At 43.4% G+C, this 287490-nt stretch overlaps 9 protein-coding genes, 1 long non-coding RNA gene and 3 pseudogenes across 16 annotated transcripts; 6 read left to right on the forward strand and 7 right to left on the reverse strand.

The window, feature by feature from the left end:
* Positions 1 to 26531: 26531 nt before the first annotated feature.
* Mif (macrophage migration inhibitory factor) lies at positions 26532 to 27482 on the reverse strand. The gene is made up of 3 exons (XM_026381252.2): positions 27231 to 27482; positions 26901 to 27073; positions 26532 to 26728 (listed from the first exon to the last, which is right to left on the reverse strand). The coding sequence occupies exons 1-3, from the start codon at positions 27336 to 27338 to the stop codon at positions 26662 to 26664; spliced, it is 348 nt and encodes a 115-aa protein (XP_026237037.1). The 5' UTR covers positions 27339 to 27482; the 3' UTR covers positions 26532 to 26661.
* LOC113176720 (cysteine and histidine-rich domain-containing protein 1 pseudogene) lies at positions 27340 to 45462 on the forward strand (annotated as a pseudogene).
* A 2627-nt stretch (positions 45463 to 48089) lies between these two features.
* Positions 48090 to 71432, reverse strand: Slc2a11 (solute carrier family 2 member 11). The gene is made up of 13 exons (XM_026381254.2): positions 70987 to 71432; positions 70625 to 70725; positions 68315 to 68407; positions 62841 to 63001; positions 60047 to 60171; positions 57245 to 57374; positions 56534 to 56682; positions 50243 to 50430; positions 50002 to 50112; positions 49548 to 49649; positions 49390 to 49465; positions 49027 to 49154; positions 48090 to 48811 (listed from the first exon to the last, which is right to left on the reverse strand). Exons 2-13 carry the CDS (start codon positions 70664 to 70666, stop codon positions 48611 to 48613), a joined length of 1506 nt encoding a protein of 501 aa, XP_026237039.1. The 5' UTR covers positions 70667 to 70725; positions 70987 to 71432; the 3' UTR covers positions 48090 to 48610.
* A 21224-nt stretch (positions 71433 to 92656) lies between these two features.
* On the forward strand, positions 92657 to 95690 carry Derl3 (derlin 3). Of its 2 annotated transcripts, none has more exons than XM_026381250.2 (7): positions 92657 to 92792; positions 92918 to 92983; positions 93072 to 93145; positions 93256 to 93349; positions 93724 to 93919; positions 94323 to 94413; positions 94533 to 95690. In XM_026381250.2, exons 1-7 carry the CDS (start codon positions 92700 to 92702, stop codon positions 94624 to 94626), a joined length of 708 nt encoding a protein of 235 aa, XP_026237035.1. In that variant the 5' UTR covers positions 92657 to 92699; the 3' UTR covers positions 94627 to 95690. The 2 variants fall into 2 exon arrangements, with proteins under 2 accessions (XP_026237035.1, XP_026237036.1); XM_026381251.2 differs by having other exon boundaries at positions 92921 to 92983.
* Positions 95691 to 96224: 534 nt separating this feature from the next.
* On the reverse strand, positions 96225 to 128546 carry Smarcb1 (SWI/SNF related BAF chromatin remodeling complex subunit B1). 2 transcript variants are annotated; one of them, XM_026381244.2, is made up of 9 exons: positions 128280 to 128546; positions 125036 to 125147; positions 123191 to 123320; positions 119945 to 120082; positions 117449 to 117576; positions 109923 to 110089; positions 104521 to 104711; positions 97482 to 97613; positions 96225 to 97163 (listed from the first exon to the last, which is right to left on the reverse strand). In XM_026381244.2, the coding sequence occupies exons 1-9, from the start codon at positions 128370 to 128372 to the stop codon at positions 97124 to 97126; spliced, it is 1131 nt and encodes a 376-aa protein (XP_026237029.1). In that variant the 5' UTR covers positions 128373 to 128546; the 3' UTR covers positions 96225 to 97123. The 2 variants fall into 2 exon arrangements, with proteins under 2 accessions (XP_026237029.1, XP_026237028.1); XM_026381243.2 differs by having other exon boundaries at positions 96226 to 97163; positions 125009 to 125147.
* Positions 128547 to 129800: 1254 nt separating this feature from the next.
* Positions 129801 to 139686, reverse strand: Mmp11 (matrix metallopeptidase 11). Of its 2 annotated transcripts, XM_026381246.2 has the most exons (8): positions 139556 to 139686; positions 134605 to 134846; positions 133589 to 133732; positions 133376 to 133509; positions 132991 to 133232; positions 132679 to 132895; positions 131595 to 131852; positions 129801 to 130601 (listed from the first exon to the last, which is right to left on the reverse strand). In XM_026381246.2, the coding sequence occupies exons 1-8, from the start codon at positions 139664 to 139666 to the stop codon at positions 130468 to 130470; spliced, it is 1482 nt and encodes a 493-aa protein (XP_026237031.1). In that variant the 5' UTR covers positions 139667 to 139686; the 3' UTR covers positions 129801 to 130467. The 2 variants fall into 2 exon arrangements, with proteins under 2 accessions (XP_026237031.1, XP_026237030.1); XM_026381245.2 differs by lacking the exon at positions 139556 to 139686 and having other exon boundaries at positions 133589 to 134691.
* A 3521-nt stretch (positions 139687 to 143207) lies between these two features.
* Positions 143208 to 145119, forward strand: Chchd10 (coiled-coil-helix-coiled-coil-helix domain containing 10). The gene is made up of 4 exons (XM_026381248.2): positions 143208 to 143351; positions 143612 to 143843; positions 144664 to 144805; positions 144906 to 145119. Exons 1-4 carry the CDS (start codon positions 143311 to 143313, stop codon positions 144923 to 144925), a joined length of 435 nt encoding a protein of 144 aa, XP_026237033.1. The 5' UTR covers positions 143208 to 143310; the 3' UTR covers positions 144926 to 145119.
* A 908-nt stretch (positions 145120 to 146027) lies between these two features.
* On the reverse strand, positions 146028 to 149350 carry C3H22orf15 (chromosome 3 C22orf15 homolog). The gene is made up of 5 exons (XM_026381247.2): positions 147592 to 149350; positions 146792 to 146878; positions 146563 to 146700; positions 146248 to 146322; positions 146028 to 146167 (listed from the first exon to the last, which is right to left on the reverse strand). Exons 1-5 carry the CDS (start codon positions 147614 to 147616, stop codon positions 146028 to 146030), a joined length of 465 nt encoding a protein of 154 aa, XP_026237032.1. The 5' UTR covers positions 147617 to 149350.
* A 2928-nt stretch (positions 149351 to 152278) lies between these two features.
* On the forward strand, positions 152279 to 153450 carry Vpreb3 (V-set pre-B cell surrogate light chain 3). Of its 2 annotated transcripts, none has more exons than XM_026381241.1 (2): positions 152279 to 152330; positions 153128 to 153450. In XM_026381241.1, the coding sequence occupies exons 1-2, from the start codon at positions 152279 to 152281 to the stop codon at positions 153448 to 153450; spliced, it is 375 nt and encodes a 124-aa protein (XP_026237026.1). The 2 variants fall into 2 exon arrangements, with proteins under 2 accessions (XP_026237026.1, XP_026237027.1); XM_026381242.1 differs by having other exon boundaries at positions 153155 to 153450.
* A 1715-nt stretch (positions 153451 to 155165) lies between these two features.
* LOC113176717 (uncharacterized) lies at positions 155166 to 234950 on the forward strand. Of its 3 annotated transcripts, XR_003300086.2 has the most exons (9): positions 155166 to 155293; positions 203121 to 203295; positions 227301 to 227325; positions 227413 to 227513; positions 229214 to 229284; positions 229706 to 229857; positions 232227 to 232370; positions 233104 to 233156; positions 234741 to 234950. It is a non-coding gene; the product is annotated as an uncharacterized LOC113176717 (long non-coding RNA). The 3 variants fall into 3 exon arrangements; XR_013343354.1 differs by having other exon boundaries at positions 227301 to 227513; positions 229706 to 229865; XR_003300085.2 differs by having other exon boundaries at positions 227301 to 227513.
* Znf70 (zinc finger protein 70) lies at positions 155244 to 159998 on the forward strand. The gene is made up of 2 exons (XM_026381253.2): positions 155244 to 155264; positions 158561 to 159998. The coding sequence occupies exon 2, from the start codon at positions 158640 to 158642 to the stop codon at positions 159969 to 159971; it is 1332 nt and encodes a 443-aa protein (XP_026237038.1). The 5' UTR covers positions 155244 to 155264; positions 158561 to 158639; the 3' UTR covers positions 159972 to 159998.
* On the reverse strand, positions 187070 to 189714 carry LOC144253602 (membrane-bound glycerophospholipid O-acyltransferase 1-like; annotated as a pseudogene).
* Positions 223312 to 224191, reverse strand: LOC113176716 (KATNB1-like protein 1 pseudogene; annotated as a pseudogene).
* Positions 234951 to 287490: the final 52540 nt, after the last annotated feature.

Genomic DNA, 287490 nt, shown 5'->3' on the forward strand with positions numbered 1-287490 from the left:
CAGAAGCTGGCATAAATCCTTTTTAGAGGGACTCCCACACCCCACCCCTTAACCAGGCCTCAATACCTATAAGCTCCAGATGCTTGCTTAAACCTTTCAACCAAGTCACAAACTACAGGCCAATATGACTGAGAATTAAGGATAAGACAAAAGGCAGAAACAGAACGCCCAAAGTGTCAGGTATTAAAATGATAAAATATGAAACATATAATAAATATGCTGAAGTGTTTAAAGAAATAAGAGTCAAAAACATGAGTTAGGAACAAGAGACTATTAAAAAGACAGGGAAGCTGGGTGTGCTGGCACATGCCTACATCCCAGTGGCTCAGAATCCACCTTTTGCAAGTCATTTAAGTTACTCCTGAGCATTTTATCTTTCCATAAATTGTTGAAGAATGGTGGCTTGTTGTAGGGGTTCTGTGTTTGGGATTTGGGTCCCTGATGACTTCATGGCTGTGGCATGCTTGGTGCCTGGGAAAGTTTCTGTGCAAAGGTATAGGATGCCGGGTTGCTATGGTAATGCCCTCCTTGCTAGACTCTTTTTTTTACTTTTTTTCTTTTTTTTTTTTTGAGAGAGAGAGAGAGAATATTTTAATATTTAGTTTTTAGTTTTTGGTGGACACAACATCTTTATTTTTATTTGTATGTAATGCTAAGGATCGAACCCAGCGCCCTGCACACGCCAGGCGAGCCCGCTACCGCTTGAGCCACATCCCCAGCCCCTTTGCTAGAGTCTTATCAGCTTCTATCTTAATCTTAGGCACATAACTCCTGGGAATATTATTTGCTTAATAACTACAATGTTTCACCAAGATCAGGTGCTCCTGGAGCTGCCTGCCTAATAGTAACTTCAGACAATGGACCTTCTTGAGAACTGCACAAAACTCCTAACATTGCATATTGCTAACTATGAAATGTAACTGCAGAATAAGCAACCTTACTGATACTCTAAACAATAATGTGGTTTATGGTACTAATGACCTAATGTAACCTATTGGTATTAAAAAAACGTGGCCGCTTGGACAAAGAGCCGCTCTGTCACTTTCCCTGCCTCTGCACCTTGTCTCTGTCTCCTCTTTATTATTATTCCTTACTGTTTGTTTCATGTCTTTTGTATTTGAATCTAATGCATGTTTTAACACAATTGATGCAGTGCATTGTTAGCTACAGTTTTCTAGATAAACAGAACTTTTAGCACTTGTTTTTCAGATCTTCAAAATTTTTTAATTTAAATTTTATAAGAAAGAAGAAAGAAAAGGAAGAGAGGGAGGAAGGGAATTAGATTTTTAGGATTGTTGTAACAATGTTCTACAAACTGGTGGCTTAATAGAAATCTATTCTCTTAAAGTTCTGGAACCTAGAAGTTCTAAATCAAAGCATCAATAGGTCCATTCCCCCCTCCCCCCTCTCTCTCTCTCTCCTCTAGAGAAGCCTCCATTCCATTCCTTTCTCCTAGTTTCTGGTGTTGCTGGAAATCTGGCATTCCTTGGCTAGTACCTGTTTTTAAATGTACCTAGGGTTTGGGTTTCATTCAGATATGGTAAGACCAACAGATCAGAGGTGATGTCATTGGAAAGATAGTTTGTTACTCATAGTTCCCAAAAGGAGAGCTGGGTACATTATATTATGCAGGGCCACATTGGGAAGTACCAGAGCCAACTAGGAGGCAGAGGAGTGAGAGAAAACATAGGCAAAGGCTTTATGTATATTTTGAAGGAAGGCAGGGCAAAGCAGGTAAACATTTAGGATTGGTTGGTTTGAATAATTTTTGTGGGCTCTGAACTATATGGATGATCCTACTTACTGGTACCTGGTCCATGGTGATTTAGGGTAAAGAGATGATGTGCCAGATGGCAGGAGCCTGATAAAAAGGTGATAATTTGGGGTGTATGAATTGATAGGTTTGCATGTCAAAAGCACATTCACAAGTAAACCAGTTATTATAGTTGCGATGGTTTGGGTAAGTATTCTCCAAAGGCCCATATGTTAATGGCTTGATCCTCAGCTGTAGGTACTATAGGGAGGTGGTAGAACCTTTGAGAGATGGGACCTAGTGGAAGGTCCTTAGGTCATTGGGGTGTTCCCCCCGAAAGAGGACTCTGGTCTGTCTCTCCTTTTCTCCCCCTCCTCCTTCCCTGCTAATGATGAGAACAGTGTACTTCAGCACATACTCCACCTCATTGCCATCCAGCATCCTCACCAGAGGACCATAGCATTGGGGCTGCCCAATCTTGGATTAGAACTTGAAGAATCATGAGCTAAATAACCCTTTCCTCTTTATAATTGTCTGAGGCATATCATTTTAGTAACATGAAGCTAATACAGGGACCTTCATAAGAAAATGAAGAACAGAAGAAGTAACCGAGCAGAAAGGTTTTATACTTTTTAGATAAAGAAATAATATATTTTTGAAGAAATTACAAGACAAAAGGGTTGGGGCTCTGGGCAGTAAATTGTGGGGAAGTGACTAGGGGACACATAGGGTGGGAACTAAAATTAATGGAAGATAATGGTTATTTTAGTAAGTTTGTTTGTACTGATCCATTTTGGCATCGATTCCCATTCTCTGGTGACAAAGATGTTATTCTCTTCTTGGTAGAGACAGGACACCTTTGTTATGAGATGTTTTATGGACTGTTATTTTTTTAAAAATAATTATTTTTTAGTTGTACTTGGACACAATACCTTTATTTATTTATAATTTTTTATGTGGTGCTGAGGATCAAACCCTGAGTGCTGGGCACTCAACCACTGAGCCACAACCCCAGCCCTGGACTGTTATTTTGTAGAAAAAGATAGGACAGAGAGCTTTTCCTGTCTGTTGTTCCTCATATGCCCTCAGGTCAAAATAATCAATATGCCAAAGCAGCATTTTGGGGGGTAGTATATCCTTGACTCCTTTATTATTCCTTCTGGAGGCTTCCCTAGAAGTTTCCATATTAAAAACTGAGCTGGTTGCTATGGAGAGAAAAATCGGGTTGGCAAAGGATCTGCAGAGGGAGAGAAGAACATAAATTAGAATGAACAATAATAATGAATAAACAGAAAAGAATAGAGCACATTTCCCCATATTCTATTAAGCTGTACTCCCAACCCTGAGACTAGGTCAGTCTAATAGAAGAGTTAAGATTCATTTGTCTGATGGAGGGTGCTCTGGTTTTTATACAGTTTGAGCGTTTTCCCTCAGGGTTCATGTGTTGGGAAGTTGGTTCCTAGTGTAATGATGTTAAGAGATGATGGGACCTTTAAGCTATGTGGCCTGGTGAAGGGTTTAGGTCATGTGGAAGTATAGTGGCACCTCCTTCTCCACAGAAAATCTCAATTAAACTCCAGAGACCATCACCATAATTGTTTTTAGATTTTCAGCAAAATTTCTGCAAAAGAATTTTCAGGCAAAAAAAAAAAAAATATATATATATATATATATTTGCCTGCAGAAGCAAAGTGTAATAAGAAAGACTAACTTAAGGCCTTCACAGAGGCATTTTGCATTTCAGGGCTGCCCATAGCCAGCTGGTGGAAGAAGGGGAAATAACTCTCCCTTTCCCAGGCACTGATTTTCAGAGTGTCCTTGGCCTGATTGGTTGCCCAGAACAACAGGAAAAAAAAAACAAACAAACAAACAAAAACTACTGTTCTGTGAACTTCTACAGATTGTAAACCTCTGAGTCCTCTCCCCTGCACACTTGCTATAAGTTCCAAAACTTCCTGAACTCAGAATTCAGGGGGATTGATTGATTACAGTGAAAGTTTTTCCCTCTGAACCTGGCTGCAGCCAATAAATAAATCTGCTTCCAGCTAATTTCCTGGTGTCTGGCCTTGTATATCCCACAACAGAGGAAGAAATTAAGGTAGTTCTCATGGGACTCTGAGTTAGTTCTAGAAAGAGAGTTGTTATAAAAAGAGAGAGATTGGAGCCAGGTGTGGTGGTGCATGCTGTAATCCCAGCAATTTGAGAGGCAAAGGCAGGAGGATGGAGAGTTCAAACCCAGCCTCAGCAACTTAGCAAGGCCCTAAGCAACTCAGAGACCCTGTCTCTAGAGACTGGACCCTCTCTTCTGAAGACATGGGTTCCTGTCTTGCCATGTGATATCCGCTCTTGCACATGTCCCCACCACTGTGACGCCATCCATCATGAGGCATACATACATACACATGACACATTAGTCAAGAGGGATTTACATGGAAGTAGCATTATTCACCAATGATTTTGTAAATTCCTCCTTACTGGGCTATCAAGAACATGGAGATTATGAAGTACAACAGAGACTAAACTATTAACTTGGGTTTGAAGTTAATAGTTCAACTTCTACAATATTTGCAGAGTAATATCAAAATTCTGTTCTATAACTAGGGGAAAATTTAGAACTGCATTTCTATCTTATAAGTTCCAAACTCTGGGAAAAAGGATCACAATACTGAAAATAACTTAGAAATGTGATATACAGTAGATTCTCTAAAATGTCTTGTCTCATATGTTTATGTAGTACTACTTTTTAAACAAATGAGTCCAAGTTTGTAATATGTCTGGCGTTAAATGTGAAATACCTGATGGAGAAAGTTGTCAGGAAATGCATTTGTATCAATCTGACTATATGTCTATGTTATGAAAAAAAATCAGCAGAAAACACAATATTAAACTCGGACAGGGCTGAGTTCTTAATCAAAACACATAATGCCCAAATCATAAAGAAAAAAATGAAAATTGCCTATGTAACAATTTAAAATCTATGCTTCAAGGATACTCTAGAAATTGAGGATATAGTGCAAAGCAAGCTACGGTCTGGAAGAAAATATTTGCAAGTAATGTGCTGAACTGGTTATATATATATATATATATATATATATATATATATATCCATAAATATTTGATATGGAAAATTAAAAAACCCAAATATGAAGCCTGGGAAAAGGGAATGAAAAAGATACATTGATAGCTTTCATCTCTTTCAAGTTAAATCCTTTTTAGATGCTGGCCCCCGGTTGGGAGAAAATGTTTCATCAAACCTAGAACAACAGTCTCTGGAAAACACTAACCTTTTCCAAGATAAATCCTCTCTAGGTGCTGACCACAGACCACCAACCCAAATTCCTGAGTGTCCAAATGGACACACTCACTAAATCACCCACAACCTATATAAGTCCAGTTCCCTCCTTTGTTCAGTGGCTCATTTTCCATCAGGAGAGTGGGTCCATCAGAACCATGACTCCATCCCTGAATAAAGGCTTTTGGTTAATTTGTGAATTTTGCATCCGACCCGGTCTCTTTGTGCTAACAATAAAATTATAAAAATTGCCAATTGAAAAAAAAAAACACAATGCAGTTTTATTTTTAAATGGGCAAAAGATATAAACAGGCAATTCACAAAATACTGGTTGATTAAACAACCAATAATTACATAAAAGCAGCTCAAAGTCCAGGCTGATGATGGAGCTCATGATAATGGAGCTTGATAAAATGTTTACCAAGCATGCACAAGGCCCTGGATTCTATCCCCAGAATGGGGTTGGGAGGGTGGGGATGGACACTCAAACTCATTTAAAATAGAGAAATGAAGCCAGGCATGGTGGGGCACACCTGTAATCCCAGCTACTCTGGAGGCTGAGGCAGGAAGATCAAAAGTTTGAGGCCAAACTGGGCAATTTAGGGAGGCCCTGTTTCAAAATAAAAAATAAAATAGGCTGGAGATGTGACTCGGTGGTAGAGCACTTGCCTAATATTCTTCAGACGGTGGGTTCAATCCCCAGTACTGCAAAACAATACAACAACAAAAAGGAAATAAAAATTAAAATGCCAATAATCAGTATATTCCACACTTATGAGTTTGAAGACACTGTAAACACCTACTGCAAGAGAATGGAACCCCAGAGCAGAGTAAAAATAAGTGAATTAAGTCCATATATCTGCATGGAAGCACTCAGGGAATGCTAAAAGGTTAAAAAAAAAAAAAAGAAAAAAAACCCATAAAGCCAGTTACAAAGATCATAAATACACACACACAACTCTAAACACCAGATTCCTAAATGTCAAGTTGGAGGATACACGAGTATTTGTATATTTTTCTTTGTAACTCCACACTGAGATCTCCATGCTAACAAAAAAAAATCATTGCAAAAATTAAACAGATATCCCTTCTCTGAGATGGTCTCTTGGCATAGCACTTTATCAGCCCTCACTTTACCCACCAGACCCGGGCGGCCAGGAGACCAGCGGGCCGGCTTCCGGGTTGGCTCCGCTTCCCGGCCTTGCCCTCTCCCGCCCCCTGGCTCTCCCACAGCCATCCTGGCCCCGCCCCATTCCTCAGAGCACCGCCCCCTGCGCGGAGCAAGGTGAGGAGCTCCAGATTTCCCGCCCTCGCCTCCTCCCTTGGAGTCCTGCCCCCAGCGCGGAGCATGCTGGGGAAAGGGGGTAGTGAGCGGTTGCCTTGGCAACGGGCTGTGCTGGTGACCGGCGCGAGCTGGTCGGTTGGGAGGTCACTGTGCCCAGGGCCTCCAAGGGCGCCGGGTGCCTCGTTGTTGCCTGGGTTCCTCGTTGTTGCCTGGCTGCCTCTGGGGCAGGAGTGACTGGGTGGGAAAACTACCTGGGTCTGGGGGAAGTAGGGCTGGAAGGGAAGGGGCTGGATGCCGCAGGTTGTTTGGCTCTAAGGCGGAAGGCTACGCCTCTAGGGCTTTAGCCAGGAGTCTGTAGAGTCTCAGTCAGTTGGAAGGAATTGTGCAGGGTCCCAGAGAGGGATGGACTCAAGGAAATAGCAAAGCTGTCTATGGCCTCGTTCACCAGCCTTTTTCAACCATAATAAACCCCTGCTGGTTTTTGGATATATATATTTTTTATATATATGTACAAGATGGAGTGGAGAAAATAAGGGCAGGAAAGGGGAGGGGGGCAGAGAGTAGGAAAAGAAACAAAAGCTCTTTTGACCTGGTTTTAAGAGTCCAGCTCTGAAGCAGGAAAGGACCGAAGGAGATTGCTTTCTCACAGTCTGACCACAGATCTTTTTCAACCCCGCTGAAAGTTACCTTTATCTTTGGGAGAGATTTACCTTCGGGTTATTGAGTAGGGGAAAGAGGGATAAATGCTAGTGGGAGGTGAGAGGATTCCCTGAGGGCCCAGCCTACAACTAGACAGTAGTTTTAAGAGAGGATTCTGTCTTTAGCTATATCAGGAGCACCCCAACCCCATTTCAGGGTTTCTGGGTATGGTCGACCAGGTGCAAGACTAGGGGGCCTGAGGAGGAGCCCACCCTTAGTAATCTTTGCCAGTGGGAGATTTCACATGGGACCTGCTTCTTGGATTTGACACTCCCCTTCTTCCAGCTTGATGTTCATCTGTTACCAGGGCACTTGGGGGTCTAAGCCCACATCCTTCAAAGAATACCTTAGTTTTCTTCTCCCTACAAAACCTGCCGTGACATTAGGTAAATGGCTCTCATTCCCAATGGGAAAGTCACTAAGTTCCTAAAGTGTCTGAGGCTGCTTTCTTATCTAAAATAATCTTTGCTCTGGTGCTTCCTGGAGTTAACAGAGACCAGTGAGATACTGAAAGTGTTTTGGTTTCCAAAAGCAAGGAAATGTTACCAAAAGTTCAGTCCATGTGGCTTTGGGAGCCATTGGGGAGCAAAGGGGCTGGAGAAAAATCTGCTCCACATTCAGCTGCCACATTCTCTTTGGTACCATATCTGCCAGAAGCACTGCATTGGCTTGGTTGGCTGCTAGTCTGCTTGCCCTTTTTCTGCCTGGCTCTGCCCTAAATCAAGAGACATGGACTTGAAACCTGGGTCTGTCACTTACTAGCTGAGTGATCTTGGGCAAGTCATTTCAGTTCTTTCCTGCTTAAGTAGAGCTATGAGGACCTGGGAATAAAACCATTTAAACCAAGGCTTGCTTGCCCCAGAAGGAAATAGCTGAAGTTGGGGAGGAACAACAGTTATCTTGTCACCAATTAGAATGGTCTTGAGTCATATTATATCAGCCACCTCTTGTGTCATATTGTGTCACCTTCAATACTGTCACCTCCTTCAGCCTAACATTGGCCTTGGTCTCAGTTTCCTCATGTGTGACTTGAGGATGATGATTCCCATAAGAATCAATAAGCTCAGGGAAAATAAAGCTAATATTAGGTCATGTTAGGGTTTAAATGAATTAAGTGGGATGTTCAGTTCTAGAAAGCAGCAGATGGCATGGTGTGAGAACAAAGCCATGAAGAGGTTGGAGAGCCCACTAATAGCTAATAAGTGGCTGACCAATAAGCCCTTGAGGGGAACTGAGTCTTGAGTGAAGAATTGGTTGGAAAACGAGGCTGCATAGCTAACCAGAGCATTGTCAACATTGATAAGCAATCCTTTTCTTTTTAAAATAAAGTGATTATACTTAGAAATTAAATCACAATTTAAAAAACTAACACTACAAACTCCTAAAAAAGTCTTGACATTTATGTTAACTTTCAGACACAACTTCACCTTTAAAATACTCCATATTTTTTGGGTATAGACTCTTTGACCACTGTTTTTTGTGTTCATCATTTCATAATAATTACCTGCAGAGAGAATAGATGATTCTGTCTTTTCTTTGGCAGTAAGTATGTCCCTAAAACCACTTATGTACCAAGATAGCTATAGTAATTTAATTAGACACAGAAGTGACTTCAAGACACATCAATGTCCCACTAAACCCACACAAAATCATCCCCCAATTTTACCTTCCCCCTTAGCTGCATCGAAAACACACACAAGCCGTCCAACGAGACAGGAGATGAGTGACACAGGGAATTCACAATGGAGACAGTGGGCCTCAATCAACTTGTATTTTACTTTTGCAAATTTTCCAAAAACACATGGCAAAAGCATTGTTAGGACCCCTCCTAAGGCAGAGAGGGGCCTTGAAGCTTCAGGGGCCATTTGCCTTCATTATAAATTCACCTCTGCTGTGGATAATTGCAGCTTTGCAGGGCTCAGGAATAGCCACTACAGAGTTCAAGGGAAGATAAGGGATTGGCTAACTCTTAATTTTGCCAATCTACTGGCAACACACAAATTCCTTCTTCTCCTGCCCCACCCCATCTTAACCTTACCACACATAGGGTGGGAAGATTCCAAAGATTTGTGCCCACCTCCCCACCCTCCCCCCCAAAAAAAAATTAAAAAAACAAAAACAAAAAAGCCCTCTGCCAGACAGGACAGCATGCCTCCCTACAAGCCTACCCTGCCCCCACCCCCAATACTTGCAGAACTAGTCAAACTGAATTTGGAACCACAGATGTAATGTTTGGAAGGGTGAGGGATGGGAGACAGAAAATCCAATTTGGATCCTAGACCTGCATTTGGAAACCCCTTGTAAACTCTTGGGGCCCATGTCTGTTACCCTTAGGCTGTCTGCCCTATAGGAATTGTTTCAAGGAACTGCTGAAAGTTCATGCATAAGCATAAGACAGGAAAAGGGAAATGGGAGAGAAAAGATGTAGAAGAAGAAGAAGAATTGGAAGAAAAGAAAAATGTGAGGAAGATGCTCAACTTGGTCCATCCTTGTCCTCTGCCAGCTACTGCACTGAAGGCTGGCCCTGACCTTCGTTTGCTTTTGCTATGTGACTTTGGGAGAGGTCTCCTACTTTACCTCTCTGGGCCTCAGTTTCCCCTTTAAAGCAGGACTGCTAATTCCTACCTCACAGGGTTGTTGTGAGGATAACACAAGGTAATGTCTGGGGATATTGCTTGGGAAATTGGGAAAGGCCCCTCAGGCAGAAATCCCTCATAACTCTTTTTGGCCAAAGTGCATCCAGGATGTACCCTTTGAGAAAGTGCTTCTAGGCTTGGGTTTTGCCTGTTTGGGAAAATGGCCCTGACCTTTACTCAATGCTGACCCTGCCTTAGGCAGAGGATCTCTCCTCATGATGGCCTCCAGTGTCATCAGAGAACATTTGGCTCTGAGCTCAATTGCTGGGCACCCAGGGCCTGAGCCTCAACTGCCCAGGCCCATTGGAGAAGCATAGAAAACTGAGGATTTGTTTTTCTTCCCCAGCCTTCCCTTTCTCGAGGGCCACAGGGTAGAGGATGAGTAGCAGCAGGGACCAGAAGTGTTCCTTGAGGGAAGACAGTCAGCAGAGGTAATGACAGGGTGGCCCTGGGGACCAGGTAGGGATGATGAGCAAGAGTTCTGACTCAGCAGAGGACTGCAAAGCCGAAGGTTCACTTTAGTCTCTATGCCCACCAACCAAGGAGGACCTCCCTCCTGAGACTGTGACTGCAGGGGCTACAGGCTCACAGACAGAAGGGAGCTCCATGGTTAGGCTGGTAATGCTTGGTGCTAGCTCTTCTCACCCCCCTACTGCTCTCCATTGCTTCTACTATCAGAACATATTCTGCCTCTTCCAGTTTGGACAGAGTGGGCCCTTTAAAATGGTTTCTTGATGGTAGTTTAGGGTTCATTTCCAGAAGAGAAAATGGGTGTCAGGGATTCCAGGGACAGGCCTGCCGCAGTCAAGGGAGTAAAGCCCCAGCTAACTGCAGCACTGAGGATGACAAGAAAGATGGGGACACATGAGGCAGCACTGTCCCAAATGGGGGCTGGGCAAGTGACCTCAGCAGCAACCTTGTAGAATTCACTAGGGGCCTGGGGCAGTGAAAAGAGAACTTCACAAGCTGGGCCCCTTGTTCTGCTTCACCGTGCATTGGAGAGAGGGCAACGCGAGGTAGCCATGGAGTCAGCCGAGATCTTGGATCCCCAAACAGGTCCCAAAGGAGCCAAGCGGAACCTTCTCACTTTCTTCTCCCAAACTCAGGGGTCAGACATATTGGTGTTACTTGCTGAACATAATTGGGGGTCACTGGAGGGAAACAGGAGTGAAAAGGTCCCCAGGGCAGCCTCACCAGTTCTCCGGGGCTTTTGCAGAGGAGGCTTCCCCCAAATCATTCTTTCCCCTTTTGAGGGCCCAGGGGCAGTCTAGATCCTCCCCCACACATCTAGGCCTTGGACTAGATCAGAATCCCACGTTATTTATGGGGATATGGCACATTTAACCCCAAACTAATAATTCTCTTCTTACTCAGTTTTCCGTCCTAAATCAAATTCAGTCTCAAAATCCAAATTTGTATCAGAGATTTTTGCCAAAACATAAAATGAGGAGATACCCCAATGAAAGAAAAGTCAACATAGAATGCCCACTCTCATTATTAATTTCTTAGGATGAAATTCAATTAAAGAATAACCATTCCATTGCCCTTTTAAGTTAAAATCCAAAGAAATGAGAGCTGAAAGTTTTAAGGGTAAATACTTAAATCCCAAAGCTTTCAAAAAGAGCCCAGAGGTCTGTTAAAGGCCAGGGAGGTTACCTTCCTTTCTAAGGCTTTGTGCTTACCCGCCAGGTGAGTATGGGGAAGACTGGAGGCCTGGGTTGCCCTTGGAATGTGGTGTCCTTCTCTCCACATTTCAGCATTTTAATGAGTCTGTCATGTGTTCCACTTTTAAAATACCTAGAATTACTAGGACAAACCAAATGCTGACAGCCTCAGCAAACCTCTCCCCTCAACTGCCACAGGGGAATCCCTCAAACAGCCCACAGGCTGCTGGATGTCCCCAGGATCCAGTTCTCAGCCCAGTGTAGACCCCTTTCCTGCTTCCTCAAGACCTCAGTAGGAATATTCTGGCAGCTCCTAGACCCTACCACACCATAGCTGGTCTAATAAAATGTTGGCATTACCCCCTTTGATTTGGGTGAGGTGGGAAGAAACTTCTGCTGTATTCCTTGTCCTCTAGAACGTTTCTATACCACTCCTCCCCTCTCACAAAAGGCCATATTCTGCCCTAGGGATAGCCAGGAATTTCTGACTTATTTATGAAAACTTCTCTCTAATATATTTAGAATCTCACGCTTTCCATCTCCTTCTGCACGCCAGTGCACTGAGTGTCTTCAGTCCTGAGAAATTCTCCTCCAGCCCATGAGGTTCATTGCCTTCTGGAGTCCCAGTCCAGCAGTTTCCTGAGGGCCCAGGGAGAAGTAGTAGTGATTCTCAGGACCCTGGCTTTCCCTGACTTGGGATGTTCCCAAACTCAAGACTCAAGTAGCAGTTTCTGCATCGTCATTCTCAGTAGTTGAGGAAATGTCTCTACCTTTGTGCTTCCTTACACTGCTATTGACTCCAACTGTCTTCAGGATGGCTCAGCTGACCCCTAGTGGTTGTGCTAGTTCCTGACATGGTCTGGTTTCTTTTCACACAGAGGACTAGCCATTTTTATTGATCCCAGTGTTCTCCCTCTTTTCACTTTCTCCTTGCTTGCTGGCCCAAACATTGGCATTTTCTGACAAATTACCTAGATTTTGTCTCTTGTGGTCTACTATGGTGACAGAAAGCAAAACCAGTCAATTACGGTTGGTCACAAGCCTTCCCTGTTGGGCTCACCCCAAAAGGGATGGCTGCCATTGGCCACTCCTGCTACTAGCTCCTCTCTCCTGATTGACTCTGCTGTCCTCAAGGAGGGTTTCATTGAGCCTTCCTTGATGTCCAATCCACACACATTTTTTTAAATGTGTTCATAGGACCTAAGCAATCCCAGATTCCTGATCACAATAATTGTGTTGTCCCAAAAGACATCCCAAGTCTTCCCAGTGTTTGATGCTGTTTTTCCATTCTTGGGTTTGCCCAAATTCTCCACAGCCTCAAGACCCACCCAAATCATGGAATGGCTTCTGGTTCTCATTGAGTCCCTGTCTGCAGCATTGAATGGCCTTCAACTCAGAGTGTTCTAGGTCACCTGGCTCACTGAGGGGTGGCCTTACCTCTTCCCAAGCTTCTGCCTCCCCTAATCTCAGGAAGCTTTATGGTCTGGCCTGGTCCATTCCAGTGTCCCATTAACTCCTTCATCTCAGCCCCTTCTGCTTCCTGACACCTTATCTTTTCTTAAGGACATTCCTCTTCACAGCTGGTCTCTTTTTCTCATTTCCCACCTCTCGCAAGAGTAAGGCTGGCATGTTTTTTCAAACCATTCCAGTTCTTTCTGGATCTTTAGAGCAAACTGATTCCCTGGACCAGACAGCTGCTGACACAAGCTATTTATATGGCCTCTACTAGTTTTGGAGTGTGCGTTGACTTCATTGGGTTGTTTATCTCAACCCAAGAAAATAGCATATTCTCTGAAGGGCCCCGATTCCTTTTAATGCCATTGTTCATTAACAAACTATTGCTCTTCTGAGGGCAAAGCCACAGCTTTATCTGTCTTCCAATTCAGGGTCAGAATTTATGAAAAAAAAATCTACAGCACAGCTGTGTCACACACAGGGTACCAAATCTGAAAGCCTGGGGATGTGCTTTGTGGGTTCAGGAGGGATTCCCTCCATAGCCCCTGTTCTAGCAGGAGGCAACTGCTCATTCTTCACTACCTCCCTATGGGTGACATAAAATTCAGACCCCAGTGTGCTCCAGTTTCTTGCTGCCTTTGCCATTGAAAGTACTGACATTAGACTTGACTGATAACACAGGAAAGGCATCAGGTTTTCTCAATTTTCCGGGCCTTCTATAGTCTCTGCTACCTGTTTGGGTCAAGGGGCACCCAGGGGCTCACACAGATCACCAGACCTCAGCATATGGGCTGAATTTCCAAAGTCACACTCCCACGTGGACCCTGCTTATACTAGCAGGGTGGAACCTCCTTCCAGGGTCATTAGTTAAAAGCCAGCCACATGGCATCAAAGCACTGTAGGGAATCAAGGTCAGAAGCCAGTATGGTCCCCATGAAGGCCCTGTGCATATGCATACAGGGGGCAATCCCCAAAGCTTCAGACTTGTGTGGACTCAAAGCTCAAAGCCAGTGTTCAAGATATTGAGTTTGAAGAGACTTAAATAAAAATACTCCTTTCTTCCCATTTCAACTCTCACAAGAGTGCAGAAGTGGGGAGTAGGTTTTTCCAGGGATGGAAGCACTTCATGGGAAAAAGGAGGAGATGAGAAAGAAAAAAAAAATTCCCCCCAAATCCAGCAGGAACACTACGATGGGAAACTCAAGGAGGCTGGGGGTAGGTGGGGGAGAAGGTAGGGAAGAGAGGACAGCCTTCTACATGGGCCAGAGTTGGGCAGGGTCCTAGAGGGATGGGGTGGTGGGTAGTACCTTGTGTGGGGGATGGTACTCAAAGGACAGCCTGTGATGTTTTTCCCTTGGCTTTGTTGATTTATGTCTTTCATATCATGAAGTATAACATACACACAGGAAAATACATAACAGTTTAACAAATACAAAACAGACATTTGTAAGAACAGCAAACCCCACCACCTAAACTTCCATGTGACAACCTTCATCACAGCCAGGGGTACTGTCCTGTCCAGACTGTGAGGGGAAATTGTTTCCTGACTTTGGACAGCTTTTGCTACCTCTAAACAATGTAGTTTGGGGTTCTCTGTTTTCAAACGTGAAATAAATGGGATCATATAATCTGTATCTTGTGGCTTTTGCTTTATATTATGTCTGTGAGAGTCAACCACCCTGTAGCTTGTTACTTTGACTGATATATAGTACCCATGAATGCCAGGATTTATTTATCCATCCCATTCTTGAATATCTGGGTTGTTTCTGGAAATAAGTTTCTCTAGAATTTATATACCTATAAGTGGAATTGTGGGCATTAATCACAGCCAACATGATAGGTGGTTGTGGTATTTTGTAGTGGGTTTCCATTGCATGTCCCTGATCTCTACTGAAGTTGAAAACATTTCCATTTGGATATTCTGTTGTGTGAAGTGCCTTCTAAAGTCCTTTGCTCATTTTTTATGGAGTTGCTATGTTGATAAGCTTCCAGTCTCTGTGAAAAGATACCTGAGATAATCAATTTATAAGGAGGAAAGATTTATTTTGGTTCATGGTTTCAGAGGTTTCAGTCCATGATCCATTGGCCCTATTGCTTTGGACCTGTGGCAAGGCATACTATTATGGCAGGGAGTGTGTAGTAGAATGAAGCTGCTCATCTCATGGTGGCCAGGAAGCAGAAAAAAAAAACCAACAACATAAGAATGGGTGGGGGTCCCAATATTCTTTTCAAGGGCATGATCTCCAGTGACCTTCCTCTAGGTCCCACCTCCTAAATGTTCTATCACCTCCCAAAAATGCAATAGGCTGGTGACCAAGTCTTCAACACATGATCTTTGAGGAACATTTAAGATCCAAACCATAACATTCTGCCCCTGGCTCCCAAAGGCTCATGTCTATCACATAATGCAAAATGTATTTAGGACATCTCCAAGAGTCTCCAACGTGTCAATTCCAGCATTGCTTATAAGCCCTAGCTTACTCTGAGATTCAAGAAAAACTCAGCTGTGAGTCCATGTAAAAAAAATAAGTACTATAGGGGCTGGGGCTATAGCTTAGTGGCAGAGCCCTGCCTCGCATGTGTGAGGCACTGGGTTCAATCCTTAGCACCACATAAAATAAAACAAAATAGAGGCTGAGGTTGTGACTCAGTGGTAGAGCACTTGCCTGGCATGTGTAAGGCACTGGGTTCAACCCTCAGCACTGCATATAAATATATAAATAAATATCCATCAACAACTAATAAAATATTCTTAAAAAATAAATAAAATAAGGTATTCTGTTCATCTACAACTACAATTTTTTTAAAAAATACTGTAAGCACATGGTGCACAAATGACAGATGTGGGAGATGGGAAGCAAACCTCAGATCAGCAAGCTTTCCTTTATTCCTCAGCCAAGTCAATTAGGTACTGGATGGCTCATAGAAGGTATGGAAATGGCCCCTGGTTTACAGAAGGAGTCTGAGTTTTTTAGTTTACAATGAGGGTGAATTTATCAGACTGTGGGCATGCTATTTAGACACCCAGGTTCCTTAATTGCAGGTTAAAATTTTAACTCAGGAAGGAAGTTGTAAAAAGTTTGAAACTCATTGTCACTGGAAAAAGCCCACATCTCGGTGTTCACTGCTTATCCTCCTTCTTCTGGAACCCATTGTTACATAGAGATTTATGATTTGTTCTTTTCCTTCCAGGACTCATCTGCAATGGGACGGGGTAAAAGTCCAGGGCCCAGCCTTTCAGTACCTGCCTCCTCCCTTCAGGACCCATCATGGTTGGGAAGGGGTGACTGTTTTCTTTTGGTGGAGATGCTGGGGATGAAGCTGGGAAGGGATGAAAGTTTGCTTTTTCCCTTGGGTCCCATTGTTATTGGGAAAGGATATACTGGGAGAGGTTTAATGTTTGGCTAATTTCCCTCACTCCTGCCAAGCCACAGAGTCCCTCCATTTTTCCTGGGGTCTGTCTTGTAGGAATGTTGTTTTCCATAACCCTTCAAATCTTCCACGTACAGTGTTCCCATTCCAAAGGGGAGTAATGGAGGCATAGAAAGGGAGGGTGAGATAAAAGCAAGACCAAAATTCAGCAAGGGTTAACAATAAATCCTTTAGCTCTGTGTCTAGCATATAGGGCACATCGTGTCGGGATGTGGGCTTCCAATGACTTGGGCAACAGTGTCTTTATGACCTTCCAGGCTGGAGCCCAAATGGCCTCTTTTTGGGGGCTGGCTCTGCTTGCTACCTGTGGCTTTTCTTGGCAGATATTCCATGTTCCTGACATCTCTAACTTCCTGGAGTCTCCAATGCAGATTTGTATCACTCAGGGCCTGCTTGCAGGAACTCTGAACCCGTCATACACTGCCTGGCCTCTCAGGTTTTCCTGTGAAGTCTTGGTGGAAGCTTCTATGCCTCAACTCTTGCATTCTGTGTGCCTGCAAAGCCAGTATCATGTGGATGACACCAAGACCTGCTTACTGTGAGCAGTAGTCAGGCCCACTTGGATCATGGCTACAACAGTTTCTGAGTATCTGAATGGGTAAACATAGGGAAATGAATCTCTCTGGAAATAATTCCATTTGTCCTGTGTACAGGGAAGGCATCTGTGGCTCTCAAACAAAATTCTGTAAGCCTGGCCAAACTGCAAGTTTTCAAACCTTTCTGTTCTGTTTTTTGCTTCTGATTCTCACTGTAAATCTAGTTAAAAGCAGCCAGCAATATCCATGCCACTTTCTGAATGCTGTGCCACCTTGAAATTTCCTCTACTAGATAATGTCGTCCATTGCCTTTAAATTAAACTTCACACAAAGTCTCAGAAGTGCACAAAATGTAAACAAGTTCTTTCCCAGAAGGTAAAACGAATGACCTTTAGTACAACTTTCAGTGGAGCTGCATTTCCACACACACACACAAAACACACACACACACACACACACACACACATATACACACGCACGCACACGTGTGCAAAACAAAACAAAACATCAGCAGAGACTTCACTGTCTATATTCCTATCAGCATTCTCATTTTTTGAAATCCCACCAGAATTGGCCATTAAACTGTGCTTGTAGGTAGCATGTTAGGTCTTTTTCCAGCCTACTTCTGTAAAGTTTTTCAAATTCTTTCCACAAACCAACTCCAGTGACTTCTGAATCACATTATCAGGTTTAGTTATAGCAACAGCCCCACTCCTGGTACCAATTTTCTGTGTTATTTAGCTTTCCGTCCTTGTGACAAAATACCTGAGATAATTACTATTAACTCATAAGGAGGAAATATTTGTTTTGGCTTATAGTTTCAGAGGTTTCAATCCATGATCAATTGGCTCCATTGTTTCAGGTCTATGGCAAGGCCTGGACATCATGGTGCGGAGTGCTAGGTGAAGCAAGACTGCTCACCTCATGGCAGCCAAGAAGCAGAAGAGAGGAAGGAGCAGAGATCCTAATATCCCTTTGAAGTGCACATCTCCAATGACCTTCCTCTGTGCTCTACCACCTAAATGTTCTGCCACCCCCCAGTAACATCACAGGCTGGTGACCAAACCCTAAACATATGGTCTTTGAGGGACATTTAAGATCCAAACCATAAAAGTTGTCTAGTAACAGCTCATTGGAGTTTTTATGTTTTTTAGGAGTTTTTGGTCAGTAATATGAGTTGCAAAAACTGTAGCTCATTTTTTTCATTCTTATATAAGGCCAAACATGTTCTTCTTTTTCTTAATAATATGTGCTAATTATATCTTATCTAAGAAATCATTAAGCTGATATTTTCTTGTTTTATCTTTTAAGATTTTTATGGTCTTTTCTTTATGGCTTTAATCCACATAAAACTAATTTTTGTGTAGGGGGAAACAGGAATCCAGTTTGATCTCTTTCCTTTTAGCCAGCTGCCTTGTCCTACAGTTGAATAATGCTTCCTTCCATATGGATTTTAATGTCACTCCAAACATTTATTATGTCCATATGTGTGAGGGTAGTTATATATCTGGAATGTTCTTTCCATTGGTCTATTTTCCACCTATGTGCCAATTCCACTTTGTCTCAATTCTGTAGTTTATAAATATATCTTGACAATGAGAAAGCAAGTCCTCACACCTTGTCTTCCTTAAGAAAATGTTTTGGGGAGCTGGGGTTGTGGCTCAGTGGCAGAGTACTTGTCTAGCACATGTGAGGCCCTGGGTTTGATCCTTAGCACTGCATACTAAAAATAAGCAAATAAAGGCATGTTATCCATCTATAACTACAAAAAAAATTTAAAGTAAATTTTTGGTTCTTCCTCATATAAATGTTAGAATTGAGTTGTCAAATTCCACCAAAAATCTTTTGGAATTTCTATTAGGACAGTGTTGAATCTTAAATGAGAGTGAAGAGAGTTGTCACAATTGCAATATTGCCTCTAATCCACTGGCTTGTGATTGGTCTCTTATTTAGTTCTTTAGTCACCTTCAGGATGTCAGTTTTTTCTGCAGTTTTGTACATCTTAGATATATTCCTACAGCCTATTTTCTATTGTTTTGTTTTTTATTACTTGTTTTCCTTTTCCTTCCTTCCTCATATTTTCTCTTCTTTGTATTAATGAAGTGATATTCTTTAATGGTATCTGTAAAGTCATGTTTTATTCTGAGAAATGTTTGTTTCTGAATCAACACTCAATGCATATGTATTTTAAATATACTTTGTCTTTCTTGTCTGGTATACAGGTTATTGTAGTTCTTCTACATACACATAAAATGCTAAATTTATGTAAGTTCCACACCCTTCATGTCCTCTAGCTTTTTTTTTAATTTTCCCATGATCACCAGCACCTTAATGTCAACACAGAGAGATAGTCCTTCTTAATACTTTGATATGACAATAGAAGGATTCTAAAGGTAGCATTTTCATCTCTCCTCCTTGGCTATTTTTGTTTGTTTTGTATTGACAGGCAGCAATTCACCCCATCAGATCATGAGGGATCCGTTCTTGGAAATAGCTTCTGTCCCAACCCTTTCTTAGCACACAGTTCTCATTCATACTTTACAGTTAGAAAAGAAGTTCTGTGGATGGATGGTGGTCAAAGGCTGAGTCACTCACCTCTTTTTATATGGTATTAGTACCTTGTTGGTTTCTTCTTATGAAAACAAATCCTGGAGGGCCAGGGTTGTTACAGTCTGCATGAAGAGGGTAGAAGGAAAACTTCTACTCCTGTCTCCTCTTGCTTTTCCTCTTTGGTTCAGCTTCCACAGCCAGACACACAAAAGCAACAACACCTGGATACTATCAGTCCCATCCTGTGGGCTGGCAGATTTATTCCTATTCTCCAAAACTGTGTGCCCATTGGAAGGGGTCTGCTTTTGTCACTGGAATTAATGGGTCCACCTTTTGGTGGAAATCAGAACAGAACACAAATAAGGAGACCATGGAGAATCATTTCCAAAGCCGGTCTCCCTGAACTAGGACAAGCTGCAGATTATTGGGGCAGGAAATGCATTTTCAAGAGAGGAAAATCATCACACACATAGGCAGTGATGATCCTACACAGGCAACATGCTCCTTCTTACTTTTCATGTTATCAACCCTTCTGTAGGTGGAGATTTTGATATTATAATGAAATAAAGTTTGCCTCTCAGTCACTGGCACATGCTCCTTAGGGTAGCTTGTGGAATATTATTCGAAAAAACAACTTCTAGATTTGTTAGAAAAACAATTTTATTTTGAGACTCTGGGTACTAAATGGGACAGTCTACCTCCTGCTTTCTCTGGCTGCTCCTCCCCTTCCTGCCCTTTTCCCTCCAGATCCAACTTTAGAGTTCATCTGCATTTCCACCCGCATTGGAAGAATAGTCAAAAGGAAGGAAATTTCAAGTCTCTTTTCACTTCTCTCTGAACAACAAGGTAATGTACTGAATGTATAATCAAGCATGTTACCCTCTAAGCTATAGTGGGATGGGGAGGCAGGGGTATGGAGAGGAGCCTCACTACCTTCAGAGAGAAAGATTCTCCTAGAGAAATACTGTGAGACTCTGACAGAATTCAACCTGAGTTTCTTCTGGATGGAAGTCCTGATTTCAATTTACTCTTTTGGCTTGCCAGAAGGTTCAAGACACCTTAAACCAGCTTTGAGGATGGTGAGAGAACAGACTCTTCCTCATAGAGTAGGTCTCCATTCACAAGCCAAGCAGAAAACTTAGGAATGTGTCAATTACTTTTATGTTGCTGATGGCCGTAGTGTGTTAAGGAACTGCTTCATCTTCACCATACAAGAGACATCTTGAGGCCCCCATGCCCTTGTGGGCTGACTGGCCAACACAGTTGGCAAAGTCCCTTTAGGAGAACAGGTTCAGAACAAAGCAGGTGGGGAGGCAGCCAGTGGGAGGTACTAAGGGTATTAGGGGGCAGTAAAAGGAGAGGGCTCTGCATGAAATCAGAATGAGCCCTAGGAAGATGTCCAGGGTGGCATCAAGGGACTGGGGCATCCTGCAAGCAAGCTCCACCTGTTACTAATGACACAAGGATGGTCTAATCAGGGAAGCAGAACGTAGAGCTCAGAAGTAGGCCCAGATATGAAAGGAGATTTAATTTGGGATAAAATTAGGTTTTATCTCTGGGGTAAAATGACTGATTTAGCAGATGACAATGGTGGATGTGTAGCACCTACAATAAGCGTTGGAACTGTATCTCATACCTGACACAAGGGGTGGGTGTGTAGGGGGGTCATTTCCAACAGAATAAAAATCACATTAGGTCCTAGAAGAAACAATGGAAAAGAGTTTGCTCATCAGAGTAGGAAAAGACTAATGGTGACACCAATCCTGAAGAATAGTTTAAGTATTGTGTTCAGAGCCCAACCAAAGTTCAAAGACAGATGAAAAACTGAGGAAAACATGTAAATTCAGAGCCAAGGGCCAATTCAATATGTAAAGAGCTTAGAACCAAAAAAACAAAAACAAAAAAAAAAACAATCCAATGGTAACACAGGCTTGAGGATTTATTTGAGAAGTCAAAGGGAATGATAATGGGTCACCATATGAAAAGGTATTCTACCACATAAGAGAATGGCAACTTAAAGCCTTTTGGCTTGAGAGAAAAGCATGTCCCCATCAGACAGTCAAATGACAAACTTGGACTCCCATGCCTCTCTAAATCTAAACCTACCTCTAAGAGGAAAGTCTATCTCTATTAAAACAGAAGCACCTTTGAGCAAGCAATGTACCTCTAGGAATTTACCCTACCTGAAATTCAATATGGCAGAACAAAGAGCAGAAGGCTGAAAACTGGCTTAATGTGCATGAGCAGGGGTTGGTTAAATAAAATCATAACCCATCCTTCATGGAAATATTGGAAAGTCTTCAGGTATTGAGGTAGATCCTTAAGTAAATAAAGAGTAAGGTACAGAACACGTATAGAATATGCTACCATTGAGAAAAGCTGGGACTGGGGATGATGTTATACATATATGCTTGTATGTACATAAAATATCTCTGGAAGAATTTGAAGGCAGATCACCCCATGGATAAAGGTGGGAGGACAGAACCTTCTCTCTGGAGCATGTTTTGAATTTGTGTTATATGAATATGTTACCTATTAACATGAGAAGAGAAGATAATGACGGATAAAAGAACCAAGTTAACAGGGGACAGGGAGGAATGAGACCTCATTGGCAGCTTTTTGATTTTGAGCCCTATCTGGCTGTTTTGGGGGTGAGACTATGAGTCCCAGACTCCATGGTCACCAGATAAGGGCAGAGGCTCCCAGGACTGAAGGGACAAAGCCAATTTCTATTTCTTTTACACAGAATTAAACGCAGAGATAAAGTAGACCCTCCCTCACTCACCAGGAGGAGAAATCTAAGCAACTGATGGGTGGGTTTGCGTGTGTCCCGACCCTGGTCCCAGAATTCACACAGGGAAATTTGGAGGGTTGGGACCTGACTTTGCCACTGTTTCCTGGGGAATGGGACTGGATGGCAAGAGAGGGCTTTACTGAAACAGTCTTGTGGGGCCTATGCTTAGCTTCCCGGTAGGGTAAGGATAAGGAAACTATCAGGACCCTAGAAACTCTGAAAAAATTCCTAAGCTCCTGGGATCAACAGACCTTTCCCAGACAACTGAAATTGCTTTGATCTAAAGGGTCAGCTCTATTTTTACCTACTGTTTAGAGGCGATGGAGTAGCCCCAACCACCAGATCTGCCCTCCAGTTCCTGAGAGTGGTGAATCCTCCAGTGTGGGGCTGGTAGGGGTGAGGATCTGCAGTGAACACATTCTCACAGAGGCCCTTATGCCCCTCTGGGCCTCCACCCTGCCCTGCACTAGCCTCCTTGAATTTTCCTGCTCCATAAGGAGTCAAAAATACCTATCACATCCCTCACTGTCTGTTCCCACCTGCCTGCTCACTGCTATCAAGGGTGGCACATCAGGAAAAAATAGGGCCTTCAGAGGAAAGGGTGAATGAGGGATTTCAAAATTTATCAAGACCTGAGTACAGGCCCATACCACCTAATTTCTCCTCTTCTCCCATGTTCCCAGATTAGTGATGTTTCTGGGGTGTGAGATGTCCCTGTCACGCCTTCATGGTTGAATGAAATGTAGAAAGGACATCTGGTGAATCCCTTCATTTCACAGATGGGGGAAACTGAGGCCCGGAGAGGGAACAGAGCAGAAACTTGATCCTGACCTCACAGAGATCAGACTCCTAGAGGGAGTTGGCTGGGGATGGATGGAAATGGGGTGGTGGCAGGGCCTGAAAAAGGGGGTCTGGGAGAGGGGTGGTGAGTTTTCTGCAATGAAGGCCTACCTGGTGGAGGTATGCAGGATGGGATGCCTAAGGGAGAGTCTACATTGTTGGGTTCTCCATAATGGACAAGCCCCAAAGTCCCCTGGGGTAGGCAGCCCTGAAGCAAAAACCCCTCTGGAAGTTCACGGGTTGCTGGAGATAGAGAGAAACTTCAGCTAACAGGGCCTAGGCTGAAGCAAAGGAATTTGTGAGTGTTCTCCAAAACCAGAAAGACATGCATGGGGTGGGCCTGGGTAACTTCAGGAGCTCACACAGGCAGATGGGTAACAGGCATTCCATGCAGAATGAACAGCACCCACAAAACCAGACTTTAGGCTTGCCAGAGTGGGCCACTGGTAGCAAATAATAGCCATGAGGATAGTCTGGGGTCATACTGTAGGTAAGGGGTCTTCATCAGATGACATGGCAGCACTGGAGAAACGATGGGGGAAAAGATGGCCCCACCCACATGTATGCAAACTCAAGGTTTGAAGTGTCATTGGAAATCAATGTTTTTTAAGACTGACTCACAGGCCTTGGGCAGTTATTGGGGTTTGAGGAAGGGATCCAGTCATCTAGTGGGCTGTGGAGTTCATGCTTTGGAGAAAGTGTGGCTGGCAGGGGGTGGGGAACTCAGGGGAGGCCTAAGTATGGCTTGAGGGTGGGATATAGTAGCTGCCTTCCCCAGCACACAGGACCAGTTATTAGTAAGAGAAATTAGGAATATGGTGGGTAGGAATGAAAATGCAGGTCCCTGGCCCCTTTTCCTTGCAGTCCAAGGAACTACCACCTTGTGTATCCCCCAGCCAGCTTTAGAACCTCAAAATTCACCCATTTATGGAGTGAAAAGAGCCCTAGCCCTACCACTCCCACTTAGTAGGTAAGTGTCCAGCTGGCCCTGCCTGCCTCCTGTACCCTCAGAGACTTCCAACTTTAACTGAGGAAACCCACCCCTACCCTTAATTCACGTGAGGCCCTGAAGCAAAAAGAGGCAGCTAGCCTAGCAGCAGCACATGCAGGGGACCCGGGGTCAGTGTCCTCATCTGTGAAATGAGGGAGTTGGACTAGAGCTAGTGGAGTACTGAGTCCCTGCTCTCTGTGGTGTAGGCTCTGAGTACCAAAGGGCAGGAAGGGGAGCCAGTGCAGACCATGTGGGACAGGGCCTGAAGCAGAGAAAAAAGGTTGAGTTGGGAACTAAGGGGCTTGAGCAAAGCTCCCAGGCTTGAAAGGCTGAGCTGAGCTGTGAAGAAGGCCAAGGAGAGAAGGAAGCCTGCTACACAGCAGGTGCTCAGATCCAAGAAGGAGGCCCCAGCCTGCCTGCTGAGTGGGACTTTAGGCTATAGCAGGAGTCATGCCAACTCTCCACCTACCCCAGTATGGAGGCAGAAATGGGCTTCACGTCCCTTTCACTGAGGACAGAATGAGACTGAGGGGTGCTGGAGCAAGGCCCTCACAGTTAGGGGTGCCATAGGCGGGGGAGCTTCCTTCCTGCTTTGGGAACCTTTATGGAAGAGGAATCTCTCCCCAAAAGTAGTAGTAGCTTCACCCCAAGATGGATCACACACACTTCGAGATTCCCCTGAGCTTTGATTCTCCTTCCTGTTCCTAAACATCACCCTTCTCAACCCACTGCTCTTCCAGTCCAGGACTTGGTGGGTGTTGAGATTTCTGGGGACTGGGAGTGCATGCCCCAGGGTCAAGACTCATGAGACTAAGAGAAACACAGCAGGTTAGTCAACTGGCAAGGGCAGAAGGCACAGGCAGGCTCTGCCAAGAAGGCTGTGATGGAAGAGGAGGAGGGAGAAAAGTGTGTGCATCCATAGGAAAAGTACCCACAGACTGGGATGCCTCTGGGGTTGGGGTGGTTCTTAAGTTGCCCATGACTTGTTCTCTGCTTCAAGCCTGGGTTGAAGCTTCCTGCCCCACCTATTAGTGGGTGTCCACTAATGATACACAGGTCACTGCAAGGACAGTGGGCACAGCATGGGTTGGGCCCCTGGCAACTATGCCCAGGAAAGAAGGAGCCTGTGTCCACCCAAGACCCCAGGCCTCTTGTACAGCCTCTCTGTACACGCACAGGGCAGTCCCTGTTTGTTCAAAGGCAGGCTTGCTCCTCACTCCCACAGTCAGAACTAAAGTAAGGGGCTCCAGGGCCAAGGCAGCACCCCTTCTCAATAGAGCCCCTCAGTTTTCAAAAGCAAATTCATTTAGATTTTGTAAAGTTCTAAAAAAATCACATTTCATCTAGAATGTCCTTGTTTTGATAGAAGCTAAGGAGGTCTCAACAACCTAAGGCCAGCAGGATTCACACTTAAGCCAACACAATTTTTTCTGAGCGAGCCCCCAAAGAATGGGGTTTGTGAGCTCTTCTGTGTAAGTTGCTGTCATAGACTTGACTTCTCCCAAAGGGCAGATAGTGCAGGTAAAGTGGACAGCCCTTCTCTTTAAGGAAGACATAAGCCTGGCCTTAACTAACCAGCTCCAGCTCAAGCCATGTGATGAATTCCCAGTGTTAATGGCTGGACCTATCTGGCTTGCAGAAGAGAAATTTCTACCCCAAGACAACCAGCTAGGGAGCAGCAGCAGGACAGTCCAGCCACCTTGGAAGGGCACTCACACTGCCTGCAGTCCTACCACCACCCCCTCCCCAGAGGATTCCTCCAGGGCTAGGAGCCCCTAGTCATACTGGACCTTGACAGTGCTTTTGTTCTTAACCATGCCCTGCTGTCCTAGCAGGGTGAACAGACCACTTGAAGGCTTTCCAGAGCCATCACAACCATAAAACATGAATGGTACCAATGGGCTTCCCATGCCTAGTGTTTACTCTGGGAACTGGTATGTGTGTGTGTGTGTGTTGAGGGGGTGGGTGGGATGTGCTTAGGCATCTGAGGGGGACAGGCAGAGTTGGGCATGGCCAGGGTAATATAATTAGAATTCTGCATTCTATGCACCCCCCCCCCACCAATACAAGTGAACCACTGTCTCAAAGTTCCAGAATAAGCAATTTTCCAGAAACTGGATTACAGGCCAGGCAGCAAATTACTCTAGGTAGGGGAAACTTTCTCTCAGCAAGTTATTGTATATCTATAAGGTAGAGGAAGACGGGGCTAAGGAAGTCCCAGGCCCCACTGACCTCCCAGGCAATCAGATTTTTATCCCAACCTTTCTCCTTCCTCATCTAGGTCAACCCCAACTCACAGAACCTCATAGGGTCACTCTTGGAGAAGTTTTCTGTTGTGAACCAAAAGAGTGAACCTGCTCCAGGGAGGGTAAAGCTGAAAACTGATTAGTGTTTGATTTCTAGTCTGTGGCCCCAGGCAGAATGCCAACCCCTCCCCATTCCAACACTCCAAAAAGAACTGAAAAGGGACGAAGAATTTGGAGGGAAAGGCTGGACAAAGGGATATCCGAATAGCATGACTGCCATCCCACCCCACCCATCCTGGCCTCAGCTCCCTTTCAATGCCTGCACGTCCTTCGCAAGTCAGGGAAGCCGAGTCAGCTCTGTGTTCTCCAAACCATTTATTTCTCCCGGTGGTGGAGCTGGCAGGGGGAGAACAGGCACAGAACACAGCGGGAGTAGGGCCCAGAACACGGGGAGGGTCGCTGCAAGGGAATCCAGGACACCGCCACCCTCAGGCGAACGTGGAGCCGTTCCAGCCCACGTTGGCGGCATTCATATCGTAGTAGTTGATGTAGATCCTGCAGGGAGTGGGAATCAGGCTCAGCGCGTTGCAACACCTCCAAGAGCGGGTGGGGGTGGGGGTGGGGGTGGGGGCGGGGGCAGATGGGGGTTGGGGGGCAGATGGGGGGGTGGGGGGCCCGGAGGGACAACCCGCGCCGCGCACCCTTCCCCCTCCGCGCCCCCACGCACCTGTCCGGGCTGATGCGCAGACGCTCGGCCAGCAGGCCGCACAGCAACTTGCTGTAGGAGCGGTTCTGCGCGCCACCAATCTTGCCTATGCTGTGCAGGCTGCAGAGCGCGCAGGGTTCGCTGGAGCCGGCAAAGGCCATGAGCTGGTCCGGAACCACGTGCACTGCGATGTACTGAGGGAGGAAGGGCGCGGTCAGTCCGCCAAAACGATCACGCCGGACCCCAGGTGTCCACTTCGGACTCCAGACCATCATTCTCCCCGACCCGCTCCCCATCCCTGGTCCACTCAGTCTAGCGAGTACACCCTTATCTTGTCCCCTCCCGGCAAACCTGAGCCGGCTTGCCGGTGGCCTGCGCCAGCTGCTGAGTGAGCTCTGAGAGGAGCCCGTCGGGCACGGAGGCACGGGGCACGTTGGTGTTCACGACGAACATCGGCATGATGGCGGAGAGACGGTGAGACTGGAGCAGAAGCACAGGACCACACGCGCTACGGCCAAAGCCCAGGGACCTGAGCTACGTGACTGCCTCAGCTCCACCCCTGGTGCGACCGAGGCTCCGCCTCTCGTGACGCCACCACCGACTGCAGGCTCCACCCTCGCGAGGCTGAGGCTCCGTCTTTCCGGGCTACGTCACCGACGGTTGAGGCTCCGCCCCGTCGCGGGGGCAGCCGAGGCGGGTCAAACCGCTTCTCCAGCAATCAATCGCGCTCCTCCAGCAGCTGCGCTCCTTTGCGGTGACTACAGATCCCCTGCCCACCCGCTCTCTGCAGTTCTTCATGTGGCGCCAGAAATCTGCTTGTTCCTTCCTCGCCTCGTTTCTTAGTCCTTTCACTTAGTCACTTAAAATTTACTCAAAGGCACTGTGCCAGGAGTGGGTACGCGGCGGTTGACGGGACAAATGGTCCCTTGCCTTCCAGGGGCTCGGCCAAATAGATGAAGCCTAGCTTATTCCTCCCACCCCCACTGAGCTCTTGTGTGTCCTGAGTCTCCTGGACCACTGTCCCCAAAGGGTGCAGTCCCGCACGGTTTTTGTGTGAGGTGGGGAGGGAGCACACACCATTGCTGTGTGTGGGAGGGGGTTGCCACCTCCAAATCACCATCCAGGTATCTTCCCTGCACCCCTGGTCTTCAAGGTGGGTGAGGATGCTGGGAGGCGGCCAGGTGAAAGAAAAGGAGCAGAAAGTGAAATCCACACGAGCTCTATAAGTCAAAGATGCTCAGCTCCAGGCCTCAGGGTGCACCCCTAAACTGGGCAAACCCCAAATCCCAGGGCTCCCAGGCAACTTCACCTCCTCAGAGAAGCCCCACCCTAGTCAGATTCCGGCTGGGATACCCTGTCAGAGAGCCCTTGGTGGGTTTTGTATAACTCTTCCACTAGTGGTAAGCTCAAAAGAACACCTGACAGGTGCCTAGCCTACAGGAGACCTTGACTAAGTGCGGTTGAATGAATGGATGGGTTTATAGCTATGACACTGCAGAAAGAGTACAGAATGGCAACTGCATTAGGGCCCTGGCTATAGCAACTGAAGGTAGAATGAACCTGCAGACCTTGCTATCATTGAGCAGAAGAGTCCATTTCTAAGTGACTACTCCTACTACCACACCTAGGAGGCCTCCCAGTTAGGGTTCCATGTTCCATGACTGACCTCTCTCAGGCCCTTGATAGGGTGCTGTGCACTTCTAAGGACTTAGCTATCTTCCATCTCTTTAACAGGCACAATCCGGTTATGATGGCACTAGCACACACCAGCCTTGGTGATGGCCTTGTTTTACATCAAGGACACAGTGACTGTGAGACCTACTTGCCACCAGCCAGCCTCCAGTTAAGAAGCCCCATGACCCATTTGTGCAAATAGCCCATAAGTTTGATTCCTCCAGCTGGGCCCCAGGCCCTTCCCTTCTGGCTGTCACATCTCCAGTCTAACCTGAGCCCATGGCTCCATGATTACTGATGCATTGATGATGCTCCATGACATGTTTCCAAATGGGTATGTTCATCTAGCCCCAGCAGCTGAAAGCCACCAAGGCGGCATCTCCTGCTGCCTATGTCCAAACCTAAGTGCGTGACTTTTCCTTCCACACCTGATTCCCTGAAAGTGAAATGTACTTTCTCCACTGTCTTCTTGTCCTCCCTTCTGCCCACCTCCACTGCCACCTAGTGTATGCTACCTGGCATTGCCACTCTCCTGCACTGCCATGATACCTCTGAGGTAAACTTTTTCTCCTGGAGGGAGGAGTGTCTCCCAGTCCCCAGACAGAAGATTTAGCCTCTTGATTTGCTTTGCCGTGTGAAATGTGAGCAGTGACCTGAGTGACTCCAAGCAGAAGATTGGAGAGCCAGCATCTGGTTGACCTATTCTCTGTGATAGTGGATGTGAATGACAAGCTAGAGCCTCACCAGCAAGCACTGAGCTGCCCCTGTAGGTGAGCCACTGTGCGTTTCAGGTTTTTAACATAGCATAGGGGTTTATTTCCCGACCAGGACAGCCTCTGAGCCATTTGTCATCTATTTTACCCTCCCCAGCTGTTCCTAGAAGGGCATCTGAGCAGGTGCTGCAGTTCCCAGATCGACCTCTTACTAGCTTGGACACTTGGCTAACCTCTCTGAGCCTGTTTCCCCCACCTATAATTTAGGGATGACAATAGTGTCCATCTAGTGTTCTGAGGATCAAGTGATTTAAATAGTATCCTTGGATACTAGAGATAGTACTGTCACTGCCCTGTGTGACTTAGTTCCTGCCAGCCTCCCCTGACCTTCCCTCATGGCACACTGTTCTTTCAAGGCATACTTCTGGCTCAAGCCTTGGTCCTGAGGTGAAATTTGACCACCCTTCCCCTCATTGGACTTTGGCTTATCCTGCAGACCTTGATGTGGCCTTAGTGCCTTTCGAAAGCCCCCAGAGCCCCTGGTTCAGTCAGAGAACAGCACCTGTCCTATCCCCTGAGACTGACTCTATAGTTCTATTTGAGTTAATGCTTCATGTTTAGGCAGCAAATTCCTTGAAGGTGGGGAACAGTCTCTTTTTGATCATTGCTATATGCCTACTTCCTGATCAATTTCCTTGACAATAGGCAAATGACCCACAAAGATGCCCAGGTCCTCATCCTGGAACCTGTGAATATGTTACGTTACATGGCAAAAGGCACCTCACAGATGTATTCAGGGTTATGGACCTTTAAAAAGGAAGATTTTCATGGAGTATTTAGGTGAGCCCACTCATCACATGAGCCCTTAAAAGCAGAGAATTTTCTCTAGCTAGAGTCAGAGAGATGTGGTGGTAGGAGAAGTCCGAGAGATTTAAAATAGGAGAACTGCATGTGCTGTTAATGGCTTTGAAGATGAAGGGAGCCAGAGACCCCAGTCGTACAACTGTGAGGAACTAACATCTGCCGACAACTGAATGAACTTGGAAGTGAATTCTTTTTCTAGCTGACCTTCAGACACCTTGACTTCACCCATGCAAGGCCTTAAAGAGAAGGCCCATCCATGTCACACTGGACTCCTGACCCACAGAAACTGTTAGATAATAAATGTGTGTTGTTTTAAGCTGCCAAATCTGTGGTCATTTGTTATAAGAGCAATAGAAAAGTAATATTCATGGCACCTTCAGAGCTCAATAATTTTCTGCTGACAGTGTACCAGGGGTTATTGACAGACATGGCTGCTGATTCTCCCTTCCTACTCACTGAAAGCATCATCCCAGTTCTATTTCATTAGAACATTTATCACCCCAGAGCGCCAGATAGATGTGGCCACACAGCATGGCTGTGACCCATGCAGTATCTTCTGGAGGTGCCATCCTGTCCTTCTGCCTGCCTGGAACTTGGACATGACACCTTAAAGTGCAGCAAATGTCAGACAGCCATGAGCCCGAAAGCAGTGGAGATAACTAAAGCACAGGTCAAGGAGTGGGGAGTAGAAACTCAAGGACCATAGGGGTTGGCTCAGTCCCTTTAGCTGCCTTTGGCAACACAAGAAAAACAAGCCCCTCTCTGCTTAAGTCACTGTTCATCAGGGTTTCTGTCCTGTACAAAGCCAGTGGATCTCCTGGCTGGCACAGAAGACTTCTTGGGAGCCACAGCTCATGCATGCAAAGGGCTTCTGACAAGAGAAGGGGTGAAAAGAAATTATCAGTTGGATAAAGAGGAAGATAGTTCACATGAATGCCTGGGAGATCCTGTGGATGGGCAGCCAGCCTTCCAGTGGACCACCTTTGTGGATAGGAGAGACCACCATCATGGAAGGTTGGAAAAGAATGAGGGATACCTGTTTTTTCCCTCACTGCCTCTCTCTGACACAAGCTCCTAAGGCTTGGCTGGCTGCTCTCGGGCTTTTCACCCTTCCACTGGCACACACCTGCCCCTTCACCAGGCATTCCACAGCAAGAACTAGCTGGCCTGGAGCCCCAACTATCTGGACTCACTAGTTCCTATGCCCATATTCAGGGCACGGAATGTTAGGAAAGTTGCAGCAAAGACAGCCCCATTTCCCTGCACTTTTTTATGGTGAAAAAAGACCAGGGTGGGTGTGCTCATCATCTCTGCCGGTGACTACCCAGCTCAGCCCTACCTGAAGGCACAGGACTGCAAAGAGGGGAGTCTGCCAAGAGACTTACCACAGAATACCTTCTCCCAGCAGTCACCCTAGGCTGGGTGAGGATTGCTATAGTTTGGATAAATGTTCCCCAAAGGCTCATGTGTTAAAATTATGGTCACCAGACAGTGGGTAAGGGAAAATGGTGGAATCTTGGAGTAGAATCTAGTGGAGGGAAGTTAGGCTATTGAGGCTGTAACCTTGAAGGGATATTGGGATTCTGACCCCCTCATCTTCCCTCTCTCTGCTTCTTGGTTGCCATGGACAGTTTACACTCCCATCATCTTGCTATAGGCCCAAAAGCAGTGGAGTTAACTAACTCTGGGCTGAAACTGCCACAGTCTGGCTGGGCACAATTCAGGAGCCACTTGTCAAAAGAAACTAACTTTATTTTTAGAACCACACATGCCAAACAAAACAGCTCCTCAGGAATAACCCTCAGAGCCCAACTGCCACCACCGGCTTCCCACAAGCCTCTCACACCAAAAAACAAGCCTCTCCCATTCCCACAATCCTCCTGCTCTTGAGGCCGATTGGCTGGGTCGTGTGGGCGGAGCCAAAGAATTCCCCCAATGAGCAGCTCCGTGGTCTGAAAGGGCAGGGAAACAGCCCAATGAGCATCACTGCAGAGGAGCCAATCAGATGTTGCTGGGGCCGCTGTGAGCCAATCATCAGCTGGCAGTCTGGAAGGGCGGGGAAACAGCTCAATGAGCATCTCCAATGAGCATCACCACAGAGGAGCCAATCAGCTAGATGTTGCTGGGGCCGCTGTGAGCCAATCATCAGCCGGCAGCTGGAAGTTTGCTGGCAGCTGGAAGTTTGCTGGGGCCCCTTCGGCTGTGGCTTTCAACAGAAACCTCTGAAACTATAAGCCAAAATAAATCTTCTTTCCCTATAAATTGTTTACCTCAGGTATTTTATCACAATGGTGGAGCTGACTAACATAGGGGACCAGCATTCAACACTATCCCCACAGGAAACTGGGACACCAGTAAAAGGAGGCTGTTCTGGGCTGAGCTGCTTAAGCTCTCAGAGCCTCAGTTTATTCATCTCAAAAAGGAGTGGTGAGTCTTTTCCCATAGATGTGTGTGACGATTAAGTGAGAAGACAGCAAGTACCAATGTCCTGGCATATAGTAAATGCTCAGTAAATGCTCCCTGATTACAGTACTGGTAACCAAACATCCTGGAATTGGAAATGAATTTACAGGATGGAGACCCTAATGGGCACTGGAGCAGAATGAGAGACATTTTCCTTCCCTGTCCCCACCCACTTTTACCAGATCCTAGCAAATCTAATACCAGCTACTTGGGAGCCCCAGAGCACAGGAAGCAACAGGCCACACATCACTAATGAGGGCCATAAGAAACAGTGACCTGTCCAAAGGTGGTGTGTCCTGGGCTACTTCTCAGAAATCCTTACCTCCTGGAATGTGGAGAGGTGTTGGCATAAACTTTGGGGTCAAGGAGAGCCCCTCGGAGTTGGGACAGTGGTCATTGGACTGGTGTGGAAGAGATGGGTGGAGGTTTGGCTCCCCATCCTTACAGAATAAATTCTTCAACCTGGCCTTCAGGCTTCTACTGAAATGCTCCTACCCACCACATCTCCTGCCCCAGTTCCTCTGTGGAGGCCAATGAGTTATGGGCTTCCTTCCAGCACCTTCCCTCTGTGTACACAAGGCCTTTCCATCTCTACTCAACAGCACTTGTGATATTCATGAGGCCTCCCCAGTACCTCCAACTGGAGACAACCACCATCTCTCAGCTTCCTCACACCCAGGCCTCTCAAGAGGCCATTTTCATGGTCTCCTCCAAAGACAGCCTGTGTGTCTGTGAGTGTGCATATGAGACTATGATGCTGAGTAGGTGAGAAGTTGACATCTGTCCCTGCAATGTGACCCCCTGCTGAGGCCACCAGGATGGGCACTTGGGCTTCCCCCTCAGCATCCTTGTTTCTGGTGTCTGGTTATCTCTTACCTTTAATAATTCTGTGCTGCCTATAGAACAAAGCCCAAGAGTGGAGAAAGCATCATCCTTAGGGCTTGACAACTGCTTTCTGGCATTTGGTCTCCATGTCCTTCAGCTTGTGTGGAAACCTACGACCCTAGCCCACCCTGGTCCAACCTTGGAAAGTACTGGCACATACCCCCCAGCTCCACCATTAATCCAAAGTGTTGCCTTGGACTCCTTTGGTGGCTTCTGGGCCTCCCAAAATGAAATGGGGACCAAACAGACTGCAGGCTACAATGCCTGTCAGTACTCTGAATCTCAGAACCATTTTGATGTTGAATTCAGGCATCTGCCTGTCCCTGGAGGCAGTGTGCAGGGTGATCAACATTCAATGGACAAGGTCAAGCTTGTCCAAGGTCACCTAGGTTTAATCCTGGCCCTCCTACTTAGCTGCATGATTTTGGATAAGCCACTGGCCTTTACTAGCTTAGTCTCTTGTTTGTACAACAGAAATGGTAAAAGTACTAATTTCATAGATTCCCTGTTAAAGAAGCCAACATGTGTAAAGTACTCAGCACAGCCCTGATACATTGAAAATCATAGATATTCACTCTAAACATTTTGTTGTGAGACTATTGGACTTTTTTTAAGGTGTAGGTCACCACTGCTCTCAAAATCCTGGGGACCTTCTTTCTGAGGGTAGGGACTGGGGAGGCCTCAGGATTCCAACAGTTTGAGAGGGGAGAGAATGAGAACAAATGTATACCATTTGGAAACTATACAACCCTAGAACCTCATGTGTACCACCCAGAACCTGGCAGCCAGATGACCACAGAACCCTGCTCCCTTGTAGGGGAGAGACTGGGCCCCTGGCCCTGGGCTCACGTCCTGGGAAACTGAGACTCCCAAGCAGGGAAGGACAAGCAAGCAGGGGAAGGAACGATTTGGGTCAGGAGTGGGGCTGACCAAGTGCCCTGAGAGGTGGGGAGAGGCCACTCTAGATCTGGAATCTGGGCAGGTAGACTGAAGCTGGGAGCATGGCCACTCTCTTGGGAGTGCTTTGGAGGCACCTTCCAGATACAAGGACTAGATGTTCCTGCTCATAGCTGGAAACACAGGCACAGCAGAGACAGGTCGGCTGCCAGGCCAGACCCCCCTTTCTTTTCCCCTACTATGTCTAACCAGCTTCTTTTCCTCCTCTTAGCACTGCCCCTCCTATCTGCAGGGTCCTGTCCTGAATCCCTGTGTCCTCTCCCCGACTGAGAGTTTCTCCAGGAAATAAGGACTTGGAATGCCCAAGAGAGAAGCCAGTACCAATTCTGGCTGGGTAGATGGTGAGCATGACATGCTCAGAGGTCTGGGTCTAGGCTTGGGATCAGGACACCAAAGTATGACCAACGTGGGCCTAGTCCTGGGTGCCACTCATCATCTGCTATGCTCACTGCCTGTGCCCCGTGGGATTTTAGGGGGTGCTTGTCAACAGATTCTTTCTCATGAATCCTCACTGGAGGCCTGAGTCACAGCAGCCAGGGCAGCCTTTTTGATGCCTGAGGCTAAGCTGGGGAGGTAAGTCAGCAGGGGCAGAAATAGGCAGACCAAGAGAGAGAAGCAGGGTGACCACACAGGAGCTCCTGGGAAGATTGTCACCTTTCAGAAGACTTCACAGTGACCAGACACATGGGATCTCTATTTCCATCCTTTATCACAGCTGCCTCTAAATGGCTGTAGCCTTAAAACAGCCCCTTGCTGAACCTGTGAGTTGGCAGCCAGCTCAGGCTCACCTTCTGGAAATTGCTTCTAACTCCCCTTGATCCCAAGATGTCTCTTTCCCCCACAAAACCCACAGACCTATCAATTCTGCTTAAAGGCCACTGTTTCCTGCCAATGCCAATAAAATTCCTCACTATGTAACAGCAGCCAGATGATTTTTTAACTTAGGTACCAAAGTAATTCAATGGAGCACAGATGATCTTTTTCAACAAGCAGTGCTGATACTACTGGTGATTCATTTAAAAAGAACTTCAACACTTACCTTACACCACACACCAAAATTAACTTGAAATTGATCATCAATAAATGTAAAATTTAAGCCTAGCAGACATTTAAAAGGAAGTTTTTGCAATATTGGGATAGGCAAAGATGTCTTTGGACTCAAAAAGCATGAATGGTAAAAAAATAAAATTGATACACTGAAGAAATCAAAATAAAAACTTCTGCTTTGAGATACTATTAAGAAAATTACCAGGCAAACAATGACTACAAAAAATATTTGCAACACATATATCTGACAAAGCACTGGCAGCCAAAATGTATAAGAGCATGCCTGCAGTTTGGGTCAGGAGTTACAGGATGATCAAACTTGGTCTAGGTATTGATGAGGATGGTCCCACTGCCGATGACACCAGGCTGCTGTAACCGAAGAGATGCCACCCCTGGAAGGAGATGACAACACATCACACATGGAAGAAGTAGACTAAGCTTCTGAAGAACCACTCATACGTGTGTCCCCCACTTTACCTTCATTCCTGATATGTTTTCAAAGTTTTTTTTTTGTTCTTTGTTTTTGTTAACATTTATTAAAATCTGTATGGCATGATGATATCTACTTAAAGGGGAGATAAGATTTCTCTGAACTTTTAAGTGATACTGTGATACTTTAGGCACTATAGCAGAGCTAGTGATGTTTTTTCTAGTTTCACATTGGTTTATTTTAACAGGTTGAGATGTTTGTTCTAAGACATGTAACCTATCGTTAACTCTGAGGTCTAAAGTGTTTGCCAAGCCAGACCGGAGGAGGAAGTCCGGCCCGGCCCCGAGTGCTAGCCCGGAGGAAGCCCATCAACCCTTAAAACCCATCAAAAGGGGTGTGGCTACCAGCACGGTTCTGTGGCTGATCCAGGTACCTGGTTTCCAACTCCCCCACCATTAGCTGCGATAACTCAAAATATTTCCCACAAGCTTTTGGGGGTTGTAGCTATGAACGCAAAACAACAACTGTACAGGCACCTGGTTTCTACCTCAGAGACTACAACAGGGAAGATACAGGTGGAAGTTCATTTCCTTTCACACTGGCTATACCCACCACCCTGAATACAGAGGCTCAAGCTAGGAATAGACAACGCCACCTACTGGAAGCAAGGAAAACAGTGTTCTGAGAGACTTTTTTTTTTCTCTTTCTTTCTCTCTTTTCTTCTCTCTCTTCCACAACTTCAGCATATGTGAAACCAAGAACTTTGCATGAACAACCGAATTACCAAAGTAATATAATATAGAGGAATTGCATATACCCCCACCTTCCCCCCATTTTTTTTCCTTTATTTCTATCTTACTTTCCTTTTCCTTCTCTTATTTCTCTTTTCTTCCTTGTTATTTTTTTCTTTTTTTTTATTCGTATTCTCTCTATCCCACTTTCAATCTCCTAACCTTTGCTATCTATACATAGGGTAACTATCTAAATTCAGATAGGAGGTTGAGTCTATATATTCTTCCATAAATTACCAGTCTATTGGTTAGAGTTCTCCAAAGGTGCTAAGTTAGTTTAACCTCATACCCTCACTCCTTTCCCTCTAAGTATAACATCCTTCGTCTGAAATTAAGTTTTCTATATGCTACCAGATATGGTACGCCTTTTATGAAACTAATGAATATATTCTTAAGTAATAATTAAAACCAATATCTATAGTCTTAGAATCTAACTATAAATGTATTAATAATGAAAACTTGTGCTTAGATAATGTACTGTTGATATTGGAAACTGTTAACATTGTCTTTCTCCACAAAAGAGGGATTTTGGAGCTATACAAGAACAATACAAATATATAAGGGGAAAAACATTAGCACAACAGTTTCACAAAGCTAGAAAGAATCATGAGCAGTATGAAAAGACAAGGAAAGAAAGAACCACAAACAACACAGGTCAATTCAACATTAGATGAGGTAATATCTGCAGCTGATGGAATGTCAGACAAAGAGTTCGGGATATACATGCTTCAGATGATCTGGAGTCTCAAGGAAAACATTATACAGCAAATTCAGACAATGAAAAATCACTTTGACAATGAATTACATAAACAAATCCAAGAAGCAAAAGATCAACTCTATAGGGAGATAGAGGATATAAAAAACAAACAGAAATCCTGGGGGCTGGGGATGTGGCTCAAGCGGTAGCGCGCTCGCCTGGCATGCGTGAGGCCCGGGTTCGATCCTCAGCACCACATACAAAGATGTTGTGTCTGCCAAAAAATAAAAATATAAAAAAAAACAGAAATCCTGGAAATGCAGGAAACAATAAACCAAATTAAAAACTCAAATGAGAGTATTACGAGCAGAATAGAACACTTAGAAGATAGAACTTCAGACAACGAAGACAAAGTTTTTCAACTTGAAAAGAACATAGACAGCTCAGCGAGAATGTTAAGAAATCATGAGCAGAACATCCAAGAATTATGGGATAACATCAAGAAACCAAAACTAAGAGTTATTGGGATACAAGAGGGTATAGAGGTCCAAACCAAGGGAATGAGCAATCTATTTAATGAAATAATACTAGAAAACTTCCCAGACTTAAAGAATGAAAAAGAAATCCAAATACTAGAAGCCTACAGGACACCGAATGTACAAAATCATAAGAGATCCACACCAAGACACATAATAATGAAGATGCCCAACATACAGAATAAGGAGAGAATCTTAAAAGCCACAAGAGAGAGGAAGCAGATTACATTTAGGGATAAACCAATCAGGATAACTGCTGATCTTTCAACACAGACTCTGAAAGCTAGAAGATCCTGGAACATATTTCAAATGCTGAAAGAAAAAGGGTTCCAACCAAGAATCATGTATCCAGCGAAATTAAGCTTCAGGATTGAAGATGAAATAAAAATCTTCCACGACAAACAAAGTTAAAAGAATTTGCAGCTAGAAAACCAGCTCTTCAAAACATCCTTGGCAAAACATTACAGGAAGAGGAAATGAAAAATAACAATGAAAACCAACAGCAGGAGGTAGTACAGTAAAGGAAAAACTAAGCATAGAGGAAAAACAAATCATGTTAAGTAACAAACATAACCAAATATGGCTGGAAATACTAACCATATCTCAATAGTCACCCTAAATGTTAATGGCTTAAATGCACCAATCAAAAGACATAGGCTAGTAGAATGGATTAAAAAAAAGATCCAACAATATGCTGCCTACAGGAGACTCATCTGATAGGAAAAGGCATACACAGACTGAAGGTGAAAGGTTGGGAAAAACCATATCACTCATACAGACCCCGGAAGCAAGCAGGGGTGTCCATACTTGTATCAAATAAAATAGACTTCAAGCCAAAGTTAATCAAAAGGGATAAACAAGGACATTATATACTGCTCAAGGGAACCATACACCAACAAGACTTGACGATCATTAATATATATGCCCCAAACAATGGTGCAGCTACGTTCATCAAACAAACTCTTCTCAAGTTCAAGAGTCAAATAGACCACAACACAATAATCATGGGAGATTTTAACACACCTCTCTCACCACTGGACAGATCTTCCAAACAAAAGTTGAATAAAGAAACCATAGAGCTCAACAATACAATTAATAATTTAGACTTAATTGATATATACAGAGTATACCACCCAACATCAAGCAGATACACTTTCTTCTCAGCAGCACATGGATCCTTCTCAAAAATAGACCATATATTATGTCACAGGGCAAATCTTAGCAATTACAAAGGAGTTGAGATACTACCATGCATTTTATCTGATCATAATGGAATGAAATTGGAAATCAATAATAAAATGAGAAAGGAAAAATCCTACATCACATGGAGATTAAACAATATGCTACTGAATGAACAAAGGGTTACAGAAGACATCAAAGAGGAAATTAAGAAATTCTTAGAGGTAAACGAAAACTCAGACACAACATATTGAAATCTCTGGGACACTATGAAAGCAGTACTAAGAGGAAAATTCATTTCATGGAGTTCGTTCCTTAAAAGAAGGAAAAGCCAACAAATAAATGACCTCACACTACACCTCGAAGCCTTAGAAAAAGAAGAACAAATCAGCAGCAAATACAGTAGAAGGCAAGAAATAATTAAAATTAGAGCTGAAACCAATGAAATCGAAACAAAAGAAACAATCAAAAAAATTGACAAAACTAAAAGTTGGTTCTTTGAAAAAAATAAATAAGACTGATAGACCACTAGCCACGCTAACAAAGAGAAGAAGAGAGAGAACTCAAATTACTAGCTTACGGGATGAAAAAGGCAACATCACAACAGACAATTCGGAAATACAGAAGATAATTAGAAATTATTTTGAAACCCTATACTCTAATAAAATAGAAGATAGTGAAGGCATCGATAAATTCCTTAAGACATATGAACTACCCATATTGAGTCAGGAGGATATAGACAACCTAAACAGACCAATATCAAGTGAGGAAATAGAAGAAGCCATCAAAAGACTACCAACCAAGAAAAGCCCAGGACCGGATGGATATACAGCAGAGTTTTACAAGAACTTTAAAGAAGAACTAATACCAATACTCCACAATCTATTTCAGGAGATAGAAAAAGAGGGAGGACTTCCAAATTCATTCTATGAGGCCAATATCACCCTGATCCCCAAACCAGACAAAGACACCTCAAAGAAAGAAAAATACAGACCAATATCCCTAATGAATTTAGATGCAAAAATCCTCAATAAAATTCTGGCAAATCGTATACAAAAACATATCAAAAAGATCGTGCATCATGATCAAGTAGGATTCATCCCTGGGATGCAAGGCTGGTTCAATATATGGAAATCAATAAACGTTATTCACCACATCAATAGACTTAAAGATAAGAACCATATGATCATCTCGATAGACGCAGAAAAAGCATTTGACAAAGTACAACATCCCTTTATGATCAAAACACTAGAAAAACTAGGGATAACAGGAACATACCTCAACATTGTAAAAGCTATCTATGCTAAGCCTCAGGCTAGCATCATTCTAAATGGAGAAAAACTGAAGGCATTCCCTCTAAAATCTGGAACAAGACAGGGATGCCCTCTCTCACCACTTCTATTCAACATAGTTCTCGAAACACTGGCCAGAGCAATTAGACAGACAAAAGAAATTAAAGGCATTAAGATAGGAAAAGAAGAACTTTATTTATCACTATTTGCGGATGATATGATCCTATACCTAGAAGACACAAAAGGGTCTACAAAGAAACTACTAGAGCTAATAAATGAATTCAGCAAAGTGGCAGGATATAAAATCAACACGCATAAATCAAAGGCATTCCTGTATATCAGCGACAAATCTTCTGAACTGGAAATGAGGAAAACCACCCCATTCACAATATCCTCAAAAAAAATAAAATACTTGGGAATCAACCTAACAAAAGAGGTGAAAGATTTATACAATGAAAACTACAGAACCCTAAAGAGAGAAATAGAAGAAGATCTTAGAAGATGGAAAAATATACCCTGTTCATGGATAGGCAGAACTAACATCACCAAAATGTCGATATTACCAAAAGTTCTCTATAGGTTTAATGCAATGCCAATCAAAATCCCAACGGCATTTCTTATAGAAATAGATAAAATAATCATGAAATTCATATGGAAAAATAAAAGACCCAGAATAGCAAAAGCAATTCTAAGCAGGAAGTGTGAATCAGGAGGTGTAGCGATACCAGATTTCAAATTATATTACAGAGCAATAGTAACAAAAACAGCATGGTACTGGTACCAAAACAGGTGGGTGGACCAATGGTATAGAATATAGGACACAGAAACCAATCCACAAAGTTACAACTATCTTATATTTGATAAAGGAGCTAAAAGCATGCAATGGAGGAAGGATAGCATCTTCAACAAATGGTGCTGGGAGAACTGGAAATCCATATGCAACAAAATGAAACTGAATCCCCTTCTCTCGCCATGCACAAAAGTTAACTCAAAATGGATCAAGGAGCTTGATATCAAATCAGAGACTCTGTGTCTGATAGAAGAAAAGGTTGGCTCCAATCTACATATTGTGGGGTCGGGCTCCAAATTCCCTAATAGGACACCCATAGCACAAGAGTTAATAACAAGAATCAACAAATGGGACTTACTTAAACTAAAAAGTTTTTTTCTCAGCAAGAGAAACAATAAGAGAGGTAAACAGGGAGCCTACATCATGGGAACAAATTTTTACTCCTCACACTTCAGATAGAGCCCTAATATCCAGAGTATACAAAGAACTCAAAAAATTAAACAATAAGAAAACAAATAACCCAATCAACAAATGGGCCAAAGACCTGAACAGACACTTCTCAGAGGAGGACATACAATCAATCAACAAGTACATGAAAAAATGCTCACCATCTCTAGCAGTCAGAGAAATGCAAATCAAAACCACCCTAAGATACCATCTCACTCCAGTAAGATTGGCAGCCATTATGAAGTCAAACAACAACAAGTGCTGGCAAGGATGTGGGGAAAAGGGTACACTTGTACATTGCTGGTGGGACTGCAAATTGGTTTGGCCAATTTGGAAAGCAGTATGGAGATTCCTGGGAAAGCTGGGAATGGAACCACCATTTGACCCAGCTATTGCCCTTCTCGGACTATTCCCTGAAGACCTTAAAAGAGCGTACTACAGGGATACTGCCACATCGATGTTCATAACAGCACAATTCACAATAGCTAGACTGTGGAACCAACCCAGATGCCCTTCAATAGATGAATGGATAAAAAAAAAAAATGTGGCATTTATACACAATGGAGTACTATGCAGCAATAAAAAATGACAAAATCATGGAATTTGCAGGGAAATGGATGGCACTAGAGCAGATTATGCTAAGTGAAGCTAGCCAATCCCTAAAAAACAAATGCCAAATGTCTTCTTTGATATAATGAGAGCAACTAAGAACAGAGTAAGGAGGAAGAGCAGGAGGAAAAGATTAAACAGAGACATGAGGTGGGAGGGAAAGGGAGAGAAAAGGGAAATTGCATGGAAATGGAAGGAGACCCTCAATGTTATATAAAATTACATATAACAGGTTGTGAGGGGAATGGGGAAAAAAACAAGGAGAGAAATGATCATAAGGAGAGTTTTTATTAAGGAGAGGGAAACAATGGGGGAAAAATGGTCCTTTGTATGTTGAATTAAATAGTCTTAAAGCTTCTCTACCTCAGGGTTTCTGGTCAGGTGAAATCATAAATATCCTATTACTTAACTCTATCTAAATTGAGGGTATCTTTTTTTGCAGTCCAAAGCATTCTCATGGATCTATCTGTCTCACCCTTTGAGTGCTGTTTTAACCTGATTAATTTTTTCAATATAAAATTCCCTAGAGGCAGCTCATTGAAGCTGAAGCCTGGACACTAACTTGGATGCTGGATTCAAGTGTAATTTTTTAGAGCATGAATGCATTTATTCAGTTATACCGCAAGAATAGTAATTCGGACTCTAGTTTTTTAGTATCTGTTATAGGTTCAGTTGTATCCTTTCTTGTCAACAAAATTCATATGGTGATATCCTAAAATCCCAGTATCTCAGAATGTGGCCTTATTTGGTTATAAGGTCTTTCATTTCTTTGTTTGTTTTACAGTATTTGTTAATTGCTTATTTACCAAGAAAAACTATTCCTTAGCTCATATATTCATGTTTTATAGTTCAGGAGTGCAAGTCAGTACAAACTTCTAAGGACCTCAATCTAAAGAAATTTTTTATATTCTAAAATCACTTTGCACTCTGAAAGATTCCACCCCTCCTCATCTCCTCAAAAATCTTTTCATGGGGGCTGGGGTCGTGGCTCTGTGGTAGAGCACTCGCCTAGCATGCACGAGGCACTGGGTTTGATCCTCAGCACCACATAAAAGTAAAATAAAGATATTGTGTCCACCTAAAACTAAAAAATAAACATTAAAAAAATCTTTCATGGAAAAAAAAAGAAAATTTATTTCACTTGTCCCTCTACATTTATATATGTTAGAATTTTCTAAAACACAAAAGTTAAAATAAAGATATGACTTTTAAAAAATTAAAAAAATAGTTTGCTACCAAGTTGTATCCCTTAGCAGACCAGACCCAATCTTTTTTCCCTGAAGTGTTCCAAGATAGACCTTGATGTTTAAAAGAAAAATATTTGATAAAATGGCTTGAGTATTTAGAGAAACAGAGCTTAATCCTCCCTTAGGTGTTGATGAACCCAGCCTAATTCTATTTTAAAATTGGGTGCCATCTCGTCACAAAGTCATGAAAAGTTCATTTCTGTTTTACTATAAATTACTGAGATTTCTAAACTTGTTTGGAATTCCTCCCTATGCTCTGAACTCACCCATGCCTGGGTCTACTTGACCAGATAACAATCCTCGCTGAAACCTCAGCAGCACCTCATAAATTCTGATGTTGGGATCTGAATTTACTCCCTACCTTGAAATATCATGGCATGAGGATCATTAATCTGCTCTCTGCCCTTGTGTTATGATTGCCAAAACCCTGTTAGCTGTAAGTTCCCAAGACACCCCCCTTTGTAATTTTTTGTGCTATATAAACCTTCTCTGAGAGCTGGGCTGATCTCTAGCCCGGTTTTGGGAGAGACCATCGCTGGTGGCCAGCTTTCCTTGTGTTCACAATACAAGCTTGCTTTCATTGATTTAAAAGACCAGTGGTCTTTTCTTTGCATCGTGGTTCAACAGGTGTGTTACAAAGCTATTCAAAAAGTAACTCAATAAGGCTTGAATGGAAATATTAGTATCCAAGTCAACATTCTGCTTTAAAGAGTAATAAATGCAGACGAGTTAAAAAACCAAATAATAATAATAATAATTAAATACATAAAACAACAACAACAACAAAAAAGACAACCTGGGAACCGGTGGTTTCAGGAAGCCTGCAGCCACCCTAAGCATCAGGTCAGTGCTTGCTACAGCAGAGTTAGTCGCACTGTCTGGCGGTTCCTAGTGTTTGGTCCTTGCCTGAAATGGTGGGAGGAGAAGAGGGCCGTGCTGTGTTACAATAGGGGCTGTGGCCAGCACTTTGACCCTGAAAACAATTCGGGCGATGCTTGCACATATCACCCAGGTGTTCCAGTCTTTAATGATGCATTAAAGGGTTGGACTTGCTGTAAAAGAACAACTGATTTTTCTGATTTCTTAAGCATCATGGGCTGTACAAAAGGTAGACATAATAGCGAGAAGCCACCTGAGCCAGTCAAGCCTGAAGTCAAGACTACTGAAAAGAAAGAACTATCTGAATTGAAACTCAAATTTCAGGAGCCCATAATTCAAGCCCCTAAACCAATAGAAGTGATAAAAAGGCCAAGCTCAGTGAACCAATGACATATTTGGTTTAAAATATGTCATTTAAAAAATCTGCAAAACAAGCACTTGATAAACTTAAAAAATCCCTAAAACAAGCACTTGATAAATTATGGTCTGGGAATGAAAGAAGATAAGAAAGAAGATGACAGTGATGAAATTAAGATTGGGACCTCATGTAAAAATGGAGGGTGTCCAAAGATATATCAGGTCTACGGAGTCTAGAAGAAGTCTGTGTAGATCATTCTGGAGGAATGATATTTTCCATGAGGGGATGAAATATTGGAGCAGTTGTAGAAGGAACACCTCTGATTTTAAAGCAGTCTTAGCCTAAGAAGGCTATATGTAAAACAGGGAAACACAGGTGGACTAGGGTGTTGGGAAAACAGTTGTTCCATGTAGACACCATGCATCAGACTGGGGGTGAAGTCACCACTGCAGTATATGCTAAAAATTCACTTCCAGAACTTAGTGGAGTAGAAGCTCATAGTACATCGTTAAATGTACACATTGTATTTGAAGGAGAGAAGGAATTTCATCAAAATTTCAAAGTATAGGGTGTGACTGATGTAAAACAGAGCTATGCAACTATGACTGCAACGAAGATTGAAATCAGAAAAGCTTGAGATTGAGACTGAGATGAGAAAAGCTGAACCTAAGCAGCTGGCAAGCCTTGAACTGTCTACAACCAAAAAGCAGGAAAAAAAACAGTAAAAAGAAGATATCACGATTGAGTTTGAGGGAGGGCTGTTGCCTCTTTCAGAATTCTGTGTAGTGAAGTGGTGGCTTGCAGCTGTAACTTTTTGTTGCTGAATCAGGCATTTCAGGGTCACATTAGGTTTCTGTTTTTAAAAGCCAAAGTCAGTTTATCTTTTTGTGTTCCATAAGACTGATTATTCCTATCTCCTCATTGGTAGAACCATAGTTGTGTCCCTTACTTGAAGAAGCCAGAAAATAGCTCCAGTGTAATTACTGTATTTCTTAGTGTATTATTATTATAATAAGGGACATTTTTTTATATTTCTGTTATCCAATAATTAGTAAAGCAAGATGAAAATGTCAAATTTTTAACCAGTTTTTTTTAATGGACTTTTTTGTTCCTATAATACCTGAAAATCTTCAAGGAAGAAATAAAGCTCTTCGTTTTTTGTTTTTTTTTTTTTTTTTTTTTTTGTGTGTGTGTGTGTGTGTGTTGTTGTTGTTGTTGTTGTTTTGTTTTGTTTTCATGTGGGACAGTCACTTTTTCCAGGAGGAATATACTAGGTAAAGTGGGGGCAAAATATATGCACTGACCAACAAATTAGAATTTATTCACAGTTAATTTAATTTTAAAATTACATCATTACCTATATATTTGCCAAAAAATATGACTTAATAGTAAAGGAAACAAGACTGGAGAGGTATCAATTTGGTTAAAATTCAACATGTTTATAAGACTTAAGCAATAATGTTAAAAATATTTTTCCTGATTAAAGGTCTTTATATCATGTTATGACTAAATGGTACCTGATTTTCAGTCTAAACCCTCTTAAAACCTTCAGTTACCTATAAAAAGAAATCATCTATATCTGGCCTTACTGATGGAAAAATACCTAAAGTTATATCTTAATGGTTTATGGAAATACAATAGAATATGAGAAAACTAAATACATAAACTTTGCTTTATGCCAACTATCTATTACATGTTAAATAAAATAGCTTAATTCTTCCAGAGTCATTTTTTAAGGCTTTCAAGTAGAGCTTGACAGTTTTAATTATACAATGTTGATTATATTTTATTGGTATTAAATATACAGAGTACATGATTTGATTATTTATGTCTAACAGACCATTAGTGAATAGATTGCTTTTTGAGGTTTCACAGAGCTCAAGAAGGAAATTTTAAGAAATGTTATGCAGTTCTGTCATAACTTAATAAATTTGGTTATTATAGGCCTATATAGATTAGAAATGAAAGTCAAAAGGTTTTCCTTGAGTGTATTCTGGGTTAATAAAACTCTTGCACAGAAAAGTGTGCAGAAGTACTATTTTAGTTTATAAGGGGTATATGTATATCATTCTATTACTCTTAGCAAATAACTATTAGATATATTAGTTATAATAATTACTTAAAGGTATAGCTGTGTCATAGTTCACAAAGTCCGGCACCTAGGCTTTGTTGACAATAAAAAAATGGCAAGAAATGTTGGGCAGTAAAAGTTTGATCCAGATAGAGAATGTAATTGTTAGAGAAGTATTTAAAGTTTTGACAACTATCTTTCTGGAATTAGAAACCTGTGTTCTTTAGAGACATGGAATCTTGTTTGGAGAAAGAAGTTGGTTCATAAATTTGATTCAAAGTAATTATTATTATATCTTTTGTAATGTTTCCTTCTTGAGGCTGTTTTCTCCTGCAAAATGTCTTTCATCTTTTAGGATTTAAATATTATTTAAAGCAGGTGATATATTCTAAACTCAGACTTAGTTACAAAACACTGATTTTTTTCTCTTTTTTGATACAACTATGTAGTCTAGTTACATTAATGACTATTTTATTTTGATTCTTATTCCTAAGAACCTATAAATGTGTTGCCCAGGTAAAAATATAATATTAAAAATATAATATTAAACTCATAATCAATTTTTCAAAAAAGTTAATAAAAATGCTTGTTAATTAAAAAAATAAGGTAACTCAATAAAAATAGTAGACAAAAGATATGAAAGGATTCTTCACAAAAGCAGATAAATGGTCATACTAAACACATGAAAAGGTGGTCAACATTATTAGTCATCAAGAAAATACCATAATTAAAGCACAAAGAGACACTACTTTCTACACACTCACTAGAATGGTCAAATTGAAAATACTGACAATACCAACCAAATTTTGATGATTTGGAGTATGCAGAACTCTCAAATCACTGCTAGTGAAAGTATAAAACACTACTATAATCACCTTGCAAAACAGACCAATGAATACTTTTAATCCACGCAGCTCACCAAAAAATTTCCCTTTTTTCCCTATAAAAACTACTTGTCTGACCTTCTTGAATGCACCCATAGATTAGTATTGGTCCACATATTCCCATTGCAATGCTCTGTCATTCCCAAATAAATATTACTCTCCAGAGATTTCTTACTACCTAATATGATGGTATTCGGAAGTTGTGCCTTTAAGACGTGATTAGGTCATGAGGGTAGAGCTTTCATGAATGGGATCCACTAATGCCTTATAAAAGAGATGAAGTTCTTCACTTCTGCCATGGGAGGTTACAGCGAGAAAACAAATGTTTATAAACCGGGAAGTGGGCCCTTGACCCTGGACTTTCCAGCCTCCAGAATTATGAGGAGTATATTTCTATTGTTTATAAGCCACCCAGTCTATGATACTGTGTTATAGCAGCCCAAACAGATGCACAAAAAATGAAAATACACATCTATACAACAATTTGCATAGGAATACTCACCAGCAGCTTTATTCATGATGGCCAAGAATTAGAAGTAATCCAAATGTCTACCAAAGACTTTTTTTTTTTTTTTTTTGGCAGTGCTGGGGATTGAACCCAGGGCCTTATGCATGCAAGGAAAGCACTGTACCAACTGAGCTGTATCCCCAGCCCCCAATAGGCAAAGGGATAAACAAATCATGGTATATCCATACAGGGGATAACTACTCAGCAACACAAAGGAATGTATACTAACACACGCAACTAAACTTTTCCAAAGAAAGCCGGACACAAATGTGTACAAATAATATAGAATTATATCAAAGTATAAAAAGGGCAAATGTAGGTGCTGAATAAACACTTGTTAAAATGCAAGTCATTCTGAAAAGCAAAGGACAGGGCAGCAGCCACCTTTAGCCCCTGCCACAACTGTGCAGCTATAGCTCTGTGGACTGGATGACCTCCCTGCTGCTCCTTGTGGGGCCCTGGGCCTGCGCGGGCAAGCTGAGTCTGTGTAAATCCTCAGAGATCTCCAGGAATGTCTTGCCTTTGGTCTCAGGGAGGAACAATCCAGCGTAGATGGCTCCACAGACGCAGACACCGAGGAAGGGAACAAAGAGGAAGTGGGACAGGCTCTCCTGTGGGTTAAAGAGACCCCGAGACCTGTTGGGCCCCTTCTCAATGGAAGGCCCATGACAAGTTATGAGAAAAGACTTGCTCCCTTGGTTCACATAAGGTCCCTCCCGCTTGGCCTCAGTTCTCATGTACAGAGGCACCACTCCCTGGGGTGCTCCAGTGACAGGGACAAAACCTGAAGCAGGGCCTCCCACCCCGGGGGGAAGGGCAGGCCTACCATGACAAAGGGGAACCCAATTCCAACCAGGAAGAGCATGATCCACATCAGGGCTCCACAGACCATGTAAGCAGCAGGTCGGGCTGTCTGGTCAAACAGCTCTGTGGCCAGGATTCCCGTCACTCCAGCTAGAAGAAGAGGTCAGAGGGCTATCATCCAGGGCTCTTTGCCCTGCCTCTCTGTCATCTTAGTCCCATCTGCATGGGGGCCCCTGGATGTCCTCCTCTAGTCCTCCCAGAAGCCTCAGCACAAGTGGGTCTGGGATTTGAAAATGACATTACAGTCACATCCACCATCATTCACTCAGTCACCCACTGTTCCTTCAGCAAGGCCCAAAGACCAGAGGCCCTCAGGCCCACTCACCAGGGCCGATACCAAAGCTGAGGATGAAAGCAAAGACGCAGGACATGGCCAGATAGGGCATCCAGGGGAAGGAGCTCTGCAGCAGATAAGGTGGAGTGAGGTGGAAAACAGACCTGGCCCAGCTACCACCCCTCACCCCGCCCCCTCCCCCCAGCTACCTTCAGACACAGCGCAGCTGTGAAGATGCTGGCCCAGCAGGTCATCAGAGAGTATCCCCCTACCAGCAGCACCTTCCGACCCACCCTCTCAATCACCACGCACTGCAAAGGAAAGGAGCCACTCAGGAAGGTACCACACACTGGGCAATACAGAGGGGTCTCATGGGAAAGCTGGTGTGTGTTAAGAGGGAGGTGCAGTTTATTGCTTCAGAAGGTCACAACTTTATTAATGTCCCAGAGGACCTTGGTTAATTACTCAACTTCATTTAGGGTTCTCATCTCAAAGCAATGGTGTGAATGCCCAGCCAACAGTAGGAATGCTTGCCAACTTGCTGTACTTTACCACCATGAACAGGAGTGGAAAATAGCTTAATGCAAAGTCCTAAGAGCATCAGTATCCCAAGCGTCCCTCTGGCAGGACTGGGGATAGGGATGGGCCCGAATCTAGACTCACGCTAACAAAAGTTGCAAACAGCTCACAGCTCCCAGTTCCAATGATGGCATACTGGATCTTCTCTTCAGGCACTCCTGCCTCCCGGAACACTGAGGAGGCATAGGCATACACCTAGGATTGGGCCAGCAGGAGGGGCAGCTCTGAAGCATTGGTTCCCCTCAACCTTCCATGGCTCCCACCTGCCTACAGCACAAACCCTCAGCAGACCTAGGGTGCGGGACAGGACAGGGCAGAGCCTCACCGAGTCATTCCCACAGAGCTCCATGGCACTGCCCAGCACCACAAGGCTTGTCACTTGCTTTCTCAGGCCCCGGTCCTGGAACAACTCCCATGGGCGCCGTGCCTGGCGGCCCTGGCAGGCAGCACGCTCCTCCTCCATCTCTTCAAACTCCTCTGCCACATCCTGGGTGCCCCGCAGCAGCTGCAGAGCTGAGACAGAGAAGGGTGCTACACTTCCTCTCCCTCAGGCCTTCTTTGATACTACCCAGCAGTAAACCCTTCACCCCACCCCAAAATATCTCCACACACATCTCTCTCTCTCTCTCTCTCTCTCTCTCTCTGCATGTAAATCAAATACATAGAAAATTCACATCATTTTTGAGAAGACTGTATTTTTGAGAAGACTGTATTAGCAAAAGCTCTGCCAGTTAGACAAAAAAAAAAGACTGCAACAGCTTGAAATATAAAGACCTCAATGCCTTAACTTCCTACAGGCAGCAGCTGAGAAATTTACTCAACCACTAAAAGCAGCACACTTCCCAATACTCTCCAGAAAGTATAAAGGAAGGTGACAGAAAAGGAGGACTATCTCAGAGGGCAGAAGCAAAAACCATGGAGAACCCTTCCCAGGGGGCAGATCAAGCCCCACCTCTAAGCCAGGGAAACCTGGCAAGTGTTCCCAGGGGCATTTCAGAATTGTTATGGATCAATGACTGCTTTGTGCCTTTTGGCCACCTGGTGTTTGAAATTAAACTCTTAAATTCTGGTTACCTTGTCTCACTTTGACCATTATACAACTCCCATGGGAGTTGAGTGTGGGATGGGAAGAAGACCTGTTTTTGTTTTTTTTTTCTCCTGGATGAATTTATTATACACACTCTGATTTTAGCCTAGAAAGTAGAAGTGAAACAGAAACTACTTCCCTTCCAAGTTTTTACTTTTTCTGCTGGTGAACAAGATCTTGGACCATTCCCAAAATCTTGAGGTTTCTCTGAATTGGTCTAGTATCCAGTCACTGGCTTTATGGGTGTTGAGAAGCAGTTGTGGTGTGACAGTGGTAGTTTCCTGGTCCTGACTTTCTGATTCCAGGATCACAGCTATGCTTGCAGATTCATAACCTCAGCAGTTCCAGTGTTAGTTGACTGATTGGTCATCATCCTGTACACTGCAGAGCCAGTAGCTTGCCTGGATGTTCAGTTCTGTGTTTCTCTGGGAATGTTCCTGTAGCCACTACCTAGAGCCTAGTCCTCCAATCATTCTAGTTAATTTGTAAACACCCATCCAATTCTCCTTATTACTCAGTGCTGAATGCAATGGATTCTATATCCTTCCTTGGACTCTTAGTGTGTCTTAGTGGAGGAGACTGATTTGGGAACAATGAAATTGGGGAAATTATACTCCAAACTATATTTGGAGACCGGGAGTGTAGGGACCCCACAGGTGAGAGCAAATGATGGCTTCTAAGAAAAGATCAGCTGGGACATGAGAAAATCCTCTGGGTTGGGTTGATGAAGGGAAAAAGCCTATGGGGTTCCCAGAAACCCTCCCTCAGACTCTGCTAATCTTGGAACTGCAAAGGAAGATGGTCTTAGGTGAATCTTTGGAATCAGTTGACAAAGGTGCTCAGTATTTTATTTATGGTCTTGTATATTCATTGTTTTGCTTCTAAATTTCTGGAAGCTTATTCTCCTAAAGTTTCTTTTATGTATATTCTTAGTGTAATTATAGAGTATTGAAAAAAAATCTCCTTTTCTTTTTTCTTCCACACATGAGAAGTAACTTGAGTGTGCTCTCCTTTCAAATTCATACACCTAACCCTGAATTCAGTAGAATAAAAATAAAATTTGCCTAGGGAAAATATGGTAATTTTTAAGACTTTAAAAGTTACATTGATGCTTTAATACTGCCTGACACAGGGCGAGTTAGGGAAGTAATTCCTTGATTCAATTTAGCAAATACTTCTGGTTGCATTAAGCTCCCTGACTTCCCTGGTCTCTGGCGACTCCTCCTCCACTCCACCTTAGCCACCCACAAACGCTCTGGACACACCTTGGAGCTTGTCATTACCTGGAACTGTGCTACCTCTGCATTATTTGTATCTGACACATCATTTTCGAATTACAAACTCTTACTAGCATATGGTTATGCTAGGAAGTCTATCTCAGTGAGAACATAGACATTTTCAGGTGGAAATTCCGTCAACTGTTTTAATTCAACAAGTGAACTTGTTTTAACTTACAACCTCTTCCACTTCTTTTACTCAGTTTTAGAAGTTCATCATTTAAAAAAAAAAACACATCTATTTTGGGATATAATTTACATACCACACAATTCACCCTTTTAGGTCCTTTTTTTCTGAGAACATGACTCAGTGGTTTTTAATGAGTTCAGAGTTGTGCAACCATCACCACAATGAATTTTAGAACCATGAAGAGAAATCCCTTAGCCGTCACACTCCAGTCAGCCCTTCATGCCCCCAGCCCCAGGAAACACAAATCTCTCTCTCTCTACAAACTTGCCTGTTCGGGACATTTCATGTAATGGAATCATTCATGTGGCTTTTTGTGACTGGCTTCTCTTACATAGCATAAGTTTTTTATTGGCGCAGACAGAATAGTGAATTTCATTGTGGCATATTTATACACGCACATGACAAACTTGCTTAGTTTCCTTCCTCAGCCCCTAACCTGCCCTTTCCTCATCCTTCCCCCATCCCCTGTCCCTACTCTATGGGTCTTCCTGCCATTTTCATGAGATTCCTTTTTTCCTTCCCTTTCTCCTCTCTCACTTCCACATATCAGAGAAAACATATAGCCCTTTACTTTCTTTGTCTGGTTTACTTCACTTAAGATGATATAATTTGATTCTTCTTTATGACTGAATGAAACTCCATTGTGTATCTCTCCCACATTTTCTTTGTCCATCATCTGTTGATGAACATCTAGGCTGTTTCCATAACTTGGATATTGTGAATTGTAGCATGTTTTTAAGGTTCATACACATTGCAACATGTATCAATTACTCAATCCTTTTTATGGTTAAATAATATTCCAATGTATGAATATGCACATTTTATTGATCTATTCATTAGTTGATGGATGCTTTATTTGCATCTACCTTTTGGCTATTATGAATAATGCTACTACAAATATTCACATACAAAGTTTTTTTGGGGGGGCGGGGGGCATAGGTTTCATTTCCCTTGGGTTGTATGGCTGAGTTATGTGGTAACTCTCTATTTAAATCATTTGAGGAACTCCCAGATTGTTTTCCTAAATTATCACACCATTTTACATTAAGGGTTCCAATTTCTTTATGTTCTTGCCAACACTGGTTTCTATGTGACTTTCTAAATTATTGCCATCATAATGGATGTGAAATTGCATCTCATTATGATTTTGATTTGCTTTTCTCTGGTGAATAATGATGTTGAGCTTTTGGTGCTGGGGATTGAACCCAGGGCTTTGTGTATGCAAGGTAAGCACTCTACCAACTGTGCTAACTCCCCAGCCCCAATGTTGAGCATTTTTTCATGCCCGTATCAGCCACTTGTATATCTTCTAAGTAAAAATGTCTTTTCAGATCCTTTGCCATTTGAAAATTGGTTATCTTTTTGTTGCTGAGCTATGAGTTCTTTACATATTCTAGATACAACTCATTTTCCAGTTAAATGATTTGAAAAATTTTTCTCCCATTCCACAAGTTGCCTTTTACTTTCTTTTTCTTTTGGGAGGGATACCAGGGATTGAACTCAGGGACACTCAACCACTGAGCCACATCCCCAGCTCTATTTTGTATTTTATTTAGAGACAGGGTCTCACTGAGTTGCTTAGAGCCTCACTGTTGCTGAGGCTGACTTTGAACTCACGATCCTCCTGTCTCAGCCTCCCTAGCCCCTGAGATTACAAGTGTGTGCCACCGCACCCAACGCCTTTTTATTTTCTTATCTTCTTGAAGCATGACAGCTTTTTTTTTAGTTCTTGATATCTACTTATCTATATTTTTAATTGTCGATCATACTTTCGTTGTCATATTGAAAAAACGATTGCTGAATCCAAAGCCCATACATTTATATCTGTTTCTTCTAAGAAGTTTATAGTCTTAAATTTAGAAGACCTGTTTTTTATGTTTTTTTTTAAGAGAGAGTGAGAGAGGAGAGAGGAAAAAGAGAGAGAGAGAGAGAATTTTTAATATTTATTTTTTAGTTCTCGGTGGACACAACATCTCTGTTGGTATGTGGTGCTGAGGATCGAACCCGGGCCGCACTCATGCCAGGCGAGCGCGGTGCCGCTTGAGCCACTTCCCCAACCCCAAGACCTGTTTTTTAAAAACCATGGTATCTAGATGGAAAAAAGGCACATAGCCAGAAGCAGTGATCACACCTGTAACTCCAGCTACAGGGAAGCTCAGGCAGGAGGACTGAAAGTTTGAGGCCCACCTAGGCAACTTAGGATGAACCGATCTCAAAAAAATAATAAAAGCTGAGCATGGTAGAAACCTCTAATTACAAGGACTCAGGAGACTGAAGCAGGAGGATTGCCAGTTTGAGGTCGGCCTGGGCAATTTAACCAGGTTCTGTTTCAAAATAAATAAAATGGTTTAGAATGTAGCTTTCAAGGCTGAGAGTGCTTGTCCAGCAAGTGCAAGGCCCTCGATTCAATACCCAGTACTAAGGAAAAAAAAAAGGTACAAATAATTCAATGTGATCCTAAGATCTGGTACTTCTCTGGGCTCAGTGGCGCAAGTCTGTAATTCCAGTGGCTCAGGAGGCTAAGATAGGAGGATCACAAGTTCAAAGCCAGACTCAACAACTTAGTGAGGCTCTAAGCAACTTAGCAGGACCCTGTCTCAAAAAAGTAAAATAAAAAAGAGCTGGAAGGCTGGGATTGTAGCTCAGTGGTAGAGCACTTGCCTCACACGTGTGAGGCACTGGGTTCAATCCTCAGTGCCACATATAAATAAATAAACACATAAATAAAGATATTGGGTCCATCTACCTAAAAAAAATTATATTAAAAACGGTGGCGGGGCCTGGGGATGTGGCTTAAGCGGTAGCGCGCTCGCCTGGCATGCGTGCGACCCGGGTTCGATCCTCAGCACCACATACAAACAAAGATGTTGTGTCCGCCGAGAACTAAAAAATAAATATTAAAACTCTCTCTCTCTCTCTCTCTCTCTCTCTCTCTCTCTCTCTCCCCTCTCTCACTCTCTCTTTAAAAAAAAAAAAAAAAAACGGTGGCGGGGGGGGGGCGGGGGGGGCTGGGAATGTTACTTATTTGTCACACATCTCTGGGTTCAATCCATGGTCAAAAAAAAAAAAAGGATCTGGGACTTCAAAACTGATGTCATGACTGAGACTTTGGGGGATCCTGAGATGGGTCTGAACATATTTTGCAGAGAGGAGGGATATACATAATAATTGTGACCATGACAGGCATGGCACTTTGCCTATTACTTGAGGAGTTCAGGAGTTTGAGACGAGCTTTAGAACATACAGAGACCCCCATCTCAAAATAAAAAAGAAAAATGTGGTCATGATGGCCAATCAATAAGAATACATTCCTGGGCCCTGGTCTTCATCCCTCCTTAAACCCCACTCTTTGCCATGGGAGAGCACGTCATTGATTTTCCCATTCTGAGGCTCTGGATTCACCAGCATGTGAATGGGACATTAATGGGTATGGGGTTGAGGGATGAAGGTTTTGAAAGTACTTGTGCAACTGTTTTGCTTTCTTGTGCCTCTGCCACCACCACACTAAGAACATCCCTGAGTTCATTAGTACCAAGAGTTTTAGAAGAAGGACAAATATACAGAACTGAAGCAGCCCAGCTCAGACCAGACTTGACCAATTCCTGGCCCAGCTGAGATCAGCAGAGTTGTGCTGCCAAAGGAATAAATGAGTAAAAGATGTGGTAAATGATTGTTGTTTTAAGCCAGAGATTTTGCAATTGTTCCTTGACCATATTTATTATAGTTAACTGATACAACAATCATCACCCAGTTGGCATTGGGCAGGTGAGGTCTTACATAAGTGTCTCTCTCGTGTGTGTGTGTGTGTGTGTGTGTGTGTGTGTGTTTATGTACACCTGGATTTCCTGGATGACAAAGGTGGTCTGACCCATCCTATTACCCTATAATTTAGGATATCCCTTTGACAAAGAATTTTGAAGGCATATGTGAATAGATCATGAAGTTGAGACACAAAGAAAAGAGCTTTTCCCTACTAAATAAAACCCAAAAGATGAGGACCTGTACTGGTGAGATGCATCCTTGGAACAAGTAGAGTCCAGAGGCCCAAGGGCAGGGACTCACCGGCTAGGCAGGCCTCTGTGTCTCCACAGTCAATGAGGAGGTAGCGTGGGCTCTCAGGAAGCAGGGGCAATGAGACGAGCTGCAGTACCCCAGGCACCAGGCAACTGGCCAGCAGAAGGGGCCATACCTGTGGGCCACCCATCAGCTCCCTGGGAAGGCAGAGGACAGGACAGAACAGTTGTCTCCTCCCCTTCCCCCTTGACCCCTGCCTGCCTTACTAACCTGCTTGCAGAGGGTCATGTTGGCCTGTGACTCTTTCCATCTAGCTTTGAGTTTGGACATCAAGATCCTTCCAAACCAGGTAGGAACTGAGAGAGGGAAGGGCCCCTGCCCCACCTTATCCCTAGCAATTTTTCTCCCTGGGGATCCAAGCTCTGCACTTTCCTTTTTTTTTTTTTTTTTCTATGATGGCCAGAACAAGTTCCTCTTCAAAAGCCCAAATCTTCACCCTCCCTGCTGTCAAGAACTGTTCTTTGCTCCCTACCCTGGAGAAGATGGGAAAAGGTGATTCATACCAAAGTTTGGCTGATTGAAAAGCTCTTTTTTTTTATATTAGACACGTGGCTGTGAACAGGGTTTTGATGCCCTCATGCATAGAAGCAATGCCTTAATCAAATGGTGGGGAGGGGAGAAATCTGAGTGAAGACAGATTTTTACTGGCGTCCCTGAAAGCAAAGGGGGCCATAATTGCATAGGGGGAGGGGTACTCACCTCAATCCGACCACCTGTCCCATCACGATCCCCAGGGCTGTGAAGATGGCTGAGGTCATGGCCACTGCTCCTCGGAGTTCACTGGGAGCACTCTCCCCCAGGTACATAGGCTGAACGTTCATGCTCACGCCTGGACATGCGCACAGCAAGGGTGCTCAGCCACAAAGAGGGTCCTTGTGAGGCCTGCATGTCTTTCTTGCCTCTTGTCTGCTGGGCTGTGACTCAGTGGGCCATTCCCTCACCCCCCACACTCTGAGAGGTTCCACCTCGCCTTCTATAGGGATGATAGGTCCCAGCTCAATGCCTCAGGATTCCTGGGAGAGAAGTCATCTTTCCCAGATAGGCTCTCCCCATCCCTTGGTTCCTCATCACAATCCCACATATTCATGGGATCTTTCTAGGTATTAAAGTCTCTGCAACAGTTTGAACGTTGAATGTCCCCCAAAGGCCCATGTGTTAAAGGTTTGGTCTCCAGGTGCTTGCTCTTGGGAGATACTGTGGACCTTTATGAGGTGGGGCCTTATGAGAGGTCCTTAGGTCATTGGGGGCTTGATCTTTTTCTTTCTTTCTTTTTTTTTTTTTTTTGTACTAGGGATTGAACTCAGAGACACTCGACCACTGAGACACATCCGCAGCCCTATTTTGTATTTTATTTAGAGACAGGGTCTCCCTGAGTTGCTTAGCTCCTCCCCACTGCTGAGGCTGGCTTTGAACTTGTGATCCTCCTGCCTCAGCCTCCCTAGCAGCTAGGATTACAGGCATGCACCACCACACCTGGCTTGGAGGCAAGATCTTAAAGGAGATTGTGGGACCTCAGTCTCCTACTCTTCTTCTTTGCTTCCTGGCTCATGAGATGAATGACTTATTCCTACACATACTCCCACCATAATATGTTGTCATCACCAGAGGACTAAAACAAAAGTGCCACTCCAATGTTGGCCTGGAGCCGGGGTTGGTGGTGCACCTCTATAATCCAAAGCAACTGAGAAGGCTGAGACAGGAGGACTGCAAGGTCAAGGCCAGCCTCAGCAACTTAGTGAGGCTCTCAACTTAGTGAAACCCTGCCTCAAAATAAAACATTAAAAAGGCTGAGGATGTAGTTCACTGGTGAAGCACTTCTGGGTTCAATCCCCAGTACCAAAACAAAACAAAACAAACAATGTTAGACTGGAACCTCCAGAACCAGAGCCAAAAATAAATCTTTTCTCTTCATAAGTTAATAGCCTCAGGTATTTCATTATAGTGATGGAAAGTTGGTATACAGTCTCTCAAGTGCTGGGGGTGGAAGGAAAAGGGAAGGACCATGTTCTGGATGCCTTCCAGCTTTCCAGGTTCTCATTTCAATGCTTTACATTGACCACTACAGATGTAGGTCCTCACCTCATTCCAGTTCCCCCATGGACACATCTGGCACCTATACAGCCAATGGGAAAACAAAACTGGACAGTGCCCTTGCTGCCCACCCCACTATTCATTCATTACAAATGCCAAAAGCTAGGAGGCCATATTAGGATATCATATACCTGGGAAACCTCCACCCCACTCTCTGACCTGGGGTCAGGAAACATCTCCCATCAGTGTCAGCCCCTTTCTCATGGGTGATGAGAATTCAGAGGAAGGCAACTGCTCTGATGGTCAAGGAGTCTCAGGGCTACCTCTGCTCTTCCTTCCAACATTTGAGGAGGGATTCCTTCTTTTTTGGATATATTCAGGGAAAAATGACAAAGTCTGACCTAGTTCCTTTCCCCTGGAGTGTGGGTTGTTCTTGGAGATTCACTTTCAATGAATAGAATGTGGGAAAACTGGGGGTGCCTGACTTCTGAAAGGGGGACACAAAGAGCACTCAAAATTCCTCGTCATCCACCCCCAGCCCCGCCTCTCTCTCCACTCACTCTGGAGAATACCAGCTGCCATGTTTCATGAGGATATTCAAAGAACACTACAGAGAGACCCACAGGGTGAGGAGCTGGAGCCTCCTGCCAGTGGCCTATGAGGGAACCATCTCGGAAAAGATCATCCAGCCCCTTCAGGTGGTAGCAGTTGTAACTGACAGCTGAGCATGACCTAACGAGAGACCCCAAGCTGGAGCTACCCTGCTAAGGCATTTCCAGGCTCTTGACCCACAGAAACTGGTATTATAAAAGTGGTTACGGGCTGAGGCTGCAGTTCAGTGGTAGAAAACTTACTTAGCATGCTCAAGGCCCTGAGTTGCATCCCCAGCAGTGCACGCACACACATAAACCATGTTGGTTGTTTTAAGCCACTAAGTTTGGGGGTAATTTGTTTCACAGGTATGGGTAACTAATAAGGACATCAATATCTGGCTGTATAAAAGTAGAGAATCAAGTTGTAACTTAATTGTAATCCCTAAAAGCTTATGTATATGTACTAAAACTTCTTCTCCCTCACATATCAAGCCTCAGAAACTCAGGAGTTCCTAAGATGCTATCCTTTCCCCACAGAAAAGGGGATATATAACATATCTGCCCCAGATAAGGGGAAGAGAATGTTAGAGAAGTAATCCTATGTCCCTTTATGCCTTGGCTGCCAGGAAACTCAGGTTTGGAGTGTTGGTAGTGCAAGTTTAAGGATGTTTTCCCCATTCCTGCAACTTCTTCATTTTTATACATCTACTGTAAATATCTAGTTATTCGAGTCTTTTAAGATAAACCATATTTAATTATTTTGCAAAACAGGTAGGCGTGAATGAAAGTATGTCAGTGAATAAAAGGAACAAAAGAAGGAAATAAAGGAACTAATGAATGAATAGGAATAGACAGGCAGGATGAGATGCCCCCATACCTGCACTGACTCCTATGAGCAGTCTTCCCAGCATGATCATCTCAAAGGAGCCTGCTTTGTGGCTGAAGCCAAATAGTAACGCTGCAGCCACCACAAAGATGTTATTCACCAGGAGCGACTTCTTCCTTGGGGAAAGTGGGACACAGGAAAAAGACACTTTGGTTTGGTTCAGAGGGACCCTTCTTTTCCTTTCTGTATCACCCCTAGTCCTGATCAGTCACAGACCTGTGTGTGTGTGTGCGTGTGAGTATGCATGTGTGAGTGCTGTCAATGAGAATAAATTATATAAATTGAAATAAGCAGTAGCCATTGCGTCTTGGCTCACTTGTGGAATGCCTTGAAATGCTCACTCTCACACTCCTCCCCCAACACCCCCCCAAATTACTCTCCTTTCTGCTTGCACAGCAGCATGAAATGACAGAGGTTATATTTTATGGCTTTTGCTTTTTAGAATGAGCACTGCTTTCCCCAAACTCCTTTGTAAAATGAAGGAACTCATATATCATTTCTTAGGCTTAATGAAAACCCTAGAAGAAACCAGGCATGAGGGCTCATGTCTATAAAGCCAGCAACTTGGTAGGCTGAGGCAAGAGGATAGCAAATTTGAGGTCAGCCTCAGCAACTTTATCCTCTTTTAAAAATATACAAAGGGCCAGGAATTTCAGCAGCTCTGGAGGCTGAGGCAGGAGGATTGTGAGTTCAAAGCCAGCCTCAGCAATTTAGTGAGGCCCTAAGCAAGTCAGTGAGACCCTGGCTCAAAATAAAATTTTAAAAAGGGCTGGGTGTGTAGCTCAGTGGTTAAGCACTCCTAGGTTCAATCCCTGGTACCAAAAGTGTGGGGGGGGGGGAGCAGGGATGCAGCTTAATGGTAAAGCATCCCTGGGTTTAATCTCCAGTACCAAAACAAAAAACAGACTTTGCCCTGTGAATGCATTTTTTTTCCATTTCAATACACAGATAATGCCAGAAACACTTTGCTTTCACCTGGCGTGGACAGCAATACACCTCAACCAAACTGCCTTAATGATACAACAGTTCTATGCTGTGAACCACAATTATTCCATGGAGCATCCTGCTGGCCCACTACTTTGATGAGTTCATACTGAAAGGACCTGGAGAAGAGGAAGCAGCAAGTAGCCTATATGTCTTGGTAAGTAAGGTATGACATAGAGTGAAAGAGTACAAATAAGGGTCAAGTAAGTAATTCATGTTTTAAAGAACTCTTATTACAATATATTATTTTAAGGGGCTGGGGATGTGGCTCAAGCGGTAGCGGGCTCGCCTGGCATGCGTGCGGCCCAGGTTCGATCCTCAGCACCACATACAAACAAAGATGTTGTGACCGCTGAAAACTAAAAAAAAGAAATATTAAAAACTCTCTCTCTCTCTCTCTTAAAAAAATATTATTTTAATTTATTATTCTAATTGTTCAATGTTTTATTAGTTTTTATTGTTAATCTCTTATTATGCCTAACTTGTAAGTTAAAATTTATCATGGGTATGTGTATACAGGAAAAAATATAGTAAGTATAAGGTTTGGCACTCTTGGTGGTTTCAGGCATCCACTGGGTCTTAGAACATATCCCCCACAGATAAGGGGAAAATATTGTCCTTAAATTTACCATAAAGTACAGAATATCAAAAGGGCCTAACTAACTGCAGGGCTGGTAGAAGAATGGAGATTCCATAAAACTCCCACACTCAGGAAGAATACCTTTATTACATTGCTCCTGGTGGCTGTGAAAAAACAACGCTTCTAATGTTCAAAACAATGCATCTGTAATCACACAAGGAAGAGTGAATACAGGTGCTGGCGTATACGGCATGTTAGGTGGGGTCACTTTTAGACTACCTGTATGGGAGAAAGGGTCCGTATAGTCTGGTAGCTAGCAAAGGGGTGAACTGTGGTAGCCACTTGTGTTCTGTCTGGATTTGCCTCTTTCCCACTCCTTCATAAATGTAGTCATGTCACCCAAGAACAACTTGTCTTCCCAGATTCTGGATCTTGAATGAAGATACTGTAGATAGAATGATAGAGCTGAGCGTGCTGAAGGCATCCTCCCTAAAGGAAATTCCAAAGCTTTGGCTGCTGAGACCCTTGGCACCACCTGGACTTATGCCCTTCTTGAGGCCTGGCTTTTTCTTTTCTCTTTTCTTTTTCATTTTTTTTTTTTTTTTTTTTTTGTACCAGGAATTGAATGCGGGGCCTTAACCACTGAGCCACATCCTCAGCCCTTTTAAAAATCCTTTATTTAGAGACAGGGCCTCATTGAGTTGCTGAGGCTGGCTTTGAACTCACAAAACCCCTTCCTCAGCCTCCCAAGCCTCTGGGATGAGAGGCATGTGCCACCACCTGTGGCTAAGGCCTGGCTTTTAAACACTTCTTTTCCTCCTTGTGAGCTGCCTCAATATCCATCCAGTTCTTACAATTTTTGATCATGTGAGCTAGAGTCAGTTTTTGTTGTTTGCAACCCAGGAACTGCATCAGATACATAGGGGGGAAAGCAAAGCCTGGAAAATACTTGCTTAAGATCAAATTGCACATATTGGCAGACATGGAACTAGAAACCAGGAATCTTCCCTCCACCACTGCACAGAACTCCTTTCTCTACCAAATTTCCTTGAAAATGTGACTCTCAATGTAAAAACACAGCTGGAATGAGAGACTAGGTGAGGAGCTGATCTGGGCCTGGAGGGTGCTGGGCATTGTCCTTTCACATTCCTCAACCTACAGATTGGGATGCCCCTCATTAAAGGATACTGGGTGAGGGGGTGCTACACAGAAATCACTTACCTTCCCAGCTTAATGGCCATGGGTCCTGCAAGCAGGGCTCCAAAAAGTCCCCCCATGGGGAAAAGAGACACAATGAGGGACCATACAAGCAGAACCACATGGTCAGGCAGTGGTTTTCCAGTGCGTGCTTGCCATGTTTCATTGGTGAATTTCTGAATATGCTGTGAAAAGAGATGGCAGTCAGCCTCCTGGGGATGACAGGGATGCTGGTACTGGACAGGATAGGCCTTCTCCTCCACAAGGCTCTGTGATTCTGTAATTCAGTCATCAAGTCTCTTGAGCTCTCCATGGTGTAGGAAAAAAAAAAAAAAGAAAGAAAACTCCTAGCACTGGATAGTCTCTATCTGCCCCTTTATGAAATCACACTATTTTTCTATACTCACACAATACTTCTGATAGCAAATGTGTGGAACTTGTCTACAGTAAGCAATTCTCCAACTCTCTGGACACCAGCTAGATGTACTGTAATGTAGTCCAAAACTGAAACTTTATACCTGAAATTTAGCATCAAATTCTATAAGTCAAAGGGATCAGTCCCACAAGACTGTCTCCATTTCAAATGAAAATTTTAAGTCCAATTACAATTGTATCCTGACTGACCACCTACAAATTGGGCGTTCTTATGACCTTGTCCTTGGGTTTAATAATTTGCTATAATAGCTCAAAAAGCTCAGAAAGTCACTTCCTTAATAAGAGAATAACTCAGGAACACCCAGATGGAAGAGAAACAGAGGACAAGGTCCTAGAGGTGGTGGTGTTCAGATCTTTCATGCCCTCTCTGGGCACACTACCTTCCCAACATCTCAGTATATTCATAAACCTATATGAACATCAAATCTCATTGTTCAACAGTTTTTATAAGAGCTTAGTCTGAGGCCCTTCTCTCCTTCCCAGAGGTCAGCAGGTGGGTCTAGAAGCTGACTCTAATCACTTGGCCTTTCTGATGATCAGCTCTATTCTGAGGCCATCTAGGGCCTAGTCCTAAATCACCTCATTACTATAAACTTATGTTGGGGGCTCATTCCAAATAATAAAAGATACTCCTATCATTCAGAAAAATTCCAAGGGTTATAGGAGCTCTGAGCCAGGAACCAGAGTCAAAGACCAAATATGGTTCTAATTAAACTATATCCTTCAAGCCCGCTATGCCCTACTTCTACCCTGATTTTGCCCCAGGAAGCCACCTGTACAGCCCACATCACTCGGCTGCCTCCCTGACTGGCTTTCTGTTGGACTTGGCCAATGATGAGCACCAGCAGAACCTTAGAAGTGGCCGGAGAGGGATGCAGGAGTTCCCTCTGTTCTATCCTTGTGAGGTCACTGCAGATTGGCTGCAACCCTATGAAGACTGAGGGATGACTGTACACTATTAATTACACGTTACTTTGCTCATTAAGTCTTGGAATTGGGCCCAGAGAGGTGAAACATTTTGCCCATGTCCTCAGCCACAGGTCAAGATTACACCCAGGATGTTCAGACTCCACTAAGCCCCGCCCTCCAAAGCTGCCACTTCAGGTGAGTGAATGGAAGCCCCAAGGTTAGGAAAGCCTGTGTATGGGGAAAACCTGGACACCCTTCGGTTGGCTAGGGATGAAATATTAGTCTTAATCATCTCCTCCTCCATCATCAGGACATGAAGGAGAACAGTGGGTTCAGTTATTGAGCCAGCTCTTTCCCCTACCCTGGCCAGCTAAGGTAACCACTGACAGCCTGGACTTGCCACATTCACCTGCTATCCAGGGGAGCCGGAACCAGAGCCAGTCTCCCCAGCCTTGGCTCTAACCTTTCAAGAGTGGCCACTGACAAAGATTGGACTTCTGTGTTCATTGCTGCATTATCCAATACTAGCAAGAATCTTGTGTCAAAGGACAAACTGCAACAATTTAGTTGATCTAACTGGTCTTATTTTCTACCTTAGAATCAGGCAACACTTCATTCCATAAAATAGAATAAGTGTTTTCATGGTCCAAGCCAAGAAGGCTGGTTTTACAAAGTGCTTGAAGAAAGCAAAAACAAAAACAAAAAGCAAATCAGTCATTTCAAAGTTATTTTTCTTGTAAGGTGGAGACTGGAAGACAGAACAATAGGAAACTGATTATTTAGCTTCATTTTTTTTTTCAGATTACTTCTTTGTAAGGATAAAAGCAGTGAAATCTTCATTATCATGTGTATTAAAACTGACCTGTTTGGGAAATTTGACTGTTTTCTCTCTAATTCTCATCTCATAAGGTCAAATAAGCAGCTGTTATGGTATTGATTTAAAAATGTCCCCCAAGCTGAGCATGGTGGCACGTGCCTCTAATCCTAGCGGCTTGGGAGGTTGAGGTAGGACGAATGCAAGTTCAAAGCCAGCCTCAGAAATTTAGTGAGACCCAAAGCAACTTAGTGAGACCCTGTCTCAAAGAATAAAAAGAGATGGGGTTGTGGCTCAGTGGTTAAGTGCCTCTGGGTTCAATCCCTGGTATCAAAAAAATAAAGTCCCCCAAGGAGTTCGGTGTTAGGTAATATAGCAATGTCAGAAGTGAAAAGATTGGATTATGAAAGTTATAACCTTCATCAGTGGGTGAATGCATTTGATGAATTAATAATTTGGGTTTTTTTATGGATTAGTAATTTGAAAGGACTACTATAGGGTAACTATAGGGGTAAATAGCTGAAAGAAGTAGGTTACCGGGAGTGTGCACTTGGGATTATATCTTATCCCTGGCTCCTCTTTCTCTCTGCTTTCCAACTGCCATGAGTCAGCTGGGCGTGGTGGAGAAGTGGCTTGGGAGGCTAAGGCAGGAGGATTGCAGGCCCCACTTCCATGAGCTGAGCAGCTTTTCTCCACCACACCCTTCTGCCATAATGTTCTGCCTTGCTTCAGGCCCAGGGCAATGGAATCCACTGACCATAAACTGCACCTCTGAAACTGTGAACCCAAAATAAACTTTTCCTTTTTGTCACAGTGACAAAAAGCTGACTAACAACAGTTTAGTTCATTGTGATGATATGGAACTTTTAGTGACTCCATTTTGATTTTTAGCTTAGTCTGTTGAAGCCCAACCCAAAACAAAACATAATCCAAAACAAAGTCCTTCTGTACTTTTTATTTAACATCTTATAAGTTGGTTTAGGTAGAATCTCCTGTAGTCCATAGTGGATCACCCTTGATGATTGATGAGGTACACATCCTCTAACACACCCCACCTGCCTTCCACAAGAATCCAGTTAGATTGGTTTAGCCAGAATTGGCCCTTATCCCTGATGTTTCCTCTAGTCATTTGTCATCCACTGACTCCAACCCTACTCCTTGGCTATAAATTCCCACTTGCCTTTGCTGTATTCAGAATTGAACCCAATCTCTCTCCTCCACTGCAGGACCCCATGAGTGGTCCCTATACTTATTGCCATGGCTTCCCATCAATAAATTCTTTCTTACTGTGGTTTAACAAGTGTCATTGATTCTTTTTTTTCTTTAACAAAATAGTATATTTTCTTTAACATCATTCAGCAGATTAAGAGGAGCCTCCAAGCCCAAGAAAGTCTCAGTTTTGAGGGATGGTGCTGTCCCACAGGAGAAAAGATCTGATCCTGTCCTGCCATGAAGAGATTGCTCCCCAATATGTGAATCTGCACTTAAGTGGGCACTAAAATGCTTGTTGAATGAAATTTATAAACCAATGTAGCCAGTTCAGACCTCTTGAAACCTTTAATTTTATCCTTTCTTTAAGGGGCTGGGCTGTTATCATTGTGTCTGCCCAGAATACTCACGTTTTCTGCTAATAAATTGTCCTTCAGAGGAAGTTTTCTTCACTGATCAATTATAGCTCCTTCTGCCTCCATAAACAGGATCACCTGCTGGGCATGGTGGCATAAGCCTGTAATCCCAGTAACTCAGGAGGCTGAGAGGCAGAAGGATCACTAGTTCAATGCCAGCCTCAGCAAAATTGAGGTGCCAAGCAACTCAGTGAGACCCTATCTCTAATTAAAATATAAAATAGGGTTGGGGAAGTGGCTCAGTGATCAAGTGCCCCTAAGTTTAATCCCTGGTACTCCCCCCCCCAAAAAAAAAATGTTCAAATGATTACCAGACTCAGACCTAGGCAATTTGAAAATGCCACCCTCCTGACCACATGATTAGTCTAGGGGGTAAGCATGTGACCAAAATGATTCAACTGGACTCTTCCCAGACCTTTCAACTGCTGGGGAGGGGGAATAGTTCTCAGCTGGTAGGAAGTGAATCTGGTGATGGTTGCATTCTTGCCCACTGGGAAGAGAACAAGGCCAGGCAGGAGCAACAGAATCACAGTTTTGTCTTAGGTTCTGGTCCCTGTAGCTTTTCCCTCCTATCTGGGTGAAGCCCCACATGGTTCCCATCTCTGTGACCAGACACTTGTCCTTCACACTCAAGCAATTTAGAGGTGAACTTCTTTTACCGGGACTGCAAAATTCATCTTTTCTCATAGGAACTAACTGAACATTAAAATGGGCCCAGATAGTGTAAAATGCTGGGACTCAAACATGGAGCAAGAGAGAAGAGAGTGCTTCCCAGTGGAAGGAAGCTTATAGAAGGGTCTGTGTCATGGACATTTGGGAAACTACATTTAACATGCTTTGTTATCAAGGTTGAAAGTGGATGACAGAGGGAGAGGTTTTGATCCCATGAGGCCTTGAACTTCAGGTGGATTAATCTGTCCTGTCCTATGAACACTGGGGAGAATCACTGAATGTTTCTGGTCAGGGGAATGAGTTGAAAAACTTAGGGGAGCTCAAAAAAGGAAAAAGCTGAGTGGGTAGAGTAGCACATGCCTGTATTTCTAGCTACCCAGGAAGCTGAGGCAGGAGGAGAATACAGAATGGAGTCAAGCCTTGGCAATAAAGCCAGATCCCAGAGAAAAGGAAGGAAGGAAGGAAGGAAAGAAGAAGGGGAGGGAGGGAGGGAAAGAAAGAACAGGAAAGGGGAGGAGAAGGAAGAAGAATGAGCAAAAGAATGAGAAAGGTGAGGAGGGAAGGAAAGAAGGGGAGGAGAAGAAAGAGGAATAGAAGGAGGAGGAGGAAAATGAGGAAGAGAAAGAAGGCAGAGGGGTGGAAGGAGGGAGAGGGGGACAGGAAGGCTGCGGAATGCAGGGAGGCCAATGAGGAGGCTGCACTAGAATTGGGGTTGTGGCAGAATCATGGAAAGAAATATCTGGATTCTAGAGGTAGTTAGGATGGGCTTGGTGTCCAAGAGTGGAAGGGAAGTGTCAAGGATAATCCCCATATCAATAGGTATTAGGTGATTCAGATCAGAGACTCAGGAGGACATTAGTTTTGGGGAGGATGCAAAGAGCTCTGTGTAAAGCTGCAGAAATCTGTGGGACATCCCAGTGGAAAAGAAGAGATGGGAAGAGGCACTACTAAGTGAGTGCTGAGCTAAAGTCCCATAGTGGACAGCTCTCCGCCCTGACCCAGTACCCACTCAGACCTTAACAATGGGCACAGAAGGTACCTACCAAGGTTGGAGCATTGATAATGGAAAGGTTGTAGCCAAACTGAAAAGTTCCACCAATGCCAGCTGCACAGATGACCAGGAACAGGACCCTACCCTGAATCAGAGGAGATAAGGGAAGACACAAAATGACCAAAGATGACCTCATCCTCCCTCCCTGGGCCAGACCTACCAATCACAGCTTGGCCATTGATTTGAGCCAGGCAAATGAGAAACCTGAGAGAGGAGTTCCCTAGGTCACATGGCGAGCAGGTAGCAGGGGAAATCAAGCTTTTTGCTCGGAGTCCCGGAGGTAACTCCACCTCACCCCTCCTTCCCTCAGCCAGCATTTTCTTGAGATGGAAAGCAGTTCGCAGCCTCTTTGTTGGACTTCCCCTAGGCATGTCTGCTGTGGTTATGAGGACAATCCCCTGAGCTGGGGACCCAGTGGAGTGAAGCTCTGTCTCTAACTGGACAGCAGCCCCTGAGTCCCAATGATTTCCCCCCCCCCAAACATTCTCCAATAGAGTGACTGGGCCCCAGGAATGTGAGCTAAGCTTCCTCTTATCATTCACCAGCCTGTTTTGCAATGAAGCTAAAAGAAAGTGGCCATGTAGTCCTACATGTGAGGGAATTTGCAGGGTAAATGAAGCAATAGACAAATAGCCATATATGGTAGAGGCATCTAGGTTCCAGAGCCAGCTCTTCCCTGACTCCCTTGTACTCTTGGAGTCACTTCCTTGCCTGTACCTAAAGATAATACCTAACTCCAGGCTGGATGCATGTGTGCCAGGACAGAAAGGACAGCTTTTCATATTAGCACAACTCCCTTAGAGAAGGTGGGAGGATTTCCCAAGACACCCAGTGAAGAGGACTCGGGACTTTGATGTTCCATTCCATGTCACTGGTATTTTTTTAGAAATTCACAATATCATTTCCATTTTTCCTTTTATGATTTCCTAATTACCAAATGACATGATCAGGGTTGGGGGTATAGTTCAGTGGTAGAGAGCTTGCCTAGCATGCAGAAGACCTTGAGTTCTACTCTCACTACTGCAAAAGAGAAAAACAAAAAAGACATGCTCATTAAGATTTTTGAAAATGTAGTTATACCAAAGTTCTTCACTCCCCTAAAAGCACACGATGAACTGCTTCCCTCAGATATTTTCCTAGACATTCACAAAGTAGTTGATCTTATAAAAATAAAATTATTAACCTTTTCCCCCCAGATATCACACTGCTTTTCTTGTTCTGGCAAATTGTCCTACAGATTTACAGTAATACAAGTCAAATTCATTAAGTCATGCTTTTTGTTGCTTTTGAATACTTAAATACAAATTTTATGTCAGAAGAATATATGGCTAAAGGTTTTGTGTAGAATTTCCAGAATCTACAATCTATTTTTTATTATCAAGTGCTTGCTCCAATGAGGAAGGATACTGGGGGACAGATAGAATCAGAGAAAAGACAGAAGTACATTCACCATTCTTTGACATACTGTGCTAAGGGATGGAGAAGTACTAGAAGAGGCTTTGGAGGACAGGATTCTGCAAAAGACCTTGCCACAGTTTGGAAGACAGGTCAATGAAGAGAGACAGTGACGCGGGAAACAGTCACAGGAGTGAGTTGCCAGGGCTGCCTTCTTTAGAAGGCTACTGCCTCTTGGGGTCTGTCTGGCCCACACAAGGAGCAAGGACCCTGGGAGCAATACAATCATGAAAGGGTTGCTAGACTGGGATGTCCCACAGGCCATCCCTGGGCATGAATACCTGCTTATGCTCCTTTGACCTAGCACCTAACTACACTGTACATACATCCACAAAAGTTTTGTACAAATGAACACTTTCGTTAAGCCTTCAAGGAGGACTGCTCCTGTATAGTTCCTTGCAGGTCCCTAGTCCCTCATCAGAAACGACTGGGCCGGGCAAGTTTTGGAATTCGGAGCTTTCCAAATAGCTGGAGGGCACGAAACTCAGCGAAATGCAGAACCTGCGAGTTGCTCGGTGCCAGGGAAACTTCAGCCGCCAGCCGCAGACAGCAGGTAAACCTGCGAGCCGAGAGAGGGCGGCCCAGCAGTTCCAAACAGAGAGTGAAGTGACAGCGCACGCGCAATTGGCTTCTGAGCCCGGCAAAGTAATAAAAGCAGAAGCGGACGCGCAAGCGCAGTGGGTGTCAAGGGGGTTCCCTGGAATAAAGGTCTCGCGCAAGGCAAGCTAGGGTATGCCCCGGAGACTCAGGTGCAGGCCCACGGGGCGCAGAGACGCTGAGGTGGCGGCAAGGGATTCTGGAGTCCCGGATGTTAAGGGATATTGGGGCGTCTGGAAGAGTGGCCCACCTGAGTTCGAGGCCGTACGGGCCGCTCTGGTTCTTGCGTCATCGCTGCACTTCCGCACCGCTGAGGCTGGAAAGCCACTCAGCTCACTCCAGAGGACGTCTCTGTAGACCACAAGGGAACTCTGGGCTAGGGTCGTCCCAGCCAGCCCCTTACATCCTACCCCTCACCGGTCCCAACAGCGCTCCTGAGTTCTCCGAGTCTCGGCGGCTTCCTCACTCGCCTTCTGATCCCCCGCTGCCGCCCTTGGTATCTCTCTCCGCCAGGCCTCCGGACCCCCAAGCCTGGCGACCCTGCTGGCCACCAACACCTAGGAGGCTTCTGCTGCTTAGCGCTCTCAGACAGCCGGACCCTTGATTCTGCACCTTAGATCGGTTGCCCGCATCCTTTCTCCGGAGGAGGGACAGATCCACCAGTCTCGGGAGCGTTCTCATTTCTGGGTCCTAGACAGAGCCAGTGACTTGGCAGATCGCGCAGACCGGTCTCGGGTTGCTCCTAGGGCATCTGTCCCCTCCTTCCCCCCACCCCCGTTTGGGGCACTTTTATAAGTACGGAATCACGGAGTCCATTGGGCAGGCTTAAATCTTTTATTCCTCAAGGGTTTTTAAGACCCTGCGTGGAATTCGGGAGGTGAGCAAAGGCCCAACTGAAACCAGATTTGCCAAAGATGCTATTTGTGGTCACAGAAGCGAAGGGCTGAAAGTGACCTTATGAAGCCATCTTGAGCAAAGACTGCTATAGGGCAGACACCATAATAAGGCACTGCAATCTCCCTAGTGTTCATGCTTTGTTTCTAGTTTGATTTTTTTTTCTGCTCTGAATTTTTTAATAATTTCTAGAAAGAGAGTGTATTCTAAGGAAAAATAAAATATTAGCAGTTATATTTTATTACATTCTTTTTCTGCAGTTATTGAGATGATGATATGAATATTTTCCTTTAACCTGTTTATGAGATCAATCACATTATTAGACTTTCCAATGATGAACCATTCTTGATTCCCAGGTAAACAACTTGTTCATAATATTGTTATCATTTCCAAAAACACCTTGTTGGGTAGGACACAGTGGGGCAAGCCTGTAATCCTAGCACCTTGGGAGGCTGAGGCAGGAGGTTTGCCAGTTCAAAGCCAGCCTCAGAAATTTAGCAAGGCCCTAAGCAACTCAGCAAGACCCTGTCTCTAAATAAAATATTTAAAAAGTTTGGGGAGGGCTGGGGCTATGGCTCTGTTGGAGAGCACTTGCCTAGCACTGGGTGAGGCACTGGGTTTGATTCTCAGCACCACACAAATAAATAAAGGTGCCATATACAACTAAAAATATTTTTTAAAAGAGGGGGGGCAGTTGGGCTCAGTGGCTAAGTGGCACTGGGTTCAATTCCCGTATGCCCCTCCCCAAAATTTAAAACCTCATTGGTTTCAACTGCTTATATTTTGTTTAGATAGTTATTATTCTCAAGACAACAATTGCTTCCCCCCACCATAAAAATGAATGAGAAAAGATGGACTAATAAACTGTATTATGACAATTGATTATATGGAGGGGAAATTAAATTGGATCTTGTTGGGGTATACCCAGTCAGTACCTAGGAAATCTTGTTCTAGGTGGTGAGGTAAGGACTCTAAACAATAAAGAAGGAAATGGAGAGGGGAAACTGGCCACTTCCTTGTCACCAGTCTTTAGGTGAGGATCAAAGCAGAGTGACCTTGGTTGTAAGGTAAAAGAATACACTCATAAAACATCTCAAGAAATCCATCTGCACAGTGGGCATGCAGCCTGTCCTGCAGGTGCCTGCTTGTAGGCACAGTTTGGCTCTCCACTGTATCCTGGCCTGCTACCTCAGAGGAGTGTGTGAATAATCAAATGACCAAAATCTCTCTTTTGAATCCTCCAAGTTCTGTCTTTGGGATTGGTAAACAGTATTCTTGGGGAATACTGCAGCTCTGGGGTTGAACAACTGGCACAGTCAGAGGATCCCCAAGAGGAATATATTGTGTTGGCTCTAGAGTTGGAGAAGGACATGGGTTCTGGAGAGGAAATCCTGGGTTAGTCACAGCCTTGATGTAGTTTGAGGTGGCTTCCATATTAGAGGGTTGGGGACTACCATGTGCCTATGGGGACAAGCCAAAATGTAAGGAGGAGTGCTACAAGTGTTGAAAGCAGCATCCAAAGTAGTTGTGGGAAAGCAAAAGGAAACAAAGAATGTTTCTGGAGTGGTGGTAAGGCCCCTGCCCTATGCATTAAAGTTAGCCATAGAACAGAAGTTAGCTACTCAGGCTCAACTCCACATAGTACAGAAAAGTTAAGACTAGAAAGAGATGCCTGTTTTACATAGGCTAACAGCAAGGATGTGTTGTCACACCGTTTAGAACTTGCAGACAAATGTCTACAGCTCCTGGCATGCTGTTATGCTAAATTAAGGGGACATTGCAGGTGCAGAGCCCATGTTAAGGTGTCAGTGACTAGTGAAAACTGGCATCCTCATATTTGGGACCCACTCAGGGTGTCCACTAGCTCTAGTGATTCAGAAGTTGAGATAGAGAACAAACCATAATGGAAGCTAGACGTGAAATAGTCCAAAAGTTAAAGATCCAGCAGGAGTGACCTGAAGGGACTGATCCAGATGTTCTCCCCCGACTCTGGAGAGATATACCATATCTCTCCATATCCCCTGGCAGAACTACAGGAACTGGGGTCCAATTACAGGCAGAAATGAAAGAAAAATATACCGGCATGGCTGTTCCATTTGTGGGACTCTGGAGCAGATGGGATAATGTCGGATGGTATGGAATTGTCTAAAATGGCTTTGGTAACTCTTCACCCTGCTTTGCATCAGTAACTTTACACCAGTGCCACTGATGAAAATGTGGGGTCATTTTACTAGGTTGGCTGCTTTTTGCCATTCACACCACATGGCCAAATTCAGATGTTCCTATGCCCAGAGGCATCTGGGTTTCTATGGAAGAACTATTTGTGGGAACTGGGGGAGAAACATGCTATTTATACGCAGCCTTTTCCAGGACCAGACAGTATGATTTTCAAAGTTGCAATGAGACATGCAGCATTACACACAGCCCCTCTGTCCAATTATGGTATCCTATATCAATATTATCCCCATTAGTAGGGCACAATGAGAAGTGCAACTGATATCAGACCTAGGGGAGACAGAAAGATTGCCACAGAAAATGCAAATCCAAAAAACCCTGCTAAAACTTGGAGGATCTCTCCAAGACTCCTGTGAGCAGATGTGAGTGGGCTTAATAACAGCAGGAGTGGATGAAAGTAAAATTAAAAACCTAGTGGCACTCTAGTACAATTATATAAGCAATTGCCAAAGGATAGAAAGTTTCATCTATTACCTCTCAATAAGAAAAAGGGGAGGAGACAGAAAGGTAAACGTGTCTCCTATGCCCAGAAGAGGCAAAGACAAGCCTTTCCTATTAAGAGAAATAATGAAAGCAGAGTCATAGCTCCCCCTGAGGAGTTTATGAACACCTGATTATGGGCTGGCTAGGGGGAAAATCAAGGCACAGAGATCTGAGCCATGTCTCTGGACCAGAGGCCATATATACAATTGGCAATACGTTACTCTTCAAAAAATATTCAGAGTAACAGTATTAGTGGATATGCGAACTCAATGTACATTGATATATGGTAATCCTGACAAATTCTCAAGCAAGTTAGCTGCCTCAAAAGACATGAGGGGAATATATTAAGAGTCTGAACCATAACATTGACACTGCAGCTTTGACTCCTGCCACGCACCCTACCTGGTGTTCATAGCTCCCATTCCTCCATATATTACAGATATTGATAACTTATGGGGTAAATATCTACAAACTACAAAAATATCTTACTCTCCACAGTAAGAAAGTTCTATTTGCATTGCTGGGAGACTAAACATGTGTCAACTGTAAAACCAATATATTTTTTCTACTTCTTTCCTGATTGCTTATTCATGTTTTCTTTTAATATTTATTTATTTATTGTAAAGCCAATCTTAAGGGCGCATATAAAACAGCTTCCTATTGGCCAGATAATTACCACCAAACAATACTGGCTTCTTGGTGGTCATCAAGAGATAATGGAGATCATACATGAATGGGCCAAAATAAACATAATTTGCTCAAACCACAGTCCCTTTAACTACCCTATGTGGCTGCTAAGAAAGCAGGATGAATGAAATTATGAGATTTGCTAGTAAATAAATAGAATGGAGACTCTCATACTAAGTGAAATAAGCTGGACCCAGAAAGTCAAAGGCAGAATATTTTCTCTGATATTCGGAAGCTAATCCAAAATAAAGGGTGGGAAAAAAAGAAAAGGTGGGGGAGTCCATCAAAATAGAAGACAGATCAGCAGAATAGTGGAAGGAGAGAGAGAGAGAGGGAGAAGGGACAGGAACAGTGAAACGAATCTGACATAACTTTCCTACATACATACATGAATATACCACAGTGAATCTCACCATTATGTATATCCACAAGGCACTAATTTTAAAAATATTAGTAAATAGCAGAAAGATCAGTATAGTATACAACTATAATGTACCGATAAAAAAAGGTGGAGGAAAAAAAAAGAAAGATCAGTAGAGTAGAGGGAAGGGAACTGGAGGAAGAAGAAGGAGAGGGGAAAGGCAAGTACCAGGAACTGAGTTAAAACAAATTATATTCCATGGTTTTATAATTATGTCAGAATGAATCCTAAACCAGGTACAGTGGCACACCTTATAATCCCAGTGGCTTGGGAGGCTGAGACAGAAGGATTGTGAGGTCAATGCCAGCTTCAGCAATTGCGAGGAACTAAGCAACTCAGTGAGATCCTGTCTCTAAATAAAATACTAAATAGGGCTGGGGATGTTGCTCAGTGGTTGAGTGCCCCTGAGTTCAATCCCTGGTACCAAAAAGAAAAGAATCCTAGCTGGGCACGGTGGTGCATGCCTGTAATCCCAGTGGCTCTGGAGACTAAGGCAGAAGGATCACAAGTTCAAAGTCAGCCTCAGCAAATAGTGAGACCTTAAGCAACTTAGCAAGTTGTCTTAAAATAATGTGGTTCAGTGGTTAAACACCGCTGGGTTCAATCCCTGGTACCAAAAAAAAAAAAAAGTGATATTGTTGCTGCATGCTAAAACCGTCTTGCTTGCTCTCAGAGCTATACCTACAACATCGTACAGAGACATTTAATCAGATGATACAAGGGCACATAAAACAAGATGACATCCCTCTTCAGTGATGGCAGATACACTACGCTGGCCATCTCCCACTATTGGAAGGGGTCAAATATGCTTTGACTTTTGTGGACACAGTTACAGGCTTGATGCAAACTCACTGTACATTGATATATGGTCATCAAGAGATAATGGAGATCATACATGAATGGGCCAAAATAAACATAAGAGCTAATCAAAAGGCAACTATTAAGGGACTGACCTCACTGAGTGCCATGTATGGCACACCAGGGGTAATTGAGAGTTACCAAAGAACCCGTTTTACAGGTCATGACATACCACAGTGAGCTCAGGACATATTATGGATTTCCTACTTGTCATACAATCCAACAGGAGCTGAATTAATTGAAGAAAAAAATGAATGGCCTGATGAAATAAGTCTTAAAGACTGAAAATAACTCTAACTCCTGAGATAACTGAGGTAAAGACTGAAAATAACTCTCTGAGGACATTAAATGAGAAACACAGACATCAGCAGTTTGTAGCCATTTCTACCATGTTAACTTGCCCATGGGCACCAACACTAAGGTTACAGATAAAGGACACTTGCACTGAACATTTTCTTAAGCAGGCCTCAGGCACAAGTAACAACTTACTGTTTCTGGAGTCTCAAGACCTCATATCAGAGACAAGGAGCTAGTGCTCCTTGGTCATGGACTGTACAAGTGAGCCTCCAGTGGCTTGCATTACTGACCCCTTGAGGGGAAAGAGAATGCCTGAATTTACACATAAAGCCTACTGTGTTAGGAACCTGACCCTAACAAGTATGGTGATGTTACTCTGGGGAGTCATCACTTAAGGAACACAACATATCAGTTTACGGCAGCTATATATTCCAGAAATGTCTTATTCTTTTTATATTCCTGAAGTTCAAACAAATAGATTGGTCTGGTACACCTATCCAGGCCTGTGTAGGCTACTTTACTAATACAAGATCATACAGTAGTCTATATACTGTTCCATGGAGCTAATTTGCCATTATTGATGCCTATTAAATATTTGTCATATTCTCCATAATTTAGCATAATTTATTCCTGGACTGGGCAATGGAAGTTGCACATCATGCCAACCAGACTGACTGTTGGATCTTTCTTGAAACTCTCTGGCTGCAACACAAGGACTTTTCTGGGAAGCCAACCTACAAATGAGACCTAATGTACTTTGATAAAACAGAAATGAAGCCAGGTGTGGCACTACACACCCATAATCCCAGTGGCTCAGGAGGCTGAGACAGGAAGATCTTGAGTTCAAAGCCAGCCTCAGCATCTTTAGAGAGGCCCTAAGCAACTTAGCAGACACTGTCTCTAAATAAAATACATAAAAGGGCTGGAAATGTGGCTCAGTGGTAAAGCACCCTTGGATTCAATCCCTGATACCAAAAAACAAAAAAACATTGGACTGGGGCTATCGTTCATTGGTAAAGTGCTTGCTTTGCATGCACAAGGCCCTGGGTTCAATCCCCAGCACCACAAAACAAACAAACAACAACAACAAAAATAGAACTGGTCTACACACAGTTTCACTCATGCTTTAACCCAAGTGTCCAAACAAATCAATGTTATCTTAATTACCTTAGCACACTTGCTGATAAATTCTTGCTTTTTGTACTGCTATTGTAAGATATGGATGCAATGTGACGCCATAGTTCTGTTCAGAGGGCTTTGCAGAAGACCTGGGGATGTATAAGATTGTGAGGGGCTTTTCAAGACACTGAAGGGATAGAATGTTGAGTAAACACTAGTTAGTGCCTAGGAAAACTTGCTGTTCTGGACATTGAGATAAAAAGTATGTATTTTTTTCAGTACCAGAGATTGAATCCAGGGGCATTCTACCATGGAGCCACATCTCCAGCCATTTTTATTTATTTATTATTTTGACACAGAATCTCACTAATTTGCTGAGGCTGACCTTGAACTTGAGATCCTCCAGTCTCAACTTCCAGAGTTACTGGGATTACAGGTATGTACCACCCCACTTGACTAAGAAGAACTTTAAAGAACATGATAGGAAGGAAATAGGGGAAACCGGCCACTTTCCTTGCCTCCAAGCTTTAGGTGAGGAACAAAGAAGAATGACCTTAGTTGTAAAGTAAAAGAATGTACTCATAAAACATCTCAAGAAACTCATTTACACAATGGGTATGCACTCTGTCCCATATATTCTCTCTGCTTGTATGTATGGTATGGCCATCTACTGCATCCTGGCCTGCCACCTCAGAGGAGTATATAAATAATAACATGACCTCTCTGTTAACTCCTTCAAGTTCTTTCTTTGGAGTTGGTAAACAGTATGCATGGGGTATTTGCAGCCCTAAGGTTAAACAGAATCGTGTCTCACCCCATACACAAAAATAATTGCAGGTGCACACAAATTTTATTGTGAAAGGCAAACTTTAAATATTTTAGAAAAAAATTTAGAATATTTTATAATCTAAGGGTAAATAAGCTGTACACATTTCTTATGAGGATTTACCTTCATTAAAATAAAAAATCTGGGGGCTAGGGTTGTGGCTCAGTGGTAGAGCACTTGCCTAGCACTGGATTCAATTCTGAGCACCCATATAAATAAATGAATAAAGTAAAGGTCCATCAACACCTAAAATTTTTTTAATTAAAAAAATTAAGGGCTGGAGATGTGGCTCAGCGGTAGCGCGCTCGCCTGGCATGCGTGCGGCCCGGGTTCGATCCTCAGCACCACATGCCAACAAAGATGTTGTGTCTGCCGAGAACTAAAGAATAAATGTTGGGAATTCTCTCTCTCTCTCTCTCTCTCTCTCTCTCTCTCTCTCTCTCTCTCTCCTCTCTCACTCTCTCTTTAAAAAAAAAAAATTAAAAATCTGCCAGTGTGGTGGCACACACCTGTAATCCTAGCATCTTGGGACACTGAGGCAGGAAGATTGCAAGCACCAAAAAAAAAAAAAAAAAAGGCCAGGGATGTGGCTTAGTAGTTAAGCACATCTGGGTTCAACCCCTGGTACAAGAAAAAAAAAAGTGAGGAGGTGGGGAAGACAATTAAAAGGTGAAACTAAAAAATTAAAAGCTACCCGGAGCTGGAGTTATACCTCAGTGATAGAGAGTGTGCTTGGAATGTGGGAGACTCTGTGTTCAAGTTTCAGTACCAAAGAATGTTTTAATTAATAAATTGATTAAAATAAGAGCTACACAATATGAGAAGATACCTACAAGCTTAAGACCAAATAAGTATTACTATTTGATTTTATGGAATTTTCCTTACTACCTTCACAACATTTTATAAATACAAAAATGTTCTGAAATTAAAAGTTTTAAAGTGAAAAAAGTAATGGTACTTGAAGTATATAAAGAATTCCTAAATAAGAGTAATTTAAACAAAATGGGCAAAAGGAATTTATAGATAAGAATACATGGGCTGGGGCTGTAGCTCAAATGGCAAAGTGCTTGCCTAGCACATGTGAGGCACTGGGTTCCATCCTCAGCACCACATAAAAATTAACAAATAAAATACAGGCATTCTGTCCATCTACAAATACAAAAAAAAAAATTTTTAAACGAATGGAAAAATGCTTGGATGTGATTTCCAAGAGATTCATGTGCTGAAAGCTTGGCCCCCAGGAGTAGCAGTGTTGAGGTGGTGGAACATTGGTGGAAGGTAATTAGGTCATGGGGGCTCCACCTTCATGAAAGGATTAATGCTAGATTCCTGAAGTAAGTTGGTTCTCTAGAGACCAGGTTATTATAAAGGCTGATCTTTTCTATTGCAGGGGTGTTCTTTTTCATTTCTCTAGCATGTTGTGACCAGGATGCTGATGCCATGCTGTTTGGAACCAAATAAACCTTTTTCCTTTTAAATTAGCCAACCTCAGATATTTTAGTATAGAAACAAAATAATGGACTAAGCTCACCTATATTAATAGTCATTAAATCCACAACAGCATATTATCTCACACTCATCAGACTAACAGCTTAATTCTGGCAATACCAAGTCTTGATGAGGCTCAGTTGAAATATTCATGTATTATTGCTGAAAATGTAAATTGGTGCTTTCGTGCTAGAACAGCAGTTTGGGCATATCTAGGAAGTTGAAGTTAAAAATACCATTTAACCCAGTAATTCCAAGAGTTCCTGGGTAGGCCTTGGGAGAAATTCTTAATTCAATGCTCAAAAATTCTACATTGGTTGAAACACAGGAAAACCAGAAACCACCCAAATATCAAGAATCAAGAAAATGGAGAGCCTCCATGGTGGTGCATGTCTTTAATTCCAACTACCCTGGGAGCTGAGGCAGGAGGATCACAAGTTCAAGGGTAGCCTGGGCACATAAAAAGGACTGGGGATATAGCTCAGTGGTAGAGCACCCCTAGGTTCAATATCCAGTATCAAAAAAAGAGGGTGGGGGGATGGACACAGCACTGGCGATGGAGCTCAGTGTAGAGTGTGTGCCTATGTGTACCCAGCATGCACAAGGCCCTGGGTTTGGTCCCTTGCACTGCCATGGGAAGGAAGACAGGAGTTGTGATATTTGATAGAATACCACTCACTGGACAAGAGGAAGAATATCAGTATGGGCCACTTCACAATGCCCCAAGAACAAAGTTGCAGAAATAAACATACATATATTGCCTTAGAGTTTGGAAATATGCATAATCATACTTAAGTTGTATAAGGATGCATGGATTGGGGCTGGGGTTGTAGCTTAGTGGTAGAACATTTGCCTAGCAGGTGTGAGGCACTGGGTTCAATCCTCAGCACCACATAAAAATAAATAAATAAAATAAAGGTATTTTGTCTATCTACAACTAAAAATTTAAAAAAAAAGAGTATATGGTTATGTAATAAAAGCTTGAGTGTGGGCATGGGGATAAGTACTGAGTTTAGAACTGGATTTAACTTTTTGTGTTCAGAACCCCACTCTTACCACTGTTAGAATAATAGCTCTTTGCCCCACAGTTCACCCAGAAATCCCTCCTGGACGCCCCACCCCCCCACCAGCCAGAGTTAGATGGAGCTTCTGGTGTGTACTGTGGGGTACCCAACCAGTAAGTATCGACCTTTAACCAGGAAGGTGAAGTTTCTTCTAGCAAACATTAACTGGGAGTTAATTGAGTATGTCAAAGTCATAGTTCTATTTGTAGCAGCCCGATGCTTGCATCTGCCCTGCGCCCTGCGCCCTGCGTAGCCCCAGGTGTTCATTTCCACAATCCACACTTGGGTGACTTCTTCTTTTACAGAGGAAGCCCCTGAAGCTACGGGAAATTAAACACGTGTCCACACTCATGCCCACCCTTACAGCTCCCCTAGAAATAGGAGCTGCTCTAATTCAGATTGCCAAGTCCAGCCTGGTTAATCTTACAGGGTCAGGGTCGTCGCTGGCCTTGCCGCAAGGTGAGACCAAGCCGCACTAGCTGAGTGGGGGAGATGCCAACCAACACCCACTGCACTAGATCCTCACCTAGTTTGTTTCCTAGGTAAGAAGGTGAAGTGGAGAAGTGAACTGCGACACTCACCTTCCTACACGCTGGGCTCATTACGTTACTGATGGAGAAACTGAGGCCCCCAAAGGGCAGAGATCTTCCCCTGTCACACAGCAGGAAACGGAGGGGGACAGTTCACTGTAAAAAACAATCTAGCGAAACCGGCTGTTGAGACTGATCCCCACCCAAACTGCATCCTCCCTGGGAGCCCGCTAGCTCTTCTACAGTACCTCCATGGGGCCAGCGGTGTGCCTTTCCAGTTACCGGGCTATCTCAGAAAACGCCCCTCCGGCTGGGCACCCCAGCCCGGCTCAAGGATCCCGCCCCCAGCCAACCCCAACCACGCCTGCTTCTTGGGATTTCCCAGTCGCCGCGGAGACCGGCTCTAGTCTCAAGGGGGCGACAAAGCCCGGGCTCTTTGGGAGCCAGTCCAGCCGAGTTCCGCCTGCTCCTGAAGGCTTCTTGCAGCGATAAAACAAAGGAGGACTGTGCTGTGCACCCACGGGAGGAGTGGCATTTCATCCGGGGGAATCTCCCCCTTTTTCCCTCGCCCTGTCCCTCAGCACCCGTGCGCCCTGAGTCCTGGCCGTTGCCCCTAGCCTCCGCCCTACCCCATCTGACCTGGGGCAATTTTAATTTCTGTCCCCGCACCCAGTGCAGAAGTGCAAGGTGGGTCAAGGCCTGGATAGGAGTTGAAAAGCTTGGTGTCCCCCCACCCCCACCCCCGCCGACGTCGCCTAGCTTGGCCTGGCCCTGCCTGGCCATGTACCCCAACTCTGGTTCATACGAGGTCAGACAGGGGTCTGGACAGATGCTTTCTACTTGGAGTCAGGGCTCAGGCTGGACCCCAAGACCCTTGGCCTTTTCCCCAGAGCTTATGCTGACCCGTCACTGTGTTTGAGTAGTAGTGGTACCTAGCACATCATCACCAGCAGGCAGAGCACTTCTGTATTCCTGGCCTCTCTGAGCCTCTATTTTCTCATCTGTCACTGGACTCTGTGCTCTGGAATAGAGAATGTATTGCAGCCTGCTATTCCAGGTGTTCAAGGGAGTGAAGATGTCCTCCTTCTTGCAGCCTTCCCCACTTGGGCTAGCTGTCTGTTCCATACCAGAAGCCTCCTAAGAGGGCACTCGACCTTCTAGGTTGAAGTTTGGAAGTCCTGCTGACCTTGGGCACCAGGGGGCCAAGAGAGACAATGAACTACCTTGTAGCATAGTAGGCTGGCCACAGGCCTGGCTATGACCAACACCAGTGGGGCTCCTGCAGCTCTACCAAGCACATCCTCTCTCCCAGCCTCCATTTATTCACCTGTAAAATGGGGGCATTCTAATAGTTGGCCAGCCAACTGCACAGTGTATCCACAGCTCCTAAAAGTGCCTGGACCAAGAATCCTGAGGGTGGATATCTGAAGCCATATCAGACACTTGACTTAGACAGACCCTAACCTAACCTTGGGTGATTGAACGTGGGGACTGCAGTCTAGCTAAGCATCCCTAACTGAGATAGGGAATGAAATACACAAGGCGAGGCCTGGGGCAACTCCTGCAAACTCTTCCCGAAATAATGCTTCACCATCCTCCTCAGAGTTGGCATTGGTTCACTCAGGCTCTGGGTCTCATTTTCAATATAATGGTTATAAAAGCAAAAGAAAACAAACCCCACCCTATAACCAGCTGAGGCAGTGCCTCCTGGCCACCCTTTGATATTTGAGGACTGAACAATGAGGCTGATTGCCCAGAGATTTGAAAACCATCTTAATTAGAAGGAAAGAATGTCCTGTGGTGGGTTATTCTAAAAATACAGCTGCATCCACATCTGGAGGGGAAGGGGGGGGGAACAGGGATGATGGCTAGGCCAGCTTCAGAAGCTCTGACGCCTGCATTCCTGGGGCAGGGGTCATCTTCTCTCTACAGAGAAGGGAGAGGAGGTGGACACCAAGGTAGCCAGTCCCCTCATGGCTGGGCTACTTGTTGCAGGTTTAGGATATAGAAGCAAAACAGCCAATCTGTCTCTTCCTAGCCCTCACCACTTCATGTGAGCCCTCCCTATACCCAGGTCTCGGTTTCTCCACTACATGGTAATCGACATGTAAGGGCCCAGTTAGTACATGCTGGTTCTTTTTTCAAGCCCCACCTGACCTGGGCAGGGTGGGCCATCAAGCCATCTTCTTATCAGAGAGGGGATTTTTTTTTCCCCCTGCACTTTGTTTGCAGGTGGTTTGTCAGCTTTTATGAATTTGTCATGTGTTTTGTTTGCATTCTCATTTTAAATAAATATTCATTTTGGTACCTAATCTTGCGTCTATACTTTTCCATTCCTCCCTCCTTTCCTTTCTCTCCTTCTTTCTTTGAACTTTTTGAGGAGATGGGGCTCTTGCTATGTTGCCCAGACAGGCCCTGAACTCTCAAGCTCAATTGATCCTCCTATTTCAGCCTTCCCAATACTGAGACCACAGAACAGATGTCACATGCCCTGCATTCATTTTTTTTTTTTCTAGAAGAGACCTCCCAATACCTCCTGAAGAAGAAGAACTGAGAGAATGTTTTGAGAACAATGTGGAGGCAGGAATGCTGGCTGATGGTGTCACTGTGAGAAGACAAGGACACCTGGGTTCTTGTCCCAGCACATTGGTAGGAGCTTATTTTCCTAGTGGTTGGACAATCCCTGTGTGTGTGTGTGTGTGTGTGTGTGTGTGTGTGTGTGTGTTGAACACCTGCAGGACCTGGCTGCTCAGTGGGAGTGTCAGTGAGTCTAAGCCAGGTGGGAGGTGGGGAGAACCCTGGGCTTTTCCTTTCCACCTGCCCAAGGCTCTGAGTCATGGGCAAGAGCTCCCAGAGTGGCCCTTGTCCCTCCAGATTTCTTTCAAGCCAGCATTGTTTGATGATTTCAAGGACAACTACAGAACAATGTGCCCACAGGCTGGACATACATACACACCTGGGATCATGCAGCCAAACCCCCGCTGTGTAGAACCCAAGAGTACAGCTCCTGGGTGTGCAGACAAGCAGCACAGCCGCTTACAGGGCCTGAAGTCTTTTCAGGCCTCTCCAGGTTTTGTTTCTGGGAACTTGTAACCTTTTGGCTGACTCTGCCAAGCAGATAATCTGCTTCTCCCAAAACACAGCCTGAAGCTCTGAGCCCAAAAATAGCAGCAGCGAGGGAGGGGAAGCCACCCCGCACATACATGCTCTGGGAGGTGGTTCCGGAGGTGGCTTTTACATTCCAGCAGCAGTCACTGGAGGAAGTGGGAATTACTGGCAATTGCTGAGGACTGTGAAGTCTGGGGAGTGGGGGATGTGGGGGACAGGCTCAGGTCAGCCCCACAGCACACAGCTAGGGGTTGGACAGGAGCCATCTCATCCAGCCATAGGGGGTTAGAGACAATGAAACAGGCATGGACACAGGGAAGCAGCTCAGGAGCAGAGAGCCTGAGGAGCTCTGAGGTTACAAAGAGGTTTCACAGCACTGGTCTGAGGCTGCACACTGCTGGATGGTAATGCACTCCACTGGCATACGGGGATGATGGCCCTCACTCCTCTGTGCCCCAGTGATGGGGTGGGGGGTACTTCATTTCCTTCTGTGGGCCCCACTATTGCCCCTCAGGGTGACAAAGACAGGACCGGCACCCTGCTATCTTGGTACCTCTTTATGTGTGTGTCCTCAGACTGGTTACTTAACTACTCTGATTCTGCTTTCTCTTCTGTAAGAGTAAACTGCTTCATCAGAGAGTGGTGAGATTTAAGTGAATTTGGCAAACCATGCTGCAGAGTCTGGCTCAGAATCACTGAGCAACTACAGTCTCCTGCATTTCACGGTGTCTTTGCCTTGCCTTTGAGCAGCCACAGGGTCCATTCCTGCCTCTTCACTTTGCCCAGGCCATTTTCCCTGCCTAGCTTGCCCTCTTCCTGTTCTACCACTGTCCTTGTCTGTGGCCCTGCCATGGCTATTTGTCCATGGATAGCTCACTGGTGTGGTCTTCTCTCCCTGCTTGGAGTGGGATTCAATATCTCTCCCTGGCCAGAAGAGCTCCTGAGGTACAAAAATGGCCACTGTACACATTCTTAATCACAGACACCTGGCAACTCCAGCTGGGAGAAGACAGCAGGAAGTAGGCCCCAAATAAAGGACTGATAGGGGCCCTATACAATCTGTCTTTGAGATATATATATATATATATATATATATATATATTGGTGGGAGGGGTTGCCGAGGTTTGAATTCAGGGACACTCAACCACTGAGCCACATCCCCAGCCCTATTTTGCATTTTATTTAGAGACAGGGTCTCATTGAGTTGCTTAGTGCCTCGCTGCTGCTGAGGCTGACTTGGAACTCACGATCCTCCTGTCTCAACCTCCCGAGCTGCCAGGATTACAAGCTGTGCCTTGGTATATTCTTGCTCACGGACATTTACTCCTTCAGGGTTGAGACTGGCCTCAGAGGGGGAGGCCAGCAGCATCTATCCCAGGAAGGAGCTCCCATATAGAAATATGGACCCTCCAACCTGGCAAGCTGAAAGACACTCTATACATATACATGGACCCTTCCAATCTGCCTGTTTCATGGAGACACTGGGCTTCAGTATCACTGTGACATAGGGGTGGGGGTGGGGCGGAGGCAGTTAGCAATCATGTCCCACTGTTATCCCTGAAGCTGATGAAGCTGAAGACCTGGCCCTGGACTTCACATATATCCATGGTTACCAAGACCTCACCTCCTGCACTACAGCAGACAATCAGGTCTAGAGTTGCCATTTGTATGTACAACTACTATGCCTCTGCAGTGGGACCAGGCTTTCTCAAGGTAGTCATGTCCCCACAGCACCCCAAATATCCTATCCAAGTTCAACAGATGGTGTCCCTCCCAAACCAGGCCTTCATCTATGTCTCCCCAGGGGAAGATTCACTGTCCCCAGGGTTGTGCAAGCCAGTAGTGAGCCTCATCTTGCCCTCACTTGCACTGCCAAGCTGATGAATCCAAGGATGGATTCTGCAGGGCCCCTGCTGCTCCACTCTCTCAGGCCTTTTCTCTTTTGTCTCCTCCAAGCCTGGGGCTCCCATGTGCCTATGGTCAGGAATGTCCATAGTGGTATCTCTGTCCCTCAGGAGCTCTTCTGGCCACGGAGAGACACTGAATCCCACTTTGACCCATTGGCTTCCCGTCATGGGTCTGACCTCCCTCTGTGGGCTGTTTCATGCCCAGCAGCCATCTGTCCTGGCATCATTCAACCCCAGCCCTGCTGCATGCTGCTGCTGCCAGTGGATCTGCTTCCTCCTTCTCTGCCACCCTCCTCCTCTCATACTCTCAGATGACTGCATATAATTTTTTTTTGTCCTGGGGATTGAACCCAGGGGTGTTTTATCATTGACCTACATCCCCAGCCCTTTTAATTTTATTTTGAGACAGGTCTTGCTAAGTTGCTGAGGCTGGTCTAGAACTTGGGTTCCTCTTGCCACAGCCTTCAGAGTTGCGGGTATTACAGGTGTGCACCACTGTGTTTGGTGACAGCTTCTACTCTTGTCCCTTAGCTGCCAGCTGCTTATGACTCACCACCACACTCAAAACCCTCCCATGACTCTCCCTCCACTGTCCTTGAGACAGACCACAGCTGACACAACTCTGCTTGGCTCCCTCTCTTGCTTTACATTATATGCACCCCTGTCCTTTCTCGTCCCTGCTTTTGCTTGTCTCCCTGTCCCCACCAGGTACTTCAGAGGCTTTTCACAGGCCATTCCCCTTCTCTTGGCCTGGCTACTGTGACTCATCCTCTGCCTGACTCTGCCTTCTCCCTTGCCATACAACCTGGAGGCCAGCTTATTCCTGGAAAATCTGGATTCTGCTACTAGGACTAGACGGGCCAGGCCTAGGTAGCACCCTCTGTGGTCTAGGTCTGAAACAGCTTACCTGGATGGTTTGTTCTTACACTCTGGCTGTAAACAGCTGCCCAGTACATGGTTTCCGGATTTGGTGCTAAAAATACTCAATGGCCCAGACAGGAAGGGTTTACCAGGAAACAGTTGCTTCTGGGAGGGGCTGGCTGGAGCTGCAGGGGAGGCCCACCCACCACAGTGGTCCATATATTAGAAAGGGTTGGGTCTCTGAGAGACAGATGAGTCTTCAGGGCCCACAGAGCCTACCGTGTGTTGGTCAAGAACTTCAGCATGGACAGAGCATTTACCTTGTTACTAATTCTTTTGGTTTGATACCGCTTGCATCGACAGCCTTTGAACTAAAACACATTTAAAAATAAAGTGCTATTGTAAGAGAGGTGAGCTCTGGTCCCTTTGCGGGTGATTGGGTAGGGATTCCTGAAGTAGGAGGCAATTCCACCATCTGCTCTTCCTCTCTTCTTTTAACAGAACATCTAGGCTGCTAGGGAAGATAATGAATGAAGGAATGCATGAATGAATGGTTCAGAGAACTTGGGAAGTCTCAGAGGAGAAAAGCCAAGACCTGAATAAGCAGTGGTAGTAGCGCTGAGGTTTACTGGAGAGGAGGGAAGGAACTGAAGAGTCTTGTGGGAGCATCAAGTACAACACGGGGAAAAGGGTGTGTGTGTGCAGGGGTGGCTCTGGGTTTCTGGATGGTCACCAGGGCTGAAGAGGGTCTGCCCTTATGTGTGAGGTTCTGAGGAGGAAGGCAGGTCTGGCCTGTGAGCACCAGGAGAGCCTTGACAGGAGATTTAGGGCTCCTTTGGGGTTCACCAGACCTGTGAATTTGGGGATTTCTTCTTGTTTTGCCACAGGGAGGGTTGCCGAGTCAGTAAGGTGGCACGGAGAGCAGAGCTCATGGCCATTTTGCCAAGGGACCACAGTTCTTTCTCACATCTGCAGTCTTTGCACAGGAAATAGCAGATGGCCCAGCTGTCAGGTCTGCCACCCAGATATTAGAGGATCCAGGACTTGTTGTGTCTCCCGGCCCCTGGAACTTGGGGTGCCAAGAGCTTCTCTTCATAAATAACTAAGAGGTACCTGAAGGTCCAAGGACAAGTGGACCTTCTGTCTGCAGAATGGCCTTTGTCCTGAGATGGGACAGGACTGAAAATGGAGGTCTGCCCCAGGACTTGCTTTGCCTTCCACCAAGCTTCAGTTTCCCTATCTGAGGATTCCCCACGTCTCTGAGAAGGTGCATCTGCAGCAGAACCCAGCTGCTACTCCCTTTAATGTTTCGCCTGTCTTCTCCTTTGTCAGGCGTGCTGCCCCCACCAACCCTGGACTCCCAGCCTCCCAGGAATGTGCTTCGCAGCCCCCAATCCAGGCGCCTGCCTTATCAGCCCCCAATCACAGGGGAGACAGACGTCCCTGCTGACAATGAAAGCCCCTCCTGCTAGCCCCATCTTGACCCCAAGTGGAGGGTGGCCAGCATGCTAAATGCCTTAAGGAAGAATACCTTCCCTCCTTCCCCAAGCTGGCTTGAAACCTGACCTCCCTCCCTTCTTGGGTTCATTACCAGTCTGGTGGCGCCTGTCCTGGCGTCAAAGGCCCTGGATCCCTGCCCTGTTGCACACTGCTGCCACCAAGGGATCTGCTCTCCCTGGCCCACTTCAAATATGACCTTGGTCTGCTTTACTGGAAAACCAAGGCCATCTGAGGGGTTTCTCTCAGCCTGCCCCAAACCCCAATCTCTTAGCACTTTGGTCCAATCTCTGCTGTATTAGTGGTATTTAACAAATACCCTACACAAATGCACATCCCCTTCAGCCTGCCAGCTCTCCACTTCCCTCCAGTGGCAACCTTGACCCACTCTCATCAGGCACTGGTCCCCAGGGAACCCCCCTCAGTATCCTTGTGGGACCCTTGTGCTCTGAGTATCCTGCTCAACCAGTTCTCTCAGCTAGCTTTAGTCTCCAGGGACCTCAGGACCTGGACTAGAGGATCCCTGGTCTTATGTACAAACATGGACATCTGAGGCAGAATTCCCCACCTCGCTGACTTTATGGGCACTTTCCTTTTCTTCCTGCTTACCATTATCCTGATCACCAGAGACTTTGGCATGGCTACATCCCACAGTCCCAAGGCACACATCTCCCTGAGCTTCTCACTGCATGGTCCTTTCTGAAGCACTTCCTGGGCTCAGCTCCTAAACCTTTCCCTTCCCCCAACCTTTTGATCCTATTGGTTAGGTTTGCCTTCTCTCTCAGAGCACTAAAAGTCAGGTGGCAGGCCTGGCTTCTCTTCTCCATCTACCCTTACCCCTTGGGCATCTCATACAGGCTCAAGTTATAGATGCCATTGGTCTACTTGTGACTGACACCCACATGTGCACTGTTGACCCTACTTTCCCCAAATGCCATGCTCAATAGTTTTGCCAGTGGATGTCACAAAGATTTCTCCAAATCAATGAGGCCAGAACAGAACTCTCCATCTCTCCTACCTTCTACTCAAGTGCTCTTCCTCTCTGCAATGGCCATCACCATCTACCTACTCTGGCTTAGGCCCCAAGTATGGGCCTTGACTTCTCCTCTCACAGTCATGGATGTTATGGAGCTGGGGCCTTTCAAGATACTAAGGCAGTGTGAAGACTGCCTCTTCTAACCCCTTTCTTACAATCAAGTCAGAAAGATTTCAGACATGTAGCTCAGAGTAATAGGAATGAGTTTATTGAAGGGATAAGGAAAAGGGAAAGGGGACACTCTCAAGGGAGAGAGCAGGTCCTCTTCAGAGGAGAGGAACAATGTGCCTCTCCTGCAGTCCAGTTTTATAGGGGATCCCAGAGAAGTTTCCAGAGAGTTCTGCCCAGGTCTACCTCTTGACTTTTGGTGGACAGCAGGATGACATCAGACTCTCAAGTCCCCACTGTCATAGCAGCTCTAGGTCAATTTGGCCCATGCTGATCAGTTCTAATTGGATTTTTTAAAAATATTTTTTAAATTGTAGGTGGACACAATACCTTTATTTATTTATATGAGGTGCTGAGGATCAAACCTAGGGTCTCACACATGCTAGGTGAGCGCTCTACCACTGACCCCAGCCCTGGATTTTTGGAAATTTTTTTTTTTAGTTGTCAATGTACCTTTATGTCATTTTATATATATGTGGTGCTGAGAATCAAACCCAGTGCCTCACACATGCTAGACAAGCACTTTACCGCTGAGCCACAACTCCAGCCCTCTTATTGGATTCTAACCCATACATTCTTACATATTTTATGGTTAGGAAGAACTACCCTTATCTCCCAGAGTTTCAGGACCTGGTCACAAAAAAACCTCCTGAGTTCTTCCATCGACATTATCTTGGGCCTGCATTTCTCCTGTAGTTAGCAGATAGTTAACATGATAGTAATATATCATGTTCATGTAGGCCCATGCAGGGGTACAGGTGCTTCTTGGAAAAAATAGCATGTGGAGAGTCAGCAAAAATGGGCCCATTTTATAGAATTATTCTCTTAACCTCATGTTCCCACCATCTTTATCTTTCTGTTCTCTAACAATGTCCCTAGGAAACCCTCTTTCACAGCCATATTTGGTCTGTGGGAAAAACCACCTCCACTGCTCCTGGATCCCCAGGTTCTATCCTGCCCAAGCCACCACTGTCACCTGAAGTGTCCCTCTGCTTACTGATTCCTCTGACAATCCACTGCCCTAAATTTTTATAAGTTATAAAATACATAAAGCATAAAATTTGTTCTGACCATTTTAAGGTATATAGTTAAATAGTATTATGTAGGTATTTTCACATTCATGTGTAACAATCACCATCATTCATCTCTAGAACTTTTCAGTTTTCTCAAACTGAAATTCTTTACCCATTGAACAACAGCTTCCCACTTCCCCTCTCATTTAAGTGAAATACTACAGTATTTGTCCTTTTGTACCTGTATAATTTCACTTAGCATAATGTCTTCAAGATGCAGAATTTCATTCCTTTAGGGCTGAATAATACTCCATTTTCGTATACACCACACTTTATCCATTCCCATGTTAATGGACACTTGGGTTGTTTCCACCTTTGGGCTGTTGTGAATATGCTAGAACATGGGTGTGAAAATAAATTACCGATTCAAGTTACTGCTTTCAATTCTCCTGGGTATGTACCCAGCAGAATTGCTGGGTCATATGGTAATTCTATTCTTAACTTTTGAGTAATAGCCATACTGTTTTTCTGTAGTAGCCACACCATTTTATATTCTCAGCAATAGCACACAAAATTTTCAATTTCTCTGTATCTTGGACAGCACTTGTCATTTTCTGTCTTCTTGTTTTGTTTGTATAACCATCCTAATGGGCTATTATTATTATTATTATTTTTGATATGGTTGATTTAACCCAAGGGCGCTTAACCATTGAGCCACATCCCCAGCCCTTTTTATTTTTTTTGAGATAGGTCTGGCTAAGTTGATGAGGCTGACTTTGTATCTTTCTGTCTTAGCCTCCCAAATAGCTGGGCTTAAAGGCCTGCGCCACCATGCCCAGCCTAATGGGCACTTTAAAAAAGTGACAATCACCTCCTCACAGAGGCTTCCCTGATCACCCCCACGTAGCTGGCAGGCCACCATCTGGTCACACCCCACATTTGTCTTATTTTCTATCAGCCATTATCTCTAGCTCATTAGCTGCTGTATCCCCAGCATTTAGAAGGGCAACTAATACACTGAACATGACAGTCGAATAACTGACTGTATGAAGTTTCTTTCTTCTATCAAAATATCAAGTCCCTCTCCATCTTATCCACTTGCTCTGCCCCGCTATCCTTGTTTCCCGCCTAAGGCCACAAGTCCCCCAAACTCAGCCCCTTCCCCAGAGAGCGGCCAGGAAGATTCCCAGCAGGGGCAAACAGAGGTTAGGGAACCCTGAACGTCTGGGGGAATTTGGACACGCTACCAAGCGCCTCCTTTGCTGCGGAGTAGGTGGCCCTGCCCCAGATTCTCACAGGGTAGAACACGCCAAGATCACTATGGGGGAGGCGGGGTAGGAGGGGGGACCGGGACTAACACCTCCGGACTTCTGGTCTCACCCACCCCCGTGGCTCCGCCCCTTTCCGGCCTCGCAGCACCTGGCTCTGGTCTTTTTCTCCCTTGAGGCGGTAATCCGAGCCCCGCCCCCATGGTGGCCTCGTGGTCCTTTGCTATTGGTTCTCCTCTAGAATATCTTGAAGAGGCCAGTTCCTCATTGGCCACACTTTCTCCCGCGCCGCCACTGCAGCCACAACAACCGACACGTGCTCAACCGTGTGGCTTATTCATTGGCTAGTCGTTCCGACCCGCCCACTTTTTCTTTTCCACTTCCAACTTCTCTCTTCCTCTTTCTATTGGCTTACCAATCCAGAGCCCCTCCCTCCAGCCCGGTTACTCCGCGGCTACCACCAGGATTGGCCAAAAGCAGGAGTTAGGCGGGGCTTGGAGGCGGGCTTCAGGGGTGGGTTAAAGAGCGCGCTTCGGGACTGGCTAAGCGTGCCGGAGAAGGTTCAATGGCTTGGCAGGGGCTGGCGGCCGAGTTTCTGCAGGTGCCGGCGGTGACGAGGGCCTACACCGCAGCCTGCGTACTCACCACAGCCGCCGTGGTGAGCAGACTGGGCGTCGCTATAGTTACTGACCCTGGAGGGGAACTAGGGGGTTTTAGGGAAGGTAGCCAGGGTTAACGGCGTGGATCCCGGGGACATCCCCTGATGTGCCCCTGGTTCCACAGCAGCTGGAGCTTCTCAGCCCCTTCCAGCTCTACTTCAACCCGCATCTAGTGTTCCGGAAGTTCCAGGTGAGGCCGCCGCGTCCCTTGCACCTGCCGGCCTGGCCCCACCTGCCCCATGCCTGACTACCCTTACTCCCCCCGCCACACCTCGTAGGTCTGGAGGCTTGTCACCAACTTCCTCTTCTTCGGGCCCCTAGGATTCAGCTTCTTCTTCAACATGCTCTTCGTGTATCCTATGTCGCAAGGATCTGGGCAGGGTATGGGGGCGGGGACCCCGGGCTGGGAGAGGGGAAACTGAGGCCAGGTTGGGGGTGGCACTTCCTATACAAACGCTGCAGGTTCCGTTACTGCCGTATGCTGGAGGAGGGCTCCTTTCGCGGCCGTACAGCTGACTTCGTCTTCATGTTTCTCTTCGGTGGCGTCCTGATGACAATATCCTTCCCACGGGCTCAGGAACCTCAAGCCACAACTCCTTGAGGTCTGGCCTATGTTGACTCTGGTGCTTGACGTGACCGCCTGGGGCCAAGGAGAGGGCACAGTCATTTACTTCAGTTTAGGATGTTATTTCGCTGCCACCTTAATTGGAAGGCCGGGTGGGGTGTTGGTAGCTCTGAGCCCTGAATGCAGGTATCCAGGAGAAATGGGCAGTGGTTGGAGCCTGGGATGAAGGGGATATTATCTTGATGGGGAATGAACAACAGCAACGAGGGAAGGGGATCCAGTGGAAGGACTCTGGGGGCTAAGGAAGTCAGAGAGACTCTGGATGTAGCTGAGACTTGTACCAAGTCACCTTGACTCTGGTCCAGCTGCTGGGACTTCTGGGTAGTCTTTTCTTCCTGGGCCAGGCCCTCATGGCCATGCTGGTGTATGTGTGGAGCCGTCGCAGCCCTGGGGTGAGAGTCAACTTCTTCGGCCTCCTCACCTTCCAGGCACCATTCCTGCCCTGGGCGCTCATGGGCTTTTCACTGCTGCTGGGCAACTCAATCCTTGTGGACCTGCTGGGTGAGCCTGCCTGTCCTTTCCACTGCCCCAGGTTGGCTGGTCCTTTCTGGACATGCTGCTCTGCCTCATGGCATCCTCTCCTACTTCTACTGGTCCTCTCAGCCACAGCCCTCCCAGCTCCTCAGTTCTTACAACCCCTCATGCGGCATCTTCAGGGTTGACCTGCTGATGCTTGAGTGGGTCCTGCTGGGGGAGGGATGGGTAGGTAAGGAAGAGTTCTTGCTCAATGGTTCATGCTCCCCTAGTGTTCACAGGCCCTCCTTTTCTTCCCGGGGTCCTGCCCACTTCTAGGCTCCTTAAGCCTGTCCCTGGGCTGGCAGTTTGTACAGGACATTGGGGGGTGCCCATGCTCTGAAGCCTGGGGTCACTCTGGGCCTCTGACATTCTGTGGCTTTCTCAACAGGGATTGCTGTGGGCCACATCTATTACTTCCTGGAGGATGTCTTCCCCAACCAGCCTGGAGGCAAGAGGCTGCTGCTGACTCCTGGCTTCTTGTGAGTGCTGGAGATGACTGCATACCCCTCTTTTCCCATTCCCTCCCTTCCCTTCAGGCAACTTCCACACCCTTGGGGACCTGTGCTGGCCTCAGCTCTCTGTGGATCCCTCCCCACAGGAAGCTGTTACTGGATGCCCCTGAAGAGGACCCCAATTATCTGCCCCTTCCTGAGGAGCAACCAAGACCCCATCAGCCACACCCACAGCAGTAAGCCCACCCTGGGCCAGTCTGACTCTTCTGGGATGCCTCCAACCTACCCCTAACCACTGCTTGCAGTAGAACCCATCCTGGAGTCTGGGGCCAGGATGAAAGGGCTCACCTGAATAAACAGCCTCTGGAAGCACAGCACTGGTGCCCCCTGTCTGAGCCAGCCACATCCTCTCATCCCTTTCCATGCCTGCCCTCTTTGCCCAAACTGAAGGTGGTAGGACAGGGGGCCCAGAGAAGGCAAACAATTTGCCCATGGATGCCCAGCAGAGCTTTGAGCTCACAAATGACAGACTCAGGGTTACTGTCCCAGCCCTATCAGTGCCTTGATGAAGTCTTAGGGCAAGTCCTATCTCCCTGGGCCTCTGTTCCCTGCTAATCAAGGGGGTTAGCTAGACCTTAGTGGCTGGGGCAGGACACAGCCTAGTCTGTGGTGTCTGTAGGCTCATGTCCACCTGGCCTTTCTCAACCTCACCAAAAAACCTCAACAAGTGGACCTCATTTTCCAGCAGGTGAACTGAAGGCTCTATGAGGTCAGGTGCAGAGTGCCAAGACTGTGTCTTCTGCCTCTTCTGTGACCCCAGAGCCTAGAAAACTTTTCCATTTGCAGAATCCTACGACTGGCTCAGACACAGACCTCTGGGGAATTCTGTCCCTACCATTTAGGCCGAGAATCTAGGTGAGCCTTCTCTGACCCCATATCTCCCCATATCCTCTGAATGTGTACATCAGATGCTGGCCAGGTTTCCTTGTTGCTGTATGCTTGCCCATCTTATTCGTGGATGCTCAGTACCATAGGGGCTTCTCCAGCCACAGGCAGTTAGTCATTACATTGTAATGAAACTATTCCTCATGAGTCTGACCTTAATTTTGTAGGAAAGTTGATAAAGTAGCAACTCTTGCATTAGGCTGTAGGTACTCAAAGGGTCCAGAAGCAGGTAGGACTTGGTGCACTAGTTCTTCCCAGGAAAGTGGGCCTTTCTGTCCAGCAGGGTAAGGCAGCTGGGGTTGTTTCTACCTCACCAGTTATAGTGACACAGGGCTGCCACCAGCCTCATGGAACCAGCAAACCCCTTAGCAATAGAGCTTGTTCATTTCCAGGCCAAATGGGCCTGGAATCTTGCACTTTGTTTATGGTCTCCCAGTAAAGCCTGTATGCCCTTGCTGTTTCTGGTGAATTCTACTCTTGGATAGGTTCTGCCAGAGGAGGTGAGAGGAGAGCTTTACTCAGGTCACAAGCTGCTCTCCTTCCCAGGAACAGTCATGCTCAAAGCCCCAATCCCTACTCAAGAGCTCTACCTCTGGCCTGCACAGGCTGAGGCTGAAAGCCAGGTTGCTTGGGGGCCCTATCATGTGCCCAGGGAAGACAACAGTCTCTGACCTGCCCCCAGCCCTGCCCTGACAAGGAGAGGACCTGCCAGCAGCCAAGGGTGGCAACTGCCCAGGTGGTTGGGGTCTGGGGTCATTGTTTTTAGTAAGACTGAAGCTATGTGCCCAGTTTGCCAAGCAGTGCTTGGCTCAGCAAAGAGACCCACATATGCCATCCTCATGGTGCCTAAGTCATTCTTTAGAATGGGTATAATTCCATGGTTACAGACAAGGTATGATACAATAGTCTCATCAGAAGCACAGTGGGGAGGGGGGGCTGTGAGTTGGGTCTCCTCTGTACACACCATATCAACCCTAAAAGCTAGCACTAGGCTAGGTATGTTACATTCCTCACAATAGGCCTGGCTCAGGCTACAGGTGTAGACAGACCCCAGTTTAATGTGTGCCCTGGAGTTGTTCACATAAAACGGGAGAGCCTGCACTTCTTTTCTAAGGCCAAGTGAAGACAGCAGGAGCAGGTATCACTGGAAGATAGCTGAGCCCCTCTCCCGAGCCACACAATCACACTTCTCCTTTCTCTTCCTCTATAAGGACATGCTGAGCATAAGTGTCCAATAAGAAGCTGGAAGGCTCAAAGAAAAGCATATTGGGCTCTGCCTCAATGGTCTTAGAGGGTGCTGGGGTATCTTGAAAGTGGAGTTCTGTTAACCTCCATCTGTCATCTACCTGGGAATTGGAGGCAGGGAAGGGTGAAGCTTGGCATGTCAGCCTAGGCCACACAACACCCTCTTCCTCTAAGTCTGCTTGGTCCTACTCCTGGCTCTCCTATTATTTTTATGCCAAGACACTGAAGAAACTGAACATGACCTATTGCCTTTTATTTAAAAAGTGTTGCTAGCCCTGCTTGGGGCTCCTATACAAAAACAAAACAACCCAAAACGAAGCTTCTTCCTGACCCCAGACACTGGGGGAGGGTGTTGGGAGGACAGGACTGGGGCTCAGCAAATGGAATGTGTGCTGGGGGAGGGCACCTGGAGGCCTCCCACCTCTGCAGCCCACCCCACCCCCTGTCCCTTGGGATGGCACCGGGTTGTCTCCTTGCCAGAAGAGGAAGGAGAGAGGCAGTCCAATCTTCTGAGATGCTCCGTGGGAGCCAAGCACCGATGGGCTGGTCACCAGGCTGGGGCAGTATTGGCAAGACGTCTCATCCGCCTAGAGGAGGGGAGGGGATGGTCAACTGGGGCTAGTTCCAGCTCCCAGCCTTCTCTTGGCTTTGCCTGTCTGCTATGCCCGCCTCTCCAGGAACCCTGAAATCTGCTCTGGCTATGGTCAGATCTGACTGGAAATTTTGCTTTTATTCTCTTCTGGGGAACCCATCCTGGGGGACAGAAGAGGTCTCAACACCCAGGAACCTTCCTCTAGCAACATAGGTTGCTTCCAGAGCCCACAGATCACAGGGGAAAAGAGGTGGCTTGCCCCTGCCTAGATAATGGTTCCTGTGAACAGAACTGGGGCACAGGGGCAGGATACCTTGTGTTCCTGTCCTGGTCTCGGATCTTTTTTTCCATTTCAGCATCAGTCAGGGTCTCCAGCAGCGGGCACCACTGGTCAGCATCACCCGTGTTCCGGATAGCAATCTCCACCGTGGGTAAGGGATTCTCACTGGGGAGGGGAGGCAGTGAAAGGAACAATGGTCAATTCACAGAATAGGGAAGTCCCCAGAAACCATTGTTCTCCCATACCCCAGCCCTCCAAGAGGTGGCCAGCGCACAGCATAAAAGAGTAGGCCTTTTCTTACTTCTCACTTGCCTCTGCTACTAGGCCCACACAGGGGCCAAGACCCATTTCTGTGTCCTCACTCCTCACAGCAGCATTGCTGATAGGGGAAGCTGGGGGATACGCCTGTCACCTGAACCTCAAGGGAGCTGCTGGAGACACCAGGGCCTCCCCCAGCAATAAAAGCCCCACGACCCAGCAGCCTCTCTTCAAAGTCAACTCTCAACAGTTCCTTTGCTTCCTCACCATCACTGTCTGAGAGACTGGGAAGGGGGCTGTGGAAGTAATTTCCACTGACAGAAAAGTGTGGACTAGGCCAGGCTACTGTCACTGGACCATAGCTGGAAGTCCGAGGCCCGTTTGTCCTACTCTGTCCAGTGCAGTAACTCATCAGAACCCACTGATCAAGGAGACAGCATGGAGGGTGGAAGGAGGAGGCCTCTGCATCATTAACTGAGGGCTGCTGGTCTGGTCTGGTCTACTCGAGTGTTCTACCCACTTGCAGCTTAGCACACTTCATGGGGTCCACATTAAGCCCCAGAGAAACTAGCTTATTTGCTTACAGCCAGACAGTTGGCTGCCAGAACTGGAACCAGAAACCAAATCCTCGGACCATGCCCAACCCTATAATCCCTCAGAGAGCCCAGCTCCACCCTGAGGGGCTCCCTGTACCCTCCTCTGGCCAAGTGGGCACAGAAGTAGGGGTGGGGTCAGCATGGGCAAAGGTTAAGAGCGCACGGGGTTAGGCACATGGGAGCACTTGGAGAGGGAAAGGTATGGCTGAGCTGCTGTCTCACTGGGCTTTGGTTTTCAGATTTGCAACAGGAAGCTAAGAAGTTACTCACGTGTTGCGCTGAACCCCTGGCCTGGCAGAAAGACTCAGAAGAAAGCCCTAACCATAATCTTCTCCTTCCCTTCCTGGCCTTCCCCCTTGCTACTCTGGCCTTCTAGAGTTTTTTGCTCTCTCTAGCTGAGTGGTCTCCCTACCCTACTCTACCATAATCCTACCCACCCGAAGCCTGCCACTGTGCAGTGCCCATCAGCTTTAGGAGGAGAAAAAGGCAGGCAGGGTCCTAGGAGATGCCTGGCAGACACTAATGGCTAAAATAGAACAGATCCCTGGCAGGGCTGCTTGGGTTTTCATATAGAATATAGGAACAATATCTAGTGCTGTAAAGGGTTGTTGAAGGATTATCAACATTTTTTTTTTTTTTTTTTTTTTTTTGTGGTGCTAAAGATCTATCCCAGGGCTTCCCACATGCTAGGCAAGTGCTATACTACTGAGCTGAATCTCTAGCCCCAAGGATTATTATTATTAAAGTAGCCAACATCCCTCCATCAAGGAAACTTCGTAGGGGCCAGGCACCTTCTCAAATGGCCTCCCTGAAGGTGATATGATTGATCAGCTGCAGAGAAGCATTCCCCTAGGGCTGACTGCAGAGCCATGGCCCCTCACCAACACACCAGCCAACACACACCCTGCACTGGCAACCAAGGACCCATTATGGCCTGGGAAGGGCAGGCTGGGAGCCATTCTCCCTAGCTTGGAGAGGGGAGGGGAAGGTGTCTCAACGACCCTGGGCCCTCCTGCCTGGGTCCAGGGTGTTGTTTGAGGCTAGTACCACAGACCAGAGCTGCCCTAGCCCCAGAAGAAATGGGCCTGACCTCTTGCTGAAGCTTAGCCCATGGGGCCCATGAGACCTAGAGGCCAGGAAGCCTGAGCACATGCTGGTGACTCAGAGGCCTAGGACCTGGCAGCCCTCACCCTTGTGGTCCCCTAGGGCTAACTCCTCCTCAACAGCTTGGTTTGGCAATCCAGGAATAGTCTAGCCACAGACCCCAAACATCATCCCTCACCTCCAGGGCTCCTGGCTGTCTTCCTTAGGAGGGCAGACATGAAAGGCACCAAGCCCACGCTGAGGGAAGCAAAACATGTTTTCCTCAGAATTTAAACAAGAGCTGATGAGCAGACCCAGAGGCTTCTTTGTTTACCTCCCTTTACTCTGGGAAGATTCCACTCCAGTGGATTTATTCTAAAATAAGAATTGTTCCAGTCAACCATGTAAGGATGAGCCTGGAGGCGGCACTAGACTGTCTCAGGTTTGGGGGGACATGCAGGCAGAGAGATGCTTCCCTGAGTTCTAAGAAGTTTGGGCCCCTGGGAGACTCCCATTCCTCCTGAGAAAAATTCTGATTCATGGGCTTTCAGGCTGCCACGGACTCTGGATGTTCCTTTCATTCTAAAGTGTCCAGGTGGGGACGAAGACACCCAGACAGGAGGGCCTTGCCTGAGGTCATAGTGGGACTGATGTTCCTTGAGTAGCTTCAGGTTTATTTTCAATGTGATCTTACTTTTGTGACTTCATATAACAAAACAGGCTCTGAAGCTGGGCATGGTGGCACATGCCTGTAATCCCAGCTACTTGGGAGTTTGAAGCAGGCAGATTGTGAGTTTAAAGCCACCAAGCCACCAACCTGGGCAATTTAGTGAAACCCTTTCTCAAAAAAAAAAAAAAAAGAAAAAAGAAAAACTAAAACTAAACTACAATGGGCTGGGGATGTAGCTAGGTGGTAGAGTACTTTCCTAGCATGTAAGAGACTCTGGGTTCAGACCTAGGGGAAACCACAAAACAACAACAACAAAAAACAACCAGATAAGTTGAGAAGCATTATTATCCTCACTGTATAAATGAGACCTGAAGGGAAAATGAAGTGTCAATAGCTTTTCCATCAGCTGGGAAGGAGGAGACCAAATTCGATGTGACTCTTACAATTGCAACCAAGCTTCCTGGATGGGTGGGGAAAGGGCAGTCTTTCATCATGGTGCTGGGACAACAGACTGGATTAGGAATGGTTTCTTAGATATGACATGGTAATTACCAAGAACAGTGAAAAGACATACCTCAGAATAGGAAAAACCATACTAATCATGTCTGTTAAGGGACTTGTATCTAGACTATATAAAGAACTCTTATAATAATAAAAACCCAATCCAGTAGCTGGGCGTGGTGGTGCACACCTATGATCCCAGCAGCTTGGGAGGCTGAGGCAGTAGGATTGCAAGTTCAAAGCCAGCTTCAGCAAAAGCATGATGCTAAGCAACTTAGTGAGAGACCCTGTCTCTAAATAAAATACAAAATAAAATAAGGCTGTGGATATGGCTCAGTGGTTGAGTGGCCCCGAGTTCAGTCCCCAGTACCAAAAAATAAACAAAAACCCGGATCCAATTTAAAAACAGGTGAAGACTTGAATAAGCCATTTTCAAGTGGCCACTAATACATGACAAGATGTATTTTATTAGTTATTAGGGAAATGCAATTCCAATTACTTCACATCCACTAGAATGGCTATGATACAAAAAACTAAAGAAAGAAAAGACAGATAAGTGCTAGCAAGGATTTCGAGAAACTGGAACCCTCACATTGCTGGTGGGAATGTAAAATGGAGCAGCTACTTTGGAAAACAATCTGGCAATTCTTCAAAATGATAAAATAATAGGATAATACCATCTGATTCAGCATTTCTACTCATAAACATATATACCCAAGAAAATTGAAAACAAGTGATCAAACAAAAACTTATACATGAATGTTCTTAGCATTTTTCACAGTAGCAAAAAGTAGAAACAAACACCATAAGCCAATCAACTGATGAGTGGATAAATGAAAGGTAGTACAGCCATAAAATGAAACACTATTCAGCCATAAAGAATGAAGTTCTGATACATGTTACAACACCGATGATCCTTGAAAGTAGTATGCTAAGAAGCTAGTCATAAAAGACCAAATAGTGAATTACTCCATTTATAGTATGTGTCTAGAATTGGCAAATCCACTCATAGAAAGTAGAATAGTGGTTGCCCAGGTCTAAGACACTTGGAAAATGCAGGGAGTGACTGTTAAAGGGTATGGAGCTTTCTTTTGGGGTGTCCTAAAATTAACTGTGGTGATGACTTTGCAACTCTGTGAATATACTGAAAACCAGTGCCTTGTATACTTTAAATGAGTGAATCTGTAGCCTGTGAATTGTATCTTAATAAAGCTGTTATAAAAAAAAAAAAAAAAAAAAAAAAACCTCAGGGCTGGTGGGCAGAGCTTAGAGCTTCAGCATAACCTGAAGCAGGCCCTGTAGGGCACAGCAGGGTTGACAAGAGTCTCCCTGGGAGAACAGTTAAATTCCCACGAGGTGGGATGGGACAGTGGGTAGAATATGAGCTAGGGTCAGGAGACACAAGTTCTGGCTTCTAGCCTTGCCACAGTGAACTGCAGTTCTGCTCTTGGACTGTAAAGTCTAGGAACCCTTTAACAAAAGGTCCCCATCCAGTCCTTGCCAGGTCTCTTCCAATGTGGGGAGCATCCTCATTGCCCAGTTGAGACATGACACATAGGATGGCACAAATAGTCCTACCTGGTGCCAAAAGAGATGCTTGGAACACTTACTAGGCCCCCTGGCAGGCCACTATGGAGGGAATGTATGTTTAGCCAAGTCTTTAGCAGTCTGTCTTTAGTCCCAAGGGTTTGAAACCTGCACTAGAGACTGCTGCTGGACAGGGTCAATGCTCCTTAAAGGATCAGACAGAATCCTGAACTGCCTCAATAGGAGTTCCTCAACAGTGGTTCCTCTGGAGCCTCTCGGAACTGGACACAACTAGGAGTTTGGCAAGGAACTAAGGCTAATGGCTCAGGTCATGTGGTCTGAACAGAAGGGATGCTGCTGCACACTGGCCACCAAGGGAAAGGATGCCAGGAGGACCCATCAAGAGGCCCCAAAACTTCATCTCCTGAACCTTGACTTGGGCATTGGTGGCTGCCATATGACTGAGTGAAGGTCAACATCTTAGTATCTGGCTGTTGGGAGCAGCAAACCTGTCTGTCACCTGTACCTGTCAGTTGGGAAGGAGAATTCCAGCTTGACTGGTGCTTGTAGGAGGGGGTGCTTGGTGTTGCTGTCACTCCCAGGACCTGTGCAATGTCACAGGATTTCAAAGTTAACTCTACCTAGACTACTCTTGGGCCCATTGGATCCAATGGCCTTGGCTCCACAGGAGACACCATGACTGCACCCTCAGGCAGCCCTCCTGCAGGAATAGAGAGAAGTGGGCTAGACACCAGGGTTGATCCCCAATGTAGAAAACAAAACCACTTGGCAGAGCTGAAGGAGGGTCACCACAGGTGACAATGATGTGCATCTCCGCACAGCAAGCACTCAGCCTGAAGGGCTCAGCTGTTTCCAAGGTTAAAGGTATGCCTCATACCTTCTTTCTTGCTCAGATTTACGGGAAACCTTAAAAAAGACGCCTCTTGGGATATTCAAGAAAGTGAGCTAAGATTCAAACCTACTTAAAAGCTCCATGAATTGTCAAATCTTTGCAAAAAAAAATCTTTGCCCTTGATCCTCCTGTAGCATTTGAGTCTGTCTTCCCTGAGTGATCAGTGCAAATGAATGATGACAGTGTGAAGGGTGTAATCAACCCTCACACCTGTTTTGATGAAGTAATACTTGGTGGCAGCCCCACTCCAGACACCATTCCAATCAAAAAAGGCACTTAGAGGACAGATCAGAAATGATGGGGGTGGGGGGTGGCGTTGTGGCTCAGTGGTGAGCCACATGTAAGGCACTGGGTTCGATCCTCACCACCACATAAAATAAATAAAAGTATTGTGTTCATCTACTACTAAAAAAAAAAAGAAAGAAATGATGGGGCTTCTGTTCCTGCAGGCTTGAGGCAGGAGCCCTCAGACTTTCGGAGGCCACAAGCAGAGTCCACTGGCCTGAAAGGGGTTTTTATTTTTTGTGGGGGACGTACTGGGGATTGAACTCGGGCACTCAACCACTGAAGCCACATCTCCAGCCCTATTTGTATTTTATTTAGAGTCAGGGTCTCACTGAGTTGCTTAGTGCCTTGCCTTTGCTGAGGCTGGCTTTGAACTTGCGATCCTCCTTCCTCAGCCTCTTGAGCTACTGGGATTACAGGAGTATGCCACTGCGCTCAGCCTGGAAGGGTTGGTTTATTTATCTGGTGTTGGTGAGGGGTTGAAGGTTGTGTTCACACTTTCAGTTACTCAGCCAGCCTGATACTGCAGGCAGAGATCAGGTTGATGTTTTTTCCTCTTCAGTGGCACTCAGTATGGCACCTAGTCCTGCAGTATACTCACCAGGCAGAGATATCCAGAAAGAAGCTGCCAGAGGACTCCCTAATGCTTGTGAGAGGGGAGGGGCCTTGTTTTACAAAGATGAAGAGCATGGGGGGCTGTAGTTGTGGCTCAGTGGTACAGTGCTTGCTTAGCATGTGTGAGGCACTGGGTTCGATCCTTGGCACACATAAAAATAAATAAAATAAAGGTATAATGTCCATCTACAACTAAAAAACAAAAAACAAACGGAACATGGGCGGGGGCAACCCTGATAGAAGGAACAGGTTGGGACAGAATGCAGAGGGGACAGAATAGCACGACAGTTGGGGAGCAGCTGCTATGAGGATGGAGGATTGAGGGGCAAAAGATCTCAGGTGTGGTCCTAGGAGGATGTGGGGAAAATGGAAGTAAGGACGTCAGGTTCCCGCTGACAGAACTCTAATCTTTGCTAGGGACCCTATTAAGTGCCTCCAACATGCCTGTGACTGGTGAGTTCTGCTGAGATATGAGGCAGGGAAAGGTCAGAGCCGACAAACAGACCATGGCCAGGTCACTGAGAAGCTCAAGAAAGCTGTGAAAGCATTACAGCTCCCACAGAGAAGTATTTCCCCAAAGTGGTTAGAGATGCGAGAGAGGGAGAGAGGCATACACCATCCTACCTGAAGGCATAGGTCTTCTGATGCCAGCTCAGTTGTCCCCGGATGCTGTATGCGATGGTGGTGACAAACTCCCCGCCCAAGCCCAGCTCTGAGCACAACTTCAGGGCAAACTTCTCTGGTGAGTTCTCCTTCTCTGACATGTCCCACTCAAACTGGTCCACCAAGGAGATGTTTCCCACATGGATATTCAGCTGTGGCAAGAACCAAAGTGCAAAGTGAGAGCAGGCAGGACCGTCCTCAGCCTAGGAGGCTGTGAGGAAATGGGAACAGCTTGCTCTGGAGCCACGAGGCTTAGAGTGAACCCTGCCAACAACTCACAAGCTAAGAACTGGGCTAGCCTTTGTCCTTCCATTTCACCATCTGCAAAATGGGCTGACCCCACAAATGTTCCAAGGGGCTCTGGCCATCTCACTTTTTTTTTTTTTAAAGGTTTATTTTTCATCTTTCTTTATTTGTGCATGGTGGTAGGAATTGAACCTAGGGCCTCATGCATGCTAGGCAAGCACTCTGCCACTGAACTATATCCCCAGCCCCTTCACTTCACTTTTATTCATCTCCCTGGATCCTCATCATTCCTTTATCTGCTCTTTACCCTATGGCAATTGATTTTTATGTGATTTTGTTGACCAGAAAGGACTCAACTCAAATGTTACTGATCAGAAAACTGTCCCTGAGCCTGTCTTAAATCATCATCTATGCCCAAATTCTGTTGCTTTATAGAGCTTACTCCTCTTGGAAATAATTTTGCCAAACATGTCACAGATGCATTTACACCTGTGCCAATGTGGCAAGGCAAGAGGTAGCCTGGAAATGCAACAGAGGCAACAGCCAGTTCCTCCCATGTTCCCCCTACAGACCCCTCACAGCATGTGACACATAGCCAAAGGTATCCAGGCCTAGGTGTGCAGTTGGAAGTTTTCACAAGTGGATGCCCAGGAAGCCAACACTCAGATCCAGAAAAAACAGCCCTGGGCTTCAGAAGCATTTACCAATGTCCGCCCCCTCCCTCAGATTAGTTCTACCTATTCTAAAACTGAACATTACTGAACAACACAGGATGGACCCTCTGGGGTCTGGCTTTGTTCCCTCAGCATTTTGCCTGTAAGATTCCAGTAGGGGGCTAGAACCCTCCCTCATCACTGCCCAATGCTCCACTGGGTGAGCAGGCCACAGTGCACCTGCCCATTCTCCCTGCTGTCCTTTAGTTTTTAAGACCAAGACTTGAGTGGGCAGATGAGCAAGAGGCATGGCCAGTAAATAGCCCTTATGACCCAGTCCACCCAGAGACTTCTACCTTTCTTCAGAGAAACAAGGGAACTCCAAACCCTGACCATGTTCATGAAGCCCTGAACCTTTGAGCCCTTTGCACCACTCTGTACTAACTAGAATGTTCTCTGTATCTGGGCAATACCAGATACTTTTCAGCACTCTGGCCTCAGCTAAAGACCCAACTCCTGAGACCTCTCCTCCCCACCAGTCCTTTTCCACACCTTCCTCTCCTGTTTCTTCACAGCACTTAAGGACTCTGAGACCATCTCAGTCATCTGCTTGTTTTCTATTTCTCTGCCATCCCATGAACTCCTGGAATCCTCAGTACAAGCTTGAGGGCATTTTGAGAAACAACCAGTCCTTGTGACAGAACTGGCAAGGAGAGGGAGGAAGCTGTGGTGCAGAGCTGCAGTAACCCACACAAGGCACATAGCTGGGTAGTGTAGGCTGCAGTCAAAGCCCCTGAGGCCTTTCCTGTCTCCATGCTGCACCATGCCTGGCAATCAACCCAGGTTTCTGGAATAGAACTGGAGCTGCATGTTCCCAACTGGAATCCAATTCTGGGCAAACCATATAAGCGCTCGGACAGGAAAGAACATCCAGCAGCAGGCAGCTCACAGAAACACTGAAGTGGGAACTGACTGGATCACAGGTACATTGTTTACATCCAAGAAGCTGCACCACCCCAGGCTGATGGACTATGTTGCCCGTTCCTGCTATTTAGTCACTAATCCACTTGTTTATCCAAAATTACAGAAAAAGCTATCCTGGGGTCAGGGAGAGACAGACATTAAGTGGGTTGACCGAGTAAATACATGGTATGTCAGCACTAAATGCTAGACCAGGGAGGGAAACAAGAGAGAGGTTAGAAAATTGAGCCAGCTGTACTAGTCAGGTTAGAAAGGGCTCTCAGGGATAAAACAAGTGAATGAACCCAGAGAGCAGGCAATGTGGTTCCCTGGGAGCAGGGGTCCCAGGCAGGGGACAGGGTAATGCAAAGGTCTGAGGAAACAAGGCCCAGAAACTTGAAAACAAAAACAACAAAAAAACAAAAACAGGGATGAAATAGGAGAGAAGATGAGAATGGCAAGGGGCCAGGGCCTAGGCTAAGAAGGGATAAAGGGTTGTCAGTAGGGCTCAGCTTACACAGAGGGAGCTGTGGAGCTTCTGGAAAATTCTGAGTAGAGGAGACATTGATGATACTAATGGGTGGTGAGAAACAGCTGGACTCCACGTGGGTTCAAAGAGACTAAGCTGATTTAGGATCCTCCAAGCAGGCATGTGACAGAACCAGGCTTCGACCTGTGTCTATCTTACCCTGGAATTGAATGGATCCAAAGCAGGCCAGGTTCCCTGGTAAAGGTAGCCAGGCCTGGGCATTGGTCCTGGCATTGCCAAGATCATATGTAAAAGGCTGCTTAGAACTAAGTCACTACTTTCGCAGGAAAAAAGACATTTTCAAGTGCTACTCTTCCTATCCTCCATCAAAGAAGTCTGTCCTCAAAGAAAAACCCAGATGTAATGAGAAATCCAAAGTGTGACCCTCAGTTCCTCACCTGCCAGATGGGTCACCACCTCAGGGGTCAAGTTGCCCACAAGGCTTCTAGCCTGAAAAACAAAGCACTATTCCAAGAAACACAAGCTCCTCTGAGCCAGCTGTATATTCCCTGTGGTACCCAGTCTGATCCCGGTACTGGTGGGTCCTCTTGCCACTCATCCAGAAGGCAAGACGGGAAGAAACCTGACCTGGGGATGGTCTCCCAACAGCCTACCAGCAAATGCCGTCTCACACTTGAGATTATAACTAAATCAGAGGGTTGCTGGGAAAGCTTCTGCTTAGGGGGATCAGGTATTGGGCCCTGAAGGACCTGTAGCTGCTGGACAATTTTCTGTATGGTTGCTTCAAGGTAACAACAACAACAACAAAAACTAAACCTGGTATTCAGAATGAGAAAAATACCAGGGAAACTGGCTAGATATGTAATGTCAGACTCACCAGCAACCTGCATGTGGCTGCTCCCATCTGGAATCAGATGGTTGAGCAGGGCTAACCTTCATGGCCTCATCCTCACCATAGTTGTAAGACAAGGCACAGGTACATAACAGAACCCTGTCCTCTAGAGCCAAAAGGCTGTGCTTAAAGACACAAGTGAAGCAAAACATATTGTAGCCCAGTTTATCTCTATTAAGACATGATACTTTATTTATGGAAAACCTTAAAGACTTCACACACACACACACACACACACACACACACACTAATGAATGAATGCAAAGTAGCAAGATACAACATACAAAACCAGTTGCCTTTCTATACACTTACAACACTCTGAAAAGGAAAGTAAGGAAACAATTCAATTAAAATTAGCATCAAGAATAAGAAGATACATCGAATTAGCTTAAAGAAAGGGATGAAAGACTTGTACACTTAAAAAGTATAAGACATGGCTGAAAGAAATGAAAGAAGGCATAAATCAATGGGAAGAAGTCCCATGTTCATGGTCAGAAGAATTGATATTGGTAAGATTTCAATAGTACTCTAAATGCTTATAGATTCAGTGCAAACCTTATCAAAATTCCAATTTTTTCCCCACAAAAATAGAAAAAAAAATCTATCTTGAAATTGGAATCTAAGGGACATTGAAACAACCAAAACAATATTGAAAAAGAAGAATGATACTGGAAGAAGTCCCATCCTAATTTCAAAATTTACTACAAAGCTACAATAATCAAAACAATGTGGTACTGAAATAAAGACAGACATATAGACCAATGGAAGAGAATGGACAGTCCAGAAATAAGCCCTCACATATATGATCAAATTTGACAAGTGTGCCAAGAACATTCAGTGGAGAAAGGACAGTCTTTTTTAATAAATGTTGCGGGAAAACTAGATATCTACATGCAGAAGAATGAAATCGGACTCTTACCTAGTATTATATATAAAAATGAACACAAAATGGATGAAAAGTTACAAAGAAGTCGTTCAGTTGTAAAGCACATGCCTAGCATATGCAGATCCGTAGGTACAATCCCAAGTACTGAGAAAAACAAAACAAACCCAGATGAAAGATCTAAATGTTAAGAATCAATACTACTAGCTGAAAACAGAGAAGGAAACATTTGTGACATTGGATCTGGCTGAGATTCTGAGATATGATGAGACCAAAAGTACAAGCAACAAATGAAAATTAGTCAAATTGATGTCATCAAAATTCAACTTTGGGGCTGGGAATGTATCTCAGTATTAGAACACTTGCCTAGCATGTCTGGAGCTCTGGGTTCAATCCCAAGCAAGGCAAATAAATAAATAAATAAATAAACTTTTATACATCAAAGGACACTATCACAGAGTAGAAAGGCAACCCACAGAATGGGATAAAATATTTACAAATTACGTATCTGATAAGGGATTGATATCCTTGATATTCAAAATAGAGAACTTATTAAGCTCAGCAAAAACCCAGTTTGAAACAGGTAAAGGATTTGATAGAACTCTTGTACAGTGTTGGTTGGAATGTAAATTGGTAAAACTGCAATGAAAAAAGTTTGGTGGTCCTTCAAAATATCTTTAAAATATTAAAAATAGATTACCATAAGATCCAGCAATTCTACTTGTGGGTATGTAACCCAAAGAATTGAGAGCAGGAACATAGACACATATGCACATTTGTTCATAGCAGCATTATTCACAATAGCCAGAATATGGAAGCAACCCAAGTGCCCACTGATGGATGAATGAATAAGCAAAATGTGTTATATATGTGCAGTGAAGTACTACTGAGTCTTAAATTATCTCTGGACTTGGCCCAATCCACCAGATGATTGCCCACTTTACCAAGAGCTTCCTGCTCTGCCCACAGGCAGCCTTCATCTCCTTTGAACCAGACTTTGCTCAGTGCCTGGTAGTATTAGAGCAACATCACCTGAATCTGCCTAGAATGTGATACCTTAATCTGAGAGGTCAGCCTGCCCCTGCCTGGAGAAACAGAATCATGTGTTGTCTGAAAGATCGCTCCCAGAAGCCCTGTCCCATAGCAAAGAACCCAAAGATAGGCTTTTGCCAAGACCTTAATGTACACTCAGCACCCTACAATACACTTCCCTTCAGCCCAGGATAAGGAGTCACCTACCTTGATGATGACACGCTGGTCAGATTGATCCTCCAAGATGCTGTCTGTCGGGTAGGACTCGATCTGCTGTCTGATGGCAGAGGCAATGGCTGGTACAAACGTGAGTGGGTTCAAATCCAAATCATCACATAGGATTTCTGAAAACATCTCAGGGGTCATGAGTTTCTCTGAAATCAATGGAGTACGAAGGCATCACAACAGACTATAGGGCTTCATCTCACCGTTCAAACTTAGCCTCCTGGGGACTCTCCATCTCTGCTAAACCTCCCTGAATCCAGATGTGGATGATTAGAGAACTGAGGGGGACCCCCAGGACACTGGGAGTGGAAGACAAAGCACATAAGTATCCTTCCTTTTTGGCCCTCATCCAGCAAATATTTCTTCCTCCATGTCCCTGGGGCTTTCTCCCAGGGATAACAACTTATAAAACCAGAGTATAATCTCACAACCAGGAACCTGGTATAGTCAAGATCTAGAACATTTCCATCACCATCGGGATCCCTAATGTTGCCCTTTTGTAACCACCTCCCCACCCTCTCCTCAATCCCTAGCAACCACTAATCTCCATTTCTATAATTTTTGTTATTTCAAGAATGTTATATAAATGGAATCATATTGTATATAACCTTTGGGGATCACCTTTTTGTGTGTGTTACGGTGAATTAAACCCAGGGGCACCTTACCATTGAGCTATATCCCCAATGTTATTTTTTTCAAACAAGGTGTTGCTAAGTTATCTAGGCTGGCTTTCAACTGCCTCAGCTTCCCTATTTGCTGGAATTACAGGTTTTTGAGTGCCACCATACCTGGCTGGGGATTACATTTTTTTCACTCAACAAAATTCTCTGGAGATATATCCAGGTTGTCATTTCCTTTTTATTGTCAGGTAGCATTACATGGTATGGAGGGATCACATTTTATTTATTCAACCACTGAAGGACATCAGGTCTGTTTTCACTTTCTGGCTATTATGAATGAAGCCACTATGAACATTCATGTGTAGGCTTTAGCATAAACTTTATTCTCCTCTTGCAAAACCGATTTAGCTTTTTAGTTCCTTTGACTTTCAATAGAAATTTTAGGATAATCTTGTCAAAACAAAAATCTTGCTAGGATTTTCAGAGGAATTGCATTAAACTTCTATATAAATTTAGCAAGAATTGACATCTTGAGTCTTTTATCAATGAACACCGTATGTCTCTCTGCTTAGATTTTTAAAATTTGCTTTCATCAGTGTTTTATAAAGATTTCTGGCATACAAGACATATATATATATATTTACTCCTAAAATATTCTTTTTGCTATTGAGTAATTATAAATGGTAATTATAGTAGACCATGTTTTGTTGCTATAAAAAAACAACAGAGGGGGCTGGGGTTGTGGCTCAGAGCACTTGCCTAGCACGTGTGAGGCACTGGGTTCAATTCTTCAATTTAAAAAAAAATAAAGTTCATTGACAACTAAACAAAATATATATGAAAAAAAAAGAGGCTGTGAAGATATTATTAAAAAAAGAGGTTTATTTAGCTCTGTGTCAGAGGTACAAGAGCATGGCACCTGCTTCTGCTCAACTCTGCTGAGAGCCTTATGATGGACGGCCAATGGTGGGAGTGTTTGTAGAAGGGATCACATGGCCAGAGACCAGGAAGGAGCTAATCTTGCTCTTTTATAATAACCCAGTCTCAAGGGAATTAATTCATTCTATGAGACCAGCATTAGTCCCTTCCAAGAGCAGCACCCCCATGACCTAATCACCTTCCATTAACCCCACCTATTAAAGCTCCAGCACCCCAATACTGCAACATTGAGGGTCACACTTCCCACACATGAACTGTGGGGCAACAAATCACATCCAAACCATGGCAGTAATATATTTTTAAATATATTTAAAATATTTTAAATTTCAGTGTCAACATGTTTTTTAAATACAATCAATTTTTATATTTATCTTATATATCCTCTGATCTTGATGACCTTAACTATTAGTTCTAAGTGTTTTTTTACAGACCCTTTGCGATTTTCAACATATACAATCATATCATCTTGTAAATAGGGTCAGTTTTATGTTTTCCTTTCTGATCTGTATGGCTTTTCTTTCCTTTTCTTGCCTTCTTGTACTAGCAAGAACTTCCAGCATTATGCTAAGTAAGAGTAGTGACAGCAGATATCCTGGCCTTGTCCTTGATTTTAGACAAAGAATTCAGTGTTTTGTTGTTGTTGTTTGTTTTGTTTTGGTACTGGGGATTGAATTCAGGGACACGTGACCACTGAGCCACATCTCCAGCCCTATTTTGAATTTTATTTAGAGACAGGGTCTTGCTGAGTTGCTTAGTGCCTTGATGTCTCTGAGGCTGGCTTTGAACTCACAATCCTCCTGCCTCAGGCTCCAGAGCCACTGGGATTACTGGAGTGCACCAGGGCAGCCAGCCAGCTTTTTGTTTTTGTTTCAGTAGATGCTCTTCATCAAATAGAGGAAGGTTCCTACTATTCTTAATTTTCTGACAGCTTTTATCATGATCAGATGTTGAATCTATCAAATGTTTTTCTGCATCAATTGATATGATCACATGATTTTTCTTTAGTCTGTTAATACACTGAATCCATCTTTGCATACCTGGAGTAAACCTCTTTACTGGGATTTTTTTTTTTTTTTTTTTTTTTTTGGCAGTGCTGGGAATCAGAGACTTGAACATGCTAGATAAGTACACTAATGAGCTATAAACCCAGGCCTTTTAGGAGGTTTTTTTTTCCTGTGTGTGTGTGTATGGGGAATACCAGGGATTGAACTCAGGGGCACTCACCACTGAGTAACATCCCCAGCCCTATTTTGTATTTTATTTAGAGACAGGGTCTCACTGAATTGCTTAGTACCTTGCTTTATAGCTGAGACTGGCTTTGAACTTGCAATCCTCCTCAGCCTCCAGAGCTGCTGGGATTACAGGTGTGTGTCACCGTGCCTGGCCTTTTAGGATCTTTTAAATTACAAATTCTTTTTCCTTAATGGTTATAGGGCAGTTCAAATTATCTATGATATTGGGTGAACTGGGGTAGTTTGTGTTTTGCAAGGATTTGATCATTTTTGTGCAAGCTTTGAGTTTATATGTGTGTACAACTGTAGTATTTCCTTTCTTTTGATATCTGCAAGGTCTGTACTAATGTATTTCATTCCTGATATTGGTAATTCATATTTCTCTTAAGTCTTGCTAGAAGTTACCAATTTTAATGATCTTTCAAAATATCAGCTATTTCATGAATTTTCTCTATTTTTTTCTACATTTCAATGATTTCTGCCCTATTACATCCCTTTTTTCCCCTTGCTTTTGTTTTATTTGCTTTTCTCAGTTCTTTTTTTTTTTTTTTTTTTTTTTTTTTTGTGATGCTGGGAATTGAACCCAGGGCTTTGGGCATGTGAGGCAACACTCTATCAATTAGCTATATCCCCAGCTGCTTTTCTCAGTTCTTAAGATGGGAACTTAGAATTCTGATTTGAAGTTTTTCCTGTCTTCTATTATATGCACTAGTGCTTAAGATTATCCTCAGAGCCCTATTTTAGTTGAATTCCACAAATTTGGTATGTTGTATTTTTATTTCTAATCCATGAATTAATGAAGCATGAATTATTTAGAAGTATGTTGTTTAATTTGTAAATTTGGAGAACACATTCTATATGGTTTCAAATCTCTTATTAAATTTGTTAGGGTTTATTACATGTGATAGGTTTATATGACATATATTTCATTGGCACTTAAAAAGAATGCATATTCAGCTGTATTGGAGTGTACTATCCATGCTCAACAAATTCTGTCATGATGGTGTTTTCAGGTTCTTATATAATCTTGCTGATTTTCTTTACATCTGTTCTATCAGTTGCTGAGAGAGGGCTATTGAAATCTCCAATATAATTGTGGATTTTTTCCTTTCAGTTTTGTTTTTGCTTTATATTTTCAAAGTAAATAAATATAACTAAAAACACAGCAATTCAACAGCAATTTTAGCATCTTAACCACCAGTGATTTTATTTTTTTGGCACTGGGGATTGAACCCAGGGGCACTTAGCCACTGAGCCACACCCCTAGCCCTTTTTTGTATTTTATTTAGAGACAGGATCTCACTAAGTTGCTTACTGCCTCACTAAATTGCTGAGAATGGCTTTGAACTCGCAATCCTCATGCCTCAGGTTCCCAAGCTGATTACAGGCATGTGCCACTGCACCCAGCTATGGCTCTTTTTTTTTTTTTTTTTTTTTGTTCTCCTTCTTAGTTGTCACTGGACTTTGCTTATTTATATGTAGTGCTCAGAATCAAACCCAGTACCTCAAACATGCTAGGCAAGTGCTCTACCACCGAGCCATAACCCTAGCCCTGGCTATGGCTCTAATATATACTACATAGCACCCAACGCAGAGGAAGAGTCTGCAGGACACTATTTTGGTTCTCCACATAGTTATACTAAATTACCTTCAGTGTTTATTGTATTTTACATGAGGACTCCTATGAAGAACAGCCCAGTGAAACTTGTGGGGACACAGATTGATGCTGCTTTTCATTATGTAATACTGTATCTTTTCCAAGGGTCATGGGGAAAGTTTCTCCTGGACTTAAGTACTATTTGTGATACTGTTTCTTCTGAAACAAAGGCTGCTTCTACTCTTGACCATACTGAGAATTGTGAAACTGATCATTCATGTATGTTTCCATCTATTTCTAAAGACCTGAGAGCAATACCAACATCTCAGCAATGTATGCTGACTACAATTTGAATATGAACCAGAGCCCTGGCTTCCTCTTATATTGCTTACTTTCATTTTCTCCTTTTTCTTAAAAACTTTTTCATTTAAACTAATCTTTTGTATCTAGTGTCCTTATGCAACCTATCTTACATCCCTTCTGGAACAGAGTGAGGGTATAAACAAACAAAGGATCTTTCTATGTGTTTTGAAAGAAAAGTAGCAGGACAATATATATTCAATTTGGACAACTAAGTTCCTACATTGGGCTAGGTTTTACAGTAAGTGCCATAAGAAAAGCAACAATAAAAACAAGGTCCCTGGGCTGGGGCTGTAGCTCAGTGGTAGAGTGCTTGTTTATCATGTGTGAGGCACTGGGTTCAATTCTCAGCACCACAATATAAATAAACAAACAGACAAATAAATAAATAAATAGTCAAATAGATAAACAGAAATTTGTGTCTACCTATGACAAGAAATTTTAAAAAACTAAAAAATAAGGTCCCTGCCCTCAAGAGGCTGAAATACAGAGGGAAAGAAATTAATTAACAAATAACTATGCTATAGTTTTGATCTGGAATGTCTTTTAAAGACCCAATAAAGGCATAGTTCCTAAATGGCATTATCAGGAGATGGTGGAAACTTAAAAGAGGTGGCCATGTGCATGTATGAATATGGCATAGCAAATCCCACCATTGTTTAATTATAACTTATCAATTTAAAAAATGCAAAAAACGGGGTAGGGGGCAATGGGAGGTTTTTAGATTGCTAGGGGTATGACCTCAAAGTGGATTGTCCTTTATCTTTTGCTTCCCTGTCACAAGGTGAATGGCTTTTGCTCTATCATGTAATGTTGTGCAACCATGGGCCCAAAACAACAGGGTCAATCAATCATGGACTGAAACCTCTAAAACTGTGAGCCAAAATAAATCTTATCTCTTTATAAGTTGATTACCTTAGTTTTATTATAGTAATGGGAAGCTAATATAAACTATGACAAAGGCCAGCTGAGATAAGCAGGGAACGGATGTTGTGTAGCACCAGCAGTGGCTTAGTACTCATCGTCTGCCTTAGCCCTATGCAGGGGACTCATCAGTGATATGTACCTGCACCATCTATACTCAATACAATCTCCTGGAACCCCTTGCCAATGTCCTCCCTCACTAGATAATCTATGGGCTTTAGAAGATTGAAACTTGGCCTGCAAGACTTATTCCCAGAACTGAGTAAAGGCCCTTGAACTCAGATCTGGAATGCCAAATGTCTGGGAATGACAGAAGGAAGCAGCCTGATCCTTCCAGAAAGCTCTTGACAGCCACATAGCAACAACCTCTCACATTCTCCTTAGGAAATCCCCTCTGGGAGAGAAATGTCATAAATGAATACGCTATCTGCCATGGAAACATCTACAACAGGGGAGTTCCAGGAAAATAAGACACTTCAACTCAACAGAAAATTCTGCACCAATTAAGAAGATGAAAGAAACAAGGAAGGTCTTTATAAATGGGAAAAAAAAAAAACCTGAAAATTCCAATACTTATGCTGTAATTACAACTATATTAATACATGTATGCAGAAATGACCAAAAAAGAAAAGGCAAAACTAAAAATATTAATAATGAGATCCTGGTAATTTTAAACTTTTATCCACTTAAAAATGATACCGCTTCTTGTTTGAATATATGTAATATGATTATTTTAAAACATCTAACAGAAGGGTTGGGATTTAGCTCAGTGGTAGAACATTTTCCTAGCATGCATGAGGTCCCAGGTTTAGTCCCCAGCATCACAAGGAAACAACAAAAAAGTCTTGACAAATTTAGAAAAAATATAAAGAAGAAAGTAAACACATACAGAATCCTCCTTCTCAAATGGGAGAAGCACCCTAAACACTCTAGGGCATATTTCCTCTTAACCTGTCTATATTTATACCAAGAGTTTTGTTGAAATAGCAGAACCTCAAGAAGAGCTGGCATCTGCCCACAACTTAAAGATGTCTGAAGAGGTAAGGAGAGAGGCATGAGAACACACATGTGCTTTGTGAAAGAGGGTGGTGAACAGGGATGAAGGGAAGGTATGGGAAGGGCCAGGTGTCTAAACCCTGTTTGAGCAGCATCTTTGTCATTTGGGGACTGGCAGTCTGCCCTGCCAGGGCCCTTTAACTACTCAAGCTCACCTGGTGAAGGAGCTTGAAGCTCATATACTGCTACAATTTGAATATGGTTTATGCTCACCAAAACTCACATTGAGGCTTGGTCCTCAATGCAGTAGGGTTGGTAGGTGGGGCCTAGTAGAAGGTGCTTGGGTCACAGAGTTAGAGATCTTACCAACGGATGAATGGCTTTTTCCAGTGAGTTCTGACCATTGTGGGATTGGCTTAATTTCTACAAGAGTGGATTGTTTTAAAGCAAGTCCACCCCTTGCTTTGTCTCTTTCACACACTTCCCCTTGTACTGCCATGAATTGAAACAGCATGAGGCACTCACTAGAAGCTGACAGGTTATAATTGCCTGATCTCAGACACATCAGCCTCCAGAACCATGAGCCAAAGTAAATCTCTTTTTCTTTATAAATTACCCACTCTCAGGTAGTTTGTTACAGCAACAGAAAACAGCCTAACACACATGCCTAGCCCACAGGAATAGGGTACTGTGGCAGAACCAGGATGAACTCAGAGTCCACACCCTTAAGAACTATGCCCCAATGCTCTGAATGTCAGGTCCAAAATCCACCAGACAGCAGATGGTGGGAAAAGGAGTTATTTGCACATAAGGTCCTGCCCAAATCAACCACCCACATACCATTCATGTTCCAAGTAAAAGCATCCCGCAACTTCTGCCCATCGATCTCCATGTCCAGCCGGATGGGCACCAGTACCTCAGGCTGGGATGCATTCTCATGGATTACAGCTGGGTCGTGATCATCAAAGCTGAAAGTGAAATGGCAACAGCAGTCAGCCAGGAAACTATGCATCCCTGTGCCTGTGGCCCCAAGCATGTGAGTTTTTGCTTTCCTCTGTACTGTTGGATCACTGTAAATGGGTTGGAGGGGAAAGACCACTTCTTATAAGGACCTTCACTTAACACTGAGGCAGCACAGATGAGTGAGTACAGCAGAGGTCCCAAGGCCAGAATTGAATAGGGACTGGAGGGGCCATAAATGACAAGTATCCGCCTGTCTGCAGATAATGCTGCAACAGGGTAGAGATGCACACTTCATGGATGCACAGGGAAGGGACAGGAAGCTGCTGACTCTGAAAGTGGAACAAGGTCTAGATGTACTCTAATGGAATATTTAAGCCCCAAATAGAACATTCAAAGAAAACTATGGGAAAGAAGAAGGGCATTTCCAGAAGAGGAAATACCCAAGGAAAGGCCAAGAGATAGGAAAATGGATGAATTGCAAAGGGAGCAGCAAACAGACTGCTGAAGGTAGAGAGAGATCACATGGGAGAGTAGTACTGGAGAACACCACAAAGCTGATGGGTGTCAAAGTGATGACAGTTCTCAATCTCAGGATGCAAAATCTGGCTCTTGCCCTGAGGGAGTTCCAGGAAGATTCTGAGCAAGAAACTGATGTATTATAGGAAGATAAAGAGGGAAAAGACAGAGCAGGCATGTTGGTGACAGGATAGAGCAGAAGCCTCAGTTGTCTTCTTCCTCTCAGACTGTGAACTGCCTTCAGAGAGCTAGGGAAACAGATGACAGACCAATGAGGAAAACACTCCCAATTGCAAGGGATGAGTGCTCTGGGGGAACACAGACAGGGAAACGGGTAGGAATGCTGGAGAGAGGAGTGCCCACTTGCAAGGGGGAGATGACACTCAAGTATGAAATGGGAAGGAAGGGAGAGGAAGGGAGGGAGAAGTGAAGGAAGGTAGGAAAGAAAGAAAAAAGAAGGGAATGGGGGAAAAGGGAGGATGAGTGGGGTAAGGATGAGCCTTGCAGATGCTACTAAAAGTGAGCTCCAGCAGAATAAAGTGCAAGGCACAGTCCTGGGACATTTGAGAGCAAAAAGGAGGTCGTGGTTCTGAGGCAGGGTAAGTGATGCAGAGCACAGCACAGTGGCACCACTACCAGACCAGGCCTCTGCTGGCCTGGCTGGTGGTGGTGAACTCATGCCTCTGCTCTGAGTGTAACTGGGAGTCTGGAGGATTCTTTGAGCTGCAATAAAGTTTGTCCAAGCAGAGGCCCATGCTGACTGCAGAGTTCAAAATGCAAAACGAGGAGAAAAGGAGAGGATGCTGCAAATTCCCATGAGACCTGAGAGGAAGCTGGCCAAAGGTGGCCCAATTCCAGAAATTCAGGGGTTTGTGCAATAAACTGCAAAGACTAGACTTGTGATGTGAGAAAAAGGAAGGAGATGAGAAAGAATGCAAGGCTTTTGGCCTGAGCAAGGGGAAAGATGAACACCAAATCTCACATAGAGAAGTTTGCAGTTACCAAGTGCCTGGCTAAGGACAAAAGGGTGGTGGTCAGGGAGGTCTGGGCCTCAGAGACAAAAATGGGGATAGAAACCTGCAAAATGTTCCCCAAGATATCTATGTTCTAATCTCTAAAACCTGTGACCATTATCTCATGTGGGCCCAAAAAAGGAGACTGCAAATGTGACTAAGTGAAGGACCCTGAGAGATTATCCAGCTGGGTCCTATATTATATCAGTGTCCTTCTAAGAAGAAACAGAGGGACCTTTCACACACACAAAGGGAAAGGCCATGTGACCAAGGAGGCAAGGACTGAAGTGATGTGGCCATAAGCCAAGAAATGATCACCACCAGAGCCAGAAGAGACGAGGAACAGATTTGCCGCTAGAATCTCCAAAGGGAACACAGCTCTGCCCAAACCTTGATTTTGGCCTACTGAAATGATTTTAGATTCTTGGCTTACAGAACTGCAAAAGAATAGAACCTGTGCTGCTTTAAATCACCCAGTTAATGGTGGTTAGTTCTAGCAGTCACAGGGAACTGATATAGTGAGAGTCATGTGGACAACAGACTGGCAGTGGCCAGCTCGTAAAAAATGGAGGGCAGAGGAAAGGACGAACTCCTGGGAAGATGCCTGAGATACTGGAGAAATGAGGAGGAAAAAAGTGAAAGTATCAAAACAGGCAGAGCCAGGGAGACTGAGGAAAGCCAGGGACAAGTCCTGGGAGTCAGGGAAAAATAGTCTCTCAAGGAGGAGGAGGCAGCAATGTAGCATGATGGGAAAAACACAATGTCACAGCATAGTATTCTCTGGAAAGGGGACTGAAAGTCGCTGAGGAACAGACATGGAATCTACATAGCAGCATTTCCTCACCAAAGGGGGAAAGTTCTCTTCTTGTCCCGGCCCATGCGGTTCCTGTTGATTGTGGTGGAACATGGCACAGCATCCAGATGATGGGAGCTGTTGGGCAGGGTGGGCACCCACTGGCTGTTCCTCTTGGCCTTCTGTTCCCTGGAGAGACACAGGAAAAAGCACCCCAGCCCTGTAAGACTAGGAGACTAATTCTGTTTACCAGTCCTCTACTCGTGGACACCTACTACACTGCTGCTAGGCTCCCGCCTATGAAGGATGTCTGTACACCCTGACTCTACAGGGCTCTGTTCCTCAGGCTCTCACTAGCATTGTACAGCTGGGAAGGGTGCAAAGGAGCATTAGACATGGTCCACAGCATGAGTTGGTGCTACCCCATAGCTATGGCTACATGCTAGGCTTGGCTCCCACAGAAGCATGTCCTTAATTATGGGAATGAATGCTTTCCAGAGGAGTAGATGCTGCAGCGGAGCTTTAAACACTGAGTCATGGAGGGGTTCATTGTGGGGAGGAAAGGGTGTTTAAGGAAAAGTGCAGTAGCAGTAGGGATAACAGCTCTATGAGCTTTCAAAGGAGTGGTAGAGGCTGGACAGAGATACCCCATCACAAGGTCTCAAGAGTTTTGTGAGAAACTGACTTACCCAGCACATGGCTAAAAGTCCTCAGGGTTAAAAGGGAGAGATATCATTAGACTGTGATTTTTTTTTTTTTTAAGACAGTCTCACTCATGTAGCACAGCTGGCCCTCCCAGGCTCAAAAGATCCTCCCACCTCGGCCTCCTGCCTCAGTCTTCCAAGTAAGTGGCACCTCAGACTTGTGCCACCATGCCCAACAGACCATGACTTAAGACATGCCAGGCATCCTGAGATGAACTTGGCAAGTCTTCTGGCTTCTGAGCTTCCAGAGCAGTGGAGGTGAGAAGATGGATTGGTGAACACCTTTTACAAAGTGACACCCAAGGTAATTTAAATAACCCATGTCCCATGAAGGACTCATTCTTTTCTCTGAATTCCAGGTACTTCTATGACTGAGAAAATTCCCAGAACTGTTTTACACTGAAGTTCTGGACAGATAAGAGCACTCAGGTTCTTTGTGTATTCACCTCTGGCAAAAAGGTGAGCAACAAGAGAGCAATGAGTTTGTCATTCACCTTTATATCCCTACTAACACCTTTATATCTGCACAAATGACTCCTGCAATAACTTTCTGTTCAGAAAAAGTGGTGACAACCACTTGACAGCATTCTCAAGGAGCAATCTGGGGAAAGTAACACATAAGCCTTTTTCCTTCCCGTGGGTGATGAAGGGCAAAGACAGTAGCCAGGCCTGCCTCAGCCCTGGGTCCTTTAACTGTTGGTTTTTTTTCCTAAAGCTGAGGCCACTTATACTCCCAATGCTGAGGTTTGGGATCACCCCTTGAGTGTGGGTGGCAGCAGGGAGAAATTTACAGTACCCAGTCAGCTTAACTAGACAATGCAAATGATGTTACACATCACAGACATAACAAATATAAAAAACAGACTTAGTCATACACAGAATGCAAGAATCTAAGTCATGAACTCCTACCTTGCTCCTCATGCAAGATCTTCCCAGAGGCCCCAGGAGGGGGCATTCCGCCTCTGCCAAACTGTCCAGTGATGGGGTAGGGAGGCTGACAGGCCCCTTGTCAGGCTGACCGAATAGTGTGGAGCCAGTCAAAGCTGATTCCCTTGAACCTCTGACATCTCTTACCCCTGTTTATCTTGACCTCCAGGCTAAGAGGATTCTACTCACTCAGCTGGTCCTCAGATGACATGATCATCAAGACTCTGTTTACACTCCATAAAAGGTTTCCAGCTGACATGTGCAAACTTAAAAGTGCTGTCCATATGTACATAATTTCCTTCTATGACTTCCTGGTAAAGTCTAGCCATCTTTATGTTCCTACCACATCCCTTGAGGGAATAAGAATCTGCCGAGCACACGTCTACAAAACTAGCCAGACTGGATGCATGCCACTTTTCTTGGGGAGAATCAAAAACAATTCAATAGCAGAGTTGAGAGAAAATCTACAAAGAAATGATTTTCCACAACCATACAATTCTGAACAATAATCCTTTTCCCCCTAGTGTTCTTTGCTTTTGTGTATATAAGCACATTTTTTCTTGAGAGAAGAAAGCATAAAATAAGTAGGTACAATCTTGTATTCTGCATGTCTCACTCAAGTGAGCCACTTCTAAGATGGTTGAAGAGTCTATTTAATCATGACTCGGAAAGGTCACGTTCTAGTCCATTCAAGTGGCTGCAGTTTCTAATACCTGGCCTTCCTAAGGCTGGACACTGAAAGGCTCCATAGTCTCCATTATTATTCATTACTCTTCAAAAAACATCTCTGTACATACAATGGGTTTATGTATTCATTTTATTCTTTTAAACTATTTCCCTAGGACAACTCCCAGGGAGAAACTAATGAACCAGCAAAAAAAAAAAAAAAAAAAAAAAAAAAAAAAAAAAAAAGTTTGATGTTTTAACACTTTATAAAAAGATTATACTTATCTTTAGAGCTATCTCCAGAATGAAAGTGTGGCCAGCTCTATCAAACCTGCCCCAATTCTTTGTGTTTTTTTTTTATTTGAATTTTTTAAATTACAGTGAATGTATGAAGGTATAACTGAGAGCATGTGCTTAGCCTGAACAAAGGCCTGGATTCAATTCTCAGCACTCAAAAAAATAATATTAAACATGAGGACAAACAGTCTTCCAGTGTTTGTGTACCTCTTGTATTTCCAGGTCTGAACCATCCTGTATTTATCTATTGGAGGTTGGGAGTTCAATGGTAGAACATGTGCTCAAAGGCCTTGGTTTCAATCCCAGCATCACCACCAAAAAAAATTTTTTTAAATAAATCTGGATGTATAGACTAAATACAACATACAAAATTTCTAATTACACAGCCTTTTTAATTGTCTCTGAAAAGATTCTAACTTTTTAAACATTCAAATATATTGTTTCTTTGTGAGTTTATCTGAGCCACTGTTTTTCTGACAAATGAATCCCATGTTCAAGGCACTCCTGACCACTCTCCAGAACTCAAGATTTAGCCTATGCTTCTTAGGAAATCCAGAGACAAAGAAGAAACTTAGACAATTGTATGCTCAGTGGATAAAGTGGTGAAAGACATTTCAGTTCAACTCCACCCCAACCTGTTCTTGAGTATGAGAAGAATCCCTGCAGGTATCCCTGGAGTACACCTGGGTCAGGAGTACATTACCTGAGGTACGTGGGGGGCTCTGTGCTGATTGACACAGCCTTGTACTTTTCATCATTGCCATCCAGGATCTCTTCCACCTCTGAGGCTTTTAACAGAGTCACACTGGTGGCCAGAGTGGTATATCCATGATCTGTAAGTGGAAAGACACCATTGTGGTCACCCTGCTGGCAGTGGCAGTAAACAGCAGCCAGCCAATTGGAGACAGCACATCAAGGTCCTCACATGCAGGAGGTGGGAAAAGCAAAGTGTCAAACTTACTACTGCTGAACACTGGCCTCTTCCAAACGGGTAATCTGGATGGAGGGCTTTTTTTAGAAGTCATACTGAGTAAAGCCTCCATTGGGATTTAGACTAATTTTCTCCAGAGCACTAGCTCAGGGACAAAGGAAGCACTTGGGGCAGCTGCAGCACTAAGGGCTACAATACAGCTCAGGGACTCAGGAAGGCTCCAGAATAACACCCCAGTGGGAAGAGGTCTGACACCACCATAATTCACAAAACAAAGCAAGGTGGGGAGATGGAGTGAAAGATGAAGAACACTTTTCTTTTAAAACAAGAGCCCAGAGAGTTGAGAAGAGCTGCTTCACACCAGAAATTTCTGTCCCCAAGCAAGTGTTGTCATGCTATCTGGAAAACAGGAGAGATTCTAGGCAACTTGACCTCTAGCTCTTCCAGGGAACCTTGGTCAAGAGCTGCTACCTGTATGCGGGCCCAGTCTGGTTTCTCCTGGAATCAATTGGTTATAGAGAAGGTATGTCCAAAGCACAAGGCAGAAGCATCACCAAGATTTCACCAGGGACTTGCTGAGGGAAAAGCAAAGCTAGGAAGTCACTGCATTAGTGACTGATGCTCCACTTGGGGCAGAAGGAACACAGAGGAAAAACCATTTTAAGCAAATGAGTGGAAATGTTATAACAGCAAATATAAAGCAGCTCCGGCTCCTGCGTTAAAAGAATCCTGAGTTTGCCCACAGTGGGCAAAACCACAGCAGTACTTACAGATGCAACCAAACAAGACAGACTGCAAAGCCAACACACACACACACACACACACACACACACACACACACGCCTTTCACATGTGGACACACACACACGCACATACTCAGACTCAGGGCAGCTCTCTACAAGGCACCATTGCCAAACGGGAAGCAGTTTTGTCACATGGCACACTGCATCCAGTGTCCCTGTGGATATGACTTCCAATGGAGCCCTCAGAATGGCTAAAGAGCATATTTGCCCTACACAGAGCTGCCATGGCCTGAAGCATGCTACTTTCACTAGTGTCAGGCAGCTCACCTAGTAAGCAATAGGCACATGGCAGGCCACATTGAGCAGGGACATGCACATGAGCTTAGCACACTGGCTGTTGGGGGAATGAAGTGCTATGGGATGGATGTGTTCTGGGAGGCAAGCAGTGAAAGCCTCAGAGGGGAGTGGGGGCTGGGGCCACCACCCGCCACTAGGGCTGCATGGAGGATGACTATGGCAATACGCCCACGGCAGATGACAGAGCATCGCAGCATTCCTAAAACGTTTTGAGACCAACATGTCTTCACAGCACCTGCTACTGTCCCAGCCCTGGTCCTCAACCCCCCACTGGCCCAGCTGAAAATACCTGACAATGGATAACCAATAGCTCTCTGAGCTGCACTCTCACCTGAGCTGCATGTGTGCTTACAGGGCAGCCCTGCCCCTGGGATGCTCCTGTTTGGCTAAGGTCAAGGCTGCAGTGAAGACACTGGAGTGAAAACGTTTTATCTTCATGACATAAGCGAGTGGTTTTGAAACAGGTTTACAAACCCTCGTGAAGACGCACCCTTAGTGTTAGGTTTTGTTTTTTTACCATGTGACGATGCAACTATTTTCTTCCTCTCTTCCACAGTGGCTAGTCGCCTCCAGAGTGAGGGGTATCTCTTGTATAGAGAACCTCGGAACATACGGAGGTAGTTTCCCACCTATGAGGTAAAGCAAGAAGGCTCATTATGAGGGTCACATCTCCATGTAGAAGGGGAGGGTCCTGGTATGCAGATGATCTGTTGGATTGAGTGTCCAACAAACAGGCCTTCAGGTGGACCCCAGGCGCCAGGCTTTCAGCAGCAATAAAACACATTCTGCTGACATCAAGGGTTCAACAGCAGTGTACATCTGGCCTGCATCTGCGCATTCTGACAACAGAATCAAGTTCCGAAGGGTCTGACCAGATGTCTACAAGGGAGGCCCCCAGAGCTTAGTAAGAAGACCCCAGAGTTTAGCAAGAAGCTCATGGTGATTTGATTTTAGAATAAGGATCTCTGGCACTTTCCATAAACGCAAAGCTTCTTTGACCTTCTTTTATCTTAAGAAGCAGACTTTGATATTTTTATGATGTAATAAACACTGAAAAGTCTTTTAATTTTAGACAGATGCATGGTAATTTCCCCATGGCCTGGGTTGCTTTGTTTAGTAACAAAGCCCAAACTGAGGATACCAAAAGAATTTTCCAAAGAGTTAAAAATCACTTATTGACAATCACCAGGCTGCCACATAAATCATTACTTCCCCAAACAATAGCTTCAGTTTGTACTATATAGAAAGTAACTTTTTTCATGAAAAGAAAGCTAGTCCTAAAGTTTGTATAAAGATACCCCATAGTCTCAACTTTTCAGAAACAGTTGCTTCAGAGTCACATTTTAGAAGACAGCCACAGATGGGGTACCAGGTGCTAGTTTCAACTGCATCCTAGAATTATATGCTTAGCAACTCTGAACTTGCCCTACAAAGGTGCACTTCTATATTTCTCCCATTCTCTCTACCCAGAATAGTATATATTTATTTAGTAAAAGTGCATATCTCCATGTTTCATAAAGGGAAGATCAACTACCAAGGCTCCTAAACATCATAAGAGAAAGACAAAGACACAGTGAGTCCCTCAGTGCCAGACAGAGAACACAGACATCTTGTTGCTATCTGGCATGCATATTGTTACCATCCAAGGGTAAAAGTATAGTTTCCATTAGATTTTTGAAAATATGTTGACAATACTGGCTACCATGATTGCCATGAAAGTTCTGCAGGATTCTCAGACCCTACACACCTTCCAAGGTCCCTTCAAAACTTAAGATACTGAGGTTTGCCTTCCTGGCTTTGCCCTGAACCAGGCTTTGCCGTCTCTGGATCAGGATCCTTACATATAAAATGAAGATGCTGGACTTGAGATTTCTTAGAGTTCTCTTAGCTCTATGCTTCTGGCTTGGTATATCTAGCTGCCTATAGAAGGTGGGAAAACAGTGACACATACTCATAGTGACTGCAGATACTCTTTGATGACAGCTCCACAATGTCACACGGAGGCACTATCTGTATTGCTCTGGCCAGCCTACCACTCTGAATATAATGCCTGTTTTCCAAGGTGAAGGACTAATATTGCAGGATCTACTGGAAAATAGTGCTATTACCTAAACCCTTCCCTCAACTCCAAAGACCTGGTGACTGTTAAGCTGGGTCCAAGAGAGTAAACCGCCTGATACCCAAAAAAGGTACCATCCTCTCAGAGTCCAGGCCAGATTCCTTTTTCATTCATTAGATCAGGTATAGGTTTCTTTAAAACAACCTGCCCAATATCACACACTGAAACTCCTCAACTGCCTTTTACACCCTGCATTTATACAGATACCTACTCCCTGCTGAGGACCATTCTAAGCCGTGGGAGATGGACAGACATGACTCCATGTCCTCAGAACATTCTTCCTGGAACAACAGCATTTAAAGTGACAACATGTAAAGTTTATTGCATCCTGATCTTTTTGTTTTATTAAAAAACTGATGAAAAGTGGAAACACTAAAGTTCTGATGAGACAACAATAACTTGATACAGCAACAACAGGAATCATGGGGGTGTCCTAAAAACCTTGGCGTGACCAGTATGAGGCTTCATTCATCACACTGTTCAATTGTCAAAAAAATAAAAAATTAACAACATGAATGAAATGTTGGTGTATGATACTGAAAACCACTGCAAGGAGAGGTAATCCTCGGCATTCTGTAATGACTTTAGCTCTCCAGAGTTGGCACTTACCTCCTTACACAAGAGACTCTACTGCTTGATATTTGCTCATATGAATTTTTTATCTACAATTTAAAAACAAAAAAGGATATAAAGAGGTGGGCATGGTACTGCATATCTAATCCTAGCTATTGTGATGGCTGAGGCAGAAGGATATTGAGCTCTAGGCCAAACAGAGCAACATGGGGAGGCCCCCATTTTAATTTTTTTTAAAGGAAAATCAAATAGCTGAAGACTGCTGTGAGAACTAAAAGAACAGGGCTACCTGCAAAAAATATGTATATACTCAGTACAAACCCAGACTGATGGGCCATTTGTAGGGTTTTCCTAAAGTCAGTCGTCCAGCTGATTCAACAAAGCCCTGCCACTTCTAGTTAAGGATTAAAGAATCCTTAAGATTTTTCCCTTGTAATAATTCAGGATCAGTTCACAGATAACCAACGTATCAATTGCTTCAATTGCTGAAAGATCCAATTCCAAGCACTGGGGCCTTATCCACCCCAAAGCAAACATCCTTCTCTCAACCAGTTTCTTCAGATAAACAAAGGCCAAAACACCTCCACCACCCACCTCAGAGGAAATGAAGACAAAGGGGATGGGCCTTTTCTAAGTCTCAGGTTCACCACCCGAGATTTCAGGACCTCCCCTGGAGCAACGGGAGGGAGTGCCCCTGAGGTTTCCAACATCTCAGAAGGTTCAAAGGCAGTAGTGCAGCCACTCCGCCCCCAGGAGCCACAAGGGGTAACATAAGATCCCATTCCTTTGCGTCGGGCTGGAGCTGTACCAACTTAGTGCAAGTCCGGTGGTATCTTAAGCCCTGGCAGCAGATAGCGTCCGAGACGACTGAAATGGGTAAGTAAACCCAGATCAAGTAGGGGCCGGCCCGGCCACGCCCACCAGACCACGCCCCGCAGCCCCAAGCACGCGCCCGCCCGCCCGCCGCCGCCGCCGCGATGAATGGAGACGCGCGCTCCCGGCGCACAGACCCGCCCCGGGGCTCCCGCGGGACCGGGGCCGGGGAGGGCAAGAACGCGACGCGGGCTACCTCAGAGCCGATCATGTAGAATTCGCCGTCGTCCTCCAGCTGGAACTTGACGGGCTTCTGCCCAAAGGTCTTGCTCAGTGCCATCATCATCATTGCGGCGGCGGAGGCGAGGGGCCGAAGCCGAGATGTGAAGGATCAGATAGGCTGGGGTGGGGCCGGGGCGCGCCGAACCGAGAGGAACCGGGGCCAGGAGGGGAAGGGAGGGCCGGGCAGGCGCTCGCGCCACCACCGGGCTCCTAAGCTGCCACCACAGAAGACGACCAGGCCTCCCTTAGTGCGCAAGCGCGGGCGTTGACGCTGACGCGCGCGCCGCCGCCCAAACAAAAGATCAGGCGCGTTCCCGCAAAACCCTTAAAGGAACCACGACCAGTTTCTTTTCCATTCTAGGATGTTTCCCAAGTCTTGTGCCGAAGAAGGCTTCTCACGGACGGAAATAGCCACTGAGGGCCTGAGTCAGGCGGTGGCTTTCCCAGTCTCACAGCCAGGACTGGCATTCAGCCCAGGGGTGAAGAAAGGAAGTGAGGCCTGAAGACCCGGAGGAAGACAGAGCTACATCTGGAAACCTGAGAGGCCCTCATGTTTTGTGACCCCAGGCCAGAACCTCGGTTTCCGCATCCAGAAACACAGTGCAGCTAAGCAGATAAGAAGGATTATAGGAATAGATATCCCAGTTCATACCCACAGTTGTTCCTTTGGCTTCGGGGATGGGCAGAATGGCAACAATGGGTGGGGGCTGGGTTGGGCAAAGGCTTTAGAGTTTGGCAGTATTCAAAGACCCAGGTGTTATTTGGTTTGGCTGGTGCATTAGATGAAAGTTGGAAAGGGGTGGGTACACCTCCATTCCCTCCTTTGCTCTGTGCTTTGTTCTTACAACAAGTGCAGCCCTGCCCTGGGGCTCTGTCCTGTAGCACTTATAGCCTAAAGGGAGTGGGGGCAACATTAAGAGAGTGTCACAGCAACCATACAGCAGTAATGCCATGAAGTCAAAAACAGCCCACTAGTGACGATTTTATACAGTTCAGTCTAATAAAATTGCAGCTGTAATAGATACTACTATGAGGAAGACAAGTGGGACTGGAAAACAGTGAAAGGAGATGCAGGAAAACTGGGAAAGGCCATGATAATACGTTTTGTTCTGTGTTTTCACAGCAGTGGGAGCCAAAGTATTTTAGAATAGGAGTGGGTTGTGGCATTAGATAAAAGGACTGCCAGTTTGGAGCTTGAACTGCAGGGGTCAGTGGGGAAGCAGGGAACTAGTTAAGAAGCCACTGCAGGTGTTCTTCCAAAAATGATGGAGGAATGGAGCAGAAGGAGCCCTGAGCATTGTGCCCAGCCCCAAGGATAGGAGGCTTGGGGGAAGGGGTTTCAATTCTGACTCCTAAGACAAGGCCAACCCAAAGAAACACTGTCACAAAGAGAGCAGGCTGGTAATTAGAAAACAATCCTGTTTAATGACAGTCCTTAGTAAAAAAAAAAAAAAAAAGAAAAGAAACAAACAAACAAAAAACCTTTGTACACTGTACACACATTTACATGGCTTTGGAGGATACCAGTATTTGGATGAGGGCTTCAGAACCACCCGGCCAGGGATAGAATTGAGGTATGTTGGGGCCTCTAAGGCTCCTGGTCTCCAGGAGGAAGCAGCCCCCTTCCCAGCTGACTGGACCTTTTAGCCTGCATCCTGGAGAACAGATCTCTTGACTCATCAACGAGAATGCATCCAGATCCAAGCATCTACCCAGAGCTGACTTCTCAGGAAAAGGTCTTGCCCCAAGGCCCAGTTGGTTGACCAGGGTAGAAAGCCACAGAGCTCCTAGCATCCCCCAGTTCCAGTACCAGAATCCTGCAGGCATCTCCCATGCTTGAGCATAGCCTGACAGGAAGGCATAGAGTGAGGATGCTGTAGTTCCCCCCCATCTCTGCCAAGGTCCTACCCTGAGGGGCAGAGATGAAAACACTGGGCAGCCAGGTTTGACCAAGGCCAGCCCCAAGATCTCCCTCACTTTTAAGTAATGCCTCCTTGCCCAGTCTGAGACAGTTGCTGGCAGGTGACCATGACCCGCATCCCACCCCCCTGAGTAAACATAGCTCTGTCCCATTCTGGTGCCCTGAGACACAAAGATGGCTGTGGGTCTATATCCTGATATAAGTGGTGTTGGTCTGGCAGGAATCAGAGCCCCTGAGGGCTTCAGCGGAAAGTGTTGACAGTCTCAGCACAGCTGAAGAAGTCAGGGCCCACTAGACGGGGGAAGCCATCCAAAGCCTTCACCTTCACAGGATCAAACTTCCAGTAGAGTCGACCGCGCAGGAAGTAGGCATAGCCTGAAGAGAAAAGAAGATCAGGCCTGGGAAAGTGGATAGAGGGCCCTGTGCCTGCCTGTCAGGCTGTGCCCAAGTACGGGCTTGGAGAAGACAGGCCTTGGATACTGTTAAGTTCCTTGAAACCTGAAGGTTCCAGAGCCAGTCTTTCAGTTTCAGAATATTCATTTCTCTCCAGGGAATGCTTCCAGCTACACAAGAGTCTAGTCCAGCCTGATAGGTGCAAGGAGTCTTAGAACCCAATTCCTACATGTCCTTCTCCTCTCACTTACCTGGTCATCTTACTTCCACACCTGCCAACCAGACTACACAGAGACATGCTGGAGTCCCAGAGCCTGAGGCCAACCCAACAGCTCTCCCACTGGGTCCCAAAGTGGGGGAACAAAGAAGCAAAGAGAGGGCAGTCAAGTGAGATAGTACTAGATTTTTGAGTTCCAAACTGGCTCTAGTCCTCTACTGAAAGTTTCCCAGTGGTAGGATTGGAGTGCTAGCTCTACACTGTCTGAGTGGCCCTGGTTAGGGACCTCATTGCATGAGCCTCTCTGAAAAGTGGGTTCATAAGAGGTGTTACATGAGAGGGCTCATCTGAGCATTGGAAGAGACACTGAAGGAGCTTGGTGTTATGCTTAGAGCATTCTTAGTCCTCAGTGTACAGTGATCATTCATTCATTCATTTTGCAGTGTTGGGGATCAAACCTAGGACTTGCTTACCACAGGTAAGTGCTCTATCACTGGGCTAAATCCTCTACCCTTGTTTACCAACTGTGACCAAAGGATCTGGGCAAGTCCTTGCACCGCTCTGGTACTCAGTCTCTTCGTTTGCAACACAAGGTCTATCAATGGCTGGCCACCAGGAGGGGGTAAGATGTGGGGAGTCAGAGGACCTGTTATAAAGAGCTGGGCCTCTTGAAGTGGGTGTGACGAGGTTTAACTGCCACCAGATGGGGGATGCAACTGCTGCACCCACCTCCCACCAGCTATCCTACCACAACACACCATCAGCATCCTGGAAGGCAGCATCAATCTCAGAAGGCACCCCTCGCCAATCAGTGGCCCGACGTGGCACAGGACTGTCCACACGCCGAATGTTGGGATGGAAACGCCAGTAGTCCCCACCTCGGAAGAAGTAGATCTTGTTCTTCTCAGGACCCCAGACCAAGGCAGCGTGGATTGAGGACCCCACCAGGCCCAGCTCTGAGAGGGGTGCAGGACCCAGGACAGGCTTCTCACCGTCATATACCCAGTACTGAGCACCTGCAGAGAGGGAAGGCTGCAAGGAGCTATCAAGCTACTGTGACCACGCCCAACCACTGTGTACCTTCTAGGTCACCACCACAGACTCTCCCAGACTCAAGTTTCCTTTTCCATAAAATATGTGAGCCAATTATGTCTGCTCAGCATTCCCAGCCTCAGAGGGATGTTGGAACCCAGCTGAGATAAGTAGGGCAGTGACGAGTCTTTAAAAGAGCACATGGGGAAGGTTATTCTACTCAGCAGAGGGCTACCTGGGTTCCTGCTGTATCCCCCAGAATTTAATTGCCTGTCACAAATGCCTGTTGACCACTCCCTGGGACCCAGCCCTGTCACAGCAGGTCCTGGCTGTCTAGGAACCCACATGGAGTTTCCCATTCTGTGCTTTTATGAAATCCTGCCACCTGGAATGCTCCAAGCTCTCATCTCTGCTAGTTGAAAGCTGAAAGCATGGGCTTCAGAGTCACCAGACCTGGATCAAATTCTTCCTCTGCCTTTTTCAAGCTGTGCTCTCAAGTGAGTCACTTCATCATGTAAGCGTTCCAGAGGCCCCATCCCTAGAATTCCACCTCATAGGGTCACTTTGAGGGTCAAGTGCACCAACGTGCATGTGCAATAACTTTCAATGCTATTCTGATCTCAATTGCTACCTTCTTTGGGAGCCTCCCAGCTATGCTTGATGAAGATCCATGCTTATCTCTTGGCCCTGAGTCTTCTGGGCATCATCTCCCTACCAATTATGTCTCTGGGGAACTGTCTGTTGCTACCCTTGGTCATGACATTCCTGATGATAGGAGGTCACTTGAGCTGACTCCCAATCCATACTCACCTTGGAAGAACCAAATGTGGCCCTGAGCATCCTCAAAGGCAGCATCCACAGGGCTTGGTAGTCCCTGCCAGTGGCGAGAAGCCAACGCAGGGTACCCAGGCTGCAGTCGGCCACTGCGCAGCCTCCACACAAAGCCTGCCTTAAAGAAAAAAAGCTCTCCCCGGATGGTGGAGACTGCATCAAAGGAGGCCTCACAGGCATCAGGTGGAACTTCCGGCTGGGGCGAAATAGAGGGATCAGAAAAGAGGTCATACTGGAGCTTCAGAGGCTAGCGGGGTCTCACTCCTGACTTTCCACCCTCCTGAGTCTCACCTCCACTGGTGCAATCTCATTGGTGTCTATCCCAGGCCGGGGACCTAGAGCTGAGGCCTGGGAGGTGGGGGCCCGCCGGGGCTGGCCATATAGGTGCTGGATGCCCCTACGGTCATCTGGGCTGAGGCTCAGTGGGTAGCGGAAGGTGTAGAAAGGGGACATAAGGGCTTTAGCTGCTGTTGTGTGTTGCAGCCCCAGCACATGGCCAAATTCATGAGCTGCCACTTGTAGCAGGTCAGTGCCTGGAAAAGGGAGGTAGATTAGTAATCCCCCACCTTCAATCACCAGTTACCAAAGCTCTGGACCTGAGCTTGGGTCCATGGTAGGTGCCCATTCTCTCTGGTCTCCATTTGCTCCATCTGGAAAACAGGTCTCCAGCCCATACCCTGGTTGTCCCCAATAGTCCAGGTCTCATCATAGTCGAAGTGGACATCCCCTTCTCGGTGAGTTTTGGGGAAGAAGGCATGGGCCAGGATACCTCCAGGCCCATCGAATGGCAAGTTGTCCCCATGCCAGTACCTGTGGGTGGGTGGGGATAGAGTCAGTGGCTGCTGGAAATAGGGTTTTTCCCCTCAGGGGTCCTATGCTGCACACTCACCTGGTGAAGTCAATCATGATGTCAGCATGGCCCTCATGAACCTCAGTGAAGGTAAGTGGCGTCACCTCACTCCATACCTGTAGGGCCTCCGCCACAGTCTGCCGTACCTGCTCCCGTACCAGCTGCCATGGGAACCGGAGGATCCTGGGGGGAGGTGGAGGGGCCTGGGCCTGGGCCTGGGGCAGAGAAGCTCCTGATGCCTGAGGAGCCGAGAGTTGCCCCTGGATGCTCATGGGGTGGGTGTACTCTAGGTTGAAAGCCAGGTATGCTCTGAGCCTTAGGTGCAACCAACTGGTCTCCCTGGCCATGTGGGTACATCTTTGTATGTGTTTGTGAGTACTTAGATATATACAGGTTTCTACGTTTGGTAGAAATAATACAAAAAATGAGAATCCCCAGCATTGGAGCTGAGATTGTGGAGGCCTTGGGTACTCCCTGGGTGGGGAACTGGGAACCAAGACAGGGCTCAAAAGCCCAGGGTCTCCCCCATAGTGAATAGCAGCTCCAATGCTGTATGTCACTAGATCATTCTCTCTCAGGCTAAATCTCAGCCCACTATCAGCTGCCCAGAGGCCTTCCATATCACCCATTGAGGAGCCTTCTATTACTGTCCCTGCTCACCATGTTTTCCACCTGTATGAGGCCTAAATTATGAGGGTAGATTTGAATAACCATCTCCCAGGGAGGACTAGGCTGTGACTCTGTCTCATTTACCATGGAGTCTCAGGCCTGGCCCCAGTAAAGCCTGCCTGGGAGACTGAACACCCATCCCAGGCATGTGCTGAGATTCTTTGGGGGGGATGACAGATGACTCACCCCTGTTCAATGGGAGGGTATCAGACTGTGTGTGTGTCTGAACTGGGGTGTCAAAGAGTTTTGGTCCAAGGATGACTGGGATCAGTGGGTAAACAAATCTGTTAACTATGTAGATCTAGTCCTGGTGTGTGTCTTGTGAAGCAGGATGATAGGTTCTCACATGGACACAAAGTCCTGCTCTGGTGGCCTCTGGCCTCTACCTGTAGGTGAGGTCTGTCTTCTCCCAGCGTCCTCCAGACAACACAAAGCGCTTCTGTCGATTGCGGGCATTCAGCCCATCTGGTGGGTCAGGCACACCACAGCGAGGAGGTCTGGGGCTATTGGCAGGTGGGAAGGCCTCCTGGGTGGCCAGGGTAGGTGCCAGGCTACTAGGTAGAGCTGCATGCTGAATCTGCGGCCCTCTTCTCACAGGGTGGTGGTGGTGGTGGTGGTGGTAGGTATCCTGGGCAAGAAAGAGGATGCAAGAGCCAGGTCAGACCATAGGTCCTCATGGCCCATAGCTAAAGGTGAGGCTCATCAGCACAGTAGTGTACAGCATCTGTGCACAGTGTGAAGAGTGAGGGCTAGGAGGGGTGTTGGAATAGAGCAGGGTCCTTTGGCCCTGGCTGATTGTATGGTTTCCTGATGTCTTATTCCAAGGCATCAAGCTTTCTCATCCTCCCTTCCTGGAGAGCCCTGGGCTGCCTGTCACCAATCCCTGCTCAGGTCAGTGAAGTCTGGATAGGGGCACACTAAATTCGGGGGACCATGAGCCTGGGAGCCCCTAACTGCAATCTCCATTTACACCTGGAATAGAACCAAAAAGCTTCTAGGAAATATTAGGCAAACTCCTTCTGCTTCCCCCAATGCTCTTCCCTCACCCAGCAAACTGATTACTATCTCCCTTTCTTCTGGTGTTAATTGAGCAAAGACACACACCTTGTCCTGTTATGCAAATAACAGGATGCCCAGGATGTCCCTTCCTCTCTCTCCCAGCATCCTTGCACTGTGGCCTTTATTTGTTTACCTGACAAATGGGGTGATAATCCCCTCTCCAGGGTTGATCTAAAGGTGAAATAAGATGATGGATATAGAGTACTTACCAGAGGCCTGGATACCTGGTAAGGGCACCTGGTAACTGAGGACTGATTTCCTTTTTTTTTTTTTTTCTGCTGGGCGTGATGGAGATTGAATTCAGGGTCTCACATTCATATGCTTTATCACTGAGCTATACTCCCAGCCCCCCTGACGTCTGATTCCTAGCAGAGTTGGTTTTGCTCACACTCTGCCAGGTTGAGACACACAGTGGGAGCTAGATATGTGATCTGCCTACCCGTTTCATGCAGGGAGGGTGGAAGCAGCCAGATACCAGATATCCAGCCCCATCTGTGTCAAACCCCCAGGATCACAGATGGCAATTTTGACCTGAGCTGCATCCTCTCACCCTCTGAGAGTCCCCATTGCAGAAGTCACAGTTCTCATGCATGAGAAAAGCAGAAACTCGAGGCTGGGAGACCCTGCAAGGTCACCCAGCAAGGGCATGGTGGCTAAATGAAGACCTTGGTGTCCCAGGCCAAATGTCAGGGCCTGGTTCCAAACACTGCATAAAAAACAGGTCTACTTCCTGGGCTGGAGGAGAAGATGAAGCTGTGTTGTTTACTGAGACGTTCAGCACCTGTCTGGTCTGGGCCTGTCTGACTGAAGCAACTGCAGCCTCCCCACAGCCATATTTGGGGTGGGAGCCTGACCACTCAGTCTCCGCCTTCAGCCTCAGCCTCTGGCAGCTCTCCCACACTCCAGGCACCCAGAGCTCTGATCAGGGTACCAGCCTTTCAAGCTCCCCATTCCAGAGCTGAGGATTCAACTCCCAAGGACACTCCATCAAAAAAAAAGGCCCTTCTCAACCATCCGGGGTACTTGGAGCTACTTTAGATGTGAGCAATTAATAATAAGTAATTAAGTTTTGAACTTATTTACCTTGTACAACACAGCCAAAGTGGTAGGTCTCGCCTGATTCTGGACTTACTTTTAATAAGTACTTATTACTGTGGTGGACCAGTACCCTGCCTATAACTACACTGACCTGCTCTTAGTCCCTGGTGGAACTCTTATCAACTCCACTGTCATCATCCCCATTTCTCAAACAAGGAGATGGAGCAGCTTGCTCAGATAATAGCTGGCAGGGAGTGGACCCTCTGTGCTCTCAATCGGCTTCCCTCCCTTGCTGTCTGCTTTGTTCTTGAGGGTTGAATCATCTGTCCCCTGGAGGAGGAACCCTGGCTGACCTCACCTAGTAACAGAAAAATGGAAAATTATTAAGTACTTGCTATTTCCCAGGCACTCTGCATATGGGCTCATTGAATCTTCCACTCTAAGATGGGCATGATACCAATCCAAGGTCTCACCCTGAAAATGTGGACCCCAGGTCTGTGTGACTAGCTGCAAGGACCTGCTCCTATTTGGCCTATCTAGGGGAGAAACAGATTCTTTCTGTCAAGCCTAGCAGGGTGTGGGGGCCCTCCCTGAGAACCTCTAACAACCCGAGAGTTCAGCCTGTCAGCTCAGTTTATGCTAGAAATCTCTCTCCTCTGCTGCCCAGTGAAGCCTGGTATAGCTAGCCATGAAGAGAGGGACAATAATTGATGTATATACCCCATATACCCTGTCCCTTCCACTCCTTCTCTCATGAGGAACCAAGACCATGGTCAGACAACCCTAAACAAGTCACTGTCTTCTTTTAGCCTTCCCCATCCCTCAAATGGGGGATGGCACCAAAGAGCTAAGTGACATCCTTCTGTAATATCCATTGCAGCATCTGGCCCCGTTCTCTGCCTCTGAGGCCCTTCCCTCCCATACTTGGGAATTTGTTCTCCCCAAATTCTCTATCCTCCAGGACTATTGTCATCCAGCATAAGGTGGGCACAGACCACCTGCAGCCTTATCTACAGCCTTGGGGAGTTTGGGGACAAGCCCTTACCTCTTTTCTTGGAAGATGAAACAGAGCCCAGAGAGGTCAAGGTCTTTTTTTTCAGAGTCACAAAGCAAATCAGGCAAGAGCTGGTCTCAGACCGGGACTCATGTCTTCTCCCTTCCAGTACTTCCAACTCCTACCCCCAGCTCTTGGCTTATCTCCCAAACCCACATACCTGAGAAATTTCTGCTTCTAGTGCATTCCCTCATTCTTAGCTCCTTTGGGCTTCCCTGTGCTAGGTGCTTGGCTCACTCTGCCCCACCCTTCTCTGTTCTGACAGCCACCAACCCACAGCCTCAGACACACTCAAGGAATTTCTTGGCTGACCCAGTCTTCTGGTGGAGCTTAGAGACTCAAGGACAGTGCCTGATCAACTTCTAATCCACAAAATGGTGGAGGGGAGATAAGGGAGGACCCCAGACTAGGAAACCACTGGTTAAGGCCAGGTTAGTTGTGTTCTTCTCTTGACCCCAGTTTGCTTTCTAATTGGTTTAATTAAGCACAGCTATGTTTTCTGCTATCAGTAAGAGGTGATTTCGAGAAGAGAGCACTGTGTTACACTGTGAGGAAGACAGGAAAGCGTATCAGGCCATTCTCTGAAACATCAGACCCATCTGAGGGTCCCAGAGGCCAAGCAACCTGCCTACGGCACACAGCCACTTGACAGGCAGGATCGTCTTCTTTTTGCTTCTGCCTAATGGGCCATCTTCCCACCTCTCTCCTGGTTTTAGGAAGGTAGGCAGCTTTGTCCCACTAAGTTGCAGGCAGGGCTTTAATCAGCCCTGAAAGCTGGGAACAGGGATAGATAAATATTTACAGAAATCTCCTGGCCCTGCTGAAGGCAGCCTAGGGAAAAACACATTGGAGGTGACCCCAAATGCTCCAAGTATGTCAGTAGCAATAGACAACAATCCAGCTCAGACTCCACCTGGCACCCAACCCCAATGCTACCCTCTGCACAAACATCACAGTGACAGTTACAGGTGACAAGAGTGGCTTCAGTGTGCCTGACATTACCTCATTTAATCCTCAATAGTAGGCACTATTACCCCTCCTACCCCCTTCCCCATTACAGATGGAGCGGGTGAGGTTCTGAAGGGGAAGAGGACTCAGGATCACATGGTTCAAATCTCTCCAATTCTTGAACCCATAGGTTCAGTTGCTACCCAGGGGACGGAGGAGGGCTGGGGAAGATGCAAGATCTCCAGACAGATCTACCCTCTACCCATTGTACCCCATCTTTCCATGCCCTTCCACTCTCATAGCCAGAACCAGGCAAGACTGGCCCAGGCAAAGCCAGTGTGGCTGGACAAAGCCTTAAATCCCAGGATGCCTGCCTGTCACATCCTCCTGCTCTTATCTCTGGCCAAGCTATCTGGATGCCTCAGCTGCCCAGCCAGTACACCAGATACCTAGGGCCCTGTGGGTCTGAAGTGGTCCAGACTCTGGCTCTAAGCCCTGCCTGTCCCCCCCCCCCCCCACACACACACCACCACCACCACTTTCTTTACACAGCTTTGTTCTCTTACCTGGATTTTCTTCTCTCCCAAACACATATTTCATACTTTTCCTTTTTCTCCCCATCCATTACTCTCTGAGGATCTCAATCTCTCATGGTACCCCTTTCTTTCTGACCCCCATTGAAAGATCACCCACGCTGTCACTTCTAATTCTCCCAAACCTGCCTCATGCAGGTGACCAGAGGGAGGCATCTTCTCCAGGCTCACACTCCATTTTCCCCAGAGAAGTCTCTCCCCTCCCCAACTCTTTCAGTATCTTCTTTCCACTGCACACCTGCAGGCCGGCTTTCAGTGGCCACACACCTGGAAGCTGACAACTGCCTGAGACCTGCTGGCTTTGTCCCTGGAATGAATAGGGGGCCCTGTAACCACTCCCTTTGCTGCTCTCCCAACACACACCCCAGCATTTGCGGCTGGGAGCAGGTCGCCAAGCTGGGAGGGGGCGTGAGTCCAGCGCCGACTCCCGCCCCACCAGCCTGAGCGATCCCGGCGCAGGTTCCACTTGCATACCTCTAGGGACGTGAAGCTCATTATTATACCCACGGAGACCCAGAAGGCATTTCAGGTACCGGCTGCGCCAGCCCACCCAGGGCGTCCCCATGAGTCCAGCTCTGCCGGTGAGCCCATCGCGTGCCTGGTCTTCCCTTGGGGATGAGCAGCAGGCCGGTGACGGGCACTCACCAGCGGCTTGGCCCGGGCCAGCAGCGGCGGCGGCAAAAGCAGCAGCAGCAGCAGTAGCGGGAACAGGAGCGCGCGTGGGTCCGCGCCTCGGTACCCGGCGGCCCGTGCCATCCGCCCCGGGGCTGCTGGGCCTGCTGGGCCGCGCCGGGCCACCGCCCCTTATAGCCTCTGTCCCGCCCTCGAGTCCGCCCCAGCCCCGGCCCCGCCCCCCGCTGCCTTTTGTTCTAAACTTTCCCTGTCGCAGCAGCCTGGGTGGGGGAGGTAGATCCGGAGGGGCTAGACCGGCAGGGATCGGAGCCTGGAGACTAAAGTCCTGTTCTGGAGCGGCCCCAGCTCCAGCCCTCGGAAGTCTGGTGCTGGGTAACCCTGGCCAGCCAGTGCTGCTCTGGGCTGTGTGGGACCTTGCTGTGTGGGACAGGGCGTCCAGAGCCTCAGACCTAATAAAGAGTCTGAGAGAGTTGAGATTCACTCCTCCCAAGCCTTACCCCCACCTTTAAAGACTATCATTAGGCGGAGTCTCAATGGTGGCATAACCTCTAACCTGTCTGTGACAGGTGTTCTTGCCCATGGGCAAATTCTCCTATCCCTTAGAGACATCTCCACCCCCTTCCTTCTAGAAGATGGCACAATAGCTACTGTGAAGAAAGGGCTATTAAAAAGTGTCCCAGGAGAAACAGGCATATGGCAGAGACTGGCCAGTCCCTCACCTTGGAACAGATCAGAGATAATTTATAGATGAGGTAACTGAGGCTCTGAGAGGGAAGGGCCAGACTTTTCTATGCCAGAAGGCGAGTGGAGGGTCAGGAGACTCTCTAGCTGGTCAGCTGGGGAGAGTAAGCTGTAAGAAGGCTATAAGAGGGTATCTGAGTAGGTGACTGGGGTCCTGGGCTGTCTGCTGGTTAGGGCTCAACAAGTCCCTGTAAACCTCAGAGCCAGCCATTTCAGCCGTTTCAGGAGAAAAGGTAAGAATCAAAGGATGGGGTAACGTCCACATGCTGGAAGGGATCCTCAGGTCTCATCCTCAGTTGCAAGAGGGTGCCCACTCCTGCCCTGTAATGAAGAAGGGCCTCCCCACTGCAACAGGTAGTCTTCCCCATCATGGGCAACCCTGCAGAGTCCAGATGCAGGCAGTGGCTTCCTCCCATCCCGTCAGGCAGGGCCCTGAGCTGCTGCAAGGTGATGGAATATAAGCTTGGACCAAGAAATGGGGGTGGGATGCACTTCACAGCTTCTCTAGAAAGACTCCACAGAGACCCCTAGAGGGGGAGTAGGGGTAAGACAGAAATGAGAGTTAACTACCTAGACCGCCAATCTTTTCCTTTAAAGTGATTCACTTTTTAATTTAATTTTTTATTAGTGCATATAGTTATACATAATAGTTGGGTTAATTTTGACAAAAATCATATAAGCATGAAATTTGGTTTACTCATTTCAGTTCCTGGTACCTCCTTGCCCTCCTCCCTTCCCCTCTACTGGTCTTCCTTTCACTCATTCATTTTTTTTTTTTTTAACTTTTTTGAGGTACCGAGGATTGAACTCAGGGGCACTGGACCACTGAGCCATGTCCCCAGCCCTATTTCGTACTCTATTAAGAGACAGGGTCTCACTGAGTTGCTTAGTGCCTTGCTTTTGCTGAGGCTGACTTCAAATTCATGACCCTTCAGCCTCAGCCTCCAGAGACACTGGGATTACAGGTATGCACCTCCACACCCAGCTCATTTGTTTATTTTTGATTGGTGCTTTATAGATAAATATAAAGGTGGAATTCACTGTGGTATATTTATACATGTACATAATTTTGTAAAATTCATTCTGCATTTCCTGCCTTTTCCCATCCCTCCTCCTCCTCTATTTTCTTCTTCTATTCCATTGATCTTCCTTATATCTTTATGATGTTCAACATCCTCTCCCCACTCCATGTACTCCACCTTTTGCATATGAGAAAAAAACATTAGACCCTTGATTTTTGGAGTCTGGCTCATTTTACTTAGAAAGTGACTTACTTTTTAGAGGTAGACATTTCAATGCTTGTTTCAGTGTCAGCAATTCAAGAATTCATGAATTGAATCAATACATTTTCTGATACACATGAAAATACATAATTTTCAAAATTAAACATTCATTTGTGTAACTACCTTGAAATGGCCTTGAGTGCCATGCTCATCTTAGTGGGAAGCCCACCCTGGAGGTAGATGGTAACTTTTATTTCAGAGAGAAGAAAACTGAAGACCTGGCAGGGGAGGGCTCTGCTGCAGAGGATGGTTGAAGGAAGTAAATGTAAGAACATAGGAACCTGCATGACTTTCACATACAGTATGTGTGGCTGGGAACAGCTCCGCCTGCATTTAGCTGAGTGGGACCAGGTAGGGCTAGATCCAACTCAGCTAGCTGTTTGTCTTTGCCCCTGGTCCCTCTTATTCATAGAGGGATCTCTGCTCTTCATCCATCTCCTGGATGCTTTTGTTCTTGGTGATTTCCTGATTTCAGATCGCCTCTGCTGGCACACCAGACAATGAAAAGGGAGGGGAAAGAATTCAGGGTTCTCCCTGCCTCCAACTAAGGGTCATAATATGACCACAGCAAAGTCACCGAGGAAAGACCATAAAAACCTTGAGTTCCTGATGGGTTGGAAAGCCTTCTAAATCCACGCCTCTGGCTTCACCTTGGCCTGAAACCAAGGTGCTAAAATCTTTAGATCTCAGGATTCCAACATCTGTATTTGAATTGAATTCATGAATTGAATCAATACATTTTCTGATACATATGAAAATATATAATTTTCAAAATTAAACATTCATAATTCGTGTACTTGGTTTGATCCTTAGCCAGGTAAACATGTCTTTGCACTCTGGTCACAGCCTTTAGGACGGACACATTACTTGAATGTCGTGTGAATGCTATCAGTGTCTGGCACTGAAGCGGTGGGGTCAAGATCCCAGGGGACCAGCCGGGATTAACAGTCGCGTAGCAGAGCCTCCTAGCACCCGGACGGGCGGGGTGGGTGAGTGCGAGGACAACACTGCTCGAGGTTCCGGGCGCTGGAAGAATCAAAAAGTGTCGGTACGCCCCCTAGTGGGAGTTCTGGGGACAGATTTCTGTAGTCCTCGGCTTAACTCCACTCCTAACCCCGAGGCCACGTGACGGTCAGCCAACCTTGTACGGTGAGCAGGGACAGGGAATTCAGCCAGAACTAGAAGAGTTCGCGTCCTATTTCACAACCCCAACTTCATTCCCTGCTCTCCGCAGTATTTTTTTGGATTTTGGTACCGGGGATTGAATCCAGGGGCGCTTTACCACTGAGCTACATACAACTCCAGACATTTTTTTATTTTTTTAATTTTGAAATAGGGTCTCGCTAAGTTGCTTACTGCCCGGCCGTAAGTTGCTGAGACTGGCCGGGAACTTGCGATCCTCAGCCTCGCGAGTCGCTGGGATTACAGGCGTGAGCCATCCCTCCCTGGCCCTGTCGCCCTGCTTAAGCCCTTGGTGGTTTGCGACTTTGGCTTGAGTTCCTACAGCTTTCATAACTGGGATCAGGAGCAGGGAGGGAGCAGCCTCTCCTTTCCAGGTGAGACAGATCTTTGGTGCCACCAAAGAGGGCCTGGCTTGAGAAAAGCTCCTCTTTCAGCTGGGGGCGTGTCCCTAAGACTCCGCCCTAGACTCCTCCTTTAGCCCCTAGTGACTAGCGCTGCTGCGTTCGTCCGGGGGACGAAGCGGTCTCTGACTCAGCTCATTCAAGTCCCCCCACAGCCACCATGCCACGTGGGAGCCGAAGCGCGGCCGCCCGGCCAGCCAGGTGTGAAAAGGACAGGGACCCCATGGGGAGGAGGCTGGGAAAGTGCGGGCACTCTATCAAGGGCGTCCGTAGTGACCTTTGTTGTTACTGCGCCATCTTGGTGGGGGGAGGGTCTGGGGGCAGCAGTCAAGTATCTAATTCGGGGGTCGCCCTCCTGGTTTTCCGGGAGTAAAGGCAGTCGTTTGCAGGAGCTACAGGGTCCTGAGAACCCTGGCCTAGGATCCAGCAAGGATTAACCCTGCTTCCTCCTATCCCTGCAGTCGCCCAGCGGCACCTTCTGCCCATCCACCTGCACACCCACCGCCCTCAGCAGCAGCCCCGAATCCTGCCCCCTCGGGCCAGCCAGGTCTCATGACACAGATGGCATCCATGGCCGCTGGGGTAGCCGTGGGCTCCGCCGTGGGACATGTCATGGGCAGTGCCCTGACTGGAGCTTTCAGTGGAGGAAGCTCAGAGCCTGCCCAGCCTGCTGCCCAGCCTGCTGCCCAGCAGGTAAGCAGCAGGACCCAAGAGAAACTGAGGCAGGATTCTCTCAAGGCCACATAGGGAAGAATGTCCAGTGGATGTATACAGAGTTGCCTCAGGCCTAGGACTTTGACTAAGGAGGGTCCTATTCCTCACTCTGCTGTTGAGCTCACTGTCACTTCATTGGCAGGCTCTGTCCCTCTTTGAGGGCAAGGTCCCTGGACTCTTAGGGACTGATACCAACCAGCCCTTTAAAAATGGGAAACCCAGGTTCAGTGGGACTCAGAGATTTACCCAAATTCACCTAACCCTAGTAGAGTGACAAGGGATATTGAATTTACCAAGCCCTTGTTCTCCTTACCAATTCAGTATTGTAGCTGCTAGGCCCAATGTGAAGGTCAGCCTGTGGTCATGGCTCCTGGTCTCTGATGGCCTGTTCCCCACTGAGGCCTTACCAGTCCTGAGCCAAATCCAAATGCCGCTTAGCAGTTAGGTCAAGGGTCATAAGGATCAGTTTGGCTGAGCCAGGAGGTGGGGCTATTTTCAGAGTACATAAAAGATTCTAGAATCTTTTCCTCCTCCCTCCCTTGCTCCTCCCCAGCATGCCCAATGTGAGGCAGCAAGGAAACCCTGTGTGCATCAGTTTAATGACATTGAAGAGGGTGGCTGGCTTGCTGTTTCATGGATGTAGCAGCTCAGCTGAGGTTAGACAGGGGCAGGTCAGACCTGGGATCTTTGAGGCAGCAAGACAGGATATGGGAAGAGGCAGGCAGCCCCCAGCTTTGGAACCTATCTCTAGGAATCAACCTTGAGCTGACCTTTCTGCCTGTCACACTCCCCCCTGCAGGCCCCTACCCGTGCTGCCCCACTACAGATGGGACCCTGCTCCTATGAGATCAAACAATTTCTGGACTGCTCAACCACTCAGAGCGACCTGTCCCTGTGTGAGGGCTTCAGTGAGGCCCTGAAGCAGTGCAAATACAACCATGGTGAGAAATTGGACCCTATCCCAGGTGGGGATTGAAAGGGGCAGACCCTCTTCTTGCACCTGCAAGCGACAACAGCCTATGCTGCTCCTTCCCTCTACAGGTCTGAGCTCTCTCCCCTGAACATGTTGGTGCAGACTCATTGGCCAGCTCTGAGATGGCTCCTGGGTCCTAACCCTGCATCCACCCCATCCCCTTACAGACAGCTGGACCATGATGACAGATTATAACTGGGATTGGGAGTAAGAAGGAGGTTTCCTACCCCATAGATAACTCAAGACACAAATGTGCAATTAAAGAGTTTATTTTAAATCACAGCCTGTTGTGTGTCCTTGCTGGCCTGTCTGCTGGAAGCACCCTAGCTAATGAACTGGGATTAGGGGAGGTGGATGGATATCTCATTGTAGTGTGCTGTGTATCACCTGCAACAGACATCCTGGGTAGGGTGGGAAGAGTTCTGTAATAATCTGTACTTAGGGCAGTCAAGGGTGGACTACTTTGGGCAGCCCAAAGGGAGGTGATGAGGCATTAGCAGGTGATCTCAAGAGCATCTGACTTTGGGGGCTGGAATCCCAGAAGAAGCCTTTTGTTTCTACCTGTCAAGGGCCTCTTCTGCCACCACCTTTTGTGCTTTTGTCTCTGGGCGCCTTTCTCTGCACCCACATCATAGGGGCTTTCCCCCTCAGAGGCCTCACAACCTTTCTGTGACCTTGCTCCTTTTAATGATGCAAGGTCTCAGTAATTCTGGATTGGGCAGAGGAATCTTGCTAGGCTGTTGTCTATTTGCATCTTATCACATGAGTCAGAGGTCACGGCCAGCCCCCTTGACTCCGAGTCCAGCTTGTCCACTTGGCTGTGGTATGCCAGGTCATGGGACCTGCTGGAACAAAGGAGCAGGCCCTTCAAACTCAGTGCAGATTGCTCTAACACACCCTGCTTCTGCCTTCCTTGGGTTCATTAAGCAACTTTGCATTGAGCACCTTCCGAATTCTACATGCCCTGTTCTACATCCCCTAAGCACTGAGAACATTCCTGCCCTTAGGGTGCTTGCACTCCAGTGGGGTGATCCATCTCCAGTACAATGTGTAACAACCATCTTGAGAGCATAGGTATGCTTGGTTGGCACTGAGGGTCTGCTTCTCTTAGCACATACGTGTCTGCCTTCTGGTAAGGGGTTCCACTTCTGGGTGCCCATACCTCTTCCATACCTGGCTCCTGGCCCCAGCTAGCGAGTCCTGGATGGCAGGGAGCTCACCCTTCCAGCTCTTGAAGGGGGCTCTAGTTCTCGATGGCTACGCCGAGTGCTCATGCGTCTCCTCCGGCCATTGCCCATGGTGGGGACGCCTGATAGCCAGCGCAGCTCCTCTGAAAGACCCAGGAAACCCTGATGGTGGGACTCGGGAGAAGAAATGCCTTTCCCCCCAGGGTTCTACCCTGACACTTACCTGCCAGCTCCGGACACTGATCATCCAGGTTCTCTAGTAGGGACTCATAGCGGATAGGTGTCCCATCCTCTCCCCCTGTGGAGTATGGAGAGAGAACAAAAGACCCCTGACTGGCCTGATGGTCCCTATCCCACCTCTTACTCCAGATCTGTTTGTTGGCCAAAGCTGGGGGTCAGGACAGGGTAATGGATAGGGACAAGCTGGGGCTAGGTCCTGGTCAAAGTGAGGGCTAAGCAGGGCCTAGTGTGGTCTATGGCCTGCTGTCCCGCCTTATATTCCAATACAACTGCAGGGGAGAGTCTTGGGTCCACTTACTGATGATTTTCACAAGGACATATGTCCCTCGTTCCTGTAGAAGAGGACTGCCCTTGGAGGAGGCTGGGGAAGTCTTCTCCTCTAGGTCCTCACCTAGGCTCACAAGTTGTCCATCCTCAGCTAAGAGGGCAATGGTTTCTGGGAAGGCATGGAGAGAGGCTGGGCAGGGCTGGCACCCTTGCATGGGGTCCCTCAGCCTCTCCTCCCCGATCCCTCCCCATCTCCTTACCATCTGGGGGGACCTGCCCCCTCTGCTTCAAGTGGGCAGTGAGGGTCATTAGGCTGCACCAGGGGTTCACCAGCTCCCCGCAGCCGGCTGTGGGGTAGGGGTAAAGGTGAGCAGGTATGATCCCCTACTTTCTCCTCAATCAGGGCCCTCTGCCACTTTCTCCCATTTGTCCCCTCCCTAGAGCTGCGACTAGGGCTATGGAACTAGGACTTACCCCAGGCACAGTAGTCCAGGCAATTTTGCATAAACTTCTTTGCAGACATCCATCCATCTTGACAGATGTGGATAACTGGGGCGCACAACTCAAGGTTCCCGCACGGGCCAGACCCCAGCCCTGATCTAGGAACTAGCTTGGTGTCCGGCACGGGCCCCGCCCCCGACGGCCTCTTCGCACTGGAACCGCCCCCTCGCTCTAACCCCGCCTCCTACATCCCGACGACCAGCTTCCCACCAGAGGAGCAGTGAAAACCGCTTCAGATGTGTGTTGCGAGCTGAAGCTTGAGGACCACTAACGGAATGGCAAAGCGATAGGTTCAAAAACGTGCTGCCCGGTGGCTTGGCAGCCCTTCCTGGGAGGAACCTGCATGAATTATCAAGGCAGGACCCACCGGGATTTTCCCCAAGGGCCTCACTCCAGGTGCTCACTTTAACTCCTCCTTATTTCGGTTTCTCTGAGCCCCCGTATCCCTTCCCCATCTGCACATTTTCTTCCCGCCGCTGCTTTCCCACGGCAGAGGGAGGCACGCCTCTGCGTGTGACTCACCCCCACGGGCCTTCCAGGGCTGGGGAACCCCACTTACCTCCAAACATCACCGTGACAAACATGGCTGCAGCGGGGAAGAGACGGATCTGGTGGGGCTTTGAGCCACCAACTCTGGACCTCCTCACTAGGGAAATGCCTGGGACAGATCTACTCCGGGGTGGGGTTGGGGAGGTGTGTACAAGTGCGGGTGGATGGGAGAGTGGTCCCTAGCCCAGATCCCTGCTCAGCCAGCCACCTGTTCAACTAGTCCAAGACCTCTGTCCTCTTTCTTCTGCCGCTCGCTGGGCCAGATAGCGTCCCCTAGCTCCCAAGCAGGTCTCCAAGGCAGCGGGAGTGGCCAAGACCTCCAGGCAGGAAATGCCTTAGCCCCAGTATCCCGGTAACGGACCTGAAGGGGCGGGCATTCCTTGAGGCCGGGTTCTGGTCCCGCCCACAGTGGGGGCTCAGATGAGGGAGGCGGAGACCACGTTTGGTTATCAGGAGGAGGCCCAAGCTGGAAGAGGGTGTGTGTGTGTGTGTGTGTGTGTGTGTGTGTGTGTGTGTGTTTGTGTGTGTCCGTCGTCACCAATCTCTGCAGGCTACCAATCAGTTCAAGGCCATCTTCCTGTGCTCTTTTTCTTTCTCCTCCCTTTCTCAACTTTCACATTCTTCTGCCCTTCTTTCTTGTTAGTCATGTTTATTAAGATAAAATTTGCAAACAGTAAAATTTGCTGTTTTTAATGTTTTCGAGTTTTAAGAAATCTCATGTAACCATCCATCACAGTCAGGATATAAAACATTTCCATCGCCATCCCAAATTCCTTTGTGCCTCTTTGTAATTGTGAAAGTTGTCAGAATCAAAGTGGAGTTACTTTTGTCGAGCCCTGAATACCCCTCTCCGAAATTAATAAAATTGGGAGGTTTACAGAGGAGGGAATCTTACCTATGCATGTTTGATAATAAGAACTATTCACAAAGGTCTCTGCTGGAATCACAATCTTGTACAAAGGCCACAACAACCTTACACAGAAATAATTCTGCACAGACATCTGCCCAACAACTGTGTATTTAACCTTGGACGGATGCCACCCTTGTTATTTATACTTCTAGCCAAGGATTATTATTTTAAAATATTTTATGTAATCCATTTCACCTTCAAAAACTTCTTGCCTCAATCTCCTTGAATATGCTGGTAGTTAACTATGGATCATTTATTTCTATTGCAATGTTACATTCCCAGATAAACTTAATCTTTTCTTTTCTTTTTTATATTGGGGATTGAACCCAGGGGTGCTTAACAGTTGAGTCACATCCCTAGCTCATTTATTTCTGGAGACAGGGTCTTGCTAAGTTGCTGAGGCTGGCTTTGAGCTTATGATCCTCCTGCCTCAGCCTCCTGAGTCCCTGAATTACCGTTGTTCACCACTGCTCAGCAATAAACTTAATCTTTAGGGAATCTCTAGTTGTTATTTCGGTCAAAATAGCTCCTGCTCTGTTTTATGTCCTTGCCTTTTCCAGTATGTCCTATAAATGGAACCATACAGCATGCAGCCTGTTGTGTCTGGCTTCTTTCATTCAGCATGATGCACTTGAGATCCATCAAGGTTGTTGTGTGTATCCTTATTGCTGAGGAGTGCTCCATTGTCCGGATTCCTGTCATTTTGAGTTTTTTTTTTCCATTTGGTGAGATTTGCATAAAGTCAGTATAGATATTTGCTTATAGGTTCTTGTGTGCACAAAAGTTTTCATTTCTCTAGTAAATACCATAAGAGGGATTGCTGGGCCATCTAGTGAATGTATGTTTAAATTTACAAGAAACTTCCAACTGTTTTCAGCCTGTCCTCACTGTTTTGCATTTTCCTGCCTTCTGTCTTGTTGTTTCTGGGTCTCTTGGATCAATAACAGGTCATAATTGCCTCTTTAGTTCTCACTACTAGTTAGTCCCTCTTATCAGCTCTATTTATTTACAGTGCTGGGGCTCAAACCCAGTGCCTCACACATGCTAAGCAAGTGCTTTAGCACTGAGTTACATTCACCCTAATCTTCTCACTAGCTTTTGCCATATTCCCTGTCCCTTATATCTATTTGTCTGTCTTTCCTCCTTTCCTTTCTGTTTCCTCTCTTTCTTTTTTTATGGTCTCACACTTAACCTATTGCTCTGCATCTACATCTGTGTTCATCCTTCCTTTGAATTTTTTCTTTGTTTCCTCTTTGTCATTCTCTTTCCTTCTTGCCTACTGCATCCCCTCTTTCTGCTTCTTTTCTCACCCCTCCCCATTAACCTCCACCAGACCCCTGTAAGTCAGAGTGCTAGTTTCAATCCATGATCAGTTGGCCCCATTATTTCGGGCCTTTGGTGAGGCGTCAGATCATAGTGGGAGAGTGTGATGGAGGAAACTGCTCATCTTATGTTGACTGGGAAGCAAAGTGAGAGTTAGTAAGGGAATGGATTCCTACTATCCTCCCAGGGTATGTCCCCAGTGACTTGAGACCTCCCACTAGGCCCCCTCTTAAAAGTTCTACTATCTTCTGATAGTACCTACCTGAGGACCAAGCCTTTATTATCTGGGCCTTTTGGTGACATTGCAGATCCAAAATATAGCACTTAATAAATGCAGTGTGCTCAGCACTGAAACAATATATCCTATCTTTGCATCTTCATTGCTTTCCAGCTTCCAATGTGCTTATATGCATTTCAGATGGTGAAACTGAGGTACAGGAAGGGGAAATAACTGGGCTAGAGTCATGCAGTTGAGATTAGAAGCTGAGATTCTAACCCGTAGTGAAAACCATTTCAGCTTTCCTCCATCTGGCCAAGGAAAGGGACTGACAATGTCAAGGCTAGTGAGGATGTGAAGTCACTAGAACTCTTATCCTGCTGGTGGGAGTGCAGATGGCTACAACCATGTTGGGAACCTTGGCAGTGTCTAATAAAGTTAAATGTGCACATTCTCTACCACTTGGCAGTTTCACTCTGGGTAGCTCTACAGTAAAAATGACAACACAGGTGCACCAAAAGACATTGACAAACATGTTCACAGCAGTTTTACTGGTCCTGACCAAAGACTGGAAAGCTTCCAGATATCTAATAATAAGAGAATGGATAAAATGGATAAACTAGTTGTGGTATCTTCACGCAATAGATTATACACAGCTATGAGAACTTTGAATTACATATTGCTGCACACACATTTATACTTCTAGCCAAGTATTGTGGGATAGTAACTCTCATAATGTTGGACAATAGAAGTAGGTTCACACACACATATCCCACTATAATTCCATTTATAGTAGAAGATCTAAAAAAGGCAAAATTAATCTAAAGTGTTTGAAATCAGAATGATGGTTCCCTTGGGGGGTTATTTAGTCAGCTTTCTGTCACTATTACAAATACCGGAGATAACCAACCTAAATAGGAAAGGTTTATTTTGGCTCATAGTTTTGGAGGTTTCAGTCCATGACTCTGTTGCTTTTCAGCTTGTGCTGAGGCAGCACATCATGGTGGGGAGTATGAGGTAGAGCAAAGCTACTCACCTCAAGGCAGTCCAGGGAATGAAAGAGAGGAAGAGGAAGGAGCTTGGGTCCCATTTATCCCCTTTAAGGTCACACCCTCATTGATCTGACGGTCTTCCACTGGGGTCTACCAATAGAGCCAAGCCAGGGACCAAGGCTTTAACACATGGGCCTTTAACAGACATTTTAGATCTAAACTATAGCAGGGGTGGAGGCTGTTACTGATTGGAAAGGTGCTGAGGGGCCTTCTGGGGACATGAAAATGTTGTAAATCTTGATCCAGATGTAGGTTTTCAGGGATGTTTGTATTGTGTGTGTGTGTTATATATTACACGTATATACACCATATATAAATCTGTGTGTATTAAATATAAAATCATCGAACTATATGGTTAATATTTGTGCACTTTCCTTTAGTCTGCAGCCAGCACAGATGGTGTAAGTGGTTCGGTCATGCGGGAAAATCCTCAGGGAGTTTAAATTAAAGACACAGACTCCATTTTACCTTTAAACCAGCTCCTGGACGGCTCTTCCTCGAACCCTCAGCCTCAAGCTTCCCAGGGGGGCAGCGAGGTTTTACTGAAGAGGCTAGGGAGAGAGAGCAAGCACGCTAGGGAGAGGGCTTTTATTGGGGAACAAAGAATTCTGGGGAAAATCCCATCCAGTGAAGGTCAAGGGGGGCAGTGTTGCAAGGTTAGGTGCGGTGATTGGATCTTTGGGGCAGTGGTGAGATACGCCTCCACACTGACAAGCTCTCAAACCCAAGAAGGGTGGGGAAAGCTCTTTACCACATTAAAAAGTGACCGAGCGCCTCACACCCAGCCTGGGAGGAAACTCAATCACATGCAAGGATGATCTCCCACACTTTCCTGTATATCAGTTGTATCTCAATGAAGAAACAGATTCTAAGGCTGGGAATGTGGCTCAGTGGTAGAGCACTTGAGTAGCATGCTTGAGGTTCTGGTTTGTATCACCGGTGCTACAAAAAAGCAGATTCCAATCTCCTGCTATCACTCACTTGAGGATTTCCAAGCTTCTGAGCTCCCAATGTCTTAGTGTCAGGATCTTGACATTGGGAAGATAGGGCCTGGCCATTGGCCCCAGCTATACCCCTCCCTTCTCAGTCAATGGACTGATTTGCATGCCTTGTTGTGGTCCAGCAACCTGCTTAGCCCTGTGCCCCTAACCACCTAAGCTTAGTAGAAAGACTGCCAGCCTTCCTGTCTCTGGCCATGGTCTGCCCCAGGTGCCTGGTCCTCCTTCTGATGGGAGTCTTCCTAGCAGGTGAGCCTTCCCTTGGCCTGGCTTATTTGAGAATGTGGTGGGGGAGGCACTAGCCCCAGAAGACCCCTGCAAGGAAGCAAATCTATAGGGACTATAGGGAGGGTCCTGGGAGAGACATTCAGGTGAAGAGGAAAGCTGGATCCAGGCAGCTTTGCCACTGACCTGGGGTAAATCTTTTCCCTGTGTGGGCCTTGGTTTCTCCATTTGTGAATGATCAGATTGCCAGGGTCCCTTAGGACTCTTATCCTTTGGGGTCTTAGGAGAATGGAGATAATCACCTTAGTTTTATAGAGGAAAGGGATAATAGAAAGTTACTATCCCACAAGGCCTCAGAGGCAACCTAACGCTGAAAATGTCCTGAGAAGCCAGTGGACTGAGGCTGAGCTGACAGGTGGTGCAGCCTAGACTTTCCTGGGGTGTAAGCCTATAACCAGAGTTTGTGAAACAGACAGGGAAGAATCTTGAGAGAAAGGGAGCTGGACACCAGAGGGCACTAGTCCAATACTTTGAATGCTAGGCTTTCAAATGAACATGGATTTTTTTGGGACATGGAAGTAACAATGACATGAGGATCACTGGTTCCAAAGCCCTTACTCACAGAGAGAAATGGAGGCCTAAAACAACACCATAAGTCACATGGAACAAGGTTTCCTGCACCTGATTCAGTGCTAGTCCTACCACGCTAGGTTATGAACCCTTTGGGAATGGGCATCTCTTTGAGGTCTGACCGAGCCTTCATAGGCAGGGGCAGGAGGGAAGGGGCCCAGGCTGGGCCTGAATGAATCTGTATTTCTTAGTGTCCCAGCCAGTTCTGGCCCAACCAGATGCACTGCTGGTCTTCCCAGGCCAAGTGGCTCAGCTCTCCTGCACGCTCATCCCCCCACATACCACCATTGGGGACTACGGTGTATCCTGGTACCAGCAGCGGGCAGGCAGTGCCCCCCGTTACCTTCTCTACTACCGCTCAGAGGAGGACCACCACCGGCCTGCTGGCATTCCTGACCGATTCTCAGCTGCCAAGGACATAGCTCACAATGCCTGTATTCTAACCATCAGCCCTGTGCAGCCTGAGGATGATGCGGATTACTACTGCTCCGTTGGCTACGGCTTTGGTCCTTAGGGGTGGGATATGGAATGAATTTCTCCTGACTGCCTTCCACTTCTGCCTCTGACCTTTGGAACCTCTCTTTCTCTGAGCCTTCCTCTGTAAAATGGGCTAATAACATTCAACATGTCAATAACAGCCATGAAATTCTGGCTGAAAAAGTGATTGTGATTGGTCTAGGACTATGTGTGTGTGTGTGAAGGGGGGGCTGGTTTCTGGGGATGGCTGTTGAAAAGGAAGCACCTGAGACCCTTGGGGAGTGGCCGGCCCTGCCCCTGGCCCCCAGAGGCTCAAACTGGTGGCCTGGCTTTCCGGTGACCTGGGGTGCTAGAGAGAGTGAAAAAGGAACCAGCCCTTGCCACCCCCAGCTCTGCATGGCTGGCTGATTGTGGTCCAACGCTCACAAATCTGGTGGCTGGTCCCTATGGACCAGCTGGTTTGGGGAGGGGCAGACTCTGTCTCCCTACCTGGTTTTTGCCGAGGGCCCCACTTATCCTTGAGATAGCAAGGTGTGTGTAGGTGGTGTGGGACATGGAAGAGACTCTGAGGCATATGAGGGCTAGAGCTGAAGTATTGAAGGAGGAAGGCAGGCAAGAGGCAAGAGCAATATCCCCCCTCTTGGGAACAGTGTGTTCTCTTGAGGGAGGCTTCCCCACAGTCTGAGCAGATACATCAAGGGATGGAGCAACTGGACAGAGAGGGTGAGCTGACAGGTGATGCAGCCATCAGAAGCCGAGTTGAGTGTCTGGGACAGGGGCATGTGCACATTCAAAAACACAGCCTTGCTGGGCATGGTGGCTCATACCTGTAATCCCAGGTATCTGGGAGGCTTGGGAGTTTGAGCATAGCCTGAGCAACTTACTGAAATCCTGTCTCAAAATAAAATAAAAAGGGCGCAGGGGTTGTGGCTCAGTGGCACAGCGCCTGCCTTGCACATGTGAGGTACTGGGTTTGATCCTCAGCACCCCATAAAAATAAGTAAACAAAATAAAGATATTGTGTTCATGTATAATTTAAAAAATATTTTAAAAATAAAATAAAAAGGGCTGGGGTTGTAGCTCAGTGCTTGGTTATCATATGTGAAGCTCTGGGTTCAGTCCCCAATATGGGAAAACAGACATCCCTCGGTCTGGAGATGTAATTAAGTGGTAAGTGCTTGCCTACCTTACACAAGGCCGTGAGTGTAATCTCCAGCACAAAATAAAAACAAAATAAAAAAGCCCAAACACATTATTCTTCCTTCCTGGTGCCCCAAGATTAACCTCATGTCTGGAGGTCAGCACAAAGATGCACAAAGTTCCTGTCTCTGTGGGGAAGGGGCAGGCCCAGATCTAACCTGGGTGGTGAATGCAAACCGGACCCCTGGATCTGTCAACAATTCTGAGACCTTCCTCTCCTTATCCTGAAGGCCTCTGTTGCATACAGCCCCAGGGTAAGTCGAACAGGCGCCTGTGGCTCTAGATCTGCCACCTTTCCGGGCCTGTTTCCTCCCAGTACTCCGACCAAAGCTGGCACAGCTGTTTTTCTCACGGCCAGACTCCCAATTGGGACGGCCGGAATCACTGCACCGCCCAGAAGAGACTCTCCTGGCTGTCCCAGTGCCTCTGGATCGAGGTGGCTGAAGCGTACAGCAGGACCACCGAGACGTTGGGACCTCCACGCTGACTAGAGCGGTCCCGGAAGTGCTCGGGGGCAGGGGGCGGGGCTCCAGGCACTCGGGCGATCTCAGGCTCCGAGTCAGCAGCTGCGGCGGAGTGAGGCCGCGTTTGCCGGGGGTTGGAGCAGCTCAGGTGTAGCCCCGCCCCTCCCGCGGCCCCGCCCCGGCCCAGGTGAGCCGCCTCGCCCCGCCCCGGCCCAGGTGAGTTGCATCGCGTCCGCTAGTGTGACCCAAGTCTTCCTGACCACCTGTCCCTCGGGTGTCCCGGCGTCTGGGTGTCCCTAATCGGTAGGAAACCTGTAGGGGCGCTGGGGAGCGCCTGTGGGTCTTCGGCCGCTGCCGGGCCTCCAGTCAGGAGACCCTGACCACACTAAGGGTTTGCCAGGTGCCCAGGACCTAGGGGCTACCTGGAGGCTGGGGTGACGAATGCAAGAGGAGCTGGGAAAGGCACCGAGAGAGTTGGGAAACATGGAGTTTCCAGACCTTTGGATTTTCGGTCCAAAAACATGTAACACATTCTTGGGGATAGATAAAGGGTTACTAATTTTTTTTACTCCGAGTGGAGACTTGGAGGGTAGGGACTTCATAGTAACGAACAACCTCTAAGGAGGCAACCTTGGCAACGCCAGGAGTTAACAGGTGGGTGGAGGAAGAGTTGTAATCCACAGATAATCAGGCAGGAGGGATCAGAGGGTATGAAAATTGTGGAGCAAAAACTTGGAGAAGCCAAGGGAATAAAGGAGGGATGGGGGACGATGGGGACAACTTAAAAGTTTTCAGGTACTTAGGTAGGCAACGTGGGTTAGTGAAAGGGTGGGCCCAGATTGCCACATCTTCCAGGTTTTCAAGAGGAAGTAGGGACTTACTGAGTTTAAATATTGACCATTAAAGAAAAGCCCAACTCTTTATGTGCCAAACAAAATGTGTCTGTGTGTCGGTATCCCCAGGCTTGACAGTTTATACCTTCTGAAATGTTCCGTTTGAGGAGGTATTGATTAGCAATGCCAGGTGGGGTGGGAAGATGAGGACTAAGAACAGAGATATTTGGCAAATAAGGTCATTGGATGCTAGTGTTGAGTGCTGAGGTTCCAGCTGAAACTGAAAACTTGGTATCTGTTGTGGTTTCTTGCATGGTGGTATGATTTTCCTGGGCAACACTTAACATCTTAATTGTTAGGGAAGGTTGGGAGTTAGCAAGCTTATTGCTGCAATACAAAGATGTGAGGAAAAGAGGAAAATGATCCTGGCTAGAGAGTGGAAGGGAAGCTCATAGTTAGATCTACTGTAGAGAGAGAGGGTCTGAGCCAGATAGCAAAGGGGTGGAACTCAAAAAAGAGAACCTGGTGTAAATGAGGGGTTATTGAATTTGAGGTGATCAGTAAGCCTAGGCTGAGTGAGAAGGATTGGACACTATGGGCTGTTGAAGAGGAGAGGAAGGGTAAGAGGAGTCAAAGGGATCAAAGGATTTTTGAGAATACTTTAGTTCTGTGCTTTGCTATGTTTTACCCCTACTTCTGGCTGAAACTTTTTTTTTTTTTTAAATTCTGGGGATTGAATCCAGGTGCGCTTAACCACTGAGGCACATCCCCAGCCCTTTTTATGTTTCATTCATTGCTAGGTTGCTGAGGCTGGTTTTGAACTCATGATCCTCCTGCCTCAGCCTCTTGAGCTGCTGGGAGGGATTACAGGTGTGTAACACCATGCCCGGTGGCTGAAACAAACAAGCATACAAAATTTCTAGCTGGGCACAGCAGCTCGAGAGCCTGAGGCAGGAGGATCATGAGTTCAAAGCCAACTGCAGCAACTTAGTGAGAACTTGTCTCTAAATAAAACATAAAAGGGACTGGGGATGTGGCCCAGTGGTTAAGTTCAACTGGGTTCAATCTCCCGTACCAAAAAAAAAAAAAAAAAAAAATCCAAATAGCATGAATTCCATGGTGACCATCTGATTAATTTAGTATTTTTTTTGAGTCAATTACTCTCTAAGCTTCAGAGGAAGGATAATACATTTGTATAGAGTTGTGAGGAATAAATGAGATATGCTTGTGAAAGTCCTAGTGTTTCCCAGCACATAGTGGGAAACTGTGAGTTATATTGCTGTCATAATCCCATCACTTGAGGACTTCCCATTCATCTAGCAGATAAGTTTCTGAATGGGGTGCTGAGGAGCACTCTTAGGGGACACTGCAGTGGGTTTGAGAGCTGAATAGTCTTAACTCCTTTCTTTGTCCCTGCTACAATACCCTTCTTCCACTGGAGCAATTCTGCTTCTGTCTCTTTTATTGGTTTTTATCATTTAGGCAATTATTTTTTTCCTGTTTTGATTTTCTCTTTTTTCCCCTAAACAATTATTTGAATAAAATATTTTTTTTTGGCAAAAAAGAGAAATGTGTGGCCGTTGTAGCACAAAATCAGATAACTTTTCCTCCTTTTGATCATTTATTCAACTATTGTGTACATGGGATTGTATTGTTATACTGGGGATTGGGGATTGCATGGTGAGGGAACACAGTATTTGCACTTAGGGAGCTGGAAGGCTAATGGGGAAGAGAGTATTATAAATATGCATTATGGTGGGTATACCCATCACCTCAGGTCACGAAGGGGACATGTCTCAGATAGTCAAGAACCTAAGGGTGCAGAAAAGAGTGGTTATTTGGACAGAGTATGGAAGGACAAGCAAGTGGCAATCTAAGAACAGGGGAAGGACCTTTTGGGAAAATACAAAAGCAGTACAAATGAATGTTGAACTGGAAAGTTGGTATGTGAGAAAGAGACAGGAGAGAAGACTGAGGGACCAGGTGTGAAGGCCCTAATGAAGGAGCTGGAATGTTAGAAGATCTAAGAATGAAAAGGACTCATTCAGTCAGGCTTGTGCTTTGGGTACTTCACTCTGGTGCTAGTATAGACCATGGACCAGGGGGAAGGATAGAAGCTGTAGGTAGGTAGCTGGTTAAGAGGTGAGTATTGAAAAAATCCTGGGGAGTTGCAGTCAGGCTTGAGCTGCACAGTGGCAAGTGAGGGCAGAGAGCAGAGACCCTTTGCATGCTACATGAGGAAGACGACAGGATGGGCCAGGTGGGGCAATAATGGAGAGGGTCTAGACTAACTCCTAGGGTTCTGATTGGCACCTGATTGGTGGCTGTGTCATTAACCTAGGGTAGGAGAGAAGTTTTGTCTCTCCCAAGAAAATCCACCCACAGCATTGTCATGTAGCTGGAGACTTGCCTTCTTTTCCACAATGGCTCCACTTCCTCTTTTAACCTACCTTTGTTTCAGCCCTTAGAGTCTAGACACATGATGTGGCACTTGATTGTGTCTATTTGTCTTGCTTACAATTGTTTCTGGTAAGTGAAACTTGTCATCTTAAGGGCAAGATTTTTTCAACCATAGAGTCTAGCACAGGAAGGAGGTACCTGACAGTTGTTTGATTTGCTGACTTGACAACGTCCCTTGTGTTATTTTCAGATTGTGAGAACAGTAAAGGTGACCCAAAGAAGAGCATTTTTAAAGATACACAGTCATTGGGGGTGATACCAGATTCACAATGGAGGTTCCCTCAGCAACGAAGTTTGGTGAGACCTTTGTGTTTGAGGACAGGCAAGAACTTTTCCCAGGGGAGGACCTGGGGCACCCTTTTCTTCAGGAAAGAGGTTTGGAACAAATGGCTGTTATCTACAAGGAGGTCCCTCTTGGGGAGCAAGATGTGGAACAGGATGATTACGAGGGGAATTTCAGTCTGTGCTCAAGCCCTGTTCAGCATCAGACTATCCCCTCTGAAACCAGACCCCAGGATGAGGAGATATTTGGTGAAACCTTTCTCCAGAAATCTGACCTCAGTGTATGTCAGATAATCCATGGTAGAGAAGAGTCTAGTCCACCTGATTGTAAGGAAGCAGGCAGGGGGTCCTTGAGGACTAAGGTATCTCACAGTATCCCACAGCCAGCCAAACCCTATGCATGTCATGAGTGTGGGAAGGCCTTCAGCCAAAGTTCCCACCTTCTCCGACACCTGGTCATCCACACTGGGGAGAAGCCCTATGAGTGCTGTGAGTGTGGGAAGGCCTTCAGCCAGAGCTCCCACCTTCTCCGACATCAGTTCATCCATACTGGGGAGAAGCCCTATGAGTGCCAGGAGTGCGGGAAGGCCTTCCGCCAGAGCTCAGCCCTCACACAACACCAGAAAATCCACACAGGAAAGAGGCCCTATGAGTGCAGGGAATGTGGGAAGGATTTCAGCAGAAGCTCCAGTCTCCGAAAACATGAGAGAATTCATACAGGAGAGAGACCTTATCAGTGTAAGGAATGTGGGAAATCCTTCAATCAGAGTTCAGGCTTGAGCCAGCATCGGAAAATCCACACTCTGAAGAAGCCCCACGAATGTGATCTTTGTGGGAAAGCCTTTTGTCATAGGTCCCACCTTATCCGGCATCATCGGATTCACACAGGGAAGAAACCTTACAAATGCGAAGAGTGTGGGAAGGCCTTCAGCCAGAGCTCCAACCTCATTGAACATCGGAAGACCCACACTGGTGAGAAACCTTACAAGTGTCATAAGTGTGGGAAGGCCTTCAGCCAGAGCTCGTCGCTTATTGAGCATCAGCGGATCCACACGGGGGAGAAACCCTACGAGTGCTGTCAGTGTGGCAAGGCCTTCTGCCACAGCTCTGCACTGATTCAGCACCAGAGAATACACACTGGCAAGAAACCCTACTCCTGCGAATGTGGAAAGGCCTTCCGGCACAGGTCAGCTCTCATTGAGCATTATAAAACCCACACCAGAGAGAAGCCCTATGTGTGTAACATGTGTGGCAAGTCCTTTAGGGGGAGCTCACACCTGATCCGGCATCAGAAAATCCATGCTGGGGAGAAGCTGTAGAAGGGGGAGCTTGGAAGCCTTTGCCAGATGGAGCCTTTTTCCAGATGTTGGAAGCCTTTGCCAGATGGAGCCCATACATACATTTTTTTGTCTCTTAGACTCCACCTACCTCCCTGATAACAATGCTGGATGGAAATTCTCCCACAAGGCCCTCCTGACCATTCCCCCCAGCAGGAAGGTTCTACATGACAAACTGGCCAAGCACACCATGCTCTCAACAGGCTTCCTGGGTGAAGGGAGGATGGAACAATAGGGAAGTGAGCCCCCAAAGAGAATAGATTTTCAGTTTTCTCATTCTCATTTTGACTCTCAAGCCTATGAAATTTTGTTTTGCCCTCTCTTCATTTTTTTCCAAGTATAAAAGAAGAAGAATTTCAAGAGGCAGACAATTTAGTTAAGCCCAGGAAAATGTCAAATGAACTTTAAATCAGTCTGCCTCAGTCTGACACTTTCAGAAGTTAGAAACCATGCTTACAGTCCAAGTCAGCTGAAGAAAATGAATTCAGTAGATAGAGCAGAGGCAAAATAGAATTGTCTGCCAAGGTTGGGCATTAGGGAGAACCAAAATAGGTTGATAGGACAAAGGAGGGTTAGAGGGATTGGGAGTGACAGCAGTGAGCCCCTAGTGTGGTCTTATAACTTAGCATTAGGGTAGATTCTGTCAGGTGGCTCTGTCATAAGAGGGTGGAAATTTGGTCCTCTTGTGGGCAGAGTATATTCAACATCTGGCTGTGACTTAGCTGGGGATATTAGAAGCAGGTGATGAGAGGAAGAGGCTGGTTCAAGTCCCAGGACTACTCCATCCTATTTGTATGACATTGAGCAAGTCCCATAACTTGCCCCAGGGTCTGTTTCCCCTTCCAAGGGATTGGGGTGATGAAACCTGGACACTTACCTGTAAGAGTAGGAACCAGGCTATACTTGAAAGTGTTTTGGCAGTTGAGAATGGAGAACCTTAGTGACCCCTGCCTACCCAGAAGCACATTCCCTGCAGACCAGAGAAGTGTCCCATATACTGAAGCTTTCTCTTAAACACCATCTTGAGCCTTCTGCTGCAGCAGTGTCATCCATGCTCCTGTATTCTCTGTCCTAACTGGAATTCACCTGGGGGCTATTTAAAAAGTGCCCTTACCCATGTCCCACCTAGACCAATTTAATCGGCATCCCCAGAGTTGGGTCCCTGATAATGTTTTTTTTCAAAACACCCCAGGTAATTAGAAGTTATAGTGTGTGGCCAGAATGGGAGCCCTGTGCTGAGCTTTCATGCAGCCCCAACAGCATCTAATGTCAGCCTGCTTGCTCTGGCCAAGCAAGCCTGTTTGCCATTCTGTCTCAGTTTCCTACCCCCAGTCCCCTGAGTATGAGCTCAGGCAGTGATGATTGGCCAATAAATAAGCCCTTGTCCCTGGCCGGGGAATACCCCCTTGATTTTCGTGGTGCTGGGGATTAAACCTTGGCCTTGAACATGCTAGGTGAGTGCTCTACCACTGAGCTACATCCCCAGCATCATGGGGGATATTAGTGCTGGCTATCCCTCTTTCCAGGTTCCCAGCTTCTCAGAGGTAGTGGAGAAAGAGGCAATCTGAGCTGTTTTGAAGTTTTCCAAAAGTTTACTTACCACTGGAATCAGATGAATTTATCATGGTGATGCTGGTTATCTCAGTTTTTCAGAAGCTCAGTGTGGCATTTATATATAGTTTTGATTAATAAATACGGAAAGCCGTATTTGTTCTTTAATAAGTGGGGCTTGGTAGGCCAGAGGTTTGGAACCATGGGTGTGATAGACTGGAGAAATCCCGCTAAGAGTTCTGACTGCCCAGTGTCCCCAAGAATCCTGTGCATAACCAGCTGGACTCTGGAGGTCCAGGGCTGACAGGTGGTCCCAGGTGCTATTTACAGGCAGCTTTCACTCAAGGTCTTGTCATTTATCAGAAGTGAAGAGAGAATGCTAAGAAACAGTTGGGGCAGCAGGTGACATTAGGCAGAATCCCCTGAAAGATCTACCTCTTTTTTACTACCCATCCCCATTCCACCTCAGCCTTGGTCATCCTGTCTTTGTCCAGGAAGCGTCCATCAGGGTCTCTCTCTGCTTTTCCTGCGTGTTCCAGCCAAATTGATTTCTAAGCACCACTTTGCACATGTCACCATTCTCTTATCTTTCAGGAGCTTTTCTGCACATAGATCCTTATTTCAGCCAAACTGATTTACCTCCTCTGAAAAAGCCACACAGAATTCAGGCTGTTTGTTGCCCTCTCTTTTCATGCCTGGGTTCTCATAATTCACTTTATGCAGTTCTCACCTTTTGGAGTATGCACTTTCTATCTCCTCTTCCTCCCTCCCTCCCCCTTTCCTTTCCTTCTTTTTATATAACATAGGAATTAACTCATCCCCCAAGGGTTAACAGATTCTTCTGTAAACATGGTTAGACCAGGCACTTTTCTATTTTTTGGATGTATGTATAAGCAGAGCCTTGTTTTGTTTTTTGAATTTTTTCACTGTTCTATTGTGTATTTTTTAGAACTCTCTTTTTATTTAGATTCCCAAACAATGTAAAGTTATAATAAGATATGGTCCCTGGTAATATTTTAACTGTTTTTTAATTGAGTTGTCTGTTTTTGCTTTACATTTTTTCTCTTCTTCCTACAGTGATTTATATAGATGTTGTTGAGTGTTATAAAACTCCAGTTTTTGATTTTGTTTGCTAATTTGTTTTGTTAAAACATGTTTCTCTCTTTCCATCTCAGCTTAATACTTTCCAATTCTAAGGTTAATCATTTAGATATGATTAATCATATATATATATATATATATATATATATATATATATATTTTTTTTTTTTGGTACCAGGGATTGAACTCAGGGGTGCTTAACCACTGAGCCACATCCCCAGCCCTAGTTTGTATTTTATTTAGAGACAAGGTCTCACTGAGTTGCTTAGCACCTCATAGTTGCTGAGGCTGGCTTTGAACTCTCGATTCTCCTGTCTCAGCCTCCCAAGCTGCTGGGATTACAGCCACTGTGACTGGCTGATTAATCATATTTTTATTATCATTAATAAATGTAGGCACTTTGGTCTATGGTTTTCTCATTATAGTCATAGCTTTGTTTGCTCTCTATGTACGTTTTGATGTTTTGTTTTGTTTTTTTTGGGGGGGTTGTTATTATAGCATTGGAAATTTCCTTTTGGCCCAGATGTTTTCTAAAAAATATTCCCAATTGTTTAATGCTTAGGTCTTTGCTGCTTATTTCTTGTACTGTATTATCAACATTTCTAAATGTCCATAGAACTGCTTTGGGCCAGGGTATATTATCAACTTTTATAAAGCATTTGTGTTCTCTCAAAAACTGTTTTTATTTCATCAGTTCTATTTGTCAACTCAATTTTTGGATTATTTAATTCAAATCCATACTCTGTATAAATTTCATTTATTTTAGAGATTTTAATCTGGGGTCTAAGGGACTACCTGGGACTAAGCATGAAGGGGATTTAGGAGCCCCTAAGAATTGAACAAGTTGTGTGGGTTTGTGGATTAATGGATTGTTTTGGGAAGGGGCATGTAGCATCCATCATCTTTTGAAAGGTCTCTGTGACCCCCAAACAGTTATGAACACTTGTTTACCTGTCTAGTAACTAGTCTGATTTTTTTTTTTTTAGTTGTAGATGGACACATTACTTTTATTTTATTTATTTTTTGGGGGTGCTGAGGATCAAATCCAGTGCCTCACATATGCCCTTCATAGTCTGATTTTGTATGCTTTTTCCTTTTGTTTTTTTGTGTGATTTATATTTCACTTTTATGTTTTAGTTTTAAATTGTGTTATTGTTGTTGTTGTTGTTATTATTATTATTATTATTATTATTATTTTGAGACAGGGTCACACTGTATTGCCCAGGTTGACCTTAAACTCCTGGGCTCAAGTGGTCTTCCTGCCTCAGTGTCCTGAGTAGCTGGGACTATAGGTGTACATTATCATGTCTGGCTTCTATTTCACTTTTTATATTTGTTTCTCTTTTTATGTATGTTGGTGTAGTTTTCTCAAATCTTCTTTTGAGAAATAGGCATTTTTAATAATTACATATTAAAAACTGTGCCTTTTAGTACCCTGTTTACCTCTTTTAATGCTTCTAGCTTCAACTTTTCCAAAATTGTGATGGAAGCCTCTTGCTTTTCTTGAATTTGCATTTGCATGATTGAGTTTAGTGTTTTACTTTTTTAACTTGTGTGTATATTTTGCTATGTGTCTGTAACTTATAAACAGCAAATTGTTGAACTTTGTTTTCTGGTTTTTATAAAATTATTTTCTTGTTACTTAAGAAATTCTGTTATTAACATTTTATGCAAGTCATAATTAATTTTCATCTTTATATTTCAAAGTATATTAGCTCAATTAATCCAAATAGGCCATGCTCATTTCCAGCCCATCTCTATGAGTTATTAACCACATGTAGAGTGTTATTTCTGGGTAGACTAGAGGTCTGCCTGCTGCTGCCTCTCTCTGACTTCTTGCATTTGGGTTCAGTGTCACACTCTGCCTGGAGCTAACTTTTCAAGTCATAACCAACAGCTTTAGTGTCCTTGGTTGTAAATATAGAAGAATGATGCCACTCTACAACCTTTTGGGGTTCAGAGGTGTACAGAAAGCAAACCTGTGTATTAAATTATGAGGTACAGCTGATTATTAAGCTACTGGTATTTTGAAAACTTTTTTGATGTGTAGTGCTGGGACTTGAATTGAGGGCCTTATATATAACAAACATGTACTCTACCATTAAGCAACACGCCTTACAATATATTTTTTTAAGTTTTTATTCTTGCTTCCAAAGTTGTTTTAACACTACATTGTGCCTTCCTTTTTGGAAAATCTTGCAGATGTAGCAAAGAAGTACACATCCAAATCCATCCCACCTCCCCAAGTGAACCTGTAATGGTCATTTGAAGAGAAAGGGGGACCTTAGTCTCATCTCCCTTTCCTATCACCTTTTTGTTTCTGCCCAGGCCTTCTCATGCCACTCCACCCACCCACAAGACACTGCCAGCACCTTCTTCAGTGGGAGGAGGGAAGTGCTGTCACAGCTGCAAAGGCTTATGAGAATGGTCACTTCTGTTTACTCCAGTTGCAGGTTGGGAAATTAAAGCTGATGACTTGCCCAAAGTATGTGGTGATTTAGTGTCAGATCTACCCAGCAACCATGGGGAAGAACATTTCTTAATATAATATTGGAGCCCTGGTGTGTTGTAATCCAGAACATGTCAGAGGTGGCAAATGTGTTTAGCCATCACAGGCCATGGTTGCTCAGTTCTTGGGGATGAGTGGACATTCACCATCATCACATAAGGTGGATGTATTGATTTTCTGGGAGTGAGGAAAGATAAACCTTTTTCTTGTAGGAAAACTACCTTCTGATAGTATCAGTATCTGATATCTCAGAAAAACATGTTATAAAGTTGCTTGGTGAGTGTGGAATTGGAGTATAAAATGATAGAGGATTTTGCCCCACGGTGCTATGTGTGGACCACTACTACCACATCACAGAGACCAAACACTTGGTCTAGTTGTCAAAATATTGATTGGGGCATGTGCTGGAGAACGTCTGTTTGCCTCACTCACTTTCTGCTTTTGTGGCTATCTGTGTTTCCTGAAGTCAGATGGCTTTCCACTATGCCACCCTCCTGGTGGTTCAAATGAGGGTGGTGAGGGAAGGAGGTGTTTCAAGTGCCCTCTGGTGGTTCTCTGCAAGCATTTGAAAGGGTTTTAGTAGATCACCAGAAGTCCAGAAGGTCTTCTTGTTGGCCTTCATTTTCTTTTCCCCCCTTGTCTTTAAATCCATCCCAGCTGCTGGGCACTGTGATGCATGCATGAAACACCAGTGTCTCAAGAGGCTGAGGAAGGAGGATTGCAAGTTCAAAGCCAGCCTCAGCAAAAGTGAGATGCTAAGCAACTCAGTGAGACCCTGTCTCTAAATAGAATACAAAACAGGGCTGGGGTTGTGGCTCAGTGGTTGAGTGTCCCTGAGTTCAATCCCCAGTACCAAAAACAAAAGCAAACCAAAATTAAATCCCTCCTTTCCCTTGTCACTGATCCTGGCTTGGCTAGTTTGTCTTCCCCCCCTAGAGATGGCTGGAAGCACCTCTTACTTCTCTCCTCTCTACTTCTCTTAAATCTTCTAGTTCTTGCAACTCCAGAAATGAGAGGGTGTCACACCTAACCAAGCTAGGGTCAGTGTGCTCTCTACTTAATCCTCACATTCTCTCATTTCCCAGAAAAGGGAGAGATACCTCCTGGGTTTGGGACTCACCTCTCAGGACCATGGGACCACTTTTGACCACCCTCAAAAGTGAGGAGCTGTCCTGGGCTCACAGTAGGGGATGACCAGGGGACACAGGTCTTCCCTTGGAGGTGGGTGGTATGTATCCAAGGCTTATAAATGAGTTTTACCCCAAGACTTGAAGCCCTCTCCCATCAGTGCCCACTCCAGAAGCACTCAGCATGGTCTCCCTCTCTGTCCATCTTTCTTTCTACTAGGTTGGGAAGGGCCTACAGGTCTCACAGTGCACCATACCCCACTGGGCTGTGGTGTAGGCTCTCTACTAGCATTTGCTCTGTGAACCAAGAATGTTTCTTCATCCTCTGTTTCCTGTTTCCAGTTTGCTGATCTCAAGTCAGGAATCAGATACCACCTCCTCATCTGCCTTCTTGTTCACAAATTTCCCCCAACTTCTGCTTCTGTATTTTGCTTGACAGCTTCTCTTTCTCATCTGATTGCTCCCACCTTAGTGTAGGCTGCTGCCATTCCTCTGCTGGCCCAGTACACAGGTCCTCCTTGACCTCCCTTCCCTTCTGTCCTTCCTTTCTTCTTTTGGCAGCCTGTCTTTACCCTGCAATTCTGATGACGTCACTCTCTTCCTCAGATACCATATTGAATTTCGTGGAAACCTAACTATCCAGGCTGGTCTGAAGGCCCTTACTGATCTAACTCCACATGGTCCAGCCACTTCCTCTCCCAGCCACCAAAGGAACATGGGCTGAAGGTGGTGGTGGGGTTCCTATTCTAAGATAGCTACTCTGAGAAGGCCTGCTCCCCCTCAACACCCACTATTCTCATCAGCTCTGCTGTATTCGGGGTCTGAGGTGCACTTATTTAACCAGGAAAGCAGACCAAGTTTAGGGTTAGGGCCAGCATTTTGGCTAGTGGAGAATAAGAAAATAGGTTGCAACCATCTTGTGTTTCACTGTTATACTTTCATATTGTAATCTTAATGCATGCCATTTTCATGTTTTCCTAAAAACAACTTTTTCACAACCACCCCAGCCATGATTCTCTGTGAACCCTTGTCTTCTGCAAACTATAACTCAGCTAAGAACTCCCAGGCCTCTTGAAGACCTTCATGATGGTCAAGGTTCATTTTGCTCTTGGTTGCTTCCTTGTTTCATGGATGCAGGGAGAGGGGAGGAGATTTCTCTTCCCACTTCAAGGTGACAGTGGAAGACCTTGTCATTTCATGTTCTCAAAGAGTAAGAAGGCTGGCAGGAGCTCATTTCACCATAGTATGTGGAGAAAGGGGAGTAAAAGGGAGAGAGAGAAAAAGATACATCAATCCATCAGGACAAATTTGGAGGTCAGAGCTTGGGATACAGTGCCCTCTGTGTCTCAGTCCTGGGAGTACTACCTGAAGGTGTGTGTGGCATGGAGCAGAAAGCTACCAGAAGCCAGGAAGTGGAGAAAGCTCTGCTCATCAGGGACAAAATGTAAACCCCAAAGGCAGGCCCCCAGTGAACTACTTCCTCTAATTATTCCCCACCTGCTTATAGTTAACACCTAGTTAATCTGTATCAGTAGATTAATCCACTGATTAGGTTACAGCTCTCATAATCTAATCTTTTTACCTTTGGACATCCTTGCATTGTCTCACACATGAGCTTATTATCGAAACCATAACCATGTTGCTGTTCAAAAAATGTCTGATTTTGCAGTGTATCTGATTTCAGGCTTTCAGATTAGAGACATAAAACCTATTGTAACACTTTCTTCCCACCCCCAAATTCCCTATGATCCAACACAAAATGTGTTTATAGTGGGTAACCTTTGATTTTTTGTAGCTAAACTACAGAATATCAAAGGTGTTGTGTGTGTGTGCTTGTGTGCACGTGCATGCATGTAAAGTGTACAATAGCTAGAGGAATAGATGTCACCTAACAATAAGTGAAGGATGTATAGACTTGAGTCCTCTATAAGAAACAGGATTAATATGTTTTTGATTATACAAGGCAGCTATCATATTAGTGGACCACCTCTGGTCACATGCCCACCCCCACCACTGAGAACAGGTATCAGGGATTAACAGCCTTTTCCCTGGGCACAACATGATTTTGTTATCTTTATTTGGAAGTTGATATAGTTAAAGGAGGTGTGTGGATATAGTTAAGTTGATATAGTTAAAGGAGGTGTGTGGAAATGCCACATTGACAAAGGGGTGTTGTGGTTTTGTACTGTTACAACCTGCCTAACTGAGCTAAGTTTCCCAGAATCACCTTCAATACATGATTTTGAGTCAGCATTGCCCTAAATAGACATTTGTAAGACACCAGGGTGGCAGAAAGGAAGTGACAGCTATCACAATTGGCAATAGTGAGAGGCAGAGATACTAGGATTAGAGTGAGGCCAAGGGTCCCTGGGGCTAGCCTATACATAGGAAGCACCCATTCTCAGGGCTGCACAAGAATAGGGTTAGAGCCTGAGAGTGAGGACTCCTTAAATGTTGGATCTGCTTGAAACACAGTAGGGCTCCATTTGTGGTAGTTCTCCCTGTTCTTAGGAAGTAAGTAGGCCCAAGAGTGACCTGTAAGAACAAAGCACTGCTGAACTGACTTCTGCTATGGGCTGAAACCATCTCCTCTGCACATTCCCCACTTGTTACAGAGCTTGACATCAGTAAAAGCTGATTTTATTCAGGAACTATTATGAGAAGGAAAAAAGAGGCCTTAGTATAAAATTGGGCTCAATTTCAGATACATGATGGCCCAATGGGAATTTGTAGTTAAGGAGCAGGGTCAGAGCTGGTAGATGAAAAACAACTAAGAGAAAACACCAAGGTAAAGAGGGATTCTTGCTAAACCAGTTTAATAGGATTCTTACTGAAGGTAAGTCAGGTGTTCAGACATGGGCCGGGGAGGTAGGGGAAGTTGAGATAGTTTATATAGCAGAGGTGATCAGCTATTCAGGGTGTGAGACTCTGGCTAACCTAATTTAGCAGGATTCTTGCTAAAACTGGGCAGTTCAGGCTCTGCAAGGACAAAAACTGAAGCCCAAAGTCAAGCCTAATTGAGAAGGTGGCTGGCTAGTCAGAGGATCATGACTAAAGTTTGGTCAATGAGAACATCTTCATCACATTCTACCTCTGGGTTTACTTATACTGAGAAGCCTTGGGCACTATTCCAGCTGTATATTTCCAGAGTTCTGTCAATTCTTGTTAGAAGTTTTGGTTGGTTATTGGGCTGTGCTTGCTCAGGAATCTCCACTATCCCTGGCCTGGGGGGGATGGCCAGTTGCCTCTATGAGGTTGTCCCTCTCCTGTTGTGCCCAGGGGAAAGGTTGTTAATCCTTGGTACCTGATTGCAGTGGTGGGGGTGGGCATGTGACCAGAGGTGGTCCACTGAGAAGCCCTCTCTGTGCCCTGGAATCTAGTCTCATGACCACCTCTTTCTTTCTTTTCTTAAATATTTTTTTAGTTGTCAATGACCTTTATTTCTTAATTTATACATGGTGCTAAGAATTGAACCCAGTTCCTCACACATGCTAGGCAAGCTCTGTACCATTGAGCCATAACCCCAGTCCAGATGACCACCTCTTTCTTTGGGTGGTGCCATGTGCAGGGGCTAGGCCCTGCTCTGCTGGAGCCATTTTGCCTCCATGAAAGAAACCAGCCAAGGTGGGGTAAGGGCAGGGCAGGGCAGGGAGAATTCTAGAGACACAGGGCCAGGGGCTCTGAATGCAGGCAGCCCTGAGTCTGGATTTTCAGTTATTCAAAAGCCTCCTGTTTGAGGACATTTAAATGGGGTTTTATGCATCCTGTAGTATTGCTTACTGACATGGACCATAGCAGACATCAGTACACAAGCTATGAAAACACAACAAGGAAGGGCACCTGATAATTCTTTCCTACCCATAAATGAAGTAGAAAAAGGCCAAGAAATCCTACAATACAGATGTAATTAAATTGGGAACATAAGGAGAACAGACATGACTTGTGTAATATAAGTGCTTGGTATATGTTTTACAAGGGAATGCTCCATGAAGAAAGTCATTTGGGAAAAAACTCCCATTTTCAGGAATTGTGGGCTAGGCCAGAGAAGAACCAAAAGTAACAGATGGAAAAAGATACCATGAAATTCCTATCCAAAAGAAAACTGGTATAGTTACATTGATATCAGACAAAAGAAACTTTAAGGTAAAAAAATACCATATGAAATAAACAGTTACTTTATTTTAATAAAACTGTTATTTCATCAGGAAGGAAACTTTTAAATTTGTATATACCCAATAATGTAATCTAAACAATAAAAAGTAAGCTGGACATGGTGGACATGCCAGTAATCCCAGCTGTTCTGGAGACTGAGACAGGAGGATCTCAAGTTCAAAGCCAGCCTTAGCAACTTAGCAAGGCCCTGAGCAACTTAGTGAAACCCTGTCCCAAAATATAAGAAGGGCTGGGAATGTGGCTCAATGGTTAAGTGCTCCTAGGTTTATTCCCTGGCACTAAATATAAATATAAATATAAATTTATGTATTATATATAATATATTTATATATAAATAACTAATTAATTTGCAAGGAAATATAGAGATATTCACAATTCTAAGAGGAAGAGAAATAAAAATCAAAAGGAAAATAGAAGATTGAAGATTGGAAGACCATTGTTGGCTCAACTCAATGGACTGAGATATAACATTATATTCAACAGTTATAATGTGTATATTATCTTCAGAGATAAGAATAGACATGGACCTTTGACAATTATGTTTTGGGTTATAAAGTAAGTCTCTATGTCAAATTTCAAAGTATCTTCCCTGAACACATAAAATTAAACTAGTATATAACTAGAACGCCTTCACATGTTTGCAGATTAATACATTGCTAAATTGTCCAACAGTCAGAAAACTAAAAAATGAAAATGAGGTAATATTTGAACTGAAGATGATATATAAATGAACTGAGTAATAATGAAACTACTATATAAAAACAGGCAGGATGCAGCTAAGTTAGTACGTAAAGGGAAACTGATAGCCTTAAAGTGTGTATCTATTCAGGACCAAATGATGAAATTAATGAGCTAAGAATATACCTTAGAAGTCAGATAGAGAATAGCAAAATAAACAAAAGAAAGTAGAATGAGGGATGTAAGAAAGACGAGAGCAAAAATTAGTGGAATAGAAAATAAATAATTAGATGACAACAAAAAAGCAAAGTTGCAAGAAAAAGGAAAAAAGACATAAGTCACCTATATCAGGAATTTAATGGGACATTTGACACATGCAGAGCCTGAAATGTAGAAGCTATTATAAATAACATTATGCCAGTAATTGAAGATGAAATAAGCAAATTTTGAAACAATCTATTTGAACACACATTTGACTCGATAAAAATAGAAAATCTCAATTTTTTTTAAAGCCACTAAAGGCATTGACTCATTAGTTAAAATTTGTTCAACAGAAGAAATTCCCACCTCACATAGTTTCACTAGCAAGTTTGATTAGCCATAAAAGGAAAAATTGTTCAATTTTAACAAACTCTTCCAGGGAACAAAGAAAGAGAGGACCCCTCAAAATTCATTTTATGAAGCAAATATAACCTTGGTCACAAAACCAATGAGAACAGTCAGAAAAATAATATTATAGCTGAATCTCACTCAGATATATAAATGCATGTATTCTGAACAATACACTATCATACCGAATTCAGCAATATTACGTGACAGCACATGATGGACAAATCTAATTCATTTATTTGAAGAATGCAAGGTCAGCTTTATATCAGAAACAGTACATTATGTGCACCATTAGAGAGAAAAGAAAAAAATCATAAGCATACAAAAATATGCAGAATAAGCATTCAATAAAAATTAATTATTTATAAAAACAGTAAACAAGGAACAGAAAAAACTTTATTAACCTGATGAGGATACCTTTAAGGAAATTTACATCAGTCATCTTGTCTAATTGTAAATTGTTTAAACACATTCCTTTATGACTCATAACAGTTTGAGTATGCCCCTTAATTGTCGTATATGGTTGTGGGGTGCTAGCCTGGACGAAGGGTATAAGGCAAGGAAAAGAAAGATACAAGAGTTGGGAGGACATGTCATATTCACAGATGATACATTTTATATACATAGCAATTCCCAAAGAATTCACAGACTAATAGAATCAATAAGAAAACTTGGCACATTAAAAATGATACAATTTACAGTAAAACATAAATCACTTTTGGGAGTAATCTAGAAAGATGTTCAAGATTTAAGTGGAGAAACTTATACATCTTTGTTGAAAGTAAAAACAACCTAATAATTGTACATAGTGGTTTAAAGATTGATGGGCTCAGCAGTCAAGATATAAGTTCTTCCTTATTTAGTCTGTAAATTCAACTGGAAACCAATTCAAAAGTTCAGACTCTGATTCATTTTTGTTAGAATTTGATAAATAAATCATGAAATCTTAACAAAATTATAAAGAGTAAAGAAAATTCTGGATCCTCTTGAAGGAAAAGAGGAGAACACATCCCATTGTGATCATCTGGACTTCATGGTTATGATTTAGAGGAATTTCTAGAATTCTCCCTCTGTGTTCCATGTCCTCTCTGGAATTCTGTACTCTTCCCCAACACCCCAGGCACATCTGGGGCCATACCTAGAGATAGTTATCCAGTGTGTCTGGGCAGGTGTCTTCTTTTCCAGGTGTGATTGATTTATATTTGTGGTTTTGAATTTGTGTCAAAGATGCCTAAATGCAGCACAAAAGCCTCAGAGATTCAAGCCCTGGGCACAGTCACCAGAATAACAGAGCATTTGGTTAAGGGATGCACTGTTCCAAGTAGATGCCTGGCTGCACACCTCTGTCTGATTGCACACCTCTATCAGGCCATCTGGGTTCGCCTATTCTGAGTCCAGCACTTCTTTTCTTAGCACAAGTTTATTTAGCTGGATTAGTCTGTTTTTTATTCTTTTTTGTTGTTATAACAAAATACCCGAGACTGGGTTATTTAGAGGTTTATTTATCCCCCAGTTTTGGAGGGTGAAAGTTCAAGCCCAGGTGGTTCAGCCTCTGATGAAAGCCTCCTTTGACTGCATCTCATTATAGTGGATGGTGTCATGGCAGGAATGCATGCAAGATGAGATCACATGAGACAAGAAGCCAGAGTGGAGAGGGGTCAAAGCTTGCTGTTTCATAACCATTCACGTGGAAACTAACTGGCATTCTATGAGAATTACCTTAATCCCTCCCAAGGGCAGCCCCCCCCCCCACCTGTTTCCTACTTGTAAAGATTTCATCACAATACAGCCACATCAAAGACCAAATCTTCAAGATATGGACTCTTGGGGGATAAACCACACCCAAATCATAGAAGTAGTTTCTCTATGGCTTGTAGAATGCTTGCTGGGCTGCATTTCTGATGTCACCAACTCTCTTATGTCAGAATTACCTCTCCTTACAGAGGATATCACAATACCTTCCCTGTTTGAAATTTCTTACTCCAAAATTTTGTATTTTCTGGTCATTTTCCTTGGTCCAAGTGAGGAACCTGGGGTGTTCAGCTTTCCATTGCTGTAACAAAATAATTTTTCTAATTGAATTATAAAGAGAAAAATATTTTGTTTCATGATTTTAGAGGTTCTTTTCCCTGATTGGGCAGAACCATAACTTATGTTTCTGGTGCAGATGCCAAATGGCAATGATGTGGACTACACGGCAGAGGAAACTGCTCACCTTATGGTTGGAAAACAGGTGAAGCAAGAAGGGGCAAGGGTCCCACAATCCCCTTGGGGGGAAAGCCTCCATGACCTAAAGACCTCTCTCCGAAACTCCTTTTTCTAAAGGTCCATGGTACCTCCCAATAGGATCACCCTGTGGAATATCAGGGGACATTCAATATCTAAATTACAGCAAATAGTGAACCAAGAGAACTGCCCTGGCTTTCAGAGAGGTGCATGTCCTCATTTCTTTTCTTTTTAAAATACATATGTATGTGTGTATAAACACACACACACACACACACACACACACACACACACACACATATATATATATTTTAGTTGTCAAATTGTCAAAGGACCTTTATCTTTTTAATATGATGTGGAGAGTCAGACCCAGTGCCTCATACATGCTAGACAAGTGCTGTACCACTGAGCTATAGCCCCAGCCCCCATTGTCCCTTATTTCTTGCCCCTCAAGTGAGGACATGTCCTGGGAGCTGAGTCAGCCAGGAGCACTGGGAACAGGCTCACCCTCCCATTAACAGATCATGGGGGTCATGAAAGATGGAGACATGCTTGCCTGCATCTATGATGGGAATGACCCTTTTTGAAGTGAGAATTCTAGGTTTTGAGTTTCTGTAGAGCAGCTAGAAGCAGCCAGCCCACCTCTAGTCTCTTCAGTCTGCAGATCCATCACATTATTCTAGGGAAGTGGCCTCCTTGTCCCTTCAAGCCTTGCTCTCCATAGGTACTTTATTTGCAGTTAAGTGAACATAGCTTCTTTAGCCAGCATCTCACTGATAGTAGTCACATGCTCTTGATCTTTGGAAACAATTGGCTCTGGTTAGCCAATTTCAGGTTTGTTCTTCCTGTGCCTATGTCTATAATGGTCTTGTTTTAAAATCACAAACAACAGTACATACTTGTTGTATCAGTGAGCTTGAAATACCTGATGCAGGCTAACTTTATAAAGGAAAGAAGTTAATTTAGCTCATAGTCCAAATGGCATGGTGCAGGTACTAGAAAGCATCTCCCTGGACTTCATCACCTCATGGCCAATGACAATGGTGGGAGTGTGTGCAGGAGCAAGTGATTGTATCGTGAGGCCAGATTCAGGCTTTTGTTACAAGCCTCAGCAAAAAACTACAAATGGGTTGCATGAGAACTACCTCAATGTGCCTTTTCAGGGCAGCTCCCCCATAAACCCAAAGATCTTCTGCTAGGTCCCACATCTTAAGGGTTCCTCAGCTCCCACATTAACATATTAGGGATCAAGCTCCCAATATATGAACCTTTGGGAGACATATTCAAACCATAGCACTACTCATGTTCATATTAGCAAAAATAGAATTGCTTCTTCAAGAATGGGGCTGCTAGCAGAGCATGGTGGTAATCCCAGATACCTGGAAGGCTGAGGTAGGAGGATCACAAGTTCCAGGCTGGCTTGGGGCAACTTAGCAAGACCCTGTCTCAAAAAAAGAAAAAGGGTATGTCCCACGTGATATCCTAAAGTGCTCATTACAGATGTCTGCAAAACCTGAAGGACACTTGGGGCTTCCTCTCCTGCATCCCTTCCACTTTTTGTTCCTTGGATCCTGACTCCTAGCCTACCTGCTGTCCCTGCAACTTGCTAGGTATATTTTCCACCTCAGGGCCTTTGCACTTGCAGTTCCTTCTGCCAGGAGCACTCTTCCCCATGCACCTGAAGTGTTGGTCCCCTTATTCATTTAGGGTGGTGACCATCCAGCTAACCAGCAGTTGTCATTCTCCCCTCTTAAAGAACACATGACACCATATTAGACATCATGTGGTATTTGTTCTGGGCCTGTGTCATCAATTGGCACTTTCCTCTAGGATTGAGACCCTAGGTCATTTAGGCTATGTCCTCAGGTCCCAAAGCTTTGTTTGGTATTGAGATGATCAGTGGATATATGTGGAATGAGTAGTTATAGGTTATACTGGGGAAGGAGGAAGGGGTTGAATCTGGGGCTGGGGCGGGGAATAAAGGGGACCTAACCTGATCCTTTGTTTTTCCTTTCTTAGTAAAAGCATATGCAATAGTTGACATTAGTATCTGTTACTTCTGCTTAGGGGTGTATTGGTGTTTGTGTCCATGTTCTTAGCATTTTTGCCATAAACCTCAGCTCTCTCCCCTACCTATAACTCATCCCACCTGGCAGAAGTGAGAAAACATCTCTGGTACTCTTGGTCTGAAAATTACTCTCTTCAAGGTGATGTCTCCCCTCTTGGAGAGCTGTACATCCTGTGTTAGGAGAAGAGGGTTACGTGGCACCTGAATATCCTTTGCTCCAGCCCCTCCCTTGGGAGAAGGTGCAGCCCTGGGCTCTGGTAGGGAACCAGGCCTGCTGTGTAGCCTTGGAGAGATCATTTCCTTCCCATGTGGAAGGAAGGAGATAATTTTGTTCCAAGACCTATGCACCCGAGGATTTTCCACCACACTCCTGGAGGTTATTAGTGATGGGGTGGAGATATTTTGGGGAGGGGACAACAGAGGCCTCTAGAGAACACGGTTGGCTAGAACGTTGGAGTTCTGGGTTTGTGGATGTGTGGAGGTGTGTGGTTGAGTGTGTGTGAATATGTGTGTGAGGAGGACACATGTACAGGAAGTCTTGGATATTTTGGCCAGAAATACAACTGGGTCACTTCCAAGGGCCCATGGAAGACAATAATCAGGTGATGCAGGTGAATTGTGCATCTTCACTGTGTGACTGGATTCTGACCACTTGGCTGTCCACCGCCCTCGGTGAGTTCCCTACCACTCCACATTCCTCTCCCAAGTATGGTCCTGGGGCCCTTGGGCTGTGTGGGGGGATCTTGGAGAGTAGGGTCTGGGTCTATAATGTAGAGTCACTTGGCTCCCCAAGCTGGAAGGAGGAATGGCTCCTCTCACCCTCTGCATGTCAATCATGATCAAGAATCGGGGATGGGATGTTTAGCAATGAATGTGCTTCAGCCTCATAGGCCCAGAGAGACAAAGGCAGGCAGTGATGAGCTTGTGTGACTAGAGGGGAACCTGAGGCTGGAAGGCCTGGCAGAAGGCAGGGAGCACTGGATTTTTGGCCCCATTCACAGACCTGGGGTCCCTGGCTGAGTCTCAATGTATAAATCATGGGCTGAAGGCTGACTGAGAAGAGATCCCCTCAGGGTCAGAGGCATATGACAACAGCCTGTGTGGGGAGCACTGGGCCTTGAGACTGGTGGATAGGGCTCCGGGTGTGACCCTTCCAGGCCTCAGTTTCTTCTGTGTAGCTGAGTGACAGGGTCCATTCTCTAAGATTCCTTTCCAGGCTCCCCCAGTGATTCTATGGTGCTCCTAGGCCTCTGGCTCCTGGGGCAGCTAGACTGGATCGTTGGGACTTCTGAGGGTCTGACAGTGCAGGCTTTGAGGGCCAGGCAGAATAAGAGGGCAGTAATCCCTGCTGCTGGAGGTCCTGGGGCTGGAGATCCCACCAACCTTCTATATCAAAGGCAGCCACTCCAAGAAGACCAGACTGTGACCTCCAGCCTAAACTAAGGGACCAGGTATTAGCTGGGGCACAAGGGATCAAATCCTCTTCCTGTGTCCTGAATGTGAACAGTGATCACCAATATAGTCTCTCAATCTTTCCCTCAGCCCCAAATATATAGGCTCCAGCACATAGTAAGGCTGGGATTCAGAGAAGGGAAGTTATTTGCTCAGGGTCACACAGCATGTCTGAGGTAGGTTTGGATAAGAGGCCAGGAGATGACAGCTATGGTTGAGAGTTGGTGCCATGGGCCAGACAAACTGTAGTCATTGTCTCAATTAATATCCAAACCCATTCTGCAGGAGAGATTGTTGTTATCATTCCTTTTAGAGGAGAAATCTGAGGCCCACTGAGGGGGAGTGAATTACCCAAAGGCAAGAGCTGATGAGGGCTGAGCTGAATGTAGCTCTTTCCCCTCTTTCCCCTGTACAGTCTCCTCTGGGAACAACATTCTGGGTTCCTACAGGCCCTTTGCTGCCATCCTTTCCTCCCCCTGGCCACTCAGTAGAGGGATGGCCACTGGGTCTGTAGCCCTGACTCTGCAACCCTGACTCTGCCTGATATCTGCTCTGGGGCTCCTTCTGCACCTCTGACTGGGGTTAGGCTTTGGAATGTTGGAGGGAGAGTCCTTCATGTAAGCATGTCTAGTCCTAACAGAGGGCAGTGCTCCATATAAGAGTACCCTTGTGTGAGCATCGGCAGATCCCTTCCTCTTCTGGCTTCATTTCTTTTTCTTTCTTTCTTTTCCTCTTTCTTTCTTTCTTTTCTTTTCTTTCTTTTTTCTTTCTTTTCTCTTTTCTTTCTCCTTCCTTCCTTCCTTCCTTCCTTCCTTCCTTCCTTCCTTCCTTCCTTCCTTCCTTCCTTCCTTTCTCTTTTTCTCTCTCTCTTTCTTTTTCTTTCTTTCGTGCTGGGGATCCAATCCAGGGCCTTGTGCATGTGAGGCAGGCATTCTACCAACTGAGCTATATCCCAGCCCCTGGTCTCATTTCTTCAGATGGGAGACCCTGGGCTGGAATGTCAGGACACCAGTAGTTCATTCTGCCTCACTCTTTGGGATTTAACTTCTTTCAGCCTCAGTTTTCCTACCTGTGGAATAGGATGATGATCCTTGATATCAGCCTCACAAAATCTGTGATTTTGTAATTAGTGTCCTTGTGTTTAAAAATGTAATAGGAAGGGGGAAGTCAGCTCAATAATATCTCAATATTGGATCTGGTTTTTGAAATGGCAGATCTGATAAGAGATAAGAGATAAGGTCTGCAGGGCTTCTACTTGTCCCCCTGGGCCCTGCCCCTGTACTTCTGCTTATTCAAAGCCTCTCCCCTTGCTTGTGGCCTATTCTACTCATCTGCTCCCAGAATTCTTATGCACCCTGTGAGGCCCCACCCTGGGCCTGCATCCCAGCATCCTCTCCTAGTTCCTTCTCTCTGCCAGTGGTTACTTCCTGTGTTTGATTCTCCCTCCTTCCTAGGGTGAGGCCCTAGACCTCCTCCCTCCCTTTGTCCCCTGATCTGGCAGATTCAGGGGAACATACCAGGGCTTAGCCATGTGGCACAGAACCCAAGGATTTTCTGGTTGATGAACAGGATGGCAGTCCAGGAAACAGGAGTCTGGGGTCTTCAAGGTGGAGGGACTGGGGTGCTTCAGTGGGGCGTGTGTGTGCTGGCCTTAGTCATGAAGGAAGCAAGAAGTGTACTTTCTTGTGCTTTTGCTCATGCTGACCTCCCCACCTTCACCCATAGGATGCCCTGTATCACAGAGCTAGAGTCATCAGAAGCCCTGTGTCTATACTGGGGACAGAGTAGCTGATGATCAGGATGACTCCCAGGATTTCTACCAGGCATGTTTCCACACAGACCACACCTTATGGTGAATGATTCCTACTCCTAAGGCCATATAAGTACTCGGGCCTAGTGATAGGGCTTTCCTGCTGATTCTCATCTCAAGTCAATGGTCGCTGAATGTCCACTGTGCCAGCTGATTTCCTTAAAAAATTTTTTTGTAGTTGTAGATGGACAGCATTTATTTATTTATTTATTTAATGTGGTGCTTTAATGCATCAAACCCAGTCCCTTAAATGTGCTAGGCAAGCACTCTGCCACTGAGCTATGACCCAGCCCATGCCAGCTGATTTCTGGGCCCTAACAACTTTAGGTTTTTAATCTAGAAGAAGGGGAAAAAGTACAAGGAACCTTGTCCGAAGTCTCTGTCCCTAGGCCATGGTTCCTGGGACAAGAGTAGAAGTATACTACAGGGATCAGGAGGTGAAAATGGGGACAGGCCTGATATTCTGCGGGACATGTGTGTGCTGTCCTGGCCTTTTCCCAGGGAGTTTCACAGTCACCTTCAACAGTCATTCCTGGAGTCCCTACTGATCCTTAGTTCTGGGTCCTGAGAAGACCATGGGTTCCCCTTTTCCTGGACTCCTGACCCCAAGCTCCATGGTTCTTCCCTTGGGAAAGCTCTCCCTGTTCTTCATTAAGATATTGCTGAGAATTCCTGGAACTAGAGGGAGCAACTGGGTATAGAGAGCAGATATTGGGCTGAAAGAGGCACTTGCCAAAAACTGACCCTCCCAGAGGTAGGGGAGAGCAAGAGCCCTGGACCAGGTCTTGTGTGGCGTCTCCAGGAATAGGGACCCCCCTCTTCCTGGAGACGCCACACAAGGTCTGGACCCTTTCACGGTCCCTTCCCCACGTGTCTCAACCTTGATTTTTTTTTAAATCTAGAAGTTGGGTAAAAAGTACAAGGAACCTTGTCTGAAGTCCCTGTCCCTAGGTTATGGTTCCTGGGGCAGGTGTCCTAGGTCCTGTGGGCCCTGAGCTCTCCATGGAGAAAGCTGGATAGAGCAGGGGTCCATCTGGTATGGACTGAGGGTAGCCAGCACCTGAGTTAGCAATGAGATTGGGACTTGAATCTCTTCTGTAGCTTTGATCAGGTCAGTCAGGGTCTCTGGGCCATCATTTCTCTACCATGTGACGAGGATTCTCATAGGTTCTTCCTTCAAGGGTGGTTTGGCAATGAAGTAGGGTCTGGAGAGAACTTGTGGGGGGCCATGGGAAGGAAATGCCTCAGAGCTGTGCCTGAAAGCAGCCCCTTCTGCATGACTCCCAAAGCAGAAAAGGCCTTGGGAGACCGGGGAGGATGGCAGGGTTGAGCCTGGGCTGGAAGGCCCCAATGGTAGCCCCAACCAGAGACTGTACAGGGCACATGGAGGGAGAGGAATAGGGAAGAAGGCTCTCCAAATACCCAGAGAACTGAGAATGGAGCTAAGGTAAGCTGAATGAGGGACTCCGAAGACTGTGCTTCCTAACCCCACAAACTGGGAATGTGTTATGTTGTGTGAGCACAAGGAGCCTGAGAGATAGCTCCAAATTATCTGGGTGGTCTCAAGGCAGGGTCTTTACAAGACAAAGAGGGAGATGGGAGGTCAGAGTGAGAAGATGTGGGGATGAAAGCAAAGGAGAGAAACAGGGAGAGGAAGAGGGAGAAGAGAGAGAGAGAAGAGAGGAGGGAGAGAAAAGGGGAGAGACAGACTTAAAGGGTAGAAAGAGAGATTTGTAGATGTTGCATTACTAGCTTTGAAGTTGGAGGAAAGAGCCAGGAGATAGAAATCTGGGGTCACTAAGGTGGCCCAGGAATGCAGTGTCCTCTAAGAATTGGAAAAGGCCAGGAAATGGATTCTTTTCCAGAGCCTCTGGAAGGAGCCCAGCCCTGCTGATACCTTGGTTTTAATCCCCACCCCACCCCAAATACATTCCGACCTCCAGACCTATGAGAGAATAAATGCATATGAGTTTAAGCCACTATATTTGAGGTGATATGTTTCAGTAGCCACAGGAGACTCTGATAGGAGCTGATGGGGAGACACCTTGTACCCTCCCAGCCCCCCTCATGGTGACACAGACCTGACCCTTGGTCTTGAGACCCACTGCCTCTAACTCCCTTGGTACAGTGAAGGGGCTGGAGCCCAGGGACTGCAGGAGGGGCTGGGATGGGGCTGGGTATAGTTGTCTCCTTCATTGTCAGAGAGTGTTTGGAGCTCTAGATCCTGCTAGTCAGCCTCACAGAGAAAATATCAGTAAAGGACCTAGTTTTCCTGCTGACATTCACCATTGAATGAAGTGTTTCCAATAAATATTGCTTTCTCCACCAAAGGAAGCTAACAGGTGACCTTCTGTGCCACAGAGTTTAGAGAATCACCATGTCCTGAGGCCACTGGTTGGTCACCTGTGTGTGTGAGAGAGAGCCCAGGTCCCCTGAGTGCTAAAGCCTCAGGTAAAATGTCCTCACTTCTAATTGTACAAGACACCCTATCTCAGTGTCAAAACATAAATTCCCTCCAGCAAAGACTTTGTTTAGCCTCATAGAAATTATGAAGCACCTATTTCCTTCCTCACACTGGTTCCCTGGGAGCTAGGAGCTTATCTTTGGCAAGTGTCCTAAAGTTCTTGTGGGCTTTTTGTGTGACAGTTTCTTCCCAGCTTCCTCTGATTTCTCTTTTAGTTCTGAACCTACCACTGGATAAGAAATTGAAATGGGCTCTGAATTTAAGAGCTTGTGAAGTCAACAGCACTAAATGTTCTTAATTCCATAGACTATCAGGAGTGATGAGGAGGGATTGGGGGTGGGCAGGAGCTGAGCAGGACAGAGAGGAAGAGGGGATTCCTGTGGAATGGCCCACAGCAGGGTTTCCAGGCTGAGGAAGAAAGGACATGGAGTAGGTTAGACTGGCCCAGAAAGGGTGGGGAGAAAAAGTATCTCAGGAAGTCCCAGCCATGGATGACTGTCCAGGAGGGACCAGGGATTAGGGGGGTCCTGCACTGGGAGGAAGAAGGGGAGTGAATCAGTCAGGATTCTCTAGAGAAACAGAATACACATACACACATACACACACACAAATATAAAAAGGAGATTTATTAGATTGGTTTATACCATCAGAGGCTAGTCCCAATGGCCGTCTACATACTGGAGAGCCAGAGAAACCAGTAGCTGCTCAGTTTAAGAAGCTAGAAGTCTCAGAACAAGAGGGAATAATGATGCAGCCCAAGGCTGAAGGCCTGGAAGCTCCATGGAGAGCCACTGGTGCAAGTGCACATTGAAGGGCTGAAGAAGCTGTTGTCTGATGTCCGTGGGTGATGGCAGCAGCAAAAGACGCTCCGGTGCAAGAATTCAGCTTGTACCTGCTCCTTCTTCCACTTTTCCTCTGGGTCTCCAACCTATTGGGTAGAGCCACCCCTCAGTTTGCTGTCCCATGTACAAACTATCTCTGGAAACACCCTCAAAGACATACCCAGCAGTGCAGTTTGTTAATTTCTTGGACATCTCTCAATCCAATCGATTTGATGATCAAGATTAACCATCACAAGCACATATGCATTCAGAACTTCATTGGAAGCATTCTATTTATTAGTATCTTTCTTTTGAAAATATGAATTTTCTTATATTAGAAATGCTCCAGAAACATTTTTATGATACTGATGTCTTTATTTTTAATAATAATAATAATAATACTTCATTGAGTGTTAACTTTCATGCCAGATTCTGTTTTTCACAAACATATTTTGAAGGTTTGTGAAAGAGGCTTTATGATGGATGTGTCACATTGCTTTGTCCCACTCTTTCTCATGGCTATTTGGACTATTTCTAGTTTTTTTCTATCATTATTAATGTTGAACTAAGCATTTTGTTTGTAAACCTTTGGTTATGGCTTTGATTATTTCCTGCTCCACCAGGAAAAAATTCCTAGCAGTGGAATTATGGAATTATATACTTTAGATAAACACTTTCTTTTAATGACTTGCTGCCTCTTCTAAGTTGGTTGTACATTTAAACACCTACAGACAGTCCACAAGTGTCCATTCCTCTCTGGTATTGTCACTCATCAGTTTAATAGGAATTTTGGCTCCTGGTCACCATGTGGAACTATGCCTCCTGCCATCCCCAGTGCTGGGGTCCCTATCTTCAAATCTGGCCTCACACCTTTTGAAAAACATTTTTTCAAAACAAAGCCTGACTCTTGACAGGCCCCTGCTTAGATTTCTCTAAAGTATGCCCCTGAACTGCAGGACCAATGCTTGGAAACTTTGTGGTCTTCTGGCCCCACCCCGTGTGCTTCTTGTTATTCTTGAGACACACCCTTCCCTCTCCACTGCCTGCTACTGCCTCTGCTAGGTGCCCCCAGCACCAGCCAGTGCCCATTCACCTGTGAGATCCACGTGGATATCCACCCATAGAGGGAGCATTCTTCCTTTCCCTTCATTGCTCCTAAAATAGCCATGGGTTTGTCTCCATCACTGGACAGATCCCCTTGGATCAGATCTACCCTCTTTGTGTCCCCAGGTTTGACCCCAGTAAATGTTTATAAACAAGTCAGTGAGTGTATGTACTTGAGGGAGACCAAGACAAGCCCTTGATCCCCTCTCAGTTTGCTTTGCAGAACACCCCTTCTCTTGGATCATCACAGAACAGGGCTGGGAGTATAGCTTGGTGGTAGAATAGTGCTCATCATGGGCCAAGTCCTGAGTTAAATCCCCACTGCCCTTACCCCCACAAAATACAGAACATGCTCATGGAGCCCTGCTGTCCCTAAACACTAGCCACTGGTCCTTATTGTCTATATCTTCCCCCTGGAAGACCCTGGATGATCTGAAGCAAAGAATGACAAAGAATTTGCCTGGGAACTTAACCAAGGTTCTAAGTCTTTCAGCATCCTTATAATCGAGGACTGTCTTTGTAGATCCTAAGCCCCCTCCGAGGGGTTTCCAAGAAGCCCAAAGACCCTGGCTCCTTTGGTGATACTGGTGGGGGCAAAATGGTGGGGGCAACCCCTACCTTAGCTCTCTCCCAGGAAATCAGGTTAGAGTCCTTTCTCCCTCTGTAGATGTATCAGAATTACCTACCCAGCAAAGATTTTCTAGCTCCTTCTGATGAGTTAATGGAGACAGTGAGCAAGGATTTCTTGCCTAAGACACCTAGCAACTTGATGTAAAGACTGTATCCTGGGACTTGACCAGGACAAGTAAGGGACCTAGGAAGACCAGTCCTTTTGGACATGGTGTGGAGCAAGTCTGGAACTGGAGGTTAGGATTTTGGGAAATTTCAGTTCTTTAACTTCAAACTCTCTACCTGGCTGCTTGGAGTACAAGCTGAAGGAGAGAATCCATTAGGGGGCAGAAGAGACCAACAGTACGAAAGCCTGAACTGGAAAGTGCTAGAGCTCTTCAGCAGGGAGAGTGGGGATTAGGATGCAGGAGCAGAACTGTGATTCCACATTCCTGCTGTGTTAAATTTCTGTCAGTTTAGCAAATACTAGAGAAAATCAACTTATACAGAGAGGTTTATTTTGGCTCACAACTTGGAGACTTTAGTCCATGATTGGTTGGCTTTGTTGCTTTAGGCCTGTGGTGGCGAATTTGATGAAACTGAAGCCTCCTGCTTATTCAGACTTGGAGGTGACTGTTCCCAGCAAATAGAACTTTTTGCTGAGTCCTTTTTGGGGACTGTCATGAAAGAAGTATGGGAAATTCCAAGACCTTGGTCAGTGGCTGACCCCTCTGAATCTGATTTTAAGTAATTAGACCCTTTCAAGGGTTTTCTATCATTTGATTTTAAAAAATGGGTTTCTTAAGGTCAGAAGAAGCCTCCCCATTTCATAGCAGGTGACCCCAAAGGGTCAGTTGTTCAGGAGAACAAAGACTAATGGTGTCGAATCCAGCTGTCCTGAAATCAGATTCTGCTTTCTCTGGGAGCACAGTGTATGTGTGTGTGTGTGTGTGTGTGTGTGTGTGTGTTGGGGAGGGGGAGCATGAGGATTAGGCTGGGCTGCAAAGGTTGTCCACAAGCAGCTTTCTGCCACCCCCATCACCAGGAACCCAGTTTAGCCCAAAGGTAGTGGTGAAGGTCAGAAAGTCAAATTAATCTAGGATTTGTGATTGTTATAGGCAAAGAAGAATATTGACCTGAAATATGCCAGTTCTGATTATTATTAGCACCTCACTGTTACTGTTCTTATATTGTTTTCATGGTATTTCACTGAAGTTACCAAGGTTTTGTTTTTTTTAATAACAATTAAAACAAAATCTCTCAAAATGTCAATGCAAAGAAAAAGGAGTCAGAACATAAAAAAAATTTTCAATAAGTTGACAATGTGTATTTTTTTGTTCACTTCTAAGAGAAGTTTAATCTTATTTATACCCACATGCATATTATCATTAGCATTAGCATTTTTCACATGACTTAATACCATGTTTCCTTCTCCCACATGGAATATTACCCAACAGAAGTCCCCAAAAGGAACCACCGTATATTTATTACAACGAGAGAAAAGAAAACTGTATTTCAATTTCTGCTTTCCAATATGATGGTTTAACTAAAACAAAACAGAATTTAATCAAATATGAAATAAAAAAATGAAAATCAGTTTATGCATACATCATGACCATGATCAGTAACACCGTCATAAAATGAGGGGAGAAAAGAGAGAAGCATCTGATTCTTCTTATGAAACTTCTATATGACTTCAAATTTTATTTCAAAAAGATTATTTCTTTAGAAGGCATTCTCCTGCCTGTGATGGTATGAATATTGGGTGTCTTCTCAGGCCATCCCTGGGCAAGCAGATGAAAGCAAGTGTATGTGAAATGTTAAAGGTACCCCTCCCAGGGTCCTGGTGTATACACACACAGGAGACGTTTTGATTTCTAATCTTGGCTCAGTTAAGAAAGAACAAAAGGGAAGAGTTACATTCCTTGGGTGGGGAGATGCAGCCTATTTGAGGACATATCAGTCCATTCAAGTACTCAGGCTGAGTCCTCCTAGCTTGCAGAGTTTTCAGTACCCTGAAAATCTCCCTCCAAGATTCCTCTCCTCCATGGTCTTCTGAGTGTAGTTATTGTATCCACAAACAAATAATGTCACACATCAGAGGATTTGGAGCTTCCCAAGGAACAACCAGGTCTGGTTATGTTTAGATTTAAGACATCTATGACAGATCTTCTCAGCAACCACTTTCTGACCTTGGGAGCCAATTATGCCTGAATTCCCAGCATCCAGATTTCAGTGGATGGAAATCATATCAAAAAAGCAAAGTCCCAGAAGCTATAGAGGAAAAAAGAAAACAAAGATGAGGGTGGATCTCCTAAAAATCAAAGGAAGATCAGTAGAGGAAAGGGACCAAGGGGTGGGAGGTAGGGAGAGTAGGGGTAAATGCTGGGGAATGATATTGGCCAAAATTATATTGTTATATTGTGTGTATGTATGAATATGTAAAAATCCCATCAATATGTACAACTATAATGAACCAATAAAAACCTGAGAGGAAAAATAAAACAAAGACCTAGCAGCCTAATTGGACCATCTCTAAAGCTCTGGCACATTCTCCATATCTCTACACCACTAAAAGATCCTGTAAAGTATTAAAAGAAATTAATTTGACATGGCCAGTTTATCTGTACAAAAAATCTTGCTTTATAAAAATACTCTCTGAAGTAAAAAAAAAAATCATGTAAACACTGCCTCCAACTCACTGGGAAAAACTTCAAGCCTTTTTGTCTCATATTTCCAATAGTTCAAAATTTTAATTGTTCAGCTTTCTTGAAGGTATCAATCTGTTTTCTTCTTATTAACAGAATTCAGTCTACAACTGCCTTTAAATATGACCTTGTGGTTTGATTGACAGAAAAATATTATCAGAAGATTTATGATGTGCAAGAAAAAGTACATTGACTTGTATAAAGTGATGGTTGGTTTCAACTGCCAACATAACTAAGGGTGCCACTGTGTAAGAGACAGCCAGCTGAGTGGCAGCCCCAGTAATTAAGTCATGGTTTTAATCAGCTTTCTTGCTGCTGTAACTAAAAGACCTGACAAGAACAATTTAAGAGAAGGAAAAGTTTATTTTGGGCTCACTGTTCCAAGGTCTCAATCTATAGTCTTAGCTACATTCCTTGAGCTTTGGGGAGAGGCAAAACATCATGGCGGAAGAGTGTGGTAGAGGGAAGCTAACATGATGATCAGGAAGGAGAGAGAGGGAGAGGGAGAGGGAGAGGGAGAGGGAGAGGGAGAGGGAGAGGGAGAGGGAGAGGGAGAGGGAGAGGGAGAGGGAGAGAGAGAGAGAGAGAGAGAGAGAGAGAGAGAGATAGAGATAGAGATACTGACTCTGATTCTACTTACCAGATACAAAATATATACCCCCCAAGCATGCCCCCAATGATCCCTCTTCCAGTCATCCCAGCATGCCATCAGTTACCACTCAGTTAATCTCCATCAGGGAATTAAGTCACTGATTGGTTATGGCTCTCATAACCCAATCACTTCATCTATGAATGTTGTTGCATTGTCTCACGCATGAACTTTTGGGGGACACCTAATATCTAAATCATAACAGTTATAAACAACCTTGAGAATGTTTGAAGAAAAGATGCAATATTTGTAGTTGTTTCTTACCCCCTAGCTGCTAATATTATACATGCAATACCTATCTTTATAGCAGCACAATTCACAATACACAAACTATGAACCAGCCCAGCTGTCCATGAACACATGGATAAAGAAAGTGTGAGATACACACACACACACACACACACACACACACAAACACACACACACAAATAGAGTTTTATTCAGCCATAAAGACAAGTGAAATTATAAGACTTAGAGGTGGTGTTTACATGATTTTTTTTACTTCAGGGAGTATTTTTATAAAGGAAGACTTATAATTTGCAGGAAAATGAATAGAACTAGAGACCATGAGGTTAAGTGAAATAAGTCAAACTCAGAATATCAAGGAATGAATGTTTTCTCTCACATGTGGAAGCTAGAGAGGAAAAAGGAAAAGAAAGGTGGGGGTGGATCTCATGAAAATCAAAGGGTGTTCAGTAGAGGAAAGGGACCAAGGGGTGGGAAGTGGGGTGGGAAGTGGGAAATGCTGGGGAGCAATACTGGCCAAATTATATTGTTATATTGTGTGCATGAATGAATATGCAACAACAAATTCCACCACTATGTACAAGTATAGTGCACAGCTAAAAATAAGGTAGAAAAAAATGTAAAGTAGAATAAAGGATAGACACCATGCCACAGGTAGAATAAAGGTGAGCATCGTAGGGTACCATGGAACCCACTCATAACATATGTACTTTAGCCAAGACACTGTTTGAATATTTCAATTCTTTAAGTACATTTTGAAACTCATGGCTGTCTCAGTTCTCCAGATGTTCAGGTATAGAAAGTAGATCCCATTAGAACTTTTGATTCTTATCTACTCCACTGAAGCCAGAGCCAGAGTTGTTCACTGCATCAGCCAGTGTTCATGCAAAAAAATACTTGGGCTTTGAGGTGTGCACAATGACATATAAGTAGCAGAGTTGAGTCAGAAAGTGTGCTTTATGGACAAACCAGTCATCAGCAAGGCAATTAACAACTGGGAAGGACTTCATGAGTGTCAGGAAAGATGGTGGAATGAGATGGACATCTTTACCCTAGGTCCATGTATGACTGCACATATGGTACGATGCTACGTTGTGTACAACCGGAGAAATGAAAAGTTGTGCTTCAATTGCATACAATGAACCAAAACACATTCTGCTGTTATACATACCCAATTAAAATAAATAAATTAAAAAGAGTCAGTTACAATAGGTCAGTAAAACAGAACAGAGGTTCTTTAGAATCACATATAAAGGGACAATTGATTTTCAAGAAAGGTACAAAGGTAACCTAAAACCTCCACCAGAAGACTTGTAGAACTCAGATTGAATTTCGCAAAGTAGCAGGACATAAGATTAGCAGTCATAAATCAACCATATTCCTATATTCTGATATTCCTATCTGCTGAAAAAGAAATTAGGAAAACTATCCCATTCATAGTAGCCTTAAAAATACTTGGGAATCAATCTTACAAAAGAGGTGAAGGATCTCTAAAATGGAAATTATGGAACACTATAGAGGAAAATTAAAGAAGACCTTGGAAGATGGAAAGATCTCCCATGTTTTTGAATAGGCAGAATTAACATAATCAAAATGGCCATACTACCAAAAGCACTATACAGATTTAATGCAATTCCTTTAAAAATTCCAATTATATTCTTCATAGAGCTAGAAAAAGCAGTTTTGAAATTAATTTGGAAAACTAACAAGAGACTTAGAATAGCCAAAGCAATCCTTAGTCAGAAAAGTGAAGCAGGAGGCATCAAAATACCAGAGCTAGAATAACAAAACCAGAATAGTAGTGGCACCAAAACAGGCATGATCACCAATGGAATAGAAAAGAGGACACAGAGACAAACCCACATAAATAGTTATCTCATACAAAAGTGCCAAAAACATATACTGGAAAAAATACACCCTCTTTAATAAAATGGTCCTGGGAAAAACTAGAAATTCATATGTAACAGAACGAAATTGAACCCCTATCTCTCGTCCTGCACAAAACTCAAAGTGGATCAAAGATCTAAGAAGTAGACCAGAAACCCTGCAACTTCAAGAAGAAAATCTAGGCCCAACTCTCCAACATGTTGGTATAGGAACTGACTTACTTAATAAGACTCCTAAAGCACAAGAAATAAAAAATCATTAAGTGGGATGGCATCAAATTAAAAACCTCTGCACAGCAAAGAAAATGAGAGGATGAAGGGAGAGACTACAGAATGGGAGATTTTTGGCCACCTCCTTCTCAAGGTATTAATGCCCAGAATACACAAAGAACTCAAAAAACCTTAACACCAAAACCCAAATAATCCAATCAATAAATGAGAAAAGGAATTAGACCCTTCTCAAAAGAAGAAATACAAGTGGTCAGCAAATACCACTTGAAAAAATTCAATATCTCTAGCAGTTAGGGAAATGCAAATCAAAACTACTCTGAGATTTCATCTCACTCCAGTCAGAATGACAATCATCAAGAATGCAAATAATAATTGGGCTGGGGTTGTGGCTTAATGATAGAGCATTTGCTTACCATGTGTGAGGCACTGAGTTTGATCTTTAGCACCACATAAAAATAAATAAATAAAATAAAGGTATTGTGTCCATCTACAACTAACAAAATATTTTAGAAAAGAATACAAATAATAATAAATGTTAGTGAGGATTTGGGGGAAAAAGGTTGATGTTAGGAGGCCATCTTGAAGGAGAAAGGTTCTGGGATAGGAGTTATGGGAGATGAGAAATGGGAGGTACTGAAGCTCTGACTAAATGATTAGGGGCTTTATTCTCATTAGGTGGAATCCCCAAATTTGGGTCTGAATCTAAAGGGAGGAAGAGAATCAGCAAGAAGAGACAAAGAGAGTTAGGGAGTATGTGTATTATTCTCCTATCATCATTTGGTGTGGTGGAAGGTAGAGGGTCAGACATGACTGGGAGCCCAGCAGCCTAGAGTCTTTCAAGTCAGTTGTGGTAGAAATTGCTGGGAATTGTGAAGTGTAAGTGGGTAGGGGCAGGGAGTCTGTGGTGCCTGCAGCAGGTGGGGAAAATGAGAGGCAGGATTAGTTGTCTTGTAGTCTGCTGTGGTCTGTTTTACCCTCCAAGGCCTCCATTTTAACTTCCAATATTTTGCTCTTCTTTTGACACTGAATGTTATTAGCAGAGTTCCTAATTCTTCCTCAGGAAGGTTAGAAGTTTGGAACAGCTCACCTAGACCCCACAGATGTGGCATTAGCAGAAGTAATGGAAGCCATACCATCATTGGCATGGACAATTTCTTCTGCAGGGCTTGTGACTAGCAGCTGTGGGTAGGGCTTGTGACTAGCAGCTGTGGGTAAAGAACAGATCCCTGATGTACTAGATGAAGACTTTTCACCCTGCCTATCCTTCCTTGACCCTTGGAGCTTGGTGAGCTAGGCAGATGATCTGTATTCAGGACTTCTTTGACCAACTTCTCTGGCATCACAGGGCAGTCTGGGGTTGGGTCAGAGAGCACTGTTTTATATGCTTCAGGTTGTCTCAGAGTCAGGACATATCCATCAGGGCTGTGTGAGTTGGGGGACATCATGGCCACAGAGAAGCTGCTTATGGAAGACACAGAGTCTATGGGATCACCTCACTGGGATGAGGTAGATTGGGATTTTACTAATTCCCCATTGCTTGGAGTCCCCTTTCCTTATTATCCTACAGGTTTCTCTCTTCCTGATCTTCCTCTTATTCCTTTGCCATCCACTTTTTCTTTCTTTCCTCCTCCTCCTCCTCCTCCTCCTCCTCCTCCTCCTCCTCCTCCTCCTCCTCCTCCTCCTCCTCCTCCTCCTCCTCCTCCTCCTCCTCCTCCTCCTCTTCTTCTTCTTCTTCTTCTTCTTCTTCTTCTTCTTCTTCTTCTCTCTCTCTCTCTCTCTCTCTCTCTCTCTCTCTCCCCTTCCTTAGTCTTCTCTAGAGCTCTCAACTGTGTTTTCTCTGGGAACTGAATATCATGGATCCACTTTCTGGTCTACTTGTCAGGTAGTGCAGGCAGAGAGTAGTAGTATCAGTCTGCTTATTACTCTGTATTCAAAACCTATGATAAAACAATGGAGTAAGATCTAGGAGATGAGGGTCTTGTCCCTCATCTACCACAAAAAGATTGTGTCTCCTTGGGAATGTCCTAATTTTCCCAGAGTCCATTTCCTTTTCTTTTTTTTGACAGAGTCATAGTAGACAACTCAAAATAATATCTATGGATTCATCTTGATGTGACTGTAGCCATCTAAAGTTATAGCCACCTCTGACGGTCCCAGAGTAAACTCTAGTCTGGTTTTCCTACATGATTTTCCAACATAGTACAAATAGACAAAACTATTAGAATGACATATGGAACTTTACAACAGGACTCTTGAGCCAGGAACATGCCTGACTTGGGTATTAGCTTATTCTAAAATAGGTACATTTTGGTGAGGATGAAGCCATTTTTATCCTGACCAATATATACACTCTTCCTTCTCAACCAAATGCAGGGATCCATTTAGTCTTGCTGTTGCATAGAATCACATTTCTTTCAGTAAGCTCCCAATAGATTGTATTCTGTGCAAATATAAAACTGGCTGCCTCTCTTTCTTTTAGTGTCATGGCACCTTCAGCTTGGTTCTTGTACACTGGGGATGGGTTGTTCCAGAACAACATCCAGATCTGTTGCAGTGATACTTTAGATATCATTGGTATTCTAAAACAAATTAAGACAATTACTTTTGAAGTTGTACAACCTCTGTACCTATTTTTTAGGGTGTCCTCATTTTATAGGTAACAAGATGAACACACACAGCATGAGATGACTTGATCAGAGGCTCAAAAGTAGATGGAAATAAAACAAAAATACCCTTTTCTTCTTCAGTTCACTTAGCTAACACAGTCTGGAGAATATTGAGCTGGGACATAGATTATAATTTTGTGTAGTTCTCCCCCCTACACACCCTTTTTTTGGAAATGGGGTCTAGTTATGTTTCACAGGTTGACTTTGAACTCCTGGGCTCAAGTGATCCTCTTGCCTCAGCCTCCTGAGCAGCTGGGACTAAAGGTGTATATCACCATGCTCAGCTCTATAATGTATCATAAAGGAAGCAATTTTTATAGGACCTTCAAATAGTATCAAGAAGTATCTTGTGAAATTTACAGCTCCATTTTCATGTTGTTCCAGTTGTATGTCTGCCAGATAATCATCTGAACTTATGGATGCCTCTCTGAATTAAAATTCTGAAATGAAGATTATCAATGGTACTACTCATGCAGGGGACCTATAGAAGAGGAGTTTGAGAAGGAAAAGGAGAGCATTAAAAATGAAGCATCTTTATCTGAAGTCCATAATTGTCTGAAAATTCATTCTATTTTATCTGTTATATTAGTTTTTGGTTCAGGAGGTTTTTGGGTTTGTTTTTTTTTTTTTTTGCTTTGCTTTCTCTGATCTTTTCCATCGCATACCATTCATCCATAGTCTATGATACAATTGATGGTTTAAACCCTGGAACATAAGAGATACAGAATCAGAAAGAAAAAAATAATATATATATATTGCCCTGAAGCTTCTCATGAAAACATAAAATGATTTTCAGCCTCAATTTTTCAGTTTCTTTGATTCATACGGATTCAATTTTCATATTGAGAATAGTGCATTTGTGATTTGGTTTCAAGTAAGATGTAAACACACATTATTCTCTTTCCATATCAATTCAGATAAAAAGAAAATCTGCCCAGAATGCATGAAACAGCTGTGTGTAATTTGAAATGTAAATCATAGAAGGGAAGGTAGGAGGGCTGGGGAGCACTTGCCTAGGATGCATGAAGTCCTGGGTTCAATCCCCAGAACTTTAGGAAGAAGAAGGAGAAGGTGAAGGAGAAGGAGAAGGAGAAGGGGAAGGGGAAGGGGGAGGGGAAGGGGAAGGGGAAGGGGAAGGGGAAGGAGAAGGAGAAGGAGGGGGAGGGAGAGGGAGAGAGGGGAGGGGAGCACAGGTAGGAAGACAGGGGTTTTAAGTGTCTCTGATTCAGAGGTGAATTTTCTGTTTCTTCTTTGGTCTCCCCTGTTGGGGACTCCACACAGCCCTGGGATTGAGAAGGGCTCCACAGGAGACAGGAAAATTTCCTTGCTCAGGGTTGCATCATGAGAAAGGTGACTCCTGACGCTCAAAGTAGGATTGAGAAAATGTGTTTCCCTTTCCTTTTGTTGTTTTCTACAATCCATTTTAAACACACCAGACTCTAGAACACTCTCTAGCACTGACAACAGTCACAGTGGAGGTAGGAAGGACCTTATTTTTTGGATGTAGGAGCATATTGTCAAAAGGATGGCACAAAAATTCCCTTTCCCCTCTGTGTCTTTCTGGTACTCCCCTGGTACTTACATGTGCCTAGGAACAGGTGTGCATAGCAAGAAATGTACCCATTTTTTTTGACCAGAGGGGAAAAAAGTAGAACACCAGAGGAAGAAAGAACCAAGGAGATTGTATAGAGGGATGTGATTGGGAAAGCAATGTCCCCCAGATTACCTTTAACTTTCTGCATTTACCTCCGTACTGCACACATATTATTCTGATACTAAAAAAGATAGGAAAACTAAAAATAGGGTTAAGGGATAGATCACTGACCAGTTCTCAGATGGGAAACTGCATGATACATAGGACAGATGTCGCTAGAACTGAGAAGCTTTTGTTAATTAAATAGGCATAGAAACCATCATCCACTCATGGCAGGCTTGAATTTGCATCCTGAATTTGATTTGGTAGATTGTCTGTTAAGACATAACTATGCAAACAGAATTTTAAATAAGATGCAGAATTTTATAAAATAATATTGCATAAGTCCAGGACAGAATCCAAAAATATGGACATACAGAGGATCCAGAAAATCTGACTGTGAAAGACAGTCAGAAGATGACAGAGGTGTTGGATCTCTCTGACAAAGCTTTCAGGGCAGCAATTATAAAAATCATCCCAGAAATAAGGACAAACTCTGTTGAAGTGTATTGAAAGCTAGAAATTATATTAAGGAAATGAAAGCTTAAAGGAGAACTGAGTAGAATGATAAATGAAAACTCTCCAAGGAGGCATGGACTGAAGATTGGACATGAGTGGCAGATGAGTGGTCTTGCAATATAAACGAGTCAAGGTTAATAAATAAGGAAGGGAAAGACAAATGAGGAAAAAAAGAATCCTCTTCAAAACAGAGGAAAATTATCACTACCATGTGGGATAATCATATGACCTATTATATACACAGTGAGTGCCCTCAAGGAGAAGACACGTCGGTAGAAATAACAGCAAGATCTTTAGTTTGTTAAGGACAAATAAATCTGTAGATTCAAAAAGCTCAAGGAATGTCAGCAAAGGCATATGGAGAGAACCACATAAAGGCTCATCAAATGCAAAGCTTGATGAAAACCTCTAGCATCCTATTGTGCTTCAGCAATTATTCAATGACTAATAAAATGTTAGCTACAGAAATTTGTTCCCTGAAGATTCTATCAGAAAATTTCTTTTTCTTTCTCATTCTGCCCCACTGTCCACAACACAAACCCCAGTCTCAAGACACCATCTCATTCTTCCACAGGGGAGCTGAATTCTGGTGATGGAATCAGAAGTGACTTATTTATTCATGGCCCAAAAAACTACAGGAAAGATGCACCTAGGGGCATTCATTTATTATGTTGACTGAATGGGTGTGAATACATACCTATATATTGCTCATTCCTGAATCCCCACTCAAACTGGATAATTCAGTTTAAGTAAATTTTAAGCATTTAAAAAACATTCACAAACAAGGATTCCAGGAACAGAAGAATGGAGAGCCACACAGATTTGAAGCTGGGATCAGATTGACAGGTGGTAATGTACTTAGATCTGAGAAAGCCAAATTTTCAGTGTGCAGTCAGAGCCATCCTGAGATGTCTGCAATTCTCAGTGTCTGTGGGTTGGAGATGGGTGTGTGGAAAATGGAAAACAGAACAAGTGGAGATGATTGAGAAGCAAATTGGTCTCCATACTTCCCTGTCCATGGCTCTACCCTTCTTTATTCTCTACAGAAGGTAAAGCACAGATCTGTGTAAGGGGGAGTCCAGGCAGAGCTGGCACTGAAGTATCAGAAGGAGAACTGTGGTGAGCCGTTTCTGTGTACTGTGGCCGCCATTACAAGATGGCGCTGGCTCCGCTGTAGTCTGTGACAAACAACTCCTTATCAGAATGAGTTGGCATGCTGTGACTTGGCACCCTATGAGAAAAGTCCACGTGGCAGTTGTGCATTGGGGCTTTATGTGCTTTATCAAGGCTGGGGCACTCGGGTGAGGTAGTAGTAGTAGTAGTAGTAGTAGTAGGAGTAGGAGTAGTAGTAAGAGTAGCAGTAGGAGTAGCAGTAGAAGTAGTGGCAATAGGAGTAGCAATAGAAGCTAAAAGACATGTCAAAACAAAGGCCTGAATAAACTGCTGAAAGAAGATTCCTGAGTTGCGTCTTCCTTGCGGGCAAGGGGTCGCGACAGAGAACCCTATTTCAGAGCCTTCCGTCAGGGGAAGCTGACTTGCCAAGGCATTGTCAGCAGGAATATCTTATAATCCTGAGAATATAATGCCCAGGTGAGATCCAGATTCTTGACTGTACTTCCTCATTTCTGCTACTCTTGCCTGGAAGTTTCCTATTTTCCCTTTATGCCCAAATCCCCATCATCCAGAATTTTCATCTACCTTCTTCCCATCAAGGGAACTGTTCTCAGACCTACTTGCAGAGACCTTGCTGGGTTAAGGAGCAGAGAATATGGGGAACATGATCCCTTCTGACAAGATTCCTGCAGGATTCCTATTATCTGGTATACAACTCAGAAAACTTTGGTGACCGGCCAAGAAAAGACCTTATCTTTTTCCAGATTCTTGCCTGCTTGGGATTAAGAGATATAGGAAGGGCTGAGGATGTGGCTCAAGCGGTAGCGTGCTCACCTGGCACGCGTGCGGCCTGGGTTTGATCCTCAGCACCACATACAAACAAAGATGTTGTGTCTGCCGAAAACTAAAAAAATAAATATTAAAAAATTCTCTCTCTCTCTCCCCCTCTCTCACTCTGTCTTTAAAAAAAAAAGAGATATAGGAATATATGGCCATGTTTGCCATTATACCTATTCATTGGATTGTAAATACTTATTTCATGATGGATCAAGACACAATAACAAAATTAAAAAATTAAAGTGAAATGTACCTAAATTATTTTCCTTAATGATAAAGAACAGGGACTCAGAATAAAAGTAAAAGGAGAGCTGGGGTTGTGGCTTAGTGGTAGAGAGCTTGCCTGACATGTGTGAGGCACTGGGTTCGATTCTCAGCACCACATATAAATAAATGAATAAAATAAAGCTCTAATCCCTGGCTGTTACAGAAACTCTGATGTCCTGGGAAACCTGATTTTATCCCCACCACAATCATCACTAGAGAGGTTGCTCTACTCAAAGTGTAGTCTTCCACCTAGCTACTTAAGCATCATTGGGGAGCATGTAAATTCTCATGTCCCATCCCACCTACTGAATCAAACTCTCTGGGAGTAGAACTCAACAATCTGTTTTTAAATAAGATTCCAAGGTGATTCTTATGGGCATTAAAGATCAAAAATATTAAATTGCATAAAGCATTCTACTGTCATATATAACTAATTAAAACAAATAAAAAACTTAAAAAATAAAGGTCTGTCAACAACTAAAAAACTTTTAAAAAGAAAAAATAAATAAATGTGAAATAGATATAATTTTCTTTAAAAAAATAGAGTGAAAGGAGCACCTTTGTGAGTTTTCTTGTAGATGATGGAAAAAAAGTTTTGCAGAATATAAGAATAAAGAAATGGGAAACACAAAGATGGAGCCAGTGAAAAGACACTGTCATTCTCACACTGCTCTGATTAGGCTGAGGTCAAAGCCTGTTTGAACCCTCATGTTTGCCCCTCTACCAGCCCAGAAAGCAGGTGGCAATGAAAGAAAGATACCCTTGAAAGTGGAATCCTGGGTGGTTCAAATAATGAAACAAGAATGTAGCCTTGGCTTTTTGCTGAGGAATTCTCTAAAGAGAATGGAAATTGCCTTCAGTGCTGATCCCTGATGATATTGATACATAAAACACTGGCAGGTATTTTGAAATATGAAAACTTCAAACATTTTAAATTATCTTAGTTGAATGTAACCATTTTCTCATGTTTTTAAAAAATTAATAAAAATATGTATAATTATTTGAGAAAGCACAGGGAAATGTTTATAAATTTTGAGTCTCAACTTACACAAAATGCAATGTGTCATGGTAGTGCCAGAAATGTTATATAGAAGTGAACATGAAGATTTAAATCATGGCTATTTTATTGCTAACACTGCAAAGTTCTGGCAAGCTGGTAAATGTTGATCATTGTTCTGAGTCCTCTGAGGCCCATACCAGGTAATAAAAGAACTCCTGAAGATAAAATTGGATGTATACACACACACACACACACACACACACACACACACACACACACTTATGTATCTAATGATGGTGTTAAACTTAGAATGGTTTTCTTTAGGAGTTTTTTACTTTATTATGGTGCAAAAGCAGTACATATTCAGCAGAAACCGTACTTAAGTTTGGAATTTTGCTAGCAAGATGTGACTTGAAACTCTCTTGTGATGCTGGGAAGTGGAGCTCTCTGTCAGCCCAGCAATCATGAGAGTAAACACCTAATACTCTATACTGTACTGTGTCGAAGCTATAATGCTCAGTAAGCTATGTATTTGGATGCATTAGCACTTATATGTTCAAATTCTGATGGGTTTATCAGAACACAACCCCACTGTAGGATTCAAAATGGCAAATTAGAGAAAGTCACTTTCCTGGTTGCTCCATGGTATGAAACCAAGAAATCAGACCTGCAGCTTCTCTGCAAGGTGAGAAGGAGAGACTTTACTGGGGATTAATTCTGGACATTCAAAGCAGATTGGGGATACAGGAGAATGGATATAACAGAATAAAGAAGAAATCCCCAGTGCCGCCAAATTCCTCCCTGTGCAAAAATAGTGGAGGGATATATTAAATAAAGGAATCTGCATTTTAAGGAGGTCTGAGGCATTCCTGGTAATGGAGAGATCAGAGATCAAAGACTAATCTGAAAGGTGTATGCACAATAGACTGCCCAACTAACCTAAAGGGTGTCCTGCACAATGTCTCTCTTTAAAAATTTTTTTTTGTTGTTGTATATGGACAGAATGCCTTTATTTTATTTGTTTATTTTTATGTGATACTGAGGATTGAACACAGTGCCTCACACATCTAGGCAAGTGCTCTGCCACTGAGCCACAACCCTAGCCCCACAAAATCTCTTTATCCTGGCTGCTGGGGAGAACAGAGGAAGAAACCATTTTGCAATTGCAGTGCAGGGGGCTAACAGATGGGGGAACCAAATCCTGGCAACTGTGCCTATCTTGAAATAGAGTGTGCCCACGTGACCAGGAGAAGATCAAACATGGTGAGGGGTTTTTACAGGGGAATACTCATGGGGGAAACCTATTTGGTTTCCCATACCCTCTACTCTGGCTGCTTGAAAGATGGTTTGGGAAAGATGCCCCTGACCAGGAATTCAAAAGGGCTGGTGTCTCGAGGGGCAATTTTTTTGTGATGCATGCAGTAGAGGGTGAGAAATAAAGAATGTCCACACACTTCTGCCCCTTTCAATGCTTTATTCACTCAAGTTGCTCAATACAATTTCACTCTATAGGTTCCTAATCAAGAAAACAACAATCCTTAATGCTAGGCACTGCAATAGACATAATCAATTCACAGCAAACAATTCTAGATTAATTCTAAGCACTGCAAACTTACTTAATCATGAAAGGCTAATGACAGACATTCCCTCTGCATGCTAAGTTCAAAAGTCTTAAGCCTTACGTCCAGCAAATTCACACTCACTCAGACAGCGGTGATCAGGTCCGGAACCAAGGCAGGCTTCTCCTGGCGTGGAGTGGACAAAAGGTTGGAGAGAGGGTTGTATGGAGAAGTTGTGGCTCTCACCAGGGTCTGATAAGGTGGTAGAGTTTGAGGGGACTGAGAATCACATAAAGGATCAGGAAAATGATGAGAAGTGATGGGATGTCAGTTCAGGCCCTCGGGCTCCAGCGCATCCTTGTTTCGGCTGGCTGAATCCCTATTCATTAGCTCTATTATTTATACTAAATTTTGGGGCTTTTGACCCCCCTTTCAATCCTTATCAGCTACCACTGGATTTCTCCATGACATCATTTACCCTGGGGTCAGAAACATCTGGTCTGGTGGTTTCCACACTGATCTTCTCGCCTTTCCCTCTTATCCGGGCGAGGACAGCCTGCCAGAGGCTTCACTCTGTTTATCAGGGTGAGGGAAAGTGACTTGTTTATGTCTGAGGGCCATACTGGAGGGCTCCATTAGGTGTGCCTACTGAGACTGCAGGATTTAAACTGGAGTTTTAAAAATGGAGTTGCTTAGGCTCAGGCCTAAGGCCATCCTCACAGCTGGGGAGGAATTGATTGAGTTCAGGGACAATCTGAGATTCCAGAAAACATCAGGTTCACAAGTGACTGAGGGAAACAAGGATTGGCTTCTCCACTGCATAAGGGAAAACCAGGGGTTTCCTAGGAGACAGTCTCCCAGCATTGTCCAGCAACTGTTTGGCCTGGGAGGTGTGCTGATTTAAAAATTTCAGACCAATCACCATTCAAGGAAGAACCTGGATCCTACCTAAGCCTAAACCCTTCCCCCAGGAGCCCTACCTACAGGATTTCCCTCCACACTCCAGCAACCCCACCTAACATAGCTGAGAGGGGAAGCCGAGAATATTTTGAACTCCAGAAACAATTTCTTAATGTTTCCTTGATCCCATTTCCCCCCTTTTCTTTTTCTCTATGTTTAATTGTGACCTGAATGGTTCATGGACACTTATACACATTCATATCTGTTTCTTTTTTTCTCATTCCTAGTATTTTTTGAAGGCAATTATTTTTCATGGATCAGTATTTTGAGGACTAAGATATTTGAGTAATATATATCAGTTTTGTTCTTGTACTCCTTTATTTTTATGAAATTTTTATTTTATGCATTTTTCTCTCTCACTCATCTGTTTCTCTTTTCTTCTGCTCTATGATCTTTTATGCTACCTTTACTTTTTTAATATTTATTTTTTAGTTGTAGTTGGACACAATACCTTTACTTTATTTATTTTTATGTGGTGCTGAGGATCAAACCCAGGGTCTTGGCACGTGCTAGGTGAATGCTGTACTGCTGAGCCACAACTCCAGTCCCTCTACCTTTGCTTTTTACTTCTATTTTATCTCCTCCTTCCTCACAATTATCAGATCCTACATCACTTCTTTTCTATCCTTATTCATCATTTAAAATTGTAAACCTTATGTAAATTTGCTGTTTTTACCACGGCCAATAACTGATCATTTAATTTATGTTTATTGTGATGATTAATGTTACAGAGACCAAAGCAGGAACCATTTGGTTTAATGCTGCAAGTTATTTTCATTGGTTCTTTTTATTATTTGTCTCCTTCTAAATAGTGAGGTAGTGTAAAACTTCAGGGATACTATAGGTCCACAGGGTAGAAACTCTGTTCCCTCGAAACTACACTGTTAGATGGGTAGGCACACAAACAACATGAAAAAGCAAGGGAAAAAAATTACCCCAGATAAACCAAAATAATTCAATAGCAGAATCCATCTATAGCAGAGTGGAAGAAATATCAGAGAAGGAATTTAGAATTATCATAGTTAAACTGATCTGTGAGGCAAAAAGATGATGTAAGGAGTGAGATCACAAAGAAAATACAGGAAGTGAAAGATTACTTCAGTAAAGATGTAGAGACTCTGAAAAAAAAAACAAGCAGAAATCCTTGAAGTGAAGGAATCAATCAACCAAATTAAAAATTCAATGGAAAACATGGAAGAACAAATCAACACCACAAGTAGTAGAAGACATAAAATACTTGAAATCAGAGCTGAAACCAAGGAAACTGAAACAAACAAACAAACAAACAAACAAAAACCAAAAAAGCACAAAGAAACAAAAAGCCAAGCTTCCAAAAAAAAAACCAACCAACCAACCAAACAAACAAACAAACAAAAAAAAAAAACAAAATCAGATTTCTAACATTCATGATGAAAAAACCACAAATGACAGAAACTATTTTGAAAATCCATACTCCAGCAAAATAGAAAATCATGAATATGACTGACCCATATTGAATTAGGAAGACAGAAAATTTAAACATCAATATACTAATTTAAATAATTTTGATGCTGCTCTACATTCAGTCTCCAGAAATTCATTAAAATCACCATGGAAATGTTTGCAGGAGGTACTTGCTCCAGTGACTTCTGCTTCAGTTAAGCTGAATTAAACTGTGAGAAACATCTACTCAAGTCCTTTTCCATATTCCATTTAGTTGCTTTAATTTTCTTGAGTTGTAGTGGTTCTTTATATATTAATTCCCCATAATGCATGATTTGAAAATATTTGCTATCATTTTATAGATTTTTTCCCTTTCTTGAATGTTTTTTATGCTGAAAAAGTCTTTTAATTTTAATGAAAGCCAATTTACCTGTTATTCTTTTTTTTTGCTCTTACTTTTGATGCCTTATCAAATAATCCAAGGTCACAAAGACTTAGCCCTATTCTTTTTTTTTTAATCAGCATCTTCTATTTTAGCTCCTATACTTAAGCTTTTAATCTAGTTGGAGTTAATTTTTATATATAGTATGTTGTAGAGGTCTAACTTCACTCTTTTACGTGTGATAATTAAGTTGTTTTAGTAGCATTTGTAGAAGGGACTATTGTACAGACAGTAGAACTTTTTGTAGACTTGTTAAAAATCTTGTTGTCCAGAGATGAGTTAATTTAGCTCTCAAATCACATATCTATCCCGTTGCTCTCTGTTTCTATTTTATGCAAGTACCACACTGGATTAACATAGCTCTGATAATGAAAGGTTAATAAAATAGGTACTTGTCACTCCGTTTTTCTATATGCTTAACAAAACACTGTTGAAATCTTAATAACTGTTTGCTAATCTTGTTCCCATAATGTGCTATCCCCAACTGTGAATTGTTTGCTAATCTTGTTCCCAGGATGAGCTGTCCCCAACTGCCAAACTACAAAATGTAACTTCTCTCCCTGCCCTCTTCAAGGAAAGTATATAAGCTCTGCTTAAGCTGTTCTCAGGGCTCTATCTCTCTTTGCTATAGAGAGCTCTGGGCCCCAGCATGCTGGTCTCCAAATAAACCCACCCTTCTGCTGTTACATAAGACAGTCTCTTGTGGTCTCTTCCTCTGACATTTCGCCGGACCCTAACATTTGGTGCGTTGGCCGGGAACTGCGCATCGCCGGACAGGGAGACCTCAACAAGACTCCTTTAGAGGGGTAAGTAAGGTGCCTTTTCTTCTTCTTCTTCTCCTCCTCCTTTTTCTCCTTCTTGTTTTTCCTTTGCGATCGCTCAGTCTGGTTTTTGGCTCAGCGAAGAGCGTAAGCTCTCAGAACCTTCTGGTTTTTGGCTCAGCGAAGAGCGTGAGCTCTCAGAGCCTTCTGGTTTTTCGGTTTGGGTTGGCATAGTGTGGTTGCTAGCAGAGAGCGTGAGCTCCCCCTGGCGGTGGTGGACAGACGTGTCCAGAAGCTACAGACCACGTCTTTCAAGGGACACTTTGAAAGACTCTGGGGGGGACGGAAGTGCCCCCATCTGGGAGGGACGGAGGTGCCCTCATCTGGTATATTCTGCTGCCAACCCTTCTGGTTTTGCCGGCAACTATTCTTTCTCTCAGGTTGAATTCACTGTTTTTAATCTTTGCCTCTGAACTTGTGTTACACGTTTACTGTTTACTGTGTGTCCATGTTTGTGTCACGTTTGTATTGTCCCTGTCTTTGTTCAAGTAACTTTCATTATGGGACAGAGCCATTCCATGCCTCTGTCCCTGACCCTTGATCACTGGACTGAAGTCTGCTTAAGGGCTTAAAAAATCTTTCTTCTTCAGTAAAACACCAGACCTGGCAGACTCTCTGTGCCTCAGAATGGCCCACCTTTGGAGTCGGATGGCTCCCAGAAGGATCTTTCTACTTACCACTAATTTGAAAAGTCAGAGATATTGTCTTTGTCTTTCAGCCGGGACCACATAGCCATCCAGATCAACAGCCATATATCTTAACTTGGCAGGACCTCTGCAAATCTCCTCCTCCATGGGTGAAGTCTTTCCTTGTCCCTGCCCCCGCTCCTACTCCTCCCCCCACGATTCTATCTCTCAAACCCTCTGCTTCTTCTCCACCCTTTGTTCTCCCTGAGTCTCAAGATTTGACTCTGCTGGACTCTCCTCCCTTTCCTTATCCCCTGCTTTCGTTCCTCAACCCCCAACACCCTCTAAGTGATTCCCCTGCTGCTGACTCAGCTTCTCCACCATTGGAGGAGGTTAAGCCAGCCCAGCACCCTCCAGATGACTTCCCCAAGGCACACACAGCCCCTCCTCCCCTGGAGGAAACTGGCCCAACTAAAAAAACTCAAAGAACTCACCGGCATTTTCACACCAGCCTACTTGGGATGACTGCCAACCACTCCTAGGGACTCTCTTCATGACAGAGGAACAAAAGAGAATCCTCCTGGAAGCGAAAAAAAGTATCCTTGGATCAGATGGGCAACCGACACAACTTCCCCTTGAACCGACCCAACTGGGACCCCAACACCTTTGAAGGTAGGGAGCATCTGTCCACTTATCGCCGGGCTCTAATAGCAGGTCTCCGAGCAGCCGCTAGATGGCCAACTATTTTGGCCAAGGTAAGAGAGATTATTCAAGGGCCTAATGAATCTCCCTCTATGTTTCTGGAGAAAATTATGGAGGCATATAGGAGATATACTCCTTTTGATCCTCAGGTAGAAGATCAAAAGACATCTGTCACAATGGCCTTTATTGGGCAAGCTGCCCTGGATATTAAAAAAAAAGTTACAACGCTTAGATGGATTACAAGATATGACTTTGAGAGATGTAGTCAGAAAAGCTGAGAAGGTATACTATAAGAGAGAAACTGAGGAAGAGAAGGAACAAAGGAGGGAGAAAGAAAGGGAGGATGAAAGAAGCAAAAGACAGACTGAGGGAGGCATTGACTAAGGTCCTGGTCACAACAACAAATAGGCCAGAAGTTAAGAGACAGGGAAACAGAAAGGGATACCTGGGCTCACGCCAGAAGCCACCTCTGGCCTCAGATCAATGTGCCTACTGTAGAGAAAAAGGACACTAGGCCAAAGAGTGCCCTAAAAAGAAACAGCCACGCTAGCCAGCCAGTCTAACTCTGGAGGATGACTAGGAAAGTCGGGGCTCGGATCCCCTCCCTGAGCTCAAGGTAACTTTTAAAGTGGAGGGAACCTCAGTAAACTTTGAAGTGATACAGGGGCAATATACTCAGCCCTTAAGGCCCCCTTGGGCCCTCTATCAACTAAAAGGTCTCAAGTTCAAGGGGCTAATGGCAGTAAATATTGGGCTTGGACAACTAAGAGGACCATGGACCTGGAGAAAGGGAAAGTCCATAACTCCTTCCTCCTTTACTGAAATTAAGCCAGCAAGGTATGGACTTAAATATCTCCTAATCTTTGTAGATACATTTTCAGGATGGATTGAAGCCTTCCCCACAAAAAAAAGAAATGGCACAAATGGTGGTCAAAAAGATCCTGGAAGATATTTTTCCAAGATACAATCTGCCTAAGGTAATAGGGTCTGATAATGGACCAGTGTTCGTGGCCCAGGTAAGTCAGGGGTTAACCAGGACCCTGGGGATTAATTGGAGGTTACATTGCACTTATAGACCCCAGAGTTCAGGACAGGTAAAAAAAATGAATAGAACCATTAAAGAGACCTTGACAAAATTAAGCTTGGAGACCAGCATAAAAGATTGGACTATGCTCCTGCCTTATGCACTGTTTCATACAAGAAATACTCCCTCTGTTTCTTTGTGTAACCTCACCTCCTATGAAATTCTCTATGGTGCCCCTCCTCCAATAAGGAACCTGACCCCAACTCTAAGACCTAACAATCCCTTCCACACCCCCTTGCTTGACAGACTTAAAGCTCTTAAAAAAACTCAGTGATACCTGTGGAAACAGCTGGCCACTGCCTACCAACCTGGGGACGAAGGGACTCCACACCGATATCAAGTGGGAAACTTCATCTATGTAAAATGACATCAGGTGTCACCCTAGAACCCCGCTGTAAAGGACCATACCAGGTGCTACTTATAACACCTACAGCGGTAAAGATAGATGGAATCACTTCCTGGATCCATGCCTCTCATCTCAAGTCTGCGCCTTGTCCAGATTCTGGCTGGAAATTAAAAAAAAAAAACTGGTAACCCTCTCAAATTACGTATTCGCTGTGTGGATAGGGCTATGGATTCTCCCCCTGGCCACCAGTAGTCCTAACCCTCATCAGCCCATTCAGCAGCGATGGTTGATCATAAATCCTACTGGACAGAAAGTATGATCTATCTCACATACAGCCCCCTTAGGGACCTGATGGCCATCTCTCCACCCAGACATTTGTCAGTTGGCTATAGGTCTTTCCTATTGGGTATCCCTGATGAAGAGGATCCCACTAAAATTCCATTAAATCCCTTCCGTACCATAGATAATGAAAACAAACATTATGGATGTAGGGACACTCGAGCCAGATGTAGGTTGGTTAACCTAGATTACTATGTTTACTCGGCGGACTATCAAAGCCACAGTCACGGCTGTGTGGGAGAAAAACCGACTTTTTCTGTAAGTCATAAGGATGTAAACATACAGGGGCTACCTGATGGAACCCAAACCTCTGCCGGTTCTCAGACCATTGCCCCTTGCTGAAGTAACAGGTACTGAGGTATCTCTCCACCCATTCACTCCTCTCTTCTCCTGTCAGTGCCCACACCGGGTCCCACCAGGTCCTCTTACCAGATAACCCAAAGCTCAAACCAGCTGAGGAGAGCCCTCAGACCCCTATCCAAGATGTAATGAAAATGGCCTTTAAAGTTGCTTTGTCATCACTGAAAACAGGTTACTAAAAATTTAAAGTCCCTCACAGGCTTTTTGGGATACTCACTCCAGTCTTCCCCTCTGCTCTATCTGTTCTACTACTCAAGTTTTTGTTGCTAGAAAAATCCCAAACCCCTTTCCCATTATTCTTTTACATCTCTCCTTCCTCATTCTCAGATCCACGGAGCTGCTCTCAGCACTGCCTTCCCTGTCCTCCCCCTCTGTACCAGGCCCACAGAAAAGTCTTAACTGACCTTCTCCAGAAGTCTTCACCATGGCTGACTTTAGGACTTTCAGCAAAAGAGTCCCTATAAAAGAGTTCAGTATAGATAAACTTCCTCTTTTCATGTTGCCCTGTTCTACTTGGCCACTGGTTGGAAAAATCAGCACTCCTAAGCTAGAGACCCCCTTACTAGTTTTTCACAAAATATGTGAACAGGGCCTCTGGCATTGAGCTGGGGCTTCACAGAGATGGCTACATTTCTAAGATAAAAAAGTTATCAACTGGGCTCCATGGTAACAGCTGGCAAGGAAAAAAACAAAAAGAAAAAGTTCTCCCCCTCCCAGGTGTCCTTGAAAAGTTAACTTGCCCAAAACAGAGAAAAAAACAGAATCAAAAACTGCTTTTTGTGAACTTCTGCAGACTGGAAACTTCTGAGCCCCTTCCCTTACATGTTGAGTACAAAATTCTAAAACTACCTAAACTTGGGATTCAGGGGATTAATTGATTACAACAGAAGCAATGCCCTCTGAATCCGGTTGCAACCAAATAGAACTGTTTCCCTGTCTTCAGTGCTATCTTAGGTGCCTTGCCTTGTCCGTCCCTACAACAGTATAATTCTATATACTTAAACATTATTTATGTTTTCATAAAATGGTCAACAAATGTAATTAATTGTATAATAGTGCAGATGTTTCCTAGAGTGCTCTATCATGATGCAGGTTCATTTAAAGATCAAATAAGGGGACATACAACCCGGTTCCGCCTGGAACCTGTATCCCTCACTCTAGCCATCTTATTAGGAATGGGAATTGCTGCAGGGGGTGGGCACAAGAACCTCTGTCCTGGTCCATGGGACACAACAAATGACCCAATTAGAAACAGCAATGGACCAAAACTTAAAGATATTAAAAACCTCCATCACAGCTTTGCAGGAATCTTTAACCTCTCTCTCTAAAGTTGTTTTACAGAACAGGCGAGGGTTGAACCTCCTCTTCATGAGAGAAGAGGGCCTTTATGCTGCATTAAGGAAAAAATGTTGTTTTTATGCCGACCATACTAGAGTTATAAAAAAATCTATGAGTAAATTAAAAAGACGCCTTAAAGAGCATCAATGAGAAAGAGAGACCCAAAAAGGGTGATATAAATCTTGGTTCACATAGTCCCCCTGGTTAACTACACTTTTATCAGCCCTGGCCTGTCCTTTAATAATTCTTATATTGTTGCTAACTCTCGGACCCTGTTTGCTCAACCGTGAGTTTCCTTTCTCCAATCCCAAATTGGACAAATCAAACTTATGGTAATCAGACAACAATATATCCCACTAACAGACATAAAATGTGACACTCCCCAATGGTCACTTTTATGATTAAAAGTAGCCAGAAGAAGAAGTGGAGAATGAAAGGTTAATAAAATAGGTACTTGTCACTCCGTTTTTCTATATGCTTAACAAAACACTGTTGAAATCTTAATAACTGTTTGCTAATCTTGTTCCCAGAATGAGCTGTCCCCAACTGCCAAACTACAAAATGTAACTTCTCTCCCTGCCCTCTCCAAGGAAAGTATATAAGCTCTGTTTAAGCTGTTCTCAGGGCTCTATCTCTCTTTGCTATAGAGAGCTCTGGGCCCCAGCATGCTGGTCTCCAAATAAACCCACCCTTCTGCTGTTGCATAAGACAGTCTCTTGTGGTCTCTTCCTCCGACGTTTCGCCGGACCCTAACAATAGTAAATGCTGAAATTGGAAAATTTGAGTCCTCCAAATATGCTATTTTTCAAGATAAATTTGTCCATTTATGTTCCTTTCAATTTCATGCTAATTTCTAGAATTCTTTCTCTACAAAAAGAGTGTCAGAATTTTGATATGCATTGCATGACACTGTAGAACAGTTTTTGTGATATTGCCATTGTATTGATATTCTTTTGATTCATGAACATACAGATATTAAAATTTATTGGTGTGGTCTTTTTCTTATTCAATGATAATTTCTAGAAGTGTATCCATCTTTCCTTCCCTAATTAAATTTATCCCACCATATGCTATTATTTTAGATGTTATTTTGTGAATAACAAATTTGTCTTAAATTCATTTTTCTGTATTGGTGTTGAAACACCCAGGAAAAAACAACTTTTGCATTGATCTTATGCCTTACATCTTTGCAGGATTTGATTATTAGTTCTGAGACTTTTTATGGAATTTTTGATATATGGGATCATGTTTTTTATGAATAGAGATAATCTGATTTTGTTCATTTAGGCTTGAATGCTTTTACTATGGTTCTTTTCTGATTGATTCAGCTAGAATTTCAAGTCCAGTGATAAATAGCAATAATAAAAGTGTATATCTTTGTCTTACTGCTGATTATGTGGAAGGTTTTTAGCTTTTTTAAAAATACCTTTGTTTTATTTATTTATTTTTTTATATGGTGCTGAGGATTGAATCCAGTGCCTCACTCATATGAGGTGAATGCTCAACCTCTGAGCTACAACCCCAGCCCGGTTTTTAGCTTTTATGCTGTTAAATATAGACTTATATAATATTATATATGCTTAACCAGAAAAAAATTGTAAAAGCCAAAAAGAATACATAATAAATGAAGTAGAAAATACAGATCCATAGAAGCCAAAACTTTGTAAAATTTAAAGAGAAAGTGGAGGGTTACCTCAGCCTCAAAATGGACAGGAAGAGTTATAAGACACTGACATTCAACTAGAACCTATTTGTAAATGGACTATTTTAGATTAAGTTGCAGTTAGCTGGGTAAACTGAGGCTCTGTTCATTCCTGTTCCACTGCTTTTTGAACCTTCCTTCATTAAGGTACACAATTCAGCAGAAACTCAGTCTATTGTTAACCAACTATCTCTCTGTACCAGGAAAGTTTCCTGAGTCATTCTTTAGAAATGTGAATGTACTCAAACAGTTCTTCCATGTACCTCTATATCCCATGGAAGTCTGATGGAAGATCTAACATGGGACAAAGTAGAGGAGGAGTCACAATTTAGTGGAAGGTAAGGCTGCCTTTTCTTTTTTTTAAGGTTGCCTTTTCTGACATAGACTTTTTGTTTCTTTTTAAATTAACTTCAGCCATGAATATCTGATCATTATAGATGAGATACACAATTTTATATGCTGAAGAATGTCAACCAAAAGCATATTCTCAAATGATACCCAACTCAAGATGGCATTCATGTGTGATAGCATCAGTTATAAACTGTATGGTAGTTAAGAAATTCCCTAAATAATACCTTTTCTGAATGAAAAGGAAATTTTGTACATGGAGTTGAGAAATATTCCATGCCATTTTGTGCTTTTTGTGCAAGAGCTCTCTGGGCTTTATTTTGTGACCATTTCCTGGACCACTGTTTCATATTCAGCTTTCTCATGTCACCACAGTGACAAAAGTCCTGTGTAAACAGGAAATGGTATGATGTGATTCTCATAGTGTCCTCTCTCTAATACTAGGAGCAAATAAAAACCATATATATTCCCAACCTACTCCCTAAGGAAATATCTAAGTGCTGAGAAAGGTTGGAGTTTCTTGCTTGTTTTCTCAGGGAAGGCACCCTGATTCCAGATTTCTGCGGAAAAGAGGACTGGGAGTTTTTATATCATTTTGCATGTATGGATTTGTGTGCAGGAGGTTTTGGATGTACCCATATGTGAGTACATGTGTAGTGATTGTGAATGTGTTTCTGTGTGCTTCCCCAGAAAATATGTTCCTACACGTACAGCACAATACAAGTGGCAATTTAAAAAATCCATACCTCTGTACACATCATAGAAATCAATTCACTTAATGTTCACCACAACATAATATGATGGTTTCTTTAATATCATCATTTCTTAGATGGAGATGATGCAGTGACCCCTGAAGGGTCAAGAGATCCTGTTAGAGGAAAAGGCAAATGAGAAGCCAGGCACTGGAGCCCGTGCTGAGATTCTGGGCTACAGAACTGTATTTATCACTCAGCTGTCGGATAACTAGTCACCATGCCAGGGAGTTCTAGCACATGTGTGTACCCTTGTGGGGATTATAGTATTCAGATATCCCCAACACCTCCATCATCATAAGGTGGCCTCAGTGTTCACATAACACTGGTGGAGATGGGTACATTTAACAGCAGACAAGGAACTATGACAAATAGTAATTCAAAATACAGTGTGGCTGTTAGCTTGGTGCCCACCCACCTTGTCGAAAACAATTTTTTTTCTAGCTGGATTAAAGCACCAACATTCACCAAATGCTGAACTCTACCATGAGTTGTCCCACAGTCAGGGGGCTAGTGTGAGCACTGGCAGCCACTGACACAACAGATATGCACATGTTGTGTAGAAAAAGAAGACAGGAAAGGAAAATATCACATTGTTAGTAGTGGTTATTATTATTATTTTTTAGAGAGAGAGAGAATTTTTTTTAATATTTATTTTTTAGTTTTCAGTGGACACAACATCTTTTTTTTTATTGGCTGCTCAAAACATTACAATGATCTTGACATATCATATATCATACATTTGATTCAAATAGGGTATGAATTCTTATTTTTCCTACGTGTACAGATTGCAGGATCACATTGATTATACAGCCACGTTTATACATACTTCCATAGTGTCTGTTGTATTCTGCTGCCCTTCTTATCCCCTTTCTATACCCCCTCCCCTCCCCTCCCCTCCCCTCCCATCATCTCTCTCTACCCCATCTACTGCAACTCATTTCTCTCTCTTTTTTCCCCTTCCCCCTCACATCCTCTAATACGTATTTTTGTATAACAATAAGGGTCTCCTTCCATCTTCCATGCAATTCCCCTTCTCTCTCCCATTCCCTCCCACCTCTCGTCCCTGCTTAATGATAATTTTTTTCTCATGCTCTTCCTCCCTGCTCTGTTTTGAGTTGCCCTCCTTATATCAAAGAAGACATTCGGCATTTGTTTTTTAGGGATTGGCTAACTTCACTTAGCATAATCTGCTCTAATGCCATCCATTTCCCTGCAAATGCCATGATTTCATTATTTTTTTAGTGCTGAGTAATATTCCATGACACAACATCTTTATTTTATTTTTATGTGGTGCTGAGGATCAAACCCAGGGCCCCGTGCATGCCAGGAGAGCGCACTACCACTTGAGCCACATTCCCAGCCCCAATAGTGGTTATTTTTAAATGGTAGGATTTCAGTAATGTCAAATCTTCTTTTAAGTTAGCTTTATAAAAATGATCAACTCACAAATAAATTCCATGTCAAGCAAATGCTTCTGAATAGTTCATGAGCGGCACTATCAATATAAAGACAATTGCTCTGTGTCCTCTTGTTTCCACTAAGAACTTAGTGGAGTCACTTTCAAGTGACAGCAAAGATGAGGAGGACACATTGAATGTCCAGTGGGAGAACCCACTGAAAGAAACTAAGAAACAAAGAAAGAAACTGAGAAAGCAACACTTCTATTTCAGACGAAGACAAGTGTTCATCTGAAATAGAAGTGTTACTTTCTCAATTTCTTTCTATTGCAATTAAATTAAAATATGAAAATCTGAACATGTATAGTTTATGATATATTTAGTTTCCTTGCTAGGAGAAATTCCATTGGAAAATCTGTTACCAACTGATACCTCAATCAAGATACCACTGAAAAATGACAACATCTGTACAAGCTGAATAGCAGCAAGCCCTTTCATCGACAGCATTTTTCCTCCTTGGAGAAGTTTTTTTTTTTTTTTTTTTTTTTTTTTTTTTTAATTGCCAACCACAGTAGACTTGACACACACATTTCATATAAAGACACAGGAGATTTACTCTTTTGTTTCCTCCACTTAACCACTCTTTTCTAATATCAACAAGGGAACAGAAGGCCTGTGCATATAGGGAACAGCATGGCATGATCCTCATTGTGATTCTTTCACTGTAATTGCCGGTAGACACAAGATAGACGAAGAAAGGCATGTACTGTGAAGTCACTTACTTGGCGATAAATCATTTAGATGATGAGATAGATGAAACTGTCTTTGTGGCTTTAGTGTGCAGAGCTACCCAGATTCCAGCTTCCTTCTGTGGATGGGGATTGGGGAAGTTGTGGTAGAAATTAATTGTTCAGGTAAAGAACCATAGTCATTCTCTGTAGTCCTGGAAAAGCCTGTGTTCCCTTTAGTTGGAATGAGGGTATGTGCATGGGAGTGGGGTGTGTCTATGTGTGGATCCATGTGGTCCGATTCTGATGATGCCTGCGACTGAAGTTTTGTGTCTTTCTTTCTGTAAGATATTTGTTCCCTTAGCTGCCAGTGTCAATGTTCTCAACCAAAAATGCTGATACTGTTGGAACGTGAATATATACAGAAGAAAATGAATCAAATTGTAAACTTTATATGTATATTGATTGCTACATGTACTTGAATGAACATGGACAAATATCCCATCAACACCCAAGACTGTTCACAAGGCCCTAAATGGACAAAGCTGGTTCCTATTCTCTGTTGTTGGATTAGTAACATATTATCATAAATCTTACCTATCAGCCTCATCCACATGGCATTTGAATGGTCATTCAGTCTTGACACTTTTCTCACTCACTTTCCTGTGAAAGGCCTTACAATTCATTCCCAGAATCCATCTTAGTATGGTGTTCTGGGTAGTGTTTAGTGTTCCTTTGCAGTGAGTCCTTAGTATAGCTGTTCATGTGCCACACCCAGTAATGGCAGGAAAATGAAGTTGGAAGAGAATGAGGAAGAAAGTTCACTGCAATTTTCTCCATGTAGATCTCATATTTACCTTCAGATAATGCTGCCAAGACTGGGCAGTGCCATGTGCATGTGAAATCTGTCTCCTATCACTTATCCTGGTCATGGTTTCTATATACTGGCCAGAAACACTGTAAACTGTACAGAGAAACAACAGTTTTGCTGGAGGGATTGAGCATCAGGGTGAGCATGTGGCTTCCTTTTTAAGAGGCTCAGGGACAAGACATCCATTTAAGTAAGAAAGAAACCAATGCAGCCTTGGGACAGGAGAGTCTCCATAATATGCCTGTTGAACATACAAGTTGAAATAGTTCTTGGTTGCTTCTGTAGGTCTTTGTGTGGAAACAAGTCAAGGTAGTTATTTTTAAAACAACAACAACAACAACAACAAAAAAAAAACCATAAAATGACCCAATTTTTTATGGGAGTTCACCTCTAAAACATGTTTTCTGTGTCAATACATTTTATTTTAATAAACTTTGATCACCCTGTGGGTGAGAATATTTCCCCCACTGAACAGCATGCCACTTGTTTAACCCAGAAACTATGTGCTTGAGACAAGATTGTCCAAAAAAGCTCAAATCTCCAGGTCACAGTTTCCCAAGAGTTCTGAAGGAGACTCAGCTATGGGAATTTGGAGATAAAACTCAAAAGGGGCTCCAGGAATTCATGGAGAGCTGTCAAGTAGGCTCCATGAAGGACAGTAGGGCAAAGCCCTGGGATGGCCCTTGGGATGGAACAAGAGTTAGGGAGCAGGAGAAAGACAGGAAAGCAAAGCCATGGGATGGGAGGTAGATTTCAAGGTTGCAGATCAACATCATCAACTGAGCAAGTTAAGGATGTTCAGGCTCCTTATGAGTGGGAACGAACAAGTGACATGATCACTGTCTAGCTCTCTCCTAATATCCTGGAATTTTTTCTCACTCTAGTCAAAAAGGCAATCATCAAGAATACAATAATAATAAGTGCTGAGGATGTGGAGGAAAAGGTACATTGTTGGTGGTACTGAAAATTAGTAGAACCACTGTTGAAAGCAGTATTGAGGTTCCTCTAAAAATTAGGAATGGAATCACCATAGGACCCTGCTATCTCTCTTTTAAATTTTTTTAATGTTTATTTTTAGTTGTAGTTGGACACAATACCTTTTATTTATTTATTTATATGTGGTGCGAAGGATTGAACCCAGGGCCTTGCATGTGCTAGGCGAACACTCTACTGCTGAGCCACAACCCACACCACAGCCCTAGGACCCTACTGTCTCATTCCTCAGTATTTATCTAAAAAACTAAAATCAGCACACTGTAGTGTTACAGCCACATCAATGTACAAACATTGCTCATTCACAATGCCAAGTTATGGAACCAGCCCGCAATGAAGAATAAAATTATGGCATGGAGAACATCATGTGAAGTAGTAAATAAGCCAGATACAGAGTCAAAACTCAAATGTTTTCTCTCATATGGGGTGGCTAGATCAAATAAGGCATACAAGGGTGGGCAAATAGAAGAGACCTGTGGAGCAAAGGAAGTGGATTAATGGGGGAAGGAGGAAAGGAGAGGAACAGTGAAATAAAATTGGCCAAATTATGCTAGGTACATAAGTACATATATGACTACATAATAGTGAGTTTCATCTTTTATCTATTTAGCATTAATTTAAAAAATTATAAGTAAATAGAAGAGAGACCATTAGAGTAGAGAAAAGGGAACAGAAGGAGGGAGGAGGGGAGACAAAGAGGACATACTGGTGACTATATTGGAGCAAATTACATTCCATACTTGTATGTTTGTATCAAGATGAACCCCATTATTATGTATAACTATAATGTACCAATAAGAAAAAGGGAAGAAACTGAGATCTCTGAGTGAGATGTCCTGGGCTTGATGAGTGCAGAATTTTTGCTATTTTGGGGATGCTGGGAGAATGTATTGACCAGGGACAGTGCCATCTCTCATGGAGGGTCTTGGGGTGAGGTTCCAAAAGGTAAATAAGACTGTCCCTTGCCCCTGAAGGAGCTGGGGAGAGATGAGAGGTTGTGAGTCTGGGTTTGGGTGAGAAACATTACTATCAGGAAGATTCATGATCAGAGTGGATGCAGCTGCTACCTGTTCTCAGCCAGGCCTTGGTGCAGCTGTTCTGTCAGTGGACAGATCAGCAGGTAGCAGATGTAGGGATATGCCAACTTCCTTCATTGAACCATCAAAGCACCAGCTCAGCAGGAAACATTTAATTAGCATTAATCACTCACCCACTGTCGGACAGTTGAAGGAACATTGATTTTTGGCACAGCCATAAAGTGGCAGTTGATTTGGAATGTCCTAAGTTCTGAGCCAGTTTGAGAGCCAGGGAGCCCACTGGTCACTTGGAGTGGTTAACTGCTTATCAGGAGGGCTCGAGAAGAGGCAGCTGACAGTAAGAAGATGCTAAGGAGGATGGTCAGAAGGTTGGGCTTTTTGTTCCTTCAGATGGGTTTTATTTCATTTAGGCCAGAAATTAAACAGTAGGTGCAAAATAAATTAAGTTTAGGTCAGGAATGAAAAGGTAAGGGTTGTAACTTGAACTATTTTTTTTGGTGGGGTGGGGCTCAGGTACTTCTTTCAGGGTATCAGTATTCTTGAGGAAATCTTGGCATAGGAGAATTTTAGAAAGAGTGGAAAGAGCTCTTGGTTTAGGGCTCCAGGGCATCATCTAGAGGACTCAGGTGTTCAGGAATCTCTGTCCCCAGGGAACTAACTACATTTTTTTTGGTCTCAGATCCATCAGGCATCTGTATTGGCTTTAAATTTCAATTCCTTGAATTGTAAGATGTGGATGTCAGCCCCTGTTCTGCCCATTCTGTGGTGCTGATGTGGGGATCTTGGGAAGTTACAGATATTTTCCATGAGCTGCAAAGCATCAGACCCATGCAAAGGAAGGAGAGTTTATGTCTCTTCTTCAATAATTGTTATCTTTACAACATAACATAGGACATATTAACATCTACATCCCCAAACAGAAGATTGAGGTACAGTGGGGTGTAGATGCCTTTCACAGGTATAGCTTCTAAGTAGAATTTTATTCTAGGCTATGAGGCCCAGCCCCTGTGCACTGAGTGAATCTTCTCCACCTTTCTTTATGATCTCATCACAGTAAAGGCATTGTCTTTATAATCATTCAGTGAGGTTTTTAGTGTGCACCATCCTGAAGGATATTCCTGAACTCCAGCTCTCACTCAGATGGCTTTGATGTATGCACAGTGAAAAGGGAGATCAAAAATTTGAACTGAGAACTTTCAAAATTCTCTCTTTTATTTTGAAATATAACATTGCATTATTGTGAACTATAGTCACTATACAATAAAACATCAGAAATTATTCCTAATATCTAATTGTGACATGAAACACATTCACCATCATATTTCCAGTCTCTGGTAGCTACTCTTTTCAACTTCTGAGATCAACATTTTTAGATTCTACATATGATTGAGATTATTTTACTTAACATAATGTCCTTTAGGTCCACCCTTGTTTTTGTAAAGGACGAGACTGGTCTCACCACAAAGTAACTTGATGACTATCATTGTACATTGCATACATGTATAAAAATGTCACAGTGGACTCAGAGAAATGTACATGTTTTATGTGTACATTCAAAAAAGTTGGAACTATGAAAACATTACTAATTATCAATGGTTTTCTGCCAGTGAGATGTCAACATCAGACTCTTACAATACATTTCCCAGGTTCTTGCCTCCCCACTAGAAGAATTGCTCCTCAGAGGTCAAGATAATCTACTGCCAACCCCATACAGTGGATCACAAGTATCTGCCTTTGTCTGGACAATAGGGTGCACCCTGCAGAAGAGTCAAATGAAAGTACTGTGCAAATTCAATCATTTACTGTATTCAAGAATAATGAATATAGGTTTATTCAGTGTCCCATATTTAAGAGAAAACTTTAAAAGTACTATGCAATATTCTTGCATTTTCTGTATGAAAATTTTAATTCATTAAGCCAATCAGGAGTTCTCCAAGTACCCAGTAAAGTTCTATTTATATCTTAAAATTTGGTTCATTTGTAAAGACAAACAACATCTCAATGCAATATTTAAACACGTAGCCAAATTTTGAAAATTAGCTGCTATAGATCTCTTCCTGAAATAATGTCACCAGATTTTTTTTAAAAATAGGATTTATTTGAAACAGTTTTAGCTTGACATATAAACTGAACAGACAGTATATAAAGTTCTCAACCCTACCCCAGTTTCCTTTTTAAAAATGCTTTTAGTTGTGCATTATAATTATACATAATAGTTAGATTTGATTTCCTTTTTTAAACAACTTACCATAGTGTTATTTATTTATTTATTTATTGCAAGGACTGAACAAATGTTAGTAAATTATTCTTAACTAGAGTCCAGAGTTTCATTATGATTCACTTAGTGTTACACAGTTCTATGGATTTTGATAAATGCATAATGTCATACATGCTAATTACATGTAATTAATTTTCCTGTCATGAACATTCCCTTAACTTCACTTATAAATCCCTCTCTTCTTTGCCCAGCATTTTTCCTGTCTCTATAGTTTTTTTTCCCCAGAATTTCTTATAGTTTGAGTCATAGAGTATTCAGCTTTTTTCAGAATGACTTATTTCATTTTTTCAGTAAACAATTAAGATTTTAAAATCTCTATAACTTTGTAACTGAAAGATTTTATTACTGAATAAAATTTCACTGGAGAGATGTAGTGGAATTCGTTGGTGCATTCACCTGATACAGGGAATCTCATTTGCTTGCAGTTTGTGCAACTATGATTAAAGCTGCCATAAACATTCTTGTGCCCCCAACCCTTTTTATTTTTATTTTGAGACAGGGTCTCATTAAGTTCCTTACAATCTTGATAAGTTGCTGAGGCTGGCTTTGCATTTGCAATTCTTTTGCTTCAGCCTCCTGAGTTGCTCGGATGACAGATGTAAATATCAACAGCAGGCCCTGTGTATGTTTTTGTGTGCATATATTTCTAAATTTTATATGAATGCACAGAATAATGGATTTCACTGAGGCATGTTTGCATATGAATATAACATACTTTGATCTATTCATCCCTTGATTCCCAGTTACCACCCTTACCCTCTCCTTCTCCTTTCTGTGAGACCCTTCCATTTCTCTAATAGTCACCCTTCTATTTTGATGGACAAAGATTTTTAATTTAATGGGCAAATACCTAAGATTATGATTACTAACTTGAATGATAAGATTATATATTTTTTTTGTAGGAACTTGTCAGGCTTCAGAAGAGAATCCATCTGGGTCTGGTGCTTTCTTTTATGAAATGTTATTAGTTGATGATTCAACTTCCTTAATAGATATTCGATGGTTCAAATTGTCTTTTTCCTTGAGTGAGTTTTTGGTAGTTTTTGCCATTGAAGAATTGGCCCATTTCATCAAAACTATCAAATTTGTGGGCAGAGAGTTGTTAAAAATATCGCTTCATTTCCTTCTTCTATTGTTTATGGACTCACTAGTGATATCTCTTCTTTAATTTATACTATTGGTTTATTGTGTATTTTCCCTTTTTATGTGGGTATACTGGCTAGAGTTTTATAGAGTTTGGGGATCATTTTAAAGACCTAGATTTTAGGTATGCTGATGTTAGGTATAGATATTCTTTTTCCCTTACTATTTCCCCAAATAATTGCTATTTTTTCTTTTCTTCTGTTTTATATTACAGTGATTTCCCCCTATGTTTTTGTAAGATGGGAACTTAACTTATTGATTTTAGGTCTATTGATTTTCTATAATATTGCATACGGTGGTATAGATTTCCCTCTGAGCACTGTTTTAACTGCATTCAACAGAGTTTTACAAATGTATGTTTTAATTTCATTGTGTTCAAAATATTTAAAAATTTCCATGTAGGCTTTTCTTTGACCCACGAGTTTTGTACATTATGTTGTGTAATCTCCAAATATTTGGGGGAGTTCTCTAGTTCTCTTTCTGTTGTTGAATTCTAATTTTGTTCCAGAAGCATATTTTATATTTTCCCATTCTATTTTATTTTTAGAAATATTTAGTGAATCTACTCAAATGAATGAAGCTTACATGATACAATAGTGAAAAATATTAGAAATATATACATAATAAAAAGTGAATATAAATTAGTCAACTTCATGGACACTTCCAGTTAATCATTCATTCAAACCCATATTCACCTTTTTCTTTATAGAGATAGCATACATACATGACATGAACATTCTGGCTAAAAAAAAAAAATCAGAGCTTCTAACAACATTCTCAAGTTTTAAAAATAGCATGGAAAATGTTTCACCAACAATATTCTACATAAGTGTAAGTCCCTGATTTACTTTAATGATTTTATCATGCCAGAAACATGGTTTATTTTAATTTTTTAGTTTAATTTTTTTTGCTACTGGGTATTGAACCCAGGGCTACATTGAGCTATATCTCTAGCCCTTTTTATTATTTATTTTGCGAGAAAGTGGCCCTAAGTTGCTGAGGCTGACCTTGGACTTCCTACCTCAGCCTCCTGAGTGGCTGGGATTATAGCATCCATAGTGCCTGGGAGGTTTTCATTTAAAAAAAATAGATATTGGTGTCATAATACATTGCTTATTAATAATTACGGCACTTGCATACACTATATCTTTGTGTGGACAAAAGTTTTTAATATTGGTTATTTACTATTATGTTTTAAACTTTGAAAGTCTATTCAACAAAAGAAAATAGCAGTACACATTCAAGTTTTTTTTTATAAAACACAATAAAAATTAATGATTGGTCTTTGTGGTTCCTAGTAATAAGTCATGTCTTATTTTTTCACATAGTATAAATAAATTATATTCTTAAGCAGGACTACATTAAGACCCAGTAGTTCTTAAACAATTTTACCAGAAAACCACATAAATCCCAAATGTAGCAAAGGCGAACAATCTTTGTAGTGCACTCTCACATCATTGAAGTTGAAGCTGCTCCTTTTGGATATTTTTCCACTGTGATGTGAAATAGATTGTTAGATTTTCATTAGAGGTCTTATGTGAATTTAAAAAAAAATTTGATTTGTTACATATGACAACAGAATGCATTACAATTCATATTTCACATATAGAGCACAATTTTTCATATCTCTGGTTATACAAAAGTAGTCACATCCTTTGTGTCTTCCTCGTGTCTTAATGATGACCATCACATTCCACCATATTTGTTACCCCTATGCCCCCTCCCTTACCCTCCCTCCCCTTTCCCCCTTTGCCTTATCTAGAGTTTATTTAATTCGATCCCCACAGTATATTATAGATCATTATCCTTAAATCAGAGAAATCATTTGGCATTTGGTTTTTTGAGATTGGCTAACTTCACTTTGCATTATATTTTTCAGCTTCATCCATTTACCTGAAAATGCCATGATTTTATTCTCTTTTAATGCTGAATAATATTCCATTGTGTATATATGCCACATTTTCTTTCTTCATTCATTTACTGAAGAGCATCTAGGTTGGTTCCACAGTTTAGCTATTATGAATTGTGCTGCTATAAATGTTGATGTGGCTGTGTCCCTGTAGTATTTTATTTTTAAGTTTTTTGGGTATAGACTGAGGAGAGGGATTGCTGGGTCAAATGGTGGTTCCATTCCAAGTTTTCCAAGGAATCTCCATACTGCTTTCCATATTGGCTGCACCAACTTGCAGTCCCACCAGCAATTTGTGAGTGTGCCTCTTTACCCACATGCTCACCAACAATTATTGTTGTTTTTATTCTTAATAGCTGGCATTCTGACTGGAGTGAGATGAAATCTTAGAGTAGTTTTGATTTGCATTTCTTTAATTGCTAGAGATGTTGAACATTTTTTCATATATTTGCTGATTGATTGTATATCCTCTTTTGAGAAGTGTCTGTTCAGTTCCTTGGCCCATTTATTGATTGGGTTATTTATTTTTGGGTTTTTTAAATATAGTTCTTTATATATTCTAGAGATTAGTGCTCTATTTGATGTGCATGTGGTAAGAATTTGTTCCCAATCAGTAGGCTCTCTATTCACCTCACTGATTGTTTCTTTTGCTGAGAAGAAGCTTTTTTTTTTTAGTTTGAATCCATCCCATTTATTGATTTTTGATATTAATTCTTGCACTATAGGAGTCTTATTGAGGAAGTTGGGGCCTAAACTCACATGATGGAGATTTGGACCTACTTTTTCTTTTAATAGACACAGTGTCTCTAGGTTCTTGATTCACTTTGAGTTTTGTGCATGGTGAGAGATAGGGGTTTAATTTCATTTTGTTGCATATGAATTTCCAATTTCCCAGCACCATTTGTTGAAGAGGCTATCTTTTCTACAATGTATGTTTTTGTTACCTTTGTCAAATACAGCATCCCTTCATGCTCAAAACGCTAGAAAAACAGGGATAACAGGAACATATCTCAACATGGTAAAAGCTATCTATGCTAAGCTCCAGGCCAACATCATTCTAAATGGAGAAACATTGAAAATATTCCCTCTGAAAACTGGAACAAGACAGGGATACCCTCTTTCAACACTGCTTTTTAACATAGTTCTTGAAACACTGGCCAGAGCAATGAGAGAGACAAAAAAAAAAAATAATTAAAGGGCTACAGATAGGTAAAGAAGAACTCAAATTAGCACTATTTGCCGATGATATGATTCTATACTTAGAAGTCCCAAAAAGTTTCACCAGAAAACTTCTAGAACTAGTAAATGAATTCAGCAATATAATTGATTCAACACCCATAAATTAAAGGCATTTCTGTATATCAGTGACAAATCACTGATATACAGAATCAACACCCATAAATTAAAGGCATTCTGTGTATCAGTGACAAATCCTCTGAAAAGGAAACAAGGACAACTACCCCTTTTACAAGAGCATTTAAAAAAACTTGGAAATCAACTTAATGAAGAAGGTGAAAGACCTCTACAATGAAACTACAGAATGCTAGAGAAAAAACGTTAAAGACGATCTTACAAGATGGAAAGATCTCCCTTGTTCTTGGATAGGCAGAATTAATATTGTCAAAATGACCAAACTACCAAAAGCACTATACAGATTTAATACAATTCCAATCAAAATTCCAATAAAATAGAAATAGAAACAATCAGTCATTAAATTCATCTGGAAAAATAAGAGACCCAGAATAGCTAAAGCAACCCTTAGCAAGAAGAGTAAAGTAGGTGGCTTACTATACCAGAACTTAAACTACAGTACAGAGCAATAGTAACAAATAGTAACTGCATGGTATTGGCACCAAAACAGACTTGTAGACCCATGGTACAGAATAGAGGATACAGAGACTAACCCACATAATTATGGTTGTTGAGTGAATTTTTAAAAGAAAAAATGCTTCAGTTCTTTCTCAGTTCTCAGAAGAGGCCTATTTTTGGAAATCATAATCCAGGATGGTTTGAATAATCAAATGCTCTTTAGTAAATAAAATCTCTCAATGCAACTATAATAAATAAGCATCTACATCCTTAGCTATATTACCAGTATATCCTGGAACTCAAGTAAGATGGTTTTCTTGTTCCCACAAACCACTTACTTGTTATTTAAAAATTTTAAAATCTGAATATTTTCATCACTTTTAATTTGTTTTGGATGACCACCACCTTTTTATTACAGCTTAAGGCCAGTGTAAACCACTATCACATATTCTTCAAATTTGCTGTTAAGTAATGACTTTACAAGAGGCAACAAGTCTACTCAGCAGCCAAGTGAGATATTATTTTTATTCCTGTGAATTATTAGTGAGTACAGGCAGGCAGTCTATCACAACTCTAAGATCTTCTGCTCTTACTAAATAAGCTACAAGTTCACTTATACTTCTCTTTGTCCAGAAAGTTAAACTACATTTAATCTCAAACTCCTGCTAAACAAAGCTTGGGCCATTGTTTCATGATCCAGAGAAACCTCAGGGAAAAAAAACAAACAAAACAAAAACACTGTATTGGATGATGAGTTTTCCTGTCTGTGAAGAACCAGAATCACTGGAATTAATCAAATATATATGATCATCATGGCATAATTTTGCAGGCAGGTAGCCTGCACAAGCCAGTTCATTTTCTTTATTTGCCATGTAGCAGTTCCCATTTATCTAGAGAGCTGTTTTTTTACTATAACAAGGATTTGGGAAAGGATGTTGCATTCAACTGTTGTATTTATAAAAGCAGCCAACTGTTTTAGAGATTTCTTAACATGCTTCATGTTTTTATTAGAGAAATTAGAGATCTTTTTCTCTAGGAAGATTTTTCTTCAATGGAATGATCCTCAATATTATTACAAAAGTTTCATTTTTTAACATTGTGCGCTTCAGATGTCATAATCTCTTAAATTCTGGCACCTCACACCAGCACTGGTGCTGGCAAACCACCCACTGGACAGCCTAGAGCATCCGTTGGCTGCAGGGCCAGGCCCCACTGAGAGCCATTCAAACCTCCCATTCTTTTTGTTTTCTTATGTCAAGGTATGTTTGATGGCCCTGTTGTCCATCTTGAAAAATGTTTCCTGTGACCTTGAGAAGAACTTATATTGTCTAATTGTTGAAGTGGCAATTGTACAAGTACCAATTAGGTCTGGTTGAATGATAGTGCTTTTCGAAGTTTTTTAAAAAAATACTTTTCAGTTGTAGATGGACATAATGCTTTTATTTTATTTATTTATTTTTATGTGGTTCTGAGAATCCAACCCAGTGTTTCACACCTGCTAGGCAAGTGCTCTGCCACTGAGCTACAGCCCCAGCCCCTTTTCTTAGTTTTATTGGGGGGCTACTTCTATGACAAGGTACCAAACTCTTTGGCTTGAAATAACTGTAATATATATATATATATATATATATATATATATATATATATATATATATATATATCAGTTATTTTTTTAAAGAAATATACTGTTTCACAGTTCTCCATAATCAGAGTGTAGACATGTATCAAATCTATAGGGCAGATTTTTCCTTGTTTTTTTTTTTTTCCTCCCCTCTACCTCTGGCCACTTTGCTGGCTTTCCAGGTTTGCAACTTCAACACTTTACTCTGCCTCCACCAGTGCCTCGCATTCCCTTTTCATGGATTTGTTTCCTTTCCTTATAAAAGCATCAGCCAAATGGATAAGAGGTCCACCCCAATTCAGGGTGACCTCACCTTAACTGATTTCATCTGTAATGACTGTAATTCCAAAAAAGGTCATGTTGTGAGACTTTTTTTTTTTATTCTCAGGGACATAATTTGACCCATAACAGAGTTGTTCAGTACAATGATGACCTTGTTTATGCTATTCCTGCTGGATCCTTTAGGTACTGATAAAGGGGTGTTTAACTCTTCCACTATAATACTGTATTAACTTCTCATTCTGATTCCATCCATTTTGGTCTCAAGAATTTTGATGATTTGTTGTTAGGTGCATGCAAAAAAAAAGACTCTCTTGACTTCTTCGAGAATCAATCCCTCTATCATTAGGTAATGCCTCTATTTTCCCTAATCGGTTTCTTGTCCTGAGGACTGTTTTAAGTCCAATATTAAGTCTTTTAAATTCACGAGCACACTTTAACATTTATTTAGTTAGTCTTTAGTTTCTTTCAGTAACAATTTCTGGTTTTAAGTGTACCAAACTTTCCTTCTCTGTTTAAATTTATTGCTATATGTATTTTTTATTGTAGATGTGTTTATAAATGGAATTACTTTTTAAAATGTCTTTTTTGTGTTGGTAATTACTGGTGTATGCAGACAAAATGTTTCTTTTGATCTTCTGACTTGCAACTTTGCAGGATTTGTTCATCAATTTTGGGGAACTTTCTTGTGCAGTCTTTGAGATTTTTAATGTGTGGGATCATGTCCTCTGGGAGAAGAGATATCTAATTTCCTCCCTTCAAACCTGATACCTTTAATATTTTTCTCATCTAATTGCTGTAACTAGAATTTCAAGTCCAGTGATAAATAGCCATAGTAAAAGTAGACATCTTTGACTTGTTGCTGATTTTGTGGAAGGTTTTCAGCCTTTTAAAAAATATATGTTTTTTTTTTAGTTGCAGATGGATACAATAAATTTCTAATTTTTTGGATATTGATGGACCTTTATTTTATTCATTTATTTATGTGTGGTGCTTAGAATCAAACCCAGTGCCTTACACATGCTAGGCCAGTGCTCTACCAATGAACCCCAGCCCTAGCCCTATAATACTTTTATTTATTTATTTTTATGTGGTGCTGAGGATCTAACCCATATGCCTTATATATATATGCAAGGCAAGCGCTCTATCAATGAGCTTCAACCCGAGTCCAGTTTTCAGCTTTTAATACTGCCAAAATAAACACTTGCCAATGATTAAAATCATTAATATTACATATATTTCACCACAAAGTCTAGAAGTGAAACAGAATACATGATAAATGCAGTAGCAGCAGGTGATGGATTTGTTAAAGTCAAATAATTTGGTAAAATTTAAAGTGGAAATCAGGGGAGATGTCTGGGCTTCAAGATGGGGATGAAAGAGTGAAAAGCCACTGATATTCAATCATATAGTGCATTTTATTATGAATCCATTTGTAAATGGACTGTTTCAGGTGTATTTGGTTAGACTTAGCTAGAAAGCCAAGGTTTTGTTATTTCCCCTTTCTACTCCTTTTAAAATTTTTGGTTTGATTCTTTTTAGTTATACATTAGGATTGGAAATTAATTTGCTCTAATTCAGTCCCCAGTATTTCCCCTCTCCCTTCCTCTCTATTCTACTGATCTTTCTCCTATTTACTTTTTGTTCCTATATCCAATGAGGAGTACATTCCAGCAGAAACTCAGTCTGTATTTTCAATCACTTATCTGTCTATGCCAAAAAAGATCCCCAAATCATTCTTTAGCAACTCCTGTGTACTGAAAATTATCTGAATTCTCCTAGATTCCCCAGTGGTGCTGATGTAAGAGCTCACGAGTTTCAAGGCAGAGGGTAAAGTTCTATCTATCAGCAAGGAAATGATGTCTTTCTTTGTTTGACATCTTACATGCTCCCCCGCCCCCTTTGCTTTCTTTTTTAATCAGCTTCAGACATGAACATCTGACCAAGTACTTTGTAGATAACTACACAATTCCCTTTGCCAAGGAATGTCAACCACAAGTCTCTTGCTAATGGATATCTGACTCCAGATTGTATTCATGTATGACAGCATCAGTTACAAATTGGAGAATAGTGAGAATTTCTCTTTATAATACATTTTCTGGTTATTAAGGAATTTTATATGTATCAACCAAAATGGACTTGAGAAATCTTCCATATAAAGACGATGGCCTTGGTGCACATGCCCTCTAGGCTTTACTTTTTTACCATTTCCTGGATCTCTGTTTCCCATCTAGTTTTCCCATGTCATCATGGTAAACAAAGTCCTGTGCAAGCAGGATGTGGCATGATGTGATGCTCAAAGTGTCCTTCTTTCTTTAATTGTAGGTGGACTCAGGAGCAAATGAAAACTGTATGTATTCTCAATTCACTTACTTGCTGAGGGAAAATTGAAGTGCTGAAAAAGTTTCAACTTTCTTGCCTGTTTCTGTCTGCAAAGCCATCCTGATTCCAGATTCCTGCTGGAAAAGAGGACTGGGGGTTTGGTGAAAGAAACTGATAGTCCAGTGAAGACTGATGACCATCTATTACAGTCCTCAGGTGGAGCTCTATCATTTTTGTGGTTTTTGGCATGACCAATAGGAGGTATTAACCAGTGAGTCTGTGTATAGTGGGTGGGAATGTGTTCACTCGTGTGCATTTCCCCAGAAGATATGCTCCCACATTCACAGCACAACACAAATGGCAATTTTCTAAAAATAAAAATCCCACATCCATGAACACTTAATATAAATCAATTTATTCAGCCACCTCCACAGCAGAATCTGAAAGTTAGTTTAATGTCACCAATTCTTAGATGGACATGATTTAGGGATGAGTGATCAGATTCTTGACCCTGTAAGTAGAATAGGCACATGTGAACCCAGGCACTGGTCCCCGTGGTGATACTCTGGGCTACAAAATTGTATTCATAATTCAGCTATGGAATAACTTAAGTCACCAGGCTAGGGAGTTCAGCACATCTGTATGGCTCTGGAAGGATTATATTTACAGAGGTCCCAAACATTGTCAATCATTATGTGATCCCTGTAGTCAAGTAACCTAGAGTGCATTAGGTACATTTAACATCAGACTTTGGTACTGACAATAATGCAAAGGACACATAGCCCACAGGGTTCTGGTAAGTTCACATATTTTGACAGGTGTGAGGCATCTAGTAGGATAGTCAAGGTTCACAGCTGCTAGTGCTGGGGTTCCTTGCTGTCTGTGAACAAGAATCAAGAAGTTATTCTGTAGTTATTTAATAATGTGACTACCATTAGCTTTAGAAATGCTCAACCTCATTAGCACACAAAATCAAGGGATAGTGACAAATAAGAACTCAAACTACAACTTAGATGTTAGTCTTGGTTTATCACCCTTGTTGCAAATCTCTCTTCCAGCTGGGTTAGGGTGTCAGCACTCACCACTGCTGAACTCCATTATGAACTGACCCATTATCCCAGGACTAGTGTGAGTGTGAGCAGCTAGTGACACAGTGGATATGCATCTTGTGTAGAAAAGGCAGAAAGGGCCACGTATGGTATATACACCTCTAATCCCATCTGCTCTGGAGGTTGAGGCAGGACTGACCACAATTTTGAGGCCAGTCTGGGCAACCTAGTGATAACCACTTTCAAGAGCGCTAGGGGTGTAGCTTAGTGCTAGATTGCTTGCCTAGCATGCAAAAGGCCTTGGGTTTGATCCCAAATATTGGAAAGAAAGGAAGGAAAAAGATTTAGGGAGGGATCAGTAGTGGTTATTTTTAAATGGTAAGATTTTAATGTTTTAAAATCTTTAGTGACAAATTATTTTTTATAAAAATTAGAAAGTAAATGTAGTAGAATATTTTGTCTATAACTGAATCCAATCTGCCAAACAAGGTTGCTATTAATAAAGTAAAAAGCCTTTTAAAGAGACAATATGCATAGTAGCAGCATTTGTGCATCCAGGGGTAAAATATGGTTTTGGAAGGTATCAAGAAGATTATGACCATTTAGCTCTGCATCTGAATAGGCAAGAAGAGGCCTGGGACTCAATTATTGAAACACAGCATGGACTTTAGTGTTTATTTCCTTTTTAGAGTATTTCACATCAATTAGTTTGATTTTGGCTTGAAAGCCAAAGGCTCTGTCTCTCATCTCTTTCCTGCTCCATTCCTTTGCCTTTCACGCTTGCCATGCATCCATATCAAGTAATGCCCCTCAATAATTCATGAGCAGAAACAACCAGATACTGACAATTACTCTTTGTCCTCTTAGTTTCCTCTGAGGACTTGTTGGAATCACTTGCAAGTGACAGCAATGACAAGGAGGACCCACTGAATGTCCTGGTAAGGTCTCATTATCTTCCTTTGAAATGGCAGTGTTGTCTTCTTGGTTTCTTTCTACTGAAAATCTGAAGATGCATAGTTTAGATGATATATAGAGTTTCCATGGTGAAGAGTCTATTAGCAACTGATACCAAATTCAAGACAATTTTTAAAAGTCATATGATCATTTTAAAGTGTATAGTTGAAAGCATTTTCCTCAGCAACTCCCTGGAAAATAATTTTGTAATTTCCAACCACAAGAGACTTTAGATATACGTCACCCGGGAAGATGTGATGTCTTGGCGAAAGTAGGTTTGATCTGTCCTTGCCTTTGGGTTCCTCTGACTTGACCCGCTTTCCATCTGATTTCCTAATGTCACAAAATGAAGAAGAGAATCAGGATGGACTGTCCACGTTAGTGATCCTTTCTCTGTAATTGCAGGTGGATGCAAGAGGAACTGAAAATGGTATGCACTGTGGAATCACTCACTTGCTGATGAATTGTCTAGATGATGAGGAAGGTGGAACTGTCTTGCTGACTTTCATGTGGAGAGCCGCCCTGATTCCAACTGTCTGCCATGGATAAGGACTGGGGTATGGTGGTAGGAACTGATTTTCCAGTTGAACTGATGGCCATTCTTCATTTCCTCTGAAAGCAACTTGTTCCCTTTAGGTGGTATGAGGATATGTGTTCAGGGAAGCAGTGTGTCTGTGTGTGTATTTGTGTGATATTATTCTGATTGTGTCTGTGTGTGGGTTTTTGTGTATTTTACTAAATATTTATTCCCTTAGTCGCCAGTGTGAATGTTCTTAATAAAAATGCTATCTTTATTGCAGCATGATTATAAATAGATGTAAATTAATCAAATTATACACTCTATATGTGTGCAATTTACTGCATGTCAAGTATACCTCAATTAACATGGAAAATATCACATCAAAACCCAGGACAATGTTCCCAGGATATACAGAGGACAAAGATGTGTTTCATAATCCCTGTTAATGAGCTAGTAGCAACTTCATTTTATAATGAATCACCTGTCAGCAGGCCTCTATACTTGTTCTTGGCATTTGATTAGTCATAATTCTTTATTCTTGACAATTTTTTTATACATAACCCTTTTCTCAAAAAGACCTTAGAATTAATTTATCCAACCCAGTTTGAACATGGAGTGCTGGGAAGGGTATTTCCTTTGTAATGAAACCCTGGTACAGCCACAGTTCTAGCAGAAATCTAACAGAAAGAGCCTGAAGGCAGAGTTGGGGAAATTCACTCCAAATTTCTCCATGGAGGTCTAATAATTGATAATGTTACTAAGAGTAGCACATGCCTTTTGTATGTGAAAAATCTGTCTCCCCTCATTTACTCTGGTCATGGTTTTGTTGCACTGGACAGAAATACTGTAAAATGTATGGTGAAAAAGAGGTTTGCTTGAGGTACTGAACATCAGGTTGAGCTTCCTTTCTAGAAGGACTAAGGGGAAGTCATTCACTGCAAGGTGGAGAGAGATAAATGCAGCCAAGGAAAAGAATCTCCATCGTATCTCCTTGGTTGTTTCTGAGATCTTTACAATGAAACAAGGTCAATATAGTTCTAAGTCTATGTGAATATAAAATAAGCCAAGCAATGATTTGAGTTTACTTTGGCAACATTTTTTTTTGTGGAAAATATTGAATTTTAATAAAATTTGATCACCCTATAGGTGTGAATATTTTCCCCACAAAAATAAGATGAGGGTAATTTTGTCTCAAAATTGTTTTCCCATAAAAACAAGATGAGGGTAATTTTGTCTCAAGTCCATGGTTTCTGAGGGTAACTAAGTGAAATTTGTAAATACTAGAGTCTGAGGGTAACAAGTGAAATTTGTAAATATTAGAAATTTGTAAATATATAAGACTCTAATATTTACAAATTTCACTTAGTTACCCTCAGAAACCATGGACTTGAGACAAAGTTATCCTAGAAATCTTGAATTTCTAGGTGATAGCTCACTAATAATTCTGCTGTGTGTGATTAGAGATAAAAACCAGTGTTACCACCCCTTGGGCTCCATGAATTTATGGAGAGCTGTCCAGTGGATTCCATGAGAGAGAGAGAAGAAGGGCAGAGCATAGTATAGACCTTATGAAGGACAATAGTTACCTGGCTGGAGGAAGACATAAAGGAATCCATCTCCTGGGATGAAGGTGGATGCCAAGGTTGCAGGTCTACAGAATCATGTTAACATCATTATCTGAGCAAGTCATACAATTAGGCCCTTCCTGAGTGGGAATGAGCAAGATGTGACTCTTACATGTGACATAAGCATTGCACACATGTCTCTTAAAAGCTAGGAGAGAGAAGCCTTCTTCATGTGCATGTCTTTTCTATCTCCCTGTGTGATAGTAATGACTATAATGATGACAGTTTTACCCACAGAAAATAGAGTTAGAGAAAAGGAGTCAGGTGCCCACATCTCTGGTCCAAACTGGCAGGAATTAAATTTATAGTGATGGACTTCAGGGTTGGTCCTAAGACTGAAATTCCATATGCTGGGACAGAAGTCCACCTTTTATTGCTTCTCAAAGTTTTCAGACAATCAGTTCTCATGGAGAGAGTGCTGGCTAAGGATTGTCTGGCCCAGAAAACCGTCTTTAAACTGTGTTTGGTCAGTGCAGTTATAGCACATTCTAATGGCAGTGTGGGGTTGAATACATGGGCTCTACTACAAGGTGAGCTCAGGTCAGCGATATGGGCTCATCTCACTCTCCAGGTGGTCCTTGCCTGCTCCCTTGAATGGTTCAGAGGACATCAATTTGAAAGTGTCTCTGACATATCCTAGAATTGACAGCCTTAAATTCTGTCTATGTCCTCCATTCATGGGTAGAGGGGTCTTGGCCCTGGGCAGTCACTACATGGGCAGGACCCATATACTTTTTATTCCTCCTCATTCCTGAGCTTAGTCCTGATCAGCTTGTCTTAGTTCCAGGAGTACCTGATTGAAATTCCCTGGGCTTGGATCTTCCTCAGGTGTGGAAAAGTCCCCTTTTTAATTCTTCTGTCCTGTTGTGCCCCACCCCAAGACAGGTGGATGTTCAGGCTCTGACCCAGGCTCAGGAGGATAAAGGTAGGCTCCTGAAGACAACATTGTTTCCCCTGCCTCTTAGCTCTCACTGGGCTCATCACTTCCTGATAGGTTTTCCTGGGCACTATTGGGAATCCACATGGGCCTGGACTTTAGCCTCATTGTTTTAGCATCTCCAGGAACTCATAAAATTCTGGCCCTTGTGCATGTTCTCGGAGTGCATTTGTTAGTGAATAATTGGATCAGGCTAGCAAACTACTCTGAAAGGGAAAGCCAAGGGAAGGGAGGTTATGTCTTCCCCATCTTTGGACTTTAGGTCATTGCCATTCAATGTGTAAGTCCTCCATGGTTGCTACCTATATTTAATTTAATTTAACTAAATGAAATCAAACATTTGGAACCTCAAGAGAATATTCCAACCTCTTGTGGGCAGTTGCTTTCTGAGCCTTGCCTGGGGTCTGTCCATTGAACTCATAAATCTCAATGCATCTGCAGCAAAGTTGAAAATTCAGGTTTGTATGTTTGGAAGTTAGAATCATAATGGGTTAGTGGAAGTGAGAAGTTGAAAGATAATTTATTCAGCTCCTCTATTTACCTTGAAGGTTTGCAACTGATTGCAATGTCTTGATGAAGGCCTCCATTTCTGTAGAGCCCAGAGCGCAACTTACCACCCAGAGGAAAGAGCTATGAGATGTTATGTGCGCCTGTATATCCTCAACTGGTATAGGGAGCACCAAGTTCAAATAACTCATTGTTTATATTTGTGTTTCTAAAGATTTACTTGTAGAGAATATCAGTGACTCCACAATGAAAAGGAAGACTCTCCAGGTATGTAACAATACTACAGGTTGGACCCAATCAGAGCCAGTTTTTGGGAACAATTGGTTTACACCTGTTGCTTTGGAGCCAGGGGAAGGGAGCATGAAATCACAAACAATGAAAAAACAAAAAGGAAAAAGAAAGAAAAAAATATGATATATTTATTTTACCATTTAATGACATAGTAGTAAGAAACTTTGTGTTCATGGGTTTTGTTACACAGCATTGTGTTTGTGACTACATTTATTGTCCTCGTGTCCCAGGAAATGGATACCCATTCCATAGCTTCTCCTACTCCTGTCAGGCCAAACCTCCCATAGCTGCTTTAACTAGGAGAGGCTGTAAGAACTGGTAGATCCAACATGTGCATGAATTCTGAGGGTGCTCCTCATTGTGTCATTTGTGAAATGCCACCAATGTTGTACAACCTCTCATTCTCTGGTAACCAGCTGTGCCTGCCCAACCCACTAAAGCCAACAGGGAGCATGGCCAGTGAGTCATTAGGTATGGGGAGACATTGGAAAGCTGTCCTGACCTTGTGTGGTTCAAGCCTCCTGGAAGAATGTGGGGTGGAGAGTGGCTCCTGCTCATGCAGGAAGGACAGCCCTCTTGGTTCAGCTTTGGGTGCTATAGGCACTTAGCAAGTCATGCTATCTGGAAACACTACAGGACCCAAGAACAGGTGGGATTTCATCATGCCTCTGGGGACCTCATCTTCTGTGGAGCCTTGTGGGGGCCTGGGTTCACCTCATGGCACTATTTCTCTGAGGTTTGAAGGATTTTGTATTTAGAGATGAATGGTATAAATTTTTGTACATTTGTCAAATTTGAACAAAGCAAGCACCTGAAGCAATGCAATGCATTGCTCATATGAGTGAATTAAAAGAGCCAGATCATAAGTTGTTTACCTTGATTTTATGTATTTTCTGATTTTATAATTTAATAACAAATATAATAAATGTTATCACTCTTTAAAAAAGTATTGTCCTCAGTAACCATTTTCCCACTGGAACATTTTGAAATAATGAGATATATATTAAACCACAGCAAAGGATATTAAAAAAAACAAGTTTGATGAGGGTGTAAATAAGAAGTTTTACAGTGTTAGGGGAAAATAATAAAGAATTCCAGGAATTAATAAAGAATTCCATGTGGGTCACATGATGTATCCTGGGATTTCATGGATGTAGGGACACAGTCTCTCCTCCCTCCGAGTTATCAGATCTGCTGCTCCTCAGGTGGCCAGGTGTGTGGGTCTAGGTCTTTCCATTCCAGGGTCATGGAAACCACTCTTTCCTCTGCCTCAAGTTCACTGTCCATGGGAGCAGCCCCTGAAGGCTGTATACACAGGTGTATGTACAGGAGATTTTGCTCCTGGAGGACAGTTGTAGACATTGGGCCCACAGACAATACCCTCAGCAGAGGACAGCAAACAGGTCTCAGTGCTCCCTGACCTGAACCCCTAGGAAGGTCAGATCCCAGGGTCACTTTTCAGGGCCCGAGGAGCGTTCTATTCCTATACTCCTCCCCTGCAGTGAGACCCTACTTTTTCTCTGCCTCCCCAGTGACCTTGTACCTGTTTCTGTTTTGCAGAGTCCTGTGTGGACACCTGGCGGCTGGGAGGATCTGGAGCTTCCTGAGTAATGGGAAGCACGAATGAAGTATTAAGGTCAATGTACAGGAGCAACTTCCTGCTTGTTCTCTCCATAGTTTAAATTAGATGCAGTTTATTTTATCTTGTATAGTCTAAATATTAATTTTGAAAATGAGTGCAATATTTAATATTGATGTTTTTATGTTAAATAACAGACACTTCCTACCAATTGATTTTAAAGATTTTTCCATTAAAAAAATGTATCATAGAAAAACACCTCTGTATAAGCAGTGTTTTACCTTTTGCAAATCATCAATCATGCTTGGCCACAGTGCTACCAAACTGCTTGAACACGGGCACTAGTGGAATAGGTTCCATGTTCCTTAAAATATCATTTTCTTCATATTTTTCAAATGCCTGACTCATGTTTTTTTATTTTTTTGCATTCACTCCTACAGGTAAAGCATCCATATTAAACACTGGTAAAAGTTTACATAATCACATTATTCCATTTTGGCAAAGTTTGTCTTCCCAACTCGCTGCCACCCACAACCATATTGGGGTCTTCATTGCTTTAGAATTCTACCTCAGTGTCTCTTTTCTGAGATACTCCTGATCCCAGGACTGTCCTAGTTTTAGCACTGAAAGATCCATATCCTGGAGAAACGTCTTGGTCCAGGGCAAACAGGAACATTCTCCTGCTGTACCATGAAGCACAGAGTTGGGAGTTGGGTAGGTTCTTTGTCTTGCAATCAAAGAATGAAATTGACAGACAGCAATGGGTAAAAGCAAAGTTTAAGAATTTATTAAAGCAAAGCAAAGCAAAGCAAATCTCACCTAGAAGGGGAACTAAGAGGGTTGCCAGTGATTGGCTATTGTCTAGGGGTTTATATGGATTTATATGTTTAAGGAAGTCAGCCCCCAGCCCAATCTTGAGTAAGGAACTAAGTATCCAGGAGGCATTCATACAGAATTTAGTCCAATCAAAACATAGATCAGGCATTTTTCTTTCTTTGGAGAGGCTGTGAACTTCAGGTCAGTATGTCCTGATTTAAAAATAACCTTTTTTGCAAGTTTTTCAGCAAAAAGCTGCTGCGGAGCTGGGCATGGTAGCACACATATGTAATCCCAGTGGCTCGGGAGGCTGAGACAGGAGGATGAGAGTTCGAGGCTAGCTTCAGCAATTTAGCAAGGCCCTAAGCAATTTATTAAGAACCTGTCTCAAAATAAAAGAATAAAAGGGGCACAATACATGGGCTGTGACTCAGTGGTAAAGCACCTCTGGTTTCAATTTTTAGTACTGGGGGAAAAAAATCTACAGCTTCTGGTAGTGCTCTGCTGCCCTGAAGTTGCCAGGGGACCCATTTCCTATCTGGCTAGTCTTATCTCTCCCACCTGATTCACTGGTAACAACTGTCACAAGCCAGGTCTCCTGTGAACAGGGACTAAGGCCAAGATGAGCACATAGAGGTTTATCATGGAGTGCTTTTGGCATCAACCCCAGTGCAAGGGAAGAGAGGGTACAGGATTAGGGGAAAAGGTCATGTGGTGTGACACTTCCGGCTCTCCCTGGGAAGTCACCAAGTTAGATGTGGATGTGTATGGGCCTGAGCAAAGGATAAAGTGGAAAGAGAGAGTAGGGATGGAGCTAGAGATTGACCCCTGTGTAGAGAGCAGGGACAAAAATGGGGTTTGGGAAGCAAAAGTCTCAGAAGGCAGAGCAGCACTGAAAATAATCCTGGCCTCCACAGAGAACTGTGGAGCAAAGGTGTCATTAAAGGGCTCCCAACCCATCAGAGTTCATGATGACCTCAAGAACCGTGACAAGCTCAGTTTCTGCCCAGGACACAGCTGGAAAGCAGAGGCAGATCCTTAGGACACCCACACCTGGAGGCTGAGTGATGCCCACGGCAAACCTGGGGCAGTTCCTCAGGCAGGGAGGTCTGAGGGGCTCAGCCTGCTACAGCTCCACCCCTCCTGTTGCATTGTGGCTCCATCTCAGCCAATGTGGGAACCACATCCACCCTTCAATCCTAAAGGAGGATCTGGGCCCAAGAGCATAGCATCCATGTCACTGACTCTTCAACAAGTGGGAAATTCACTTCCCTCAGCCAAAGTGCTGGGAATGAAAAGCCCTAGGGAAGATGAAACATAAAAAGCATTTCCAACATAATATATGATACATTTGAAAACTTTGAGCATGGGAGCCTCTGGTCCACTGGGGAAAGGCCTCAGGAATTGGGAGGAATGGACTTCAATTATGTGCCTTTCCTTCTGGGCACCTTTCAAATTCTGCATATCATCAGAGGATAAAAACAACAATAAAATACCTGTAAAAATAAGGATAAATGTTTTGAGTTGATCCACCAATTACCCTCATCTGATTATTACATATTGTAACATGTATTGAAAAATCACACTGTACTCCATTATTATATGTCAGTAAAACACAAAATCTTTCATTGCAAATCTTGTGTCTTATACTTAAAATTATTAAGGAATGGGAGCAAAGAAATATCTCCAATTAAAGAAAGAAACTCTAAGCTTAAACAAATGTTTGAATAAATATTTTTGTGAAAACAACAACAAAAATTAAAAAGTCTGTGTGTAAACAATCATGTCAGACACCCACCAGATGGATGATATGCACTGGACTGGGGACCAGGCCTCATCACTTGGGGTATAATGAGAGAATAATTTCCCTTAAAAAGCTAGAAGGCACTGGCTGCTTCCTATAAGAAATTCCAGGTGCTTCCTCCAAGAAGCAAACAAAAGGTTTCTCCTCTGCAATTAGCAGGTGATACCTGCCTCCAGACACCCCGTGAAGCAGGAATCACCATTTAATTTGTTCTAGTAGAACCTGCCCATTCAACCAATCAATAGATATAAGTTGCTGGTTTGTTGCAAATTAGGAGACAAACATGATAATTCTCACAGACATAACTTGTCACTTATAAAACCAAAGTGAATATGCTGGAGAATATTAAAAAACAATTTCCTACACATGCAAGGATTACCAAGATGAGAGGGCAATAGCACTAAGGAGGCCAAGTGCAGCACAAATGAAAAGGGTATAATACATAGACAGGATGTCCAAAATGTCTGATATCAGGTATATTAAATTTCTACTGTTGCTGTAACAAATTACCACAAATTAAGGGGCTTAGAATAACAGCAATTTATTTTATTATAGTTCTGGGAGCCTGAAATCCAAAATGAAGTTTAAGGGTTGAAATTTTGGTATCTACAGTGTTGGTTCCTTTTGGAGGTTCCAGGACAGAATCCACTTCCATGTCTTCAACAGCTATATGGGATGTTGCTGGCATTCCTTGGGTTGTAGCTACATTATCCAAACTCTGTCCTCAAGGCTTCTTTTAGCTTTCCTTTTATTGGTTTGGTTTTTTGTGGTGCTGGAGAGTGAACCCAGGGCCTTGGGCATGCAAGGCAAACACTTCAACAACTGAGCTACATCCCCAGCCCTTTGCTTCCTTTTTATTGAGGCAACCATGATTCCATTTAGGGCCCACTGAATAACCCAGGACATTGTCTCCATTTCAAGGTCCTTAATCACATCTGCAAAGTATTTTTAGCCATATAAGGTGACAATCACAGATCCTAGGAAGATCCTGATGATGACCTGTTAAATTCTGTGCAGTCTTATCCCTGCAAAGATACCAGACTCAGTTCTGAGTGGAGTTAAAAGGAGACACCATCAATCAGTATCTGATTCCACATGGGAGAGGAGAGGCCTCTCCAGGTTGTTTCCTATGAAACAGCTGCTGTTCCAAGAGGAGGAAATGAGAAGTAATAAATGCCATTTGATGAGTGTAGATTCAGATTGTGGGATAAAGTTGAAGACACAAGAGCCAAGTATACAAGACTCCAGAAGGATAATCCTGGTTTTGTTCAGAAGATCACAACAGACTGAACGTAAGAGTCATGACATATGCACCGACATCTCCATTTTCTCATCTAGTACCATTAAGGTCGGAATGTTTGAGTTCCCTCTTCCCCCAGTTCCAGTGCTACAGGATCCCTCTGGCCTTCACTGCAGCCCTATTCTCCCCCGCCCCACTACTCATTTTCTTCCTGTTCTCAAACTGGACAGGCACTTTGCTACCTCAGCCTGTGTGCAGTCTGTGTCCATGCCTTGAATTAGGTCCCTTCTAGCTCCTAAGCTACTTGCTGCTTAGGCCTCAGAAAGTAATAGCTAGGCAACCCTGCCAGTTCATCGGCCTTTGTAACTTTCCATCCAGCCTTTTTGTTTTCTCAGAGATTTAGTGACACCTTGTCACTTTACTTTTTTGTGTGTGTGTGTGTGTGTGTGTGATTGAACTCAGGGCCTCCTGTATGCTAGGCAAGTGCTCTGACATTGAGATACATCCCAGGCCCACAATTTGTCACTTTAAGATAATGGTCATCATGTGTGTGTGTGTGTGTGTGTGTGTGTGTTTCTTTTTCTCCTTGTTTCATTGTATCCACAGCCCCTCAAGGACAATGTCAAAGGGAGAAGAGTGTGAAAGGCTCCATTTGCATGTGAAAATGGAAGATTTTTATTAGCCCCATTCTGTGCAGCAAACCCAAGTCCAATGGGGAACAATACCAAGACTTCATTTGAATGTACCTATTACACTATTCCTCCACTCATTCATTCCTTCATCTGTGTAGCTGGGAACCTCAGGTTCCCCTAGTTCACAAGCTTTGAGATGTTTGGTCAATAGCAGGACAGATACAGGAAATACAGCAACCCTAGTATACTGCCTATTTCTCTTGCACACTAGGGTCACCATGGCCTGGGCACAGAGATTTAGGATCACTTAGAGAACAGGGTCACAGTCCCAGACTCCATTCCCCCACCACCTTTAAAAAAAATACAGTTTGTGTAGGCTGAGTATTCCCCAGGCATGAGTGAAGAAGTTGAATTCAAAAGACCCAAAGAGATCACTGTCTCCCATTGGAATGAGCTTGACTGTGGCTTCCACTTTGGTGACAACCCCTCCCCCACTTCTTCATCTAACAAAGATCCTCCACATCTCTCCAGAAGCCTAACTCTGTCTCCCCTACCCACAAAAGCGACTGGGAGGAAGTAAGTGTCAAAAGCTGACAGGCATTGCAAGCCATCCCAGAGATTCCAGGCCTCCATCTGGCTCCACACAATTCCCCATAGTGGTCAAGGGGCACAGGTGCAGTCTGGAAATCCACAACCCTTCACGACTGGCTCCCCATCCTGATTTGACAACAGGTATTTCCTGTTGGGGTCAAAAGCCCTGAATTTGGGAAATGTCAGAAGCCCTTAAGTCCTCTGAAGGGCTCTGTAGGGAAGCAGCACTAAGGGAGGGGGTAGAGCTAAAGGAAGACCATGAGAACCTCTGAAAAAGCCCTGGAAATCCAAACCCGCTGGGAATACTGAGGAAAGCATGCTCTAGCGAGGATAACTGAACTGAATCCAGGTAGGGGTTACTCAGGTCAGGGTTACATAAACGGGTGCAGAGAGAAGGTTGCATAGGACTTTCTAGAGAAACAAGTGGGTGGAGCTGGGAGATGAGAGGCACCCCTGCACCCTGAATACCATGGAGGGAAGGGGTTGCCCCCATAAGCATCCACCCTGGGATGGGTTCAGGTCAGGACCTCACTCTTCCCATCCCAGGTTCCCCTGTCTCACCCGACACCCTTCCTCCCTCTATTTTGACCCTCCTCCCCCACCATATCCCCTCACCTTCACGCTCCTATCCTTACACCCTGCCTTCACCTCCTTGCTTCTCTCTTTGCTTCACCCTCACTCTTCTATCTGTACCCACCCCATCTTCCACTTACCTCCACTGTCTCCCCTTCACCACACCGTCCCCATCCCTGCCCCTCCTACCTTCACCCCACTTCATTGCCATCTCCTGCCTTCACTCTCCTACTTGAACCCGATCCTCTTCTCCTCTCCTCCATTCTCCTGCCTGGGGCTCCACTCCCACCTACACGCCTATACTCTGTTTAATGTTTTGAGTGTGATATTGAATAGGAGTGGTGAGAGTGGACAGCCTTGTCTGGTTCCCGATTTTAGAGGAAATGCTTTTAGTTTTCCTCCATTTAGTATGATGTTGGCTTTAGATATGTCATAAATGGCCTTTATGATGTTGAGGTAAGTTCCTTTGATCCCTAGATTCCGCAGCATTTTTAACATGAATGGGTGTTGGATTTTATCAAAGGCCTTTTTCTGCATCTGTTGAGATGATTATGTGATTTTTTTTCTTAATTCTGTTTAAGTGTTGAATTACATGTATTGATTTGCATATGTTGAACCAACCCTGTATCCCAGGAATGAAACCCACTTGGTCATGGAACATTATCTTTTTGAGGTGTTTTTAAATGTGGTTTGCTAATATTTTATTAAGGATTTTTGTACCTACATTCATCAGGGATATTAGTCTGCAGTTTTTTTTTTCCTGGAACATCTTTATCTGGTTTTAGTATCAGGGCTATACAAAATATTTGGGGGCTGGGATTGTAGCTCAGTGGTAGAGAGCTTGCCTAGCATGTGTAAGGTACTGGGTTGGATTTTCAGTGCCATATATAAATTAAGGTCCTCTACAATTAAATAAAAATTAAAAAATATTTGGGAGTTCCCTCCCTTTCAATTTCATGGAACAATTTCAGAAACATTGGTGTTAGTTCTTCTTAAAGGTCTGGTAGGCTAAGACTCCATCAGGTCCTGGAGGTTTTCTCCTGGAAGAATTTTAATTGCTCTTTCAATTGCATTATTTGATATTGTTTTTCTATCTTCCTTACTCAATTTAGGTAGGTTATATGTATTTATAAACTTGTCAATGTCTTCCAGATTTTCCAGTTTATTGGAGTATAAATTTTCAAAATGAATTCTGGGAATCCTCTGGATTTCAGATGGTTTTATGGTGATACCTCCTTTTTCATCTCTTAGCTAACAAGATTTGGGTCTTCTCTTTCTTTTGTTTAGTTTGGCTAAGTGTTTGTTAACCTTATTTATCTTTTCAAAGAATCAACTCTTCGTTACATTGATCTCGTGTATTGTTTCCAATTCTCAATTTCACTGAATTTGGCTCTGATTGTTTTTTCTATTTCAGTAGCATATTTTATTATGAAGAATGTGGGTAAGAATTAAATTCAAAGGCAATTTGAAGAGATATTGAGAAAGAAATCAAACACATAACACTGTGAAATCAGTACTGCCTGAAAGCTGTTGTAAATTTGCTATTTGACTTGCTTTTTTATTTTTATTTTTATTTATTTATTTATTTTTATTGGTTGTTCAAAACATTACAAAGCTCATGACATATCATCTTCCATACATTTGATTCAAGTGGGTTATGAACTCCCATTTTTTACCCCAAATACAAGTTGCAGAATCACATCGGTTACACATCCACATTTTTACATAATACCATATTAATGACTGTTGTATTCTGCTACCTTTCCTATCCCCTACTATCCCCCTCCCCTTCCCTCTTATCTTTCTGGCTCTGATTTTAATTATTTATTGTTTTCTACTGATTTGGGGGTTAGTTATTTCTTTTCCTAAAGGCCTTGAGGTGAAGCATAAGCTCATTTATTTGGGATTTCTCTAATTTTTTAATGTAGGCCCTCAGTGCTACAAATTTTCTTTAGAAAATTAGAGATTTTGATGTATTGTGTTCTTGTTTGTTTCTAAGAATTCCTTGATTTATTTTCTCATTTCTTCTTTGATCCATTCTTCATTTGAGAGTATTGTTCAAACTCCATGTGTTTTTGTGGTTTCTATTATTTTTCTTGCTATTGATTTCTAGCTTCATTCTATTATGATCTGATAGTATGCATGGGATTATATGAACTTTTTTAGTATTTGCTAAGATTTGCTTTGTGGCCTAGAATATGATCTATTTTGGAAAAAGTTCCATGCATAGCTGAGAAGAGGGTAGATTCAGCTGTTTTGGGGTAAATATTCCACAGATGTCTGTTAAGTCTCTTTGATTTATAGTGTTGTTTAGGTTGGAGATATATTTATTAAGACTTTATGTTTCGATGATCTACCTATTGGTGATAAGGGTGTATTGATATTCCCCAGTATTGCTGTGTTTGGGTCTTTGTGGGATGGAATGTCATGGAGGTTTTTTCCCTGTGTAATCAAGTCCTGCCTCAGCTTCTATGAAGTGATCTCTCCTTGCCCAGCATTTTGCGGAGGCTGCCTGTGGCACTTCTTCCCTGCCTGGACTCTTGCAGTTGGTTTAAAGGGCGACTAGTCACTTGTGTCCTCTACAAAATGGCTTCAGAATACTGCACTGCTTTGTATTCTCAAGTTTTAACCTGCTTGATCTGGTTCTAGAACACTGTTGCCCCTATTATGTTTTAATATGGTCTATTTTCTTCTTGGGGAAATAACCCCAAGTCCTTGTTCTCTATCAGGTGGGGCATGGACAGTTAAGGGTATTCAGCATCAGGGCAGTCCAGAGGTTCACAGTGGCAGATGGCAGGTGACTGGACAAGGCACACATAGGGCAGGGGTCATATTAAGAAAGAAAGAAATAAGATGAAGCATTATTTTTTTTTTGTGTGTGAACAATTAGCACAAAAGCAATTAGTATTTCAGCCAGCCTCTGAAATCCATGAAGACAGTACTTCATAATCATATCAGTTGAAAAACAGACTGAGTTTATCAGTGTAGGAGGTGGGGAACATTTGTAGGGGTAGGAGATCAGGCTCAAATCAACTCAGGACAAACTTGCAACTCTAGACTCCTTTGTGATCATTATTATTAGGCATGCTCACCCAAGAACCCTTCCTTTAGAATATCCATCTTTACTTACTTTTGGTAGGGCTGATACATGTGTTCATTTAAAATTACATTAACAACAACAACAATAACAACAACATTGTTGTTTTTCCTTTTAAGTGTCCATGTAGGACTGTGCTTAGCTTATATTCTCCTTTCAGGTGTATAAGACCAGGTGTGATTTCATGCCTGAAGTGTTTCCCAGTACAGGGGAAGTAATTGTGGATTTGCTTACCCTAAGCTGCTTTCCCTACTGACTCTGTTGCCATTAAAATCAGTCTACCCGTCTAACACACAGCTTTCCCCACGTCAACTTTCAAAAAATTTTTAATCCACCAGCCATGCCATCTCCTTTGTCTACATTACCCATCTCCTTCATTGGGGCCCAAGAGGGTGCTTCTCTAAATTCTGATTTCTTTCATTCAAGTTTCTGGATTTGTGCATCTTTATAATTTTAATTTGTTAACAGTTCAGTATTAAGTTTCAGTGGGTTCCCTTAATTACCCACCTTGCTGAGAAGCTGTCTTCTCACTTTGTGAGTCCAATGCTGAGAGTGCTGGGAGATGCTTCTTTCCTCTAATCCACCATCTTCCTTCAACAAATTATTTTAAATTTCTGTACAATGATATAAACATAAGCAGAAATCAGTGTTTTAGGTTAAGGCAAAACTACATTTTAGAGGCAAGAGCAATGCTTAATCCTGCTCTTTCATATGGAAAGGAAAACTCTCCATGTAGAGTGAGCCTGTCTGACCTTACAGAGACCTTGGCTGAGGTTCCTGACTCATCAGGCCCAGAGCTGTTCAGGGATCTGTCTGATCCAACTCAGGGAGATGCAGAGCATTTACTCCAATGCAAGCCTCTGAGTCCCTTCCATGACCCTCAGAATGTCTTATAAGACTCTCTGTGCTCACCTTCCCCTGCAGCTTCAAGTTTAAAATTACAGTGGAAGAGTGAAATCTGATTATATTGCTGGGATTCAATACTTGGATATTCTGAGTCAGGACAGTCTGAACCTATTACAGTACCCAAAACATTGGGCTGGTCCAGAGATATCCCTGTTTTTGGATATTGTGGCAATTCATGGATGAGGAACCAGGACTTTTGCATGCTGTAGAATAGATAAGATTGAGTAGCAGGGCCCGGTCTTACTGGGAGATATCTGAATTTCTCCTCTTTTCTTTTTTTTTTTTAAGAGAGAGTGAGAGAGGGGAGAGAGAGAGAAAGAATTTTTAATATTTAATTTTTAGTTCTCGGCGGACACAACATCTTTGTTGGTATGTGGTGCTGAGGATCGAACCTGGGCCGCACGCATGTCGCTTGAGCCACATCCCCAGCCCTCTCCTCTTTTCATGGTACAAAAACAGCATTGATCATCTCCCATTCCTCATCCAACTATCTGCAGTTTTTTTTTTTTTTTTTTTTAGTAGAGACAAGTCCTCAGCCAATATCTATCCTGTAACAGCATTGATTTGAGAAAGGGGCCTGTGGCTGATTCTGGAGCCATCTGTTGAACCTTACAGGAAAATATGTATTGGGACATATCATACTTGGATCCTGCCTGAGAAACTGATGTGACTCCATTTTTGAAATACCAGCTTCTACCTCAAGGCCTGTCCAAAGGGAGGGGACATGACCTTTGTCCTTGGAAAAACCCACAGAGGCTCCTAGGCACATAGCCACTCTGCTGAGTTGTTTGTCTGCAAATAACAGGAGAGATCTGCAGCGCCAGGTGTCCCTGACTCAGTTATGCTAGTTCCTGGAAAGACCAAAGAATGGGGCCTAATGCCTGATTGTGACCCATAGCAACCCCCTAGCAACCACCAATCAGCGTGAGACAGGGAAAATACCTGAAATGCTAGGTGACCCTCCCAGTAGTTTCGGTGATTGATAACTTGATTAGGAAACCCTGCAGTTTAGCATATACATTCTTGCAACCCCTCATGGCCTAAATCAATCAGTTCAAACTATCTACCACTTGCACTAACCAATTACCCCTACCCGACTTGTTCCTGCCAATGAATGTGCTAATCAACATTAAGAGTTGTTGTTTGATTTTCCTGTGGTGTAAAATGATTTGCTGTGATGCTTAGAGCATCCCCCCAAACCTATAAATCCTCATTGAACTAAGGGCTAGGACTCACTCCTCAGACCGCTGCATCGGAAATGGTTGTGAGTCCAGGCTCGAGCTTGCAATAAAGCCTCTTGTGTGATTGCATTGGATTTTGCTTCTGGAGGTCTATTGGGGGTCCCACGAATCTGGCATTACTTTTCCTTGTATCTTCAGAGATATGCCAGGGCTTCAGAAAGGCCAGCCTAAGCCACAGCAACTGTAAGGAAAGGCCAAACAAGGCAGGATATGACAAGGAGAAAAAGTCTGGCAAAGCTCCTGAGGGCATTCACAGTACTCAAGGCATGGAATTGAAAAAGGCAAGGCTAGGCAAATTCTCTGTAGCCAAGTCAGACCATTACACAGGCCACTGACAATAACCAGGAAAGGTAAGGCCAGGCCAGGCTAGTCCAGGCTAAGGAAATTCAATTATCCAGATAATGGATAGCTAGGCCAAGGCAAAGCAATTCAAAATAACCAGCCAAGGGACGGTAAGTCAAGGCCAAGGTAATTCAAGGGTAATTCAAAATAACCATTCTAGGCAAGGCAGTAAGGCCAGGCCAGGCCAAAGACAATTCATAATAGCCAGCCCAGGACAGGCAGCAAGGCCAGACCACAAGAAGAGGTGATGAGGCCATTCTAGGCCCAAAGCAGTTCACAGTAGTTAGCCAAAGGAGGGTAAGGCAAGGTAAGCCCAGGCTAGGTAAAGGTGATTCACAGTGGAAAGCCAAGGGATGGCAAAGAAAGGCCAGGCCAGGCCAAAGTCAATTCACAATAGCCATCCAGGGGATGGCAGGGCAAGACAAGGCCAGACCAGGCCAGGCAGAGGCAGTTCACATAACCAGCTGAGAAGTGGCCAATCCACTCCAGGCTTGGCCAGGCCAGGACAAAAGCAATTCACAACACCAAATTAAGGGATGGCAGAGTTAGGTCAAGCTAGGTGAGAGGCAGTTCAAAGTAGCCAGTCAAGGGATGGCCTAAAAAGTCCAGGCCAGGCCAGGTCAGCTCAGGTCAGGACATAGGTCAGGTCAAAGGCAATGCACAATAGCCAGATGAGAGATGGCATATCAGGGCAAGACCAGACCACAAGCAATTCACAATAGCTAGGCCAGGCCAGAACAAAGACAATTCACAATGAAAAACCCAGACCATGCCAGGCCAGGCTGTGCCAGGCCAGGCAAAGACAATTCACAGTACCCATTCAATGACTGGCAATGCAAGGCCAGATCAAGCAAGGCAAAAGGCAATTGATAATAGTCAGCCAAGGTAGTACAAGGCCAGGCCAGGCCATGATAGGCCAGGCCAGCGGAAGTTAAATCAGCCAGACAAGGGATGTCAAGGACAGGCCAGGACAGGCTAGCACAAAGGCTATTCATAGTAGCCAGCCAAGGGAGGGCGAGGCGAGGCAAGGCCAGGTCAGACCAGGATAGACCAGTCAGTTCATAAGAGCCAGTGAAGGATGGACACACGACCACTGTAACTCCACATCATGTAGTTGAAAATGGGAAGTTATAATCCTTGTATGTGTGGTGTGTAAAAGTATATCCTACTGTCATGCATAACTAAAAAGAAAAAATACATATGAAAACCAAATCACATTTTTTTCCCCACTAAGAATAATACTACAAACACTGAAAAATAAAATGGTTACATGGGGAAAAAAAAGTGAAGGGATGACAAAACAAGGTCAGGCCAGGCCAGGCCAAGCCAGGCCAAAGGCAATGCACCACAACTAGGTAAGTGATGTCAAGGCCAGTCCAGTGCAGCAGGCCATCATGGAAGGCAGTTCACAGTAGGGAAGGCAGGGCAAGGCAAGGCGATTCACCATAGCCAAAAACATGGAATTATCCTAATGTCCGACAGTGGACGAACTGATTAAAAAAATCTACATACACTCAGTGACATAGTATTCAGCCTTTAAAACGTTGAAATTCTGTCATCTGCAAAAACCTAGTTGAATCTAGAGAACATTAAGTAAAATAAGTCAGGAACAGAAAAGCAAATGCCATATGATTTCAATCACATGTGGAAACTGAAAAATTGATCTCAGAAGTAGAGGAGATTAAGGTTCTTCCCTAGAGGCCGGTCAGGGAAGAGGGTAGGAGACAGAATGGTGAGAGGTTGGCCAACAGGTACTATGTTAAAGTTAGATAGGAAGAGTAAATCCTGGTGTCCTGTCACCCAGTATGATGCATGTAATTAACAGAGACATTTTGTAGACTTCAAAACAGCTCCAAGAGAGAAAATCTTTACCACATGCACCTCCAATAAAGCATTAATCTCTAGGATATATAAAGAACTCAAAAAACTTGACACCAAAAAAAAGACACCCCCACAAATAACCCAGTCAACAAATGGGCTAAGGAACTGAACATACAAACACTTCACAGAAGAAGAAATTCAATTGATCAACAAATACATGAAAAAGTGTTCAACATCTCTAGCAATTAGAGAAATGCAAATCAAAACTACTCTAAGATTTCATCTCACACCTTTCAGAAATGGCAATCATCAAGAATACAAGCAACAATAAATATTGGTGAGGATGTGGTGAAAAAGGTACACTCATACATTGCTGGTAGGACTGCAAATTGGTATAACCACTATGGAAAGCAGTATGGAGATTCCTCAGAAAATTGAGAATGGAACCACCATTTGACCCAGCTATCCCACTCCTTGGACTTAAAATCAGCATACTATAGTGATGCAGTCACATCAATGTTTATAGTAGCTTAATTTACAATAGCTAGACTATGGAACCATTCTAGGTGTCCCTCAATAGATGAAAGGATAAAGAAAATGTGGTATATATACTCAATGGAATATTACTCAGCTTTAAAATATGAAATTATGGCTTTTTCCAGTAAATGGTTGGAGTTGGAGAATATCCTGCTAAGCAAAATAAGCCAATCTCACAAAATCAAAGTCCAAATGTTTTCTCTAATATGCAGATGCTAATTCACAATAAGGTGGGTGGCCTTTGATTAGGCAGAGGGAAGTAATGGGAGGGGAGGGAAGGGGATGTGGGGATAGGAAAGATAGTAAATGAAACAGACATTATTACTTTATGTATATATGTGACTACATGACCAATATGATTCTGCAACGTTGACACTCAGAAAAATGAGAAAGTATTACCCGCCCCCCCCAGAAAAAACAGCTCTAAGAGAGGATTTGATGATTTCCTACAAAGTGCTGATACATGTTTCAGGTGATAAATTATGCTGTGTAACCTGATTTGATAACTGTACAATGTATACGTGAATTAAAAACATCTCATTGTACCCCCTAAATTTGTAAAAACGTTATGTGTCAGCTATCCTTTTCCTAGGGGAGGCATGACCTCTGTGCTCACAGGGCTTCAAGTCTAGCAAACAAAGTGTTCACTCTGCACCTTACACACAAATACATTAGCACTCAGAAGTGTATTCATTGTGTTGAAAGGAAGGGACAGGGAGCCGTAAGGTATAGAAGCCACACATCCTGATGTGGTTGTTACCCAATAGAGTAAGACTTAATGTCAATATTACTTTCTGTTATCCTATGTTTTTGTAAACTTCCCTGTGTGTTCACTTGTCAGTCAACTCATTGTGGCTGCGGAGACTGTACCTTATTTTGGGACCTGTGCCACAAGGCAATATGTTGTGTACCACGCATTGAGTGAGGCAATTCAATTCTGCTCCCGAGGACAGACAATTCCTGATTCACAATGATCTGACTGATTTTTGAATTTATGATGGTATGATAGCATACCAGTCATCACAGTCATTCTGTTTTCCACTTTTTGGTTCATTATTCCATAAATTACATGAAATATCCGATACTTCACAGAAAATAGGTTTAGTGTTAGGTGATTCTGCCCAACAGTAGGCTTAATGTAAGTGGTCTGAGTACTTTTTTTTGGGGGGGTACTGGGGATTGAACTCAGCTCTCATGCATGCTAAGCAAGCACCCTACTACTGAGCTACCTCCTCAGACCTTATTTAAAATTTTATTTTGAGACAAAGCTTTGCTGCTTCAGAGGGCCAGATATTAAGCACAGTCTACTGCCCATCTCATGCAGTGGGTCAGAAAAATCCACATCTGTGTATAACAGGGTGCACCCTGCAGAAGAGTAAAATGAAGGTACTGTGGAAAGTCCATTGATAACTCATTCATAAATAATGATTCCAGGTTATTCAGTGCCCCATGTTTAAGAAAAAATACTAAAAGTGCTATGTCATAATCTTATTTCATGTGTGCAAATTTAAATTTATTAAGTCAGTCATTGGTGGTAAAACTACAGAAGGGAAGATCTATTTACAGCTTAAAGTTTGGTTTACTTGTAATGGTAAACAATATCTAAAGCTAATTTTTGGTCATTCAGCTGATTATTGAATGTTAGTTGAAATAGATCTCTTCCTGAAACAGTAGCATCAGATTAAAATAAATTAATGCAATTTTTTGGAAGGGTTTTTAGGTTAACATACAAATTAAATAGATAGTACAGAAAGTTCTCACATTCCCCCCTCATGGCCCAATTTATTTTTTAGTTTATATCAATACACTAATATTTTTCTTTAGGAAAAACCCTTAAATGACTTCAACTGATTGTGCTAATTGTATCCAACTTAATGACTCACCAACTTTTTTGAGATTTACCCTCCACAAACCTTGTGCAGCTTACTTAAGACACTCTGTAACCTGTTTACCATACAGAATACTTTCTCATCAAGAAACATTTCTCTTTCCTTCTAATTTTTTATATTAAAATATATTTTCTTACTTAAACCTTTTATCTCTTTTTAGTTGCTGACCCTCTTAAATTTACATTTGAAATGATCCTTATGAAATTTTTGAATTCAGACATATTACTCTATTTTTATAAGATGAGCTATTTTATGCTTTTTGCAGTACTTTTATTGAAGCAAAGCTGAAACTTTTGGACTCTGTATATATAGAATTATGTGTTAGAATTTTTCACTCTTAGTAACCTTGCTTTAGTGGAGACCAGAAACAAAGCAGTCTCAAACTCCCTTTTTAAATTTACCAATTTATAAAAACACATTTAATCTCAAATATATATTACCTAATGGACTTCAAGAAGTGAAGAGTGCTTGAATTTATATTTAGCAGTCAATGTTTTAGTATGTTAGCTTTGCATATTAATCTAATGTCTTCTTTAATAAACACTTTTATGAAAATTAATCCTATTATGTTAAAATTTACCCAGTTCTGCCTTATATTTCCCAAGAAAACCAAAATATAAGACAAGTGTAGTTAATATTATAGGCATATTTTTCCTGCTAAAGAAAAGTAATAGAAACCATGGAATTACACTTTAAACATCTTATAGAAACCAACACTATTGATTGCCTGATCACCTAGAAAAATGTGTGGGTTAGTAGTTTTAAAGACATCTTTACTCTTATCTGTGTAACCAATTTAATTGATTTGGGGGGGGGGTATTAGAGATTGAATTCAGGGGCACTTGACCACTGAGCCACATCCCCAGCCCTATTTTGTATTTTATTTACAGACAAGGTCTCACTGAGTTGCTAAGCACCTTGCCTTTGATGAGGCTGACTTTGAATTCGTGATCCTCCTATCTCAGCCTCCCAAGCCACTGCAATGACAGGCATGTGCCACTGTGCCTGGCTTAAATTGAACTTTTTTTTAATTGGTTGCTCAAAACATTACAATGATCTTGACATATCATATTTCATACATTTGATTCAAGTGGGGTAAGAATTCTTATTTATACCACGTGTACAGATTGCAGGATCACGTTGGTTATACATCCACGTTTATACATACTGCCATACTAGTCTCTGTTGTATTCTGCTGCCTTTCCTATCCCCTTCTAAATTGGACTTTTTTATTAAGTGTTTAAGTCACATGAACAAAAAGTTATTTGGATCCACTCTCTTTTTCATTATTTAACTTAATTTATGAGTAGTCTTTTTATCTATATGTTGATTCTGGTATGTACATGATATAGACACAAGCACATATATAGGCACATGGCATAAAATACACAGGTGGACATACATACATAAAACAGACAGGAAACATAGATCTTATAGCTTATTAGTAGACACTGGATCTTCGTAAGTAAGAGACAAGAGCTATAGCTGCTTATTAACGTCTCTATTAGATTTAACCCTTAAGAAATTAAAATAGACCCTATCACAGATTGTTACAGTATGACCCAGACTTGAAAGGGGCCTTTGGAGTTGAGAACATTAGGAATAGAGCCTTGTCAGTATGGTGGATGCTGAAATCAAAGGTTAAGCTGGCCACTCCTCCTTCACTTCTTGTGCAATCAAGACTACTGGGAAATGATCAGGCTTCCTTTCTGCCTCTTAGGGGCAGTTTTATCCCAGTTCCTATCTATCTGGTGGGCAGTGCTCCCTACACTGGTCCCTGTACCCCACCAGGTTCCTTTGTGCTCCCTGGTGTCTTACCCCAACATGCAGGAAGGGCTAGTCCCCTACAAATCAATTGGTTCACTGGCCCCAGACAAGGTCATCTTTTCCTGGTGTCCCAAGGGCCCATTCCTCAGTGATAAGGGAGGTGAAAATCACTGTCTCTGCATCCTGGGTGAGCCCTGAAGGAATGTTGCAGGATGCTTGCATAGAGACAGAGCACTAGGGCCTTCCACAGGAAGCAGTGTTTGTTAGTGCCATTATTGGTGGGCAGGTTCTTATCTAAAGGCTGAGCACCCAGCACTGGAGGCATAGTCTGGCATACCTTGTTAGTCCCTCTTTTTCACGCTAGCTCTTTGTCTCCCATATAAAGTAATACACCTTCTGTTTGGACCTTCTATTTCTGTAGTATAGAGTTGCAATAGTGTAACAACAGAGTTGTTGAATGTGCACATTGATATTAATGGTGCCAACAGTATCTTTCCTGTGTTCTGAGAGAGTCCCTACCACAAAGGTACTGAGAGTTAGTCTACATTGGCCCAGTATCCTGCCAAGGTAAGGTTGCCTTTCTTTACCTGAGATAGAGAGGTCATTTTTAAGTTTTGTTCTTTTTCAGTCTGCTTGAGATATGAAAATCTGGCCATGAATGTCATCGATTACCTAAACATTTTCCTTTATGGAAGATTGTCAACTTATTGTCAACTATAAGTCTTTATTCAACTGACCTCATTCAAGATGGCACTCTTAAAAGGCACAATCAGCTATAGGCTATGTAGCCCTGGGAATTTTCTCTGTAGAAATTTCCTGGTTTCTAAAGAATTGGGTATGTGGCAACCAAACTGGGCTTGGGAAATTTTTCATACAAAGCCTGTGAATTTTCTGCAAGTGCCTTCTATGCTTTATTTTGGGGCTATTGCCTGGAGCACTGTTTACCATCTGGTTTTCTCATGTGACCATTTTGAACAAAATATTGTATGTATTATATGAAATATCACACTTATTCTAATTTTCTCTCCCTCCAATTCATTGAGGGGAAGTTGACAAAAAAAAATTGTTGTATATTAACATGCTTATTGTTACGTGACATTTCTTTTTTTTTTTTTATTTTTTTTTATTGGTCGTTCATAACACTACATGGTTCTTAATACATCATATTACACGGTTTGATTCAAGTGGATTATGAACTCCCGCTTTTACCCCATATACAGATTGCTGTATCACACCAGTTTCCCTTCCATTAATTGACATATTGCCTTTCTAGTGTCTGATGTATTCTGCTGTCTGTCCTATTCTCTACTGTCCCCCCTCCCCTCCCCTCCCCTCCCCTCCCCTCCCCTTTTCTCTCTCTACCCCTTCTACTGTACATCCTTTCTTCCATTTGTATTATCTTGTCTTACCCCTCCTTTCCTCTTATATGACATTTTGTATAACCCTGAGGATCGCCTTCCATTTCCATGCAATTTCCCTTCTCACTCCCTTTCCCTCCCACCTCTTATCCCTGTTTAATGTAAATCTTCTTCTCAAGCTCTTCGTCCCTACCCTGTCCTTGTTTACTCCCCTTATATCAAAGGAGTCATTTGGTATTTGTTTTTTAAAGATTGACTAGCTTCACTTAGCATAATCTGCTCTAATGCCATCCATTTCCCTCCAAACTCTATGATTTTGTCATTTTTTAATGCAGAATAATACTCCATAGTATATAAATGCCACATTTTTTTTATCCATTCATCTATTGAAGGGCATCTAGGCTGGTTCCACAGTCTTGCTATCGTGAATTGAGCTGCTATGAACATCGATGTAGCAGTGTCCCTGTAGCATGCTCTTGTTAGGGCTTTAGGGAATAGACCGAGAAGGGGAATAGCTGGGTCGAATGGCGGTTCCATTCCCAGCTTTCCGAGAAATCTCCATACTGCTTTCCAAATTGGCTGCACCAATTTGCAGTCCCACCAGCAATGAACAAGAGTGCCCTTTTCCCCGCATCCTCTCCAGCACTTACTGTTGTTTGACTTCCTAATGGCTGCCAGTCTTACTGGAGTGAGATGGTATCTTAGGGTAGTTTTGATTTGCATTTCTCTGACTGCTAGTGATGGTGAGCATTTTTTCATGTACTTGTTGATTGATTGTATGTCCTCCTCTGAGAAGTGTCTGTTCAGGTCCTTGGCCCATTTATTGATTGGGTTATTTGTTATCTTATTGTCTAATTTTTTGAGTTCTTTGTATATTCTGGTAATTAGGGCTCTATCTGAAGTGTGTGGAGTAAAGATTTGTTCCCAGGATGTAGGCTCCCTGTTTATCTCTCTTATTGTTTCTTTTGCTGAGAAAAAACTTTTTAGTTTGAGTAAGTCCCATTTGTTGATTCTGTTTGTTAACTCTAGCGCTATGGGTGTCCTATTGAGGAATTTGGAGCCCGATCCCACAGCGTGCAGATCATAACCAACTTTTTCTTCTATCAGATGCCATGTCTCTGGTTTAATATCAAGCTCCTTGATCCATTTTGAGTTAACTTTTGTGCATGGCGAGAGATAGGGATTCAGATTCATTTTGGTGCAAATGGATTTCCAGTTTTCCCAGCACCATTTGTTGAAGATGCTATCCTTCCTCCATTGCATGCTTTTAGCCCCTTTATCAAAAATAAGATAGTTGTAGTTTTGTGGATTGGTTACTGTGTCCTCTATTCTGTACCATTGGTCCACCCGCCTGTTTTGGTACCAGTACCATGCTGTTTTAGTTACTATTGCTCTGTAGTATAGTTTGAAGTCTGGTATCGCTATACCGCCTGATTCACACTTCCTGCTTAGTATTGTTTTTGCTATTCTGGGTCTTTTATTATTCCATATGAATTTCCTGATTCTTTTATCGATTTCTACAAGATATGCTGTTGGGATTTTGATTGGCATTGCATTGAACTTATATAGGACTTTTGGTAATATCGCCATCTTGATGATGTTGGTTCTGCCTATCCATGAGCAGGGTATATTTTTCCATCTTCTAAGGTCTTCTTCTATGTCTTTCTTTAGGGTTCTGTAATTTTCATTGTATAAATCTTTTACCTCTTTTGTTAGGCTGATTCCCAAGTATTTTATTTTTGGGGGGGATATTGTGAATGGAGTAGTTGTCCTCATTTCCGTTTCAGAGGATTTGTCGCTGATATACAGGAATGCCTTTGATTTATGCGTGTTGATCTTATATCCTGCCACTTTGCTGAATTCATTTATTAGCTCTAATAGCTTCTTTGTAGACCCTTTTGGTTCTGCTAGGTATAGAATCATATCATCTGCAAATAGTGATAATTTAAGTTCTTCTTTTCCTATTTTTATGCCTTTAATTTCTTTCGTCTGCCTAATTGCTCTGGCCAGTGTCTCGAGGACTATGTTGAACAGAAGTGGTGAGAGAGGGCATCCCTGTCTTGTACCAGATCTTAGAGGGAATGCCTTCAATTTTTCTCCATTCAGAATGATGCTGGCCTGTGGCTTATCATAGATTGCTTTTACAATGTTGAGGTATGATCCAGTTATCCCTAATTTTTCCAGAGTTTTGAACATAAAGGGATGCTGTACTTTGTCGAATGCTTTTTCTGCATCTATCGAGATGATCATATGGTTCTTAATTTTAAGTCTATTGATGTGGTGGATAACATTTATTGATTTCCGTATATTGAACCAACCTTGCATACCAGGGATGAATCCTACTTGATCATGGTGTATAATTTTTTTGATATGTATTTGAATCCGATTCGCCAGAATTTTATTGAGGATTTTTGCATCAAGGTTCATTAGAGATATTGGTCTGTAGTTTTCTTTCTTTGAAGTATCTTTGTCTGGTTTCGGAATCAGGGTGATGTTGGCCTCGTAGAATGAATTTGGAAGTTCTCCCTCCTTTTCTATTTCCTGAAATAGCTTGAAAAGTATTGGTGTTAGTTCCTCTTTAAAGGTTTTGTAAAACTCTGCTGTATACCCATCCGGTCCTGGGCTTTTCTTAGATGGTAGTCTTTTGATGGTTTCTTCTATTTCCTCTATTGTTATTGGTCTGTTTAGGTTGTCTATATCCTCCTGGCTCAGTTTGGGCAGATCATAAGACTCAAGGAATTTATCTATGCCTTCACTATCTTCTATTTTATTGGAGTATAAGGATTCAAAGTAATTTCTGATTATCTTCTGTATTTCTGAAGTGTCTGTTGTGATATTGCCTTTTTCATCCCGTATGCTAGTAATTTGGGTTCTCTCTCTTCTTCTCTTCGTTAGTATGGCTAAGGGTCTGTCAATTTTATTTATTTTTTCAAAGAACCAGCTTTTAGTTTTGTCAATTTTTTCAATAGTTTCTTTTGTTTCAATTTCATTAATTTCAGCTCTGATTTTAATTATTTCTTGCCTTCTACTTCTTTTGCTGTTGTTTTGCTCTTCTTTTTCTAGGATTTTGAGATGAAGTATGAGATCATTTATTTGTTGGTTTTTTCTTTTTTTGAGGAATGAACTCCAAGCAATGAATTTTCCTCTTAGAACTGCTTTCAATGTGTCCCATAGGTTCCGATATGTTGTGTCTGTGTTTTCATTTAACTCTAGGAATTTTTTAATTTCCTCCTTGATGTCTTCTAAAACCCATTGATCACTCAGCAACCTGTTGTTCATTCTCCAGGTGATGCTTGATTTTTCCTTTCTTCTTTTATCATTGATTTTCAGTTTCATTCCATTATGATCAGATAAGATGCATGGTATTATCTCTACCCCTTTGTATTGTCTAAGAGTTGCCCTGTGACATAGTATATGGTCTATTTTTGAGAAGGTTCCATGTGCTGCTGAGAAAAAAGTGTAGCTACTTGAAGTTGGGTGGTATAGTCTATATATGTCAATTAAGTCTAGGTTGTTAATTGTGTTATTGAGTTCTATAGTTTCCTTATTTAACTTTTGTTTGGAAGATCTGTCCAGTGGTGAGAGAGGTGTGTTGAAGTCTCCCATGATTATTGTATGGTGGTCTATTAGACTCTTGAACTTGAGAAGAGTTTGCTTGATGAACACGGCTGCACCATTATTTGGGGCATATATATTTATGATTGTTATGTCTTGTTGGTGTATGGTTCCCTTGAGCAGTATGAAGTGTCCTTCTTTATCCCTTTTGATTGTCTTTGGCTTGAAATCTATTTTATTAGATATGAGTATGGACACTCCTGCTTGTTTCCGCGGTCCATATGAGTGATATGCTTTTTCCCAACCTTTCACCTTCAGTCTATGTATATCTTTTCCTATCAAATGCGTCTCCTGTAGACAGCATATTGTTGGGTCTTGTTTTGTGATCCATTCTACTAGCCTGTGTCTCTTAATTGGTGAGTTTAAGCCATTAACATTTAGGGTTATTATTGAGATGTGGTATGTTCTTCTATCCATAATTGTTTATTGATGTTACTAAACCTGATTTGTTATCCTCTTTGACTACTTTCCCCCCTTTACTGTCCTACCTCCCATTGTTGGTTATCAATGTTAGCTTCCATTTCCTCTTCCTGTAATGTTTTGCCAAGGATTTTTTGAAGAGATGGTTTTCTAGCTGCGAATTCTTTTAACTTTTGTTTATCGTGGAAGGTTTTAATTTCATCTTCTAACCTGAAGCTTAATTTCGCCGGATACACGATTCTTGGTTGGAGCCCATTGTCTTTCAGTGTTTGAAATATGTTATTCCAGGATCTTCTAGCTTTCAGAGTCTGTGTTGAGAGATCAGCTGTTATCCTGATTGGTTTACCCCTAAATGTAATCTGCTTTCTTTCTCTTGCAGCTTTTAAAATTCTCTCCTTATTCTGTATGTTGGACATCTTCATTATAATGTGTCTAGGTGTGGATCTCTTATGATTTTGCACATTCGGCGTCCTGTAGGCTTCTAGGATTTGGGATTCTGTCTCAATCTTCAATTCTGGGAAGTTTTCTCGTATTATTTCACTGAATAGACTGTTTATTCCTTTGGCATGGAGCTCTGTGCCTTCCTGTATCCCAATGACTCTTAAATTTGGTCTTTTGATATTGTCCCATAATTCTTGGATGTTCTGCTCATGGTTTCTTAGCAGACTTGCTGAGCTGTCTATGTTCTTTTCCAGCTGAAATACTTTGTCTTCATTGTCTGATGTTCTCTCTTCTAAGTGATCTACTCTGCTGGTAGTATTCTCAATTGAGTTTTTAAGTTGGTTTATTGTTTCCTGCATTTCTAGAATTTCTATTTGTTTGTTTTTTATTACTTCTATCTCCCTGTGAAATTGATCTTTTACTTCCTGGATTTGTTTGTCAATGTGATCTTTCATTGTCTGATTTTGCTGTCTCATGTCTTCCTTGAGACTCCAGATCATCTGAAGCATATATATCCTGAACTCTTTATCTGATATTCCATCTGTTGCAGCTATTACCTCTTCTAAAGTTGAGTTGACCTGCATTGCTTGTGGTCCTTTCTTTCCTTGTCTTTTCATACTGCTCGCGTTTCTTTCTGCTTGGTGCAACTGTTGTGTTTTTGAAATTTACCCCCTATTTATTTATGTTGCTCTTGTATAGTTGGAAAGTCTCCCTTGCAGGGTGGGTAGTGGCTGTGCTCCTCCTCTAATTATGGTGGTCTGTCTATCACGCTGATCGGTCACAGGTCTGCCCCCCCTGCGGGCACAGGAGGCGGCTTTGCTCTGCCCCCACTCCAATTGTGGTAACGTAACTACCACGCCCTGGGGTCGTAGGTCCTGATCTGGATGTGGGTGGCGGCTCTGCTGGGTCCCCACTCCAATTGGTGTGACGAGTCTACCACGCTGGCATACTTCTAGGCCGGTGGGTCACAGTTCTGCACAGCCCCCACTCCCAATGGGAGTACCTGACTACCTCTCCAACGGGTCGCTGGGCCCCCTCCGGACCCGGGCGGCGACCCTGCTCCGCCCCCACTCCAACCAGTGTGACGCAACTGCCTCGGTGTTACGTGTCCACCACTCTGGCAAGCTACCTGGCCTGTCTTGCCAGTGGGCCGCAGGTCTGCCTGCACGCTCTGCACAGCCCCTACTCCAAATGAGGTTAGTTGGCTACCGCTTCGCGGGGCCGCTTGTCCTATTCTAGGCGTGGGCGGCTACTCTCTTCAGACCCAGCTGCGTTTGGGGTGTCATGCTACCACGCCGGCGGGTCACTTGGCCTGCTCTGGGTGCAGGTGGAAGCTCCACTCTGCCCCCACAGCACCCAACAGGACCCTGACTGAGAAGCAGACACCACTGGTTCCCTAGCCTTGGGTCAAAGCAGCTTCGGTAGCCAGAACCCCGCCTCTCCTATCTCGATACACTCTCCGCTGGGAGCTGGCTCCAGCGAGCGACCCCCACGGGTTCCCTAGCCCCGGGCCAAAACTGTTCCGGGAGTCAGAACCCAGTCGCCCCTAGCTCAGCGCACGCTCCACTTGGAGCTGGCCTCCACCGGCAGTCTCCGCAGTTTCCTCAGACCTGGGCCAGGTTAGCCCCGGGAACCAGAATCCAGCTGCTCAGTGCCCGGTACACGCCTTGCCAGGCACGAGCCTCTAGGAGTATTCTCCACAAGATCCCCAGTCCCGAGCCTGAGCAAGAAATCTGTCTGCTAGACGCAGGCAACTACCAGCCTGAAATCACCTGTTCCGTCGCTGGATGAGCTGAGATCAATAGAACATGGGGATGATTACATCATCTCTCCGAAATGGCGGCTGCTGTCCTCCTCTGTGGTCCGACCGGTGTCTGGAACCCAACTGGACCGCTTCTCTCCTCTGTCTGAAAGCTGGAACTCAGCACTAAGCGCTGCCAAAGTCCTAGCGCCAAACCGCTAGAGGCAGTTCACAGACTCAGGCCTGCGGAGCCTGGTCTGGCCGCCTCCGAGCCAGCTGGGGGTGGGGTGGGGTGGTAGGAATGTGGATCCTATCGCTGGACCGCCAGAGGCCGTTCACAGACTCAAGCCTGCGGGGCCCAGTCTGGCCGCCGCCCGTGGCCAGCCGGCGGGGTTGTGTCCCTGGTCCGCTTTGCTCCGAACTGGCTGGGGGTGGGGTGGGGTGTTAGGAGTGTGGATCCTAGCACCAAGCCGCTAGAGTCAGTTCAGGGACTCAGGCCTGCGGGGCCCAGTAGGTTCCTATGTTCGCTGCAGTTCAGCGGCGGCCGGCAGGATTGTGTCCCTGATCCGCGTTGCGGAGATTCACTCACCTGGGACCAACTGACCCCTCCCACAGACTTACTAGTTATCGGCAGGTCTCCTTTCAGTGGAAAATTGTTAGAAGTTCCTCAGCATGTCCCATGCAAGTGTATTTATGTGTCTCTCTGATCCCGTTACTGCGGAGGTATAGAAAATGCTGCCTGCTCGCCGGCCGCCATGTTGGATCCCCGTGACATTTCTTGTAGTTGTATTGTAGTGGCACCCCCCTCCTCCACAGAAAATCTTAACTAAGCTGCTCCAGAAATCTTCACCATAATTGATTTTAGGACTATCAGCAAAAGAGTCTCTACAAAAGAGTTCAATGTAGGTAAACTTCCTATTTTTCTGTTGCTCTATTTTACCTGGCAGGTGGCCTGGGAAAAATCAGCACTCCAGGTGCTAAACCCCGCTTTACTAGTTTTTCAAAAACATTTATCCAGTATAGTAGTTTGTAAAAGTGTGTTTAAAAATGCAAAATGTGATAATAAAAAGACAAAGTCTTTAACAAGTCCTCTGGCCTTAAGCTGTAGCTTCACAAAGATGTCTCCATTTCAAAGATAAGAGAAGTTACCAATTGGGCTTCATGGTAATAGCTGGCAGGGGGAGGAAAGAAAGGGGAAGAGAAGCTCTCCCCTTCTCAGGGATGGTCCTTGAAGGGTTAACTTGCCCAAAGCAGTCAATGAAAAAGCTGCTTTTATTTGAACTTCTGCTGACTGTGAACTTCAAAGTTCTGAAACTACCTGAACTTGGGAATCAGGGGATTAATTGATTACAGTGAAAGCTGTGCCCTCAGAACTTGGCTGCAGCCAAATAAAACTGTTTTCTTGTATTTTTGGTGCCTTGCCTCATCTGTCCCCTACAACAATATAAGCATGCTTGTATGTATAGCAGCTATTGGACCCCATAGTCTGGATTGTGCATTCACTGAAAACTCTATGACTCTAGGTCTCCATGGTAATGTGATTATGTGTTTGTTTTCCTCAGTTCTAAATTCTATCTGTGCTGAGGTTTTTCAGACTTATAAGAGGTGGAAAAACTACTTTCTTTCATTTCCATAGTGCTTAGCTATGGGGAACTTGAATTGTTGCGGAAAAGGTATGTTAGTATTAGCCATTGAATGATCTCCCTTCAAATGGACTATTTAATTATTCTCAAAATATTTAATATAAATGTGTTTCCTTTCTGTTATGCTATGTTTATTAGTTCTTCATTGTTATATTTTATTCCTGAAGTCATAGTGTAGATTCTTATGTAAAGCACTTTGCTTTTAAACATTTCCTCAATTATATGCACCCATTAAGTTCCCCCTAATTAGGTATACAGGCATTCTCTGAGGTCAATATGACAAAAATTTTTTGTAATGCAGGTCTCAGTGTAATTGGAGTTTTATATATATATATACAGTTATAAATTTCAGAAATTTAGAATGAATTTGAATGGTGGGTTGTTTTGAGGGATCCCACACTGTGAGGTAGGTCTTTGTTTTTATCATGCAGTCCCTGTCTTCTTTTTTTTCCCAAAAGGTTTATTTTATTTAGTTTATAGGAGATATGTCCTTTCCATTTAGGTAATACATCCTGAGAATGAGCACCGATTTGTGTCAGTGAACTGAACACATATTCAATTTTATGTTTTGTGGGTTATCCAGTTTACCAGAGATATTAATTATAGGTAATTCCTCAGCCCTTTTACTTTATAAAGCTCAGCATACAGCAACTTTCCCACAGGTGAGCAGTCAGCATTTCAGTACACAAAAGTAAAACAATAATGTAAATGGGTAAAACAGTGATTTGCTCTCAGAAGTACATAAGGTAGATACATGTGGTGACCAATATGAATTATATAGACTTAATTGTTTATATCTACATATACAGCTATAGCTTTCAAAAGATATGTTGAATGTTAATGCTCTTGTTATACATTATGATAAGTCTCCTGTGACTTGACCCCTATCTAAATTTAGTGGCATTTGTATTTATAGGAATAAATAACATACAATGATATTTTTATTTTTCACAGGGTTAGGGTGATAGGGGTTTTTTTTTTTGGTACTGGGAATTTAACACAGAGGTACTCTATGACTGAGATACACCTTCATTCCTTTTTATTTTATTTTTTAAATTTTTAGACAGAATCTCATTAATTTGATGAGGCCAGCCTCATTTCTGATGCTCCTGCCTCAGCCTCTTGAGTTTCTGGGATTTATAGTCTTGTGCCATTGGACTGAGCAAGATAATAAACATTTTAATGAATGCTGCTGCTCCACCTAGTCTAGTGTCCAATAAGAACAGAATGGTCAGGAACATTCTAGAATGTAATGGAGAACAATGCTGCCTTTCTGTGGAACAGACACAGAGGGTTCACTTAGGGAGAAAAGGGCAGCATGTTAAAAAAATTCTCTTTGATTATTGAAAATCTAAGTCTGGGTGAAATCTTAATGTCTGCTTTCAGGCTAAGCAGTCACATATTACAGAAAGAACAATGGCCTACAAATTTGGAATCCAGAGTTTTAATGAGTGTCTGAGTCATGTTAAGCTGTGAACATTTCCACAAGAATTAACCTTCTGAGAATTTAGACTGAATACACTACATCCATTAAATTATCCAACCCTTATCTCAGATGTATGTCCTGCTTTATTAACTATCTCCATTCTCGGGGGCAGAAGAGGAGACACAGAAGTGAATATACCCAAGTCCATGTTCTCCTAAGCAAAAGAACCAAACTGAGAACCCAGTTGTGTGGCTCCCAGTTCTTTTTTTTCCTATTTAATGGGAACATTTTTTATTATTTTTTAATCTTTCAAGCAACAGGTTATGCAGAAAATAAATTGAAGAAACAGGAGACAATATTTATTGCATTCTAAGACACCATCCTTAATGCTTTAAATATCTAATTTAATTTTAATCATTCTAACAATACAAGATATGAATTATGGGGAAACTGTGTTTCTGACAAAAACATTGATTCAGGGAGATTTTGTACCAAACGCATACGTTGAATAAGCAGAACTTGGATTTGAACACATGTATGTTTGATTTTGAGTCCATTCTTGTTAGTATAGTGCTAATAATGTGTCTATACCATTCCACTATTAAGCATCTGTTAAACACTACGTTCCAGGGAAAGTGCTTAATGCTGAAGATGCCAAAGGGCAACAAGATGATGTTCCTGCGGCTGATGGAGTAGAAGGTAAGGCCAATGGTATCTCTGTATTACGTTATATAAAGGCCTGACTGCCCTGCCATGCTTTCCACCAGCTTAATGCTTCGACCCACAAAAGTCCAGCCCATTTTAATTATGGCTACTAATATTGTCAAAAAGGATGAAACAGATCTTTATGAAGTGTAAGAGAGCAGTTGTTTTTTAACCCAATACTTAATAGCAAGGCAATATGTTAGAGTGGCTTAGATCTCCTGTTTTGGAATTAATAGGATTTGGTGTGGCTCCCAATTTGGATGCTTTAAAATACTCACCTGTGCTCACTACTCAGCTGTGAGATCATTAGTTACTATTCAAGGGACTTAAGTCCTTTCTAGACGTTCATGTGTATGAACGTCTAGAAATATCCAGACCTATAGAAATCCCACACATGATCCCACATTATACAGTAATGTCAAGGTCACATACAACATGGCAGGTATTAATGCAGTAATATTATGCGTTTCATCATGGTCATTATGTGGAAAGCACATAGAAAGCCCCAGTACTTTCAGTCAACAGAGTCTGAGTTAGGACACACTATTTGACATAACCTATTATTTGACATAACTCCATTAGTTATGTCATAACTCCTCAGCACCACTTGTAAAGCTGATAAAAAGTAAGGAGATCTTTTAGGGATATTTGGTGCCATTATTAAGGGTGAACCTTAGAAGTGCTGAAGCTCTGGCTCCAAACCTGGGGACAGTAACAGGTTGTCCTGGAGTATTACCCTTTTTGCCGCTCTCTTGCAGAGCTGGGTTTGAGAGCCTTAGTGTTCCGTGGGGCTACATCCCCATTAAGCCTCATGGCGCTATTGGATGGCTGGTGTGGAAATAAAATATCCTCCTCACACAATGTACTCAAGCACATGGCATAGACAGGGAAGTCTGGAAGGTAAAAAGCATGATTTCTGGTGGTTATTTTTAAAATGTAATAATGTCACTCGGTAATATTTTCCACTCTTTAAGAATGTATTCCTTTAAAGGATAAACGAATATGGCTATATCTTGGACATGATGTAAAATCCATTTCTCTAATAAGATACGTCCGATTATCAAGGGGAGAATGCTGTAATGAAGGATAAATGCAGATCAGCCTATGTGAACCTCTGGGGTTAATGTAGACTTGCTAGATGTCAAGAAAGTAGTGAAAATTGTACCGGGCTTCCATATGGTCAGAAGCAGTGGTAGGAATCTGTCGTTTAATCATCAGATTAATTTTAATGTTTATCCATTTGAGGATGATTTGTTTCATATTGTTTTAGGTTGCCATTATCTGGAAAGTCAGACTCTATTTCTCATTCGCTTCCTGCTACTCTCTCTTTGTCTTCATTTTTCCATCAAGGAAATCAATTATATCCATTGAGTCTAGTCCTTTGTACATATTAATTAAAATTCCCTAAGTAGTTAATGATCAGCACCACAAATGACCTAACAGTTACTCTCTGTTCTTTTAGACTTCCCGGTGGAGGTGGAGGAGCGTCCCAAGAGGGCAACGACTGCATGTTTTCGAGTAAGATAGTCTTTCTTTACCAGAGACAGAAATATTACTTTTGTGGTTTCTTTAATTATTTAAAATCAAAATCAGATTGTCCTTTGTAACACTCGTTAAAATAGTTTACTTAGGAGGAGGGGGGCAGAGGAGGAGAAGCAGTCTTAAGAACTAATCCATGATTCAGGAAGGCATACAAAATTGGCAGTGTCAGGATTGCACACTATATGCTTGGGGAAATTTCTTTCTGAAAGGAGTCTTTTTGTTTAAGAGTTTTGTAATTTTCACTCAGAAGTTGACTTGATAGATATATCATCCATGAAAAGTTTGTTGTTTTTCATGTGTCCTCTGCTCTTGATTGTGAGGACTTCTGAGGCTTAGATGTGGTTTGAGTGGGTTCCCAGAAGATTCAGGTGATGCAAACTTCATATACAGGGTGTAACGGTGTTGAGGTGGTAGAACAATTCAGACTAGCTTTCCAAAGGGATGAATGATAATCCTGAAAGATGAATCAGTTATCACAATAAAGTTTTTTTTTTTTTTTAAAGCAAAGCCACCTAACACTCTCAGGCCCCTTTTTAAGTGGCTGATTCCCTTTTGGGTCATCTGCCATGTTGCAATGGAGCCAACTAAATTGGGCTGCCCGATACTGGACTTGACATCAACCAGACTGAGAAATAAATAAAACTTCTTTTTAAACTACAAAAGTGATAGAACAGACTAACAGTACATAACAGACTAATTCAGGACCTTTGACTTTATCACTCTTTTTCTGTACACTCTTTTTAGTGTACTTCCTTTATCTAGATTCCCTAGTAGAACCAAAGATTTATGTAAACAGAATTCATCATGATGTGGGCCTCAGAGCATTTTCTTTTCTCTCATGCAGGCAGCCTCAAAAAAGTGGAGGAATGGTATGTATTCTGCAATCACTCTCTGTCCGAAGACATAAGTCAGATCAGAAATGCACAAATACTGACTGGCTTTTGTCAGGAGCACTTCCGTGATCTGAACCACCTGGTAGGAATGAGAATTTGAAGTTTCATAAAAGGAAGCAACTTTCCATGAACAAACACCCTAGCCATGTGTCTGGAGTCCCTGGAATCAGTTTTGTTCCCTTTAGATGGCATGGGTTTGTGTGCATCAAGATTTGTCTCTGTATTTCCCCTTGACAAACACCCCAATTGCCCAACACAATCACCAGTGGCAAATTTCTCAACTAAAAGATCCAGAGTACATACTTTACCCCGTGAACTAGTTCAAACCTCATTACAGTTCTGTGTGGAAGATTTGATTTGTTCACTGTACCCCTCTACAGATGAATACACCAAGGAACAGAGATAAATGATTAAGCTCACTAGCTACTAAGTGGAAGAGGCAAGATGTATACACAGACATACTGTCACTATGACTGGGTGACAGTATTTCAAAGATGGTGCTTTAGACTAGAACCTCAAATTATCCCTCTGTCAAGGATCACTACTCATTTATGCTAGAGGATTGTAAATAATCCATCACGTGATTGCCTCAATGGTCACAATCCCAAGATAGCATCTATGTATCTGTCTGCAGACATTAGCATAAGCACCAGTGTGAAAAGAGAGAAAAAGCTCACACTTTTCTGATCAGATCATAGAATCTGAAGATGGTAGTCATGATGTAGGGCAATGTGTTGGATATATGCCATAGTTGGGTCGCTCCTAAAAGCATTACTCAAGTTCTAGTAAGAACTGGTGAAATGTTTTAGTGTACTGGACAGCGTTACCATCATGAGCCCAGAGAGCTATCTAGGAATAGCGTCTAATAAGAACTCAAATTATCACTTGTTTATTAGCCAGGTTTCATCATTCTTGTTACACCAGCTTTTGAAAAGTGCATTAGAGATTCTGTGCTCAGAGAGTGCTTCCCTCTCATCAGTAGAGTATCTCCATATTGGTTGGTAAGTGCAAACATAGGGAGCCAGTACACTAGATGAATTTATACATATATTAAAGAAAAGTATAGCCAGGTGTCAGTATTTCTAAAATGTCCATAATGGTCAGGTTTTTAGCTATGGAGGGGTTTTCTTAAAAGGTGATAGATCTGTGTTAACTACCTCTGCAGTGTCTGTGGCTGGAAGAGAGATGTTCATGGAATAGAAACTGTACTCTCAAGGAAGGGATGAGCAGAGAAGGTACACTTTCAGTACTACTGTGGACACTGCCTTTCCTTAGCCAGAGTTAGTCTAGGCTGCGCAAATAACTTGATATGAGATCAGTGATCACTAAGAAAGTGGTGGTTACAGACACAGTTATTAACCATTCAAAACTCCAGTGAAAATGGCTGTATTTCCAGATAGTTCACATGACATCTCCCCAAGGATTTGTCAGTCGAAGGGAGATTTATGCTTTGCAGAGCCATCACATGACAGTGGATTTGGAATAGTGTGGATTGAACCGTGTCAAAAGATCAGCAGAGACTGGTCTCAGTGAAGACACCAGGTCATTAGAAGGACTTAGGGAGAGAGGCAGCTGACAGTGTGAAGTCAGTGGTGAAGGTCACACAGTTGCAATGCCTACAGTACCTTGGAGGATTTTCTTAGGAGGAAACTCTCAATACATTGAATCAGAGAGTGAAAGAGGAAAAGACGTTGCTTGTGATTTGGAATCTGCTCTTACCTCAAGCATCTCAGAATCAATTTTGTCCTCTCACAAAACCTTGAAGTGTGAAGATTCCAGAGAATGAGCAGAGTTCTTAGAACACAGGGCATGATTTAGAGGTCTCAGTTGTTTGGGAATTTCTGTTTCCAGGGAACCAGATGTATTTGTTGACCCAGATTCATCTTTCAACAGTGTTATGATTCTGCAAATAACATCTATAAATATTAATACCTTCAAATTAAAAATTGGATATATAGCACCTGATCTTCCCATCCCTCTGGAGATGATATCACTTAACCTTCATGTGTACATAAAGAATGAAGAGTAAATATGCACCCATACACCTTCTCTGGACTCAACCTCTGCCATCCACCTCATTCCTTCTGGCATTCAATGAACATTATAAAGTACTTCTGAAGTATGGGTCCTTTTTCTTGAGGTTTTACCTTCACTCAGTTATTTTTAGTCTTATAATGCATATATGCAGGCCATATGGAAAATTTCATCCATAGAGCAAAGAACTGAGAACAGGGATGTCATGATCTTCTGCAAGGTCCATGTGGGCATAGGTTATCAGGCACCAGCCCTCAAACTCTCACTCTACTTTTCTGAGGTCTTACATTGTTGTAAGTACATAAAAACATTGCCCTCACAATCCATATGGTATGTGTGTTAAGTGCACATTGAACTCCATGGTCTTCTGGAAGCTCCTGTCTGACTCAGGTGGCTCTGCTTGAAAGCCAGTAAATTAAGGAACCAAAAGTTTAAATGCAGAATGGGTTGTTAGTAATTTTGTGCTCTGATGCTCATATATCTCTTTCCGTATTATGAATGCATTTCTCAGTACGTTCTGCCATGAGGCGCTTGAGGAAGAATTGCATCCAGCCTGAGGCAGACATGGTTATTTCTTCCCAGGATGTGGAACAAGAATCTGACTCAGCTGAAGGTATGGTGGAAATTCCACAATTAGGTTGAATCAGGAATAATAGCTGTAGATTATTCGTTGTCCCTTATGTAAGAGAAAACTCTGAAGAGGTTCAACAGTATTTTCTTAATACGTGAAAATTTTAATTTATGGAGTCAATCAGCAGTGTCCCGAATACAAAATTTAAAAATGCATTTAGATATCAAGCAGGGTTATCATAGAAATACAGACAGTATGTTTAGCTAGTATCTAGATGGCACCAAATCCTCGAAATTTAGCAAATGAGATTTTCCCCATGAAAATATTATACCAGATTATTTATTTGAAATTATTATACTTCTTTAATATAGAAGAGATTTGAGTTTTATAAAAATATTGACTAAATTAATACATAAAGTTCCCAAGCATACCTCTTCACATCATTGTCCCCATTAATAGCATCTTTCATTAATTTTTGATACATTTGCTCATCAACAAAAGTTACTAGATTATTTGTATGCTAATTGTTTTCACTCATTTATCTTCTTTTTTAAATTGGTTCTTTTTATTATACATGAGAGTAGAATCCATTTTGACATAAAAAGCATGGACTATATCTTGTTCTTATTCAGTCCACAGTACCTCTTCTACCACTTCCCTCCCCTCATCGCTGACTCTCTTCACCCAATCGATCTTTCTACAATTTACCCATAGTTTTTTTTATCTTTCTACCATTTACTCATAGTTTTTTTAAGTTAATTTCTTGTGGATGTACACAATGGTGACATTCACTGTGGTATGTTCATTTATGTACATAGGAAAATTATGTACAGATTCATTCCACTGTTTTTCCTCTCCCCATCACACTCCCCTTCCTTCATCCTCCTTTGTCTGATCCACTAAATTTCAGGTTTCCCCTGCTTCCTTTATTGTGAGTTAGCTCCCACATATCAGAGAAAACATTCGACCTTTGTTTTTTGTTTTGTTTTGTTTTGTTTTTTTTTTTTGGAAGTGGCTTATTTTACTTAACATGATACTCTCCAGATCCATCCATGCACTGGCACATGCCATAAAATCATTCTTTAATTTGATGCCATCCCATTTATTATGACTAATATTCTATTGTGTGTGTATATATATATATATATATATGCCATTTTTTTGGTCCATTCATTTGTTGAAGGGCCCCTTGGTTGTTGACTCCATAGCTTAGGTATTGTGCATTGTGTTTCTATAAATATTGATGTGGCTGCGTCACTGTAGTATGATGATTTTTAAAAATTCTTTGGATGTATACAAAGGAGTGGGACAACTAGGTCAAATGGTGGTTCCATCCTTAGTTTTTTGCTGAATCTCTATACTGCTTTCAGAGTGGTTGCACCAATTTGCAGTCCCACCAACAATGTATGAGTATACCTTTTCCCCACATACTAGCCAACATTTGTTGTTACTTGTATTCTTGATGATTGCCATTCTGACTAGAGTGAGATGGAATCTCAATTTAGTTTTAATTTGCATTTCTCTAATTGATAGTGATATTGAACATTTTTATCATACAATTGTTGACTATATTTCCTCTTCTGTGAAGTGTCTGTTCAGTTCCTTTGCCCATTTACTGATTGAATTATTTGTATTTTTGTTAAGATTTTGAGTTCATTGTATATCCTGGATATTAACGCTCTGTCTGAAGAGCAGGTGTCAAGATCTCTCCCATTCTATAGGTTCTCTCTTCACACTCTTGATTATTTCCTTTAATGTAAGAAGTTTTTAAATTTGATGCAATTGCATTTATTACTTTTTGATTTTATTTCTTGTGTTTTAAGAGTCTTATTGAGGAAGTTGGTTCCCAAGCAGATATGTTGGAGTGTTGGGCCTACATTTTCTTCTAGTATTTGCAGAATTTCTGGTCTAATTTCTAATTTTTCTTCTAGGTCTTTGATCCATTTTGAGGTCAGATTTGTATAGTATGAGAGAGAGGGGTTAAATTTCATTCTATTGTATATGGATTTCCAGTTTTGCCAGGACCATTTTTTGAAGAGGCTATCTTTTTTTAATGTATATTTTTCCACCTTTGTCAAGTATGAGATAACTATCTTTATGTGGTTTGTCTCTGTGTCTTCTATTCTATTCCAATGGTCTTCATGTTTATTTTGGTGGACTAAGATAGGGTCTCTTTTGGAGAAGGATCCATGTGCTGCTGAGAAGAACGTATATTCAGTCATTGATGGATGAAATAGTCTATAATTATAGTCTGTTAAGTCTAAATTATTAATTGTATTTTTTAGTTCTATAGCTTCTTTATTTAGTTATCGTTTGGAGGATCTGTCCAGTGGTGAGAGGGTCTTGTTAAAAATCACCCAGTATTATGTGTTGTGGTCTCTTTGATTATTGAAATTGAGAAGGATTTGTTTGATGTACATAGATGTGCCCTTGTTTGAGGCATAAATATTTATGATCATTGTTTCTTCTTCTTGTATGATTCTCTTAAGCAGTATGAAATGACATTCTTTGTCTCTTCTGATTAATTTTTGGCTTGAAGTCCACTTTATCTGACATGAGAATAGAAACTACTGCTTGTTCACAAGATCCATGTAAATGGTGTGTTTTTTTTCCTGTCCTTTCACCTTTGGTCTATGCATATATATATCCCTATGAGGTGAGTCTTTTGGACACAGCATATTGTTGGATCTTGTTTTTTAATGCAGTCTACCAACCTGTCTTTTGATTGAAGTGTTTAGACCATTTACTTCAATGTTATTATTGAGAGATGACTTTTATTTCATGTAATTTTGATTTATTTCTAGTGTTTAAATTGAATTTGATTCTCCTTTGATTGACAGTTTTTCTATTGTAATTCCCTCTGCTGGTTTTTTATTTTATTTTTCATTTCTTCTTCATGAAAGGTTTTACTGAGTATGTTTTGTAGTGCAGGCTTTCTAGTTGTGAATTGCTTTAACTTTAATTTGTCACAAAAGGTTTTTATTTCAACTTCACTTCTGAATCTTAATTTTGCTGAGTACAGTATTCTTGGATGGCATCCACTTTCTTTCAGAGCTTTGTATGTATTATTCTGAGACCTCCTAGCTTTGTAATCCGGGTTGAGAAATCAGTTGAGAGCCAGATTTGTTTACCTCTAAATGAGACTAGTCATTTTTCACTAGTAGGTTTTAAAATTTTATCCTTGTTCTGCATGTTAGGCATTTTCACAATAATATGTCTTATAGTGGATCTGTTGTAATTTTGTGTTCATCTTCCGTATTTGAGTTTCCATTTTATTCTTAATATTTAGAAAATTTTCTGAATTATTTCACTGAAAGGTTTATGCATTCCTTTAATTTGTATTTCAGAGCCTTCATCTATACCAATGAATCTTCAATTTGGCCTTTTAATGTTATCTCAGATTTCTTGAATATTCTGTTCATGATCTCTTGTCATCTTTTTTCTATGCTGAGCTTTATTTTCAAAATTATATACTTTGTCTTTGAGGCCTGAAGATCTGTCTTCCAAGTGGTATAGTCTACTGGTAATGCTTTCCAATGAATTCTTAATTTGGATTATTGATTCCTTCATTTTGAGTACTTCAAATTTGTTCTTTTCAGAATCTTTATCCTCCTTATTGAAGTGATCTTTTGCTTTTTGTATTTTCTCTCTGCTTTTACTCCTTACATCATCTTTTACCTCATAAATCAGTTTAACTATGAATTTTCTAAATGCCTTCTCTGATGTTTCCTCTAATGTGGTGTCAATTGAGCTTGTTGTTTAGGCATTTTATGGGTTCTTTGAGAAAGTTTGTTCCCTTGCTTTTTCATATTGTTTGTTTGTCTCCCATCTATCTGAATGGATCTGAAGCAGCAGAGTTTATACCCTATTGATTTGTAGTATTCTTGTAGGTTTCCAGTACTTCACAAATTTGGGGTAGCCAAATAATAACAACAACCTATACAAACAACATATAGCATTAAACTAAGTACTTGGCTTCTATTATGGCATATACAATATTAATTGGCATAATAAGCAGAAATGGTAGGATCTGCAGTTGCTGTAAGTAAAACCAGTAAGTATTCATGTGTTAGGTCTGGCATAAAATCAAGCAAGAGGTGTTACCTATGACTCTCACTGTATTAATTATTACTATAGCATTAGTGGTGGGGTCTGGTGTTATACAAACCAATTAGTCTATATATTATAAGAGAAGTTAAGAACAGAGTTAATTAGGAGGAAAGAAGAGATAGGAGGGTAGAAAAGGGTTTGCAATTTCAAAAGGTGAACTGGAGAAATGCTAAAGCAACATAGGATGTGATGTTTATGAGGGGGGAGCAGAAAACATAGAAATATAAAAGAGTGAAAGAATGACAGAATTGGGCTATTAGTAGCCTGCCTCTCCAATCATAGAATTTTCTACTCTAAAATTGACCATAGTACTTTTCAACTTTTTCCAACCTAGTGATGTAATTCTGATGTTCTTGAAAGCAGCTTAACTCTAATTTTGTCCCTTTTTCTTGTTTAATGTACCCAAAATTTCAGTCTAAGACACTCTGGCTGCCCAATACTGAGTTTTAGTGAAGTCCTTCTCTCTCTTGTCTCGCTGAGAAGCAGCATTCCTGCTGCTTGAATCCCAGGTCACTGAGCTACAAGAAACACTGATTTCCTGTAGTCCACCTTCTTCTTTTTTCTTCATACTCTTTTGAACACCATTGGATTGTAATCCATGAGAATTTATGCTCAAGAGTTTTATTACGTGGCCTTCAGCAGTAATGATAGCTTCAATTGTTTCATGTATTTTAAAACAGTATTTATCTGAGATTCAAAACAAGCACTATGAATGATGGTATTCTACTACCATTGAAGATTAACTCTTTTTTTCTTGACTTCCCATCAGCAGAAACTCATGAGTTCAATTTCTCATGCCTTTCCTTCTCCTCATTGTCTACTTCCTCTGAGCAGGATGCTCCTGCAATAATTCAATCTGTGCTTTTTGCAGCCCAACGTTGCAATTCTCCTTTTCCCTCTAAGTCTTAGCAGAGGTGTCTTGAGTAAGTCATCAGCAACACCACCAGTGACTGATAGTGACACTCTGTCCTTCTAGATATTCAGGAAGAGCTTGAACAAGAGCTGTCTTCAGGGGAGGAAGACAAGGAATCACACCTTACTGAGGTAAGATGAACTTAAAGAATTTTAATATAAATATTGCTTTCTGAATTTCCTGTTTTTCAGTTAAATACAGCTGTTAAAACAGGAAAATGAACATTATCCTTATTAGATTGTTTTCTGAAGTGGCGGAAAAATAGACCCTTCTTGACAGATATTGGTTGCAAAAGCACATTTGCAAATCACAGCATCAGTTTATAAATTTTGTGCTAGGTGTGCTTTTCCTTGCAAGAAATGTCTCTTTTTTGGATTAAGCATTTTATAATTGAGGACAAACAGATTTGAGGTACAACCTGTGGGGAAAAACTCGTGTGCCTTCCAAAGGTATACCCTTATTGCTGTTTTGGGGAACCCTTGACTTTTCCCAGTTTTTCTCAAGTGTTTTCAATATTAAGAGAATAAAAAACTATATGCTCACAGCATGGCATAGTGCTCACAATGCTTTCATTTCTGTAATTGCAGGAGTTCTCAAAACAACTAAAACAACTTGATGATAGTAAGTATTCTGAAATTTCTTGGCAAGGAAAACAATCTTGCTTTGAAGACACGTGTGATATCCTTACCAGCTTCTCTTTGAAGAGTCACCCTAATTCTGGGTTTCTGGAGGAAAAGAGGATAGTCAAAGAAAAACTTGAGAAAAAACCTAAAGCCAGGTTTCTCTACCTCTTGGAGAATGGTGTTCACCTTAGATTTATGTGAGGTTGTGTCTTTGATGATTGGGGTGCCTACTGTGGTTCTGTGACGTGTGATTGTGAATATCTTTGACTCCATGTATTATTTCCCACTAAGAGAGTACAGTTAGTTGCTCCTTTCAACTTCCTAAAAATTAAAACTCCTCATGAACACAAACATTGCACACCCTCTATGTATATGAACTCAAGCCTCATGGAAGTTACTCATATACTATGGGATTAATTTCCAGAACATATAAACAACTAAAAAAAAACCCTTAATATAAAAAACCAAACTAATCAACAAATATGCAGAAGTTTTAAATAAACATTTCTCAATACAAGAAATACAAATAGACAACAAATATATGAAAAAAGGTTTAATACCATTAATAATCAGGGAAATGCAAATCAAAATTACAATGAGATTTCATCTCATTTCAGTTAAAATGAATGGCAATTATCAAGAACAAATAACAATAATTTCTGTTGAGAATGTAGGAGAGAAGGTATATTTATGCATTGTTGGTGGGACTGCAAATTAGTACAACCCACTCGGAAAGCAGTAAGGAGATTTCTACAAAGACTAGGGATGGAAACACCTTATGACTTTGTTATCCCAATCCTAGGTATTTACACAGAAAACCTAAAGTCAGCATAATAGAGTGAGACATGCATACCAATGTTATGAGCACACTATCCATAATAGCCAAGTAACAGGAAGCAGCATAGGGACTCATTAACAGGTGAATGGATAAAGATAATGTGGTACATATATGCCATAAAATTTTACTCAGCCATAAAGAAGAATGAAATTATGTCATTTTCTGGTAATCATAGGAACTTGAGAAAATCATACTAAATGATTAAGCCAGACTCAGTCAAGCTTCAAAAATTTTTTCTCATATGCAGAAACAGCAGAGAAATATGAATAAAAAGGGGGGTTCTTGTGAAAATAAAAAAGGAGAACTGTGAAGTTGAGGAAGGGAATTGAGGGGAAGGAAAGTAGGGTGGTAAAAGGAAACAGAACAAAATAGATTAAATCATGATAGGTGCATGTATGCATCCATGAAAATGAATTCTTCTTTTATGTATAATTATAATACACAAATTTAGGAAATAAATTTGAAATTTGAAAAGCAAACCTGGAAACGAGAGAGGATGAGGATCAGGAGGAGGGGAGGAGGGGGATGGAAAGGGAAAGGATTGGAGGAAATTTTACGTGAGCACAATATGTTATATGCATTTATGATTGTGCTAAAATGAACTCCACAGTTTTATATAACATTAATGTACCAAAATCAAACAAATAAAAAATCCCTACAAAATGTGGGTGGAATGAAGGGATCCTTACAATGATTCACGCTGTGCATTTTAGTACTGTTTTAGATTATTTGGGCTATTTATGATGCCTTTTGCTACAAGGCCAACCCTCTGTGTCTCATTTGTTTCCTGTTCCTGTTTTTTCCCAACCTCCTTCCACCCAGATGCTTGTTATCCATGAACATCCCTACACTCCACCCCTGTGTCTATACCAAGAAAGCTCCCCAAGTGATCCATAATCACCAATAACCAAACACACTAGCAATTACTCTGTTTCATCCTAGATTTCCCTGAAGACGACCTGGATGACATGCCCTCACTACAAAGTGTAAGACCACATTTTGTGTCTCATATAGAAATGCAGTTCTATTTTCAATCAAATTTAGATACCAGAATCTCACCATGTACCTTATCGCTGAAAAAACATAATGTCATTGGTTGGGTAGAGTTGAATGGGAATCTACAACCAACTGACACTTGACCCCCGAGTTACAAACTGCATCTTTTTAAATAAAATATATAGTAGAGGCTTTTCCCTATGCACCAGTTTTTACTCCTTGGATTGAGGACTGTGAATACAAAATCTAAATGGACTTGAGAGGTATGCTCTGCAAGAAGGGCTCTTTCTTGGTATCCTCTACCATAGTTTTTGGGGTCTATGAACTTTTGCTACACTATATTCCTTATCTGTTTTTTTTTTAAGTCATCAAGAGTAAAACTGATCTGTATAAAGAGTACCACATGGTGCCAGGCGTGGTGGTGCATGTTTGTAATCCCAAGGGCTGGGAGGCTGAGGCAGGAGGATTGAGAGTTCAAAACCAGCCTTAGCAACTTAGTGAGTCCCTAAACAACTAAGTAAGACCATCTCTAAATAAAATATAAAAAAGGGCTAGGGATATGGCTCAGTAGTGAAGTGCCCCCTGGGTTCAATTCCCAGTTTCCCCCCTGCACTGTCTCCCAAAAAGTACAGCATTGTCGGATCCTTATAGTGTTTTCTTTTCTCTAATTGCAGATTTCTGCTATTACCAACAAAGGTATGTATTCTGAAATCACTCTGTTGCTGAGAAAATGCCTGACTGATTTTAGTCTAGAGAATCTTGATTCTGGGTTTCTGCTGGGAGAGAGGATTGGGGGGGTTCAGCGAGACAAAATGATTTTCATGAATCGGGAGCTGTGACCATGGAGGCTCCTGGGGAACCCTGTGAACCACAGGGAAGACTAGATAAATCTTGTGTGAGCCAAAGTGGCTTCACCTGATACAGGGAGGAACGGGCAAGTCACTCTTTATGTCGACTTTCCTCCAGTTGCCTCTGCCGAGGAATGGGAGATTGAAAGCATTAGCAGTGACTGGGAGGACTATGGTGCAGGTAGGTAAACCACATTCCAGGTAGGTTGAAATGGAAGAGTGTCTTAGGAATAGTCAGGTTATACCTTCTGCCGAGGAGGCTGAGGCAAGAAGGGAGAAAAAAGAAAATAAGTTTGAAAGTGAGTCTTGTTCTTTTGATTAATGGCTTCATGGTAACAAGTGCTGTGTCTGTGAGTTTTAAATGGACGTCATTTCTTGCTGATATTTAAAGATCTTTCCAGAACACATGCTCTTTCTTGCCTCTGGCACTTCTAAACAGCAAAGCTTTGAGTTGTGATTATTAGTGCACTCCTTGGGGATTGTGGAGAGGTTGTGAGTTTTGAGAGGACTGTTTGAGTTTTGAATATTGATGGAGGGAATCTTGTGGGACCCAGTTCTCTCACAGGCACATCCTTAAAACTACTGTGGGATATAGATGTAGAAGGAATAGGATTTTTTTTCCTTCTGAACTTTGAGGACTCAGTAGTGCCTTCGTGTTGTCTCCTTACTGTTTATTTCTTGTGTGAAGGGCACTCCCAAGGGGTGAATAACATAAGGAATATTTGGTCTGGGATCATTGCAAAACCCTTCATTGTCCTGGGAAGAAGGGCAAGGAGCATGACCTGGAGCACATTTCCAGCCTCAGCTTCTCACCTAAACACAAACTCTGGGATGATGTTTTTCCTCCTCAGTTCCCTGATTTTTCAGAAGACCAAGAATTTCTCCTTAAAGAAATCGTTCTGTACTCTTTACTCTCTTCCAAAATCAGTCTTTAGAGTATGATTTCTGTCTTTGTATTGAGGAATTCCATTTTAGACTGGATTATTCTCAGATCACCATTAAATGTTCAGGAAACTCCATGTTATAATGTGTAGATAGGCACAGAAGTTGACCAGTGTGACAGACGACACTTTTCTTTCTTTGGAGGACCATCATCACTGGCCCGTTGACCAGTATCACCAGTCTCCCAGTCATCTTGCTCCATCCAGTGCCCCACGCCTCAGCCCGAGCACCCTCCGTCATGTCCGGGAACGGGCACTAGAGAGACCTCAGCTAGTCGGAGGGTAAGTGAATCTTGGTTTCTTTCTGAATTGAACCCACAAAGAAGCAGATATAGGCATGAACTGGAGCCTTGGTGACATGGGTCTAGGGAAACAGCCTGGTTTGGTGATGCACACCTCTAATCTCAATGATTCAGGCAGCTGAGGCAGGAAGATCACAAGTTCAATGCCACACTCAGCTAGTAAGATCCTGTCTTACCCCCTACCCACCCCAACACACACCCAAGAAATAATACTGTCCTACTTTAGACAGGGGAATGTAGGGAGGGGAAGGAAGGGGGGGTATAGGGATGGAAGGGATAGTACAGTGAATCAGGTATTAATACCCTGTATTCATATATGATTACATGACTGGTGCAATTATACATCATGTACAACCAGCAGGTTGAGAAGTTATGCTCCATTTACATATGATGTGTCAAAATGCATTCTACTGTCATTTGTAACTAATTTGAACAAAGAAAAAAATAGTGTTCTAGATTTGAGGGAAGGGCAATGGGGGATATTTAATTCAACTTCATATATTTCAGATATAAACTTGGGGTCATTCATATCTGTTTTTTTTTTAAAGGTTGTTTTTTCCATCATTACAAATGGCAGTGAAATGTCTCTTATTTCTTGTTCTCTTTACACTCTCCAACCAGGATGACATTTTCATAACAGTCTTAGTGTTTTGATAGGGTCAAAATTTTCCACCCTATTTTTTAACTATAGTGCATTATCTCTAGAGGTTTCCATATATCTTGAATGAAAAGTGGTATTGGATTAAGTCATCTACTCATAACTATAAATTTTGCCACTACAAATTTTGTTAGGAATGTAGATATGATTCAGGCCAAGAGGCTGTGTAGACAGTTATGTCAAACCAGGGAGCCCTGAGGGCAGTGGGATGGAAAGGAACAAGCAAAAATGATGGGGGTGGCATTTTCTCATTTTTCCACTTCAATAATTTTCAAATAGATAACTCTGTTAGCATTGTGCTAAAACTTTTCATAGTTTGACATATGAAGTTGTCAAAGGGTTGTAAAGTAAATGCTTTCAAAGATTTAATGGTACAATTCAGTCATAGTCTGCTGTACAAATGCTTGTTTCCCCCCTTTGCTGTACTACTACCATATCTCTGTTTCAGAGAATTGAGGACTTTTTATGGTCATCCTGGTAAATTTTGTTTTTAGTATTCACCTAAGACACTGGATATTGTGCAGGTAAAGGTGAAAATGTCATTCTTCCTGGACTTCATGAGTCTTCTAAGTTTGTAACCAGTTTTGAACCAATTGTTTCACACTGCAGGTCTATCATAATAGGAAAATACACATATTAGCATGTCTTCGCATTCACTGCGCACAGAAACTATTTCAACTTCAAATTAAGTAACAACAACTTTCCTCAAGCTAGATTGAGAAAAGAGCCGTCAGTTTTATCACAACAAAAATTGCCCTTTACCTGGCACATAGCTCAGCAACGACAGATGAGGGAATAAGCAACCCCCGAGGAAAGCCCATTACACCGGTTTGTTTGGATAAGTTAATATGGTAACGTAAAAGTCTTTTTTGTTATTTTTTACTATTTGTTGGAGTTTTAACTGTTTATTTCATAAAATTCTCTTCAAGTATGATTTATGACACAGTAGCAAAATTTAAAAATAAAATGTACCTGACTTGATTCTGAAGAATAGAAGCTCAGAATAAAAATAAAATTAGAGATAATTTCCATTAGAAAAAAAAATAAGCAAGAATGAAGGATGAATGAAATATGCTTTATGGTTTCTTTTGTAGGCAATGAGAACAAAGTCATCCAGAATGGATGAACAGAGCAAAGGGGAAGACAAAAATGGAGCCCTACAAGAACTCCGTTACTTCCACACTGCTCTGATGAGGCTGAGGTCAAAGCCTGCACTATTCTTCTTTCCCCTGCAGTACAGCCTGGGCAGGTCCAGGCAGCAGGTGAAAAAGAAGAAAAGATAGGCGGGGAGGTCTCCGCGGCTAGCCCAAAGGTGGCTTCAAGCAGCAGTCAGAGGAGGACCTGCTTCTGCAGGATTTCAGTCATCGTTGCCTCCTTCTTCATTCTGAAGAACTTCAACCCCACCGTGAACTACATTTTGTTCATAAGTGCTTCGTCAGGACTCATCGCCCTCCTGTCTACTGGTTCCAAGTAGACATGTCAGCTTCGCCCCCTGGCTTTGTGTTGATGGGTGGCCTGTGGCATGTGGAAAAGCAGCAGGGTGGTCCGGGTGGGAGACACACAAGATGTTTTTATAGTCTGGAATTTGAGGGTTTAAAAAAATGCAACAGAATGTAATTGAGTGTTTGTTTATTGGCTCTTTTTGACAGATTGTTGAAATTAAATGAATTGAAAGGGAAACTCAGAGTACCAGGACATTTATTAAAAGGCGAGAAGTCTTGTGCTATAATCTCGAGGAGAAAATAACTCGTTTCCTTGATCCATCAGAGGTCACAGTAACCTGGGCCGAACTGTTATTATTTATAATGGTAGCAAGAAGTTAATAACTGGTTCTCTGTGTTCCAAGCACAACATTACAACTTTTTTTGAACCATAAATATCAGAATGAATCCTCAGGGGATTAAACAGAAGCCTCATGTTTATGAGTCTCTGGACTTGTGATTTGTAAGAACTCAAAGTTTAAAACATGATTTCTCCAGCTTGGAGAAGAGAAGCTTGTGGAAAAGTTTCTTTTTTTTCTTCCGTAAGAAAGGCAGCCAAGGTAGCAACCTAAGAATAGTGTCCAGGTCCACAAGAGCTGTAAAGTGCTGCTGGGCTTGTGACCTGGCCCCGGTGGCCAGGAGTCAGCTTGACCCTACCATGTTGGTGACCTGTGCAGCCACTGGGTCAAGGTTCTGCTAGACCAGGGTCTCATGCCCCGGGGTTGAGGTTGAGTAAGAGGGAGGCCTGTCCTGTACAGCGTCAGGTAAGGGACCCGAGTCATGCTTGTCACGCTTGTGAACCTGGTTCTGGAATGCTGAGGACTCCACGAGGAGGTGACAGTGGTGAATGCTTGTCAGCAGTTTTTCATGAGGGCTTTCCTCGGTTTACCCGCTAGTTCACAGCTTCCTGTTGATTGTGATCAAATAATGGTCTCTTCAGGTTTTGGTGGTTTAGCTGAGAGCGGTCTCTATTTTTTGCCAGAATATGTACAGATATTATCATTTTCTGTTTGTGCTATGACTTGAAAGAAAAAGTTTGGGAATCTCTTTATCACTCATGATATTGGTTTCATATAGTTATTAGCTTTTGACTATATCCACTAATTTCCTACCAGGAATACCTCAAGGGAAATATATTCCCGATCTTCAGTGTCCACTTCTAAATTTAAGGTGAACATTATCAGCTGGTTGTGATGCACATTCCCAGCCACTCGGGTGACTGAGGCAGGAAGATTTTAAGTTGGAGGCCAGACTGGGCAATTTAGTGAGACCCTGTAAAATTAAAAGGGATGTAGGTATAGCTCAATGGTAGAGCCCTTTTAGCCTGCATGAGGCCCTGGGTTCAGTCGTCAACACCATCTTACTTGAGTGCTATTGGATGTATGGGTGGGCTGCATCTGGAACCTAGAGGGAAGATGGGCAGGCCAGCTCGGCACAGTGGTCCTCCCCATCCTCTGCATTGAGGGTGCTCCTGGACATTTGCAGATCTTCATTCTGCTGCACTATTACCTGAGTGTTGTTGCTGGAGGGGGTGGAGTGAATGGACAAGTCGGAAGACATTTGCCACAGGATTAGGTGACACATAAGAGGCTCATTTTTATTGTTCTCTCATTTTACTCTAAGGTTGATTAAAAAGCAGTCAGAGTGTGTTAAAAAGCAGTCAGAGTGTGGGGCACGGAGTCTTGAGTACCACTCCATCTGCTTGCTTGGCCAAAGGAGTCTTCGGAAATCAGAGCTGCACACACTTTTCAGGTGGGGCAAAAACCTACCTCTAGAGGGCAGTGTCTGTGTTGTGGGGACAGTTGCCACCTTTCCTGCTGCCTAGCTGAGAGGGCTGGGAGAACAGGACTCAGCCCAGTTTCTTAAGACTCTTGGATTAATGAGTCAAAAATGTGTGGTATAGCAAGCACACGAGACTCTCTTCCGTCCCAAATGCCCTCATAGCAGCCTTTGTATCTAGTTGTGATGACGTTTGCTGACTTTCCATACTGTTTGATGAGTTTCTGTGCCCAGATGACATATTCATACTTGAGCTGTTCCATCAAGGATTTACTGACCTAGCACTTTCGGGAAATGCAGAGCCTTTCGTTGTCAAAAAGAGCTGTGTGGCAATTGGAATTGTGATGTGCTAAATCATATTTAAATAGTAAAACCTGCTGCAGAATTTTTATCTTAAAAAACCTCTGTATCAACACCAGTAGAATAAAAGGGTTTCTGCTGTAATTGGGATTCAAAGTAATTATATTCTGTTTTTTTTACACTTGTGATAGGTAAAACTTAAGATTGTTAAACATTTTTATTTCCCTATTTTTAGTTTCATCATTTACAACAATAAAAATTGTGGATTGCAATTTGAAAAAAAAAAAAAAAGAAGAAGAAAAGATAAGCCTGGAGTCCTAAGCCTGAAGGTGGACTCCTTGGGAGAATCAAAGAGTGAGGCAAGAATGTCCCCTTGGCTCTTTATTGAGGAATCCCTAGAGGGGGAATGCAAATTGCCCTGAGGGCAAATTACCTGGACCAGTGTTTCAAAAGTAAAACACTAGAAGGTATTTTGAAATATGGAAACATTGAACTTTTAATGGTTGAACAAAACCATGTTCTTGTGTTTTTAAAAAAAATTAATAAAATGTATATAGTTGAATTATTTCAGAAAGCACGGGATGTTCATGCATTTCCAATATCCACATTCACAAGAACCCAGTGGATTGGTAATGCCAAAAATGTCATATGAGAGTGAGCATGTAAAATTTAAGACATTTTAATTTAATTGCTAACACTGGGGAAATTCTGGCAAACTCATGTTGATCACTGCCCTAGATCCTCTGGGGCCAGCACCCATTTGGAAAGAGTCCCCAAAGATACACACACACACACACACACACATATGCATTTGTATATCAGTCCATGCTCTTCAACTTCCAAGAGCAATGCTTCCTGAGACCCTAGTGCTCAAACTTAATTTCCTGCCCTGCTTCAACTCTGCTCTGAATTGCACTGGATTCTAGATGGTTCTGTTGTCACTGGACAACAGGGTTCAGCTGAGGAGAGAAAAGTTCTCTGAACATATTTTCTGACTCAGAGCACAATGAGCCTGTTACTATTCCTAGGAAAAGATGCTAGACCATAGATATCCCTGTCCTTCCTTTTGAAACCCTTTATATTGTTTTTATACTGTAAAATCCCAGAGCTTCCTCTTTCCTGGTAGTGAGATAAGGGTGAGGACAGCACCTCAGAATGTCATGGAGAATCCAGTCACTCTTCTTCCTAGGTACCAAAGACTGTACTTTTACTTCTCCTCCCTCAACCCTTCCAAGTCACTGTTAGGATGGCACTTCTTGCTTGGCTCTGAAATTAGGTCTCTACAGCAGCATAAGTCAGGGTATTGAAACAAAGGGGTGTGGCCCTAATCTGGGATTTCTACAAAAAATTTTTTTTTTTGCTGGCACAGACTTGGAACACATGAGCATCTGCGTCCCCCTTTACAGGGAATCAGGAGAAGGAAGGAACACTGGATATTGCATCAGGAAGGACAGACCAGAGCAAAAAACTTCCCAATGTGCATCCCTTCCTTCCCCCAGGTGGCCTTACATGGAGTATCCCAAGGCCCAGGGAGGCCAGCATACTGGGAGCTGGGAATTGCATGGTTTTGTACATCTGTTTCTGGCACCCTGTTTGCAGTATTTTTGCACAATCCCTGCTGCTTTGGTCACATCTGGTTATGGACAAGCATGATCATAATGGAATAGTCTCCAATGGTACTGGGGATGCATGGTTCTCATTTAGGCCCCTGGAGGTCAGTAGAGGCTGTTCTTCCTTCATGCCTAAGAGTGAAGCTCTGCAGAGAAAACTTCATATCCAGAACTGCTAAGAAAGAGTCTACCAGAGTTCCCAGATTTACCTCTGTAAGTTCCTGCCACAACAAAAAAACATCACAAGCTCATGCAACTCCACTTGAGGTTTCTGTTGCTGCACAGAAAGGTCCAGCCTTATCACACTGCAGGCTGTTCTGCAGCTTGTCCACAAAAGTAAACAAGGATTGTGCCTTGTTTGGATATGCAGTTGAGACAAGACAAGGAAGTTTAGAGATGAAATGATTGGGTTTGGAAACCTTAATCCAATCAATTGATGCATGAATCCCCTTGAATTCATAAACTGGGTGGTACTGTAGGCAGGTAGGGTGTTGCTGGGTGTGGAAGGTTATGGTGGAGTGTCTTTGGGGTATATATTTCATCCCTGGTGGGTGGCGCTCACTCTCTCTGCTCTCTGGTGGCTGTGTCCTGTGCTGCTTTCTTTCTCCGCACTCTCATGTCATGATATTCTGCCCCACCTTGGGCCAACAGCAATGAAATTGACCATCTGTGGACTGACACCTCCAAAATGTGAGCCCCAGATAAAACCCTTCCTTCCAGGCATTGTTCTTGTCAGATCTTTTGGTCACAGCAGTGAAATAGCTGACTAAAACAACTTCTCTGGTATCAGAGGTTTCCCAGAGGAACACCCAGTATGAGAGGGTGGCAGACATATAACCAAGAATTGCACACCTACCCCTAAGAATTCTAGACTCCAAGATTGCAAAATTCCTTTGCAAGGACCCTCTGCTGTAGCCACTTCCTCCCAAACTGGGTTTTCATGTCACTGCTCAACATCTAGACCTGGAGAAACAAGTGGTACATGAACAATGTATTCAAAGATTAGTCTCAGGCCATCTGAGACTGAAATGCAGCCTTCCTGCTGTCTCCTGCTGCTTAGTATAAGAACTATTCCTCCTCTTGATGTTCCTCCAGCACCCATCTGGAATGGGCAACCCAGGAGGTGCAGGAGGAGGCAGGACTATTTGGGCCCAAGGTCCCCCTAAGATTTGTCCGAGTGGCCACCTTTGTGCACTGTGTGTTTGGGAGGGAGCATGACTCATGGCCCATACTCTTCTCCTCCCCCAGTGCCACTTCTAGGCCCCTCTTCACATTCACTATTCTCAGACACAGTCACCTGGCTGACTTCTGCTTCCTTCCCATTATCAAGGACAGCCAGAGAGAGGACCTGTCCCTTGACCCCAAATTCTAGTCCTAGGATCCAGGTAAGGACTGCTTCATAAGACCAACTCCTGCCTTGACTGCTCCTGTAACAGAAGTGGGGCTTTCCACCCTCTTTATGTCAAAGCCCATCTGGAGGGCCCTCTAATTAGGGATGACCCAGGTCTTTTGTATCCCAAAGCAACAAAGAGGTGCCACTTTGCCCTCCCTGATACTCTTAGCACCTCCCAAATATTGTTCCTCACCTTAATGTGTGTGGATTCTCCTGTCTCAGAGTCCCACTCATACATCAGAGCCTAGTGCCTTCCGTCTCCACCATTCTCCCAATCACTACCTCTGTCCTCAATCCTAGCCCCTCAGTCAACACATCTGAATTCTTGGCTCCCCAGCTCATGTCTTACTTGAGTGTCAACACCCTGAACAGCTCTCCCCCTTCTCAGTTTCTCCTCCTGGAGCCTTCCTCTGGCACAATCCCTGCTGCTTTGGTCATTGGGAGCATTCCCCACACTATCTGAGCCCTTCCTATGCCCCACATCCCTCCAGGTCATCATGGCCTAAGCCATGGACACTTCTGCCCTGGCTTCCAGGAGGTTGTTCTGTTCCACTCAAATGAAACTTCCCATTAACTCTGGATTCACCTCCCAACCCATATTTGTGGCCACAGATGGGAAGGAGCATGGAATCCCAATATTTAACAGCTCTCTTCAATGTGTGAATATGACAGCTCCAACCCTGGATCCCAGCTACTAGTCAATGTAAGGTAAGGAAAGGGAAGACTTGGCCTTGGGTGGATTGGCTTCCCTTGATAGTGAAGCCATGGTTAGGTAAGGCAAGACAAGGAGAGGATGGCTTGGCTTGACCTCCCCTCAATAACAAAGCAATTGCAAGGCAAAGTAAAGCTGGACTGTCTTTGTTTTCCCTCAATAGCCAAGCCATGGAAAAGAAAGGGAAGGCAAGAAAACACAAGGTAAGGGTTGGCCTGGCTTGGATTCTTCTTGATAACCATGACAGCCAAAGCAAATCAAGTAAAGGCAAGTCAAGGTAAGGCTTGACCTAGCTTGGCTTGGCTTCCCCTTGATAGCCAAACCATAGTAAAAAAGTTTAGGCTAGGTAAGGCAAGACAAGAATGACCTTTCCCTCAATAGCCAAACCATGGCAAAGAGAAGCAAGTCAAATTCATAGCAAGGCAAGATAAGGCAATGTAAGGATTACCTTATTTTTGGCTTAACTTCCTATCAATAGCCATGCCATGGCAAGGTAGGTTAAAGTAAGGCAAAGGTGAGCAAAGCAAGGCATTTCAGCCAGTATTGTAATCACTGTGACAAAAATAACTGATAAGAATAACGTAGAATAAGTTTATTTTGTCTCAAGGTTACAAAGGTTCAGTCCCTGCTGGGCAGAATCTACAGCTCTGGGCCTCAGATGAGACAGAGCATCATGGTAGGAAGGTGTGGCAGAGGAAAGCAGCTGATAGAACTAGGAATCAGAGAGCTATTATTAACAGGGACAATATGTAAACCCCAAAGTTACACCCTCAATGACCTACCTCTAGTCATACTCTACCAGACTACAGTTACCGCCCAGTTAATGCTTCAGTGGATCAATACACTAATTAGGTCACATCTCTCATAATCTAATCATTTCACCTCTGAAAATGATTGACTGTGGAATATATTTATATAAACCATAGCTTTCCATTCCTGACTTCTGATCAATGAAGAATAACATTGAAAAATACATTTATTCCATTTTCAAGAGTCCCCATAGTCTGTCTGGGCACAATTCAGGAGCCACTTGTCAAAGGAAACTAACTTTATTTTTAGAACTACAAAAGCCAAGCAAAACAGCTCCAAAGGAAAAAACCCTCAGAGCCCAACTGCCACCACCGGCTTCCACAAGCCTCTCACCCACACCAACCTCCACACCTCCCACAATCCTCCTGCTCTTGAGGCCAATTGGCTGGGTCGCGTGGGCAGAGCCAAAGAAGTCCCCCAATGAGCAGTTCCGTAGTCTGAAGGGCAGGGAAACAGCCCAATGAACATCACCGCAGAGGAGCCAATCAGCTAGATGTTGCTGGGGCCGCTGTGAGCCAATCATCAGCTGGCAGTCTGAAGGGCAGGGAAACAGCCCAATGAACATCACCACAGAGGAGCCAATCAGCTAGATGTTGCTGGGGCCGCTGTGAGCCAATCATCAGCTGGCAGTCTGAAGGGCAGGGAAACAGCCCAATGAACATCACCGCAGAGGAGCCAATCAGCTAGATGTTGCTGGGGCCACTGTGAGCCAATCATCAGCCGGCAGCTGGAAGTTTGCTGGCAGCTGGAAGTTTGCTGGGGCCCCTTTGGC

The sequence above is a fragment of the Urocitellus parryii genome, chromosome 3 (assembly GCF_045843805.1).
Source record: "Urocitellus parryii isolate mUroPar1 chromosome 3, mUroPar1.hap1, whole genome shotgun sequence".
NCBI classification, from domain to species: Eukaryota; Metazoa; Chordata; class Mammalia; order Rodentia; family Sciuridae; genus Urocitellus; species Urocitellus parryii.

What these genes read in the sequence shown, in the direction of transcription:
- Vpreb3 (XM_026381241.1), top strand. Translation starts at nt 152,279, where the DNA reads ATGGTCTGCCCCAGGTGCCTGGTCCTCCTTCTGATGGGAGTCTTCCTA. An exon ending in GATGGGAGTCTTCCTAGCAG is followed by an intron (nt 152,331 to 153,127) that starts GTGAGCCTTCCC and finishes TGTATTTCTTAG; the next exon opens with TGTCCCAGCCAGTTCTGGCC.
- C3H22orf15 (XM_026381247.2), bottom strand. Translation starts at nt 147,616, where the DNA reads ATGTTTGTCACGGTGATGTTTGGAG. An exon ending in GGGGCAGGTCCCCCCAGATG is followed by an intron (nt 146,701 to 146,791) that starts GTAAGGAGATGG and finishes ATGCCTTCCCAG; the next exon opens with AAACCATTGCCCTCTTAGCT. An exon ending in TGTCCTTGTGAAAATCATCA is followed by an intron (nt 146,323 to 146,562) that starts GTAAGTGGACCC and finishes CATACTCCACAG; the next exon opens with GGGGAGAGGATGGGACACCT.
- Mmp11 (XM_026381245.2), bottom strand. Translation starts at nt 134,178, where the DNA reads ATGGGTGATATGGAAGGCCTCTGGGCAGCTGATAGTGGGCTGAGATTT. An exon ending in ATCATGATTGACTTCACCAG is followed by an intron (nt 133,510 to 133,588) that starts GTGAGTGTGCAG and finishes ACCCACCCACAG; the next exon opens with GTACTGGCATGGGGACAACT. An exon ending in CCACATTTGGTTCTTCCAAG is followed by an intron (nt 131,853 to 132,678) that starts GTGAGTATGGAT and finishes CCCTCTCTGCAG; the next exon opens with GTGCTCAGTACTGGGTATAT.
- Derl3 (XM_026381250.2), top strand. Translation starts at nt 92,700, where the DNA reads ATGGCTTGGCAGGGGCTGGCGGCCGAGTTTCTGCAGGTGCCGGCGGTG. An exon ending in TACTCACCACAGCCGCCGTG is followed by an intron (nt 92,793 to 92,917) that starts GTGAGCAGACTG and finishes CTGGTTCCACAG; the next exon opens with CAGCTGGAGCTTCTCAGCCC. An exon ending in CTGCTGACTCCTGGCTTCTT is followed by an intron (nt 94,414 to 94,532) that starts GTGAGTGCTGGA and finishes CCCTCCCCACAG; the next exon opens with GAAGCTGTTACTGGATGCCC.
- Znf70 (XM_026381253.2), top strand. Translation starts at nt 158,640, where the DNA reads ATGGAGGTTCCCTCAGCAACGAAGTTTGGTGAGACCTTTGTGTTTGAG.
- Mif (XM_026381252.2), bottom strand. Translation starts at nt 27,338, where the DNA reads ATGCCGATGTTCGTCGTGAACACCAACGTGCCCCGTGCCTCCGTGCCC. An exon ending in CCACCGGCAAGCCGGCTCAG is followed by an intron (nt 27,074 to 27,230) that starts GTTTGCCGGGAG and finishes TTCCTCCCTCAG; the next exon opens with TACATCGCAGTGCACGTGGT. An exon ending in CTGCGCATCAGCCCGGACAG is followed by an intron (nt 26,729 to 26,900) that starts GTGCGTGGGGGC and finishes CACTCCCTGCAG; the next exon opens with GATCTACATCAACTACTACG.
- Slc2a11 (XM_026381254.2), bottom strand. Translation starts at nt 70,666, where the DNA reads ATGACGCAAGAACCAGAGCGGCCCGTACGGCCTCGAACTCAG. An exon ending in CAGCTGCGCTGTGTCTGAAG is followed by an intron (nt 49,466 to 49,547) that starts GTAGCTGGGGGG and finishes TATCTGCTGCAG; the next exon opens with AGCTCCTTCCCCTGGATGCC. An exon ending in TTGGGTTCCCCTTTGTCATG is followed by an intron (nt 48,812 to 49,026) that starts GTAGGCCTGCCC and finishes TTTAACCCACAG; the next exon opens with GAGAGCCTGTCCCACTTCCT.
- Smarcb1 (XM_026381243.2), bottom strand. Translation starts at nt 128,372, where the DNA reads ATGATGATGATGGCACTGAGCAAGACCTTTGGGCAGAAGCCCGTCAAG. An exon ending in AAGAGAACTTTCCCCCTTTG is followed by an intron (nt 117,577 to 119,944) that starts GTGAGGAAATGC and finishes TTTCACTTTCAG; the next exon opens with CTTTGATGATCACGACCCAG. An exon ending in TTTTACTTGGAACATGAATG is followed by an intron (nt 110,090 to 117,448) that starts GTATGTGGGTGG and finishes CATTGATTTCAG; the next exon opens with AGAAACTCATGACCCCTGAG.
- Chchd10 (XM_026381248.2), top strand. Translation starts at nt 143,311, where the DNA reads ATGCCACGTGGGAGCCGAAGCGCGGCCGCCCGGCCAGCCAG. An exon ending in GCGGCCGCCCGGCCAGCCAG is followed by an intron (nt 143,352 to 143,611) that starts GTGTGAAAAGGA and finishes CTATCCCTGCAG; the next exon opens with TCGCCCAGCGGCACCTTCTG. An exon ending in CCCAGCCTGCTGCCCAGCAG is followed by an intron (nt 143,844 to 144,663) that starts GTAAGCAGCAGG and finishes TCCCCCCTGCAG; the next exon opens with GCCCCTACCCGTGCTGCCCC.